Below are 244,925 nucleotides of genomic sequence, written 5' to 3' on the forward strand. Positions count from 1 at the left end.
GCTCCACTGAGGATAAACTGCTTCCTCCCCATACTCAGCCCTAATTCTGGTCACATCAATGCGACCTCAGACTGACCACAACCATGGCCACAGACCGATCCTGACACTGACTCACACTGATTCCAGTCCTGGCCAACCTCTGATACTGGCCACAAAACTGACCCTGTCCAAAAACTAACCCTACCCTGGCTACAAAACTGACCCTGACCTGGACCACAGACTGACTTCTTACCTCTGAACAGGATTAGTGGAATGTACAATGCCATAGCATGACCTCACAAGCCCACAGGTTCAGCCTGGCTACACTTGAGTGACGTCCACGTGGGCCAGGAGGAGGAAGGTCTGTCCTGTGCAAACCCAGGGCCACCTGCAGCAAGCAGGCTCTGAGTAACTGCTCCCAGGCAAGAGGGCTTTGGACACCATCCAGAACTCCTAAAGGAGGCCACACAGTTGCCCAGCACACCAGGATATTAGCCTCCAGACCTTTGCACTGCAGCTCCCCACCAGTGACTCCTTCTCTCTGCTCACTCTAGCCCTACCGCCTCTGGCCCCACCTGCCCTAGGAGGCCAGTCTGACCGCTCCACTTAGGTTTTCAAAGGTATTTGGCCACATAATCCTGAAAGGAAGTGTCTTCTAAGAGGGTCATTGACAGTTTCTTTCCTCAACCTTCCAATCCAAGAGTGAACACAAGACCTGTCCCTTGCTCCCCCTAGCAAAACTCACTGGAGACCAGCCTGGAATTTTTTAAATAAATTTCACTACCTTCATGATTGCCGGGGAGAAGTCTGGTGTCAATTTGCTGTGGGTTCATCTCTGTAGGTGATCTGTCTTCTCTAATAAGTCAGCAGGAAAGGGGGTATGGGGCCAAAGGGACAAGGAGAGGTTCATCCCTTGGGACAGAGGGGGTATGGACAATGAAGTGGGAGTCTGGTTGAGGGTGCCTTGGCATGCTGTTCCCCCACCCTGTCCACTGCACTTATGTTCCAAGAACCACCCTTTCCCCCTCCATTATTCCTGAGCCTCCAAGTTCCTAAGAACCAGGGTTCTGTCCATACACACCTCAGAGTTCCAGACCACCCTTCTTTCATGTCAGGATGCTAGTCAACATTCATACATGACTGGCCAAGAAACATTGCACATGTGAGTACCTGTTATGCAGGGTGTATGTATACTTGTATGCATGCATGTGGATGTACATGCATATGCATAGAAATGTGTGTTTGTGTGGGTACACGTATGTGTGTATGTACATGGATATGGATGAGTGAATGTATGTGAGGCATCTCCATGTAGGGTGTATGTTTCGTATACACGTGGATATGCATGGGTGTGTGGGTATTTGTGAATGTGTTGTGCTTGTGGGTGTGACTATGCATGTGCTTTTGTGAGTGTGAGTGTGTGTGTGCATTTTTGAGGTGGTGTTGCTCTTCCATCCCTGACGACAGTGTTTGCCTTGAAGGAAGAGCTGTGTAGTGCCCCTTTACCTATATTTTCTGCACACTCCTTGGATGGGATGTGGCAGATTCCCAGCAAAGCTTCGGGGCTTGGGTCTAGTGGGACAAGATCCTAGGTCTTCCATGTCTGTGGCCAGTAGCCTTGACAGAGCCAGCTGTCAGCAATGCAGTGCACATAGGTGGCCTTGAGGAATGAGGAACCAGGAGCCTCTGGGGTGGCCTTGTGCCTCAAACTTGTTATCCCAATGCCAAATCCAAGTTCCAGGGGCAGTTACTGCCAGTACACAGTACCTGCAGCTAATGTTGTCCTTCCATCCCCAATCCTGTCCTTCAATCCCAAGCCCCTGAGCATGCAACGCACTGGCCCCTGCTCCCACCCCACCACTAAGTCCCAGGTCCACCTGCCACTCCACCCTCCACACACACCCTTGCAGAGAACAACAAGAGGCAGCCTATGGGTCTTCTGCTCCCAGTGAGTTAAAGTTTTCCACAGCTGAGATTCTGAGTAAGCCTGAAGGGGAAAACCAAGGAGCACCAGTGGAAAGATCCCACACCCCTGGGCAATACCTTAATCTCTGCCTCAGCCCTGCTCACCCACGAAACAACTTCTCGGGATTCTGCTGCACCCTGAAGGCTGTGACAGATTGTTAGAGGGTGACTTGACTCTTTCTAACTGGCTCTCAAGGCCTGTAAGGAGTCTAGGACCCCAGCACACAGGCCCACACACTGATCCACCCTACCCTTCCTTCTAGATGCTGAAGGAGTAGCAGAAAGTAAGGCATCCTGGGAAAGGCATGAGGCATGCTGGGAAGGGCCTGAGGCATCCTGGGAGGGTTGTGAGGCATCCTGGGAAGGGCATGAGGCATTCTGGGAGGGTTGTGAGGCATCCTGGGAAGGGCATGAGACATCCTGGGAGGAGGATATAATTTGGGTCTGGTCCCAGCTGAACTGCTTGTTAGCTTTGTGACCTTTGGCAAGTTCTTATGTTTTCTTACATAGGGTGATGAAATAATTTAAAATCCAAAGTAGAGCACTCTTGAGAGTGACAGGGGCCACTATTAATAATTATACCCAGAGAACAGGTATGAATCCTAAATGTTCAAGGGAAATGGGACATATGATCACCCTATGTCATCCTTTGGTAGTGATCATGATGACGATCACAATAATGACAGCAATGATACTGGTAAAGGACTTTCTAAGGGAAGAGCCCCTAGTAGACTTTCAGACATTCCATTTTGGCCTTAAAATAGAGGCTGAGAATGAAGGGAGGGAGAAATGGCCACAGACAGTCCCTGCACCTTCCAACATGGGCAGCCTGTCTCCCAGACCCTCTGCCCTCTCCCTGCCCTGCTCACCTCCATGTGCCCTCGCTCTACAACAGCACTGATGCCTTTAGCAGCCGCCCAGGTTTATCTTTAAGGGAGTGTGAGGTTCAGATAAATTTTCTGGCAGATGTGGGCCGGTGGCCGACTGCCAGAGGTGGGAAGGGTCCTGCAGGCGTGAGGTCACCTGGGTTATTTTGACTCCTCTATGTGGGGTGAGGGGACCTTGGGAAGGAAAAATCTACAGTGTGGAGAGAGAGAGACTTCATCTCTGATGAGTTGGACTTGGCTTTGCCTTCCAGCTTGGCATAGGAGAAGGAGAAGGAGGAACCCCCAGGGCAAGGCGCTGGAAAAGCAAGGACAAGAATGAGCCGGGGAAAAATAACCCTGGAGAAAAACCTATTTTAAAAGTCATTCTTTTTGGTTCCAGCTCTCCCCCAACCACACCCCAAAGCCCAGGCGTTGGGCCACAGGGTGTGGTGACAAGGTGTGGGTGGTCAGTGACGGAAAACCCTTAGGCATCCAGGGCAGCTGAGGAGAAGATGAGTGGGGGTGGGGATAGGGGGTAGGCAGAGGTCACCTGTCTCATCACCCTTGAGTGTCTCAGACCAATGTCTTCAAACTTTTTTGATAGTGACATACATTGTATGCCACAACCCTGAAAACACAAAGTTTTTCCAAAAAATACTTCCCTTTATTAAGTCAATGCATCCTATATTTTTCAGTTATGCTCTTCTACTTTTTCAAATGCTGATTGCAAGTCATGGCATTGTTTTCACAACCCACTATAGGTCGTGACCTGTGGTTCTGAAAGTCGATACTCCAGACTGGAGCTTCTCTAGACCTTAACGTACCTGCCAATAAATCACCCAGAAGCTTATTAAATGTAGGTTCTGGTCCAATTGGACTGGAAGGCAAGCCGAGAGTTGGCATTTCAAACAAGCTCCCAGGTGATGCCAGTGTCACGGTCCTCAGACATTAGAGTAGCAAGGCTCTGGACGGTACAAATTTCAGCAAAGCATCAGAAGAAGGGTTACCCCACCGAAGGCTGTCCGTCCCTCAGCCTCCAGGCAAGGCTGCAACTGACATGCAGCAAAGACATTGATGGCCTATGATAGCCAAGAGCTGCCCTGCAGACACCCAGGCCAACAGCTATGACCTGGGGGCCAAGTGAGTGTACAGCTGCCAGCCAGCATTAGGAACCTCACCAAAAAAAAAACCACACCTGTAAGTTTGGGGATCTCACTCAGGACTCTAAAAAGCATGGTTGACAAAGTCACAAACTGGAGTAACTCATTGGATATCTAGCATAAACCAGGAAGAGCTCCCTAGTTACTATTCTATTCTCTGGGTAGAACAGTAATGTTGACTTTGCCTGTAAAGTATTCAAGTCAGAAAAAGCTATGCAGCAATTTATTAGGGCATCAGGTCCCAAATAGAGCTCCAGGAAACACTAGCTGTGCAAGATGATCAGTGAAACATGAGTTCCAAGGCTAAATGTGTTTGGGAAACAGCATATTAACTAGTCCTGTTCACAGTGGAATGCTCTGGGAAGACCTGCAGTCAAGAATCTGGTTTGGTTTGTTTAAACTCATCCTTTCCCAAATTTACTCAACCACAGAACTCCTTTTTCTTTATTTTTTAACCCACTGTTATGGACTAAATTGTGTCACACACGTGACCAAATTTGTATGTTGAAGTTCCAACCCCCGATGTGACTGTATTTGGAGATAGGGCTTTTAAGGAAGTATTTAAGGCTAAATGAGGTATCAGAGTGGGACTCTGATGCCATAGGACTGGTGTCCTCATAAGAACAGGAAGAGACCCCAGAGCTTTTCTCTCTGAGTGCACACGCAGAAGAAAGGCCACGTGACATACCAAGAAGGCAGCTATCTGATAGCTAGGAAGAGAGGCCTCACCAAAAACCAACTCTGATGGCACCTTGATCTTGCACTTCTAGACTCCAGAACTATGAGAAATAAATTTCTGTTGTTTTAACCACCCAGGCGATGGTATTCTGTTATGTCAGCCCAGATTGACTAACATACCTGTCTGTGATCATCTCATGGAACTCATTGTAATAATGCAGGATTAGGAAGCTGTGCTTTCCATGCCCTTGACCTCATAGGAGACTTACAAGTTTCCTAAAGTGCCGGACTTAGAGAGGGACTGTGACCACCATTGTAGAGATTAGGAAACTAGAATCTATGAAGTGAGTGGCCCAAAGTCACACAGCCAGGCAGAGCTGGGCACACAGAATTCAAACAAAATCAGCTCTGACTACATAAGACCACATCCCCATTCTCCAGGGGTTGCAGTCTAGCTATGCGCACATACGATGTACCCTCACAATGAACAGGGGCTCATCTTCCCCAGAACAAGACCATGTACTAAGAAAAATGCTGTTGGCCGGGCACAGTGGCTCATGCCTGTAATCCTAGCACTCTGGAAGGCCAAGGTCGGTGGATCATTTGAGCTCAGGAGTTCGAGACCAGCCTGAGCAAGAGCGAGACCCCGTCTCTACTAAAAATAGAAATAAATTATATGGACAACTAAAAATAAATATAGAAAAAATTAGCCCAGCATGGTGGCACATGCCTGTAGTCCCAGCTACTTGGGAGGCTGAGGCAGGAGGACTGCTTGAGCCCAGGAGTTTGAGGTTGCTGTGAGCCAGGCTGATGCCACGGCACTCTAGCCTGGGCAACAGAGTGAGACTCTGTCTCAAAAAAAAAAAAAAAAGAAAATGGTGTTGTTCAAAGAAGGTTTCCAACAGGTTGATTCTAGAAGCGGGTACAGCAGTAACCAGGGATGAGACTGACAAGACCAGTTGATGGCAGAAACTTAGATACTAGGCTGAGGACCTACTATTGATACAGTTAGGTAGTAGAGAGCCATTGTAGGTTCTTGAGCAGCAAAGGTATGACATGGACTGTGTTGGCCAAGGTGTGTGAGATGGCTGGGAGGAGCCTGCATTTGGGAGGCATGGGGGCTGTCGCGCCGCAGTTGCCAGCAAGTACGACACGACCAGTTGGAGTTCTTCCAGCAGTAGTTTAATGAGGCATCTACAACAGTTACATGGCGAGAGACCTCGAACAGGAAATGCAAGCTGCTTTTATAGCCCCGGATAGGTGTGTCCCACAAGCGTGTCCCACAGGGATAGGTGGAGGGCCTGACTATGCATGTCCTGGGCGGATACACTAGGAGGCCTAGACCGCTCCCCACAGCTCCCCCTTTTGTTTTTGCCTTATGGTGAACGGAAGCCCCAGTCCGGATCTAGGGTCACAGTTCACCAAGGGGCGTATGGTCACCACTCTTCAGTGCAATGAGCGAGAGCTCATGAAGGTGCAAGGGCTGACCACAAAACAGGGGTCGCGCGCCCTTCCCGGTGCAATGGGGACAAGCCCTCGGGGTGCAAGGGCCACGCCATGCTGTCAAGGGGAAAAGCGGTAGTTGCCGTCCGTATGTAACATGCTTATCCACACTCCAGGAGGAGAGCCCTCATGAAGGGCAGCAAAGGCTTGAGCCATGACCACTCGATCCCTTTGTTGCTGCCAACGGACACGCATGAGCATCCAGAACACGAGGCCAAAAGCAAGACATCCCAGCAGGCCTAGGGATCCAAGACCTGCCCATTCCCGAACCCCGTGCAGAAGCGACAAAAAGGTGGGGAGGAGGCCATCAGTAAGCATAGGATCTAACCGGGTAGAATTAATATGGGTGATTTCTAGTTGTAACTGAGTGGCTAGCTTGGAGAAATTGGCAGACCAAGAGCCCTGTAACAGCCGAGAAAGCTCTTTAGAGAGATTGGCCGCCTGGGAAAGGTTAGAATATGGGATCGAAGTAATACACAATCCCGGCAGTCGTCGCTCGCAACCAAGCTGGGCGAGCTGTACCAAACTGTCCACCTGTTCTTGAACCAAGTCCACACGTTGATTTAGGAGCATAATCCCTCCCGCCAGGTGTGAGTTGATAGAGCTTTGTGTGTCCAAGGCAGTTGCTACCGTTGCTGACAGGTTATTTAGGACCTGTGCCGTTTGTACGGCGCCCGCCGCCGCGATCGAAGCGGTGGTAAGGGCCGCAGCGGAGGCCGCTGCAATAGCAAAGACAAGAGCTGTCACGCCAAAGTCCCTACGATGTCGAAAGAGAACCAACGAATCCGGTGCGTCAACTGGCCAGGGGACGTACCGTGGCATGCGTGCAACCACGGCCATCCTGTGTTCTGAGGCATTCCAGCAACGTGTATACGTGCAGTTTACGGTTGAGCAGTTAAGGGTGGCCGTATGGTTTTCCAGGCGGGCCACAATCCAGATGAATGGAGGCCAGAGACAAACAGGCGTGGGACCGAAGGTCACGTTGGAAAACTGAGCGCCTGACGCAGCGGTCTCAAATGTTCACAGTTTCGTGTAACGCAGGCCACATCCCTGTCACAAAAGTCCCATTAGCAAAGGTCCCGTTGTGGGGACGCGGCCGGTCCACCCAAGCACCCGTCTGGTTGGCAAGAAGTATACAGGACAGGTTGCCGTTAGTCGGGATAATGGTAGTAAAGCACAAGGACCCAGCAAGGATATAGGATTCATTGCCGGGAACCGCTCCAGACTCGTTGGACCACGGGAGGTAGGGAAGTCCTAGGGAAGCATTGGTAATAAAGAACCGGGGGAATATCTGCGAATCATGAGACACCGGCAGGGGTCTCGGGAATACAGGCAGGATGGCCCAACGACGTTTCGCCCTGGACAGCACTCCCAGGGCGAGGAGGGTCATGGTCAGGGAAAGCAGAATCCGCCACAACAGCATCGTCGTCAGGAGCCGGCGAGGAAGCAGCAGGATGACTGAGGCGTCGCGTGAGGCGTGTCAGAACCCAGATAGGGTCCGGGGCGTCCTGTGGAAAAACACAAACAGCTCCCCTGGATCTGCTGAGAATCAGATCCGGTCCTTTCCATTGATTACAAAGCACATCTTTCCACATCACCCGCTCGGAAAGGGGGGGGCCAGGATCCACATGGCGATCTGCCACCGAGCGACCATGGTCATCCAGCAGCAAAAAATTTAAAGTATATAGAGTAAGAGATAGGGCAGATTTGGGAGACCTGCCACCGCCCAAAGCCCCAGCCTCCCCCTTTTGTTTTTGTAAGTAGACTTTGATTGTGCCATGGGCGCGTTCTACAATGCCCTGGGCCTGGGGGTTATAGGGCAAGCCAGTGCGATGGGTAATGCCGAGACGGCGGCAAAATTGTTGAAAGGCCCGGGAAGTATAGGCCGGGCCGTTATCAGTCTTAAGGACCTCAGGCTTGCCCCAGGCAGCCCATGCTTCTAGACAGTGCGTGACGACATGACAGGCGTGCTCTCCAGCTAAAGGAGTGGCGTGGATAACCCCAGAACAGGTGTCTACGGACACATGAACATAAGACAACTTACCAAACATGGGAATGTGAGTGACGTCCATCTGCCACACCTGGAGAGGCCGAAGGCCCCGCGGGTTGACGCCCACGGAAGGTTGTGAGCGGAAAGGTGCACAGTCCGCACACTGGAGGACCACTTCCCGCGCAGAGGCGCGGGGGAGACCAAATTTAAGGCGTAAAGTACAAGCTGGGACATGGTACAATGAATGGAAGTTGCGGGCACTTTCCAAAGGAGAAGCAAGCCAACATAATTGCGTGGCCCGATCCGCCAGGGCATTGCCGGCAGCCATAGGTCCAGGCAAGAGCGAGTGGGCCCGAATATGAGTGATAAAGAACCTCGCACTGCGCGAGTGGATGGCTGACCGGACAGCACAGAATAAAGAGAATACCGTGCTCCGTGGGTTCAAGGCGTGAGACACCTCCAACAACCGAACAGCCTGAACGACATAGACAGAATCAGAGACAATGTTGAGTGGTCCTGGGAAAGTACGGAGGACCAACTCAACGATGGCACATTCCACATGCTGAGGGGAAGAGTAAGGAAAAGAAGCGGTGAAGGCCTGGCCATTGACAACATAACTACCCGTACTATTAGAGGACCCATCAGTATAAACTGTAGTAGCATTGGGAAGAGGGTCAGAAGACGTGACACGGGGGAAGATAATCTGATGTCGCAGAGCAAACTGAAGAAGAGGGTGCTTGGGGAAATGATTGTCTATAACACCAGAAAAAGAGCATCGAAGGACTGCCCAACTGTCTACTGAGGCACAGAGAATCTGTACTTGAGCTCTAGTATAGGGGCAATGGAGAACAGAAGGATGGGCCCCAAAATGAGTTAAGGAGAGTTTAAGCGCAGACAACGCGAGATCAGCAACCGCGGTAGGATAGTGCTCAATGGCCCGTCGCGGAGAGGTATGCGCGTGAATCCAGAGCAGAGGGCCCTCCTGCCAAAGAACTGCAGTAGGTGTCTCCAAAGAGGGCAAAAGGCAAAGAGAAAAAGGCTGATCAGGCTGGATCCGAACCAACTGGGCGTGCTGTATCGCCTCCTCGACCAGCCGAAGGGCCTGTCGTGCGTACCTCCCCCGCCATCAACTGGTGGGGGAGGGGCGGAGGCATACGGAGGCGGGCGATAACGCTCCGCCTCATACGCCGCCGCCACCACCGCCTCCTCCAAGTCCGCCTTATCGGCCGGAGAAAGCTCCGCCTCCCTCTCGCGAGACGAGGAAGAAGAGCGGGACAAAGAAGAGGAAGAAGAAGAAGAAGACGAAGACAGACGGAGGGCGGCCATTTTACAAGCCACGTCCTCCCTAGATAGCGGGCCGGGCAACGGGCGTCCCCGTCGCCTTCCTGAGCGCCCTCCCTTGCGGGCGGCTCCCCGCTTTTCTTCCGACCGGGTTCTCGAACGCCCCAGCCGGTCCGGACCACCCTTATCCCTTTCTGACATACTATCTTGATAGTCACTCAGAGCCTGCTGCCCCTGCTGCACTTGAATACTACAAGGAGAGTCCTCTAGGCAGGTGCGCACCAATGCCCAAATAGGAAGGACGCACTCTCGAAGGGGCCCAGTAGCACGGGCACAGCGAAGGTCCTTCTCTAATTTATCCCAGCTCGGAACGGTGAAAGAGCCCGAGTGGAGAAACCATGGTGCCACACGATCTACTTCCTGCATAAAATGCCGTAAGACACGCTCGGGGTTTTTCAACTCTCGTGCAGCCAAAAGCTCCTGTAGAGCACGGAACAGCTGGGCGCTCGGGGAATTTCCCATAGTGAAGCACGATCAAAGGTGGGGGTCCAACTCTACCTCTACTACTGCAGTTCTGAACTCACCTCTAATGAGGTCGTCTCCGCCTGGTGCGAGAGTTCCCGGGTTTCGGCACCACTTGTCGCGCCGCAGTTGCCAGCAAGTACGACACGACCAGTTGGAGTTCTTCCAGCAGTAGTTTAATGAGGCACCTACAACAGTTACATGGCGAGAGACCTCGAACAGGAAATGCAAGCTGCTTTTATAGCCCCGGATAGGTGTGTCCCACAAGCGTGTCCCACAGGGATAGGTGGAGGGCCTGACTATGCATGTCCTGGGCGGATACACTAGGAGGCCTAGACCGCTCCCCACAGGGGCCAGACCAGCAGTAGAGTTATTCTGCAGAGGGGGAACATGGAGGGGCGTTTCCCCCATCCCTGCCCTCATGTTCTTGCCACCTGAGCCAGGGATGTAGGGCTTGGGCTGGTTGGATTTTCCTGGCCTTGACATTTGGACAGACCTTGTACACACACACATACACACACACACAAACACACACACACGTCTAGAGGGCCTGGGGGCTCTCTCTGCTCCCCTTTTCTTCCCCCTGTATGAAAGTGGACTCCAGCCCAATGCTCTCACTTCCATGTGTCCTCCCCAGACCAACTCATTCAGCTCAGAATTGTCATCACATGAACTGAGGGAGAGTAGCCTGATGTAGTCCCAAGAGGGACTGGCTGGAACACCAACAAGGTCACCAGCTGGCCCCCAACAGACAGCCAGTTGGCCCCCTCACGACAATGACTCCAAGATCCAAGGTCTGGGGAGTCCTACGATTCTTCAAGGTGCCTTGGGGCATGGAGGGGTGCTGGGGGCCAGGTACCTCCGCACCAGCCTCCTCACCATCACTTCCACCCAAACCGGACCTTAGCTCTGCTTTTCCTGCATTAAGAAACTGGGGCCTTCACACATTTCATTTAGTGAAAAGCATCTACATCTCAAAAACTTGTCATCCTCGGGCTTGGGTTGGGGGTTGGGGGAGCAGAGGCTCTGAGCAGCAGTTGACACTTCCATCCCACCAGGCAGGGGTCAGAAGTGATAGAGGCAGCGTGGGGAGACTTTGCCCTTTTCTATTTCTTGCTCAAAGCAGTGTTTCCATTTTACATCACGCAAATTGGGGTGGAAGGAACGAACTACCTCGCCTGGCCCTGGCCACGCAGCCAGGATCTCCCATCCTCCCTGGGAGGGGGCGGCGGCAATTCCAGTACCTATTGGTTCCTGGGGGGAAAGCCTTAAACAGGGCCACCACTGCCCCACCCCAGGGAGCAGCACACGCAGTGTATTCTAGGGAGGCAGCAGGGCACAGGCACAGAGAGCACGGGTGATGGAGATTGGAATTCCATCACTGCCAGCCTCCTACCACCCGTGTGGACTTGAGCGAGCTGTTCCACTGCTCTCTCACCTGTGAAATGGGGCTAGGTCATAACAGCTGTCGCATAGGGTCAGTGTGAGGACTAACTGAATTACTATTTGCGAAGCTCTCATAACTGTGCCTGTCTCCTCTTAAGCACTATATACGAATTCATTGTATTCCTTGGGACGGGTGCCCCCTGGAGTTGGTGCCACTCAGCCGACTAGGAAAGAGGATTGTCACTATGGGCAAAGCTGAGTTCAAGCCGGGGCCAAGACCTTGGATTTGACCCTCTGTCTGCGACTCACTGAATGATGATTTGGGCTGGCAAATCCTCCGAGAAGTGTCCCCTCCTCAGGGAAGCCTAGTGAGGTCAAAGCCACAGCTTCTCCCATCCCTCTTTTGGAGTGCTCTGACTTCCTTCACAGACCCTTCTTGTCCCCTCCCCACACACAGATGGCAAACACTGTGGGCCCTGAGCAGGTTGTCTCAAGGGGGGCCCTACAGGGGGGCGCCTAGCGGTGGTGAGGCGGAAGGGGACCAGAGACATTGGCTCTCCTGGCCATGGTAGGCACAGGGCATCTGGCCTCGTGTCTCCTATGCTGTGGCCACAGTGCCCTTCCAGCCTTCCCTGCAGGGGCCAATGTGGCTGGGGCTGGGGAGGCACCTCTCCTGGGGCCCCCACCCTCTCTCAGTGGAAGGTTCTGCTTCCCTTCTCCTGGCCCCGGCTGTTAGAGGCCACAGGGAGGGCCTGCAGTCTGCAGACCCTGGCTGGAGGCCTCGATGTCTTCCAGGTGTGGGGAGGCCCAGCTGGATGGGCAGGTGTGGGGAGGGCCGGAGCAGCTGCGGGTGTCTGGAAGGCATTCGGGCAGCTAATGAGCACGGGATCTAATTAAAACATTGGAGGAGGAATCTGGGTCCAAGACATGTGGAGCAGGAAGTGTAGACCAGGGGCCTGCCTGAGCCTGGGTTCAGTGGGAGAGCTGAGGAGCAGGGCCAAGGCGCCACAGACACGGCCCTGACCCTACCCTTCCCGGCCCTGCCTCTTCCTTCAGGACCTAAATTGTGTGGGCTCTACGATGGCTGGGGGCCGGCGCCGTGCCTCGCTCTGGGCTGAGGCAGGAGGCAGGAGGCAGGGGTGAGGACCAGGACCTGGCCCAGCGACGTCCTCCAGGCCTGGCCCAGCTCCACCCGTGCCTGTTTCTGGGGCAAACACTCAGGCGGGGGCTGCACTCAGCTGAGCCCCATGAGGGCAGGGGCCAGGTCAGCCTTTGCTGTGACCCAAAACTCAGCAGCTGCTAAATTCAGATCTGCAATTGAAGCCACTTCCCCAAGGTGTCTCTGAGGGCCGGGGATGGGGTGGAAGGGAGTGCTGAAGAGAAAGCCAAGAAGGGTCTCCCACCTGATACCCCCTGGGACCCCACAGAAGTGGGCCAAGCAAGGACGTCAGTCTCTACTACAGACACCCCATCAGCACTGTCACACTGCCACTCAGCACCGTCACCACCACCAGCAACCCTCCAGATCGAGGCCCTGGAGAATGGCCCCGCTGTGGAACACCCACCCCCTGCTTCCCCCGGCTGCGTGTCCCGCCCCCTGTTCTGGGCCAGCAGACGCTGGCTTCCTGGACACCGTGCAGACTCAGACGTGTGTCCCGCCTCGCTGCGTGCCTCCCCCCCCCCCAGTGTCCTGGACAAGGAGCCTCAGACCCTAGGGGCTCAGGTGAGGGGCACAGCGGTGTGGCCCCAACATCTACACACCAGGGCTTCCACTGCGACAACCCCAGAGAGACCTGGCTCTTGGCTCTGCTCCCCCCCAAGGCCTCTGTGTCCCCCAAGTCTGGAATGCCCTTCAGTCTGGACCAGAAAGCTTCCTGTGGAGGAGCTCTTTCTAAATAATGGGCTCGGGGCCCTGGAGGCCTGGGCGAGTGTCTGCCGGGGCCCCTCCCACCCCCACCCGCCAAGCTGCCTCTCTTCCTCCTCGGTGTCCCTGCCCCCATCCCTTCCCATCTGCTCCCAATAACTGCAGCTAACGTCTCCCAGCGGGCCTTCCCCTCCTGGTCCCTGAGGGGGACTGGGGAGGCAGACACCCCCATGCTGGTCCCTGACTCAGGGTGTTAACGAGGAACAGGTTTCACCCCAGCTGCGGGCTGGGCCCCGAGATGGGGTTTCCTCCCTCCTGCCTTCTCCTTTATTCTTCAAATGGCCCCACTTCCCCCCAGATGCCGGGGGATGAGAGGAGAGGCCGGTGGGAATGAAGGCTTCTGTCTGGAGCGGAGTGACCAGGAGGAGAGGAGAAGGCACAGGCAGCAAAGGGCTGACTCAGAGGGGCCCAGTGCTGAGGTGAGAGGGGAGGTCAGACCCCAGACCTGGGGGCAGTCCTAAGAGACAGCTGGACACCGGGGTCCCCTCACGAACCCTCGCCCCTGGGCCCTCAGCCTCAACTCCCTCACCGGGCTGCCCGGTCCCATCTTGCTCACCCCACAAGTCCTGGGGAGAAGCCCACCCCCTGACGACTTCCTGGGGACCCCCTGACCCCCAGGAGGACTGACCCTCCTCCCTGGCCCAGAAGCAGCCTCAGGCGCCCTGCAGGACACTTGCTGGCCCAGGTCTGTCTGCTCCCTGAGGGCAGAATCGTCTCACTTACAGGCCTTCCTCCACAGCCTTCCGGCTCCGGCTCCGCAGGTGCTCAGTGAACACCAGCTGGCTGAATGAATGAATGAATGAATGAAGTGAGGGCAGCCTCGGACACATGTGGCTGTGCAGGCTTGGGCAGGCTCCCGCCACCTCTGCCTCCGGGCGGGCTGGATGGGAGGCGCTGCTCCCCTCCATGGAAGGCTCTGAGGCTCTGGCTGAAAGGTGCAGGTGAAACTGCTCTGCGAGGGCAGAGAAGGCAAACACAGCTGTGGCGGCTGCGGGAGGTCGGAGGTCAGAGGTCGCAAAGACTTCTGGGGGATGGAGCTGAGCCCTGAAGCCAGCCATCAGGTGGAGGAAGAAAGGGGACGCGGCTGGCCAGATTTAGGTGTGGACTGCAGGGGGTCTGTGTCCTCGATTTCCAGGGAGGAGAAACTCCACAAATGCCCGGATCACTGGTGTTACCGCATGGGCCCATCCAGAAGCTCGCCGGGTATCTGACTGCATCCCATTCTGCTGCCTGGCCCGCACAGGTGCAATTCCCAGGGTCAGGCAAGGACAGAGTGTGGGAACTCGGCCCCACCGCTCTCCTGTGTCCTCCCCTGCTCTGACACACATCTCCTCACTCACCGTTGTGGGCACCCTGGCAGGGCTCGTGAGGACGGACTCCGCATCTTGGCACTCACTCGCCAGCATCCACAGGGAGTGCCTGAGTAACGTCCAGCAGAGCCAGGTCTTCAGCGAGGCAGGGACCACGCCTGGTGTGCTTGGTTAAAGGACACTGTCTGCTGAGAGCAGGCCTGGGTGGACCCGATGGCAAGGTCCCTAGTTCTACCTCACCTGGGTGGATATAGACATTCTCCAAAGGTTAAAAAGTCTGTCCCCAGCCCCAGACTGAGCCCTCACCCTTGTCCCCCAAGGCCCTCTCCCTCCTTCCCCTCCTCGACAGCCCCCTTTTTCCCATACTCCTAGTGGGGTGACTGTACCTGTCAGCCTGCTGAGAGAGTCCCCTGCACACTCTGAGCCTCCTGCTCAGGGGCAAATGAGCCCCATGCGCCCCACCCATAACCCCAAGCATGAGGTGCAACCACTCCCAGGGAATCCCTCTCACAGCCTTCACTGGGGACTGGCTGAGGCCAGCTCAGGGAAAGCGGCTGCCCACAGGCCTGCCAGGGGCAGAGTGGCACTGTGGACAGAGGCCTGACCACGATTTAATTTGCTCCTCTCAGATTGCTCAGAGGTGCTGCTTCCTCAGGAAGCTGCCCAGGATTCTGCACGGTGGAAAGACCATGGGAAGCTTCCCCAGGGCCTGGCTGCCTCTGGCCTGGTGCCACTGGCCACCCTTGCTGGGCCAAAGGGAGATGCAAGAGGCAAGCCCAGCTCTGGATGAGGGAAGGGGCAGCCCCAGGGTGGGGCTTCACATGGGGGGCATGACTGCAGGGCGCCACCTTCTCTACCACGTGTCTTTGCCATGAGTGCTTTAGCTCCTCAGAGGCCAGGGCAGCCCTTCACTTACCAGAAGGACCTCTCCTCGCCATTTCCAATGGGGGCCCCTCTTGGGGGTCATTCAAACTAGGAGCCTTGAGAGGGTGATGTCACCCCCAAAGACATGGCACTTTGGTGGGCAGGCCAGGGCATTCTCAGAGCTCCCTTATGTCTGGCCCTCAGGCCTGTCACCTCCTCCAGGAAGCCTGCCCTCATGGCAAGCTCCCTCCTGTGTTCTGTGGCCACCATCTGACTGTGGCTCACGAAGGCTGGGGCTCTGCCTCCCCCATCAGAATGTGTGTTCTCTAAGGAACGTTCACAGCGTTCTCTGTTGTGCCTCCCACTACAATCCTTGAGCTCTCCACGAACAGTGGCTTTATCTCCCCGTCAGATCTGAGGCTCCCCAAGAGCGAGGATTGTGTCTCCTACATTGGCCTGGGGGCTCACAGGGGCAAAGACTGTGGTGCCCATCAGTGTGTGTTCTGCGGGCAGCCCGGCCTTTTCCTCCGGTCCCTGGGCTCCCTGAAGGAGAGGATGTGCCTCTCCCATCAGACCAGCACAGACTGTGTCTCCTCTGTCAGACTAGTGGTTCCTAATGGGGCAGACCTAGCCACGTAACTCACAGGACCCAGTCCAAAATACAGACACTCCCTTTATTCAAAAATTATTATGAATTTCAAGCTGGTGATAGCAGAGCATTAAGCCAAGCAAGGGGCCCTTCTGAGCGTGGGTCCTGTGTGACTGCATGAGTCACACGCCAGTGGAACTGGCCCCATGAGGAGGGACTATGCCTCCCTCGTAGGATGAGGTGGAAGATGAGAAACTGAGAGGCCAGGCAGGCACAAAGCCAAAGGGAATGGGAAGAGGTCTGGAGGTGAGCAGGGCAGGGCCCAGGCCCAGAGGAGGGACACACAGGGTCACCTCCCCAAACAATAGGGCATTCATGAGCAGCCTGGCTCCTCAGCAGGGCCCCGACGCCAGGCTCGGCCCTGTAATTCATGCTCCACTCGCTGAGCCGAGCACTGGCAGGGCCTCAAGTAGGAGAAAGTTGATGCTGCGGAGGTGGCCGCGGTGGAAACATCTATTTTTACCCTGGCGGGCGGGGAGGCAGGTCGGCGGTGGCTTTGAGTGAATCCCAGAGCAGCCACCACAGGGGCCAGCGAGGGCCTAGGCTGGGGCAGCGTGAGGACTGGGGGAAGCCCGGGCCAGCTGAGGGCCCCCAGGCCACCCACTGAACAAGTGCCATGTCAGGCCTGCCTCGGGCCAAGGAACAAGCCAGGCAGCAAGGGAAGAGGCCCCGCTGAGCTGCCACACGTACCCGTCCCTGCCCCCACACTCACTTCAGCCCAAACAGAGGTGGAGACTGGGGGAGCCCTGCGCCCACCGTTCCCAGTTAAGTACCACCACTGTCATCCCAACCCCAAGGTCCCCAAGGATGCTCAGGGCCATCAAAGTCAGGGAAGGCAGGGAGAGGAACAGAGGGTCTCATCTTGCCTGAGTAGGGGAGATCTGCCGGGTCAGCCTCGTTTCACCCTTTGAGTCGGGAACTGGGAGAGGTGGTTGCAGGAGCCGTGAGTGGACACTGATGGGGGGATTCCAGACGCTGACCAGCCTGGCACGCCACTTAGGCGGCCCCCACCCTGCTCCTGGGTGAGGCTGACTTGTCCCCAGCCCTTGCCTCCAGCAGCCAGCATATAAGGCCCCAGCAGCATCCGCAGGTGGAACACTGTGTGCTGAGGTGTTTGCGTTACATAACCCAACCGCACTCGTCAAGACAATTTGTGGCTCCCCCTGAGTAATGAAAACCCAAGGCCTTCTTGGGCAGGGCCAGGCTGGGCTCCCAGCCACAAACCCTGGGTCCACGTCTGACTCCTGGATTCTTCTGGTCCCCTGCCAGCACTGGGGAGGAGGAGGAACACCCCCAGCCCACTCACCTCTGCCTGCCCTGCTGGGCTGCCCTGAGGAAGGCAGGCGATCAGCCCTCAGCAGCTGCTGAGACTGAGGCAGAGGGCTTGAGTTCCCTGCCCAGGGTGGACCTCCAGTGTGGCCTGGGGATGTCCCAGGCTGGTGGAGAGGACACCTGCCTGTGAGTGGCGCTTTAGCCTCCTCACTCTGTGCAGGCTCTCTCCTCTTTTAGGGACAGTCTGCAGTCCTCAGGGCCACCGTGCTGCCACCCAAAGTCCCTAGCCCTGCTCCTCGGCTGGCCTTCCTGATCCATCACCTCCTTGGCATCACAGCACACACATCTATGCAGTTCGAAGGACTAAACATTTATTAGCTTGTTTAAGCTCAGGTCCAATTTCCCCTCCTTCCTCCCTGTCCCAAATCCCCTTCCTTTGGGGCTCATGGATGAACAATTACCCACTCCAGGTGGGGAGGTTGGAGTCAGAGGTCCTTGGGGCAGGAGCTGCCCTGGAGGCTGGGGCAGGGGTGGAGAGGAGAGAGCTGACATCCGTCCACGAAAGGAGAGGGGACGACAGCTACACCATTGTCCTTGACGGTGGGGCCCTTAGATGCGTGCGATGCACAACCTGTGCAGCTTACAAGGCAGCGCCGCCAGCTTCCGAGGCGTGAGGGGCAGACATGGGCTCCCCCAGGGGCATCACTCACTTTTTATAAGTCTTCTGAGCAGCCCTGGGGCCATCCCCTAACAAGTCCTGCCTGTTCTATGGGGCCTAGCGATTAGGGTCTAGCTCGTAAAGCACAGGGGTCTTAGCTTCCATGGCGGGGAAGGAGGGCCTGGCCCCAGCCCCCAGCTGGGGCAGGAGGGGGCGGGCTGCAGACAAATGGTTTTTACACTTCGAGTTAATGAGGGTCAGACAGGGGCACCCACTGGCAGGAGGGATTAAATGAGAGAAAAATGTGGGGGCAGGAGAAGGAGGGGCGAGCGCTCTGAGTGAGGGAGGCGCGTCGAACACTTAGTCGTGCAAACCTCTTACAGACGCACACAGACACAGATCAGCCCCACGCCCGCTTCCTGAGCCCCGCTGCGTGCCCGGCCCCGTGCGGGGGCTTTGAAGCGATGGTCCCCAAACACTTTGATAGCAAACCCCATCGGTGAAAATTCTGAGCACACACCCCAAGGGATGTCTCCTCACCTCTCCACGCAGTACACCCGTGGACAACAGCCATGACTGAACACGTCAAGGCACGTTCTAGGTGTAGGACAAGGGTCGCTGCCACAGGGAATCCATGTAAGTCCTCTTGGTATTTCGGCTCATGTCACCGACTTCCTGGCAGATCTGATTCTACCCTGGTTGCTTTCTTGCTCCCTAATGCTACCTGTCCGCTTAGCCCTTGCCCAAGGTCTGCGTCAGGCCTGCCCTTACCCCTGCTGTGCTCTGTGAGAGCGTCTTCGATCAGAGGCGTTTCCCGGCAGTAATCTTTTTAAACCGTGTGTCCATTTCTGTGAGGGCCAATTTAGTCAAATCCAGATCATGTACTCTGTAAATCCTCCTAAGTAACCAGGTTCACACCAAAAGCTAAGACACAAAAGCAACGCACCAAAAGCTGACAAGAGTGATGCTACCGAGACCTCCTCCCTCGGACGCTGACTTGTTAATACGTACCCTAAAACACGTGACCCCCGGTCACCCGGCATGAGTGGGGCCCAGGGTCAAGCCAAACACCACATATTAAGAAGTCACAGATTTGATTCTGTAACTATCTTCTTCCCATCCCCCAAGGAAGGGTTGTGCACGTCCTGAGGGGAGGTGTGGAGCCCCCCACTGGCACAGAGGCAGACAAGAGGCTTTATCTCCCCTCAAAGACTTAGTCTAGCGTGGGAGAAGAAAATGTTAAAGAAGTATTTTAATTCCACACTCCTGGCACCGGGACCTCGTGGTCACTGAAGGAGCTACAGGGAGCCCACGTCTGCCTAGGGGAGCGGGGACAGAGCTGCCCCAGGCCTCCCAGACAGTGGGAGAGCAGCCAGGATGCTGCAGTCAAGTTCAGGCCAGGCCAGATAACTGCTGTTGACATAAGCAGGGGGTGCTAAGGGCCCCGAGGGAGACACAAGCCGTGAAAGCAGGAACCTCGGGCCTGCCCTGATGGAGAAGTCATAGGCAGCCTCATGCAGGAAGCAAAGCCGTTTTCCCACAGCTGGCGATGCCCGGACAGCCTCCCTCATCCACGCCCACCCCCCAGCTTTCCCGAGATGCCTCACACAGACTCTCGGACTTTCAGCTCAGGGCAGTGATCTTGCCATGCCCGTGCCCCGCCGCCCCGTGTATTCGGTCCTCTCCACTGCCCCCACCCCAGCCTCCTGTGGGCAGGGGTCACGGAGGTGCCCTGAGGCAGGACGGGAGTCCAGAGTTTTCCTCCTCTGTAGCAGCACTGCTGGTGGACAGCTGTAGGGAAAACACGGTTTTCCTGGTTAAATCCTATCTCCTCTGTCTTCCCAGTGATTCCACCTTGGCAGAGGGGTGTCTGAGAGACCCAAAAGGTCCCTGGTCTAGAAAAGGAAGCAGGGACCCACCTCCCAACACAGACCCCTGTCTGGACTTCTGGCGTCCTGAAGCATCTCACCCTGCCCTCGTGTCTTAAGGACTGCGTAGACCCTTCAAAATAGCCGCCCACAATGGCCATGGGAAAGCCCTGTGGACAAGCTCCTCAAATAAAAACAGAAATGACTAAAAGTCCATCAGTAGGAGCCTGACTAAATACACCACGGTCCCCCAAATGACAGATAACTACTCGGCCATAAAACCATGTTGTAGAGGCACACGCAGTGGTGCAGATGGATATTCACAGCACAGTGGTTACAACCCACGGTTACAGTGAGATCACATTGTTTAAAAATACTAACATATACTTTAGACTCACATGGAAAATTCTGGAGATACCCCAGTGCCCATGGGTAATGGGATTAGTTGCTGTTTTATACTCTTCCTTTTGCTAGCTGTTTTCTCAAATTTCTGGAGTGAACATATATTACTTTTGTAACAAGACAAAAACCAAAAAAGCTATTTTTAAAAATAAAATAAATAGTCACCCTTGCCCATCTGGAAATAGTGTGTTGCCTGAATCCCAGTGGGGCTTAGAGTGGACAGTGAGGAGTGTGAACTCCGGAAGCGTTTCCCCAGGCCCAGGCTGGGTTCCAGGTGGCCAAGCATGGGAAAGAAGATGGCCAAGGGGGCTCTGCGCCCGCACTGCCAGCCCAGCCTTGACGGGTGAGGGCGCCCACTTCCATCCTAGCAAAGGCCAAGCAGGGAGCAATGGTAACAAGCTAAGTCACTTCGCTGGTCCAGAAGAAGTTTAAGATGAGGCACACAGGGTATGAGGGCCACATTCCTGGGCAGCGTGACCAGTCCTGCAAGCCAAGTTCATTCCTGCCTCCGGGCCTTTGCACTTGCTGTGCACCCTGCCTGGAATGCTCTCCCCAGGTTTTGCATGGCTCACTCTCTTCCTTCAGCCAGATTTCTGCTCCTGTGTCACATTTCCAGAGAGGTTCTCCCCTCTCCCATCTAAAGGAGGGTCATGATTTTATTTTAGACAGTCCTCACCCATAGTCATTTTTTAATCCCCTCACCTGGCTTTATTTTTCTCCTAGCACTTACTTATCACCACCTGAAATGGTTTATCATCTGGCTCCCTGACTAGGAGCTTTTACAAGGGCAAGAATTCTGTGCTTAAAACAGAGCCTGGGTATGGTAGCTGCTCAATAAACACTTGCTGCAAAATCTGCAAACTTCACAGTGCCAATGCTACCTCTACACAAAACAGCCCCTGCCTGCCTCCCACCTCCCACCCCTACCCACCAGGCAGGGACTCTGGGTCCCACCTAGAAGTCACAGGTGTGAGACTGGCTGGGGTGGGGTGGCTAATGCTGCGGGGAGGAAGTGTAAACAGCAAACATTTGGAGTCCACATGGCTGGGCTTACCTTTTATTAAGAGCCTCAGTTTTCTCATCTCTAAAATAGGGCTCAAAATAGCTATCCCTCACAGGTGAAGACCAAAGATGACAACGTGCCTAGCACAGTTCCTGGCACACAGTTGGCACTTGGTAGCTGGAGCTCCCTCTCCGACCAGCCTGGAGGCAGGTCATGCCCTAATGAGCCAACTCTGGAGGTGAGAAAGGGCCAGGCTTCCAGGGAGCTCACTGCTCACGTCCCTCCTCCCCTTTCTGAGTTCCCTGGCCTCATTCAGACAGGGGAGGAGAGAGGAGGTGCAGGGGAATAGGCTCGTCCTGGGTGAGGGCCCCGAGCCTGGCCTGGTCTTAGGCATTGGAGGTAGCCTGGCCGGACACGGGGTGGAGCCTGCCCCACACAGAGGCCCTTGGGGAGAGCAGGGACCAGTGAGCAGGGGCTGACCCTCAGCCCAGGACACACACATCCCTGAGTCCGGGGCCTCCCTGTCTCCTCCCTCCTGTTCTCCACGGTGGAGGTGTTCCCTCAGGCCCATTTTTCTCATTCTCCTGGCAGCCTGAGCCTGTGAAGACCCAGCTCTCCAGGCCAGGCCTGGGTTATGTAAGAGGCCCCAGAGGGCCCGGGGGGATGATGGAACCCCTGCCTCCACCTGGGACCTGCTCATCCTGCCCCGACCCCTCCACAGAGGGCCCTTCCCTGCAGGGGCTCTTCCCTGGGGCCCTCTCAGTGCCCCTTCAAGTCCCTCTGTTCAGGTCCCCAGGACATTATCTCTGGCACGCCCCCTCCCTCCCAGCCTCAGACTCCCGACTGCTCCCTCGCAACACCCCACCCCATTAAAAAAATCCAGTCACCAATTCACCCGCCTTCTTTCAAAAGCGGCCTTCACCTGCCTTTCCCCAGGCATTCTTACGGAGTCAAACACACCCAGTGCTCCCGATCCTTGCAATCCCCTCGAAGTAACTGCATTCCCCACCACGGCCCTCCCTGCTAGAAAAACAAGAGGAGGAGGAGGCTCTGACTTTGAGCACTGAGGACTGCGCCTCGTCTGACAGGGCACGCGCCTCACTGCCAGCCTGTGGCAGACACGTGCCCAACCTCCCACAGCCCACACGAAGGGCATCCCCAAGGACAGACTGGCCGTGTCCTCCCACCCCGGCAGCAGGCCTCTCCAGGGACATTCTTGACCCGGGAGGACTTCGGCCCCAGTGTGCTTGCAGGCTAAGCCCCCAGATGGTGTGGGTCTCAGGAAGGCGGGTCCAGCTCCCAGGGCCAGACCCTCCTTGGCAGAGCTCAGAGAGGGGCAGAGACACCAAATGCTGGTGTGTGAACCAACCGTGGGAGCCGGCGTGGCTGACACGTCACTCCGTATGAGCAGTCCTGTGCTGGCAGCCGCAGCTCCACCAGAGGCTGCCATGGGCGTGAAGGGTGAGGGAAAGAGCAACGTTTTATGGCCCGCCCGATAGCCGTGGAGGACGGAAAGTCTTGCCGCAGAGCACTAGCCAAGCCTCTCTTCCCTGGGCATAGTCTAGGTGGGTGTTTGAGATTCACATTTTTCTCCCTGGATGGGTGAACATATGTGCCTTAAGACCTGCCAGGCTCTGGGACCAGTGGCCTCATTAGGGAGCCTTTGCCTGTCTGCGCCCTGACCCTGCAGGCAGCCACTTCCTGGTTCAGCTCTCAGAGGGCAGCTGTTTCCACTAGTTGCACATCTTGGATGCCACCTTGCTGCTGCCCCCAGTCTGCCTGGTGCAGGGACTCCGGGAATGCCTGCAAGTCTTTCCTGGACCCTGGACAGCAGGGAAGGCGAATGAGGCTGTGGATCCAGAAGGGTCCCTGCCCTGCCCCACGTTCCAGGCCCAGCCACGTACTTGCTTGTCCCCTAGTTTCAGTAGCTGGCAGAGAGTCATAATTGAATTTGCAGTAGGGCTGAGAATGAAAAAAGAAAACGCTTTACATGTCTGGGATTAATTTATCCCTGATGATGGCCACATTCACACGCTCCTTTCTGCTTCCAGAGCATATTCTAGCTGACGAGGTAGAGCCGGAGCACACACACACACACACACACACACACGGAGAGAAAGCGTGTGTGCGCTAAGCACACTTGGAGTGCTGGCTGCTGGTGTGCACTTGTGCGGATGCCTGCACTGGCACCAGGTGTGAGGGAGCAGGGGTGTGTCCTTGGGTGTGAGTGTGACCGGGCACAGCTGTCTGCATGAGTGGGTCTGTATGTGGGGCCCCCAGTGTGCACAACTAGAGGGACTCCATTCTGGTCATTTGGGGCGACTCTCACCGAGCCCACCTGAAGGAGGCAAGTGGAATGACCGAGGTCACGCTGGCTGCAAAAGGAATGTTTGGGGGCGGTGGCCAAGCAGGGTGGGGCGGAGGGCAGCACCAGGACATCAGGGCAGCTGTACAGCTTCTCTGTGCTCCTTCCCCACATCCAGGGAGAAAGCCCAGCCCTTCCCAGGCAGAGAAATGGGGTCAGCATCACCCCCACACTGAAGGAGGCTCCCAGGGAGGGCAGCCACCTCCTGCCTGCCCTGCCTTCTTCTTTAAGACTTTCCCTCCTCCCCACACCCAGGCCAGCACGGAGCTCCTTGTTACAATCAATGACAACAGCTCTCGTTTGTTGAGCACCCACTATGCATCATCTCCGGTAGCCCTCACAACCCCAGCGAGGGAAAAACCATCATCATTCCCATGTTTCAGATGAGAAAACGGAGGCCTAGAAGTCAGGTGACTTGCCAAGGTCAACTGCTAAGTGGCAGAGGCAGGACTTGGACCACTGTGTGTCTGATTCCAAATGTCATGCCCCCAACCGCCATGCTCGAGGGAGATTTCTCCGCTGGCCAGGAAGAGAGGCTTGGCTAGTGGCTCCGCAGCAAGACTTTCTGTCCCCCATGGCTATCGGGCTGGCCGTAAAGCGTTGACGCCCACGGCAGCCTCTGGTGGAGCCGCGTCTTCCAGCACAGGACTGCTCACAGGGAGTGCACGTGTCAGCCACGCCGGTGCAAGCTGTTCCCCGCTGTGGCCGGCTGGGAACCCTGTTGTTGACTGAAGAAGACTTTGCTGCCACACTGTGCCCCCCGCGGGGCGTGGGTCTGCATGTGGGAGCGCTGACAGCCGCCCCGGTGAGAGCCGAGAGGGGTGTGTTTCCGGGGCTTTCCAGGTGTCCTTCTGTCTTTGGCCCCCTCTCCCTCTTCTCCCAGATGGTAAAAGTGCTTCAGGAGAAGGAGAGGCAGAAACAGATCACAAAGAGGCAAAGTACGCCAACAGGTATCTTAAAACTTTATGACCCATTATATGTGTGAGTGGTTTCTTTATGTATTTTGGTCTTTTGTTTCACTCTTGCTTCTTGGTCAAGTTCCTACTCTGAAAAGATCCCAGAACATCTCTGCTGAACCCAGCAGTGAGGACAAGAGTGTCCTTCCCGGGCCTGAGCTGAGCAGGGGCACCGGTGGGCTCCTGGGTGGCCCCACAGGGCGATGAGGCAGGAGTGTGAGAAGTATGGGGGGACAGGCTCCAGCCCGGGCTGGGGCGAGCACTCAGCGCTGCTCCCCACAAAGTGGAGGAAGATGAGCCTGGGGAACCGACGGAGCCCTCAACAAACTACGGGATTCTGAGTAGACTCTGATGTGCGGTTCCCCGGCTGGATTTGGGGGGCCAGCATAGGGCATTGTCTCTGCCTCCCGCACAGTCTGTTCCCAACTGCAGGAGCCTGGGAGCCAGTGGGGACGGCAGCGTGGAGCCGGCGCTGGCCGCTGATGCAACAAGGAGCCGAGTGAGGAAATGCTCCGGCAGTTGCGTGAGGTTCTTGGTCCCTTTCCTGTCCCCTGCTGCCTCTGGCTTTCTGTTTGTCTGCCTCTGTCCCCTGCCATGAATCTGTTTCTCACTACATCCTCCTCATCTGCTGTCTCTCTGTTAAACACACACCATGAAAAACTGAGGCCAAAACAAAGGCAGAGAAACAGGGTCTGAAACCCACACTGGGCCAAGCCACAGGGAATAGGAGCTGGAGCTATTTTTCCCCAGAGGGAGGAACAAAAGCAAGTGGGGGAGGAGAGGGAGGAAAGTTGGCACCACTCATGTCAACATCCCACAGCCACGTAAGGACCCGGTGTGTCGCGGTGAACCCTCGCCCTCACCCAGGTCTCTTTCCCAAGCAGGAAATGTTTCCTGGGCTGTCACCGGCTCCTGGTCAGGGGATGCCCACCTGGCTCCTCTGGAAATCCCATAATCCCACATTTATGAAACACGTGGAGAGAGGATTGAGACAAGTTTGAGTTCCCTGGGGGAGGAGGAAAACTGGGGAAGGGGTGTGGGCAGGGGCGGTCAGGGCTGCATTTACAGCCCTTTCTGTTTGTCTGTCCAACCTCCCTGTCCCCCAGCCTGGGCTGAGCCCTGGAAAAGGAGAGAAGATGATGTGTGTGTGTGTATAGAATCTCTCTCTCCAGCATAAAAAATAAAGGCAGGGAACTGAGTATTCTGGATACAAAAGGCTTATCAAGTTTTCCCGAACCACTTTTTAATAGATGAGATTTATTCTCCACCTTGCTGCAAGAATTGGTCTCAAGTGTTGAGAACTAACTGAATTTCGGAACATAAAACCCTACTTGAAATGGCTCTGAGGGCCTGGCTATTTAAAGAGAACTTGCAATGAAACACTTAGTAAAGTCCCTTCAGTGAAGGAAGCAGACATCTCATTAAGGCTGGAGATGTGATTTCAGCCCTGGGGGCGCAGACTACGGGTGAGGGCGGGACAGTCAAGTCTGCGGGTCCCAAGGGAGTGTTAACCAGCCCTGTAACAGAAGTACTGCACTGAATGGGTTGGCCACGGGCCCCAGGCAGGCCAGCAGGGACACCCAGAGGAAAGGCAAGAGACGAGCGGGAAAGGTAAGCAAGGGTGGCCCTGGGGGCCTGTGCCAGTATGTTCTGCCATCCTCCCGAGGCTCAGATCTGATCGGTCGAGTGAGGACAAATCGCAGTCGTGCTGGGGTTCCAACGCCCCTGGGCTGCTGGGGGCCTGATCATAGGTGGAGGTGGGACGAGAAGTAGCTTGATTCAGAAAGATTCAAGAAGCAGCATCTGGAGGCTTTGGTGGCGAGTTCTGGATTTGGGGAGGACAGGGCAGGACTCGGGGAGCCTCCCACAGATGCTGTTTCAGTGACCAGAGAGATGGAGGGAACAACAGAGCAGAAACTATTTTACAGGGTGGAAGATGGAGATTTTGAGTGGGAGGGTTTGAGTTCAGGGTGGGCGTGAGTCGCCCTGGGGTGACGCCCAGCAGGTATGCAGGCAGGTAACTTGCCCGCAGCAGGGGGCGGAAGCTGGGCTAAGGCTGGGGGTCCCAGGGTCGACAGCCTCTAGAGGCCAAAGGAAGCCAGAGGAGTGGGTGGGGTTGCCTAGGAGGTACCCAGTGTGAGCAGACCAGGGCCCGGGAATGAGCCCTAGAAGGACGCTGAGAAGGCCAGGCTGCAAGGAGAGGAGAGCCGGGCGACTCTGGTGTCTTGGAAGCCAAGGCCAGACAGAGGGCTCACCAAGCAGCAGAGAACGTCAGTGCCCCCGGCCGTCGCTGAGAGTCACGAAGGGTGAGCGACCACAGATTTAACAACCAGGACTAGACGGTGCCCTTGTGTGAATTAGAAAAAGGTGCCCCTTCCTCAAGGTAATTTACTTCTATCAGAAAACTACTGTTAACACGCTGATTTTATTAGAACAAAACACTTTACCGCCATCTGTGGGAAAATTGTTATAATAAATAATAAACGTATGCTGTCTCAGATGTGGTGCCTGTAGGCAGCAGCTGTGTTTATTGGTGACGGCAGTGAAAACAGGTTTCAGAGGAGCAGAATGAAGGATGCTTTGAGCACGGGTAACATAGGATCCCCAAAATGGTGACTTAAACAATAAGGAATTTGTGATTCCATGTGTCTTGTCTGCAGGTAGGGAGGTTCTGCAGTTGGTTCTTTCTCTGTAGCTTCATCAAGAACCGGGTCCTTCCCAGCCACCCTCTGTGTGCTGGCCTGCTTCCTCAGGCTCATCCCCTCGTGATCACAAGAAGGCAGCCACAGCTCCAGCCATTACATTTTTCCACAACAGGATTAAAAGGCAGAAGATGAGAGTGCTCTCTCTTTGTGTGTCCTTTCTTTTTATTGGGGAGAAGACCACCCTAGAAGTGCCCAGCCCCTCTCTTGACCACCACTGCCATCACCTTCCCCTCACATCTCATTGACCACAGCTGAGTCACATGTCTCTTCTTAAACCGGTCTCTGGCAAGGGTGAGGGATTCGCTGTGATTAGTTTGATCACAGTGGGTGGAGGAGTGAGGGCAAGGTGAAGACATGGAGACAGCAAGTGCAGACATGCTTCCTGCAACTTTGGGAAGGGAAGAAAGAGACTCTAACTACAGGGAGACATGAAGGCAGGAAGAATATTTTGACTGTGTCCTAAACATCTTTGAACCTACTTGTCCAAAATTGACTTGACGAATGGCACCACTACGGGGGTCACTCATAAAGCCAGACGACTGGGAGCCACTTAGAACATATGTCCCATCTCACCCCCACTCCCCACCCCCACAGCCCTAACCAGTCAACCTGCAAGTCTTACCAAGTCTAACTGCTTAGTGTCTCTGGAAGCCACTCTCTCTACGCCACAGTCTCAGCACAGCAGCACTATTGGCGTTTCAGACTGGATAATTCTTTGTTGGGGAGCCTGGGGGGTGCCATCCTGTCCTTCATAGGATGTTTTGCAGCTACTGGACGCCAGTATCACCCTCCACCTCACCTCACCAGTTGTGACGATCAAAACTGTCTCCAGACACTGCCAAATGTGCCCTCAAGGGCAAAATTGCCCCTGGTTGAGAACCACTGCCCTGTGCCCATATGGAAATTGCTATAGATCTTTGAGCCAGTTTCTGGTTATGGCCTGTCTTTGCATGCTCTGTTCCCTCTACTGTCTTTGCCATGCATGAGTGAATCACCCTTACCCTGCCTTTCAGATCTCCCCCAGTTGGCTCCTGGATCAATGAACCAGTCCTCTAGAATGGCCCTCTGCATCGGGCCACACAGCATCCCAAGCAATTGCTCTTCACCGTTTGTGACCACAGACCATTTTGAGAGTTGGCTGAGATCACTAGACCTGACCCCGTCATAATGTTTATATACCTGAAGTCCACCCATGTGCTCCCAGAGGACTCCTGTCTGTCTCCGGGGATAAAAACTCCTCAGCTGCGCACACAAGGCCCTTCACACCTGACCTTGCCTTTCCACCCCTCTTCCCTCTCATCTGTTGGGCCGCTTCCCTCCATGTTCACTCTCTCTGTCACCATGCCGTGAACTAGCCAAGCTGTCTGACAGTTCCACCACTCGGCCTCCATCTCTGCCCCTGAGAACACCTGTCCCCTCTTTGCCACTGGGCCAGTCCAGTGCTCAGCTCAAATGATATCCCTTCTTGAGAGAGTTCCCTGCCCCTTCCTCTCCCAGAGCAGCGGGTGCTGCTTCTCTGCCACTCTCATAAGGAAACACTTTTCCCACCATGCTGGGAGCTCTGGAAGGCCAGGAGTCACACGTACTCACTGCTGCATCCTCAGAACCTGCTCTAGGACTGCCACAGGGAGTATCTCAAGGCATGTTTATAGGACATGGTGCCTGCTCACCATTGGTTCCCCATTGCCCCCTGAGTTTTGCATGGTGGCCTATATGGTCCCAGGGAGCAGCTGCAAGCCCAGTTCTATGAATGGACCAGTGTTGGACAGAAGCCAGCCCTGAGAACACAAGCTCTCGGGGACCTAGTGGAGGAGCTGGATTAGCCCTTGCCTGAAACCAGTCCTTCCGTGTGTTTCATTTCCATAAAGCCATTAAATTCCCTTGATTAGCTTGAGTGGGGTTTTCTATTAATACTACCTGCAACCCAGAGCATCAAGAACAAAACAAAGGAATAAATGAAAAAATGAGCACAATGACCCCCAAAACTCTTTTAACCCAGCGTGCTGGTTGTATGGTATCTATTTTCTTCCTCTTGCCTTTCTATGCTTGGAAGAAAAAGTGAACCTTCTTTCCAAAGCTAACACCCTCGTCTCCTTCCGCAGAAACTGATTCCATTAATCAGCCTATATTCTCTCTTGAGTCTTTTCTCTCTCCCTATCCAGCGGCTTCTTCCTCCCTACCTTCAAATATTCTCAGGCCTCCCTTATCCTAAAAAGCTCTCGGCACCTCCTGAAGCGGCAGCCCCACCTTTTCCTTTGTCCCATCCAGCCCTCTCTCAAGGCTGAGCCTTCCACACGGGCACACTCAGCAGGCGCCCCGTGAAGGCTTGTCACCAGACTGACTTCCCCAGAAAAGCTGTGACCCTGGTCCCTGCTGTACGCTCTATGTGAGGTATGGCCCCTGGCTCCAGGGTTCGGGTATCAAGGTCTCAGGACTGGCCACCCATGTTCTCAGGGCTCAGGCCACCTCCAGCCTGAAGCTCTCCTAAAGTAAAAATTACCCTGTTTTCAAGGGGCAGCTCCCTCACGCAGGCAGTAACCATGGGGACAGGGTGGAACATCAACCCTGTCTCCACCACCCCGAGTCCTGCCAATCATGTGGGGATGTGGCAGTGCCTCAGCCTAGGTCCCAGGGTGCAGTGAAGAGCCAAGGCGGACTGGAAGGATCTCTGGGGCCTTGGGATCCCGGCCAGGGAGCCGCTCACAGTGGGAAAGAGGAGACGCCTCCTGGTCTCCTATTTCGTGAGCACAACGCTGGAGAGGAGGCTGCCAGCGCTGTGCTCACAAGTTCCAGCCCCTCAGGCGAGAGAGGCAGAGGACTCTCTCTTGGAAACACGATGTTTTCAAGCTCTTAGCTTTTTCTCCAAGTATGTTTCTGCTGCTCCTGTAGATTAAGCCTGATTCCTGCAGGAATATCAGACCAATGGCTAAAGCCAAGCTTCAGACCACAAGAAAAAGGTGTCTTTGCCCAGACCAGAAGAGGGAGAGAATCCCAAGAAATCCCAAGAGCATGGGACAAGGTCAAAGCCAGAAGTCCAGTGACCCCCCTGCCTGGAGAACTTCTGGCCAACCCTTTCCTTGGTGCTCCCTTTTTATATAGTGGAACCTCTTCCCCAGCATGGTCGAAGAAACCAGAACACACAGATAACTTTCCACGTAAGCAAAAGGCATCCTAGAAAAGGAAGGAGAGATGCCTGAGTGAGGAGTGGGCAGGGGAAAGGGGGCCGTCCTGGGCAGGAGAGGCGGCAGGAGATGCTGGGTCTTCAGGCAAGCCAGGACCCAAGCCTCAAAGCCCACCCTACTCCCCAACCAGTCTCATAAAAGCATAAACAGTTCCACGGTGCCCCACCCACAGCTTCTTGGCCGCTTCTGCCTCCAAAAGGCTGAGGCAAAAATGGCACACACACACCGCACCCCGACCACCGCCCCCGGCCCACCCTGCACATCACACCCCACTCAGGTACCGTAGAGACACACACTGACACTGCTTTGTGGTTCAAACTGTTTTATACCGAAATACATTCGAGCTAATCCAAAAAAGGGTTGGGTTGGGGGAGAGATGATGAAAGTGAGGTGATCCCAGGATTGATGTTAGCAACTTTCGGAGCACGTGCGAGTCCATCTGTCTGTCTGCCCACCCTGACGGTCAGGCCGGTCAGGCCTTGGAGGTACGGAGGAGCTCAGCTGAGCTGGGCGGATGAGGCAGGCCAGTGCCGGGCCGGGGGGCATCCCACACCCCTTCCTCCAGGGCGGGAGAGCCCTCAGCTGAAGGGCTTCACCAGCTTCATGGCAGCATAGTTCTAGAGGGAGGGAGGAGGCAGGAACACATGGTGACACGTCAGGGCGGGCACAGCTAGAGCAGCTGTCCTGGATGTGGGGCTCAGAGTACGGGGCTGAGCTGCTGGGAGGCAGGGGGCTGGGAAAGGGGACCCATCGCTCCTCAACCACCTGCCTGCACTGTGCCCTCGCCACCCACCATCCGCACACGGCTCAACACTCCACCCTGCCTGGTGCTCTCACCAGCCAGGCAAGCCGAACCCCCCGAAACTCTACTCGCACCCTCAATCACTCTGTCTTCTCCCCCATCAATCCAGGGCCCACTCCCAAGTTCCAACTGGCTGCCATGAGGACTCTGACGCCCAGGCCCTGGCCAGGAAGAGGCCTGCCCTGCCCTCTCCCATCAGACAGGCGCTGAAGGCAGGGCCACGAGTCCCCCCCCGCCCCCGGCCCACGGGAACCCAGGGCTCACGGGTCACCGCATCCCTGTCCAGAAAGCAGAGAGAGAGTTGGGGATGGGCTGTCCAGGATGGCCAATGATGCAGGCCAGCACCAGAGATGGGTCACCCTTGATTAAGCCCCGCCTGCCGCAGGACTGACAGGAACCCCCCTCCCCACGACTCCCCTCCAAAACCATGAAAACACACACAACACAACACAGGGCTCCTAATTGGGACAGCATGTTCCCCAGTGCCGGCCGGGAAAGCCGACTCTGGAAACAAAGCCGCCTCCTTCCCCGCCAAATCGCCTCCTGCGCCCCACGCTGGCCCCGCTCCCAGCTAGCTTTCAGGGGGGGCGGGGGGGCGGCAGGAATCAGACAGGCTGCCCCTCAGCCCCTTCCCAGGGGAATTTTGAAAGGGTGGGGCATTAGGCCAACTGGAGAGGAGCAGCCCCAGCCCTGGGCCCCTGCCCACTAGGCCCCTGCCCATCAGGCCCTGGCTGGGGACAGCTAGAATAGGCCCTCTATCCCGTGGCCTGAAAGCCAGGTGAGGGTCTCGGGGCCCGGCCCCGATAGGTCTGGTACTGGTCAGGAGACTGAGGGACGTGAGTGGAGGCTGCAGGATTTTCCTGACTTGCAGCAAAGGCCTGCGAGCAAAATCAGCTGCAGCCTCGGAGCAGGCTGCCCACTTCATCCCTGGACCCCTCACCGAGCAGCCGACACCCACACGCTGGCCCTGGGAGAAGAGGGACAGGGTCCAAATCTTAAAAAGGACAATCTCCGGGAGAACTTGAAGGACAGTGATGTTGCATTTGACCATACAGGTGGTTTACTTTATTCTCTGGTTTCAATATCTCCCCCAGGGCATGAGCCGCATCCTCATCTCCCTCCTGCCCACAGCACACCCCTACCTCCCAGACACACGTGCCTGCTTAATCAAGTCTCCCCGCTAAGTGAGCGGTGGCCAGCCGCGCTCCAGAGGCGGCGAGCCCAAGGCAGGCCAGGAGAGGGGAGCTGCCCAGGCCTGCCTCATGGGAGGGAACACCAGACAGAAGTCCTGGGGCCTGATCCCAGACCTCAGGCCACCACTGGTGACAGCTTATGCCCCAGGACACCACACTTGCCCACACCCTTCCATAGCCCTGTATCTAAACTTGTATTTGTAATCTTATCTTCCTTGGCTTAGAGAGGCCCCCAAATCATGCACATTTCAGGTCCCCAGGGCCTGGATGCACCCTGGACTGCAGTCATATTTTGCAGCTCTTCTTGCTGGGCCTCAGAGACGTCTGGGTGTGGCGCCTCGGGCGGCCACAGCCAGCTTAGAAGGCTTGCCCTATAGCCAGAACCATCGGCTGTCCTGGTTCTAGACTCTCCTTGTCACTATAGCCTAGAGGGTAGCTGGGATCTGGACATCCAAACCAGATAGTCCTTTCCGCTGCTCCTCACAGCTTATGCTGTTAGGAACTGCACGGACGATTTGGGGTTTAACCCTCTTCCTCCTCTAAGGCACATGCTGCTGACACGAGGTATCACCAGCTACAGAGGGAGAAGGGTCTCCCTCCCTTCCGCATTCTAGAGCATTCACAAAACGGCTCACCTGGGAGTAGTTCCCTGAGAAGCCTGTCTGCTGCAAGGACAATGCTCTGGGCTGGTGGCCTGGTGCTGTCCAGGACTGAGGCCCACAGTGGGAACCTCAGTGAGCCCTGGACTGGGAACTGAACAGATTGCTGTGCAGCCTGGAGCCAGTCCCTTTCCCTCTCTGGGTGTTGTGTCTTTGCCATTAAAATCAGGGCATGAAGGGCCTGATTGCACCACTCTCTCTACTTTTATATAGGTTTGAAATTTTCATATTAAAAAGGTTTTAAAATTTTTAAAGAACATTAGAAATCAGATGTCAGCCTGAGAACACCGTGATCCTTTCAAGGTCTGAAGTACCAGAGACACTGGGAGGCTGGCGCATCTTCAGGGTTCCATGATGAGCTGTGAGGGCTGGGGAAGCACAGGCAGGGACCTCCTCCCCGCAGCAGGGCCCCACAGAGCAGGGGACACAGCCACTTTCTCTGGTGTGGCCCTGGTGAGCTCTTTGCCAGGTGTCGGCTGCCTTCTTACCAAGTAAAAGGGAACCCAAATGTGTACCGAGCCAAGCAAAGGGCCTCTGAGCCAGCCACCTGCTCACCTCACACCTTCCCCACGCCCAGCCTGCTGCAGGAGGCAGGGCACACTCTGTCAAGGTCCTCAAGTGGGCACTGAGAGCCTCTCCCAGCCCCAGCTCCTCCCTTCCTCTGGACTTAGCAAGTGCCACCCTCAGGACAGAGGGGCCTCCTCCTCTACTCTGCCACCCACACCTTCCCTCCCCTCCCCTCCGAGACCCACTTCCACACCCCCCTTCAAGAAAGTTCCCCTGCCCAGCCCAGCCCAGGGAGCCTCATCTTCTGCTAACCCCGATTACATATTCCAGGGGCTTGCTGAAGACAGCCCTGTCACCCCATCAAGGGCTAGAACTGTTTCTTTCATTGGACTTGGAGGTCCCCAAGGATAGGACTTGGTGTCTCCACCAGACTGGGACTCCCCAGAGTAGGGCTTTGTGTCCCCATCAGACCAGGGACTCCCCAACGACAGAGGTTACCTCTCCCCACTGGACTGGGAGAGTCCTTTGAGGAGAAGGACGGACTCCCGCAGTAGACCAAGACCTCCCCCATGACGGCATCTGTGCCTCCCCCATCTAGCCTGCTCACCGGGAAGGCATAGACGAAGATGCCCAAGAACAGCAGCAGGATGAAGAGAATGATGAAGAGGATGATGGCGCACCGGAAGCGCCGCCACAGGATGAACTTCATAGTCTTGTACGGGGAGGTGAACCACAGGAAGGAGGTGTCAGGGCGCCTGGAAGCGAGATCCCAGAGGTCAGCAAGGCACCCTCCGCGGTCTGCCCCCAGCCCCGCGCCTAAACTTAGCCCTTTGCACCTGCACGCCCTGTCTCCCGAGCCTGTGCCACAGTGTCATTCCCACCTGTACCGCCCCCCTCTTCTGGGTGCTGCCAAGCCCTGTGCATGCTCAGGGGCTCAGTTCTCTGCCATCCTCTCCAGGATACCTTCCCTGTCACCCGCTCTGCGTCCTGACCCAGGACTTAATCACAGACTACAGATTTGGGAGCTGGGCCGAGCCTCGAGGGGCTGCCACATCAGGTGAGCTGTGGCCCACTGAGCCCCAGATAAGCCAAGCCGCCTGCCCAGAGGCACAGGGCTCATCCTTGCTCAGGGAAGGACAGAGGGAAGAAAACCGAGAAAGCTGATTTTCTCTCACAACCAAGAACCACAAAACCTTCCCCTAGGTCAGCCCCACAACTTGAAACATGCAGGATTTTGTGTCTCGATCATGGCCCTGTTACCGTCTGATCATGCCCTGTGTCTGGTGGGTCTCTCTTGTCTCCCCTTCCCAGCTTCCCGGGGCAAGGGTGCCTCCCACCGCTCTGCCAGCCCCATGGCTCTCAGGGCAGCACTGCAACTGAGTGAGCCATCCATGCTCAGACCAGCTTGAGCCAAGCAGCCTGGAGGGCAGGGATCCCACAAACACCGCCCTGCGCCCCCACAGCCATCTTCATAACTGCCCCTGCAACCACCTTCTAGGTATCTTAATCCACTGGCTCGGCCTGTCTCCCTAAGAGGTCTGTGATGGAGAGAAGACAGGGACTGGCCTCCCTGTTTCACAGAAGGGAAAATTAAGGTCATTTGAGAGCCACACTGACACCACACGAGAGCCACGGGAGGCAGCTTGGTGAGGGGCAAGACCTCGATCAGACTCTGCAGCCAATCAGACCAGGTTAGGGAATTGCAGCTTCACCATTTTCTTAGACAGAATGACCTTATTTAACTTTGCCGAGATTGTTTCCTCCTCTGTAAGATGGGAACAATAACCAGCAGAGAAGGTTCCAGAGCACAATGCACACATGCCATGTGACAGTATGCATGGCACACAGCAAGCAGGTGCTCAATAGCGCCCGCTTCTTGGATTAGCTGAGGAGCCAGTGTTCTCTGGAACGATGCCCATCCCCTCCCTGCAACTTACTGTGTGGCTCTGAATGAGTCACGCCCCTCTCTGAGCCCTGGGGGCCTAGTAACTTCTGTGTGGCTATACAATAGGGTCTTCCCAGACTGTGGCCTGCACCCCCCAGACCCTGGGCACTGACCTGGGGTCCTCGAGCTTGGGGTTCATGTTGGGCTCATCCCGACCCTGGCCAGCAGGCCGTTCCTCATGCTCGCTTTCTGCTACGATCTCCAAGGTCATTTCCAGCTTGCCCTGCAAGGACAGAGAGAGCTGGTTAGAAGCACAGAGGCTCTGCCCAGTGGCCTGAGAGGAGCCAGGTCACAACAAACATACAGGGTTGCTCTGATCATAAAAGCAGGACCTGCTCCTTGTAGAATATTTAGCAACTTCAGAAACGTAGAAAGAAAGGAGAATATTACCCATACTTTCACTATGTGGAGACAAGCACTGTTAACGTTTTTATGCATGGTAACTGCTTTTCTCTGCAGGAGTATGAAAGCTCACACTGCGTGTATATATAGTTCTATAGCTTGTTTTTTTCCTCTTAGGAATGTATGTCAATATATAATTATATATTTTTTAAAGTTTGGTTTTTAATGACTGCAAACATTCTATGGGATGGGTGACCATAATTTATTTAGTAAACTACTTATTTTAGTTCATTTAGGTTGTTTCCGACTCTTTGATATTATAAATAGTAGTTTATACTACAAACATCCCAGAGCCTAGGTTTTTCATTGTATCTGATTATTTGTTTAGAAGAGATTTTAGAAGTGGGATGACAGAGTCCAAGGGCATAAATTATCATTAAATCTCTTGCTATATGTTACCAAATTGTAAAACCATTAGCACTCCTCCCAAAAGTAAATGAGGGGGCCTGTCTCTCTGCATCCTATACCAGCAATGAACATTTCTATTTTTTTAGTCTAATTTAATAGTCAAAAAATATTATCACATTTAAAAATACAGTAGTCCCCTCCTTATCCATGGTTCGGCTTTCTGTGGTTTCAGTTACCTGTGGGACAGTACAGTAAGATACTCTGAGAGAGAGAAAGACAGACCACATTCACCTAACTTTTATTACAGTATATTGTTACAGTTCTATTTTATTATTAGTGATTATACTCTAATCACTTACTGTGCCTAATTTATATACAAACTTTGTCATAGGTACGTATGAAAAAATATAGTACATATAGAGTCCAGTAGTATCCACAGTGTCAGGCATCCACTGGGGATCTTGGAACATCTCCTCCACCGATAAGAGAAGACTACTGTATTCCTTTATTACTAGAGGGACTAATTCTTTTTTTTTTTAAATGTTTAATAGACATTTGTAATTCTTTTGTGAATTGTCTATGTATGTTTTTTTCTCATTTTTCCTTTGTGGTGTTAGTATTTCTTAGTGTTACAATTCTTTATATAACAGAGATAGTTTATTTCAAGTACAGCTTGAAGGGTTGACTGGCTGCTGCTGTTTCTAAGTAAACTTTCAGGGATGAACTTCCTCGCTGTGGATGCTCTGGACTCAGGGGAAGGTGGATCTCCCTGGTCCTTTAGTCACCACCCCCCTAAGTGGACCTCTCAGCAAGGAAAGTAGAACAAGGATGGCCCCTTTCATTGTCTTGCTCAAATGGGAGAGACATAAGCCTGTCCATGCACCCAGGAGGCCAGATCAGAGGGGAACCCAGGACACAGATCACTGGTAAAACCAATGAGCAGAGTATAAACAGGGTCATCTTTCGCTTTCAACAGGCTTCCCCTGGGATATGTGCCTTGAGGGCAAGGAAGAGTGGGGATTGGAAGGGCAGAGGGAGAACGCCTTGGAAAATCGATACAGGGAGGCTAGGAGAGAGGGAGAAATAGGAGGAACAGTGAGCACGTGTGTGCCTAGTGATTCCTAGGGAGGACGCTGCCCCCACGCCCTCCACGGGGACTGGAGGTAGCAGACTCACCGCCAGTATCTTCTTCTCACCCTCTTCTGCTATGCACGGCCACCAGCCCTTCACTGTTTTCTGCTCAAAAAGGGACACGAACCATTCCGGGTGGAAAGTGTCATCCAGCTGGTCCAAGGAGCACTTCTCGGCCGTCTTGGCTGGCTTGGGCATGCGGTTGAGGTCCAGCTGCAGGGAGCCTGCGACACAGAGACGTTCTCAATCAGTGCCAGCCTGTGGCTACCCTGAGGCAGGGCAGGTTCAAGAAAAACTCACCGTCACCAGAGCGAACCATGGGTACAGTCCCACCAACTCTCCCCATCCACTGCCCCCATTCCCTCCCTACGGCTTCCCATTCACCTGTTCATGCAGCCATGTGCCCCTCAATCCTAGCAAAGCCGCCCACCTCCGCAATTATTCATCTCACTACCTACAAATCCATTCATATACCCATTGTCTATATGCACCCACCCATCAATTTTTTAATTGTTTTTATTGTGATAAAATATATGTAACATAAAATTTGTCCTTTTTACCATTTTAAGTGTACAATTCAGTGGCATTACAGTCACAATGTTGTACAACCATCACCACTATTTCCAAAACTTTTTCATCCCCCAAGCAGAAACTCTGTACCCATTAAGCAATAACTCCCCATGCTCCCCTCTCTTCAGCACCCCCATAACCTCTAATGTACTTTCTGTCTCTATAAATTTGCCTATTCTAGATATTTCACATAAGTGGAATCATACAATATTTGTTCTTTTGTGTCTAGCTTATTTCACGTAACATAATGTTTGCAAGGTTCATCTATGTTGTAGTATATATCAGTAATTCATTCTTTTTATAGTTGAAAAATATTCCATTGTAAATGTTTATACAGGTATTTCCCTACTCTGAAAATCCAAAATCTGAAATGCTCCAAAATCTGAAAGTTTTTGAGCACCACATGATGCTATAAATGAAAAATTCCACACGTAAGTACTTAACACAAACTTTGTTTCATGCACAAAATTATTAAAAATATTATATAAAATTACCTTCAGGTTATGTGTATAAAGTATATACGAAACATAAAACATAATGAATTTTGTATTTAGATTTGTATTCCATCTCCAAGATATCTCATTATGTATATGCAAATATTCCAAAATCCATAACACTTCTCATCCCAAGCATTTTAGATAAGGGACACTCTACCGGTACCACATTTTGTTTATTTATTCATCTATTGAGGGACACTTGAGTTTTTCCTACCTTTTGACTAGATATTGTGAATAATGCAGCAAACTTTGGTGCACAAATGTCTGAGCCCAAGTTTTCAATTCTTTTTGTATATTCCCAAGAGTAGAATTGCTGGGTCATACGGTAATTCTGCATTCAGCTTTTCGAGGAACCACCAAACTGTTTTCCATTCATACACCAGCAATGTACAAGGGTTCCAATTTCTCCACATCCTTGCAACACATGTTATAATCTATTTTATTATTATCATTATTATTGCCCCCCTGGTAGGTATGAAGTGGCATCTCATTGTGGCTGATCCATCAGTCCTTTCATCTACCCATCTAGTTATCCAAGCAGCCATATTTTTACACTGTTCCATCTACTCATCCGTTTTAGCCATCATCTTGCCATATAGCTCCATCTATTAGGTTCAACCATAGGAAAATGTTTATATTCAACTATCTTTGACCTATAAAAACAGCAATTTCATGTGCTTTCACCTATTCCAACCACAATAACATGATGGAGTCAATGGGATCGGACCAGAGGCTACTGAAGGGATTAAGTGAGAGAAATCTATCAAAAAATTATTTTCTGAGGACAAATTAAAGAATTTGCAGAATACCATGCAAAGGAGATTAGAATTTTTTCAGTGTGGAATGTTCAGTTACTATGACTGAGCATTTGATATAATTACTTTTCTAGTTTTCTTTCCACTCATCCATTTATCCATCCATCCTTCCATCTATCCATCTGATTCAAACTAACTATCTACACTCCTCTATAGCTACCATTCATTGAGCACTATATCTATCCACTGATCGGGTTATTATTCTGTCCACTTGTTCAACTCGGTGTCAGCATCCATCTGTCTTCCCACCACGCACATCTCTCTCTCCATCCCTCCAGTGCAGATGAATGCTTACTTCTCATTTGAAATATGGTGCCAATCTAATATTAAGTAAATACTGGGATAGTAGGCCAACACACACACACACACACACACACACACACACACAATTATAACAGCATGATCAACATGATAGAGTATAAGGAAACACTTCATTATCTCCAGATGGCAAGATTACAGATGCTTATCTATTACCTTTAAAGTTAAAAGGTAATAAATATTCAAAACATAACATATGTAAGTAGAAAACACATTATGAAGATGGAAAAGAGAAATCTCATGGAATAAAAAGGTAGTATTTGTTAATAGTTTTATTATATTTTATTTTTAAAGGCAAACAAGCCTGTTTAACTTTATTTTGAACACTGTTTTCCTCATTTAATAAAAATTCAGGAGGTTTTTGTTTTTCTTTTAAAGTCTGTAAGCAAAAACATTCCAAAAAATTAAAAAGGAAATGAAAAAATGGAAGAAATTATTTGCAATGTATCCTTAATATATAAAAAGCTCTGAAAATCAATAATAAAAGGTGAACATCTCAAAACCATGAAAAAGAAAATCCTACAATAATGTGGATAATTCATATATTTTTAAAGTTCTACCTTACAATAAAGAAATGCAAATAAAAATTAAAATGAGATATCATATGGCAATATTTTTAAATGTAACAGTAATAGCAGTTTAGGGAAAACGGCAGCCTTGTACAAACAAAATATAAATAAGTAAAACCTTCCTAGAGAACAATTGATCAAAATGTTCCAAAAACCATTAAAATGTACAAAGACTCTAACAAATCCACTTCTTAGAGTTAAGGGAAAATATGCACAGAGGGTCCAAGGGTGTATGCCTAGGGGTGTCACTCACATTGGAAAATGTAGTGACGCTGGAAAATGTATCTGTCTAACTGATCAAAACGAATGTTCTTGAAATATTGTTTTCCAAAAAAATCAGGACATCAAACAGTATGTGTAATATAAACCCATTCATATACACATGAATATACCTATATATGTCATATATGGATGCAGGTAAATACGTGTATATAAAATACACACGTAACATACATACACTTGTTTATATCTGAGATAATATATAATGTAATGATACGTGCCAAGATGTTAGTGGAGGTTATCTCTGGGTGGTGAGATTAAGGGGGGAGGAGCACTGCTTATCTGTATTTTCTAATTTTTCCGCAGGCATTCTGTACAGAATAATAAGTAAAATAACAAAAGCCAAACTTGGAGTGACCCTTTTAATGCCCTGTGTCTTTCATATGAAGGCCTCTTTGCACATTTGACCAGGCCGGGTGTGCAGGACGGGGGCAGAAAGCAGCAAAGGGCAGGCAGCCCTCTCCCCGCTGCTGGGAGCACTGCCTCGAACATCCCCGGCAGGGCCCACGGGCTCAGCAAAGACCAACTCACCTTTCTGCAACCACAGGCCACCCAGGGAGGGCTTCAGTGATCTGCCCAAGGCCACCCTGCTCCCAAGCGGCAGAGAGCAGCTAGCAGCCTGGGCTCCTGACTTCCCGGGCTGCCTTTCCCTACAGGTTCACTTTTTTTTAAAATTTAGGTAAAATTCACATTAAAATCCACCACTTTAACCATTTTAAAGTGCACAAATCAGTGGCTTTTAGTATATTCACAGAGTTGTGCAACCATCACCATCATCTAATTCCAGAACATTTCATTACCCCCAAAAAGAAGCCCACACCCATCAGGAGTCACTCCCGTTCCCTTCCTCTGTCCCCAGTCCCTGGCAGCCACTAACCTATTTGCCACCTCTATGGATTTGCCTATTGTGGCCACTTCATAGTCATAGACCCACAGTATTTGTCCTTTTGTGTCTGGCTTCTTTCGCTTAGCATGTTTTCAAGGTTCATCCACGCTGTAGGATGTGTCAGTATTTCATTTCTTTTTATGGCTGAATAATACGCCATTTTGTGGACAGATCACATTTCCCAGCACTAACCTTTACTTTACAGTCACGACAGGGCTGCTGAACTCACTGCTCTCCCAGACCAGCCTGCTGGCCCCCTACGATGTCTTCCTCCTGGTGCCCACATCCTACCCTGCACGGGCACCGCTGCCACCTGCCCGCCCTTCAGCCCAGCGCTCCCTGCTCCCCAGCTCAGGATGTCAGCACAGCCCTTCCCCACCAGAGCCCTGTCTGGGGGCGTGGGGGTGAGCCTGTGTTCATTCATGTGGTCAGTGACTCAGGTGCAAGGATGAAGAATGACTTGAGCCCCTCACTCACTGGGTTCAGCCTGTGGCCACACTCAGCAGGGGTGGGGGCATCCTGGAGCGCGTGAGGCCAACAGCTGGCGACAACCAGCACACTCTTGCACTGGCTTCAACCCGCGCTTCCCTGGCTTCCTTTCCTATGTGAGACCCACAACCCCACGTGGCCCAGGGTTCAATGCCACCTCTACTGACAGGACCACCGCCACAGGCCACTGCCATCACTCTGACTCTGCTCTGTGTCACGCACCTCACTCAGCACTGGGGACCCTGTGACCCTGAGATCCCTGAGGGCAGAAAGTAGGACCACCCCTACTGCCAGGCTTCCCAAAGGGTCCAAAAGAGTGGCACACACACAGTGGGGGTCCCAGATGTGCAGAACTGATGGGAAACGATGCTCACCCAGAAAGTCATCAAAGGAGAACTTGTCATTGTCCCAGATCTGGAATACCACTCGCGCTGGGATTTTGCTCTCAGTCTTGTCCAACCTCCAAAAGGCATCCTGACCCAGAGCAGGAGCAGAGAAGGAAGCAGAGAAGCAAGGTTAGAGAGAGAGGCAGTGGTCCCGTCCAGCCCAGAGGGCTGCCTGGAGGAGACAGTGGCGTGGGGCATCTCCCAGAGTCTTGCCAGAGCCAGGTCCTGATGGGAAGACTGGGAAGGGCAGATCCTAGAAGGCCGTGTACAAGGGCCCAGAAGGTACCAGGCAGGCTCACTTCACACATGATGGCTCCTTTAATCCTCCCAATTCTGTAAATCAAGGTTATCACTCCCATCTTACAAATGATAAAAGATAGGCTTGAAGAAGTTAAAGGAATGTGCCCAAGGTCTGACCCCTCATAACAATAATATTAACATCGTACTGCCTGTGTCAGCCCTCTCCCACGATGAACCTTCGAACAACTTAGGAAGGAGATAACTGTCTTTACAGCTGAGGAAACCACGGCAAGTAACTTGTCCAAGGTCACCCAGCTAGGAAGTGGCAAGATGGGATTCAAACCCAGGCAGTCAGGTTCCAGAGTGCTGTTCTGCACATTTGATCTCTGGGTCAGGGTGGGCTGGCTGAGAACCTAGGGGATCCCACCCTCCCCTGGCTGTCGCTAGTAGGACCCCTCAGCCGCACACAGCTGTAAGCAGCTGGCACTGGGACCTGGATCCCAGCTCTTCCCTCTGCACCCCAAGGCCTTCACCTCTAAGGCCTGCCCCAGGACAAAGCCAAAGCCCACCGTGCTGGAAGTTCCCCTCTCCTGCTCAAGGGTCAAGAGGGGCCCTTCTCGCCCCACCTCACCGCCCTCAGACCAGCTCCACCTGGAACAGGGTCATCTTGGGCTTCTTCCCACAGAGACCTCTTGGAGCAAGTGAGGGGTGTGGGATGGGACACGTGGAGTCCTGGATTCCTCCCTGCGCCCAGCCACACGCAACCCAAAGCACTGTCACTGGGGCCTTCCTGTTCACGCCAGCTTGTTCTCTGTTCTCTCACTGCAGCTGTCCCTGGGCAGGCGGCGAGGACGGGAAACACTCCGACCATCCTGCAGATGGAGGGTGCCGGGTCCCGAGCGCCAGGTCAGAGCAGGGCCTGGGCCCAACTCTGCAGGGGGCAGGCTCCACGGGGAGCTGAGGGGCACTGCTGACAACACAAGGCTTGTCTGGCCCTGGATGCCAAGTAACCACAGCCTTGCCACCCGGCCAGGGCCTGCTGTGGCCACCCCAGCCTCAGAGGCTGGCCACGCAGATCCTAGCGAGCTCCAGAATCGAAGACCGTGATCGCTGCCCCCGTGAGGAACGAGCACCCAGCCACAGCCCAGACTGCTGCCCAGACTGAGGAAGGGGCTCAGTCCCCAGCCAGCCCGTTGCCCCCAGCCCTCTGTCTGGTGCCTCCCCCCTTCTGGGCCCCAGCCCTTCTGCAGGTGCCTCCCTCCTCTGGTGAGCTTTTATGGCCAGCTCCGCAGGCCCGCCTGCACGGGCCGCCAGCATCCTCCATTCCTCTGGCCGGCCTGGTTTATGGGCTCGGTAATGAGCCAGAGGTTCAAACAGCCCCTGGTGGGAGCAGCTGGGCTGGGGCTCCAGCCTGGGGAACGAGCCCCCCCAGGTCCCCGGCGCTCATTATGCTCCTGGCCTGGGCCCTTTTACTAGCTGTTTATTTGCAGGGTGGGTGCCTGACGCGCAGGCAGGCCCCAGTGGACGTGCTGGGCTCCAGGTGGGGAGCCGGGCCGGGCAACCAGGGGTGGTTCAAAGCAGCCGGATGAAAGGAGACCTTGTACTTTACGACAGTCTCGTCTGGTTAATGGGGTCCCTGGAGCGCCTGCCTGCCAGAGGCCCTGAACCCCACAGCAGAGGGCTGGCTCTGCAGCAGGCCTAGAGGGCCCAGAGGCCGTGCTGTGCCCCTGCGCCAAGCCACCCCCGGCTCAGCCCTTCAGCCCAGACCAGCTAATTGGTGCCCCACTGTGGGCCAGCTCCGCCTGCCTCCCAGGTCCCTTCTCCCACAGAGGGACCACTGGCTGTGCCTTCTGGGTGACTTCAGAATCACCTGGACTCTGTTTCTGTTGCCCGACTTCCTCTCTGACCTCCAGGCCCCCTCCCCAGAGCCTGGTGTCATGTGGAGCCTCCCACGCCTCTGACCACCCCCAGCCTCCCCTTGGGCTCCTTGACTCTTCCTCTCCCTCCCCCGGCCCCCTGGGACCTCTCAGCCTTCCCAGTCTGGCCCAGACCCTCAGGCCAAGCTGCCCCTTCCAAGTCCTCAGGCCCCCTCTTCCTCTGGCTCCCCAGCGCGGGTCAGCCCACTCGCTCCATCCTCCTGAGCAGGCCCACAGCACACTGCCAGCTCTTAATCAGCAGCCCCCACCGGCTGCCCACCTGCCAGGTACCAGCTGTGCCACTGAGGAGCACTCCCGCCCTCCCTCTGTCTGCTTCCCTCTCTCTCACTCAGCCTCACAGCATTTCCAGGCTTTTCCATTTGTCTCAAATCACCTGCCCCGGTGGCGAATCATCTCCTCTCACTTCAGAGAAAAAACCAGAAACCTTTCTTCCTGCCACTCCTTGCCCACACTTCCACCTGCCCTGACAAAGGGGCTGCCCCACCTCCCACACCTCTCGGCCTGGGCTCCCCGTCCACGCAAGCCCCTTGCAGGTGAGCCCCGGAGACGCTGCGCAGAAGCACGGCCCTTCTCCGTCCCCAGCCCTCGCTCCCTGGGCGAGTCCACGGCCAAGGGGGCACAGCACTGAGCAAAGGCAAGCGAGACGGAACCCCAGAGAGTCCAGGCTTCCCTCGACTTCACAGACCCTGCTGCTAAATTCTGCTTCCTGGCAGTCACTACACAGCAATCCCTGCGCTACATAATCCATTTAACCCTGTTTAATCCATGTTTTCTTTTGTTTGATGGTTTCAGAATGTTCAGCAGAACATTCTGGCTTCTCTAAAGTGCAGAGGACCCCGCGTGTTGGGCGGAGAAGGGTCACGTGGAGAGGATGAGAGGAAGAGAATCAAGAAGAGCTACAGGCACTGAAGTCTGTCGCACATTCCCTTCTCTCCTTCAGACCACAGGAAGAGTCACAGCTTGTAGGCTTGCAGCCTTGAGCCAGCTCAGAAGGAATCGGGGAGCAGAACCTAAATACCAGAGGGGCAGTCACCCCTCGGGCAGGAGCACCTGGGGTGGAAAGTGGTGCTGGGTGGGATGGGGTGTCAGCACGCCAGCATTCCTGAGGCCCTCCCTGCCCGCAGCAGCCCTTCCTGTGCTCCCTGAGGGCAGGCCCAGGGCCACCAGGAGCAGGCCAGCCGCCCTGCAGCTCTGCCCATTTCAGGGTAAAGAGTTGATGGCCCAGATGAGACCCAAACTCGGAGATGCTGAGACACAGACACTGAGGTCTCCCAATCCACCCCTGCCCTGAGGCTAATGCTGACCAGGTCTCCCCAGGTGCCTTCCACCTGGAGCGAAAGGTGAGGGGTGGAGAGAGGAAGGCAACAGCTTCAGGACCGGATGGGCAGTCACTCCCAGTGGCTGTTCAGCTTGGAAAGTGACCACAGGCACCAGACACAGATGCTGGAAACCAGATATCGGGAGAGACTCAGCCAAGCACTCCCAGTCCTATGGGCAGCACACTCTGCAGGCCAGGCGGGCCCTCTTGGGAAGCTCCCCTACGGGGTCTGCCCCTCTGCCCCTTGGAAGGCCGTGCTGGGTTTCCCAGGCCATCCACTCAGACCCAGTGACCCTTCCTGCTGCTTCGTCTGGCGGGGGAGGGAGGAGGGCAGTGACTTTAGGATCTAGACACAGCTGCATACGATGGACATGGCACTGTGTGGCAGTGCGGAAGTCGTGGGGTGGCAGCACTGCTGGTGACGGCAAAGAGTGAGGAAGAGAATGGAGAAGTGGGGTCTACAGTTCGAGGGGATGATTCGGTAGTAAAGAGAGCAGTGGTGGGAGCAGCGATAGTTCCACGAATGATGGCACGGTGACATGGCAGAGATGGGCAATGGAGGTGACATCGGCAGTGGTGGTGGGTGCCGTGCAGGGATGGCAGTGGTAGGCAAGGGTGTTGGGGCATCACTGAGGTTGTAATGCCAGCCCGAGCGTCACTTGGTCAGGGGGTCCCGCTGACATTAGTAAGCCATGGGACTGGCACCACCGGGACGGAAGGACACTCACCTTCTTGGCGATGGTGCAGACTTGCTCGGCCGGCAGGTAGTCAAAGGGGAAGATAAACCTCCAGTTAAAGTTGCCTTCGCCTCCCAGGGAGCGGTAATGCACGTCTGTCTTTTGCTTGTGTTCTTCAAAGCCAACCATCCAGCTAGATAGACACGTTAGCAGAGAATATTTCTCACTAAGATTCCCAACACAGTGTACATCCTCAGCTTAGGCAAGCAGGGAATTAAGAAGGTAAGTGAGCTTGGAAATTACATTGCAAAAATAATCCCCGGAAAATCTGCATGATGTACAAAATGTGCCATGAATTTGAAAATGTAGTAATTTCTCAGCTGCTCTTGAGGAGCATCCTCAAATCTTCAAGTTCAACCAAAGGTTTAGTGAGCGAGGACGTCTGGTGGGAGAGCGATTTCCCACAGGCAGGGCCCACCCGGGGTGCCCTCTTCCAAAACTTGTTCGTTTTGCCGGTCCCAGCACGCGAGGCCCCCGCTGGGCTAGACCCAGAGCGAGCACAGGAGACGCAGTGAGCTGGGAAGGGCGAGGACGGTGGCTCCCTACCCTTTCACATAAATGTCGCTCATCTTCTCCCCTGTGATGCTGAGGTCATCCAGGATCACATCTCTGGTGTTCCAGATGATACAACGCAGGAAAAACCTGGGGGGAACAATGACTCGAATCCGCATGGACGTCCTACCAACGGGTGGTGGGTCCTTGGCTGAGAAGCCAGAAGCCTGCTCATCTGAGAAGACCAGACGCCAGCCCGGCTGGACGCTCGGCCAGACCCGAACCAGAGCTGCACTCTGGGGCTGAAGAGCGACCTCCTCCCCCGCCCACAGCCAGCTGCCCACCCCACACACACCCAGCCCAGCTCAGAGCCACCGGGCAAGTCACCTTCTGGCTCTCCGTGGGGTGATGTTGAAGGGAGGTCCAGGCCGCCCCAGGGTCTTCGGAAACAGGTCGACCCACATCTGCAGCTTCCCCTGTGAAGACAAGAGCCCACTCTCTCGCCACCCTGTTCCTGCAGCCAATAGTTACCAGGCACCTGCTCTGTGCTGGACGCTGGGGAACAGCGCAGAGAAACCCCAGCCCTGCAAGGGAGAGGCTCACTGCCCTGTAGGAGAGGGACCCCACACAGGGGTCTCCAGGGCTGACTGCAGAGGACTACAGAGCCACAGCCCCACAGGCCACCAGCTTAGGCCTGTGCTTGGGGGTCAAGGGTCAGGGCAGGCTTCTCAGAGATGGTGATATTTGAGCTGAGTCTTGGTGGCCAGGAGAATGGCATGTGCAAAGTCGTGGAGAGTCAAAAAGCATGGCTTAGCCATGGAGGGCTCAGAAGGTGTCCCTGACAGGACACCACTCCCCCTGCCTGCCCCTCACACCTCTCTCCCTCTGCAAGCCAGGTGTGATTTTTGTCCCATCTCGGAGAAGAAGGAGCAAGGATTGAAGTGACTTAGTTAAGTCACTTCCGCAGGGTCAGTTTCCACACCTGCTATGCTACTCTGGGGGAGGCTGGTAGCCAAACCACCTAGGGAAGAGAGAACTCAGTTCTAGACGACAGAGATGATGTCATCTGGTGTTCACAAAGCATCTTCATGGCTCACTTTGGCCTTTCTCTTTGGCTATAACCTTGTCTCTCCTTCTCCTCCCAAAACCAGCTCTGAGCTCACCTCCTCCAGGAAGACTTCCCTGGTCACTATCCCAAACCTGCTGTCTGTGCTCACTCCCCCACCCTAATCACTGCAGCCCAGCACAGGGCTGGGCATCTGAGACTGAGTCACTGACAGATGGCGGGGGGGCAGGGGGCACCCTGAGGCCAGGCTGAAACAGCAAGGCTCAGAATGACACGCAGAAGTCAGAGGCCAGGCCTACATCGGGATGAAAGAGGCGGCTCAGACTTGTTTCCCAGGCCCTGACGGCTGGAGGTAGCCAGGGGATGTAGGGCTCTAGTGATCCCTTCACAGGTCAACAGTGGTAGCCACCCAGACTGTGAAGAAATGGGTCAAGGTGGGACTGACCAAATCCCAAGGTCCCCAGTGGTTCCTCTGGGATGTCCTTGGAGTGGGGCTATCTAGGTTCAAAGACCCAGGGGCCCGAGGGTTGAGGTCCTACCTGCTCGATGTCCGGCTGCAGTGGGCTGTAGAGGGGCCGTGACTCCACGTGCTCCGGGACCAGGCCCTGCTGTTGAAGGACGTGCAAAGCCAAACGCTCTTCTACTGGGCCCAGGTGTGGGTTTGGGGTCCTGCCAGCCTCTGTCCCAGAGAGAAGACAGAAAAGTTGCAGGAGCCAGGTGAGGGAGAGATGGTAGGGCTTCCCATGAGCAGGTTGAGCAGGGCTGTCTAAGGGTCATGGGACGCCCCCAGCCCCACAGCCTCGCCCAAGGCCAGACATGCCTGTTCTTACGTCCCACTTTCTGTAGGGGGAACCTTGCTACCCATGGGCTCCCTTAAAATTTTAAGAGAGGCTTAAAATCCAGACTTCCTAATTGCCTTCATTTCCATTAATACCAAGCCTCTTCTATAAAGTTCTTCTTCCTCTTTTCCACCAATATAAATCTTTCCTGTCTGCCAAAGCCCACCCCTTCCAGGAAGCCCTCCTTGACTGGTCCCCACTCTGAGCCTCACCCCCTCTACTCCCAGATCTGCCATCCTAGTACTATTAGTACTAGTCTCTGGTTCACGGAAATCATTCTATTAGTAGCAGTAGCTAAAATAATAGTAATAACAGCAAACACTTCTAGAGCAGGACCCATGTGTCAGGCACTGTTCTTCATAGATACTAGCACATTTAATTCTCAGAAGGCCCCTAGAAGCTAAGTGTTGTAACTATATTCATTTTACAGGTGAAACACCTGAAGTGTGGAAAAGCCACACAGCCGGGCAGCAGGCCGTGGAAACCACATGCTCATTTAGGAAGGGGGCATGAGTAGGCCTGAACACCCCTTCCTGCCCCTGGGGCTCCCCAAGTACAGCTCCTCCCTGCCAGGGATGGATCAGAGCTTGGTGCTGCGGGTGGGGAGAAAACGTGGGGTAGTCCTGACCTGAGAAGCCAGCCCACCAGGTGGCAACATGAACGTGGAGCCTTGACTTGGTGGGTGATGGTGGTCCACACGCATCTACACACACCCAGGTGTGCCCACATACACGAACACGGCTTCTCATGTACACACACGTTAACCCATCAGACCTGCCCTGCCCACGCTAACAGGGACCCCAAAGAGGCAAGGCACCACAGGAGGAACCTGGCTCTGCTCCCGGCTGGCTGGGTGACTGTGGGCAGGTCGCTGACCACCCTTGGCCTCAGCAGCCTCATCTGTGAAAAGAGGCAGATGTTGGACCTCACCGTCTCTAGCTTTCTGGCTTTCGTTTCCTAGACTTTATGACCATGAGCCCTGGTCCCTGTGCTAAAGTTGCTCACAGACTAGTAGAAGGAAAGGAGACTGCCCCCAAAACAGATGCATGTTCGATAGGAAAAGAGCGTGGGGGTGGGGGTGCCTAATGGCCGGGCCTGGTGCAGCCCCGACCTGGGAGAGTCAGTAAACCAGAACGAGGAGGAGGAGGAGGGTGGCGGATGGGGCATCAAAGCCACCATTTCCCTTTTATAGCCTTGGCACCAGCTCTGACATCAAACACACTGAAGCAACCAGGAGGTGAGGGGCCAGCTGGGCCTGTAAACACCTCCAGGGAGGCTGAGCTGCTCTGGGTGGGTGACACAGACCTGTGGGCATCTCAGGCACACAGAGAGCACATGGCAGGATTTCCAGGCAAGAGTGCTGTGCAGAACTGGGCGGCGGGGGTGGGGGGGGGCTGTAGGGCCTCCCGCCTGCCCTTTGGACGCCTTAGGTGCACAGGCTGTGGGTGGGACTTGGAGGGTACCATCAAGGTCAAGCTGGCAGGCTCACACAATTCATGTAGAAAACTGTTTCTCAGAGGTGGACTGTACCCCAAGCTCCAACCAAAGTCTGACGACCCAAAGCCAGGAGACTGATCCTAACCTCACCTTGACACTGGCTTCAGGCTCACCCCCAATCTTGCACATGGATGGGCCCCGACCTGACCTTGGATTGAGTTCTGAGCCTGACCCTACCTTGACTTCTCATTTGCATAGTGGTATCACAGGTAAGTACTGTCCCCAAAGAACCAAGTGCAAGTGCAGCCCATCTGTACTGCCCCAGAGAGATCCGAGCCGCAGCCTGCGGATGCGGGTTATGTTCACTGGGGCCCTTGAAGGTAGGAGAGGGCTGATGGGAGACAAGGAGAAAGAGGGAGAGCCCCACTGTGGTTTCGGGTCACGCAGCAGTTCACCTGTGTCTTCAATGGTGTATTCTTTGTCCTGAAACAGCACGGAGTCTGTCCGGTACACAGGGGCCTTGACCCTGCGCTGCTGGCAGAAGAGGTGGAGGAGCTGGGAGGGGCGGAGCTGGTCCCGCCACTGGTTGGGTCCAGAGCTGAGGCCCAAGCACAAGACAAAGACGAGACACTCAGAGGACACTGACGAGGGCAGAGGGGCATACAGTGACCTGTGCACCCCCACACACAGCAGCACCCACCCTTCACTTTTACAGTGGGTGCCCTGTCTGATCACTCATCAGGACTGGGCACTCCCATTTTACAGATGAAGAAACTGAGGTCCAGAGAGAAAAGGACTTGTTTAAGTATCCATGGAATTGGAACTTAAATGTTGCCAATTTCCAGAGTTAGAGAATCAGACCCAAACAAGTCCCACGATGAAGGGAAGAGGGGTGCTGTCCACACATGAGTTCCCCTTACAGAAACTAGCACAGAATTCCCAGCCGGGGCCATGTGTCCAACCACCTGTCTCCCTTCCTTTTTTTCCTCCTTCTTTCCCTCTGTTTCCAGGTGCCCGGCCCTCCACAGGCCCTCTGTGGCCCATTAAAGAGAACTGGATCTTAACTACATGATGGAGAGCCAGGTTCTTAGAGTCAGAGAAATAGGTTCAAATCCTAATCCCACCACTTACAAGCCATAACATCTCTGGGCCTCGATTTCCTCATCTGTGGAATGGGGCCGCGAGCCCACTGGATTCAATGAGAGAAGGCCAGGGGAGTGCTAAGCCCAGGGCTGGCGCACGGTAAGTGCTCAAGAGACAGGGCAGTTTATTGTCACAGAAGCAGCCAGCCCCCATGCACATACACACAGTAGGTCTGTGGGAGTCCACAGCGAGCCCCAAACTTGGACAGCAGCCTGTTCTCCAGGTCGATGACTGTCTCCCCGATCTTTTCGTCCTTGGAGAGGAGGTCATAGTCGTAGAGAGTGACCTTCAGGTCCTTCTCCAGAGGCAGAGTGCAGGTCAGCTCGAACATCCTGCAGGAGGGCAGAGGGCAGGACGCCGCAGGCTCGCTGGTGTCGCCCGACATGCGGGGGACTCCAGGGAGTGGAAGGAGGGGCAGGAGCTCAACAGCCATCCCAGGGAGGCCACCCTCCTCAGGGCTCCTGTAGCTCTTACAGCACCCTGTCCACAGCACTGCCGTCCTGGCCTTGTCTGAGAGAGCGAGTGTGTGTGTGTGTGTGTGTGTGTGTCTATCCCAAATAAACTGGCCTGGGCACACAGCAGGCGCCTGCCAGATGGACCACAGAATGAAAGAACGAACTGGAACAGAACTTTAAAACCGAAGTTTCTACCACAACACCAGGAGACAGGTGATGTGAGACTCCAGAACCAGGTGCCAGAGCTTTGGGATTTACCAAGGGACCCACCTTCTGGACTCTGGGCCTTCATACCTACTTCTGGGGTGGGATGAAGGGGGTATTTGTGAAAAGATTTCTTTGAAGAGAGCTCCTGCTACATCTGAGACTTCCACCTGCTGTGGAGGTCAGCAGCCAGGGTATTCTCCCTTCTCCCCTTGAAATGAGTTCCCTGCGAGCGGGAGACGCAGGTCTGGCACATGTCATGCCCAAGGAAGCTCAAGCAGCTTGTGGCAGAGAGGATAGCAGGGGCCACATTTGGGAGGAGCTGCCCGCCCAGCCATGGGCCAGGAAAGCAAGGACCTCCTGGGAGGAGAGGGGCCACCACGAGGCCAGACTGGAGCACTCTAAATCCTGCTTCGTGGGCCTCCCAAGGGGTCCCACAGCGAGATGATATCGGAACATCAGGCATCTACTCCTACAGGTGCTAGAGAAATAGCCACCAACCTCCCTCTGCAATTCTCCCTTCTCTGCCAAAATCAGCTCACATCCAAACGGCAAATCAGGATGCCTGGGAGCTGCTCCCATGCAATCGGCATCGATCCTTCCTTTACTTGTTCTTAGACTTCAAGACTCAATTTACCATCTTGGGTCTGCATTCTTCTTCCAGCTGTCACTACAGACACACATGGGGCACTTACAGAGAGTAATTGCTAAATGCAATATATACCGATTGGATCCTGGGACATTAGGAAAAGAGCATTAGTGAAAAAATGGGTGAAATCCTAATAAAGTCTGGAATTTAGTTAATAGTTATACACTATGTCAATTTCTTTATTTTTACAAATGTACCATGGTTAGGTAAGATGTTAACAGTGGGAGAAGTTGAGTCAAGGGTGTACAGGAATTCTGTACTATCTTTGTAACTTTTCCATAAATCTAAAATTATTCCAAAGTAAAAGTTCATCTAAAAAAGAAGAATTAGCAAATGCATCTTCTGAGCTTCCATATAGATTTCTGATCTTAGAGGTAACTGTGCTCAACTAGGAGAGAAGGGCTGGCTGAGGCTGCAACACCATAGACATGCAAGATTTGGGGAATACAGTTTTGCTCCAGGAGTTGGGGACATCCCCTTGGCGGTCACATCCCCCCCCACCCCCGTACTTTGGGTAACCAGACTGGCTCCTGCCTCACTTACTTTCCAAATACAGGCTCCAGGGTGCAGGGGATGTAGTTATCCTGGTCACTCACTGATTTCTTCCCTATGGAGATCTTGACGTAAGGGTCACACTGAAGGAGACAGACACACGAAAGTGAAATCGCTTTCCCAGCATGCCTTTGGGGCTTGTTGAGTCGGGGCCTCCCAATGCAGTGAGGTGCCAGCCACTGGGAAGGTGTGGAGTGGACTGTGTCCTGCCGGGCCAGGGCCCCACCCTGCACAGCACACCACCCCACTTGGCCCCTGGCACGGGCTCCCGGCCTCAGTTCCAGCAATGGGAAGGGGGTGCCTGCAGCCACCCAACCCGCCGCTTCGCTGGGAGAGGTGGGTGAGGGGAGGACCCATGTCCTCAGGAACACAGCAGTCTATATTACATGTATGACGAGGCTAGGCTGGGGTCCTCTCTGTGACCTCTGCTTCAGCACGTGGACGGGAAGAGGGACGGTCGGAGCCTGTCAAACTAAGCTACCCCGGCCAGTCTCCCCGGGATGTCCCCCTGCGAGCAGCAGCTCCCCTCCGTCAGCCTCCCGGCAGCTGGGCTAGAAAGTGGCCAGGGCTAGTCTGGCACCGAGAAGGCTTTACGTGCCTAAACCAACCCGCTGGCCACAGCCACACATTGGAGGCCACTGGCGTTGCCAAGGCTGAGGACTCCTCCATCCTGCCGTGTGATCTCATGACTTCACGCCCTTGAAAGGCAGGGCTGTGGAGGGGGGACACTAGGCCCCCACCCCACCCCCTAGCTCAAGGACACAGCTAGGCCTAAACCTGGCTAAGGAGAGAGTAGCCTCATACCTGCAAATTCCAACTGTCCCCCAGCCCTGCCTCTCTTCTTTCCTCCTCTCCCTTCCCAATTTTACTCTGTCTCCCGCCCCTGCCACCTCCCCATGGCTCCACACTCCTTCCCTCCTCCAAATCTCCCTTTTCTATCTCAGGCCAGGACTACGGTGAGATAGCTGAGGCACTTGTCTTGGGCTCGAAATTTAAGGGAGGGCTAAAGTATTCAGTTTTCAAAATAAAAAAAATATTTTAATGCAACATTTTAAAAATTAAAATCAATGCTAATAGCCCATGATGAACAAAATATCAAAATTTTAAGCACAGACAGGATGAGAGCCACTGGCTTCACCTTTTCCCTCTGGCTTCGCCGTGGCCAGACACAGCAGTTACTGGTCCTGCTCCTTCCCACCCACCACGGAAAGCCCTGCCAAGTCCACTCCCAACCTACAGCCTCCACCTTACTTATCTTTATGCCTGATCCTTGTTCTAGACATACATTAAGCAATCTTCTTTCAACCTTTGCCTACACTTTTGACCCCTCTTAAAATACTATTTGCTTCTTCCTCCTAGCCTATCAAAGCTCCTATCTAGCCTTAAGAGTCCTACTTCTTCCAGAAAGCCTTCCCTGTCTTTCCAAAGGGCTGCACTGACTTGGCCTGCTCCGACCTCCTAGAGCACTTGATCCTTAAAAGAACTCCATTCAGTCACATCTCCGTTTCGTATGTGTTTTCCTGGTTTCCCAGCTCGCTGTGAACTCCCTGGGACAGAGACTGTGTCCAGATTCTGCAGGCATTCGTACCTGAGCCTGCAGTTCTGGGGGAGGGGAGGGCTCTAGGACTGTTACCTTCCCATTGGGGTCCTTGGGCTGCAGGCCAAATGCTCGGACAACGTAGATACGGACCAAGCACTCCTGGGGCCCCTGGGCAGCCAACTGGTGGAACTGTCTTGGGGGCATGGGGATGGCTGGGTCTTCTGGGAGGGGATAAATTTTGAAGAGGCCCTGAAAAGAATGAGGGATTAACTTTCAGTTTTACCATCATTGTCACCAACACAATCACCATCGTGACCATGACTGTCATCTCTACCAGAATCGTCACTAGGAGATCACCAAGCCCAATGCCATCCCATCACCACCACCATATTGGACACCAGAAGCATCACTACCACTGTCAACATCCCCACCTGCATGACCCACACGGCCACCAACATCAGCACCAGGGTCACCACTGCACTTGGTACCCCTCTCCCTTCACTTGTGGCTGCAACACCACAGTCCTAGGCCCACCTGGGTTAGGGACACATCCTCAAAGACTTACCTTAAACTCTCCAATGACAGATGGATCTTCCGTCTCCTCCTGAGTCTTGCCCCGGTAGAGCTTGAAGGTGTTACAAAAGTCAGACAGGCCTTCAAAGTCCTCCACATTCTCCAGTTGTGTGTCATAGACCTGCCACACGTGGGGATGAGAGAAGGGGACAAGAGAGAGAAAGTAGAGGACCGCAAAGGAAGAGGAAACAGGAAAAGGAGGGGGAATGTGACAGCGTGAGAGTGAAGAGAAGGAACAGAGAAGAAGAAAACAAGGGAGAAGATCAACGACAAAGTAAAGGAACAAAGGCAGGTTGGAGCGGTGGAGAGAAGGAACAGCGGGAACCAAGGCGGCACAGGGGCAGTGACGGAAAGAATGCCACAGGGGAAGGAGCAAGAGGGAAGACATTTGTTCAACTCCATTAGGGAAGAGGATTTTCTGGTTAATCAGATAAATATTCTAGGTACCCGAGAGTCATAATAGACATGGGTGGTGCATTTTCTAAGAGAATAATATCACAAACAAAGAAAGGAAAATTTAACCAACTTTTCATTTGAAGACTAAGACACAACTCTGGAAAATTAACAGGTCAGCAATTCAAGCAAAATGCTCACTGTACAGTATGTCCAATGAAAATGGTATCAAATATCAAGCCAAGTATATCTTTTGAGCACCATTTTAAATTTGTTAACTCAATTTATTTACTTGTCTCCTCTCCAACAGCCAATGATTATTATTTGTTAGATCACTGTTTTGGAATTTTTTTATTTTTTTGAGACAGAGTCTCACTTTATTGCCTGGGCTAGAGTGCTGTGGCATCAGCCTAGCTCACAGCAACCTCAAACTCCTGGGCTCAAGGGATTCTCCTGCCTCAGCCTCCCGAGTACCTGGGACTACAGGCGCTCGCCACCATGCCCAGGTAATTTTTCTATTTTTAGTAGAAACAGGGTCTCACTCTTTCTCAGAGCTGGTCTCCAATGCCTGACCTCAAGGAATCCTCCCACCTCGGCCTCCCAGAGTGCTAGGATTACAGGCGTGAGCCACCAGGCCCGGCCTTTGTTTTGGAATTTCCTAGGCTTAAATAAAGGAGCAGTTTTTTTTATTATAGATGATAACATGTACCTAATAAGCTAATATTAAACAGGTTAAGATACATACTAAATTGGTTGTATCTAAAATTAACAGATGAGGTACTTAGGTAAGTTTCTATCTTATCTTTCTAAATATCATTTCTCATTTAGGCCCAGCCCAAGTTCTACCTCTTCCAAGAAATATTTAATTAATGCAAGTGATATAGGTTCATTATTAAAAATTAGTAAATATAAGCAAATATTAAGAAAACATCAATATTAAATTCCATTCTCAAAAATAACACCTAGTTACTTGATTAACATTTTGTATGTGTCTTTTTGAATATTTTCTAAATATACATATTTTTTTTTTTTAACCAAAATGGAATCCCAGTTTTCAGGACACAAACTGTATTGTAACATGTTTTTTAGCTTAATAGTGTATCATGAATATCTTTATAAGTCAAAAAATATATCTCTACAACATCCTTCTGAATCGTTATATTCGATTATATAAATGTACCGTAAGTCATGATGAACATTTAGTTTTGCAGTTTTATAATCTTATTTCTTAAAAACCACTTAATAGGTTTTAGGAGTTTTGCAAACACCTATACGTGTGTTTGTCTCCTCCTTTCTAAAATGAATGACCTATTTCTTTGTGTTGACACTGAAATGGTTGGAACATACAGAACGATGCTAGATGATAAAGTGAACGTGATCATGGTGAGTCTTTTCCTGTCTCTGTCAAAAGGACTGCCTCTTGGGTCACAGAGTGCTTTGCTGCCCTATAATCAATAAGTCATGGACCCTCTTCCCAGACGAATGCTCTTGTGAACATCTTTGAGAAATACAGGTTCAATTTCCGGGGTAACGAGACTTTCTGAAATCACAAAGTTGGATGCTGCTTATTGGTTTGAGAGATGTTCTTTATGACATTAAGGAAACACCTTTCTATTTCCAATATGTTACTTGTTCGTATGAATCATCAATAAATAATATTGAACTTTGTCAAACGCTTTTCAGCATTGACTGGAATCATCTTTGTTAATTTTACCTATTTGATATGATGAATATTGTTAATGATTTCCTAATGTTGAACTCTTCACATTCCTGGAAAAAAAGTCAATTTGGCTGCCGTGACTTCTTATTTTAATGTGGTTAGATTTCATTTGCTATATTTATTTAAGCTTTTGCACATATATTCATTTCATAAATGATATTTATACATATGATTGTGCTTTATTGGATTTTGGTGGTAAGATAATTCTACCTGTATAAAAATCAAGGTTTTCTACCTTTTAATTTTTTTTCTCTACTGTGAAATAGTATGTGCATCACAGGAATTATTTATTCTTTGAAAATTCATAAAATTCCCTTCATAATCCCCTGTCTCCAGCTCTTTCTTTGGAAGTTATTCTTTGATAATTTTCCTGTTTCTTTCATATTGTTCTATTGCTTCTTGAGACAATAGTGGCATTTCTCTTTTCCTTCAAATTATCTCCTTTCAAGGAGATTTTCAAATCCATTAACATGGAAACATACTTAGAATTTACCTAAAATGCTTTAACTCTCCCTTACATCTCTATTTTCATTATGGACTTTGGCTTGGTTTTCTCTACTTCTCTAAATTAGATTAGCTGGAGAGTTATCTATTTCAGCTGATTCATTTCGATCAAAGGACTGATTATTTGATTTTTCAATTCTATCATTTCTCTTTTTTAGTTCCTTATTTATGCTTTTATTTTGTCCTTTTCTTCATCCTGCTGTTTTAAGGGCCTTCTGTTATTATTATTCGTTCTAACTTCTTGAGTTGAAGATTTATTTACTTTACTCCCTCTTTCTGGATAATGAAAATATTTACTCCTATGAAATTGCCTTTTCTTACCACTACCTTGGCATTGCCCCAGTTGTTTTGATATATAATGTTTTTGTTTTCATTTTCGTTTTTGTGACATTATAATTACAGTTTTATTTTTACTATTTGGTCCCAGAGTTGGATGCTTAATTAGTTGTCTTCTTTTGTAATTAACGTAAGTTCTTAAGGCTCTAAATTTCCTCTGAATGCCAGTTTAGCTACAGTCATTAAGTTCTAATATGCAGTGTTTTATCACTGTTTCCTCGATGTTTTGCAATTTCAGTTTGTATTTTCTCTTTCACTCAAGAATTATTAAAAGAGAAGTTCTTTTATTTTTTAATTTTCCAGATAGAAGAGGTTTTTGGGGTTTTGATCTTGTTATTAATTTCTAATTGTATCACATTGCAATCAGAAAATGTTGTCCGTGGTATTGCCAATTTTTGTAAATGTGCCATAGGTATAGCCTTTATGTTCAGGCTACCAGGTTTAGTCAGATTAATAATTAGGCCAGGTCTTCTATGTTGTCTCACATTTTTGTCCCCTTGATCTGACTCGAATTGAAAGAAGTGAATTAAAATCTTTCCCTACCTATCAGTGTGTTTCTTTGGCTTCTTAAATATCTTGTCATTTCTGTTTTGTAAATACTGATGTTGTATTTTTTAGCACATAGATATTCTCATAACTGTCATATCTTGGAATCGCACCATTTAGCATTATAAAGCTCCATCCTTAGTCTCATTTAATTTTAGAGACCTGAATACCCTCTGATGTAATATTAGGATTGTGACTTCTTTCATTCCATTTGTATTTAACTAGCACACATTTGCCCAATTTTTTATTTTCACTCTTTATGGGTCTTTTATTTTAGAATTAGATTTTGCTTTGAGATCTGATTTAAATTTTCTAATTAGTAACTCATATAATATATTTATATTGCATTTCTTAGGTTTTTAAAAAAAATCTTTGACTGCATGGTCTGTTTTCTGTGTGCATGGTGCGGAGGTGGGAGGGAGTGCATGAGTGTAGTTCTTCTGATAGCTAAGATGGTTCTAGTATTATTATAAATTTATATATACTGATAATACTGGGTCCTCCATGTCTTTAGGGATTGTATTTATGGGTTCCCTACTATAGCAATGATAAAGTAATCAAATTTTATCTCCCTCCTCTTCCCTCTCCATCATCCAGTTTTAAACAATATTATCTTAACATTTACCTTTGTACTATTTGCTTATAATTTGCTTATACTCCTATTATGTGCTATGTCAATTTGAAATAATGTCTGTCAACTCTATTTTATACTATGGTAGTGTCCTTACTCTATATCCCATCCTCTTTCCTTCTTCTCCACCTAATTTTTGTCAGTTTTATCATTTCTACATTTTCAGTATATGTGACATTTACCTTCTTTTCCACTTGTTTTCATTTTGGCTCAAAGATAAAATATGATCACAAACCAGTTCTTTCGTTGTGGTTTCCCCAATTATCTCCTAGTTAGCTAAAGTTCATCCCCTAGGAGTTTTCTCAAGATGGGATCAGAGCAACCATATTACCTTAGTTCCTGAATAGGCATAACTGGTTGTCTGTAGCCCTCATGCTTGGAGGAAGCTTGGCTGAATGTAAAATCCTAGGCTCTCCTTGTCTTTCCTTGATGGCCTTACATATGGTGCTTTACTGACTTTGGCTCCTGAATGTTGTTTTTGAGAAATTGAAGCCACTTTGATTTATTTTCTGCCTTAAATGACATAATGTTGTTTATTCTTTTCAGGGCGTTGGAAGGAGGTATGACTACCCAAAGAATTCTTTCTTTATCTCTAAATTACAATAGCTATACTAGAATATGTCTCAAGGTTGACTAATCTGGGTCAATTTTTCTTGACATATTGTGGACTTTTTCAGTATGTACATTCAAGGATCATTTAATTTCAGTAAAGTTTTTAAGCTATTATACGTTTGTTTGTTTTATTTCACTGTTTTAGTTGTCTGCCTCAGGCTCCAATTATGCAAATGTTGGGTCCCCTTTCCCTCACTTCTATATTTGTCATTTTCTTTTTATTCCTTTATAACTTTTTCCTTATTTCCATTTCATTTTGCTTATTTTTATCATTTCTGTCCTCTATGCCCCTGTGTCCTCCACATGTCCATTCTGCCTTGTGTTCCTTCCAATGTCATGTTTTCTTCTCTTTCTTTCCTGAGTCCTACCAGCTCATAGTTCATCTCCACCCATCTCATCATCCCTTGAGTTCTTTCATTTCTGCTTTGCATTCTGACTGCTGTTTATCAAAAAAAAAAAAAAAAAAACCTGACAGCAAAACATTTCATCTCATCTGCTCCTTGGCAAAATTTTTCTGGTGGGTGTATATCCTCTTTTACTGGTAAGTTTTGATTTGTATTTTCTCTCCTTTTTTGTATGATTTTTTAATTAATGCTACGCCATTTTTTATTACTTTTCACTTAATGAGTTAGATTCTCCCAGACCTGCCTTTGTTCCCACCACAGAGGCAGCCTGATTCCTACAAACGTGCTCATCTGTGTGATTCTTATATGGCTCCACCTTCTCTGCTTCTCTGGACCAACTCAGTTCTAGGAGGCTTCTGACTTCAACTTAAACCTGTCTCCAAAGTTCTCATATCCATTGTTACAAACAAGGGAGATAACTTGTATTTCATGGTAAAACCTCAATTTTAGGAACTGTATTTTGAAACGATTATAAAAATTTTCAAACACATACAAAAGCAAAGAGAATAAATAATAAAAACCCATTTACTCATCACCTATCTTAAATAATTATCAACATTCTTCCATCAGGAAGCATATTTTCACTGGGCTTTCTGAGATCTGCTGCCTCCACGATCTTTCATCATTCTTCATGCATCTTCTCTTCACTTACTGCTGAGTGGCCTCTACCCAATCTCAATTGTCTTTGGGCAGCCCTTACATATATTTTGAAGTCTGTGGCTTTTATTTGTTTCCAACTTTTCTGAAAATGAATTTTGTGGGTTTGAATGATTTCCAAGAGAAAAGGGAGAAAATGCTGACTTGTGCAGCCATGTTCATACTGAAAGTCCCTAAAATATTTTTTAAATTTCCAAGTGGTTGGACTTTTTGTTTAAAGTTTTGTTATTAATTTCTCATTTTATTGCATTTTAATCTGTCTTGTATGGTTTCTGCTTTTGGTAAGTTATTACCACACTAATATGTGATCAAATTTTATAAATGTTCTGTGGACATTAGGAAAAAATGTATTTTCTATTTTTTATTATTTTTATTCTATATTTTAAGGCTTCAATATTAGCTTCACATAAAGCTATAACTTTAGCCTCATGTTGCTTAAAAATACTTACCTTGTTATTTATATCTTTTATTTCCTTATTTATTTATTGCCTGCTTGATTGGTGAAGGAGAAAAGTATATTAAAATCTCCACTGTAACTTTAATTTCTGTCATTTTGTCTTTTATCTGTGTGAGATACGAGTTTATATAGTCTCATCAATTTTTAAGTATTCCTAAGCTTTACTATCCTATGCATAAATATTTGGCAGTCTTTACATAGAGATATATATCTTTTATTTATATAAAACATTATTTTGTTTCCTTTGCTTTTTACTTTAAATTCTGCTTCCCTTCTGTTTACACTTACCTTATGTTGTTCACCAAAATATTGTTTTCCAACATATTTACTTTTTAGCCATTGAAAGTTGTATTGTTTTAGATGTCTTTTCAAGATTGTATAATGAATTTTGACTTTTGATATCCTCTAAGAGTGCTTATCACTTAATAGAGGAGTTTAATCCATTTTTATTTGTTAGGAAAATTAATATGCTTTGTTCTTTTTCTACTGTTTTTCTTACACCTTCTGTTTTTAATGCTTTCTCACTGCATCTTCTGTTTTCTGTATTTTGCTATTTAGATTATGAGTTGTTTTTCTCCCCCATGCCAGTGATTTCCAAAACGTGCTTTTTCTCTACTCATTGTGTACTCCAGTCTCACCATAATGGCTAATTTTCAAAGACTCCATGTTGTTGTGGTGGTTTTCTTCTATTTACTTATCCTTAAAGGACCAGCATTTCTTCCAGGTCTAATTTTTCCCCCAGAAATAGTTTGAACGCATTGTGCTTGGACAGCCTATTTTCACTTGGATGCCGTCGGAGACCTCCTCGGAGAGGTCAAGTGGGAGGGCTGGGTGCCAATTCAGCATCCGCATCTGAGGGAGCAGTGAGGGGCCAGGGCCACGGGCCACCCTGGCAGGAGTCCCCATTCTTGCTTGGTTTGTCTCATTTTTTGGCAAGGCCACAGGACCACACGCCAGACCTAATGTGTCGGACCTTCTTCCTGGTACACAAATAGTTCTGTCTCGTTGCCCAACCTCACACGCCCAACCAGCAAGTCAATGAAGAACTTGCTGCCTGAGGATCGCTGCTGAGGCCTGTGCCTCATCTCTGAGCAGCTGGGTCTCCAGGCACAACTCACCAGGCAGCCCCCAGGGAGCAGAGACAGCTCCTGCCACCCTTGTGAACCTACCCACCAGAGTGCCCACCAAAGGCTTTCAGCCAGCAGTGTCTCCTAAAAGCCCAGGCCACCCACTGCCCCAGCAAGCCCCATCTCCCTCTCATCCAGTCCCCTTCCAGGAGCACCAAGGGCCTTTTCTATGTGACTAAGAGCCTGTGCCCACCTCTTGCTTTCTCTTCTTCAAGCCTGGGAGGTAATTGTGCAGTGAGAATCTCCCCCACTTATCTCCCAGAAGTAACGCTGCCAAGTGAAAACACGATCACCCAGTTACATGTGAATTTCACACAAGTAACAAATAATGTTAGATGAATATGTCCCATGCAACACTTGAAGCATTCTATTATTAAAAATGTATTCATTGTTGATCTGAAATTCTAATGTAACTGGGCATTCTGAATTTTATCTGGCCACCTCATCCAGGAGACTACAGAACGCCTTTGAGGGATAATTTTTGAGTCACCTCTGGTTATCTTTTTTAAAAGTCGTCCGCTTTTAAAAAGCTTAATTATATTTGTAGAATTCCTTCAAACTACCACAATTTGGCTGACTCATTCCTGTTTTTTTCCATAGAAATAGGGTTTACACTTTCGTATTTGTAGGTAATTTCTGTCCCAATTGTAGGGGTGGGAGGTCAGAGGTACATTCTCAAACTTTCCTTTTTATTTTCATACAAATTTTCTATCATAGGAAAGTTAAAACAATGCTGAAAGAGACAGAATAGTGCAATAAATCCCTAAGTACCCATCTCCAAGCTTTAACAATTTTCAATCTCTTGCCATTTTAATAATTTTTAATATTTTGAAAACCTGTCAAACGGCCACCCACACCATCTATCTTGGTCCTGACTTTTTTGGGGGGGAGTACATTTTAATGCTAATCATTTCATCTACAAATACTTCAGTATTTTTCAGCATTCTCCCAAAAATACTTGCTTGGTTATCTCAGCCCACACTGACTTCCTGCTCTAAATCAGGGGGTAACCTTTCTCCCCTGCCCCCCCATTAGTTCATCAGGATTCATCACCCTCAGCACCAAATGAGGACACAAATAGAAATACATACACAGATATAGGTTCCTTCTCCTTCTGTCGTATCACCCACTGCCCGCCACACGTGCCCATTGACCGTCGGACTGAAGGGAACTGTTCCGGAGAGAGGCACTCACCTTTAGAGTGTCGAAACCCTTCTCCAGGTAGGAGCCACACTTTTCACTCTCCCCTATCGAGGCAAAGAATTTGCTCCACCAGTCGATGAACTCCTCTTCCTGAGTGAGGAAAAAGAGACCATTTAAGAACCAGAATTGCCGAGCAAGGTCCCTCTGAATCCAATACCTCCCACAGCTGCAGGGCTGGCCTGGACTTCAAGGCTTTCCTGTGGGTGAGTGCAGGGGAGCAGAGAGCTGAAACCTCTGCCTCTCCAGGGGCAAAGACCACGCAGACTGGAGGAAAAGGTTCTATCTAGCACTTGCTTGGTGTTGAGAGCCAGAGGCTCTAGCCCTGACTATGCCCCCTGGTCATGGGTACTTCTGTCAAGCTCCTGGGCCTCCCTTTTCCTTTCTGCGAAGTGGGTATAATCATCTTCGTACTCCCTGCATGCCAGGAACATACTGAGGCTAAAATCAGAGGGCATCTGGGGTAATTGTTTGGGGAAAATGTCAATAATGTATTATTTGCGAATAAAATGCAGTAGACCCAGGAAAACTCAGACCCAAAAGAGCCGTCCTGCCCACCTGCCACCCTACTCTGGCAATAAAGGAAGCTCTGGAAATCAGCACTCAGCCTACCCAAAGTCAAATCCAGGCAGAGTTCCTGAAAATCAACAAACACATACTAAGTGCCCTTTATTCAAAAGATACTGCTAAATGTGGGGATTGGGTGAGAAGAAAGGAAGCTTGCGACAACACACACTCCAAGTGACAACACACTTCCTTCCCGCAGTCACTCACACTTGCAGGTAGACAGGCCTGCTGTGGCAAATCCTGGGCTCCCCACCTTTCCCTCCTCCTGCACATGGCGTGTCTGCAGGCCCTCTTAGCTCTGCTGTCTAGAATGCTCCTCCAGCTGTGTCCCATCTAGGTGATGTGTCCTGTCACCTAGGGAGTCAGCAAGCCACCTGAAGGTGGGAGGGTCACTCCTCCCCAGGACTCCCCCAAACCCACCAGGGCTGGGCACTCGGCCTGTGCCCATCCACACCATTAAAATTCATCCAGTTTAGAGGGAAGAGCCAAGGACAAGCTGTCAGGAGAGCCCATTCTGGCTAGAAGACCTCCCAGGGGCCTGCTCTAATTCTATAAATGAACTGAATGTCTATCACTGAGTTTCTGAAAATGCTGGTGGCTCCCTTTAAACCAATGCTGTGTCCTTTGAGCTCTGGCTTACTAAGGGTGAACACAAGCTGAAGTCAGGCTGAGGATACCCAAACAGGCACCCTGGAGAAATGGTGGGATGAGGCCCTTGAGTCTCCACCCACTCTGGAAGTGTGGTCCTAACATCCTTTGTATGGCCAGATGTGGTCCCCAGACACACCGTGTAAGGAATTCACACCAGGTGAGGCCGAGTCTGCAGCCAGGCCTACCTGACCGACTTACCCGGAGGCTCTTCTGCAGCCAGGAGAGAGGAACAGAGATCAGGAAGGTTAGGGTGGCAGAGCTTTCTGATTTGTAACCTCTCCAGAAAAAGCCAGCCTAGAGCAAGGCAGACCCTAAGCCCTAACGTTTGAATTCAATTTAAAGAAAAAGATGATATGGATGAAATCATGTACACAGACATACATGTCAAACCCACACAACGAACAACACATAGAATATATTTACAGTCATGCCCAAGGGAGATGTATCTGCTGAAACACACACATACTCCCACAAAAATACACACAGACACACAATAATACATAGGCAAACATGTACACTTGAAAGGTGTAGAAATGGTTAAAATGGAATTAAATTTTGCTGTTTAATTCCTCCTAAATCTTTACTTTCTTCCCAGCCCAGATATTTAAAGATTTGAGTTTATAACTCAGGCTCAGAGTCAAGCACAAACAAGCAACCAGTGAGTTTTGTATAAAGAAAAGACAGGAACACGAGTGTTGTGGGAAAGGTATTATACTTCCTTCAGTCTTGGAAAAACCAAGTAAATTTTGAAAAGAATAGGAGACAGAGAGTCTGAATAATGCCATTAACAGTTACAACTAAATAGACAAACATTATGTACACTAAAAACGAAAATATACCTTCTTTTCCAGCACCCTTGGAGCACTCAGGAAAAATAAAAAGCCACAGAGCAAATCTCAATAAAGTCCCAGAAATAAAACTCATATCAGTCACATTCTCTGGCCATATGGCAACAAAACTATAAATAAGTGAAAAATTTTTAAATTAAAATCCCATCCTTTTGGAAATTTAAAGGCACACTCTTAAAACTCTCCTGGGTCAAAGAGAAAACCAAAACTAAAATAAGAGATACTTAAGAAATACCAACAAGCAGGGCATATGCCCAAAATTTATGCGTTGTAGCCAACTCTATACTCAAAGGAAAATTCAGTCTTAAATGTTTTCGCTTTTACACAAAAAGAATGAAAATAAATAATACGATAATTCAAGAAATCAAAAAGAGCAAGAAGACAAAAGAAAATTTTAAGTGTAAATGAACATATTTAAAAGGAGAATATTATAATTGACAATAAACCCCAGAGCAAGCTTTCAAAAGACCATTAAAACAGAAAAACATTGATCACATCTAATTTTTAAAAGTAATTACACCATTAGGAATGAGAAAGATCAAATAAAAAGACACTATGGAAGAGAATAAAAATATTAAGAGATTTCCTAGGCCTAAATCAATGATAAAATCTTGGAAAACCTAGATGAAGTAGATGATTTTGTACAAAAACACATAAATTGCCAAAATTCATTCAAACATTGTAGAAAACATGAAAAGATCAATAACCCTGAAAGAAAGTGGAAAAGGTCTCAAAGAACTACCTCCAGAAAAGACATCAGGCCAAGAGAGTTTCTTTGGGGGAAAGTTCTATCACTCTTTCAAAGAATGAATCATTCTTTGTTCCACAACACAGAAAAAGATGAAAATTTTCCCCATTCTTTTACGAAGCAAAGCCTGACAAACACACACACACACACACACACACACACACGGATTACTGTCATTCCTGAATAGAGATATAAAGATCCTAAATAAAATATTAACAAGCAGATGGCAGCAGCAGATCTGGCATGGTCAAGCTGGGTTATTCTCGAAACCATGAGTGGGTCATTACTCAATGAGAAAGGAGGGAAAACCCACATGATCGTCTACAACAGAGGTTTGAAAAGTATGGCCAGCTGGCCAGCCACTTAGTTTTGTAATTTAAATATCAGTATATTCTGTGGATGCTTTTCAGCTACAACTGCAGAGTTGAGTAGTTGCAACAGAGACCTTATGTCCCCCAAGCCTAAATTATATCCTATCTGGCCCTTTAAGAGTTTGCCAACAAGGGCTGGCAAAACAAAAACAAAAACATAAAAGTGGGCTAGAATTTTTCATTTATTCCGGAATGAAGCTCTCAGAGGATTAGAAATATAAGCAAGCTTTCTTAGCATTATAAATAATATTTTAAAGCAATAGTTAGCATTGTGCTTAATAGCACTGCAGTACCAGGTGATGCTGACATAAAGAAGATCTAGCACCCCTTGTATTATCCTGGATGGAGCCGGAGCCCAGTCTACTACGTGAAGTATCACAAAAATGGAAAAACTAGCACCACATGTACCCACCATCAACATGGTACTAATTGATCAACACTTATGTGCACATATGAGAGTAACATTCATTGGGCATCGGGCAGGTGCAGGGGGCGGGGGGGGGGAGGAGGGGATGGGTATATTCACACCTGATGGGTGTGGTACGCACTGTCTGGGGGATGGACATAGTTGTAGCTCTTACACGGGTGGTGCAAAGGCAATATATGTAACCTAAACGTCTGTACCCCTGTAATATTCTGAAATAAAAAAAATTTAATTTAAAAAATTAAAAAAAAAAAGAAGCAGTCAGGCAGGGTAGAGGCAGCTAGGACTCAGGCGCCAGGCTGCTGGGGTCCAAATCTTGCCACTCCCAGCTGTGTGACCTCAGGCAACTACTTAACCTCTCTAGGCCACGGTTGTCTTATCTGTGAAGGAAAAATAATAGCACCAATTTGATAGAGTTATTTTGAGGAATAAATGAGTCAACAGGCATAAAGTGCTTAGAACTGTACCTAGCACATAAATGCAACGTAAGTGTTTATTGCTATTACTGATAATAGTATTGTTGTTGTTATTGAGTGGATGAGGTTAGCTTCTTGGCCAAGGGCTGACTCCCACAAACTGCTGGTAGGAACATGGATGGCCACAGTCTTTCCAGAAGACAAACAGGCTGCAAGTGCCCATAGCCTTAACAATGTGCACACATTTTGACCCAGCAATCCTATTCTAGAATCTTCCAAAGTAAGTAACCACAGATATGTATAAAGATTTAACTTCATATAAAACAGTGAAAAATTGGAAATAATTTAAGTGTCCAATAATAAGGAATCATTTGGGTAAACTGTACTTCCATATGATTAAATGTTATGCAACATATATATTTAACGACATGAAAAGTTATTCACAACTGATGAGATTTATAAAGGGTTAAGAAATGATAATGTGATCTCATTTGAATAAAAGGACTAATCCCCAGATGTTCACAGTGATTACCTTTGAATGGTAAGATTATACGTGTTTTGTTTATTTCTTTTATTTTTGTGTGTCACTCAGAAATTTCTTATTTTTCATTGTATGCATGTATTCCTTGCATAACTTTAAAAATTAAACATTTTCAAAATAAAGAAACAGCACGTGGCTTCAAAAGAAACCACCAACAAAGTAAAAAGACAACTCGCAGACTGGGAGAAAATACTTGCAAATCATACGTCTGATATGGGATTTGTGTCCAGAATATGTAGAGAACTCACAACTGAGTAATAAAAAGACAAATAACCCAATTTTAAAATGGGCAATGGATTTAAACAGATATTCCTCCAAAGAAGAGATATAAATGGCCAATAAGCACATGAAAAGATGCTCAATATTATTAGCCAAATCAAAAGCACACCCCCTACTAGGATGGCTATAATCAAAAAGTCAGACAATAACAAGTGTTGGTGAAGATGTGGAGAAACGGGAACCCTGTACACTGCTAGTGGAGATGGACAATGGCACAGGTGCTTTGAAAAATAGTCTGGCAGTTCCTCAAAAGGTTAAACAGAGTTATCACATGACGCAGCAATTCCACGCCTAGAGAAATAAAAACTTAAGTCCACAAAAAAACTTGTACATGAATGTTCAAAGCAGTATTATTCATAATAGCCAAAAAGTGGAAACACTCAAATATGCATCAACTGATGAATGGACAAAGAACATGCAAGGCAGCCTTACAATGGCATATCATTAATATTTGGTATCAAAAAGGAATGAAGAACTTATATGTGTTACAACATGGATAAAGCTTGAAAACATTATGCAAAGCAAAAAAAGTTAATTGTAGAAGACCACATATCATACGATTCCATTTATATGAAATTGTTGACAATGGGCAAATCTATAGGGACAGAAAGCAGTACAGTGGTTGCCCAGGGCTGGGAGCCTTTGGGAGGGAATGGGGGATGACTGCCCTTGAGTACAGGGTTTCTTTTTGGAGTGATGACAGTATTCTAAAATGGATTAGGGTGATGGTTGCACAACTCTGTTAATACACTAAAAAAAACTGAATTGTATACTTTAAGTAAAAATTTGCATTCATATGGATTATCTCAATAAAGCTGTTAAAATAAAAAAGAACAAATGATCAAATACAAGCATATAACATGAAACAATAGAATAAAAGCAGAAATTGCAAGTGTTTATTTCTGAGGAAATAAGAGTGAAATTCTTTTTTTCAACAGCACAAGCAATGGACCACCAAACAGGACCTAAATCTTACCACACTGATTTTCCCTAAAAGACTCTGGGCTGCGATTCCCTCCCCTCTCAAAGTTCCAGGTGACTGTGGTGGCTGGTTCTCTGGGAGCACACACAGCAGGGCTAGGAAGAAGGGCCAGTGAGCGTCCCAACCTCCTGGTCCCACCAGCGGGCCTGCTGCCCAGTGACCTTTAACCCGATTTTCTTCCTGCTTCTCACAGGTAAACCCTCTTCTAATCAATCGCCCGCACCTTTGACAATTATAATTACACACGCGGCAGAACCATATTTACACATTAACATTTTTTTCCCCCTGTACAATTCTGTTTACCCCTTTGCCCTTCCGTACTTCAAAACTCGCTTGCACCTCTCTTGCTCCATGGCACTCCTGGCCAACTCAGCCTGGGGTCAAATCCAGCCCTCCCCTCCTGCACATCGACACCTCTACCCGACCACCCAAACGCTGCCCTGCCTGAGTAAAGCACGGGCCCAGCTGCCTGCTCTTGCGCCAGTGCCTGCCACAGCCTCGAGGGGCCCAGTGACGTCCATCCGTCCACTCCATCTCGTTTTCCTGGCCCACCTCTAGACAGACCTCTAATATCGTCCCCCTAGCCTCACTCTCGCCCGTGCCCTGTTTCCTCTTCCTCTTGGAAAACACAAGCGTCAGAAGGGACCTTCCGCGAGCCCCCACCAGCACTGCGCATGTGCCGCCTTCCTTCCTCCTCCCTGCGGGGGCCCGGCTCGCACCCCGACCCTAGGCCAGCCCTGTGCTCGTGCCCTGGGCTCCAGCCTCTGCCCCACTGAGGGCCAGCATTCCATGATTCTCCCCACTCTCTCCTGCATCGTCAAACCTCTACTGGGCCATTCCCATCAGCTTTCAAACATGGGACGCTAATTCCCCACCATTAAAAAAATCTATACATGTATATATATGCACACATGCACGCGCACACGCACATATCTGACCACACTTTCCCTTTTGGCTTCCACCTTATCTTCTCCCCCTTACAGAAAAACTTCTAGAAAGAGTTGTCTACACTTGTCTCTAATTTGTGTCTTTCCATTCTCTCTCCTCCCCCAAAACACACTTGTCAGGGTCACCAATGACACAGGCGTCAATTATTAATCTAATAGTAGTATGTGACAGAAGCACTCACTCCTGTGTCCTCCCCTTGCCTTGCAGGGCTCCCCACTGTCCCGAACACCACAGTGTGGTCCTCCCCTTGCCTTGCAGGGCTCCCCACTGTCCTGAACACCACAGTGTGGTCCTCCCCTTGCCTTGCAGGGCTCCCCACTGTCCCGAACACCACAGTGTGGTCCTCCCCTTGCCTTGCAGGGCTCCCCACTGTCCCGAACACCACAGTGTGGTCCTCCCACCTCACTGGCCACACCTTCTCGTCTTCTCTGCGGACTCCTGCCTGTCACCTGTGCTTTGGTCATCTGAGTGCCCCAGGAGCCAGTGCTTGGACCTCTTTTCCTATCTATCCACTCTCACTCCCTTGGGGTTCTCCTTGGTCTCACATCTTTAAATAACATATGGGTCCCACAGTGAGCCCTCTCCAGCCTGGATGAACCTCCGAACTCTAGCTGCCTATGTGACACCTCCCAGTGGACATCTGCTAAGCTTCTCAAATGTACCATGTCCAGATTCCTATTCCTGAACATCCCCCACCCAGACTGCTCCTTGCACAGTCTTCCTCATATAAATAAATGGCAACTTCTTCCTTCCAAATGCTTGAGCCACAAACTTTACAGTCACCTTTGACTCCTCTTCCTCATGCCCTATGTCCAATCCATCAGGAAGTCCTACTGGCACCACCCTCAGTATTGACTCAGAATCAGATCCCTTCTCCCCATCACTGCCCCCCGCCCCCCGGTCCAGCCCCTACCACCCTACACGGGATTCCTGCAGCAGTCTCCTCACTGGTCTCCCTGCTTCACCCTTGCCACTCCTTTCCCCAAATGCATTCCCAGCCCTACAGCCATGTACATCAGATCATGTCACCCTCTGTGCAAATCCCTCCAATGATTTGTCAGTTCACCCCAAATAAATCTAAAGCTCTTACAACAACCTCTAAAGTCTCTGGTGACTGGACCCCCACACCTCCCTGTCCTCACATCCTTCTGCTTTCTTCCTCATTCACATACTCATTCCTCCAGCTACGCTGGCCTTCCTGGTCCTGAACACTTCCAGCTCCTTCATGTCCTTCCCCTGGCAGGAACTCTATTCCCCCTGATAGGTCCCCAGGCCATGTCGTTACAGCCTTCAAATCTTGATTCCAGTGCAACCTCTCAGTCTTATCCTCATTATTCACCATATTTTAAATCACAGCCCCCTTCCCAGCAATTCCTATTCCCCCTTCCTTGCTTTTTCTCCATAGCAATTATCCCCATCTGACATTCCATAGATTTTTCGTAGGCATTTGTTTATTATGTCTCCTTCCCCATGAGGATAGAGCCCTTTATCTTTTGTAACAGTCATATCCCCAATATTTAGAACACTGCCTGGCACATATTTGCCATTCAGTAAATATTTGATGGCTATATGCATGCCTAAACAGTAGAGTGGTGGAGTGATCCTCGGCTTTGACGTTTGCAAAGACAGATAATGTGCTATTAAGAAAAATAGGTTTAAAAGAATGTTTTGTCCAGCCAGTTTTTCCCCATCATAGGCAAAGGAGATGAAAGTGCAGAAAGGGACAAGAAGAAGTAACTAGAGACTTGCGATGGTTCCATAACGCATGCCACACCTTGCCCCCCAGCTTAACTCCTGAGTGTTTACAGAAGAGACCCCTCCCTAAACTCTGGTGATCCTGTAGGCAGCAGCCACCCAGAATGTGCCAGAGGAACTGGGAGGGACACTTAATCGAAGCTGGCTACATGGGCATCATGGGAGAGAGAGCCTAAGGGAGCCCCTGGCATTTCCTGTAGAACCCAGAATGTCATGGGAGAGCTGTTCAATTGTATCACACTCCCCAGAAGGTCTTGAAAGTTAGTTGAGAGAGAGAGAGCGCGCGTGAGAGAGCATGCCAGGAAACGTGGAAGGATCTTGGGGCTGAGATGAGAAGAGGCTGTCAGCAATGAAATGTGTTTCTAAGATGCAATATGGTTTGTGCACCCAGAAATCAGTAGGTCTATAAATGCCAGGGTGGACACGTACTGGTGACCAGAGATCCCTCCCTGTAGAGGTCATGACATTATGGAAGCCCAACCCAGGATTTAGCTGCCTCTCGGGGGTGAGGAGGAGGAAAAAAAGCCCAAACGGACTAAGTTTAAATCTAAAATGTTGAAGATTACCAAGACTTTTCTGTCATCAGGAAAAATGTGAGCTCACAAGAGAGATAAAGTTAACTTACAGAAAAATAAAGTTATATTTTTAACACACTCATGGATGTGACTTGAAAATATCATTCCTGCTATTTCACTAATCTGGCTTCTGATGGAGTTATTTCAAGCCCACTTCTTCCTTCTCTTCCCCAGGAAGTCCAAGAATAAGTTAGCACACCCAGAAGAACAAGCCCCGCAAAAAACAGGACAGCTCTTCCATGTCTTAACCCAGACGCACCAAAGCCAACTAACCCTCTGATCTTAATGGAATCCCATACTCCAAAGCTCCAAAAGGGAAATGGTGGTATGTTCTCTAATTCCAAGTATGTTTTTTTACTTCATTTTGCAATAGCTAAGCCTCTAGTCTTGGAACGTGGCAAGGAGGAGAAAGAAATGCAAAAGGCTTGATGTTTGAAGTGTCATCTCAGGCTTTAACAAGAAGTCTGGCCAGTAAAACTTCATTCCCCCATGGCCAAGGTTCAAGGCCATTCATTGTTCAGTCAGCCAATCCAGTAAGTCTGATCAAGGCACAGACTGGAAGCCTCTCCAATTTCAGCTAATAGCCAACATGCAATTCTTGAGCAACCAGAGCAATGTAACAGAGACATGTTTCTCTAGGCTTGATCCAGTTTAATGGACACCCTAATCCCTCCGAAGAGCCAAATCAGTATGGTACATTCCAAATATTTAATCTATTATCTATCATTCAGTGGGCCTAACACATTTCATGAATACAGATAACAAAACTAGCAACAATAATTCTAACTTTTCCTTTCTGTGAAGTCAGGAAGGGGGGGCTGGGGGAAGGGACAGAAATTGTGTTCTCCCCCCAGGATGACCACTTCAATCAAAGAGGGAAGTTTCTGGTCAATCTCAGTTATCTCCAAGGTCATAATGTTAAACTTTGGGTCACTACATAGAACTATACACTCAACTCTTTAAAAGGCACTCCATTATTTTTTATGGTTTTAAGCAGGCCTGCATTGCCTGTGTCAACTCAGGGGTAGACATCCTAGACTGTTGAAAGTAATTTCTCTCATAGCACAAATCATTATCGTCAAGACAATAATAATATGACCACTCAACACAGGGGTTACTGTGAGGCTCTGAGTTGAAGTCTGTAGACATATTCTGTAACCTATAAAGTTTACCATGATAAACGCTTTTGTTAATATTGCCAACATCATCAGTTTGATCTCTAATATTGCTATCCCATACCTCAACATCGGCATAACTAGAATAATGATATTATATGATGATTCCTCTAATTATTTAATTAATGTCCTGAGGTTTAAGAAACTGAGACTATTTGCTCATGCACACACAAATACAAACATGTATGTAACATAAAAGTTCTCATGCCTCATGTAGACCAGACAAACCCCCAGACGTGCAAATGCCTTGACTTCAAACCTACCCTACCTCATGCATACTAAACCACTCACATTCCCCCAAACCATGCAGACATATGCTCATAGCCAGCTACCATGTTGATTCAGCAGAACTCTACATACCCATAATAAAAATCCCTTAATTATTTCCACAAGTGGAACACTAGGCTTTCAACCTCTTGTTGACACTCCCTGTAGTCCAATCTCCTTGCCTGTCAAAGGGACCATTACTCTGCTTACTCTGACTTCAAACTGGATCAACAGAGGTGGGAGGGAAGGGAAGACCTTTAACTAAAGTACTGAATTGCTCCCAAACGCCTAGTGAATAAGTTTCCCTAAAATCGAGGAAAGTCCAGCAAATAGTGAGGGGACCTGATCATTTGACTCTGGCCTGTTGCAGATGGGGAACCGACATGGGGTGGAGGACCTTGGGGAACCTCAGCTTGCTGGCCCTTTCCCAACTCAGGAGCCCAAAGTGGATGCTTGGGCCATGACTTGGTTCTCTCGGGGCAGCGTGACCACATATACCCATATGCAAAGCCTGCAGGAATGGCATATATCCAGTAGATGGAATGAAAGAAGATTCCATCAGAGTCTTCAAAACTATTCAGAAAGCAATGAAACATCACTAATTCAGAATCTATGATGATTCCAATAGGGCCTGGGCAAAAGCGTACCCTACCCTTCATTCTGCTTATGTAGACAGTTTTGCTTAACAAGAGTTCCAACAATCTACTTAAGATAAAAACTATTTCTGAAGGCCTTTCCAGGACTTCAGAAGCATTCATCAAACTACAGACACTAATATTAGTCATCTTAAATTCAATTTAAAAAGGATTTGGGGGGAGCCCACTATGTGCCAAAGTCAATCTACTTTCTAGTTACTGTGTGCATTTTCATACACAAAATCACATTACTTCTTCAAAATATTTTATATTTTAAACTTGTTACTAATTCACTCTGATTTCCCCAAGACTCAGTTATTGCAAAGAAGAGTTAAAGACACCGGGTGGCTCAAAAAGCTTCACTGAGCAGAGGGGTGGGTGCTCAGCAGTGAGGGCTGCACCAAGTTCAAAGAGCTGCTTTGGCCCAAGCTAGGGGGTAAATGGTGGCAGGACCAATAGGGATAGCAAGGCATTAAGTTAGACCTCAGAGAGAACTTCTAATGATATAGATTTCCAAGAGAAGCTTAGACTATCCCTCTAGGAAGAGATGAATATTTTTTTCTCTGGATTGGAAAGCAGATCCCTCATGGACCAGGAGAAAAATCTCCCGGGGAACGCAGCAGGGGGGTGTCATGGTGGGGTGGGGCAGAGGCAAGGAGGGCTGCTTGGGGGAGCTGGGGCCTCCTCCTCCCTGATGGGGCCTTGGAGTTTGCCAGACAAGTTTCACCCCGGGCCGTCCCCCCTGCAGTGTGCATCAAGGGAGGAGGGGTGCACCCCCGAGGAGACCACAGGAATGCCAAGCAGGGGAAAGGCGCCCTGAGCCAAGGGCTCCGGCAACGAGGATCCAATATCGGAGGGTGACTCCAGCCCCCGTAACAGGAGAGACCGTGAAGTATGTGCTCTGCTTCCCAACCAGCAAACACAGCAAATAACCAATTACTCCAAATAGCTAACAGATTTCGGCTCTGATTTCCCTCCCCTCACCTCCCCTGTGCCTTCACTTGTCATTTGATGGGCGATTTGTATTTGCTCTGAGAAAATGAGAGAAAGAATGAGTCACAAAGGAAGGTCCAGATTACACCAGTGACGGGCATCAAACCTCCGTAATCAGAACTAATGGGAGGAGGGGAGGCCAGGCTGTGCTGGCAACACATCTGAACAGGAGATGTTTTTAAAGAAGTACAGTTTTGTGACTTTCAAGCACATACAGTAATTCTTGTTAAACCAATATTGCCAAATACATGTCCTTAGGAAACCTACTTTAAGGAGAAGATATGTATCTTCCTAATTAGCATATCTGACATGCACACAAGTACAAGTAAGACCATAAATGTTGTTAAAGTTAAAATACTCCCCCTCAAACTCTCGAGTTCAGAGGTGCAACCATGAGGTTTGGAGACAAACTGCTTCCGACGCCTTCTGGAACTGCTTCCTCACTTGGGAGCCACACCCTGTAATTGATTCCTTTACTCAGAAAACCTTTGCTTTAAAATCTGGAGATAAATTGTCGTCAGTACTCATGAGCTGCAATAAGGCATCCCCCTCCCCCAAAAAAACTTGGAATTAAGGGAAATAGGGCTGTCTTTGGAGAATTAGACCATGAAATAACTACATAGTAGGTCAGTGCAAGAAGAGGCAAAATCACCTCAACAGGGAAGAATGCCTCCTATACTAAGCCTTAGCCATAAGTGGAAAGGATGTATCAATCTAGAGAAAGAATATATCAGTGGAGAAAGGAATTGATCAGTCCTGGAAGAACAGGCAAAGAGGAGTAAGGGTGGAACATTGGCAGGTGTCCACACCAGCATCAGCAGGGAGGGGGTGCCTAGGCTTAGGGACTAAAGCTGTCCCTACCATTGGAGATGGATGCATCAGTCTACCTTGGTCAGCTGCCACTAACTTTCAAATTACAGATCTAATTCTCCTCATTCTGATTTCTCATTCATCTCCAATCACAATTTGCCTTTCCAATTGCTGAGCCTATAGAAAGACCATGGGCTGGACCAGCATCCAAAGTCACATGCCCCAGGCAGGTATATTTCTCATTGTAAATTTATGCATCCAGCCATGAGAAAATTGACCCATTCAGTGTCTGAACCCACAAAGTTAAGAATCTACCAAGGCAAAACTGTAAAAACTTCTTTAAAGTAACACCCCAGCCTGGTGGACCTGGTGGGAGGGTCAACACTCCTTTACTTAAGAAACTCCTATATAGGAGTCCATAGGCAAGAACTGCCACTCTGACCTAGCCTAGTTAACACATGATTGCCCCAACAAACAAAGAATACAAACTCTTTAGACCAGAAGAAAAGTCCCAGGTAATTGCCTCTGATCCTTATTTCCTTCTTACTTCTCCTACCGTGATGGGTTTTGAACTGGCAAAGTAAAACTATTAACAAATCTAAACTATTTCCTTCTTCATTTCATCTGAAGAAGTGGCCATGAATTAATGGAAGAATCTATCTGTGCTCCCAGCACTTGATCAGCAAGGACTTCTCTCTGTAAGGATGAATAAAAGAGAGAAGTATAAAAGTTCAAAAAAAGGAAAGCAATCTGAAAACAAATGTCTCCCTATGCTAAAGAGTTGAATAAAAAACAGAAGAAAACAAATTACACATTTATGTTGATAGGGAGTCTCAAGAGGGTCCTGCAAACAAGAAATTAGAGTATGTAATCTAGGAGGAGATATAACCTGCTTGATGAAAAATATGACCATCAAATTTAAAGCTATAATGAAGACATTGATTTTCAGCAAAATGACAAACTGACAACCAGAGAAATCCTCCAAGTAAGAACACCTAAATTCATACCTAAATCCATTTAAAATGTATAGCTAAGCTGATGGAAATGTAAAGAAAATCCTCAGGGGCAAATGAGAAAGGAAATATCCAAAGAAATAAGGAGCCAAAATGCATACTAATTAGGGGACCCAAAAAGCCACAAGCTGAGCATTTATTTTTAAGTGAATCTGGGTTTTGTCGTATCTCCAGGCATCTGGTGAAAGTAAACACACATCCTCTCTGGAAGAATGTGACTTCTATCCAGGCCTCAAAGAATTCTCAGATAAAGTTCCAAGGAACATGAGTTCACAATCAAAAATAGCAAAACACATAAGGAACAAGACACCATGAGCAAGAGCCAGCTAGAGCCAACCAACTGCAGAATCAGACCTGTTAAAACAACCAAAATCAGAACCATCAGAAACAGGACTTTAAGAAAAAAACTGCTTAAGAAATAAAAGGCATTAAAAATATGCCAAAGGGATAAGAGATCTTCAAAATTAAAAAAGCAGATTTTGAAAAAAAGAATTTTGGAAATAAAAATATAATACGACTAAAAACTCAATAGATCGGGTTAAATAGCAAATTAGAAACAGCTAAAGACTTAGTGAGCTAGAAAATGTATCTTCAGAAATTAGCCTGAGTGTAACACAAAGAATAAAAAGAAAGTTGAACTGACATGGAGAAGAGAGAAGGTCCATCATAGACCCAATCAGAGTTCCATAAGGAAATAATGGAGTAAATGAGAAATATGTGATATTTGATAATGGTTAAGAACTATCCAGAACTAATAAAAATAATAACAGAAAAGAACAGTCATCAGATTTAGGAAGATAATAGCAAAATGGAAGCCAGAAGAAAGTGCTGACAGAAAATAATTGTCAGTGAAACTAGTGTTTCCAAAATAAGGGTGAAATAAAAATACTTTCAGACAATTGAAAAAGTGAGAAAATTTTTAATGAACTGATCCCAATTACAGGAATTTCAATAGGTTCTCCTTCAGGAAGAAGGAAAATGATCTTAGGAGAAAGCAGGCTAATATACAAAATGAAATAGTAAATGTGAGCATAGCTAAAAGAAAAATTGATTACTTAAAAAATGCTTTAAAATGTAGCTTTTAAAAATAGAACTAAAATATTGAACAAGAGTTTGTAAATTGGTAGGTGATTAAAGTTAAAGCATCCTAAGTTCTTTGCAATATTCTGGAGGAATCTATAAATACCAATTAAATTTAGACTTTGCTAAGTTAAATATGCATGTTAAAATTTCTATACTAATCACTAAAGGAATAGAAACAAAGTATAGTTTTAAAACTGAAAAGGTGAGTGGGAATGAAAAATAGAGGTGGGGGTATTTTTCAAGTCAAAAAAGAAAAAAAAATTGGGAGAAAAGAAAGGACAGGGCTAATAGTGACACAAAATAAGATGGCAGAAATAAATTTAAATACATCAGTAAAGATTGTTAGAATGCATTTTAAAAAACAGAATCCATCTATTTGCTGTTATAGGAGAGAAACTTAAAATATAAAGTCCCAGAAAAGTTAAAAATAAAAAGATAGAAAAATGTATACAAGGAAAATACTAACTAAAAGAAAGCTGGTATACCTATGTTAACATGAACAAAACAGACTCAAGAAAACCTCATTAGTAGATGTTTAAAAAGGCAGAGGTGGGCAGGGAGCATGCTACATATTGTTGGAAGATTCAATTCTCCAGGAAGATATAAGAATTCTAAACATATTTGTGCCTAATAACATAACATCAAATATATAAAGAAAAGTAGGCAGAATTGTAAGGAGAAACTGACAAATGTCACAGAAAAACAGGACGTTTTAGGTTGGGTGCAGTGGCTCACACCTGTAATCCTAGCACTCTAGGAGGCCAAGGTGGGAAAATCACTTGAAGTCAGGAGTTTGAGACCAGCCTAGCAAGAATGAGACCCCATCTCTTCCAAAGATAGAAAAACTTAGCCAGGCATAGTGGTGCGCACCTGTAGTCCCAGCTACTTGGGAGGCTGAGGCAGGAGGATCACCTGAGCCCAGGAGTTTGAGGTTGCAGTGAGCTATGATGATGTCATTGCACTCTCAAAAAATTGATAAACCACATGCACAAAAATCAGAAGAAACACAAATTTCAATAACACAATTAACAATTCTGTTCTAAATGAATATATCATATTTAAAACACACTCGGAGAGTACACATTTTTTTTCAAGAATACACAGGACAGGCCGGGTGCAGTGGCTCACGCCTGTAATCCTAGCACTCAGGGAGGCCGAGGCGGGTGGATTGCTTGAGGTCAGGAGTTCGAGACCAGCCTGAGCAAGAGCAAAACCCTGTCTCTACTAAAAATAGAAAGAAATTATCTGGCCAACTAAAATATATATAGCAAAAAAAAATTAGCCGGGCATGGTGGCGCATGCCTGTAGTCCCAGCTATTTGGGAGGCTGAGGCAGGCAGGAGGATTGCTTAAGCCCAGGAGCTTGAGGTTGCTGTGAGCTAGGCTGACGCCCCGGCACTCACTCTAGCCCGGGCAACAAAGCAAGACTCTGTCTCAAAAAATAAATAAATAAATAAATAAATAAAAAGAATACACAGGACAGTTACAAAAATTAAACCAGACCATAAAGCAAGTGGCAGGTCATTTCTAACTATCATTATACACAGGCTATACTCTCTGGACCATAGTGCTGTTAAGTGAGAAACCAACAACAAAAAATAAATAAACTTAAAACACAGGTTAGGAACTTCTAAAACATATTTTTAGAAAATTCAGGTGTCAAAATGAAATAACTCAAAAATCAGAAAATACTCAGAATGGAATAAAACAAAAATACTAGTTGTCAAAAGCTGTGGGATGAATAAAGCAGTACTTGGAATTTTATAGCCTTAAAGGTTTACATAGAAGTTAAAAATATAATAAGCTATCAAAAAGAGAAGGAAGATTTATCTTTCTGTGCCTGGTTTACTTCAGTTAAAATAATGTCCTCCAGATCTATCCATGTTTCTGCAAATGACAAAATTTCCTTCTTTTTCATGGCTAAATAATATTCCTTTGTGTATATACACCACATAATTTTTATCCATTCTCCCTTGATAAACCCTTAAGCTGATTCCATAATTTAGCCATTGTGAATAATGCTGCAATAAACAAACCAGGCACAGAAAGACAAATATTTCATTTTCACACTCATAGGTGGGCCCTAAAAAAAAAATTGATCTCAAGGAAGTAGTGAATAGAATGGTGGCTACTAGAGATTGGTAAGGGTGGTGGGAAGGGGTAATGAAGAGGTGTTGGTGAAGGGGTAATTCTGTTAAATAGAAGGAAGAAGTTCTGATGTTCACTGGTACAATGGGGCAACAAATATAGTTGCCAATAGTTTATTATATTTCAGAATAGCTAGAAGTTTTCAAATGCTCCCAATATAAAGCAATGATGAATGTTTTAGGTGAATCTTGTCCCAGTTACCCTGATTTGATCATTGTATGTTGTATGCTTGCATCAAGATATAATATGTAATCCATGAATATGTACAATTATGTATCAATAAAAAAATAAAAATAAATAAATAAATAGAAGGAAGAAAATAATAAAGAAAAGAAATTAATAAACTAGAAAATAAGGAAACAATAGAGAAGATCAACTAAAAATTGATTCTTTGATTAGAATGCAAAAATCTAACAAATTCTGGCAAGAATAATAAAATATAAACTTATGAATGAAAGGAGGCATAACTAGATGGAGAAGAAAAGTTTTTTGAAAAATTGAGAGGTTATAAAAAATTTTATGCCAATATATTTAGGAGGAAATAGATTAATTCTTATAAAAATTTAAATCACCATTAAGTGACTCACATAGAAACAGAATATCTCAAAGGTCCTATAAACATTTTTTAAAATTGGATCAGCAGTTTAAAATATCCACAAGAATACTAAATCTAGACAGTTTTAAAAGTGAATCTACCAAACATTTAGACAACAGATAATGCCAATCTTATGCCATTCTTTTAAAGACTCTAAAAAGAACAAATATACCACGTCATTTTATAAGATTAGTATTATCTATTAAATAGTTGCCAAAACCTGAAAAAAGTAATATGAAAAGAGAAACTTTAAGACACTATCATTCATAAAAATTGATGGAAGAAAAACCTCAAACTATTTGCAAATTGAATCCAGCAATGCAGAAAAAAGATAATAGATCATGACCAGGTTAGGTTGTTTCAGAAATGCAAAATTGTTTCAGTACTTAAAAAAATCTATTAATGTAATTCACCACATTAACAGATTAAAGGGGGAAAATCATTTGATCACCTCAATAGATACATAAAAAACATTCAATAAAATTTAATAATATTCATGATTTAAAAACTGTTAGCCAACTAGTAATAGTTCACCTGATAAATGTCATGCTCAGTGGTAAAACATAAAAACATTCACTTTTAAATTAGGAGCAGAAAAGAATACCCTGTATAACGAGTTACATAAAATATTCAACTGAAGGTCCTAGCCAGTGCAATAAGACAAGAAAAAGAAATAATAAAAAAATAAAAGAAATAAAATATACATGGAGGAATCAAAACTGTGATTAATCCCAAATTATATGATTGACTACACAGAAAACCCAGGAGAAAACTCAAATCAGTGGAATTAATTAGACAGTTTAGCAAAGTTTCTAGATATAATATCTGTATATAAGAACCAATTTCATTTATATGTAAGCCGAAACCAATTAGAAAATATACCTTTAAAATTCTAAGTAAAAAGAATAATAAAGCATAAACTAGCTAGAACTAAGTCTAATAAAAGTTGTACCAGACTTATTTGGATAAAATTATAAACATTCACTGAAAGACATTAAAGAATAACTAAATAAATGGAGAAATATATCGTGTTCATAGTTAAAAGACAGTATTATAAAAATGTCTGTTCTCCCCAAATTGATCCAGAGACTCACTGTAACTTTAGCACAAATCCCAACCTCTTTTTTAAGAAGTTGACAAGCTGATTACAAAACTGAGGTGGAAAAGCAAAGGACTAGAATAGCAATGGCATTCCTGAAAATGAACAAGGTGAGAGAGTACTTCCCTTACCAGAGACCCAGACTTACTAGAAAGCTATGGTAAACAGGACAGTGGAGCATTAGTACAGGGAAAGACACATAGACTAATGGAACAGAATGGAGAACCCAGAAATAGACCCATACTGTATAGGAAGCCTCATATATGACACAGCTGTCTTTATAGATCAACGAGAAAGCATAGGTCATTCTGTAACGATATGAATGTATTGGTTGCCCATATGGGAGAAAATTAAAAAAGATCTCTACCTCACCATTTCTGTATACACACACAAAATCAATTCCAGACGGAATAAGTACTTAAGTGTGAAAAGCAAAACTTTAGAATTTTTAGAAAAAAATGTAGACAAATAGCTCCTTTAAATGGTATTTTTTTTAAAAAAAAGAAAGAGAGGCTGGGCGTGGTGGCTCACATCTGTATTCCTAGCACTCTGAGAGGTCAAGACAGGAAGATCACTTGAGGTTAGGAGTTCAAGACAAGCCTGAGCAAAAGTGAGACACTGTCTCTACAAAAAAACAGAAAAATTAGCCGGGTGTGGTGGCGCATGCCTGTAGTCCCAGCTACTCAGGAGACCAAGGCAGGAGGATCACTTGAGCTCAGGAGTTTTAGATTGCAGGGAGCTATGATCACGCCATTGCACTCTAGCCTGGGCAACAGAGTGAGACCCTGTCTAAAAAAAAAAAAAAAAGAAAGACACAAAGAAAGAGATGAAGTGATAACTCAAGATATCTAAAATATATATAATACGAATTTCAGATTGAGAGAACTTAAAAATGACTTAAGTCTAGAAATTAAAGTAACTAACCAATGTCAGCAGAATTTTTAAAGAGCTGATTCTTGGCATGAAAAACAACTTTAAAATAGTTGAAATTCTATTAAGCCCAATAAAAAAAAGAGAGAAATAACACAAATATATAAAATTTAAAATGAGGATGAAAACAAAACAGACACAGAAGCATTCTCTTTTATAATATGCACAAATCCATATCGATGTTAATAGGCAATATCTGGTGACATCTAAGCTACCAAATTGATTGAAGAAATAGAAAATGACCAAAGAATCGCCTGCCCAGAAAAAAGGGGTGTTGGGCCCAGTTTTACCAATGAGTACAAGGCAGTTGCATTTTATACAATTATGTAAGATATCCATTCCTGAAAATCTTCTATAATTTAAAACTCACATATAATAATACCACTTTCAAGAAAAGATGGTGGATATCCTGTTTATCAGCTAAACCATAAATGCAATTTACCGCCTTTTAAATTACATGACTATTAATTCTTTTTAAAATTTAGGTTAATTCATATCATTACGCTGGCTGTATTGTACATAAAGCCAGACTATTTAAAATGTTTACATCTAGTAATTTTCAACTTTTATAATTCAAATTCATCAACAGTAGCTCTAGTGCATCTTGGACCTTAAGGAAACAATAATTCTCAGGCCATAGAGATTCCAAGGCAACAGAAAGTAAAAGTACACCTGAAGAAGATTTTATGGAATTAGTACAACCCTGATATCAAAGCCTAACAAAGACAACCTAAAAGTAATACTTATTAATAGAGATGCAAAAATCCTAAGTAAAGTAATAGCAAATCTAACTCAATAATATACAGTATAAGTTTCCCTCGCAAACTTTCCCAAAGCCAGGATTAACAAATGCTATCCATTCTCTCTGCCAACAATCTGAGGTCCAGCCACTGAATGCCTGCAGCTATTCCAGGATGCCCCCTGCAGCTCCCAGCGGTTGAGCTGTATGTTCACTAACAGTCAAGTGTGTTTGTTCCCAAATCTGTTTATGCCAGGAGTACTGACATGGGAATTAGATAAATAAATAAATTACATATGACAAAAATATATAAAATTTGGATTCAAAAAGAAAGGGCATCGTACCTATAAAAACTAATTTAATGCTTTTGATATTTTTAAGTAATAAAAATTAACTATGTGTGACATAACATAAAAGGGCAAGTCTTAAACTTTAAGAGGACTCAATATTCAGATTTTTTTGCAAGTATCATTAAGTTCTCATCAAACTTTAATAAACCTAAAGCTAAAAATCCCAGATAATACATTTTGGATGTGATTTATATCAAAAGGATGACATGACACTCAAGTCAGCACATTCAAATTCAAAGAGGAAGGCTTGGCACATGTCAAATGATTGGCAAATGAAGTTACATGTACATGGTTAAAAATGAAATGTTTATACTATATACATATGACTTTTAATGAGTTCCTATTTAACCAACTGTTTCAATTAGCCATTCAACAACCCGTCTTGATAGTATTGGATAAGAAGGCTTCAATTGTAGTAAACTATAATGACCAATTTGGGTTTACTCCAGGAATACAGAACAGCTATGTACTATATTAATAGCACAATGGAAAACAAAATGATCATCTTGATTAATGCCAAATGACACTTGATAATATTAAACTTCCATACCTAATTTTTAAGTCATTAATAAACCAAAAAAAAAAACAACACACAATCTTGACAAAACCAAATACCTCTCTGAAACCACCAATCATTATCCTAATTAATGGAAAACTAGTAGAAGCATTCTCATTAGAATCAATGACTAAATAAGTTTGCTCACTAGCATCTTAAATACCAAGTGTTATTCTGGAAAAATGAATAAGGTGAAACTATTTCAAACTGATAAATTTATTATTATTTGAAGAAAACAATCTTACCTACCTGGAAAACCCAACAGAATCAATTAACAACAGTCAGAACCAATGAGGAAGCTTAATAAAGAGTCTATTTCAAAATAAATATCCAAAAATATTGTTTTCCTATATTCTAGCAATAGTCAGACAAAGTCATAAGAAAAATTCCATTTAGAATAGCAACAAAGGTTATAAAATGCCTAGGAATAAATTTTAACAAGAAATGGGCCGGACAAACCTATATAAAGTAAAGTAAAATAACTCCTCTAAGGGATATAAAAGAAAACAATAGGGGAAATTAACAAATTAAATGTCCAGTGATAGGGAGTGGTTAAAATTTTATGGATGTCCACAAGACATGAAGCCATATCTTTAAAGAATATAAAAATATGGGAAAACATTCGTATATACTTTTAAGTTAAAAATGCATATTATAAAAAAGTACAATATGATTCTAATTTTGTGAAAAAAAAGTAGGCACATGTACATAAAAGATATCTAAAAATGTAGGCACATCAAAATCTTAACAGTGTTTATCCTTAAACACTGTAGTACTTAAAAAAGTAGTAGGAATACAAGTGGTTTTAACTTTCAGCCTTACATTTTTTTGTGTTTTCTCTATTCCCTACAGAAGATAAATTAAAAGAAATTAAAATTATATATTGCCCCCTCCTAGAAGCCCATAAAACACCTGCTACAGCAGTGCCTCCCCTTGGCACCACGAGTGGAATTCCACTCACTGGCAGGTCCTACCGCTTATGCCTACCCCAGCAGGTCAGGGGATCCCCTCAGCCCTCTGCATGGGACTTCCCGAGGGCATGCTGAAGCCTACACACCAAGGTCATCTTCCTGGAGGGATCCACAACCCAAAAAGATGACACCCAGAAAATCAGCTCAGGCAGGCAGAAAGTAGGCCTGCTGGGAAAGGAGCCCTCTCAGAACCTGCTGGGGCCGGCAGGATTTCTCAGTCACACGTACGTATCTGGGAGGGACAGAGAAAGTCGGCCTGCCATTGCCCGCAGAGGCTACTCAGGTCCCATGTCCCAGAAGCCAGAGTCTAATCTAGAGACCTCCCTGCTTCCACCGAACCGTGCAGCTCCACCTAACCTCCCAGCCCTCACACAGGTAAACAGGATTAAGGTAAATCCCAGGATGCACTGGGAGCTAACCTAGGGATGTCCATTTCCGAGACGCTACTCCTTAGCTTTCTCCCCACCCCTCGTTACTGCACGGGGCTCACAGGTGCAGTGAGCAGAGGCTCAGGAAATGCCTCCTTTCGTGCCCTCCCATTCTCCCCTCCTCTCTTCCCCTCCTAACTCCCTGCCCCCACCCCCAAACCCCCAGGGAAAATCAAGGAGTCCACAAATAGGTAAACAATACATACATGAGGACTGGATGGAGAAGATGCCATGTTAGTGGGGGCCAAGCTCGACAGACCATCTGCAAGCTACAAATGAAACATTTGTTAGCAACAGAATTAGAGAATCCACTTGAGGAAATGCCGGACAGCCCCCAGGGAGTAGCACTCTCCACCCAGGCACCCTCTGCTCTTCCTCCAGGGAGAACACCTAATCTGGAGTTGGACAGGCCTGGCTCCATCGCCTCACCAGCTGTGTGCCCTCAGGCAAGCCCACTTGACCTCCCTGACTCAGCATCCCCATCTGGAGAATGGGCATGAAGCCCACCTCCCTGGGCAATAGTAAGTATGAATGAGACGAAAGCTACGCAAGCCCAGCACAAGGTGAGGCACGTGGAAGGGGCTCAGCCAATGCCTGTCTCCTGCCCACTCTCTCACCGCCCTCCCTGCCTTTCCAAAATGTGCCTTTTCAGGGACACTCCAACCCCCGACCATCCGGAGTGGTTCCCTCCAACCGCTGAGCCGCACCATCCCTGCTGCGCATGGTGTCTAAGACAGTGTGGGGTTTTCATTCTTCTCTCCTCAGGCACAAGAGCCAGGCCTCCATATGACTTCCCCAAAGCCCTATATCAGGAGGGACTTTAAGCATCTTATAGTCCAATCTCTACCCCTGAACTGCAAGTAACTTTCTACACATCCTTTTCTATATCAAAACCCTGCCTGCAATCTTCCAGAATAGTGAGTCCATATTTTATAGGGTGAATCCTTGGGCTGCAGATCCGAGGAGGGCTTCAGGGCTCAAGACTGGAGGTGAGGAGACTTGTTCAGAGGCCACTGCGAGGAGAAGGTGATGGAGCTCTGGGTGGATGGGTGCTAGTCCCACAGGTGAGCAGGGCAAGAAGGTGCATTCTGGGCAGAGGGAGTAGCAAGTGCAAAGGTAGAGAGAAAGAAAGAAGCACAGCACATTCCAGAAAGAGCAGTCAGGTCAGCAAGGCAGGTGCTGGGGCAGGGGCAAAGGGGATAAGACCGCACAGGTGAGGAGCCAGGGGGGACCCAGAGATGCCAGGCAGACCCTCCTTCTGGGAGATACGCCCTCCCGAGGGTCAGGAAGGGCTCAGAGAAACACGAGGAGGATGACGCCCTGTGGGACCTGAGGGCAGTCTGGGGACTCACAGACCCATCCCCACTCCAGGAAGGAGGCACCACTGAGGGGCCCCCAGGGCTGCTCAGAGCCAGAAGCACGGGCAGGAGGGCAGAATGGCCAACGGGCACCAAGCCAGGGCCGCTGGATGGTGGTTCTGGCGCACTGGCCACACATTGTTGGGTGTGACCCCTGGAATAGACTGGATGAACTCCACGTGCAACCCCCAGCTGGCCAGAGACTGGCCCCGCCAGGCAGCAGCTCTGCCCCTCCCATTCTCATGCTAAACCCCACAGAAGCCTTATTGTTATTTTTAATACAGTTCTTTTTTAGAAAGGTGAGAGGGAAAGCAGCAGTTCACCAGAGCAAAAGGGAGAAAAAAAATAAAGCTAAACATAGTGCTCCACAGATCTGGTCCAGCTTCAGAAATTACATGTTTCCCTTTGGGACTCGGGCATAATTTGCCACTCCGGTTCTAGGAGCACGTTCCCACCTTCACGGCATCCCAGACACTGGAGCAGCAGGCTCAAAATTAGCAGCAGGCTCAAAATTAGCCAGAGCCCCAGAGCCTGGGAGCCTGGGAACCCAGGAGCGGGCCAGCCCTGGCACCCTACCCTACGGGCGTGGGGAACACGTCTGCACCGACTTCCGACGCCTCCTGCACACTAGCCTGCCAGGCCTCTCCTCGCTAAGCCCCCACGCCCACCACACACACACACACACACACACACACACAGAGTCCTACTTCCAACCCTTTGCAAAGCTTTTTTGTCCCCCAGGGGAGAGCGCAAACACAGTCCCCCACCACCACAAGTTATGCACCGGGTTTCCCACATTTGGGGAAATCACAGGGGTCAGTACATACGGAGTGCGATGGATAAGCCTTGCCCTGGGAAAACCACCTTCCTGATCATGGGACAGGTAAGTATTGCAAAGCTCTTTTGCCTGCCAGGAAAGCCTTCCTCTCTGCTCCCCTGTTCCAACCCCACCTGGCCTCTGAGGCCTGTCTCTAGCCTTGGCTCCCTGGAGAAGCTTTCCTGATTACTTAGCCCACCTGACCTTCCAGGCTGGGACAGTCCCCAAGCTTGGTATCCTTGTTAGTACATCCTCTCCTCACTTTGAATTGCTCATCTGAGATCTGCTAGACACCTCTCATCTCCCTGCGATCAGAGTTGAAATTTCCCAAACATTCTTTCTCTTTATCCTTCCTCAACACACATACACTCCCCACTCCCAGAAATTCTCCTTCTCTGGAGACTTAAAGAGGAGACCCACTACCCAAAAGTGGTCTCTCAGAGCACTGGGCACAAAGCGCCCTTGACACGGCAAGCTAGCTCTGGGGGCATCCAGTGCCTGGAAGGCCGGTGATGTGGGGGTGCTGTCTGGGGGTACAGCCTCTACTTCGAGCTTCAAGACCTTCTACAGGAGATGGGGGGGCCAGGGGCAGCATTCTTTTTGTGTGTTCCTGAATACAGTTTTTTTTCCCTCTTCATCATCATAATACCAAAAACTAGTTTAATGAAAAAAAAACAGATTAGTAAACTAAGACCCTAATTTTGTTTTAAAGATAAAAATGAAGTCAGGGTCAGAGACAGAGAAAGGCAGAAGGAAGAGGAAAGGGTAGAGAATGAAATGCCAGTAGCAGCCCGTTCAGATTGTGTGTGTGGCTGGAGGTCATGCCTATATGTTCATCATTTTTCTACATTTTCCAAATGCTATATAATGAACATCTATTCTATTTATTATCAGAGAAAAGTGAATATATCCTTTTTTGAAGCGGAGAACTAGATGGAATAGAGTACCTCTGTTCTCCCTGTTAGGACACACCCAGCCTGCCCTCAGAAAGTCAAGTCAAAGCCACGATTCCTCCAACACCACCACCACGCCTAGACACGCCTGCAGCCGGCACCCTCGGGAGCTTGCACACACACTGGTCCCGGCCCCGCCTCTCCCGCACGCTCACGCGCACACACCACCCCGCCAGCGCCCACCCCCGTCTACCAGTCTGACGTCCACCCACAGGACAGCCACCGGGCCAGGAACAAGTGGTGGAGTTAACATGTGCCAGCGTCCCTCATCCCAGCCCTCGTCACATGGGGAACAGCTCAACACGGGCTCCCTTCGCCCCAGAGACAGGCGCCGACTGACCAGACCTGGAAGTCTGGGCACACAGATCTGCCTTATACGTACGTTTTGAGTCACCTCCAGAATTGGCCACCCTTGACACAAACCAAAACGTCTCTAGAAACCTGAAAAATACTCTGTTGTGAGTGCCAGCCGTGGCCTGAGCGCCAGGGAAGCATCGGAGGTGACGTTTTCTAAGTGTGTGGTGAGCCCGTCCCAGGACCTGGGCAGAGGATGGTGAGGAGGCTTCAGCAGCAGAGAGAAGGTGTGACTGAGGACAGAGACAGGAGGCCACCGACACAGAAGGCTGCGTCTGGCAAGAGCAGGCTTGCACCGGGGAGGAGCCCCAGGCTGGACCCACAGCCAGGACTCGCTGAGCACACCCAGGGGGGCTGTGTCAACTGTGAGGGTGAAGCAGGAGTGGGTGGGGCACATAGCAGCCCCGGGAAATCCAATTCTGCCAGCGTTCTTGTCACCCCAGCCCCAGAGGCTGGGGCCCTACATGCTGTCTGCACGGGGAGAGCAGGGAGGACAAGAGAGCCCAGCCGAATTATCCGGCGAGGCCCTGGGACTGGAGCCCACTGCCTCTGGGTCACCTTGGAGTGCCTGGTCCTCCAAGGCTCCAGGGATGTAGATGAGAGACGAGCGAGTGGAAGATTTCCTGGGTCAGCCAAATCAGGTCAATGGATCGCAGAGAAAAACACAACATAAAATCAGATACCCGACTTCCCCAGAGGGCCAGGGCTCCCTGGAGACCGGCACTGGCCTCCCTGCTGGATTGGGGGCTCCTTGAGAATAGGGCTACGTCTCCTCCATCAGACAGGGAGCTCAAAGAGGCAAGGGCCAAGCCTCCTCCATCAGGGCAAGCTGGTCTCACTTCCTCCTTCTCCCCACCCACCTCTTAGGCCAGGGGAGGCCCAGCCCCTGCCCTGTGGGCACATCTCCAGGAGCCTGACCCCACTCCCCAAGCCTGTCTGGCTTGCAGCTCTAGCCAGAGTGGCCGTGTTCGCCCACAAAGAGCACAGGCCTGGCTCTGGATCAGACCCCGGCCCCAGTTCCCTCAAGTCAATGCCGGGAGGGTGGCCAGACTGGGCCTCCTCCTCATCTGCCTCTGGCTGTGCTTGTAGCCAGCAGGACCCAAAATAGTCCCTCCCCATCTGAGTCTGCAGACGTTTTGAGGGCAGCACACACAGAACGGAAATCCTGCTGGGCAGGCCCTGCACTTCCCTGCACAGTCTCAGACAGGCCCACTGAGGGGGCGGGAAACAGGAGCCTGGAACAGGCAGCTCAAGTTTGGGGCAAATTATCCACCTAATGGAGCTATAAACACCCAGCCAGGTTAGAAGGCACTAGCATTGAGTTTAGCTAAATGTCATGGAGGGCCATCTGAAATTTCCATTTGGGTTTCCCCAGCCAAGAGAAGTACTTCCTCAGACCGATACAGACAACCAGCATGTCATCCAACCATCCATCCATCCATCCTTCCACCGACCCAGCCACCCATTTGCCCAGACAGACAGACTTTCACTGAGCGCCTCCTCTGAGCCAGGCCCCGTGCTGGGAATTGAGGATACAGAGAGGAAGGCGCCCCATCACTGCCCTGAGCTCAGCCTAGGGAGATGCTGACAGTTACAGAGACTACAGGACTTAGGACAAGTGTGGTGACTGAGATATAGACAAGTCTCTAGGAGAAGGGAAGGAGCCAGGGAAGACTCCTCAAAAGAAGTGACCACACCTAAGCTGAGTCTCAAAGAACGACCAGAAGTTGGCCAGGAGAGCAGGGGCAGAAAGTCTCCCCAGCAGAAAGGACAGCAGAGCAGAGCCCTGGAGAGCCCAGGGCTTCTGAGAACATTTTAGCATTAGTGAAGCTATAGAGCAAAATCTCTTATCTTAGCAGCAGCAAGGTCCAGGAATACAAGTGTTATCTACATAGGCTGGAAGCCTCTGCCCCTGGGCAGCCCAGAAGCTCTGGGAGCCCCAGGGTGCCAGGAGTATGCACAGTGTCGTGTGAAGCCCAGAAATGAAGGTGACAACCTGGAACAGACCATGCATTCAAGGCTGGTGCTCATGGTGAGATCTTGCTCCATATCCACTGGGGGATTTGGTCTCAGGCCTACAGGATCCAGAGCCACTCCAATGCCCACGATGGGGACAGTGCTCTCCCCTCAGTAAAAGATGCCACAGACCTGTCATACTCTTTAGCATTGGTGTCTGAGTCACCAGCTGGCTCTAGGTTGCTGAGTTTATAGCAAAACGATGACTCTTACCTTTCCGCAGGATTGAAGACTCCTAGAATAAAGTCCCTCTTCTGCCCATCCCCTTCCTTTTCTTGGAGATGGGAGAATGGGGTGCAATGGACTATTTCTTGGACACAGCCTCTTCTTTCTAAACTGCCTCCAAGATGCCACCAAGCACAAGCCCATAGAAAAATCTTCCCCCTAAGAAGGGTCTGTCCAGGATGGAGCAATGGGGACTCCAGAGCCTGCCCAGCCATCCCCTCCCCCTTCTTCCTTCTCTTTCATTTGCTCCCCTACCCTGATTTTGCAGGTGATCTCCACGGGAAAGCCTTCAACATGGCCCCCAGAGTACAGGGGCCATTTTTCTCATATGCTTCCAGGAAAAAGGCCTGGGTCTGGCCCAGAAGACCACACCCCACCCCCCTCAACCAGACTGAAAGCTCCCATGGAGGGCCCTCCACCTCACAGCCACCATGGTACAGAGGGAGAGGATTTAGAGAGGCTGTGTAATAACGAAGGGAGAAGGAGCGGGAAGAGGTGAGGAATGGTGGGGAGGGGTAATCGAGGCCTCCACGTGGGGAGCTGGGGTCTCTCCCTGGGACTCAGCACCCATCCTACCTGGACAGGGATGAGTGGCTCCTTGTCATCAATGTCGATGAGCACGTCTTCCCCGGGACTGAGCAAGCTCACATCGTCTGCAGGGAAGCATGGCATCCAGGCCTGAGACTCCAGGGGCTCATCTTCATCAGCCACAAGGCTCAGCCAGGGAACTGGGGCAAGAGCCCACGGGCCCTCCACGCTTCTCAATCTGTCTTTCTCTTCCTCCCGCCCAGCTATTCCCTCTCCCATCTGTCTCCCCTATCTTCTCCACATCCCTGGTCCCCCAGTTCTCCCTCTTCCTCTCCCCAGATCTCTCTCCTCCCTACCCCCCTGTCTCCCTGCACCTCTCTCTCCCTCAGCTCTTCCACCGCCCCCACTTGGAGCCCTTGCCTTCAGCTCCCACAGGCATGGGCCCCCATCTTGGTGTGCCCAGCCCAGAGCTAGGGACACCCTGAGGAAGGCACGGTTCCCACCCTTCAGGTCTAGCAGAGCAGAAGCCACTTCTCGTTGGGGTCCCAGTAAGAAAGAGGCCTCAGGACACATCTCCACCCCCAGGTCCCTCTCATCCTCCTGGTCCGCCTTTAGCAGAGGAAGTGCTGCCTGGCCTTGAGGACCCCCATCTTGTCCTCTCCTACCTGGGCCTCCCTGTGGGGATGGACTCTCCACCGAGTAGGGGTCGCACAGGAAGCTCTCCAGGGAGCGGATGGTACACTGGCCCACCACAGGCCGGCGGCCAAACTGGCGGTTGTCGATGACCTTGACCGTGATGGGGGGACAATAGAGGTCCTCCCTGGGCAGCATCTGGGTGGAGGAGGAGGAAAGCTCTGGGCACTGGCCTGAATCCATCTCTGGAAAGCCTCCAGGGCAAGCCCAAGGAGCAGAAAATGACCATAAACACAAAGATACTAATAATCCCAACAGCCAGAAATCCAAAATGGCAGCGGCCAGGAGCAGCCAGTGGAGCAAAGCCACGCACCTTCTCTGCCGCCATTCGCATGCCGCATGTGGAGGCTGGCTTTCCCTCATGCTTTACCTTCCAAATACACCCTGTGCAGCCCGCAGTTAAAGCAAGTCTGCTTTCCCTGAACCCTAACAGGCTGGGGCGGGGAGAGGGGAGTTGGCCGGGGACCCAACATTTCTTGCAGACAGTCCCCCCCAAGTGGATACTCAGGAGTTGGCTTACAGACCCAGATTCTCCCCCCACCACCCCAAAAGCACTTTGAACACAACTTGAAATAATTTATATGCTCTCCTTCAGTGGCGGCTTTGGCTCAGCCAAGAGGAGGCTCCTGTTGACAGCCACTGGGCCTGGAATTTCCACAGCGCTTTCATCTTGCAAACCATTTTCTTTTCCTCAGACTTGACTTACTCCGGCCACTGGCCCCAGCATCCCGGGGAGCTGGAGAGGGCTGGGGGGCCCGAGGGCTGTCGGGGTGAGCTCCCCTGAGGGGGCCCAGGTGGGGGGAGGTCCGGGTCAGGAAAGGTTTGGAGAGATTACCGAAGGCCAGAGTCCTGACAGGTGCCCGAGGGGCACTCCAGGGGACTGAAACCTGCCCTGGAAGGGAAAACAGCCACAGAATGGCGCTTTGGGACTTCTGCTGCTCTGGTAGGAGGGAGCAGTCTGGGCCCATCTGTGCCGCTCGCAGTCCTGAACCCTTCCGGGGAGGAGAGTGTGAGCGTTTCCTCCCCATTTTCATAGAAAAGTGAGGCGGGAGAGATGCCGTGACCCACCCTGGATCCTGCAGAGAGCTGGAGCACAACCCCCAGCCTGCTTGGGGCCAGGAGGAAATTCTAGCCACCAGGACTCTGGAGAGGGACAGCAGGGAGGGGGCTCACCACTTCCATGAAGAGGGTGCAGATGTCGAAGTTGGGGTTCTTCCGGAGGTTCCTAATGACACAGGACTGCACCGTCTGACCCCCGCACTCCACCACAAGGCTGGGAGAGGAGACGCTGGCCAGCTGGTAACTCTTCATGTTCCGCAGGCCCCATGCCAAGATCTGGGGACACATAACGAGCACAGTAGCTGGAAAGGCCCCCGGCGCCAGGGAACGCTGGGGAAGGGGAAGGGTCAGGCTGCGTCCCAGCCCAGCACCATGGGCAGGCTCACCTCGATGGCGGTGCGCTGCAGAGCCGGCTTGATGTTCTGGGGAACCATGTAGACGTTGGCCTCCCTCTGGGGTGGTGGGTAGGGCAGGTCTGTGTCCTCTGACTGCAGGGGACAAAGGTGGGAGGAAGGCCAAAGCAAAGAGACAAGAAAGAAGAGGGACGGAAGGGACAGAAAGAGACGGCATCCACGGAGAGACACAGAACCAAAGGCAAAGACACCAAGGAAGGCAAACAGGCAAGCAGAAAGGAGAGCGCTAAGTCAGTGTCTGCTGGGCACCATCTCCTCTGGTCACAATCGCAGCATGTCACCCAGGGTTTAGGTCACCCTGTTTCAACTGAATCCCAAGTCACCGTCCTCCCATAATGCAGGCTCTGGCGCACCAGTGAGCTACTCAGGGATTCCGCCTCCCCGACACGCACATGCCAAGCACACACATGCATGTGCATGCGCACACTGCCCACGCCACCCTGGCACGCCCACTTCAGGCCCTTTCGGTCCCAGAGAGGACCATGTGCCCCCTCCCCCAGCCCATTCTCCTGCCGCCTGGCTCAGATCCTCCTGGGTCACATCTGTCCTGGTGTTCCAGCTCCACTCCCATACCTACCCCCAGACACCTCCCAGCCCCAGACCCCCACTTCTCACGCCTGTCCCCCGAAAGGAGAGAACACTTGCACTTGAGCCAGAAAGAAGAGAGCAAGTGACCAACAGGAGAAGGGGATACAAATGCCCTTCAGCCCCAGGGCACTGCCGGGGAGGTTTCCTCACCTCCACACCACAGATGGGGGTGAGTGAGGCGGGTGTCAACGCTGGCCTGCTAGGGGTTTGAAAAAGCCTGGGGCAAGAGTCCCCAGTGATCAGGAAAACCAAGGGGGAAGCAGGGTGGGGCAAGGGAGGCAGGCACCACCTGAGATAGCTAAGCACCAATGACAGTGGCCAGGGACATAGGCTCTGGGTGTGAATCCTAGCTCCACCACTCAGAAAGTTAAATAAGTTATTTCATCTCTATAGCTCAATTTTTTAATCTATAAAATGGTTAGTAAAAGTCATCAACCCCTAACGGTCAATGTGAGGGTTGAAGAAGTTAATATCCGTATAACATTTAGAATAGCGTGTGGTTCATGTAAACTCTCAATAGGACTACTAGCCCATGTGGTGCCTTTGTGACAATTAGAGAAAGATGTCCTTTTCTTAAGACTCCTTCCTTCCATGTTAGAAAATCATATTTTTTGAGCTTAATAGAACAAGAGACTTTACTGCCACCTATTGGAAAATTGTTATAATAAATAGCAGTATATGGTTTCTATGCTAGAAATTATACCCCCTTAGGCCCTTGTGCAGTGCCCAACCTGCACGTCCTCACATGGAGGCCCTGACACTCAGAACACATTTACTATCACTAAAAGGACTGTGCTGCACACCTTACAGAGTTTGCCTCATGTAACCTCATTTAATAAACAATGGAATCATTGGATTCATTCCTCAAGTGACTTGCTTTGGGTTCCTTCTGAAAGGGTGGTACATCCACCTACAGATGCTTTGCCATAGACAGTGGGAGCAGTCAGAGCAGAGAAAGATGCCAGCTTCCTCCCACTTCCACAAGTCACTTCACAACCAACCCAAGCTGCACTCCTGCCCAATGACAGACAATGACACCACACTTCCCTGACCTGCAGTGGTAAGAAGTTAAGTTCCAGAATCAGACAGACCTTGCCTCTGGTTCCAGCTCTGCCGCTTCCTAGTTGTGTGACCTTGGGCAGATTACTCAACCTCAGTGACTCAGTATCCTCACATGAAGGTCTGAGATAACTATACCCTTATGAAGTTGCTCTGAGAATTAAATAGGAGAACAAATGTAAAGAGTATCTGGGCCGGGCGCGATGGCTCACGCCTATAATCCTAGCATTCTGGGAGGCCGAGGCAGGAGGATTGCTCGAGTTCAGGAGTTCGAGACCAGCTTGAGCAAGAGCAAGACCCCATCTCTGCTAAAAGTAGAAAAAATTGGCTGGGCATGGTGGTGTGTGCCTTTGGTCCCAGCTACTGGGGAGGAGGCTGAGGAAGGTGGATCACTTGAGCCCAGGAGTCTGAGGTTGCTGTGAACTAGACTGACACCAGGGCACTCTAGCCTGGGCAACAGAGTGAAACTTTGTCTCAAAAAAAAAAAAAAAGAAAGAAAGAAAGAAAAAAGAAAAAAAAAGAGTATCTGGCACACAGAAGGTGCCCAATAAATGGCTGTGGCTGTAATTATTGTAACTGTTGTCGGTACCATTGTTTTTACCATTGGTGTTGGTGTTGACCTTCCCAGGGTGACCTGGGGACAGCTGAGCCATCAGAAGCAGCTCTGAGGCAAGGGCAATATATGTAACCTAAACTTTTGCACCCCCACAATATGCTGAAATAATAATAAAAATAATTAAAAAATATATTGAGCACAGTGGTCATAAAAAAAATGGCAGTAGAATCTAATTATAATTATCTGTGTTAATCTGGTACTGTTAGGTGTGAAAGGAATGAAAAGATTAGGACTTGGAAGAAAAAAAAAAAGAAGGAGTTCTGAGAACAACACTGGCTTTATAACTATCCCTCAGTCTCCAGGGCACAAAGTGAAGGAACCTGTCATTTTCCTCCAGACCCGCAATGCGGATGATCTGAGGCAGGAGGCACGTGCACTCTGGACTGGCCGAGAAGGCAGGGTGATGTACAGGCTGCCGTGGTGCACACCTGCAGGGGGTGCCATGCATATCACAGGCCACGTGAAAGGTGCCCTGGGGGATGCAGGCAGAGCCTGCACAGCTACTGCGGCAATCTGGCTGCTATGGGGACCCCTAGTTTGATGTCCACCCTGGGCACTCCAAGGTCACCAGCTGCAGGTGACTGTCCAGCAGGGTGGTCTCTTTAAAGAAAGGGTTGTTCTGTGGCCCACTCATGGTCTGGTCGTGGCCTCGCATGGCTGCCAAACACAATGCGGGCCCAGGACCAAAAGGCCGAGACAAAAAGGGATAAAGAAAAATGAGATCGGGAGGGAACAGCCCCAAGCTCCCCTGAGCAGGGAGGCAGAAAGGTCAACCTTCCCCACATGGCTGTTCTCTTAAAATCACCACGGGAAACTCACAGACACATTCCTCCCAGAATGTATTCTCTCTGGGCCCCCAGACTCTGGGCAGCATCCACTTTATCCCTCCCTTCCACATTCCATCTTCCCCTCGGGGCTCCCCGGAGCTCCGCGGTAGTGACGTTCCTCTCTGTACACTGAGGACCAGGCTCCTCACTCCCGGAGCCCGGAGCCCCGCTCACTGAGGACGGGGGGAAGGAGCTGGAGAAGGTTAAGCGCTGGTACCGTGTGGAGGAGGCCCTGGAGGAAGAAGGCAGGAGCACACAGCTGTGGAGCGCCAGGCGCAGCGGAGGCAGGAGGAAGAGACAAGCAGAGACAGTGGTTAGACGTGTGTCCCAGGGCAGCTTCGTCAGCACGAGGCCACTGTACTCACACCCCATCTCTGTCCACCTCACTGTCCCCAGAGGTCCAGGGACACGCCTGCGCCTGCCATTTGCCACTGCCTCCTGGGGTGGCCTGCCTCTGCGGCTTGCCCTCCGCCCAGCCTGCCAGCCGCCACGGCAGCCCTCTCCCACCGTGCACACCACAGCCCGGCTCGGTGCCGGTGGAGCTGTGACCGCACGTGCTCTCCTAAGTGCTTCTCCATGATTGTCACACTACCTCCTGATCTTACCTGTCCCATTTAAGGACACCCACCTCTCTCAAATCCTCCCATGCCCTCCTCTCTGGGGCCTCTCCTGCAGCCCCCCCTTTCTCTCTTCCTGTCTCTACCCTCGTGTCCACACTGACTGCTGTCCAGTGCACCAGGCTTCTGCCCCTAGCAGCCCCTCTCTGGAAACTTCTCTCTCCAAAGTCCATAATCACCTGCTTTGTGGCTCACCCTGAAGGACACTCGTGAGCTCTTCTCACTCAGCAGCATCTGGCCAGCTGACCTGGCCTCCTTCCCCAAACTGTCTCTCTGGATCCACACCACTGGCCCCTAACCTCTACATGCTGAGTCTCTCTGTACCCCCTTTCCTCTGCCCAGCCCTGCGCGCCAGGCCTCCCTGGCCCTCTCCTAGGCCTCCTGCTCCCCAACACCTCTGCTCAGCCTCCACCCCCACTCCCAACTCCTTCCTGCTCAGCTCGCCCATGTGTCCCCCTGGCCACACACTGAACTTGTCCAAAACTGGATTCTTTATCTTTCCCTTCCAATGCCACCTCAGAAACTGGCCCAACCATTCACCTGACAACCAAGCCAAAGCCCCATGCCACCCTCGGCCCCTCCTGCCCCCGTTGCTGTGTCTGATTGATGACCAAGCATTGGGGACTCTGTCTCCCCAACAGTCTCAAGCCCCGTCACCTGTCCCTTTTCCCTAGTTCAAGCCACCAGCCTCTCTCGCCTGGATTCACCAGCATCCCCCTCAGTGTTCTCCTTGCATCTAGTTTTGCACACCCCCTCCCAGCAACCAGTGCAGCTGTACTCTGCAGCCGGCGTGAGCTTTCTAACAATGTCACTCTCTGCGTCAAGCCCCTCACCATCTCCCTATTCACCCAGGATGAAGTGCAAACCCTTTGACGGGGCCTCATCTTCTAGCTCCTGCTGGCTTCTCTGGGCAAGGCTCTCACCAGAGAAATTTCCCCTCCAGGACCCCAAACAGTGACACGCCACCTCCCTAGACACGCTCATCATCTGCTCTACTGAGCACTAGCGGGTTGCAGGAGGCAACTTGCTCTCTTTAAGCTTTGGAACTTGAAGCTTACTGGTCCCGCTGTCTGGAATATGCTTCCGTCCCACTCCCTCTGGTACCTCCTACTCAGACCACTCATGTCCATCTCAATCTTCCCTGGTGCCCCAGCTTGCACTGAAGTACCCCCATGGTTACCATAGCAACTTGCACTTACCCCCATTGAAAGACACATTAATCACCCTGTGCCATCTCTACTTGACTGTGTCCCTGGTTGAACCAGTGATTCTGTACACAGGGACCATAGCTGAATCCCCATCCAATAAATAAATGATTACGAATGTATAACTGAGGGAAGGGAGGGAGGGATGGAAGACAGATGGACAGGTGGGTGGATGGGAGGCTAAAGAAATGACTCCAGTGTACACTCTCCTCCTCCCCAACACCCTTGCCTGCTCCACCCTGGCCCTTGGGTCCTCATCAAGCCCCTACCCCATGCCTGCTCACTGCTCCTTCTGTTCCATTGGGTTTCCTTTGCTGCCTTTCTGAATCTAACACATCTTTCAGGCCCTCGTTCAATCTCTCCATCCTTCAGAAAATCTCCCAAACACTCTGGAAACTTCATATAACCTTAATCTCTGACTTTTCTTGGCCCTAACTATCTATGTGACCCTGCCCCTTATTCTCTGACTTTTCTTAACCCTAACTGTCACGTGACCCTGCGCCTAACCTTATTCTCTGACTTTTCTTCGCCCTGTCTAGTGGCGCCTGCCCGCTACACGCTGAGTCTCCTGGAAGCATCCCCCTTCCTCTGCCCAGCCCTGAAACACCAGGCCTCCCTCCTCTCCTTTCTGTCTTCACGTCTCCACCCTCCCTTGTGTCCACACCAACTGCTGCCCAGTGCACCACGTTTCGGCCCCTGGCACCCACTCCCTGGAAACTTCTCTCTCCAAAGTCCATAATCACTTGTGGCTCAACCTGAAAGACATTCAGGGGTGGGAGGCACGCAGGAGAGGAGCAGTCTGCACCACCGCCGCCCGCTCCCCACGGTCCTAACAGTCTCTAGTCATCTCACACGCAGGAGTCCTAGGCCTCAGCCAGCAGCTCCTAGGCCTGGTCCGCAGCTTTTCTCTGACCCAGCCCACCTGAGGGGTATGACACCTCCCTCCAGGACAGCGACTCTCAACGAGGGTGCCATGACCCTTAGCAGAACCAGGAAGCCTGGCAGCACTGCCAGGGGGGAGTTGGGGGGCAGGGGGAGGGATGCAGATTTAAAGTGCCACCAGGACATCCTGATTCACTGTCCTGTGGGTGACAGGGGACTCTGATAAGTCTAATTAGAGGAAGCCACATTTGAACAGCCCCTTCCCTCCTCCCTGAATACAGGGCAGACCTGGGGCGGCCGCACTGATGGGTCCTACAGGTGTGCAGGGTGTTTATGAGGCCAGCTCAGACCAAGAGGACCCCAAGGACAAGTGAGCCTCTCTCCCCCATTAGAGCAGAAGCCACTCTCAAGCCTGCCCCAGTCCATGTGTCCTGCTGGCCAGTCCAGCACCGGGAGCCAAGGCCCTGAGCCATGGAGAGGCCCCACCACCACCCCTAGCGACCTCTAGTCCCAGGGGCCACCAGACTAGACAGGCGTCCATTCCCAGGGAAGGGGGACTGTTGGCAAGAAGCCTCCCCAGCCACCTAGGTGAACCCCATCACCAGCAGCCCACAGACCCCCCAACTCACTCTGCAGGGGACAGTCAGGAGACCCTCTGGACATTCACATCCTGGTTCCTCGGGGAGCTGCAGGCAGGGGGCAGCCAGGCAGGCTGGGAGGGCTCCATTGTCTGCCTGCCCCACCCAGCTCATTAGGAACAACATGTTGCTCTAATTACACTTCCCAGGGAAAACAGTGTTTTAAATTAAGGCCTTGGGGAGGGATAGGGGGATGGGGGACCACTGGGTTTATTTTCCTGATTGCAAAACGCCAAATTTTTTCTTCTAGTGGATTTGGGGGTGCCGGAGAGTAGCTCGGGTACATCTAGGAGTAAAAGTCACATACCCCATCGCCTGGATTCGGAAGGGCAGATGGAGTGACATCTGGTTGGCCCCCTGAGCCAGCAGTAAAAACAGGCAGGAAGCATGCAATCCCTTCTACCAGGGCATCCCTGCCCATGCGGGAGGGGGGCAGCAGAGCCAGGGCAGCACTCCGAGCCACGCCCCCGGAATGATCCGGACCGCAGACCCCGTGGGTCTCCCTCTACACCCGTTCCACGTCCTGGGGCCCCTGCGTGTTCAGGAACCACCATCACCTCTGCTGCCGCATGTGCACGCATGCGTGTGTGCCTCCTCGCAAGTGTGCACGCTCGCACACACTCACACGTGCGTGCACACACTCTCCAGTTCTCAGGAAATCTAAAATTGCAGTTTCTTTGAACTCATTCCCCTTGGCAGCTCGGACTGCCTTTGTTCTCCAGACAAAAAGGAAAAGAAACGAGACAGAGGGCTCAGAAGAGGCGGGGAGAAGGAGGGAGCTGGGGCCAAGGAGCAAACAGAGGAAGGGAGAGTGGGAAAAGGCTCGAAAGAGAGGGACAGACAAAGGCAAAAAGACAGGCTGGAGAGCCGGAAGGAAGCCCTCGCCTCCATCCGCTCTCTCCAAGAGGGCGCAGGTCTCCCACCCACCACCAAAGCCTCAAACACACAGTGCAACAGTCGCTTCCCCATCAAGAGCCCCAGAGAGGGACAACCCAGATAGGGAAAGCTTGCAGCTCATGAACTGGCCCCAGGTGGTGACACACCCCCAGCCCAAGGCACTGCTGCCCGGGTCCCCTCCCCAACCCCTTCTGCCCATCCCTGCTTCACAACCTACCTCAGTGTCACCTCTTCCAGAAAGCCATCCCCACTGTCCTGCTCTGGGAGCCCTCATTCACGGACACCGTGTGGAAGCCACACAGGCACTTGCTAATCTCCGCACCTGGCTGCACTAGCAGAGAGGTACTTTCTACAGGAGAGGCCATCGTTAAGGCGTCCTTCAGAGCCACCTGCCCCATCCATTCCTGCTGGCCCCTCTCTGGTCCAGGCACCTATTACCACAGCTGTCTCAGGAGCCCCCTGGCCAGTCCCTAGCTCCCAGTCAGACCCCTGCAGCCAGACAGCTCCCCACACCCACCCTTCCCTCTGCTCCCAGATGCTCCAGGGCTCCCGTGGCCAGTGGCTCAGGAGCCAAGCTCCCTGCCTGGCTTTCCACGGCCTGCAGGAAAGCCTGAGCGCTCTTCATGGGGATCAGGCGGGGAGCCTGGGAGGAGCTGGAGGAGTGGAGGACACAAGGCAGGAGCTTGGCCACAGCAGGGAAAGCAGGAAAACCCTGCTGGAGCACAGGCTTCCCGCAGGACTAACCTGCCTCCACCCAGCCCTGGGGAGTCTTAAAACCACATTAGGACCCAGGGTCTTGGTATGAAGCTTAGCCTTCAAGCGAGGGGGAAATAGGCTAAGTGAGAGGCCCCAGAGCTGGGATGTGGCCCCCTGGGGATAAAGGAGGTGTTGTAAGGCCTTCTTCTGGAGTTTGTCTCCGGACCAGCTGATGCTCCATTCATCCCACTGGACCTGAGACCCTTTGAACCTGACGGCTCAGCTGGCCCTGTGCCCAGCACACCCCAGGCCTTGCTCTCCCCGGCCCTGCTGACCCACACCCGGCCTCAGCCTGTGGCCTGGCTGGCCCGGCAGCAGGACACTTGGCCCTCTTCAGGGTCTGGCCCCAAAGCTGCAGTTCTGATTTGCTTTCTGACAATGAGACTGCAGCCAGATCCCTGCTCTCGGAATCTGAGCCTTCACTGTTGTATATTACAAATCCAGTTATTAAGGATTTTAACTTTTTTTAAATAACTCATCCCTGGGCTGGGTCTTCTTCAGAGCAGGCTGTGGGTTTTGGCCAGAGAGCGCTCTCAATCAAGAGAGAGGGCTCCGTGCTGCTTCCCTGGACAGGACTCTGCCTCCCCGTCCAAATCGGCAGTCTTTCGCAACTGCAGCCAGGAGCAGGAGGCTGCCTGTCAGGCGCGATTACAGCCAGCTCACTTGGCGGACCCCACCTCGGTCTGGGAGCAAAAGACAGTGAGGTAAGGGGCGTGGGGCCTGTGGATCCCACATCCTGACCCTGCACGTCAAGTCCAAATTGCGCTGAAAATGTCAAATGGTGTCCGCTCTCAGCCTGGGGATTCCCTGGTGGCAGGAAGTGGTTGCCCTTTTCCCAACTCCCCATCTGACCAGGGCTCTGCTTCCTGTCTCTCCACCCAGGCCTCTGCCCCGGCTCACTCTGGAGATCCACTCAGAGATGCACAGGAGGCCGTGGAGACTGGACTTCTCAGCCTCCCATGGCAAAGGACATGGCCTTGCTTTGTCTAGATGCAAACTGCAAACTTCTTCCAGTCCCTAGAAAGCCCCAACCAGCCAGCCAGGACCCAACCTGGTCCTTGGTCCCTTGGACCAAAGCCATCTTTCCCACCTTCTTCCCAAGTGCTGCACCATCTGGCTAATGCTGCCTCGACCTCTCGACCAAAAAGGCTTGCTTGACTACTCTGGCCTCTTCTGAACATTTTATTCTTGAAAACATGCCACCTGGCACTCAACCAGATAAGACTTTGCATTGCTTGTGTCCATGCAGTGTGGGTGACACTGGCCTCCCAGCAGGACAGCAAGTCTTCTGAGGCCAGAATCACGCCCTCCGCCAGACACACCCCAGGCAGCCCTGGATCCACAGAGAGTGTGGGGAGTAAACTCCAGACAGGATTCCACGTGGCAGGTGCCCGGTGGGCACAGGGAACGTGGAAGGCTCCAGGACATGTGCTCAGAGACGGGCGGGTCTTCACCTTCTCTGTCTCTGCCCACCCACCCCAGCCGCAGGCCACAGCTTCACGGGTCCAGCTCACCTCATCCAGGATCCCTGATGTATCCTGCACCTGGACCACAGCCATGGAACGTTCCACATCCAGGAGATGGTGAAGAGAGGGGGGAAAGTTCTCCATTAGTTACAAGGAACACTAGGCTGGGCCAGAGATCAGCATACTGGACGTCCCCACTAAGAGGAGCCAACAGAAAGCACCTCCCATCAAGGGTCAGGATGCTGAGCCTCCCAGCTATGCCCTCTGTGTGGTCCCTAAGAATAGGGTTTGAGGGATGCTGATGCAGAGGATTGGTGGGAAAGGCCAAAGCATGGACCAAATTCCAGGCACCTCTAGAAGTGACAGGAGAACGGAGAATGACAGAAGATGGTGAGAAGGGCCTGAGGCCCTGTAGCAGCTGCTCCTGCTGGGCATGTGGCCTTGGGAAGCCAAGGAGAAGCCCCCTAGATCCCCAGGGGCTGCCAGAACTGAGAGAAGGAGCTTGGACAGGACAGGGAGGCAGAACAGGAGGAGTGGGAGTGAGGGATGGGGGTGGCAAGGGAGGCCTTGCTTGGTAAGGACTGTCTGAGCATGGTATGGGCTGCCTCGTGAAGGGCAAACGAGAAGTCCAAACAGAGCCCAAATGACCACTTCTCCAAGCTGCAGCTCAGCCCGGTCTGGAAAAGCATAATGAACCCAATTAGCCTGGGTCCTAGTCAAGGAGACCCCCAGGAGAAGGAAGGAGGGCAAGAGTAAGGGAATGAAGCCCCCATCACTGGAACAGGAAAGAAAATGGGGTCCCAACAAGAATAATTCATTGAGACATAGGGCCTAAATCAGAGCTTCTGAAACTCCATTCTGCAGGAGAAGCCCCTGGAGGGCTAATCAATGCAGAGGCTGCAGGCTGCACCTTCACAGTTTGCTTCGGGAGGTTTGAAGTAGGACCCAGGAATTGGCCACACTTTCAAAATCGTGGGCTGAGTTAATGGGTGTCAGCCCTGGCTGCGCATCAAGATCCCCCGGGCAGTGGTGGAAGACACCAAGGCCTGGGCCACCCTGGAGATGGTGTTTAGCTCAGTCTGGGTGAGGCCTGAGCACTGGTGACTTTTAAAGCTGCCCACAGGGTTCTTATGTGCAGCCCTGCTGACAGCTACTGGGCTGGCACCCACGAGGTCCCTTCCCTCTGAGAGTCTGTGGTCTCAGCCTTCTCAGAAAGGGCAGGAAAGGCCTGAGCTGGGCAGGGAGACTGAGTAAGATGAGGACCCAGCCCCTGCCACACGCTGGCGGCCCCGCCCAGGCCCTCCTCTGCTGGAAGGAGCTTTCCTGGGGGGCTCAGGGAAGGATGGTGGTGGTACTCGTCTGACTGCCCTTCCTGCCCCGGAGGGGGCTGCAAACACAGGGAGGCTGGCAATCGGTTTGAAGAAGAAAAGGTGAGAGCAAGACATACCTCAAAACCAGGAATATGGTAGATGGCCGGCTAAGTTGAAGAAAAAGAAAGCTTTGGTCACATGCTTGTCACCCAAGGCCCCCGTCACCCTCATGACACCCACGGAGTATACTACTGACCGGACAGTCCAGGGGTTGACAGACTGCACTCTATGGCAGGGTGGGGGAGGGGTGCGGCCCTACTCCCATTCAGTTCACCTGCTGGAGTTCGCATCACACTAAGAGGAAGTGTGAGATGGTGCCAAGCCAAACCTCCCATCTCACAGCTGGGAAGTGGCTGCCCAGGGCCACACAGCCAGGTCATGGCGGGGCCAGCACTGGAAAGGGGGTCCTGCCCTTACCTGTCCCTGGAGCTCCCCATCACTGCAGTTAGGGCCCCCTTAACCAGACCGCAGAGGTCCTCCTCCCAGAAACCACATCAGGATATGGCCCAGGGAAGAATAAATCCAATGACCAGAGGACTCAGACAATCCAGAGTCCAACTTTCTACCCCAATGTTAGATCAAGTCCTGACTTGGGGTTTGGAAAAGATGGGCAAACAGGCCCAAGCTGTTTGGGACCAGACGAAGCTGTCCCAGGCCCCACTGAGTGCCAGCCCCTGGTGGGAAGAGGGGCGCGTCGCAGGCGCCCCCGACCCTCAAGGCCTTCCCTACCTGTGCCCACTCCCCCTCCCCCCACCCCTGCCATGCACTTCCTGCCTGGGCTTCCAGAGCTGGATGTGGACCAGCCTCACCTTCTCTCTCTGGATGAGCTCAAAGGAGGCCAGCAGCTCGCCTGAAGGCTGGCTGCCCCTCGTCAGCGGGAACCAGGCCAGCCGGGGCATCCGTTCCAGACTCGGTTGACATATGCAGCGGCCAATAAACTCATCTGCACCCTGGACCAGGTGTGGAGAGAGAAGAGTCAGTGTCCCCCTCGCCCAGGGCTCTGAGTGGCCTCAGAGAGATCACCAGGGCTATGTATGGCCTCCTGAACCAGAAAGGGCCTCGGAAGTCAGGGCAGCCCCTGGCGCAGAAGAGAGAAGCCTGTGCTCCTTAGAGGGATGCCAGGTTTGTATTCCCATCAGAGTAGGGAAGTCCCTCTGCATGGCTAACTAGTGTCCATCCTGCTGTAATGTAATCCAGTGCTGAGCCCGTTAGAGACCAGAGAGAGAATCTCCCAGCATTTCTATAATGCTCTCAGCAGTACAGATGTCTCACATTTCCAAGGACTTTTGTATCCCCTGTTCATTTCACCCTTAAATTCCCCGACTTTCCAAATGGAGAAACTATGATCACGCTCATCATATTAAATGAGCCTTGCCAAAATTATGTTTACATCTTATAATTCCTCTGCTCAGGCATCTGCCTTGGCTCCCTGCTGCCCAGAGGACAGAGTCCAAACTCTTCTCTGGCTCTGAAGGCCCTCGCCCTGGACGGGGTGGGCAGGCCCCCGCAGAGCTCTCACACTGCCAGGGGCCTGTCCCGTCAGTCTCCCGGCCACCCTGCCCCAGCACTTGCTCCTTCTGCTTAGTGCCCCTGACCAGCACCCTCCCAGCCACCTGCCACCACCCCCAGCTTCCCTCCTCCTTCTGCCCCCAGAGGTGTCAGGGCCCGTGCTCTTCTCCAAACATCCCAAATAGACTCTTCCTGCAGCTGCTCATCCCCCTACAGCACCAGCCTTTCCCCCACGCACCCCCAGCTTGGGCTCCCCAGCCCCGGCCCACCTTGCCTGCTGCCAGCTGCCCCCACCGCCTAGTGGGACACCCTGCACAGCAGCGTCTTCCCCACCCCCTGCTCACCACACCCTCCCAGGGCATGTGGCATCTAGTCATGGCGACTAGAAGCATCTTCCAAACCCTGTCCCCTCCCCTTTCATCCCACTGTAGCCCCCAACCCAGCAGGGTCTCTTTGCCATGGGCCCAGCTGCCTGTCTCTCAGTGGCATCCAACCTCCTGTTCTGAACATGTTGCTCGACGCTGTCACTCCCCTGCCCCTGGCCTCATACTCCTTCCTCCTCCTTCCCAGCCTGCCCCCCAAGCCTCCCTCTCTCCCCCCTGCTGAGCTGGAATGCCCCCCCTCCCCACACCCCAACCCCACATCTCCTCTGGTGCCTGGGGCTTCTCATCGCCTTCCCTGCCATTCCAGGCCACAGGGATCTCTCCCTCCTGGGAACCTTCTAGAGCTGTGCTGTCCAGTGCAGGAGCACTAGCCACCTGCAGCTATTTGAATTTTAATTTTACTTCGTTAAACTAAATAAAGTTTAACCTTCCATTTCTCAGTTGTACTAGTCACACTTCAAGTGCTTAATAGCCACATGCGGCTAGTGACTCCCATTGTGCACAGCACAGCTCTAGGGCATTTCCAGTGCTGCAGGAGGTTCTGTTGGACAGCTCTGCTAAGAGGCCCTGCCTGTGGCACAGAGCTGTGTGGCACTCGGTGACACACTGTCTCACGGAGCAGATTCTCCACTCTGTGGGTGGGTCTCAGCTCCCACCTAGACAGGGGACCCCAAGCGACAGGCCACGCAGCCCCATAAAGCCAGGGCTTGCTAGACGTTTGTGGATTCATCACAGCTCCCTGATGGGAAGAAGGGACTGGCCGGCGATCACATAAGCAAGTCAGAGGCAGAGAAAAGCCAGGCTCCTGACCCACAGCCAAGCGCCCTTTCCAGATATGTCCCCTCTCTCCGCTGTGTTTGATCAGCAATGTCCGCCATGGGGCACACAGCACATGTGCTAGCAATCCATTTTTAATTACTCTAAAGTAGTTTTAATTACCCTATTATAGCCTGTGGGGTCAGGGAAGAGGCCGTCAGTCTCAGCCTTGGGAAGCACCCCTCTGGTTGGGGAGCCCAGGGTCCACGGAGACCCCACCTTTGGGGTTGGCAGTGAGGGGACGTGGCGGGAGGTGGACAGACTCACGTAGGTGTCGTGGTCGTACACTTCCACCACGATGCTGGGCGGCTGCTCAGCCACGGTGGCTGGCTCACCAAAGATCTCGATCTCGTAGAAGATGAGTGTCTGGTCCCAGGTAGGGTTCAGGGTGTTCTTCGCCACCACCGTCTTCTGGCTCTGGTGCAGGAAGGAGACGATCGCGTAGGGGTCTGTGTGGGCCGGGGCAGGGAAGGGAGACAGGACACAGCAGGGACTGTGAGGGCCACCTGCTTGGGGTGGCGCAGGGCCAAAGAGCTAAAGCAGCAACATTCAAAATCGATTTTCCCCTGGGGACTCTGCAGCCCAGGTGGTGGGCCAGTGTGGGGAAACTGAGGCCGGGTCTCAGCAAATGGGCACAAGATCCAGAGAACTTCCCCTTCTGCTCTGCTTCCTGGGCTCTTCGCTGGGGCAAGGTCCAGTAGGAGGAAGTGTTTGTATGGCCTATGCATTCATTCATTCATTCATCCAACAAGCATTTATTGAGTGCTTTCTGTATGCCAGTCTAGGGGCTAGGTGCCAGGGGCCGAGAATACAATTTGAACCAAATGTAAAATATTCACACCAATTTGGGGCACCCAAGCCTCGAAGAATAAAGTGCAGTGAAGCATATCAGGGAGGGATCTGGCTCCCTGGAGGAAAATGTGGGTCCCTGTGAGCTCTGGGATGCCACCAGACCGAGGAGACTGAGTCTGCATTTCTGCAGGCTCGCTCCAGCTGTCACATGGGAAGCAGACTGGAGGGGCAGAAGGCATAGAGGGAGGAAGACCAGTTCTGAGGCTACTGCAACGGTCCAGGCGGAGATGGTGGGGGCCCAGATGGGTGTGGGGCACTAGAGAGAGCTGTTTAGCAGCAGGTGGTGTGAGAGGAACCTGAAGGTCCCCACAACTCCCTGCTCCCCCCAAAACTCCTTTCCAGCCTGCCAGCCCTGGCCACACCAGCCTGGGACCCAACCACAGCCATTCTTTCTGCCTAGACCCACAGGCCAGTTGTGTCACTGGAGCAGATTCTAGGGCAGTGGTTCCCAAATGTGAGCGTGCAGCAGTCACCCGGAAGGCTCACACAGACTGCTCAGCTCCACCCCCAGGGATTCTGATTCAGCGAGGCTGTGTGGGGCCTAAAAGTTCCCAGGTGATACTGATGCTGCCTTCCGGGGCCACATTTTGGAAAGCAATGCAGGAAAAGGTCTTATGGGACTGAGTGCCTGTAATTTGGGAAAACAGCAGAGGGCCTGGCGCAGGGGGCTTCTCCAGCTCCCCCTAACAGGATGTCAGCCTGAGGGCTGAGTCCAGTGCCTAACACATGTCCCAAACCCTTGGCACCCTGCTCCATCCTGCCCCGTGCCCTCTGAGCCCCAAGGTCCAGCCCCAACACTGCCACTAACTCCCCATGTGACCTCAAGGGGGCCTCAGTGGCCCCAGAGGCAACCGCCTTTGCCTCTCTGGCCTCAGAAGGCAGCAGGGATGTCCAAACACAAGCCTGCAACTGGGCTGGGGAGACAGCACTTCCCCACAAAAGGCAGAGGAGCAGGACAGGCTCCCTGGCCACAAGGAGACCAAGTGGCACACCACGGCCACTGCACAGGAGGTGGCAGAGAGACGGGCTGTCAGGGAGTGACCGTAGAAGAGGTGGGAAGGTTGAGGCGGGCAGTGGCAGGACCCCCGTTAAGGGATGGAGAGAGCAGGGTCCAAGGTTGTGGCTGTTACCCAAAGACTAGTTTTAAGGGTGAGGGGCATCTAAGTTAAGGGGCCTGGCCATCCACTGGCTGAACAACGCTGGGTCTGCCTAATAGGAAGTGGCCACCAGCCTGGGACCAGCCCATCAGCCATCAGGCACAAAGCACAGTGGGGTCAACCACAGAGGGCTTCCTGTAGGAAATTGGTCTTGAACCTGATTCTGGGGGCAGAAAAGGGCAATGGGAGACCTCCGGCAGGGAAGGGGCAGGGGAGCCCTGCCCACCACATCTCACCACCCCCACCTGTGGAAGCCTCCCTGGCAGGGGGCTCCCCTTCCTTGCACCGGTCTTGGCAGGGCCGGCCCCGAGCCTTTCCCTCCTGCCCCTGGCAAGGCCCAGCGGCGTCTGTGCGTTTAATGAAACCGTCTGGCTGTGATACCATCAGCTCCAAGCTCGGCAGAGAACCTCTCCCGGTTCCAGTAAGGGAAGGAGGGTGCGTTCCGATAAATAAAACCATATTAGAAAGCCAGCGAAAAAGCCCCTTTTGTTCCCGCCCCCCGTGCTTCCCAACGCTTTATTTTTATAAGCGCGCAGGCCCCAGACCGACCGCGTTTACACAAAGATCACAATTGCACATTGTAGCGGCGGTGCACGCTGTATTGGTGTTGGCAGCACCCCCCACGCTGGCCCCCGAGCAGGCCGACTCCTTCCAGCAGCCCCGGCAGCCCAGGCAATGAGCTCAGCGCTGGGGGGAGTGCGGGGAGGGGGCGGCTTTCAAACAAAAATCACCCAGACCTACACACGTGCCCCACCCGCCCAGGGGAGGAAAAAACACACAACAAAGGCATTGTAAAAAGCAGGCCTGGAGGCCTGGGGCCTCAGACACTGGGCTACTGTGTGCTGGGGCCTGGCCTCTCCCCGCACAGGGCCCAGTCCCTCCAAAAGAAAGGAAACAGGGAGAATGGGGGTGTTGCTAGAGCAAGGTGGTCAGATGAAAAACAGCCAGACAGACTCACAGACAAATCCCTCTTCCAGGAAAGCCAACAGGAGAGAGGCAGATTCCCAAAGACAGGCAGAGGAGAAGCTGAGGGGCTGGGTTTCTATGTCCATCCCAGCCCCGGGCTCTCCCCAGGGCCACACCCACCAAGCCACAAGGGGCACCTCTGGGCAGAGGTGAGTGTGTTTGGATTGGAGCTCTCTGAGCACCACAAGCTGCCCTGGGGAGGCTCCAGTCATGGACACACAAGGATTCTACCCCATCACCACAAGTGAGCAAGGGCTCAGTCACCAAGCCCCAGGCAGGTGATTCCTGGCTGGATCCCGGGCTGTCTGGGCTGAAGCCTGCTTCCCAGACCTTCCTGGAGCTCTGGGAGGACCTTCTGCATCCACAGAACACTAAGCTTACCTCGTGGGCCTTCCCACCAACCAGTTCAGACCACCAGGGTGGGGGACAGGGCAGGCAGTGGCACCCCATTTGTCAGAAGAGGGAGCTTTGCCCCAGGAAGACTGAGTCTCTCGGCTGTGATCACATGTGACCAGGATTAGACCCCCCGACCACCTATCCAGTGTTCCTTCCACCATGCCACGCCTGTAGGAAGGGGTTTTTAAGAGATGGTGGAGTAGATCACTGGTAATCAAGGCAATGCAAATTAAAACTATACCACAGCAATATTTTTCCTATAAAATTAAGAAAAATTGTTCAAAATCATAAAACCCAGTGTTGGCAAATAGTTGATGAAATAGGTACTCTCCTTTATTGCTGGAAGCAATTCAGTAACCCTTCAGAAAAGCAATTGGGCAGTGTGCCCTGAAAAACATAAAGCTGTTTATATTCTTTTTCCCATATTCCTGGGAATCATCCAAATTCATCAAAAAGCTAGATGTACAAAGATGTTCACTCGAGCACTATTTGTAATACATCATTCATTCCTTACCCAGTTATCAACTGGCTACTCCAGTGGTAGGTTAGCCGGTGCTAGGAACATGAAGATGAAGGAGACACAATCCCAGGCCTTAATCATGACTACTGGCTGGAGATGGTAACTAACAACAGTTATAATACAAGGTGATGTGCAACTAAATAGTGGAGTGCCCAGCTGCTGGGGTGAGGGGTGCTCTAGGTAGCCTGTGGAATCAAGCCAGCCTTCCCAAAGGAGGTCGCCTATCCTGTGTCTCCAGAAGGAGGCAGCAGCTGACGCAGACCAAGGAAAAGAGGCATTCCAGGCACCCAGCATGACACGGGCAAAGACACCAACCAGCACGGGCACGCGGGAAACAGAAAGCAGCCAGTCTGGCTGAGCGGCAGGCATATCCAGGGCAGCGGGGATAGGGCAGGGAGGAGGGGAGAAGAGGAAGATCACAGACAGTCCTGGATTTGTGCAGAGCAATTTGGACTGAATCCTGCAGATCAGTGTTTCCCAAAACGCGTTCTTTGAGTGGTGAGTTCTCTGGGGAGCTAATGAGTGCTTAAACAGATTAAACAGGCTCCTTCCCTGCAGCCGCCCAGAGCCTCTCATATGCCACTGTGCATTGTAAATCTCTAAGCGTGCAGTGTTTCCCAGTCTCTCTTACTCAGGAACCCTTTTTAAGTGGAGCATTTCACAAGCCTCCAATGCACTTTGGAAAACACCTCCTTAAGCTTGTCTGGTGGATGGCCCCAGCCAGAGCCAACTTTAACAAAAAGCTGTGCTTAAAAAGCGGGGGAGGGGATGGGGCATGACCAGAGTCCAGACGCAGGAAGCCCAAAGCAAGAATTCCCCAGTGCCACCCAGGACCGAGTCTGGATCTGAGGGGAAACTAAGGCGCTGGTCACCAAGAGCAATGGTGGCCCCAGCTGTGGGCAGCTGTGGGTCATCAGATCTCACTGTGGCCTGGCCTGGCAGGAGTATCCCTCAGGACCACCCAACTGGCACAGAGTCTTGACCGCTCAGGAGCCATGAGATCAGCAAAGATGGAGCAGGACCTTCTGCTTTCTTGACAGATAAAATTAATACATAATGTGGCATCTGGTCTAGCAGCCATCTCTCATTGGCTAGGTTAGCCAAGTCAGGCCCCAGGCCTCTGACCTGGATGACTCTCAAAGAGGAGTTGCTGGGCTCCTAAGCTAAGGGCTATTCCCTAGAATGTACAGAGCTACCCTTGAGTCCTCTGGCCAGGGTGGCAGCTTTGCAAGCAGAACTTATGGCCCCTCCAGCTACAACAGCAGTTCTCAGCTGGAGAATGAGCAGGAGGAAGAGGAGGAGGCCAGAATTCCCTGGGGAACAATTTGTCAAAGTAGACATCTCCCAATGCCCTTCGAGAAATATCAACCTACGATAAAGAGCAACCCAGCTCAGACTGCCGTTCAGGAACGCGACGCTACCCGTTCCACGCCAAAGGGGTAGGCAGGATGGAGCTAGGTAAAGCACTGATGAAATGTGGTTTCTAAGTCCTCTCAGGGCATAGCTTTTCAGTTTAAAGCAAATCTAGTATGTACAACAGATGCTCACAAAGCACTGGCTACCCCATCCCAATTATCAGAGACATCATTTGAATTAAGCATCATTTTACATCTTTTATTCCTAATAGCTGCACAGGGCACACACATTCATAAACACACCAGCACACGCCACAGACACCCTTCTGTTGGTCCAGAGAACTGATGCTGGCCGTGCACTCAAACCCCACCCAAGGTGCAGCCCTCAGGCTGCCCGGATAGCAACCTCTCCACGACAGCCCCCTTCTCGCAATTTCAGTATTGTTCAACCAGTGTTTCCCGGGCAACTCCTGTGTCTCTCCTCAAATCCTCAGCCAGAGAGGAGAAGCAGACACGGCCGGCACCCAGGCAGCAGAACACAGCCCAGAGCCGTGGGAGCCACTCCCGGGGCTCGGGAGCCCAGGAAAGGCCGGGAGTGCTGGGAGCACTTCCCGCCGAGGGCCCTCTCTGCCCCAGACGCCCAGCAGGCAGCTGGAAGGTGCTACCAGCGACAGACGCTGTGCTAGACCCTCCCCTGGCCCCAGACATTCCGGATTCACACATGAGTTTCCTCAGAGAAATGCCAGCCAGTGGCCACGCAGCCTCCGGCTGCCAGCCACCCCAGGGTCAGTTCCAGGGGAGAAATTGCTTTGGTTTAGGGCTTGGGAGTGAAAATAAACACTCTGGGTTTTATAGGTTCACCCGTGTTGGCTGCTGTTTTCCTTTCCAGCAGCTGCTCAATCGGGCCTTTCATTCAGAAGCCAGTGGCCTCTGAGGAAGCCCTGGGCAGTGCCCTCAAAGCTCAAGGGATGTTTATTTGGGGGAGGGGGTGGGGCCGGGATGGAAAGTGTGACGTCTCCACAGACCAGTGCCGGCTCACCCTGCCACTGCAGTCCCCAGGGGTGAGCACTGGCTCCCGACGCTGGTCCCTTGGAGGAGTTCCCTGCCCTGCTGCAGGGTCCTCGGCCAGCCAGGCCCACAGAGGATAGGGGCCTCTGCCTGGGCCCCACTTTGCCACCCAGCCCGCACAATCCTGCTGCCTGCACCCCTCCCTGGAAGGGAGAGGAAATGAGGTTGTAGATTAGTCCATCTCTCTTTTCTCAGGGTAAGTTCTAATTGTCAGAATCCTGGCCAAGTTTCCTAGGAAGCTGCCACTGCAGACGCCTCTCTGGCCCCGGCCTGCCAATTCTGGATGCTGGTTTTGCCCACAATGCGTGGAGGGTGCTCTCAGGACCCTGGCCCCAAAGCAAAGAAGAGAAACCACCGCATCTGCCCTGCTCCTGGCTGCACAGGGCCGGGGGCCAGGCACTGGCAGGAAACCACAGGTGCTGGGGAGCAGGACACAGAGTGGACCCCGTGGTGGCGAGGAGAGTGGGCAGGCAAGGAGGACAGGCAGATGGCTGTCAGTTGCAGAGTCATTCTGTGACCAGGAGGTCACTTTCATAGGGCTCAATCCTACTCAACCAAATAGCAGGCATTCGGAGGGCAAGAGGCTTGGGTTCAATTCCCAGCTCTGTCACTTGTCAGCTATTTAACTCAAGCAATTTAGTTAACCCACCTGAGTCTCAGTTTCTTTACCTGTAAAATAAGGAAGCTGAACACCTACTTCGTAGGACGGGTGTAAGGGCTACACGCAGTAATGTCAGCACAGTGCCTGGGCACAGAGGGAGCACTCAGTAGGTGTTTGCTCTTTAGACGCCAAGGGCTGCAGGGTCAGAGGGAAGACAAGACCCCGCCCCGGGGGGGCTCTTGGTCAGAGTGGGAAGGTTGTGGCTGACCCGGAGCCCTCTCAGGCAAGGGGCTGGCCAAGCGCCGAGGAAACAGCAACCAGCTCCGCTTGAGGAAGCCGGAGGGCCTCTGGGCAGGGTCTTGAAGAATGACTAGGAGTTCGCTGGGTTAAAATAGGGAGGCAATGCCGTATAGACAGAGAGAGCGCTGAGTGCAAAGGTCAGGCTTGTGCAAAGTGCACAAAAGTTGGTGGGGCTTGAGCCAGCAGGTAGAGGCGGATGAACAAAAGGTGAAACAGGCAGGGTCCACAGGGGTCAGATCACAAAGGACTGTGCACCGTGCTGAGGAGTAGGGGTCTATCTGGCAGTGTCTACATTTGAAATCAGCGGAGGGACGTGTCCAGGTGTGTCTGGGCGGTGTGGAAGGTGGCAGGGAGGCCAGATGACCAGAATGGCCTCAATAAGAAGGGACAAGGCCAGTGTGAGATGGCAGTGTGACACTGAAGAGGAGGGAACAGATCTGAGAGAGACTCAGGAGCCAGAATCCACAGGACTGGGTGGCTGAGGGTTCCAGCCTGGGTAATGGAAGCTGCTGGCCGCAGGACCAAGGCGGGAAGTGCACGGGCAGCCGGGATCTGGGAGCGGGCAGGGTCACATGGGGGCTTGCACAGGATGAATCAAGGGGAGCAGAAGTGAAGGAGTGGGGAGACCCTAGTGCTCAGAGAGGAGGACACAGATGGGACTTCTTGGGAGTGCCGGGCTTAGGGTGCACTGAAGCAGCAACTAGGAGCAGATGGAGGAGGCGGCCGCAGGAGACCCGGGAGAGAGCGGCAGCCTGGAAGCCAAGGCCAGAGGGGCTTTCAGGAAGGAGGGGACAGTCAGAGAAGCCCAATCCTGCAGAGGAGTTGAGCAGGCCATAGACAAGGGGCTGCTGCTGCACCTGACGACCAGGGAGTCACAGGACCCTGGTGACAGCACCCACCTCCATGCCCCCAGCAAACAGCACCCCACCCGCAAGGAAAAGCCTCAGGACCCGTCCCTGTTTCCTGAAGGCCCAGTATCTCTGTTCTCAGCTCTCAGTCCGTGCTCCCTGGCTGTCCTCCCCCTCTCCCACCTACCAGAAAAAGAGTCCTTGTCCATCGCAGGCAGGTCCCGGGCCTGGTACATGTAGCAGCGTAGGTGGTAGCGGTTCCCATCTTCACCAAGGAAGAAAGAGGGGTGCCAGGGTGAGGGGCTAATCTGTCCCTAGTGTGGGCAGCAGACAGAGGGCTGAACAATAGAAACCACACGGGCCACCAGGCGGGGCCAGGAGAACAGACCACAGCTCAAAGGCAGGCCCCTGACTGATGTGGCCTTGGCCCAGGCAGAGGAGGTGGGGGTGAGGGGAGCCAAACAGACGATGGGGACAGCCACCGCGCACAGGGCCTCGAAGGCCCCATCTCAGACTTGAGGGGTGCACACGCCACACACACAGACATACGCACTCGCGCGCGCACACACACATGCACACACGCACCCCAGAAGACACTGACCTGCTGAAAAGCACAGACTCAGCTCCCCAGAGCCCCACACGCACACACCACGTCACCCCGTGGGCCGCGCCGAGCCCCACTTACAGTCGAAGATGCAGGAAATCGTGGGTCTGTTCACGCCAAAGCTCAAGGTAGAGACGGACATGGAATCTTCACTCCTGTCGTCCACCACGCCACCCTGGAGACACAAAGCTGGTCATGGCAGACTCTGACCCCAGAGCCTGGGGGTGGCGGGGAGACTGGCCCCAAAAGTTACGTCCCCAGGGCCGGGAGCTCTCTAGGCCACGCTCCTCAGCTGCTGAAAGCGGGGCCGTCAGCACTCTAATGTCACTCTGGGGAGCTCATCCCTCCTAAAGCTTCCCCAGACTCCAATGTCAAAGCACCAAAGGACTGTGGGAAATTCTTCCCCCTCTCCAGTGAAGACCAGAGAAGCCAGGATGGAATTCTGAGTGTTCCGGCCAAAGAGGTTAGAGTTTAAGAGAAGAGAGGACTCTAAGGGGCTCTGGGGGAAAATCGAATGGGATGGGGATCTGCCCAGCAGGGGGGAGTCTAGTGGAGACAAAGTCTGGAGGTCCCAGGCTAGCATCTGTGGGCCTCATCTCTGTCCACCGCCTGCATTAGAGACAGTCCCAGTGCCAGGGACACACAGGCACATACCCACCATGTCTCACCAGTTCCAACTGTGCCGAGGGTGAGGAGGGCTCAGGCTGAGGCCAGGGCCGGGGACAGTGGGGCTAGGGACAGACATGGGAGTGGAGGCAGGGTGGGTCTGCAGGCAGGCTCAGGAGCTAATCTGTCAGTTTTCTGTGCATGAAGCTGTAAGCTGTAGATGGTCAGCCCTGCCACCTTGAGCCCATTAGCACTGCGCTCTAACACAGTGCCACAGCCCACTCTGGAGAGCCCCGAGACCAGAACACTCCCCTGGGCCAGACACCCCCTTCCCCGGTGCACTCCCTCCAGCTCACAAACCTCCCAGGGCCAGGAGCCTGAGCGACACCCTACAAGGGGCCTGGGGAGAGTTGGGGTGTTCAGCAGCCGCCTATGCCATCTGCTCCCTCTGCTCACTGGGATTTCTCCAAGTACCTTTCTCCCCTCCTTTCCCTCCCCAGCCAGTCACCTGCTCCATTTCAGAGGGGCGAAGGAAAGTGACAAGGTGGTCTCTGCTCCATTTCCTTACCCAGTCCCTCTCCCCATCACACAAATGTGTGCATACCCCTGAAAGAAAACCCTAGCTTCTTCCTTAGATGGCCTGTTCTCCCCACCCAGGCCTACCCAGAGCGCCCAGGTCCCAGGATCCTTCTGCTGGGCTGCCCTGACCTTCACCCTGGTGGGGGCCATCTCCCCAAAATCCCAACCTCTCCCCAGGCCCTGAAGCTACAGAGTCCCCCAGTACCTCCAAATACAACACACCTCTGCCACATCCAAACCATGCCAGCCCTAAGGGCCCAGCCCCAGATCCCCTTGTCCAAGGAGCCTCCCCCGACACCTGTCCTCCCACTTCCTGTCCAGCCCACCCCAAGCCAGAACCTGCTTCACCGCCCTCGGTCACCACCGGCTCCCCAGCCTGAATCCTTCCGTGGCTCTTACACCTGAAAAGGGCAAGTCCAGCCCCTCCTGGTCAGACCCCCAGTGACCCGCCCCAGCCAACACCAAGGCTTGCTTCTCCCAAACCCAGCCCTGGGCTTCAGGCAGGCCACGCCCTCATAGCTGCCCAAAGTCTCACTCCCACTGCAGGCTCCTGCCGTCCCACAGCCGGAAGAGCCATCAACAGCCCAGTCCTCCCCGCCTTCAGGGGAAGGACTAGGAAAAGCCTGCCCTGGTCACTCTGGATCAACAAAGAATTGCATCCTAAAAGCAGGTCGGCTTTCCTCTGCTCCACCCCTGCAAAGGAGCCTGCAAAATACACACTCAGGAAAGGCACACTCCTCTGCTCTCCTGGGGCACTTGCCGGGGTCCTGCCACCACTGGGTGGGCTCTGATTTCTACCACAGCACATCTCCCTTTCTGACAGAGATATACAGTGACCCCCCTCTTCCTTTGGCCACTTCAACATGGGCTCTAAAACCCCATTACTTGGGCTCCATTTCTGGCCCTGCCATGTACTGGCTGTGTGACTTTGGGCAAATTGCTTAACTTCTCTGAATTGATCTCTTTATAAATTTGGGATAACTACACAGTACCTATCTTAGAGAGTTGCTGTGATTGTTAAAGAAGATCGAGAACATGTAGTTCTTAGCATACTGTCTGGCACATAGTAAATGCTCAATAAATGTTAGCTATTAATGATCTTACGAGAGAAGTAAGGCACAGGCTTTGGGGAGGGGGCATGTCATAAACTATGAAGTTTGCAGTTGTGCTGGGAGTGGTGTTCATATATCTTATATTCGTTCAAAATTATTCTGGGAAGCTATAATAAAAAAGTGGACATTTCAGTAATGAGTCACAGCCCCGGAGAGAAATCAAAATCAAGCATGCGTCTCCCTCAGTGCCTCCAGGCAGTGTGTCTTCCTTGTATTTGGAGGCTTTCTCTCTCTCTCTCTCTCTCTCTCTCTCTCTCTCACACACACACACACACACACACAGACACACAACCCTACAGAAGAGAACAGGATAAGAAGGAGAGGTGTCAGATGGAGAAGGACCCAGAGGCCTGAAATCCTTCGTCAGGTCAGGTGTGGCCCCTGGGCAGCCTGGTGCCCACTAGGAGAGGCATTTGGCATGGCCGTGCTGCGCAGCACCCCACCAGTGTGAGCACCACGTCCAGTGGCTAACCTCTCCTGACTGTGGGGTCCGAGATACCAAACACAAAGCCAGAGCTGGGGGTCCCAGCAGGCTACCTAGGCGTGAGAGGCATGGATACCAGGGAAAGCAGGTTAGGACGCTGGAAATAGGCTTGGCTGACAATGCATGGCGCATGCATCTTGGTGCACCTCCAGCTGCTGGGGGCAGGAGGGGGTGGGAGCAGGGAGGATGGGGGTGGGTTCCACGGGGGGCAGGGTGGAAGGGACAGCCCGGCCACACACCCATACCCCCCCCACACACACACACACACACTCCCAGGTGCGCAATCTACAGGTAGGGTGCTAGGGTGAGTGCAGGGAGGGAGGCGCCCAGCTCTGCCCTGCTCCATGATTCAGCTCTCCCTCCTGGGACTGGGGGGTGGGAGGGAAATGGCAGTGTTCATGCTGCTAATGGATGGCTGCCAGCGCCCATCCCCACCCACCTCGCACCTCCTCTGGATGGCCCCCTCGCCATCCCCTTTCGGCACCACTCCCAAGGCCTGTCTGGGGCCCTGCCCAAGGGCAGGGCCTCCTGCCTGCAAGCAGAAGAGGGGGCCCCCTCCCCGGGATTTCCAGGAAGGGTATCTCCAACCAGTTCGGTGCCTGGCCCACAGCAGGCAGTGTCCTCTAGGAGAGGGCCCAGCGTTCCCTCTGGGAATGCCCCTCACACTCCCTGGGCTCCTGCACCCGCCCTGCCCTGGGGAGGGTCCACAGGGCCCTCTGCCCACCCCCAGCCATCTGCCACCCACAAGTGCACATGCCTCCCTGCCTCCCCCGGCTCCAGGGGACAGGCAGGGATTGTGGGGAAGCAGCACTGCTGGAAGTCCAGGGAGACACACCCTGGAGCCAGGCTGAGGGGCCTCTGAGCTCTGTCCCTGCCGGGAGAGTCCCAGCCACACAGCCGCCCCGACTCACACTCTGGGCAGAATTCCACCGGGTCCTGGGCTCTCCATGCCCCACTGTACCCTGGGAGCAGAGAGGGGGGCCACCTCCCTCCCGGCAGGACACCCACACGCCCACGCCCCTCCAGGCTCAAATCAGCTGGAACATTCTAGGGTTCCCTTTCTCACCCCCAGGCCTCTTGCCCCGTGCTTCCTCTGGCTTTTTCCTCAGATGCCCTGTCCCATCTTCAAGGTCACCCTGCAGGGGTGAGTTAGGCACCCCGCCCATGTGCTCCCACAATGCCCTGAGCCTCTCTCATCAGCGCACCTACCACCTCCCACAGTCTGCGTGTCTGTCTCCTCCCCACCGAGAGCCCTGCGCGGCTCCCAGCGCCCGGCAGAGAGAGCGCCTCATGCACAGCACGTGCTGGCAGATCTTGGTGAGGGAGTGAATGCACAAGGAACCTGAGGGACAGGGGACCGAGGCCAGCCCAGCACCCGGCGAGGATCAGTCCATGCACTATCAGATCATCCAATGTCGTGTGTTCTCTACTTTGACGCCCCGGACGTCACATAGCTCACTCGGGGAACTTCTCTCAAAGAACAAAGCTCCATAAAAATCTGGGAGCTTCTGGAAAGCGGCTCCCTCCCGTCAGTCCCTCCTCCGACGTGCCACGCGTTCACCAAGCGCCTACTTGGTGCCAGGCATTGCCCGTTCAAGTCAGGACCTGGGCATTACTGCTCACACGGACAGTGTCACCTTCCCAGAGAGGACTTCCCTGACTGTCCTGTCAAAAATCATGTAACACACACAGCCTCACATGCACCCCGCCATGCACACTCCCACAGTGGCACCTTCAACCCTCTTATGTGGCTTTAGTTTTCTTCGTAGCACTTGCGACCACCAGGTGTTTGACATATTTGATATACTAGCATTTTTGTTTATCGTCTACCTCACCCACACAATGTGGGCTCCATGTGGCACTGCCGTGTCCCCAGAGCCCACTAAAGTGTCTGGCACAGAATGGCCCTCAGTAAATATTTACTGAGTCAATGAATGAAATCCAAGGTGAGTCCCCCTCTCTCTAAACACCTCTGTCATCACACAATCACCCTTTTTCTGGAGAGAAGCATCTGGGGCTTAAGGAACTTTCTTAGAAGTTGAGCTTGATTTGAGAGAAGACTCCCAGGGATAGCAATGATGTCAACAAAGGTGAGAGGAGTGCATAAGCGGAGGCATGATGGTGAGGGGTAACAGGTGTGCCACCTGGCGACACCCATCATTGCAACTCCACGGTGCTCAACATGGTCAGGGACTAGTCTAAAAACTGAATCCCCACAGCAACCTCTAGACAAGGGACTATTACTGTCTTCGTTTTGGGGACAGGGAAGCGATGGCACACAGAGGCAAGTGACTTAGTAAGTGCAGAACAAAAGAGTGGCCGGCAGATACAGAATAAAATTTGCAATGGGTAGCAGCATTTCGTGTGCACAAAGCAGACAATCTAGGCAACAGATTCATTTCACAGACCCTGAAGCTCCCACGTGGAGAATGTCCAGGTTACAGTTCCCCGGGGGCTCAGACCCCAGGCCAAGCCCCAGAGAGGGGAGAAGGAGAGGGACTTGGTCAGGGAAGGGAGGCTGGCATGGGGAGGAGGGAAAGTATGGCAGGAAAGCCCAGTTCCTGAGACTCGGTTTCCTCACTGTCCAGTGGTAGTCGTGGCAACACTCACTGCATAGGACTGTCGGGGCAAATGCAGGGCTTTTCAACCTTGTGCTATTCACATTTTGGGCTGGAATGTTCTTTGCTGTGGGGCTGGCCTGTGCATGGTAGGCTGTTTGGCAGCATCCCTGGCCTCTACCCATTAGATGCCAATGGCATCTCCACCGAGTTATCACCACTAAAAATGACTCCAGGCATTGCCAAATGTCCCCTGGCGAAGGGAGTGGTGGCGGGGGCGGGGGGGGGGGAGCACAGAATTGCTCCTTGTTGAGAATCACTAGTGAAAATTAAATGAAATGATACTTCCACAGCCCTTGGAAGGTACCTGGTTTAACTCTTTCATCTAGACTTCCTCTCTGGTCTTCTTTAAATTCTTGAATCCATCATCTTTCCCCTGCCACAGGGCCTTTGCATAGTCTGTCCTCTCCATCTGGAATGCCTTCCCGACTGAGCTAACTTGAGCTCTTCCTTTGGCCCCATCATCACTGAGGCATGGATGCCTCCTTGACTGCCCAGCCTTCGGCAGCAGCCCCTACCCAGCCTCTCCTAGCTTCTCTCTTGCATCCAGCCTCCCTGTACACAGGCAAGGCACGCACACTCCTATCCCCCACGCCCAGTCCAGCATCTGACGTGCGGTAGGCATCCAATGACAGTTTATTACATGAAATGAATCACCAGCATTCCCTTGCCCTAAGCCACGTGTGCAGGACCCGGGCCTAAGGTCCCAGGGCAAGGGACAGGAAAGTGTGCATCAGACAGCACCTCTCACCCTCAGGAGGCTCAGGGTCTGATGCTCTGACGGAAAGAGGGATTAGTGTGGACTCGCTCACACCCCAGGATGGGGCCGTCTGCGGGGTGGAATGGAATGAGAGGGGCTTGGAAGGTCCTGCTCAGGACCTCGACAGCAGCGTGCTGGAGCTTAGGAGAAAGGCTGGGCTAAGGAGCAAGGCCAGGAGAGGGAGGGCTGCTTTCCTCCTGCTCCCACTCTGAGGCCTGCACAGAGCCAGCTGCAGGGGAGGTTGACACTCTGGCTTCTGCCCACCCACCCCTCACCCCACTCACATGCACACACTCTTGCCCAGCCCCAGGGCCAGACCCAGGGCATTGGGTTTCCCACAATCACATTCCTGCCTCGATAGCTCATGCCGACGCGACTCCCAGGCTGGGGCTGGCAGCCACCCGGCCTGTGGCCACATACTCCATCCTGGGGCTAGCTGTGTAAGGGATCTTGCTGCCCGGCCCGGGGACTGGGCGGCCTCCAACCCACTGCTGCCCGGCTGGAGGCCACAGCTCCCACGAGGAGCCTGAGCGTAGGAGTATGAGGAAATCTCTGCCTCCCAGAGCCGCAGGGCTCCCCCAGCGTCCCCAGAGCCAGCAGCCAAACCCACCTGAGGCTGCTGAGGGCCAATGTCCCAGGACCTCAGCTGGGAGGAGGGAGGCAGGTTCTGGGGAAATGCACAGCCTATGAGTGGACTCCTCCACCCACCTAAATCGGATCAAAACCAAGATTGAGACCACCAGCTTGTCTGAGATTCCTTCTGTGTCACAGGCACAGATCCTGCCTTTGCACTGGTGCCTTGCCCTAGCCAGGGCCTAGAGGTCTGCTTGAGGATCTGTAAAGCAGAGGCAGGAGGGGGACAGAGGGGCAGAGCAGAGGAGCCGCAGCAACAAGACACAGGCTGTGCAGTGAGACTCCCAGGCTGAGCAGGCAGGGGACAGCAGCCACACCCACGGTGGCCAGGAAGGAAACGAAGGCATCACAGGGAGGCCACAGAGACCGCCCCTGCCCCAGCAGCGTCCAGCAGAGGGGTATGGGCAGCTTGGGGCCGGCTGCCCCCCTTCACTTCGCAGGAATGCTCCCTTTCTATGTACAACGGGCGCAAGGAACACACGTGACAGGCCCGTTGGAAAGGACGCTACTGATGGAGCCACCCCCTGTCTCTTTACTTACGTAAACAGGGTCAGGGACCCCAAGAGCAGCAGGTGCGAGAGACAGCTTGCGTGGCGCACAAGAGCAGATTAAACTTCCAGGAATTTCACAAGCCAGTTGTTAAACACAGTCATCAGTAGGAATTAAATCATATAAATTTACAACTAAACAAATTATATTAAAAAACAAAGGTGATAAATACTCGAACTCATTCTAATTTTGTCACGATCTTTTACTAGTCTCTCTGCTCCTGAGGCGACTTCTGTCCCACGCACCTGTGTGACGAGGGACCAGCGCGCTACTGCCCGTCTCTTCCCAGCTCCACGTGCAGTGGTGCTGCATGGCTGGCCTGAAACCGGCCACGGCAGGTGTACTTACACCACGGAATGCAGCGAATGCCACAAACCAGGGCTGGGGATTGTTTTGTTTTTTCTGGATTGCTGGTTGATAAACATTGACTAGCACAGCCCTAGGGTGACCTTCCAGGTCTGCACTATCTTCGCGATCAGCTTTGGGGGGAACTTCCAAATGCCAGCACAGCAAGGTAGGGTGGCTTGCTAGGAACCCTGCACAACCCGGCCCTTATCCATAAGATTTTTCACAGTATTCACGGGAGGAAACACGACTAAATAATTATTGTCTTATCTGTGCCTCGGTTTGCTTATTTATAAAATGGGAGCACTAACAGAACCTAACCTAGGATTGCTGGAAGGGTTCAATGAGATACTACGTAAACAAGGCAATGGCCAACCCATGGTATGTGCCCTCAAACAGGGGTTGACAGACCTTGTCTATAAAAGGCCAGGTGGTAAAGACCTTTGCCGTGGTGGGCCGTGTAGTCTCCGCTGCTGCCGCTGTAGCACAAAAGCAGTCACAGACAATGCAGAGATGAGCGAGCACTGGCTATGCGCCAATGAAGCCTTACTTACAAAAACAGGCAAAGGTCCAGATTTGGCCCACCAGCCATAGTTTCCTGACCCCTGCTCCATAACGGGAGGTTATTATTTTTGCTGTTATTATCATTCTTACCAGATAAGAAAACTGGGGCCCAATGAGGTTAATGTCTTCCCTGGGGCTACACAGCAAATTAGCCAGGGGTCTCCCTGCCCACCCTCCGGGCTCTTCCCAGACTCCTGCTTCCGTGTCAGAGCTCAGAGCACCAGGCACGGCTCTGGAGCCGCAGAGGGCTGAGTGCCAAGTCAGGGCTGCAGGGAGCCCAGGGCCCGCTTCACTGCCCTGGCTGCCCCAGCCTCAGCGTGCAGGGAAACCCCGCACAGGCCAACAGTCCGGGCCAAAGGAGGAGAACCCTTTAAAAGGGGGAATGGAACGCAGGAACATACAGACTCCCTTCCTAATCAGGGCTGATTGCAACCTTAAGTGGAATAGCAGGCGAGGGTGCAACCCCGTTTAATTTACAGCTGGAGCCAGCACTTGGAAGCAGCTGCTAAACTCCTTGCAAAACTACCAGCTGGCCCCTGGGGAGCTGAGAGTGGAATCAGGAAACCTGGAGGATCCACGCTGCCACGTGTGGGCTGGCGCGAGCGTGTGTGCGTGTCATGTGTGTCCCTCCAGGATTGCCACATCCCCACATGCCGAGGTCGCACAGAACGCTCAGACAGGTTTCATCCCGAGCCAGAGTGCCTCGGTCATTAGGACAGCCGTAAGGGCCAGCGTGCCTGGAATGGTCCTACTTACGCCTGTTTTCTTGCATGATTATTAATAGTGTCCCAGACCAAACAATAAATCATACGGTCACCCTAGCAACGGTGGACAAAGACCCTCATGCACATACATGACACTGCAGGGGCACCCAACACATTCCCTAACTACATGTAACACACTCCTCAGCAGCCATGCGTGCGTGTGCGGCACTTTTTCTAAGGTACTCAGACACACAATCCAGCCCTCCAGACTTCACCATCCAAACCCTGAGGGAGACAGACCCAGGTCCACACATTTAGCGGAATTACCCAAACTGTCCTTCTTTGTGGGGAGCCCTGGGGGAGAGGGGAGCCAGCCCTCAAGCTGCCCCCACCAGCACAATGCCAGGTAGGGAACAGGTGCACAATTCAAATGTTCAGGAAACAAAGACCAGGGACACACAGAGCCACCTTCCAACAGCCCAGCCCCACCCCAGCCTGGGCTGTGGCTACTAATGAGGCAAACCCCCCGGCACCTCCCAGGGGCAGCCCTTGCCCAAAGTGCCGGCTCTGGGAGCCAGGCCTGGGTACCCTGCACACAGCATGGCTTCGTTCAGGTCCAGAGATGTGCCTCTCGCATCCATATCTCACGTCCTTTTCAGCCAACTCAAACCCCAAATTGCTCCTCTCTGGCACCAGCCTCTCCCCGACCCCCTCCCAGCACTTCCGATTCCCACTGACCCTTTCCTGCCCGCCTGGCCCCGGCTGGAGGAGCCAGTCTCTGTGGGTCCTCTCTCAGGACTCAGGCCTCCACCAACCAACAGGAGGCTTCCCGGGGACGGGGGAAGGGTTCCAGCTCCTCTTAGCTGCCCAGCCGTCCCAGGGGGGCCAGGCTGCCTGGCTGTCGGGGGGGAGGAGGATGCCCAGGGCCAAGGGCTCGGGCCAGCTGTGCAGCAGCCGTGTCAACTCTCCCTCCCAGGACCCCCCCACGGGGCCCTCCACGGGGGGGAGGGACAGTATGCCCTAACAGACGTGGGGCAGTGAAAGCACCAGTTGGTGGTTTGGCCACTGGTCAGGAGACACCTGGGGAGAGGGGACAGAGGAGATGGCAAAGAGCCGCTGTCCTGACCTTGGTTCAGGTACTGATCATACGGTGCTGCTGGGCAAACCCCTTCTCAGGCCTCAGTTTCTTCTGGGCAACAGTAGGGGCTCAGAGTCGCTGTAGAGCAACACTGTCCAGTGGAACTTTCTGCCACGATGAAGCTGTTCAGTAGCTGCACTGTCCGTGTGGCAGCAGCCACCAGCCGGGTGTGGCTACCGAGCACGTGAAATGTGGCTGGTCTGACTGGGGAACTGAATTTTCTTCTTTTGATGACTTTAATTGTAAATCTAAATAGACACACATGACTGCTGCATGGGATAGTGCAGCTCTAGAGCCTCAGTTTCCCCAACTGTAAAATGGGGCTAGTAATAGCATCCAGCCTTCTGGGGTCACTATGAGATGATGCGTGTAAAGCTCAGCTCTCAGCCAGGTTGTTGGCACGTGGTAAAAATAGATCTTAGTAATTCTTATCCTCTTTGGGGTCCTGGATCCCCTGGAGAGTTGAATGAAACCATGGACCTTACATCAGAATTGACCCATCACAGACAGACAAGCACACACAGATCACACACACACACACACACACACACACACGCACAACTTGGCAACCAATTTCAAGTGCTCCCGCAGCTCCCGAGGCAGGTCAAGCGTGCCTTTAGAACATGAAAGTTCCTTCCAGCTCTACAAGTCTCCAAGGCTCTGAGCACATGTTGCCGACGTCTCTGTCCCTCCCCTCCCTGCCAGGCTCAGGCATCTCCGAGAACCCTTCCCAACACTCAGGGCCAAGTGCACAGGCAGGGCTCGGAAAAATCCTGGAGCGTGGAGGGCAGGCTCAGGGCAAGGGCGACGGGATGGATTCCGTGAGCTCATCGCAGCAGCCGTCACCAGAGTTCCCAGAGAGGCGGGTGGCGTCAGGAGGGGGTGACTGAGTGGGAGCCGGTGGTGGCGGCTGCGGCGGCGGCAGCAAGGGGTGTGGGGCGGAGAGGGAGGCAGGATGGAACGCGCTATAATAGCGGCTTTGTGCTCCGCTTCCCAGCTCCCTGGGAACGCCAGGAAGATTATGAAACCCGGTGTCTTTGGAAATGCCAGGATATTAGCTGGAAAAAGAATAATACGAAAATAAAATAATGCTCGAGATGGAGACAGCAGACGATTAGCAGACGGAGCCAGGGCCTCCCGCTCCGTGGAGGGAGCCAGGCTTGGCCCCTGCAGAAGGTTTCAGGGAAAGGCTGCCCGTGCTAATGAGCAGACAGGGTCTGCCTTCCAAGGAGACGTCTTCCAGAGGGGAGCTGGCAAGCAGGGCCCAGCCCGCTGGTGGACGTGTGGGCTGGGGAAGGGGTGGTAGGAGGCAAGGGGGCGCCGCGGACCTGGTCCAAAACTGTCAGATTACCAGAAAGGCACCTGGCTACCACCCACCGTCCTTCCCCACCCATCAAGGTCTGCCTCCAACACCCTCCCCTCAATAGGCACTGTCACTCCAGAATGACTCTTAGTCTACCCTCCAGCACTTCAAAGATGCAGATTCTATTGGGCTTATTTGCACTCCTGTGTGAACACCTCTCTTCCAAATCAGATAGGAGTTTCCCCCAGCCAGGCCTCCAGCATCAGACCAGCGGATCATTAGAAGTAAAGATCACTTTCCTCCCACCAAGGAGCCGGGGGAACATGTCATCTTGCCCTGCTCCCCTCCCAGGACCCTGGCCACACACCTCCTCCAGCCAGGTAGGGACACACCCTGCCTCTCCCAGAAAAGCATCCAAGTGGGGGGCCAGTGGGACCCGTCCCGCACTGCACGATGCACCGTCAACTGCACATCCTCCACACTCAGAGCTGGCCCCTGGCCCAGCAGCGGCATCGCCCAGACGCTTGTTAGGCCTGGAGACGCTCGGCCCCACCCGGACGCTGAATCAGGGTCTATATTTTAACAAGACCCCCAAATGGCTCCTACGTGCATTACGTCTGAGAAGCACCTCTTTATACACATCAACGTTAATCCTTACAATGACCCGGGGTGGCGTTACTGGCACAAGTGAGGTAACGGAGTCACTAACGGCATGACTGTCCACAGCTAGTAAGCAGAGGAAGCCAAATTCGAACCACACCTGTGCCGGCAGCGGCCTGGCCCATCCCGCCGTGCCTTCCCCAGTGAATCGACGGGCAGCAGGGGCCACTGCGCAGAGAGCAGCACTCGGCACAGAGGCCGGGTCTGGCACCCAGAACATCCAACCGTCTGCCCCAGGGTGCAGGGTGCACTTCGGCCCAAGTGCCTGGCTGGGCATCAGCACCTCCCAGGACAAGGACAGCCAGATCCATGATGGGAGCCCAGACTGTCCTGGATCCTGGCAGGAAGCACGGAAAGGTGACCATGGAAAGGGAGTGTCTGTGTGAGTATGCGTATGTGCAAGAGAGTGTGTGTGTGTGTGTGTGTGTGTGTGCTCGAGGGAGAGAGTGTGTGTGCGTGTGTGTTGGGCTGATGGGGGCTCAGCTCACTCAGGTACAGAGTCATCCAGACGGTTATTGCCACATGGGCCCTGTCCAAATGTGGGACACACCTAAAGACTTTCCAAAACTCTGTGGTCCTCCAACTTCAGGTTTGTGGCATTTGACCCCTTGAACCACTGTCTCCCTCTGGCTCTGTCTGGCTCCCTCTGGCAGCCAAGCTCTCCCAGGACACACAGGGCTTCCCTGCATCGTTACAGGCAAGTCCCATTTGAATTACAGGCACCTGTCCACAGCTGTTGACTTCACGCTTGATTTCAGGGATCCCTCACAGCACGTTCTCCCACGTGAAAAATAGACCAGTTGGTTTCTCTGTTTCTGGGAAGTGCCCCCGAGTCCCCCAGCACCAGCCATGAAAGCTGGGCAGTGGGGCCCCCAGCCCTGCTCACCTTCCTCCTCCAGGTCCCAGGCAGCCTAGAGCCTGTGCTTGCTTCATCCACGTGTCTCCGGGCCCCTCTTCCCCCAGCCTCCCTACCCTGGGCTGCCTGGCAGGCGGCTGCCAGATCTGCCTTCCCCACACACACAGCACTGCGCCGTGTGTGTCAGACTTGCCAGGGCCAACCGTGAACTCATCGCCGCCCCGGCCCAACCCGCCCCGCGGCCTGGCAATGGCTGTGGCCCCAGCATCCACCCAGTTGAGCCTCTGAGGCCCCTCGACCCTGCCCTCCCAAGCTCTGCCACTCCACTTCCCCAACCCGGGTCCCACAGCCCCCACCCAGGTGGTCACCTCATCCTAAACCTCAACCCAAGACTCCTGGTGGTCTCCTAGCAGGATGCTCTCCCTCCCAACCATCCTCCGTGGCTACTTGATTGATGGTCCTACGGCCCAGCTCTGACCAGAGCATTCCTTCTCTCAACAGCCCACGCTGGCTCCCTCCTGCTCGTTGAACAGAGTCCTCTGATCGCCATCTGGAGCTCTTGGCCTAGCACTGTTTGGGGGGTTTTTTCCCCTTTCCAGAGGCTCCTCTCCCCAACCGGGTGGCACTGTCAATCCCAGACAAGGGGCAAGGCCCAGGGTGGCCAATCAGAGCGCTCCCTCCCTCCCCAGGTGCAGGGGCTGGCTCGCACACAGGACCCGGCAGAGCCAGCCGTCACGCACGAGACTTTTACTGGCATTACTGAGAAGGCAGCACTCCGGGGTCTCCAGCTGGGAGGAAAACAGAGTGTGGTGCCAGGTGGCCGTGCTATTTTATCTAGCAGGCTGGCCGGGAGGATGATGTCAGCCTTTCGTCACCAGCACCACCTTTGCTGCCACACAGAGCGAGCCAGCGTGAGACAGGCTGAGACGGGAGCGGGTCCTGGGGACGCCGTGTGAACCGCTGTTTCCTGCCAGGCCCAACGCCTGATGCACCTCCTGGGCTGTTCCCAGCTATGTGAGCCCACAGCCTCCCCTTTTCCCTTTAGCACATTTCGGTTTCTGTCCGACAGAAACAAACCTTGGCTACTTGGGGTGCCTGCCTGGCCTTCTCAGACCTGGCCCTGACTCTGGGGCCTGCCAAGGTCTTTACACCCCCATCCCTTGGCTGGAGCCACACGACGCCCGCCAGGCCCTTTCTGACCCAAAACAAAGGGAGTCGAGAACACCAGCCCTGTCCCTGGAGGCCCCTGCTGCGCCTGCTCCGACCTGGGCAGCAGTTCCATCCCACGCCGCTCTGTCCTGGCCCCAGGACCAGTCAGCAGCCTGGAGAGCCCAGGGCTCCGTATCTCCCCTCAGCTTCCCCAAGACTTGGCCCCAGAACAAGGGAGGGGGTCCCTCTGAAGCCTATGGCAGGCTTCTCTGATGTCATCTGGCCCCCAGAGGGTTTCCTCTCCTACACTGCCACCACCAGGCCTGGCCCCCCATGGAGGCCTGAGACTGACAGAACTGAACGCTCCTGCCCGGCCCCACTCCCTCCCGGGGCCGGTGCTGGCTTCCACTCCCTTCCCCGTTCCCACCCTGTCAGACCCTGAGCCTGCCCCACGGTACCCCCCAGCCCTAGAAGCTGGGCTGTTCTCAGGGCAAGTGCCCCGCCCTGACCCTGACCCAATACATGGACACACACAGCGGGCTCCACGTGGACACCCTCGCCCCGCCAGCCAGTGCAGCTCGTGGCACCTGCCCCCAGGGTCCCAGCCCAAGTCCCCCACAGCAGGTGCACAGTCCTGGCTGGATTTCAGAGGGGGGTCTCCTTCAGGGCCGCTACCTCCCACCTCCAGGAATCCCCAGACCAGCAAAGCAGGGGACAGGCTGTGTGCCGGCCCTGAGTGTCCCCACTCAGACAGTCCAGGGGTGCCTGCTCATCCCTTCTGGGGAGCCCGTCACCTAGACCCTGGATGACCTTGAGCCAACTCCAGTTCCACTGGCTACAGAAAGCAGGCCCTGGGGCAGGACAGCCACCCTGGCTGGGGCTCAGTTTCTAAGGTACATCTCTCCCCCAAAATTGCTGGGAATGCCCAGGAGATGGCTTCTGCATGTCCAGCCAAGGACATCCGGGGTCACGCACCCTCTCTGGCTACCACCAGGGGGAGGCCAAAGCCTCGCTGCCCCTCCTCGTGCCTGCTAGCCTCTTCAAGAAGAGCCGGGTCCCTTGGCTCCAACCAGAGGCCAGCCCATCAGACAGGCCATCTCCCACTCTGCTCCCGTCCCGACTACTCAAAGGAGCAGTGTGTTCCCCAATACCAAGAAAGGAGCTGCGTTACTGTAGGGGAACACCCAGCCAGGCGCCCACTTTCCCACATGCCCCCCTACAGGCACTGAAGCCAGGATGACTGGCCAATGTTCCATCCAAAAGCCCCAACCTGGGGGGTCCTGCACCCCACCCACGGCAGCCTGGAACAGCCCTGGGAAGCCAGGACGCACTTCCAGACCCAAGACAAGCGCAGCCCCACGTACCAGGGCCCCCTCGAGGGCAAACACAGCTGCAGGCCCCGTCTTCTCCAGCGGCTCCATCCGGCGGCGCCACCTGCGGCGGCGGAAGGCATCCGTCTTGCGGTACTCAAGGTGGAACTTCCAGCCAAAGAGAGAGGCATACTCCCAGCCCTCGCCCTCCGCCTCCGCCTGCCTGTGCTGCGGGGAGAACGGACAGACTCAGAGGCCAGTTGGAGGGCCGGGTGGAGTCCTGCACTGGGCTCCAGCTGTGCCTTCCTGCCCTCCACGATGACTTCCCAGCAGCCCCGCACCAGCACCCTCCAGGTGGGAAAACCTGGGAGGGCCACCTGGAGGAGGGGGGCTTTGAGCAACTTCTACAGCAACAAGAACCCCAGGTGAGAAAGTCAGGAGGGAAAGGAGTCTCCGTGGGCTGCGGGGAGAACGAGGCAACAGAAAGGGAAGGTCGGCTGAAGCAGTGAGAAAACACTGGGCTTCTGGCTTGCTTGTTTGTTTGAATTATGAGTGGACGTCATGAATCCAAGGTTTTTTTGTCATTTCCTTTTTCTTCTTCACATCCCAGCTTATAAAAATGGAAGTGGTCTGCAGTTCAGAGGCAGAAGAAAGCTCCTGTTTCCCAAGGTTACTTCTCCCCTAGAGGTGAGACCTAGTTAGCTGTGGAGGGGTCCCCTGCACTCTTTCCAAGGGGACCCTTTCTCAGGCCTAGAGGGAGCCCTGGAAGCCAGCCTGCTGCCTTCCAGATCTGGGGAAAGAGTGCCCTCAGACACCACCTCAGGACTGGGCCACGAGCACAGTGACAGGGGCCAGTCCTGGAGGCCAGCTGCGCCCCTCTCCAGGAAGGATGCTGGCTGGGGGTGGCAGCCCAGGCACGGGCACCTGGCCAGGCTCCACCTCTGTCCGCAGGGAAAGAGTTGAGCCTTTCTGGTCCATGGCAATAGAAACACTGGCTGTCTAAAAGCCTTGCCCCTCCCCAGACCCGGTGACAGCCCTCTCTAGGTTCTCTGTGCCCAAAAAGAGAGGAATGAGCCTGGGTCATGCCAAAGACTACTCCTGGACTGGGGGAGGCCTGGTTCTTGAGCCAAAATTCAAATGTGTGCTTAGGAAGGAAGATCACAGACTGAGAGCGTCCAGCAGAGGCAGGCACTGAGGCTGTGCGGCACACGGGCACCTGTGTGACTCTGGAGCAAGTGCGTGCGCTCGCGTGTGCTCACCCACGCGCACTATGGGCGTGTGGGTGTCCCGTGGCATCTGTGCCCCATTGGGCCACGTGTGCTCACACTGTGTGAATGCCGATGGGGCCCACCCTGACTTTGGCCAGCTGGCACGCTCTGTGCACCCATCCCCAGCTGCCATGAGTGTCGGAGGCTTCCAGCTCCCAGAGACCCCTGCTCCAGGGATTCCATGGCTGAAGAGAGCCACCTCGCTGAGGAGGCAGGTATGCGCCACAGCACGTGCATCCCAGCAGCCCTCAGCCAATGACAGGCAGCTAAGAGGGTGCAAGCCCCAGCCCCTTGTCGTGAGGACTATTCTGTGGTGCTCAAGGGTGCACCCCTCCCAGGCCACAGCTCAGGCCAAACCTGACCACCTGAGGCCATGTCCCTGCTCCTCACATTCCTGAGAGCACAGCCTCAACAACAGGCAGCCAAGTCCACCGCTTAGACTCTGCCTCTAGGAAACCCAGCCCAACACACATTCCACGGATGCCTTTCCACCTTCCAGCCTGTGTGTGAACTCTGCGTGGAACCCCCTCGAGAGGTCCTGGACACCTGGATGTGTTCTTTGTCTGTGAGCACCTGTGGGTGTGCTGGGTGTGATCTGTGAGCATCCCCTGTGTCTGTGCATGTCACTCTCATGCACACCTGCAGGTGGCCATGTGTACACAGGTCTGCACCTGTGCCCACTGGCCTCCCCCAACCAGGGGCCTCACTCCCACCCACCACCTACTGGCTCACCCTCTTCACTGCTTCCATCTGGCTGAGGTCCCTCCTGCGCAGGCGGACCCAGCGCCGCCGTCGGTGCGTGTAGTACATCTTCTCAGCAGGGACCCAGTGCCTCGGCTTCCGGTCCGGGGGGATGGTGATGCTATACTCCCAGCCTGGGGGAGGAGGCATCCATCACTCATTGCCCAGCAATTCCCATCCCTCCTGGGACCATCTCTCAATTTGAGCCATGCTCACAGACTCTTAAGTGGCCACTGACTCTTGGTCCTAATTGGCAGCCTGAAGTAAGGGGCTGCCTTCAGGAAGTCCCCCCAGGTGAAGTAGCCAGTGAAGGCCAGCGCTCCGGGCCGAGGGGCCCTGACATCCAGCTGTCTCCCCCCGCAGGCCTCGAGAGCTCGCCGGGCTGGGGCTCGCCAGGCTCCACATGCTGCCCACCTTGCTCGTCGACGGCCCGATTGAGGTCTGTGGACCATTCTTCATCTTCCCACTTCCAGCCCAGCGGGCACTCAATGTCATCCTTGGGAAGAACCTTCTCCCCGTTCTAAGGACAAAACAGGACAGGCAAGCATGACAGCAGACAGTGGACATTAGCAGAGAGGCAGAAAAGATGCGACTTAACAACATACATTCTTAAAGCCCCAGACCGAAGGGCAGAGCCCCTGGGGACCTGGGTGACTCAGAGTCAGTGTCCTGCCCTGCTAGACCCACACTGTCCCTATAGAAACCAGAGTGTGGAGGCTCAGGAGGTGGAAGGTGGGGAGAAGATGTCCCAGCCTTCTCTGAGCCACAGGCCCTTCCTCAGACTGAATGTCCAGGTTCTTCCTGCCCCGGAGTGGCCCCTTACCACATCAGTGTAGTTGTCACTCATGTAGATCCACTGGCCTCCAGGAAGCCGGGTCTGGTTCTCAAACACCTCCTCCACAAAGCTCAGATGGCCAGCATCAGTGTCATGGAGCAGGCTGCAGGGAAGGGCCAGTCAGAGCTCCGCTGAAGAGACCCCACCCACCCGCCACCTCCAGGAAAGTACCCGGACCTTGGCCAACCTCACGTGCCAGCCTTACCCCCACCAACAAGAAAGACGGAGGGGAACGGAAGGAAGCTGCAGAAAGACAAGGCCAGACAGCGAAAAGGAGACCCAGGGACACACTGAGATCATCACAGACAAAGGAATGCATCCCCCAAGATAAGGAAGAGAAAAGGGGACCAACCGAAGACACCAAAAGCCAGATGAGTAGTTGAAGCTCAATAGATAGCTGTGTAGTACAAAGTGTTATCAAGGTGTACACTTAAAATTTGAGTACTTGACTGTATGATATGTTATACTTCAACTTTTTTAAAGTAAAAAAAAAAAGGGGGGGAGTTGAATGTCAACCAGACAGGAAAAGGGAGAAGAGAAAGAGGAAGACAGCAATGTGGGTGGAGAAGGATGCTGCTGATCTGAGAGGGGCCGAGAGGGGGAGAAAGGACCCCTCCAGGGAATGAGTGAGCAGCCTCAAGTGCGAGCAGGTGGAGGAGGTGAGGGGCTTGCCCGAGCTGTCTTGGAAGACAGGGCCACCACCAATGGATGCAAAGCCAAATGGAGGCTTAATAATGAGGGACTTTCTGATCGTTAGAGCCCTTCCAGAAAGGAATGCCGCCTAGTGAGGCCCAGTCCTGGGAGCGTTCAAGTGGAAGTTTCTGTGACCAGCGCAGGAGCAGGCAGAGGGATTAATAAAGCCAAGGCCTTTCAGAGAAAGCGCTGGAGCTGCAGGGGCAGTCACTGTAGGCAGCCTGGCCTTCCCCTGCCCAAGCCCCCCCCACCCATGACTCACGTCTTCTCCGGACACACGAACCAATCTCCCGCCCAGGTCCAGCCTGTCGAGGGGCGGAAGCTGTCCTTGGGTAGCTTAATTTTGCCCGTGACATCAGAAAACTTGGGGTAAGTGAGGCCCGTCGTGCCCCAGTTCCCGACCAGGGCCAGCTTGGTCTGGTTTTCATACTGGAGGGTGAGGGAGACAGAAAAGTGAGCGGGGGGCCACAGCAGCTCTAGGGGGAGGCAGGGACGGCTGGCAGGCACTCACGGTTTCAGCAAAGACAGAGAGCTTCCCCTCAGCAAACTGGTTGAACTCCTTCTCATCCACGGAGAGCCCGAACCAGAGCTTGACCCGGATCTGCACCGGCATCCGGGACCCAGGCACCTTCTCCGTCGGATACTGGGTACCAGAGAAGGATAGAAACCCACAGGGCCCCTCAGGATCAGGATGTCCCAGCTAAGGGTTGAGGGGAGCGTCCTTCAGGCCTGGGCATACCAGCTTGTCATCCCCATTAAGTGTATGCCCTGCTGGAGGACTTACTAGAATTTCACGGAAGGGGAGTGTGTAATTAAGAAAGTTTCTGGGCCGGGCGCGGTGGCTCACGCCTGTAATCCTAGCACTCTGGGAGGCCGAGGTGGGCGGATCGTTTGAGCTCAGGAGTTCGAGACCAGCCTGAGCAAGAGCGAGACCCCATCTCTACTAAAAAAATAGAAAGAAATTATATGGACAGCTAAAAAATATATATAGAAAAAATTAGCCGGGCATGGTGGCGCATGCCTGTAGTCCCAGCTACTTGGGAGGCTGAGACAGGAGGATCGCTTGAGCTCAGGAGTTTGAGGTTGCTGTGAGCTAAGCTGATGCCACGGCACTCACTCTAGCCTGGGCAACAGAGTGAGACTCTGTCTCAAAAAAAAAAAAAAGAAAGTTTCTCACCCGTGCCAAGATCCCTTTCCATCAAAAGAGAAAACTGCATCCTTCCCACCTGGGAGCTCTCTGCAGAGAGGGTCCATGTGTAGACCAGGATCCCTCATTCTCCCCTTCTCCCACCATATCGTCATTTCCATTGTCTTTTGGAATAGCACTGCCAAGGGAGCTTTCTACCATGTTGGAAATGGTTTACGTATGCACCATCCAATATGGTAGTCACTAGCCCCATGCAGCTACTGAGCACTTGCAATGTAGCCAGCACGACTGCAGAGCTGAATTTTTAGTTTCACTTAATTATAATTAATGTAAACGTAAATAGCCATATGTGGCTACCCTATTGGACAGTACCGTTCTAGAACTTGTCCCTAAAGGAGATACAATGATACAGATCTGGAAGAGAAATAAATTAAAACCTCCCCATTCATTTTCAGCATTTTATTTATTTATTTTTTGGTTAGTATATCATCTAATATCCCTACCCTTTCAAGTGCTTATCAGCATGTTAACCACTATTCACTGGTCTTTAACTGCTTTTTATCCTGAAACTTTCAGAAGCTCTGCCAAAATGGAATAACCACAATACCCCAACATAAAAAAATTACTCTCCACAATTACTTCATCATTTGATTGAAACCAAAGGTCAGACATGCCCTAAGGAGCAGAAGTGCCTCACTCTTAGAAGAACACATTGTCCTCTACAGGAAGTAACACATTTAGTACCTAGGCCTAGTGTGCATGGGCTCAGAGAAGTATGTCCTCTGGGACAGAGAGCCAAGCGAGGGAAAGGAGTTTGAGTGGGTTCAGAAGAGGAAAGGGAGGCTAATGTAGGGGGTTCCAAGCTGGTGGGGGAGGCCTGGATCCCTGGAGGGAGAGCTCAGGGCAGGTGGAGACTTGGGGGGTGGCAGGACATGCCAACGTGGTAACCACTTCACACCTCCCCACTGCAAACCCAGCCTCTTCTTTGGGTTCACCCTCGGTGAGGGCTGGAGGAGGCCCCGATCTCACGTGTCACAGCCCTGGAAACGTCCCCACTCTCCCCCAGGTGGCTAGCTGCCTTTTCCCCTCCAAACCACCAGCCCCAGGGAGATGGCAGGAATGCCTCACCCCCACTTCCCCCCTCCACCCTCGCTCTCCCCTGTCCTCCCCCAGACGGGGCCAGCCTGCCGGACCCAAAATAGCAACAGCAAATAAAGAAATGTCTAGTTTGGGGCTCCTCTCCCTCTCTGCTGGTGCTCATTTTTTCCAACTTTGGTTTAAGTTAAGAAACACCAATGTTTTCTTGGTCTCTGCTTGCTGCCAACATTTTTGTAGAGCTTGCTCAGGAGCTACTGGCGGGGCTCATAAACTCAGTGGGGAAGACTTCGAGAAACAATTCTATATCTTTTTTTTTTTTTTTTTTTTTTTGTGCTTGGAATCAGGGAAAATTTCAGTTTACATTTCCCTGTGGCTACATGGCCACGAGGTCAGAACCTGGAGCTCAAGCCATCCTGGCGAGCCCTCCAGGCACAGCCGCCTCTGCAGCCCCACGCCACTCTCGCCAGACAGCTTTCCTGGGCAGCCCGCTCCTTGACTTCCATTCCTTTCTGCCCCACTAGGCGAGGAGCTGGCTTAGGAGGGACATTCTCAGAAGTTAGGATCTCACGGGGAACATGCCTCAGGAGGCATGTGAGCAGGAGGAAGGGGGCAGCCCACTGCCTAATGTACGTACACACACACACACACACGCATGCACAATCCCCATTCTGGGCAAAACTGGCCTCTTCTCCAAAGTACCAATGACCCTACTGTACATATTTGCTCATCCCTGGCCTCAAGTAAGTCTCCAGTCATGGTACTTATGGAGCAAGTGGGCTCCCCAAAAGGGAAAGGGAAGAGGAGGGGAGAGAAACTAATATCCCCTGATCACCTAGTTCCAGCAAGACCTATTACCTATGTTACCTAATTCACCCTCAAAACCTCAGAAGTGGGCAGCCTTGCCCTCATTTCATGGGCGAGAAGACAGTAGATAGTTCAGAGAGGTTAGGCAACATGCCCAAGGCCACACAGAGCCCCAGCCAGCCTTGGCAACCTGTCTGCATCCACTGAGCTGCTGAAACCTGTCCCCTCTGCCCACCCCAGGAAGTGACAAGAAAGACCAACCAATGTATGAATGGGTCAACCAACAGTCACACAGAGGGCTCTACTCAGAGGGTTGGAGACTAATGTTAGCCAACAATGACGGCGCAGAAGAGGTGAGGTGGGAGGAGAGACATGGGGAAGGGGTAGGTCAAGAGCAAAGGGGCTGTGGGGAGCTGGGCCATGCTGGGATGAAGGCCAGGCAGTTCAGGCCAGCAAGGCCTTGAATGCTAGCAGAGCCATTGGGAGTGAACAGGAAGTGGTAAGGCGCTGGCTTCCCAGGGCCACTCCTCCCCTAGCAGAGACAGCCTCAGTGGTGACCCTTCAAAGAGGGACGGTTTCCTTGGGCCTGGGTAGCCACTGTGCAGGGAGGGATTTCGCCACATTGTGTTCTGATCTCCAGGCCACAGTCCTCTGATGGAAGTAGCCTTGGCTCTGCCCCCAACAGTAACCCAGAGAGGAAGACAGGTGGTCCCTCTCAAGCACCTGCTCACTTCCCTGTCACCTCACCCCCAAGGCTAGTCAATCCCCTGGGAGAGGAGGGGGAGGGAGCAGGGATGGATGCTACAAGTGGAGAAAGGGAAGGAGAGGCAGGGGTAGGTGAGACTGGGGACAAGATTATGTGCTCCCAGCTCTGCAATGGGTCCAAGTCTTGGCACACCTGCCCCAAGCCTCAGGTACCAGGTGCCTTCCCAGCAAAGAGAAGCTGAGTCTCAATGTGGCTCCAGCTGGAGTCCAGGGCACGTGGGCCAGGCGTAGAAGCCAGGTCTATGTCAACTGTTAGAGGCTGGGGGCTGGGAGCTGATGTCTCCCCACAAGGGACCTGCCTGGAAGGACAAGTCAGTCTCAGGGATCAGCCCTCCCAGACAGCCTGGGGCCGTGGACTCCACCTTATTCATTCCCAGTGCTGACTTTCTAGATGAGGTGTGTGGGGCCTGGGGACTTCGTGGGGGACAGAGGAAAAGGAAAGTCGTTTTGCCCAAAGACCTCCTCCCCTTCCAAGACCATAACCCAAGGACTCTGAGATAGGTGGAGAACCGGAGAAGGAAACAGAAGGGGTGGGATAAAGGCCTTGTGCTGGGAAAATATGACCATGACTTGGGAAAAAAGAAAACTCACTTTCAGAAAGATCGTCTGCAGCTGCCCACAATTCTTGCCACAGTAGTTGGCACCCCGCCGAGAGAAGAGGACTTCGTGGGCAGGCACCCGCTGGTACGCCACACGCTTGTCTCCTTGCAGCATCCAGATGATGATGTCTGGCAGGCTGTTCTGGGGCTGGAGAGAGGTGGCAGTCAGGGTGGGGACAGTGACACACCAGGCCCACACCCCGCAGCCACACGGTGACCTGACCTCTGACTCAGAGGCCACAAAGGCCTCTCCTCCCTCAGATTCCATCCCACACACCACCCACCCTTGGCCTTCCCCTGGACCTCCCAGAGCTGACTGCTGTCTGTCTTGAGCAGCCGTGAACCCCAGAGGACAGAGCATGAGGCTGCCCCCAGCTCACAGAAAAAGCTGCCAAAAGTTACTGAGCTAAGTACATGTTTCTGGGAAGAGACACTCCTACCTGGAGCTCAGAGCTTACGATCCTAGATCCTCTCTGCTGAGTAGATGTTCCCAGGGAGCAAACATTGGAGGCTCGATTTGGCCAGGGAGATGACATTACGCTTAGGATATCACCCCCTCCACAGCCCTGAGGACAGCAGCCTATCCACAGGACACACTCACTCCTCCTCCCTCCAACAGCAGGGACCCTTGGGTCCTGAAGACACTGGGCTCTGAAAACAGCGACTAGCCCAGAACAAAACGGCAAGGTCCCCAAGCCATGCAGGGCCTCTAGCAGTAAGTGACAACTGCTCCCAGCTGCCCGCTCTGGAGAGAAGACTGCCTGGCTGAGGGTGCTTCTGTTCCAAGGATGGCGAGCAAAGTGTGCTCGTCATGGGCTGGGTCTCTACCCAGGGCTACTGCTGAGCTGACCTCCTGGAGCACTGAGGATGTAAGTCCCAGGCTCTGTTTCACTTAATCCCCACAGCGAGCCCGGGAGGCAGGACGGGCATTCCCGCTTGACGGGTGAGGAAATTCAGGCTTAGAGAGTGAGGAGCCATCGCAGGTTCTCCTGACTCCAAGTATGTGTTCCTAACCACTCGTCCAGAGGTTCTCAAAGTCTGGCCCCAGAGCACCAGCAGCAGCTCCTGGGAACTTGTTAGAAATGCACATTCTCAGGCTCCACCCCAGGCCTAAGAGCTAAGAGGTCAGCGGTCAGTCTAGGCCAAGATTACAGAGGGCAGCCTGTGACCAGCCTGAGGGAATGGTCCACTGCCACTGTGAGGGGCTGGCCCACGGCCGAGCACCACAGTGTCTGCCAGGGAACTGGGCTGTGCCTCCAGGCCCCGTGCAGGGAGGCATCCAAGGCCGACTCCAGGGACCCACATCCCATCCTGAGCAGCCTGCGCCACCTCCTGGGCCCCCTCCCTTTCACTAGCTTACCCCCCCCCCCACCCGCAGCCCCTCCAGGCCCTGTCCTCCATACACTCCTGGGAAAACCCTTCCTTACCACCCCCACAGCCTCCCTGGGGTTCCACATGGCTGTGCTCAGAGTGAGCAGTAGCATGCCTGCCAACCACTTAGGAGCGGACCTTTCTCCTCATTCTGGACAAATCCATGGCCCGCCTGCTTGGTGGGGAACTGGGTGGGCACAGCTGGCCTCACAGACCTTGGTGGAGAGTGTACGCAGGTGGGAAAAATAGCTCCTAAAGACAGACTGGAGTCAGTGTTCTCTGATCAGACATGACAAAGCTCAGAGTTAGTGCAAATGCAGCTTCCTCAGGCCTGGGGCTTAGAGACACCCAGGAGAGCAGGGAACACAGAGCCCATGAGAGGCAGGTTGGAGGCCAGGTGCGGACAGGCAGTGGTTGGTGGGAAGAAGGAATTGGGTCCCAGAGGAAGCAGGCCTCAGCACTGGACCTAGAGCCAGGCATCCTGGGTTCTGGTTCCAGCTCTGTCACTGATATACTTTGGCAGGCAGAGGGAATTAATTGAGCACCTACTATGTGCCAAGCTCTGTGCTGGGCCCCATAACTCCCATTATCCTGTTGCATCCTCTCTCCTCCTCCTGTGAATGGGAACATTGAGCTCAAAGAGGTTAAGTCACCTGCCCAAGATCACCCAACAATAGAGCCAGGGTTGGATCACGGTCCAGACAGTCCCCATGTCCCTCCCAGTTCTGATGTTCCAGGCAGCAGGAGGGCAGAAGAAAGGCACCTTGCAGGATTAACTACCTCCTCTGCCAGGGAACGTAGACGCAGGAGCCAGTCCTCGGCCTGCTCCAGGGCAGCAGGGAGCTCGCTGCGGCCAAGCTTCAAGGCCAGGGCAGCCTCGGTGATTTGGCTCAGGTGACGGGTGCGCAGTCGGTACAGGTACTGGTCCAGGTGGGTGGCAGAGGGCATCTCATGGACATTACCCAGGGGCTGGCTATGAGGGACAGACAGAACGTACCTGATGAGCAGGAGCCCAGGGCTCATCCAGCTCCAGGTGCGCACGCACACACACACACACACACACACATACACACGTGTGTACATGCATGTGCATGGGCCCTCACAACAGGTCCCACACCTCAGCCTGTCTGCTGGGTGCCTTCTCCAACCTGATCCACATTCAGTCATCTCGGTGTGGTGTGCCCCATCCTCACCTCCTCCAGGAAGCCCTCCCTAACCACATCAGCCCGCCTGCCTCCTGCTCTGAAGCCACCCAGCCCTTTATTCTAGGGCTGCCTGTTTGGAACTTATCCTCAACCTCCAGTCCGGTGAATTCTTTTGCACGTGTGTCCCCATCTCCCCAACTGACTGCAAGCTCTCAGAGAGGCCAGAGGGTCCCTCCCTTGCCCCCTGGATCCTCCTGAAACAGAGGCCGGAGCACTAAGTTGCCCTCTGCTAAAACAAATCCATTCTGTGTTGCACGCACACATTCTTGAAGAAGAAAAATTTATGGACCCCTGACGAGCCACTGCAGACCCTGTGGGGAGGCCAGCAGCCAGTACTACAGATGTGTCCACCCAGGGCGGCCCCAACAACACCCTTCCCAGAACCCTCTGCTTTGGAAAGCCTTGGGGGAGGAGGTGGGAGGGTACATGCAGTCCCAGAAACACAGCCCTGCGCCCTCAGTGAGAGGGTAGGTTTAAACTAGTCCTGCTTGGAGGCAAAGAGCTCTGAGCCCCCGGCCCATGGAGGCTCCCTAAAAGTCCCTCATCGCGCTCCTCACCATTCCCAGCCCGGGGTCAGTAAGCACTCAAGGTCGTGCGGGATGGGGTGGAGGCGCCCGTGCTTTCCCTCGCCGAGCAGGACCCCCTGATTGTCCCGGAGTATTGGGGCTGCCCTGCCCCCGCCCCCTCCTTGACTCCCAAACAGGACATCAGTCAAACCCGCTCCGCCAGGTCTGCTCCCACCCTCGCACCCCCTTCCCCCCACCTCCCGGCAGCGTCTGACTCCGGGCTCCCGGCTGATTTATTTTTCTGCCAATTTCCCCGAGCTATGCAGAACCAATTACCGCCGGAGCGCAGCGGCACCGCTGCCGCCAGATACACCGCTCTGGCAGGCCCTCGGCGCACTACATTTTTCCTGTTATTTTTTTTAATTGAATTTTTAGGGTGGGGGGAGCAGTACGCAAACTCCATCTCAGGAAACTTAAGCCCCGGGGCCTGTCTCAGGTCACGTACTGCACACCCTGTAGTAATATAATATTTACTGCCCCGAGGGTGCCGCGGATGGGCGAGGGTGCCTCGCCCGGCCGCAAGACTGCGGTGGAGGGGCATGCTGCAGGCTCGCTGGGTGGGGGGGCCTGGGCCGGAGCCCTGGGCCGGGGCCTGCCTGGGAACCAGGCCTGAGTGGGCCTGAGGGCGGGGGCAGGCGGGTCTGGAGGGGGATAGTGAGAACCGCGCCAAGCAGGGTGATTTATGCGCCCAGCCTGGGTCGGGAACCGGGAGCTGCAATGCAGACCACCAAAGGGAGATTTTCATGGAGGCCACAGCCCAGCCAAGACTCCCCAGGAAACGGTTAGGACCTTAAGTGCCACTAACAAGCTGTCTCGGGGCTGTCTCAGCCCTCTCCTGCCCCAGGAAAGTCCAAGGCAGGGGGTACAGAGAGAAGGGGAGCCAGGGAAGAGGAGGCTGGAAGGCGCTGCAACCCAGCCCCACACGAGGCCGAGGCCCTGCCAACCGTGCTGACCCGGACATGGCAGGTAGGCCCAGGGCAGGGCTCAGTGCAGGCTGAGAGCAGAGCAGGCTGCTCACAAAGTCGCTGCCTGCCCCTGCCAGACCAAGTGGGTGTCTGTATCAGGAACGGCCACTGGGAGGGGGCAGAGTCCAGCCTGAAAGATGAACTGGCCTCAGGTCATTCATTTCACTCCTCAAGAGCAACAGCTCCCTCTGGGCCTGGGCTGGGGGCTGGGTCCAGAGACAAGACCCAGCCCTGCTCTTGGGGAGCCCCCAGAGCAGAGAGGCACACAGAGCCCCACATGAGCAGCCTCAGAGTCAGGTGTCCTTCCTGGAAGAAGTGGCCCTGAACTACACCTAGCAGGGCCAGCAGGAGCTAGTAAGACCAAAAAGAACGGGAATGGCATTGTGGCTGATGGAGCAGCAGGTGCACGAGAGTGAAGGCCTAGAGGCAAGGGGGAGCCTGCGGGGGCACTGAGGGCCGGACAAGCAGGTGCAGAGGCTCAGAAGGGCTGGGACTCCATGGGCCAGGTGGTGGGGACAGAGAGGCTGGTCCACCAGGATGAGAGCTGGGAGTTTTTCTGAATGCAATGGGAGCCACTGCAGGGCTGACGTGGAGGCAGGCATGGCAGAGTTTTCGGAAGACCATGCGGATGTTCAGTGAGAGGCTGGAGAGGGAGAAAGGAAGGAAGAAGGACATGGGAGAGGCAGGGCCACCAAGACTTGGGAAGGGAAAAGAGAAGGAGGGCAATGGGAGCTGGCTCAGGTTTCCAGCAGGGGCTCTGGGCATGGTGGATCCCAGAGAAGACACGATGGGGAAAGGTGATGAAACCTGTCTGTGGCACGTGTAGCCCCAGACACAGCATAGATGTGCTGGCAAGACATCCACACAGAGATGTCCCGCAGCGGTTGGGTCCATGGTCTAGAGATCAGAGGAGGGGGCTGGGCTGGAAGAACAGAGGGGACATCATTGGCCAGGGGTGCAGGGGAGGCTCCCAGGCAGACGAGCCAGGAGAAGGGCCTGAGATGGAATGAGGGGCACTGATGCTGGGGATGTGCGTGGGGCTGGCTGGAGGAACGGTGAGCGCTGTGGTCAGCTTGGCAAGCTGGCTCGGGGACCCCGTGCCTGGCTGCTCTGCCTGTGAGCGGCGACGGTGCTCAGCATCAGAGCAGGGGATGGAGGAAGCCCTCTTACTGAGGTGCCAGGGCTGCTCGGTGTCCTCGGGTGGTGCCTGAATGAATTGGTCCTGGTTCCTGGAATTCCTACCCTGGAGAGCCATTTGAGCTTTGCCATGAGGATGGGAACCCAGCTTCCCTCCAAAGCTCCTGACCTGGGACCAGTGCCCCACCTCAGGAGGTCCAGGCCACCCCTAGGAGAGTGACTCAAAGGGGCCAGGCTTTGGAAGAAGTACTTTGAGGCAAATCCTCCAAGAGCAGAGGTCTGAGCAAGGGCCTGAGGGCAGCCCAGGACTTGGGTCCCACTGGTCTCAGATGTCCCAGGCACCTCAGACCTGCCGAGGTCCACACAGCAGGAGAGTCCTGAGCAGAGAGCCCCAGCCTGCCCGTCACACCTGGGTCTGTGCTAACAGGCACCGTGAGCCACCCTGCAGGCAGGGCCTGGGGCACAGGACTGCCCAGATAAGCTCACCCCATGCAGCAGCCCCCCACACTGACTGTGGCCCCGTGTCCCCCCTGCCCCAGTCTGTCCTCCCACCTCCAGCCCACACATGCCCTCCCACTCAGCATGGCCACCCTCCTGCCGATGCCCTCGGAGAGCAACCCCAATGCCCACCTAGCTGCCTGGCCAGAACCAGGGGATCCTTCCGAACCTTCCTTGGGACCCGCATCCAACCCGCCATCAAGTTCTGTCCACTACAGAGCAGAGCAGCAAGAGGGCACTGCCACTTACTAGGTGTGTGAATCTGAACAAGTTAATCAACAGCTCTGTGCTTCAGTTTCCTCATCTATGAAATGGGAGCCATTCTACTTTCTGCCTCATAAGATTTTATGGTTACTTAATACATGTAAAATTTTAGAACAGTGCCTGGCACAAAAGATTGTTGTCATCATAATACCTCCTGCATAGTCCATTGGACCTCTAATTCCCTCGGGTCCCACCCCTTCCGGTGTCACTGCCTTAGTTACACCTTTGTTCAAACTCTCCTGAGAGGCCATATGTCCAGTCTCCCCTCACCTAGGCCCAGCACAGGCCTGTCACCAGTACCAGTCTGTCCCTCACACTGTAGCCAGAGTGAGCAGCCCAACCTCAGAGGCCACCGTGGCCCACGGCCTTGCCCCAGGGCTGAGCTCCCCTCAGCAGAGCCCCTCAGGCCTGTCTCGATTGGGCACCAGCTTCTCCCTGCCACCCTGCCTCCTGGGACACAGGCATTTCAGGCTTCTCTACCTTGGCCTGGGCAGTCCCCTCTCCAAGGGTTCCTACTCCTCCCTCAAAACTCGCCTCGGACATCCCCTCCTCCAGGAAGCTTCCCTGGGTTTGATTTGCCTGCTCTGAACTTCTACAGCCCATGCCTCTAACTCCTCAATGCACTTTACTTCCTTTGCTCCTTTTTGCATCTGCCTAGAGAGCTGCAGTTGTCCCCTTGTCAATATGGTCTGGGTGCCTGGCACTGAGCTGGCCAGGCTTCAAAAAGGACTGAGGAATGGGCAAGGGAGCATTTCTTTGGGGTAACATTTTGATAAAGATGCACTTCCTAAGTGGGGTGCAAAGGACCAGAAGGGCACCAGTTTCTCCGCATGAAGGCATTTCTCAGATGCGTTCAATAGGGCTCACAGCCCGGCTGACGTGGGGTGAGGAGATACAGAGGGAACATAGAATACATTTGCATATATTCACACATTTGCATGTATTAACCCCATAGAGGGTAGAACGGCAACTATTTATTAAGTCCATTTAACAGCTGAGAAAACTGAGGTCCAAAGAAGTAAAGCTGCCCAAAGTCGCAAAACCAGTTAAAAGGACTAGTACCCGAGTCTCCTAACGTTTCTTCTACTTTACAATAATTATAGCTACTGTTTATTAAAAGCTTCCTAAGGGCCCAGCACTTTGTTTATGAGATATTGTAGTTATCCCTCAAGCCAGGTTGAAGTTGAGGAGACCAAGAGTCTAAGCCTGCGGGTGGCTCCCCAGAGTCCCTCAGCAGAGGAGGAGATGGTGAGATGTGCCCCTCTGCTGGGCCCCCGGCCCGTCCTCCATCGCCCCCTGGCCCCCTTTTCCTGAAGCTGACAATGAGCGTGTCAATAGCAGGCTAAACACTAACATGGTCCCCGACGTGGCCTTGGGGGAAGGAGGGGCGCCGGCACCCCCCCCCCAGCTTCTCCTGGAGATTCCATCAGGGAAATAAGAGGGCGGGGGTCAGAGACACAATGCTCCCCATTCAGGTGAGCACGGCCCACAGCTGCCGCTGCTGCCGGGAGATTTATGACCTGCTCTCAATGTCACCTTTTCAACTCCCGCGCTGGCTCCACCACCTTTGGACTCAGCACAGGCTGGACTGCTGGCCAAGCGTGGCTGGGGAGACGTGCCGTCGCTCACCGCCACACACGAACACTCCCCGGGAAACAGCCGCCTTGAGCCAGGAGAGGAGGGCACCGGGGCACCAGGCCCCCTACCTGCAGTCTGCGATGAGCTCATCCATCAGCTGAGCCACCAGGGAGTCCACGTCCTCCGTGGGACACTGCGCCTTCAGGGCCAGGTGGATCTGCTCCAGGCCAGCTTCCTGTGGAACAGGCAGGCGAGGGTCAGGGCGTCACCGGGGGGTGAAGGTGCACACAGGCTCACCCCAGGCCCCGTCACCGCAGCGCAGTGCCTCAGCCAGCAAGGAGAGAGCATCACAGCAAAAAGGCAGACCCACACCCAGCAAGCCAGGGTCTGTCCTGGCTCAAGAACCTTCCAAACACAGCCCAGTTCCCACGCTTGGAATCCCACCCTCACGCGTGGCCATGAGGAGCCCAGGTGCTGTCCGTGGACTGCAACACACCTGGACTGCTCCTACTCCACGCCTGCCGCCTTCAAGCTGGGTCTGGCTTCCCACGGTAAGTGGCCCTGTCTGAGCCTGCTCTGGTTTCCCGCCTGGAACCCTCTCTCCTTTCCAGATTTTACTGCACAACCAGGCTCGGATCAAGCCCGCCCTCCTCCAGGAGCAGGCCAGCCACCTCTAATCACAGGGAGCTCCTTCTCCAAACTTCCATGGCCTGGTCACCCCCTGGGCTGCATCTGGTCTCCTCATTGAGCTCTTTTCCTGACTTCTCCATGGGCCTCAGCCTTGAGCTGGGAGGCCAAGGACTGTCCCTTGGTCCCCACGCACCCCTCCCCACCCATCTGCCTTCCTGAGCATGAGACGCATGCTCTGCCCTGGGACGGCCAATCTAGGGACAGACCCAAGAAAGAAGATGCAGTCCCCGCGGTCCTGCAGTCTGGATCCTTGCTGGGAGACAGTGATTGGTTTAGAAGACAGACTCTGGACCTGTGCAGCGTCGGCTCCACACTCTCCCCGTCTCGGCGTTTGCTGGTGTCCTCTCTTCCTAGGGCTGCCAGTCCCAGGGAGGCGTAGGCCACCATAGCCCCCTACTGGCCCGCACCCCAATCCTCCCCCTCCCCATCCTTCGTTCCTTCTACCTGTGCTCACCACCTCACCTGCAGACATGCCCAGGCCTCTCCAGCCCCCATGGCGTGGCCCGCACCTGCCTCCTCCACCCTCCCACCCACGCTCCTCGTGGGCAGGCGAGTCTCCCCAGTCAGCGCTGCAGAAATGCCCGCAGCCCCGCCAGGGCCGTCAGCTTCCCACCTGGCCACCTGGCCTCCCTGAGCCTCCACAGCTCAGCCCACTCGCGATTCTCCTCCGCTCTGGCCGAGCACCAGGCCCGCAGCTCCCAGTATGAGCAGGGGACTCCCCGGAAAGGTCCCTCCTCACCTCCGACAGAACTCACCGCCTGACCTTGTGTACTCTGCTCTTCTCCCCAACTTCCCAATTCCCCTTCCTCCTCCCCAAATCCAATGGGCCACCAAGGCCTTGTAGCTCAAGTCCTGCAATTATGCCCCCAAAGTCATCTCCTTCCCAGGGCCTCATCCCCGCTCCCCAGACCCCTGCAATGGCAGCCTGGCTGGGCTCCCACCTCCATCTCCCCACACGGGACGCAGCTCCCTTGCTGCCCTACGATGCCCTCCCGATGCTCTGTGGCTCCCTCCCTCCTCTGAGCCACTGCTTGCTCCACCCTGGAGTGTCACCTGCATCTGGGTTTGGAAAGCCATGCATGAGACGCGCGCCTGGGCCTTGCTCTCCTTTACTGAACCCACTCCCTGGAGGCAGCGCAGCTCATCGTTCCCTTGTCGCTTCTAGCTGGAAGTTTCTAGCACAAGCCCTTGACGTGGTAAGAGTCAGAAGGCCTCTGCTGAATGAGTGAGTGAGAGAGAGAGCGAGGCTGTGCCCTCCTGGCGCAGCAGGGTTGCGCTCTGCTCCCTCTCTCTGTGCTGCCTCCTGCGTCAGACCCGTCAGACCGGGCTTCCCCGGCATTGTGCTCCGCCCCTCCCCTCTCTCCCCAGTCTGCAGGATGGGCCCGCAAGCCTGGCATCGTCAGGACACAAAGGACACCAGCCCATGAAGGAAGAACAGGGAACAGTCACATGTCAGTGCGTGCACCGTGGGGGGCTCTGAAGACACGCCCACGTGGCAGGGGTGGGGGGCGCGTGCCCAGGGCGTCTGCAGCTTTGGGGCAGGCTTGCACTCACCAGCCGGTCAGCGATCCTGAGCAGCTGGTTCTGAGTCTCGATTCTATGGCCGATGTCCTCCCAGTAGGATGACAGCACCACCACAGGCTTCACGTTACCCCAGGGCAGGTAGTAATAGTGGCACCCTGGAAGGGAGAGGAGGTCCTGAGCACTGTGCCAGGAGCAGAGGGGTGGGTGGGATGGGTGCTGCGGAGGTCAGGCTCCTGGGCACACCAGGGCTAGGACTGGCACGGCTGGGAGGGGGCCATGGGTGGGATGGAAACAGGCACCTACACACCCCTCCCATCTAAGAAGTCCCTTGGACACAGGCGGTATGACCCAGATTCCCCAGGTATGACCCTGATTCCCCAAACAAGGTGCCCGAGCTCCCTTTGTGTACGGAACGGACAGCTGCCGCTCTCATTAGGGCTCCTTAGCACATGGAAACAGAGGGGTTGTTAGAACGACGCTGGGAAACCCAAGCCCCTACCCCCCCAAATCTCTAAACCAAGCTCAGCAGACTCCGTGTACTGACCGAGATGGATCAGGGTCTGTGCCGGCCACTGCCAGTTTCAGGAGCCCAATCTGTGGGCTCCGATCTCGCCTTGGGGGAGAAGGGGTACCCCAAGCAGGTTTGCCAGGGCCGAGTCCCTTGAGCTGGCCTCTGATAGCCTTCCATGGGAGGCAGGTTTTAGGGTTCGGCCCCTGCTCTGCGGTCTGGGTCCCCTCCAGGAACTCGGCCTCTGCTCTCACCATCAAAGACCGCCCGGCTGTACTGGGTAGTGGAGGCCAGCGGCAGGCAGGTCGTGTCGAACTTGTTCCCATAGTTCCCGATGCTGACTTCAAACTGGATGGCGTCGTCCACATCCTGCAGCATGGAGGCCGAGTAGAAGGCGGCGAAGAGGGAGTACTTGCGCCTCCGCAGGAATTTCTGAGAGCAGAGAGGGGCCAGAGGTCACGGGAGGAGCCAAGAAAGACACCGGGGTGGGGAGGCACGTGTCTGGCAGGCCCTGGCCATAACTGGCACCCAATAACTCCTGGCTGGACTGATGCGTGGCAAATAGTCTGACCAAGAAACAGCATCCAGATTTGGTTACTAACTGAACACACTCACTCCAGGTCTTTGAGTGTTTGGCCATGTTTCCCCAATAAGATCTCCTCTTCCTCCAAACCAGCAGCCATGGCACCACCCCATCAGCGCAGCAGGGTCTCCCTGGTGCCTCTTGGGGCAACCCAGGCCTTGTGTGCCTCTCAGAAGGGCTAAAAGCCCAGAACCACCGCGCCCCTGCCCAGAGCTCCCAGCCCGCACCACCAGCCAGCTCTGCCGCACACACAGGCTGCCGCTGCCACGTGCCTGGGACGAACAGACCTCACGGCCCCCCTGGGCATCGGGCACAGGGCGGAGGACGGGGTAGGCACTTAATCCCACGTCCCGGTTAGAACCACAGTGATTTTACAATTCCTTTCATGGAAGGTACAGAGAGGAAGGGTCAGATCATGGGGTTTTAGGGAGAAAGTAAATAGTAATAACAGCTACCACATTACATGCTTTCTGCATATGTGGGTTAATTCACTTAGTTCTCACAACAATCCTATGGGGTAAGTGTAACTATTACCCCCATTTTTCAGATGGGGAAACTGATACAGCTGCTGAGTGGTAGAGCCGAGATTCCAGCCAGAGCCGTCTGACCACGGTGTCTAAAAGCTTAAACGTCCATGTGGGCTCCACATAACTCCCTTCTGCACACAGGGCCCAGCGCCACCATTTGTTGCTCTGTTATATCTAAGCCTCAGTCTCCTCACCTGTATAGTGGAGACAGTGACAACAGCCACCACCTTGGGTGCTGGGAGGATTCAGTGACATCAGGAGCATGGTAACTGCTTAATTGACTTCATAGCTAGCTATTCTTACATTAATATTATAAAATAGCATCTCATTTTGCATCACGCTCTAGACTTTTCAAATATTTCCATTTCTCTTACTTGAACCCCTGAGCACTCCTCCAGGGAGGCAGGGGAGCTGTTGGATTATTCCCACTTCACAGCTGAGATGCCGAGGCCCAGAGAGGTACAGGCGCCGTGACTGCAGGGCAGAGCTGAGTCCTCCTTCCATCGTGACACCTCGAGGCCAGTCCCTGCTTGGCCACCCCTCCCAGCCCCCAGACAAGGACCAGAGCCACCCAGAACCGCACCCCTCACCTCCACCCGGAGGATGTCATCAGCAGGGAGGTCCTCCACCTTCTGCTCGGTGTGCTCCACCAGCTTGGTCTCCAGGGAGAGCAGGAGCCGGCCTCGGTAGGCCACGCCTTCCCCCTGCGAGGGAGGTCAGGTCAGGGGCAGGGGGCACAGAGGGGAGGAGGGGGAGAAAGGGGGCACAATCTGGCCCCCGAGGTAGCTCATCTTCCAGGAACGCAGCAGGTGCCTAAGCCAACCGTATCCCTCTACAGGTAAGGAAAATGCTCAGAGAGTTCAGGGGACATGCCAACCCCTCCCCCCAGGCCATCTGTGGCAGACCCCCAGCCAGCCCGAGGGGAGGTGAGACCTGAGAGAGATGGGGCCTGGGTGCCTCAGGGGCCAGGAGAATGAAAGGACCAGTGGTTGTGAGGCAGAGTCAAGGGACAAGAGGGTTCTCTGAGGGGGTGGCTGCCTGGCCCTGGGCCTGCTCAGGCCGTATCAGGCCCTTAGAGTCCAGGCCGGGCCCAGACACTGCTCAGGCCAGGCTGGAGGACCCCCCATGCAAGCCTGGGAACCTGAGCAGTCAGGGGTCTGGCACCCGCCCTGGCCAGGGCTCCGGCTGGCTCACCTTGCCCGTGTTGAGCTCTGCGTAGGGGTCCGGGAAGCCAGTGAACTCCCTGGGGCTGCCGTAGAGGTTGACGTAGCAGGGCCCAAAAGTGGGAAGGAAGCCCAGATGGTCGTCCACTGGGAGACACAAGTGGGGATCAGAGGGGCTGGCCCAGTGTGTTTGCCAGTGCTCAACCCAACCACCTTCAGGCCTGAGCCCATCCCTGGCCTTGGTTCCCCCCCACATATGCCAGACACAGCCCCTGTAAACATGTAAAGAACGATGAGACTAAGGATAGCTCTCACTATCTCCCACAAGTCCCTTTAGTCCTCACTACTACACTGAGATGTATTTTTATTATTTTAATTACTCCCATTTTACAGATGAGGAAACTGCAGCTGAGAGACACAAAGGACACGACTATAAAGTGGCAGCCCAACATGGTATGTCCTCAAAGCCCCTGCTCTCAGCCAGCAAGCTGAGCTGAGGCTCAGGACCCTCCACTGCCCCCAGCCCTGCATCCCTCTCTGTCCAGCGTGTCCCCTGCTCCTCAGGCCCTCCAGCCAGCTTGGAGCACCAAGGAGGTCCCCAAGCATGGTTATCAGAGAAGCCATCTCTGGGGGAGCCAGGGAGGGCCCCAAAGAGATGTCCCTCCCCCACAGTGCAGCCCCCAGGCCGTGCCCTATGTCCTCATGGCCTTGCCTCCTCCCAGAATCTCCTCCCTTCCACACACATTGTGCAAAGAACAGTTTTTCAGTGGAGCAGGTTGGAGGAGAGTTAGAGAGAAAATGACACTAAGGAAGAGAGAAAATCTTTTCTCCACATCACTTCCATCCTTTTGGGGGCTCTCTTTTGTTAGTATCATTTTCCAGCTCACTGCTGAGTTTCCCAGGATGGGAATTTACCGGCCATGCCCTAAGAACCCTGAAAAACTGGGGTATCCTTTTCCAAGGAAGGGGGAAGGGGACATCTCCAGAATGCCAAAGGTGGGACGTAGGGCTGGGAAGAGGAACCATCTGGGATGACCCGTCCACACAAGGATGAGCCAAGGTAGGCACAAAATACATGGCCTTGGTAAGGAAGGCCATGACCTAAGGCCATGCATTGAGTCCCCACCCCTGCTGAGATCCCGGGGATGAGGCAGTGGCAGAGACGGGGTTGGGGGGAACCAGAAGGCAGGAGCCCCCCATCAGCCAAGGGCCACCCTGCATCCTTCAAGACTTTCCCTCTTCCAGACCCTAGCACAGACAGTGCTCTGGCTTTGGGGACAGAGATGGGAGGCCCAGGTGGATGGAACTAACATGAGCATTACTAATTATTTGTATTAAATCATCTCCATTATGATTTACCTTGGGAATTTCATCTTCAAGCATTTTTAACTCCTCCCGGCCTCCTCCTGGCCCCCGAAGCACCCCCTGCCCCACTGTCAACCCCACGCCTGCCCCAACCCCTCCCTGCCAGGCAGAGTGGTCTCCTCTGAGCATGAGCCCAAGCCTAGCAGGCTTAGGAAGGGTTTGGAGAGGTGGGAGGAAAGTGCCCTTCAAGTGTTCCAAACGATTTCATATCCAACTGAGGTTGAGAGGTAACAGCCAAAGGCAAGCTCAGGGACCATGGGTGACACTCCATCCCACCTCAGGCAAATCAAAAACTTCCTGGCCTCCAGCGCCCTCTCCCCTCCAGCAGAAACCCCAAGGCCCCGCTCCCCTGGTACTCCCCAAGGTGACAGCAACGTACGGTCTGTGGCTGGCGGAGGCTTGACCACACCTGCAGGCTCCTCTGAAGCGTAAAGAAATGGAAAAGGCGTTAGGAGAGGCATAGCTGGGTTACGTGCACGGCTGTGGAGGGAGAGTTGGCAGACAGATGGAAAGACAGCTCCCGGGTGGGAAACAGCTGTGCCCGAGGACCCACCCGCCAGCCCAGCTGAAAATTTATCACAAACTAAGTCATCCTCAGCCCCTCCCCAGCTGGACACAGCTCCCAGCACCACAGGAGCCCCCAGGGCCACCCCACCTGATCTGCCTATGTGTCTGGGTGCTCTGTTTGCCAATTGAAAACTGGGCCCAAAACTTGAGTCAACACATTCAAGAAATAACCCAGAAAAGAAAATGTGCTTTTCCATATTGTAGCCAGATAAGTGAGGGAAACAAAGTACAGACACAAAGGAAGTGTGGGGGAAACACGAAAGGGCCAGAGCTGGGCAGCAGACACACCCGGCGCTCCAACCCCAGCAGGCAGGTTGGCACACGGGACGGAGTGCCTGAGCTGGGGCATTTCAAGGCACAACATCTCCACCTAATGGTCATGTCCAGTATTGCCGCTGAGGGCACCATGTTGCATTTTCACAACAGCAGGCACTGGCATATGGCTTCTGGCACATGCCGCTTACAGCAAAGCACAGTGCCAAGCGCTGCCCGCTCGCTGAAGGCTCTGCACACTTGGCTGAGCCCCTAAGTGTTGGAAAGGGGTGTCTAGAGATAAGAGAAGCAAGGAAGGAGATACTCTGGCACAATTCTAGGCTCTTGGAATTGGCCCCTCACTTCTAGGCAGGTACAAGATGCCCCCAAGTGAGTGGACACCCCTCAGTCTCCTTCCACTGTCCTCTCTGATTTCTGCCTCTTCTCAAAATCTCACCTTCCCTTACGCCTTCACAGACCAGCAAAGTGTAGCCAAGTCTGAGGTTTTGACCAAGCCTGGGGACGTGGTTCATGAACTTGCTGATTATTTTCATTCATTGTTCACCTATAGCTGTTGCCCTCCTCCAAAGAAAAAATGCCTGTTACTATCCTGCCTTAGTTCCATGACTAGCTGGAAGCCAAGAGTTGAGGGAACTGTTATGAAGGAAGAACGAGCAGAGAGGAGAGTGAAGAAGAGAGAAGAAGGACGTGTGGCAGCTGGAGATGAGGACAGGGCTGAAGAAGCGCAGGCAGAGGCAGCAAGGAGAGCCAGGCCCAGCCCCTCACTCTCCACAGCCAGGCCTCAGCCACGAATGCCGGCTGGCGAAGTCAGGGCTGCAGAAGTCACAGTTCACGGCATCCTCATATCCACAGCAATGGGTCTTCATCGGCGGGAGAGCCAGGCCCCCGGCCGTGGGGAGCTTTCTGCACAGCGACGGGACAACACAGGCACAGCTGCTGCCCCGAGGAGAGCAGTGGCCAGGGACCACCGGAAGGAAACAGATTCCATTTTAAACTCCTTCCAAATGATTACTAACAGGCCCAGCCTGTTATCTCAGGCTAATGAGGCCAAGGTCATAGTGCCGACCCCCACGTGCTTCTTGCGGAGGCAAACTCAGCTTCCCACTCAGATTTCGAATCCTGGTTGTAGCTCAGTGCCCAGCCCAGACACAGATATCCCCCTGATCTCACCAGCCATCTGACCAACACAGGCCTCCGGTGGCCAGGAGAACCAAGTGGGTGGCTGTGGAGTAGCCTGTTTCCCGGCCACACCTCTTCACTAATTCACCCATTGGTTCATTCATTTGTTCATGCAGCAAACCTAACCAGGCACTGTACTAGGCACTTGGAGTGTGAAATAAGACATGGCCTTGCCGACATTTTCGGCCAATGATTCCTAACGTGGGGTCATAGGTTGGTGGGTGCTGAGGTCCATCCAGGTTCTCTCCCCTGTGTCTGCAGACAGCTCATAAAGTCAAGGGCAGAGTGACCAGTAAAGCAACCCAAGACAAAGCCTCTATTTATTCTTCATCACCCTTCTGCCAAAACACAACTGTTTTGGTGTGTTTTCCCTAAGCCCAGGGAACCCAGGCTGTGGAAGCCCCCAAACACAGATGAATACTCCAGTTTTGTGGCCTGAGCAACAAAGCCCAACTCCCTCACCTGGGGGAAAGTGAAGGCAATTAGACCTCCCAGTCCAGTGAGCCACAAGTCACAGCCCTGCAGACAGGCCCCAGCACATACGTGTCTCCTGGGGAAGCTAAGGCCACCACCTGCGGCCAGCCCTGCCAGCTCCCCCTGCCTCTCGGCACACCCCCAAGCCCATGGCGGCTGGCTGCCTGACACCAGCCCGCGCCAGGCAGGAGGAGAAACCAAGCTCTGCTGGGAAATTAGCATCATCTACATTCCAAAGACAAAAAGAAACTAACTTCAGATTTCTGAGCCGTGGAAAAAACAGTGAGATACAAGTGCTATTTATGTCGCGCAAATTTCCTATGTATAAAGTTATCAAAGAATCTGTGCGGGTTTCACAGGTCTTGTGTGCCTGTTACCTTTTGAAAGACCTGAAGCTTCTAAGGCAAGTGCTGTCTTTTAAAAAACAAAATTTTTACTTAATACTTTGGAGCACAGGGTCCAAGGAACACTTTAGTGTGCCCAGGCAAACTTGTGGGCAGAAGTGTTTAAGAGGTTCGCGTTAGGTCTTGTCCTCGCTAGAAACAAAAACAAAAACACAAAAACAAAAACCCTTAGTTGGACCAAACAATCTGGTGAACGCTGCGGCGGGATAATGTAAAGAAAGAACTCATTTTTACAGTTTGGTTTGAGCTCTGAGAGCCGAGAGGAAGCAAAGTGTTGTGCATCACTCAGATGTGCTAGAGCCCCGCAACGTGGAGAGAGAACATAAAAGAGCTGAGAGGAGAGTTGGAGTGCCATGCTTTGAGGGGGACAAGTTCAAGGCTTGGCAGGAGCAAGGCAAGTGCTAACCTCAGGGCCGGAGAGAGGCTCCGGCCACAGAGAGGGACCCACCTCTGAGGGAAGGGACATCAGGGAATCTGAGCAGTCATAAAAAGTGGCTCCAGTCGGGTCAATACATCTAACTCTTTTATTGTCACACAGATCAAGCTATATAACTGCATATTCAAAATCGGTTAGCTGGTTACAAGAAGATTCTCATTTCCAGAACCATCTTCGAGAGAAGGTGGTCCCGCCTTCCAAAGCCTCCCTGAAGCACACTGGGTTGCCCATGACCCGAGCGCCATCTAGTGGCCACAGAAACATTTTCCTCACCTTCCCAGTGAGGTTATTTCTGACAGAGATGAAGGCTAACATCACCCAGAAATGAAAGCTGTGGGAGGAGAAAGGGAAGATCCAGACTCTCCTGATGGCAGGCACAGCTGTAGCCTCGTGACACAGGGACTGTCAGAAAACAGTCGAAATGTCACATTGTACCTCTCTACCAGTGTCTGTCCCTGGATTCAGAGACAGGGACAGCATCAGTCAGAAACTGGAGAAGAGAGTCCTTCCACAGGGAGAGCGCCGAGCCGCGAGGCGCCACCCCACCCCGAACCGTTCTACCTGTGCGTGCAAGGCGGACCTTCTCGGACACTGTCTGAACAGCTGTTGGCGAAGGCCACTGCGTCCTGGGACAGCTCGTTCCCACAGTTGGGAGGCGAGAGGGCCGGGCCAGAGCAGCCGGATCGCAGTGCCTTCAGGAAGGCGGTTTTTGTGTATTCCGCCAGCAAAGTATCAATAGGAAATCAGAATGGCAGAGAGCAGCCAGATGGTGAGGGTGCCTGGAAGTTCATCTCTACTTTTGTACGTGTGTGAAACTGTCTATAATGAAAACTTTTTCTTAAGATGTTTCAGAGAACCTAGAAAAAGGGATTAGAGAAGATAGTGACTTCAAGAGCCCTGGGCAGAGTCTGAGGACAGATGGAGACCCGTGCATGCTGCCTGCGGAAAGGCACAGACACAGGACACATCTTGGAGGGTGAATACGGAGGGGAGGGGACAGGACCAAGTGCCAACCAGGATAGGGCAACCACGTCGGGAACATTCAGAAAGAGTGTTCATCTGAATTTTTCAGGAAATTATTTGGAAACCTCAATAGAGTGCAAGAAGACATAGCCCCTGCAGAACATAAGCAAAACTTCTGGGAGAAAACAGACAAGGAGCAAAGAAGAAAAGGGAAATAGAAGAAAAGCAATAGAGGTAAAAGAAGGCTTGACAAGAAACTAAAAATGCCATATGGGAAGCAATGAAAAGCAGAACTGGTACAGAAAAAAATCAGATTAGTGACGCAGAAAGCCAACAATAATGATAATAAACATCAAACATTCCTTTAGAGTTTATTGTGTACCAGACACTATAAAAACTTCACATTTATAACCTCATTGGACCCTTACAACAATCTTACGAGGTTGGGACTTGTAAGAGCCCCATTTTATGGAAATAAGACTGGAGAGAGCCGCTGGGTTACAAAGAGGCAGAGCCAACAGAATCGGAACACACGCTGGCTCCTTCCAGAGCCGCAGCTCTCACCACTACCGCACCCTGCCTTCAGTTGTCCATGGCCTAATGTCAGAATTTAAAAAAAAAAAAAAAATTCCTCAACTTAGATTTAAAAATTTACCATGTCGGGCCGGGCACAGTGGCTCACGCCTATAATCCTGGCACTCTGGGAGGCCAAGGCAGGAGGATCGCTCGAGGTCAGGAGTTTGAGACCAGCCTGGGCAAGAGCGAGACCCTGTCTCTACCAAAAAATAGAAAGAAATTAGCTGGACAACTAAAAATATATAGAGAAAAAAATTAGCCAGGCATGGTGGCGCATGCCTGTAGACCCAGCTACTCGGGAGGCTGAGGCAGAAGGATTGCTTGAGCCCAGGAGTTTGAGGTTGCTGTGAGCTAGGCTGACACCACAGGCACTCTAGCCAGGGCAAAAGAGCGAGACTCTATCTCCAAAAACAATAAAAATTTACCATGTCTCAGACAAAATTCAATAACCAGTCCTGCGCCTAGAGATATCAAAGTAATTTCCTAAACTGCAAGAAAAGCAATAAATTCCTAAAAACAGCATCTAGTCAGGAAAAAAATGAACTACAAAGGCATCAAATGAGACTGCTCTCAAAAAATGCACCAAAATAAATTCAAAATAGGTTAAATATTTAAATGTGAAAAATAAAAATTTTAAAATAAAGTTAAATATAATCTTAGGGTTTGCAGAAGCATGATATATAGGGCAGAAACCATACTTTCATTATTTAAATTAAAAATTTGAAAATAAACACAGGAAGGTAATTTGAAAGTTAAAAAAGGAAACAATAAATAAAACTAAAGAGAGTTAAAGAGTACAAAGATGAAAAGTCCAATAAAGATTAAAAATAAACTTCTAATAAGACTAATAGAGGAAAAAAAAAGAAGGAAAATTCAAACACATAGCATTAAAAATAAGAAAAAAGAAAACACCACAGGTAGAGAGAATTTTTTTAATTATAAAAGTTTGCTCTGCACAACACTATGTAAATAAATTAGACCTCAATGTAATGGATGCTTTTCTCGGAAAATATAAATTATTGAAATTGACTAGAATAAAAGTAACAAACTAAAAATAAAAATGATCACAGGAGAAACTGAAGTTTTTAAAGAGCTATTAGTATAGCCACTCAAAAAGGGCACACAGCCCACATGGTTTTACGGGTGAATTATTTCAAACCCTCAAAAGACTATATTCTTATGTTATATAAACCATTCCAGATGTTAGAGAAGACTTTAAATCTTTACAATTAATTTTACAGACCCAGCACAACCCAGATTCTAAAACCAAAGAAATTATAAGCAGACATACCAATGGATGACAACAGAAAGTCAAAAAACAGGCCCAAGAACACATTTAGGAATTTAGTTGGTGATAATGTTGGTATTTCAAGATATCAGGAAAAGATTATTCAAAATACAGTGTTGGTATCAACAAAGAACAAATTTGAAAAAAGTAATGCTCTATCCCTGCCTTATTGACTAAGGAAAAGATTAACAGATTTGGCTACATAGAAATTTTAAATTTCTATAGGTCAAAAACTATTAATTGGAAAATAAAACTGATAAGAATTATTTGCCACATATATGACAAGGGAAAAGTTAATATCCATATATATACAGAACCCTTACAAAACAATGAGAAAAAGACAAACTTACCATCAGAAATAAGGACCAAGAACATAAACGGAGGATTTGTAACAGAATAAATATAATTATACAAACATATTTTATATAAATATAAAATATTTATTAAAGTATTTGAAATTTACATTGATCAACTTCACCAGCTATCAATGAAATGAAAATTAAGGCAACAATGAAATACCATTTTCACCTATCAAATTAACAAAGTTCTTTTTTAATATTATTCTTTTACCCTGAGTTGGTGCGGGTGCAGCAAAACAAGCTTATGGGATTGATTAGAGTATAATATAGTCCAGCCCCTTTTTTTCTTTGTTTTCCTTTTTTTTTTTCATCCTAGAGTCCAAAGGCAAGTTCAGCCTTTTTGAAGGGCAATATTGATATATACTAAAAGCCTTAAAAATGTTGAAATTCTTTAACACAGCAATTCAACTTTCAGGTATTTATCCAAAAGGAAACTCATGAATTGTATAAAAATTCAGCTACAAAAATATTCATTGCAAAGTTAGTTGTTTATAATGTAGAAAAATTAGAAAATACCTAAATATTCAACATTTACTAATGGATTAATATAATCCATTAATGTGGATTATATTAATAGTATATTCACACAATGGAATATGTGTGTTCATTTAAAATTGTGTTTAGAAGAACATTTAATCATGAAAAGACACCTACATTGTATTACCAAGTGACACAAAAACAATTTTCAAAACAGTTTGTTTTTAATGTGTGTGTGTATATCTCCAAGGATGTGTGTACACACATATACATACAAGTACATGTATATATACAGACAGACAGACAGAAAAGTTCCCAGAATGCTAACAGTTCTTGTCTGAAGGGGTGGGCTTATGAGTAAATTTTATATTCTTCTTTCAGATTACTTCTTTATTTAAAATTTTATTTATCATTTACTATAAATGATAATGGATTACTTTTTAATAGACCAGTGAAAGCTATTCCAATAGCTTTGAAACTGCTAGAGCTCAGGTGGCCAGCGTGGAACCTGGTGGCTGGCACAGCCGCCGGCCAGTGTGTTATCTGCGAGAGTGAATTGTCTTCCTCCCCCCAGTCCGTGGTGCCTCCCGCCACCCGCGTGTGGAGAAGCCTAAATGTCTGCAAGCCATCTCTCTCACTGGCCGGAGCCCTTCTCTGTGGAAAATGGGCAAAAAGGCCTTATAATCATCCCTTTTCTGCAAACTTGCAAAACGAGAGGTGTAAGCCAGGTAGAGACGGGACGGGGAGAGCACAGGGGCCAGAGGGTGGAACACAGGCGGAACGTACCTTCTATTTCTCGTCCAGGGGCGGAGATTTTCGACATACTCAGGTAGGTGGTGGCCACGATGTCATTGTGAGTAAGGCGATCCCTAGAGCAAAGGAGCAGAGAGGGCCTGAACGCAGAGGGGGACACAGGCCACAGCCCACCCAGGAAGGAAGTGGCCTCGGTTACACATCATGGGGGGGTCCCAGTCCTCACTTTGGTATGTTACTGGTGCCTGAGAGCACCAGGGAAGAAGAAACTGTGCAGAAAGCTCGCTCCAGACTCCCCTAGAGGGAACTAGTGCATCCCGCCAACCATCAGCACCCCATCAGCCAACCAACCCCGGGCCTCCAGCCTGCGTCTCTGCAGGCACACCTGGGTCTCTGCAGGCACACCTTGAACTAGGTAGGCACACCTGGGTCTCTGCAGGCACACCTGGAACTACGCAGGCCCACCTGCCAGAGGCAGGGAGGCAGGGCCAGGGAGCAGGAGACTCCTCAGGGAGCCAGATTCCCAGACCCATGAGGAGCTGAGGAGGCTCCACAGAGCTAAAGAAATATCCAGATGGATGAGAAAACCAGGTAACCAGGAAGAAACTATTCTCCAAGGCCACGGTCTTTTCAAGTAGCCCATGCTAATGCACAATTTCTTTTTGTATCTAACTTTGTATGTGACGAAACACTTTTAACCTTTATCTCTCAGGAGCCTCACAACAGCCTTGAGAAGGAAGTACTTTTATTTTATTAATGAGGAAACTGAGGCTGGGAGCCATGAAGGTACTTGCCCAAGGTCAGCCCCAGAGGGAGGGGCAAAGCCCAGACTGAAGCCCTAGTGTGCTGACTCCTGGCCCAGTGCCTGTCCCGTGGCACACACTATACGGAGACTGTCCTGCCTCCCAGGAGGAGGCTTCTCTCCTCCCCAGCCAGTGTAGGGGCGGATGGGTGGAAGCTCAAGGAGACTACCATTGGCCACCAAAGTCCTGTGCAGCCCTCCCTCTGAACCCCACACCTGCTCCTTGATAATAGTAATAGCTAAATGTATTAAGCACCTACTAAAGCCAAGCACTGTGCTAAAACCACCAAGTGATTTAACTCATTAATACGTGTGTCAGCTCGACCCAATTTCAGATGAAGAAACTGAGGTTTAAAAGGTGAAATGATTTGCCAAGATGGCAAAGCTGGGGTTTGAGGCCAGATATACTGACGTGGAAACCAGAGCTTTGGTTGCCGCAACTCGCTGCTTCCTTGGCAGGCTGCACCTGGGGTTCTCACCATAGCAACTTTGACCCCCAGGGAACATTTGGCGACCTCTGAAAACATCTTCTGTGAGGGGGGCTGGGGGTTCAGGAAGCTTCTGCGCTGTACTTTCCTTCTTCCTCCCAGTGCCCTTGAGGCCCCTCTCCCTGCTGTGAGTACCTTAGCCCCAGGCATCTCCAAAGATGACACATCCCAGCCCCATTGTGAAAGACACACCTGGGCGCCTGATCTTATCCTGTTAAACCCTAACCCCATGAGATACCCCATCTCTGTGCTCCGTTCCCTCCTCCTTGTATTTCCCAGGGGGGTAACTAAGCTTTGATCCTGAAGTTTTCTTCAGAACTGGGGCTGCATTAGGGAGAATGAATTGTTAGCACAGATCTTTGTCATTTTTCCTGGTGAGTAATGTTAAGAAGAACTGGAAAGTAAAAATTTCCTGAATATTTTACAATGATATCAACACGATAAGCAGCAATAGTTGATGGCATTTTTAAATTGTCTTCGTGACTAATCCCTAGAAAAAAGTCAGCACTTGAAGAGGAATTGGATTTCTGACCCCTGGCCTTATCTGAATCCGGGAAAAGAGGGAAAGAGAATGGGAGGAGAGAGGTTTTGTTTTTTAAGGAGGTGGAGTGTGATCTGGGATTTTTTTGTTTTTTAATGAAAAATGAATTTTTAAAGATTTGAATGGAAACTTAAAGAGGAAAGGCCATATGGACCATATCATATTTCCAGGACTCAGGTAATAACAGGTATCTACAGGCTGGACATGGCGGCTCACACCTGTAACCCTAGCACTTTGGGAGGTTGAGGTGGGAAGATTGCTTGAGCCCAGGAGTTTGAGGTTGCAGTGAGCTGTGATTGGGCCACTGCACTCTAGCCTAGGGCAACAGAGTAAGACTTTGTCTCAAAAAAAAAAAAAAAAACAAAGTGTATCTGCATTTTCTGGGAAGAAAGCGCTCTTCTTGATAGGAACTTGCAGCAGCAGAATGCTTTCTGGCCAAGAGTTGGGTTTTGGGGCTTGGGGTTGCTTTTGGAAAATACAGCAAGTCTGAAAATAGACTCACAATAAAAATGCCACTTCAACCCAAACCAGAGATGCAACCACTAGATTCTGTAATGTGTTTGGATTGTACAGTATGCTGATGCCTTTGACACAGCTCACCTGGATGTGGGCCAGGCTCATCCACAACACAGGAGACCCACACCCACACGCACCCACATGCATAAACACGCACAGACACACACCGCCAGCTGCCCACAGTCAGTGCAACACATACACTTTCCGAGCTGACCCTGGGACGTAAAGCCCATGTCTCCTCCAAACCGCTTCCCCACGGCACATACCCGTGGTCGCGGCCCTCCTGGCTGCTCCCTTCCTCTCTCTCATTCTCACAAGCTGTTTTCTTTCGGCCCGGGGAACTGGCACACAGCGTAGTGGCTCTGTGGCCCAGGGGTTTTTCCCTGGTCTTTCATTATCCTCCCGGTCGGGAGTGCCATGGGCATGAGACCAAAGGAGAACACTCTGGAGAACCACATAGCCAAGACCTTTAGGGGCAAAGAAAGGACAATTCTCCCTTTTTGGAAAGCCTGGTGCCCTGTGATCACACGTGTGGACCCCCTCACGCGTGAGAGAGATCCCCTCAACGCAGCAGCAGGCAGCATGGCCCAGTGGTTTGGAGCACGGGCTTTGGAAGCAGCAGGCTTAAGTTTAAGCCCGGCCTCAGCTGCTTTGCAGCTGTCACCTCAGACAGGTCACTCAATCTTCCCCAGTCTACCTCCTCATCTGTGAACTGTGAACTACGCCGTAGAACTGAGTTGAGGGCAGATGGGATGATGCAAGTCAAGTGCTTGCTGGGCATGGGGTTTGGCATCCAAGTGTTAGATACTATTATTTTTCTAAGCTGCCCATGGGCTATTGTCCTCACCTGCTGCACACCTGCAGTGGTGTGCCCTGCTCAGGCAACCTGGCCCGCTTCCCCAGCCTGGGGACCCTTCCTTTTATGCTCCCAACCCAGAGGGGCATTGTGGCCCATCCTCCCAGAAGCTCTGCTCTTTCTCACCCCCCTTGCCCAGGATTCTGAGCCTTTCCTCACTGGGATGCCCTCGCCATGGACTTCTCAAAACCTCACCCCTCCTGCCAGGCCATGGCCCACCCCACCTCCTCCAGGAAGCCTTCCCTCTCTACCCGCCCCTGCAGCCCCGCCTATCTCCCTTCAGGGCAGATGTCCTGCTCCCAGCCAGCGGGGCTGTGCGTAAGCTTCCCGGGAACTGCCCACATCCTCTCTTTCTCTGGCTCCCACTGGCCCCTCAGGTCAGCCCTCTCTAAAGACTCCCAAGCTCAGGACTCACCAGTCTATGACACGAATCCTCATTTTTTCACACATGGAGGGAAACTGAGGAGAGAAGAGGTGTGTTGGGAGTAGAGTCCTTTTAAAGACAGCCACAGCCCGTCCTCCAGGCAGAAGCCAGGATGCAGGCAGGATGCTGCGGAGTCAGGGAGCCCTGTACCTCCCAAGGCCCAGAGCCTCCGGGGGCCTCCATGGGTGGGCCGGAGGGAGGGTGGGGCTCACCATGGCAGGCAGCGTGACGTTCTGGTTCCACTGAGGGTTGGCTGTCTTCTCCAAGATCTTGCTGCAGAGCTGGAAGACACAGGACAGGTGGATCGAGCTCCATGGGGATGTGGGACTCCCTCAGGGACCACCGCACCAGCAGCGGCCATTCTCTGCCACGCTGGCTGCCCTCAGGCTGAGTGTCAGACCCTGGGGTCTTGGGGCCTGGTGCGGTGGGCTCAGACACAGGGAGTCTTTGCAGAGACAAAGCTTAATAGAAGGTCAGACCCAGAGCCAGGGAGCGGGTGGGGGTGGGTGGGTTGTCTGAATGCCACAGCCCTTCTTACCCTAAACTCACACCTCGGATGTGCCCTCCCACCTCCATTGTGGCCGTGACCCTCAATGTGGGGGCCCTGAGTCCAGTCCAGACAGGCTTTCCCAGAGGTGCCCCCTTTGCCCATCAGCCCAGACCTCCTGCCGCTTCGGAAGTGAGCCCTAGAAGGTCAGAGATGGGGGCGGGGGCCTGGAGGCCATGCATGGGCATCTGAGAGTGAAGGAAAATTCAGTGATGATACCAACCCTACAAGCCACCGTCTGCCTCACACCAGCCCTGCCCTAAAGACTGGGCTTTTCACAAACAAGAAATCTCGCAGGAGTGGAAACTAGATCTAAGCCAGCAGCTCATGGGCCAGCTCTGCCCTCGGAGCCCATGGGGCGCACCAGGCCCCTTAGCCAGCCCCAGGGCAGCCTGTGCCCACGCATGGGGACAGTAGGTAAAGACTCAGTTTCAGATACATAGATCCTAGTAGGTCTACGTGTTCTACACATAAAAATAATGAGCTGCTTTTTCAGAGCATTTACTGCAAGCCCTACACAGTGGCGAGTATTTTATGTGCATTATCTCATTTAATGAGCATCTGACTTAGATCAGAGACTTCAGGGCCCCAGGGAAAGGATTTTGTCTCCATTCCTCATCCACTCTGCACCAGCCCCTGTCCCCACCTTCCCCCATACCTGTAAAAAGAGCCCAGACAAAGGCCACACAGGGCTGGGGGCAGGGTTGGGGGGGCAAGATTTGGCCTTGTGTTAGCCAAGAGAGGAGTAAGGAAAGAGGGGAGATGAACAATCCAATGGGACAATGAGCAAAGAGGGGAAGAGACAGTTCACAGGATTAGACACACACAGGGTTGTGAAGCATATAAAAAGATGCTTAATCTCACTCATGATAAAAGAAACGCAAAACTAATGAGACACCATTTCTCATCCATCAGATTCATAAAATCTCCAAGTCTGACCGACCACTATTGGCAAGGCTATGGAAAAACTGCATGCTCATATTTTGCTAGTGGGAAAACAAAATAGTTTGACCCCTACAGAGAACAAGTGGCCACTATCTATTACAATTTCAAATGCATATTCCCATTGATCTATCAGTGCTACCTCTAGACACTTATCCTACAGAAATACTCACACATGTGTGGAATGACAATGTGTGAAGTTATTCACTGCAGCATGGCTCAAACTAATAAGGATTTGGAAAAGCCCATTTGTCCACCAAGAGAGGACAGGTTAAGTAAGTTATGGCCCATCCACACGATGGAGTACTATGCAGCTCTAAAAAAGAATGAGGATCACTTCATGTACTGATATGAAAAAATCTCCAAATTATATTATTAAGTGGAAAAATCAAACTACAGATCAGTGAGTATAATGTGCAACAATGTCTGTTAAAAGGGTAAAAGAGGCCAAATGCGGTGGCTCATGCCTGTATCCCAGCACTTTGAGAGTCCAAGGCAGGAAGATCACTTGAGCCCAAGGGTTTGAGACCAGCCCAGGCAACATAGCAAGACTCCGTCTCTACAAAAAAAGAGAAAAATTGGCCACGCGTGGTGATGTGTGCCTGTAGTCCAAGCTACATGGGAGGATGAGGCGGGAGGATCGCTTGACCCAGGAGTTTGGGGTTACAATGAGTTATGATCACACCACCCCACTCTACTTTGGGCAACAGAGTAAGACCTTGTCTCTAAAAAAAAAATAACAATAATAAATAAAAGGATAAAAGATAAGAATCTATTATCATAGTTGCTTGCATATGCATAATAAAACCAGAATGATATAAAAGAAACTGCAGTGGTTTCCTTTGAAAAGAAGAAATTGAGTGGATCAGTTGTTGGATGGAATACAGGAGGGAGACTTTTCATGACAGATTAATTGCTAGATGACAGACAGAATAAATGCATACAGTATATGGAATAACTGTATTACCTAATTCAAAAATCAGATAAATGAAATTTTAACATAAAAGCAAAAGAAAGGACTCTAATGAGACACAGCTGAGAGGCCCTGTCAACATTGTGCCCCAGCTCCCTGGAACAAGAAGGCACAGGGTGTCCCCACCCACGCAGTGCCCATGGGGCCTGCGTCAGCCTCTGCCCCAGGGGTCTGAGGCCCCCTCCACAGCAAGTCCCTCAACCTGGTGCCCTCAGGGGCTCCCTGTGACAGAGCCACAGCCATGTGGGTGTGGGGGCTTGGACAACAGCCGGTCCAACTGACACACCCCAGGCCAGCACACCGCTGTGCCCAGAGGTGCCCGCCAGCCTCCCCCTCCTATCCCACCCTGCACACACTCGCCTGGGCAGCACCGCGCTTCCTCTTCCTCCTCCTCCTCCTCTTAGCTCTTTTTGTTCCCTTCACCTTTTTTCTTTTTCTTCCTTCACTTTCTGATGGACTGTTATTCGTAGGAAATTTCTGGAGGACTATTTGACCAACTCTATCAAATACTTAAAAATAAGCCCTCTGACCTAGCAACTCTCATTCTAGAAACTTCCCTATGGAAAAGCAATCAGAGTGTGGACAAAGATTCCTGTATGCTGATGTCTGCCACAAGGTTGTTTATAAAAGAGGAAAATTAGAACTTTACAGATAGCCAAGAATAGGTTAAATGTTATGATATATTCATCTACTGGAATATTACACAGCCATCAAAAAGTTCACTTCCAGGACTATTTAATAACCTGAGAAAATATTAGACAATAAAAGCAGCTTACCAGACTGCCTATTTGATTCTCATTATTCATGGCAATTGTGGTCTATAACGTCACCATGAACAGTGAATTAGTAGATGATGAGTCATTACCCCTTTCGGAAATGTAGGGTTAGGTTCCTGCCAGCCTCTGTCACAACATTTTTGTCAACTGATGGATACATAACCTTGCTGTATGTGTGCTTCTGTTGAAGGACACCTTATTTAACATATATATTGTTGACTCATTAACATTGAACTCATGGCCAACAGCAAAATGACTCATGCCTGAGTGAAACTCACCTAACACACGTACTCCCCACAGGTGCCTCACGGCCTTCTTGAGCCTAAGAACGCCAGACAGCGCTTCAGCACCATGTCCAGGGGCCATTTTAAACAGCAAAATCACCAACAAAAGGTATAATAATGCGAACAAGGCGGCATTACATAGACAAGAAAAGGACACATTTATAATATGAGAGCTGAAACAGGGAGGCAGAGTGTCCCCTTGTTGGACCTCGGCAAGCAGCATGCACACTGAGCAACACAAAATTTTCGAAGCTCTGCACACGTCCACAAATGCCCACAAAAATGCCCTGAGTGTTGATTTTGGGATTACAAATTAATTTTAGTGAGCAGGCAAATTGGCGAATACAGAATCCATGAATAATGAAAGTCAACTGTAATCGGAGTCTAGTTTTTCTAGGGTGGGAAGTGGGAGAGGGGCGGGGAGGGGTAGTGAGATTCAAAGAGAGAAAACATACTAGAAGGAAATGCACACAATGTTAACTTAATGGTCCTGATCCCTGTAATGGTGTGGAGTACAGAATATGGTGCAGGGTTTTTTGTTTTCCTTTTCTCTGATTTTTTTCAAATTTTTTTTACAACTAATGGGTTTGATTCGTGAACTCAGAAAATTGAAGTTGTTTTAAAACCTCCTGCCCTGCCCTACAAGTATCCCCTCTTTCCTTTTCCAATACTATGAAGTGCATGGTTACATGGGCACACACACACACACACACACACACACACACACACACACACAAACACTCCTATCCCCTTAGTAACGTGGCCAAATGAGGTATGGTTCACATCTTGGATAGCAGTGCCACCAAGTGTTCCTAAGAGGAAATGCAAGGATGGCCAGGCTGGGGTGTGTGGACACACAGAGGACAAAACCTCAGGGCTCTTCAGATGAGGATGTAATGAGAAAAAGTGACACACACGCAGACTAAGAGAGAGGGACAGGCAGGATGATACAGGCAGTAAGGCAGCAGAGAGTGAAGAAAGGCCACGAGGAGGTGGCTCAGGGCAGAGAGAAGAGGATGCAAAGGCCTGGGGACCCCCAGAGGAGGCTGACCATATGAAGCTTTCAAGAGGGAGGGTTTCAGCTTCCCCCTTCGATATAAGCTCATTCTTCAACTTCCCCCATCTCCTTCTAGAGAGGATGAGAGGTGTAACATCTTGCTTGAGCCAGGCTGTCAAACCACTCTATCTAGTCCCTTGCCTTGGCCACATCCCTCACTGCCCCTAGACATTCACACCTTCCTACAGAAATCCCCAAGGCCAGCCAAGGGTATCTCAGAACAGAAGAGCTAGGAGATCAAAGGTTCTGGCAAGGACCCAGGAGCAGCCAGGAGCCCCAGAGCTCTGAGCCTTAGCTCCAACGAAAGCAATGAATTTGAAGGCAAGTTGGTCTTGGTTCCAGCCACCATCAAAGCAGCTTTCCATGTTGGAAATGAGGAATAAAAATCTCAGGACATGACTTCATGACCGATCTGTCAAGGGGGAAAATTGATCCTAGTCCTTGGAGCAAGTGTCCCACAAAACTGTCCAGCCACACCTTCCTGTTTCCTTCCTACCTCCAAGCACCCTGTGCCAGCCCTTCCTGAGGTCAGGTACGGGGCATCAGACCTGGACCCCAAGCCCAAACCAAAACCTGCACTCAGGTAAGAATCTGCAATGAGCATTTACACCTGAGTGTGAGTTTAAAATCTGCATTACTTCCCCATATACATTTTCGTTGAGACCCTGTGCTAGACTCTGGGGAGGGAGGCACCAGCTCAAAGGGCTCCCGATGGCCAGCTTCAGGAAATTCATGCAATCAGACACAATAATGGCTGATTTTAACACATTGAATTAATAAGGATTATTGAGGTTCATAGTAATCACGCAAAGGGGCAGGAGGAACAAGGCTCTTCTTAGCAGGAAAATGCCAACTCCTAAAGAGAGAAGTCGTGATAAAAATCACCACTCTGCAGCCCCAGGTAAATGACTTATCAAGGTCAGTGGATGCCCAGACCGCTAGGTAACAGGTTGCTGAGAAACAGGATATCCGCACAATGCCAAGATATCGCCCACAGATTACTTGCTAATTAAGAAGCGGGAACATTTATTTTCGCAAGGGAGAGGTCCAGGGACACCACCTCAGCCAAGTGTTCAGACGATCATCACCCTTGATAGGACAACCCAGCATCATTTCTTCCCGCCGTGATGCAATAGGACATACAGAACATGGCCTAGGATGAGCTCTTGCCAAAATACTTAATCTGAGCCTACCTAAGTCTCTAGACTGTAACTTCCAGTTTACAGGAAACACAGGAGCCAGAAAAATAAGTTAAACACCAGAAACAAACAATCAAACAAATCCAGAACTTGGACAAATGGCTCAGACTCTTCAAAAATTCAATGCCAAGAGGTGAGAAAAATGGTAGGGAGGAGACTATTGTGTGGCCTGGGAAGAGATGTCAGTTGCTGTGGCCGCAGCAGGAAGGGATGGGCCCCGGGGACGTGTTCGAAGTCAAGAGCTAGAGGTGGCATGTTTGATGTGGAGAGATAAGAAAGAGAAGGATCAAGGCAGGCCCCCATTTCTGCCTTTGTTGGGGGTCCCTGGTTAAGACAGAGGCTCCTGGACATGGGGCAGAGAAAGTGACCCCTATGAATAACTCAGAGGGGTGGCAGGTGGAGCTGTTTAGAGACATGGAGAGTTCTGGGGTTGGAGGGGGTGGTCAGAGCTAAAGAGAGCTGGGAGTCCTCCGCAGAGAGGTGATGGCCGACACCTAGGAGCACCAGGGGAGAGCCAGGGGGTGGGGGGCAAACACAAATGCTGGGGGGCGCCAGCCTTTATGGACAGAGGGGCTGGGACAGAAACTAACAGGGACTGGAGTGACAGCTCAGCCTCTGGGCAGAGAGGTGGGCTGCAAGGGTGAGGGGAATGTACAAGTGATCCCTAGGGCACCCAACAGGGTGGTCTTTCTCTGCCCGACTCCTGCTACAACTTTTTAAAAATAATCATAATTTTATCACACATATATTTTTTAAAAGTTTCCCTATCTTCATGCCTTCACATCAGGTTTTCATGCTATTGTTTCATTTTTCCCCAAATATTCCTCTACCTATACACTGTCCGACATCCTCTCTGGGTCCATCCATGTCTATGCGTCTGTCCGTCCACGCTCGTGTGCGGGGCAGCCCCAGAGAGCTGGGTCTGGGGGGGAGTCTCGACGCACATTGCAGGACCGGCCCCTCTGGGTGCGTGCGCCTCATGGGGGCGCCTCTGTCCTGCTCTTGCCCAGCACCATCTACGGGGGCGCCCAGAAGTCCCCCTCCCACAAGAAGCCCCCTACGCCCTTGCTCCTTACCATTTTCCCCGCAAAGCTGACCTCCACAAAGGGGTCCACCAAGTTCTTCTTGTTGCTGTCAAAGCCAAAGATCTGCTTCACATTGTCCATCACAGCATCGTCCACTGGGGAGAGGGGACGCCAGTCACTGCCTGCCTGCTGTCCCACCCCAAAACCCCAACTCCCTCCCTCTCTGTCTCCAGGTAGTCCTCATACGGGGACCCAGCCCGGGGACTCCCAAGAGGGAGGACTGTCTCAGAGTAGCAGCTCCTGAGGGCACTGGGCCGCTTCGTCACCACCCCAAGACAGCTCATCCTCTGTCCCCTCTGCTCTCAAAGCTTTCGGAACAGATCTGCCAACTGACTGACTGCTTGACTGATTAGAAATTGATACTGCTAACGGCAGCAAATAATCCAGAAAAGAACTGGAAAATGCGATAGTAATATCCCATTACTGGTGCCTGGTGACACTTTCCTTTTTGGCCATTAGCACAGTGATTTACCTAAAGTTAACCAATATGTCAATTCTGGTTTTTAAAAAGATAAAATAAGAAGAGTTTTTAATCTATGTTGCCCCAAACCAATTATTTTACTGAATTAGCCAGATTATTTACACCAATAGATAGATGATAGATTGGTAGATCTGTGTATATGTATATACATGTATATGTACATACATGTACATACAGCATATGTTATGTTTATATGCACATGAATGAGCAGAGGGGCATTATATGTTAGCTAACGCCTGCATGAATACAATAGGCAGCAACAATTAGCAGATATCTACATTCTGTTTATACACCTGTTTTTGTTTTTACTTATATTTAAACAGCATTGTAGAGAATTCAACACAAAGTTCTCTCACCCTAAGAAAAGCAAACGTTAGTATTTCCCCATGCCCCTTTGCAGCTCATCAGCCTCACTTTCTACATAATTACAACACTAAATGTGTTTAAGCCTGTGTTCTAATGCCCATTACTCATTTCAAGGCTTTCCCCATGATTTTGGTCCAAATAAGCTTGTACAGAACGAACCCCATTTATTTGCTGAGGTCAGTAATCAAAGCAGAAACCCTCAAACAATTAGCTTCATGGAACACTTGTAACCAGGGCCCAAGTTGCAAACGCTCTCGCTGACTCTGCTGTGGACAGTGCTGGCTTGCTTATGCTAATCTACACTCTAAAATAGTGTCTGGCAGCTGGGCCACACAAGAACCACCAGGGGAGCCTTTAAACTCCACCCATTCATGAGCTGTACCCCAAGCAGAGTCAGTCAGATATGCTGGAAGAGGACCCAGGCATCAGGACTGTCTAAAGCTGCCCGGGTGATTCTAATGTCAGCCCAGGCTGACACCCACAGCTCTAGAATAGTCAGTATAATTCCCTTAGCATTTACTACCCACAGGGTGGGTCCAATACCAGGCCAGCCATTGTGAGAAACCAGACAGTGGCCACACCGGCCTTCCTGGGAGGAAGTGGAGATGGCCACAAGTAGGGTGACCCACTGTCCCAGTTTGCTGGGGACTGAGAAGCTTCCTGGAACATGGTACTTTCAGTGTAAAACTAAGACAGTCCCAGGAAAACAGGGATGGTGGGTCACTTGGTGGACCAGCGTTCTTCATCTGTGGGGACAATGGCCCCAGGTGTCCTTCAGGCAAACCTTCCAGCCTTAAAGCAACTGTCCCCAGAACAGGTCTGCTGACCTGCAGGCCAGGGCTTCCTCGCAGAGGGAAGGAAAATCAATGAGAGCCAGCCCTGAAAGCAGAACAGAGTCCAGATGGTGCCGACTCCCCAGTGAGAACCAAGAAAATGGGCCCACAGGCAGACCAGGCACGAGGGACGCTGGGATGCAGCCCGGGGGCAGCTGTTACTCTCAGGATTTCTTGCATCTCTGTAACTCCACCAGCATCTATTACTTTTCGTTGCATTCGATTGCTTTTGTTAAGTACTGAAGAAAACCCTTTGGAAACCTAGGGAGGGTCTGAAGCATCCCCCCAGACAGAGGGGAGGGAGAGCTGGGCTGGCAGGGGCAGGAAGCCACATGGGAGGCTCTGGCAGGGGCTAAGAGGGTCTCTCCTTCCCCCAGAGAGCTGACCCTGGCCCCCCACAGCTGCCCCCACTGCGGCCTCCTGCAGGCCTCTGCGGCAAGGGGGTGGGGGTGGGGGTGCCACACTCACTCTGGGGCAAGTCCTCAGCCCTGAAGACCTTCAGGCAGAAGTGGGCTCCTCGCAGGGCCACGCCTGTGGGCCTGAGCAGGTTGCCTTCGATGTCCTCCTTGTCTTCAGAGGGGTCTTTTTTCTCCAGCTACAAAGCAAGCCAAGTGTGATTCCTTCGTGCACTCTTGAGCACAATGTTTTCCCTTCCCTCTCTAAGAGCGCGAATGTTGCGTTCTGAAGTAGGGCAGATCTTGCTCTGCCACTTACAACTGCAGGATCACAGGCAAGCTCCTTAACCTGAGACTCGGCTTCCTCACGGGTACAGTGGAGACCATGACACTCACCTCCCAGCACTGTGGGAGCATCATCTTCAATGACCATGTAAACGCGTGCGGCACACGGCAGGCTTTCAACAAACCCTGGTTTACTTCCCGCTCCCCCCAGTTGCAAAATAGTGCAGTAGGGACTGAGGTCTAAGCTGACATCTGTTCATTCACTCAGCATGCATTTACCGAGCACCTGCTGTATACAAGAACTGCACTAGGCAAGAGGGGAGATAAAAGAGATCATATTTTCTATATTGTCTCCATCATCAAAAACCTGACTCTCAGTGATGGAGACAGTCATATAAAACTAACTAGACCAACAAAGGGCTGGGTGGTGGCCCAAAGGAAAGACCGATACATTTCCCCAGAGGCCAAGGCAGGCTTCATGGAGGAAGTGGCATCTGAACTGGGTCTTGAGGAACAAATTGGCTTTTGGGAGGCAAAGAGAGAAGAGGCATTCCAGCAGGGGAAAGGCAGGGAAGGATGGAAGAGCATTCTTGAAAGGGTCTCATCATCTGGTGTGGCCACAGCATGGGGTCTTTGGAGGTGCAAAATGGGGATGGGACTGGGAAATTAGGCTGGGGCCAAATTGTCAAGGGCCTGAACGTCATGCTATGGATTTGGGACTTTATCCTAAAAGCAGTGGAAAGTCACTGATGTTTTTGAAGAGGAGACACATGATTCTCCTTGGGTTTAAAGATGACCCGGTGGTGAGGTGGGGATAGCTGGAGAGGCATGAGATAAGAGGTAGCGCAGAGGACACTTGGGAAAAAGTGATAGCAACTGCTAGCTGTTCCCCAAATCCATTCTCTTCTGTTTCCTTTAGTTAAAGAACCTCCAATTTTTAGCTGGGTAGCACTAAGATGGACTTTATTTCCCAGGCTCCTTGGCCATGTGACTAAGTTCCAGTCAATGGGACTTGAGTATAAATGTGCACAATTTCTGGGTCATGCTGTTGAAGGAAGACGTGTGGCCTCCATTGCCCTTTTTTCCCATTCCACAGGCTGGAATACAGATGTGATGATGGGAACTGGAGCAACCATGTTGGGCCACGAGATGCCACATGATAAAGACTGTGGAGCAAAGACCAGAAGCCTAGGGCTCTGGTCACTGCAGAAGCAGTGTGCCAACTCTGGACCACCCACCCAGGCATTTATGAGAGAGAGTCATATGTCTCCCTTAACTCCTGTTAAATTTGAGGTATCTTTGTTACACCGGCTGAACTTATATCTTAATTCACACAGAGACCCAGGTGAGAGATGATGAGAGCCTGACCTTGGACTCTGGTCTTGGGTTGGGAAAGAGGAGAAGTACATTGACGTTTTCATGCCAACAAGACTGGCCAACTGCTTGCATGGGGACTGAGGGATGAAGAATGAAATTCTGACCTCTGGCTTGGGGGACTAAGTGGATGACAATGCCATTTCCTGAGACGTCACTGAATACAGGATGGAAGCAGGTATGGGGTGTGAGCAGCCAACGATACTGGGTTTTCCCAGGGGAGCTCCAGGAGCTCACACCACTCACCACACTGTGCGCAAGGACCACCGTCCCTGGGGGCCCACCAAGCCTGGAACACCTGCTCACCTTTCCTTGGTGATCTCAGCCCCCACTCCACAATCTGCCCATTTGACCCCTAACTCCCCCATAAAATATCAACACCATGTCGACGCCCACGCCGACAACCCATTCACCAACACAGTTCCTTGTCCTCCAGCGGCAGCTGACCTCCCTCCTCTTTAGCTGCCATCTCAAACGGCCAGCCTCTCGGAACCAATGCTCCAGCAAAAGCTTGATTCTGAAACCCCTTCTCTAAAGAGTCTTCCAACCCATCCACCTTCTCCAACACTCACCTCCACGCACAGAGCTGGCACACAGCAGGTGCTCAGTAAGTGTGCGTTCCCTCATCCTTCCCTATTCTTCCTGCTCCTCGTCAGCCCTCCCTGTCCTCCCCACCCTCCCTGCACGGTGCCATCAGCCATGATCAGGGCACCCTGCCACCTCAGCCCCCGCCTTCACCACCCCTGGCCCGCCCACACCAACACCCCCCAGCCACCTGCCTCTCTCTGCCTCTCAGCCACAGAGGATCATGAGCGGCCCCACGACAGTCTCCAACCCAGAGTGAGCGCTCCTGTGTCTGCCCAGAAACCCTTTTATTTAAATCTTGCCCTTCATTTCTCTCTCACAATAGTAATTCCAAGCCTTTTCTCCTCTTCTCAAACATACAAAGGTGCTGATACCTCCCCAACCCTGAACACTGTTCTCATTCTTACCACCTGTAAAGAGGATAATGGTATATCCTCGGGCAATCAAATTTAGGTTGCAATATAACATATATGTAGGATGATCTCACTTTTGCTAAAAGAAAAATACACGTGTATATCCTTCTGGAAGGATATGCAATTAGATATTAACAATGGCTGTCTCTGAATGGTAGAATTATGAATGATTCATCCAACAAGCCATGCTTTTGGGTAAAGAAAAAAAAAGAAAAAAAGAATTATGAATGATTCATTTTCTTTTATTTCAGCATATTATGGGGGTACAAATGTTTAGGTTACATATATTGCTTTTGTCCCACCTGAGTCGGAGCTTCAAGCGTGTCCATCCCCCAGACAGTGTGCACCGCACCCATTAGGTATAAATATACCCATCCCCCTGCCCGCTCCCGCACCTGCCTGACACCCGATGAATGTTACTACTATGTGTGCATTTTTTATTTATACTTTTCTACATGTTCTACATTTCTCATAATTATCATGTATTCTTTTAAATCAGAAAAAAGTAAAGTTTTTGCTTTTTGTTTGGTGTCTACACCTCGAAGTTCTACATGAGGCACTGTGAGGGGGACCCAGGCAAAGGTACTCACCGGAGCCTCGTCCCCGGGCCCCAGCACACAAAGGCTCGCTTTCAGGTAGCCTCTGGCCCCGGCAGAGAAATCGTCAGGGTCTGAGAGCAGCAGCCACTTCCTGAGATAGGCATGCCCTAGAAGAGACAATACATGGGTGGTCCCAGAACTGGAAGACCCAGGTCTGCGACCACATCCAGGTGCCCAGTATGGCCCACATAGAGTGAGATAAAGGACTCATCCACCAGGACGTGGGGGCAGAACTCACATTCTAGAATCAAAAGGTACACAGAAACCCCTATAAGAGGCTGCCAAAGCCAAACTCAAGGTCATTTTCCTCCTTCTCAAGATGTGATCAGAGAGGAAACGGGGGTGAAGGGAAAGCCTGAACTCATCACCCAATGACCTGTCCCTGTCTGAGGTGACCGCGTCTCCAACAAGCCCTGCTGGTGGCTTCCAGATTTACCATGCCTGAATGGGCCAACTGAGACACAGTAGCGAGTGTGATCTTCCTGATGGCCCATTCTTCTTGGACGATAAATACCTGCCTCCTCTTCCAAGAGCAAAACCCTCCTCTAATACCCCCAGGGAGGAAGAGTGAGGGTCCCAAATGGGTGTCCCCAGTCAGCCTCCGAAACCAAAATGCAAGGATCTGGCCAAAGTGGGGAGCACTCACGAGGCTCTCTGTAGATGGTGCCCACGTCCATCTGCAATCACAGAGACGAAACACGAATCAAACTCTTGCCACTGAAGAGTTCAATAGAACATGGTGCATTATACAATTCCATTAAAAATCATGTTTTTGAAGAATATAGGGAAACATTCATCATTCAATACTACATGGAAAGAAAGCAGAATACATTTGATCCCAGTTTGGCAAAGTACGCTTATGTACAGAAAAAATTGAAGAAAGGGAATACAACGAAATGGTAACTGTGCTGTCTCTGGGTGGTTGTTATTTTATTTTTTATTCCTTCCTGTATTTTATAATTTTCTATTAAAAAATCATAGATTATCAGGATGTTGATAGTGGGAAAGGCTGCAGAAGGCAGGTGGGCAGGGAGTATCTGGGAACTCTCTGCACATTCCACTAAATTTTTGCTGTGAACCTAAAACTGCCCTAAAAAATAGTCTATCATAGATTACTTTCACAATGTAATATAATTAATATAATTATGTGATATAATATTTTAATATAATTAGAAAAAATAACATAATTTTTTAATTTAACCCTTGAGTTTTCAGAACAAGAATGTACAGATTAGAAACTCAAAACATAGTTAAGATTTCATTTGTTACAGAATAACTCAGGCTCAAGCCATTCCTTTAAAAAGAAAAAAAAGTTTCTCCAGGAAAACAGACTTAGTTTTTCATCTTGTGACTAATTCCCAGAGAAAGAGGACATTATTTATCTGGACAGCAGGGTTAAAATAAGCCTGTGCTCGAGGATATGGGTACTTTGAGATAGGAGTCTGCCAACCTCTGCATTTGCCTACAAATTAATAAATTTCTCTTTCCTTCTCCTGGAAAAAAAAATAAGCCTGTGCTCTTTCTTTCCTTTGGATAAATCCTTGAAGAGTCTAAAATTAGAAAATCAATAAGAATTATATTAAATTATATTAAAACCCCATTCAGGGCTCCTCTGCATAATGACAAGGAACTTTATGCAATCTGTTAAATGCATCCTATGAGCTGAACTGTACAGTCAGGTCACTTCTAGACTGCCCAGGAGAAACGAGCAGTCTGAGGCAGGCCCCCCTCCATCTCCCCCAACAATCCCCCTAGCCCCAGGGGTCCACCTGAACCCTGTTCCCAGCCCAGAGCGCAGGTGAGGTCAGGGCAGAGAGCACCGGATTTAGAGGGCTGCCTAAGCCCACGGACCTTCCCAGGTTAGGGACAAATACAAATTAAAAATAAAGGGCTTAATTCTGCCTGTTGGAAATAAGGGAAGAGATTTCCCTCCCTTCTTTTTGTCAAAACGTTTACCTTAGAAACTTGTAAATATAAGTACTTTCTCTGTCTCTTTGAAATGTATCTTTTTAGAAACTAAATAAGCCTTTTGTCAGCTTTATGATTCACAATGTCTTTCCCAGGGACCCCCCTCCCCGGCCCTCTCTTAGAAATGTAAATAGCAAGAGAGATGGCACCGCTGTCTCCCAGTTTCTCTGGAAGGAAAGAGCCTAACTTCAGTGGGCGCCTCGCTCCAAGTTGTAACACTACTTCCTGCAAGAAAGATAGGAGTTTGATTTTTATTTTTTCCTCTGTCTGAGGTAAATGAGCAAACACAGGTGGGCAAATGGATCTGAGGTGAATCTAGGATGAACTGTGTGACCAGTGGTGCTGCGAGCCCCCTCATTGGAGGACTAGTTACATCTCGAGAACATGTACAGTGTGGAGTGGGCTGCACCCGCCGGCTGTGTTGGTGTGTGAGGTTGCTCTGCCTTTGCCATCTCTTAGCGGATTGCCTGTGATGTGCGTCACACTCTGCTGTGATACATCTTCAATGACGAAAGTGTTTCCTTTCTCTTCTACCTCTGCAGAGAGGCTTTCTGAGTTGGGAGGAGATTTTGTGGAGAGGAACTGGGTTTTTTTGGTGTTTTTTTTTGAAATTATATTTTCCCAGCACAGACCGAGACATACAGGGTCTCTGGAGTGCCAGCCCCTGCCCAGGATCCACAGAGCCTCCACTAACACGGAGAGGTGAGAACTGCCTGCTTACAAACAGGTGAACAATTACCCGGAACTCCCCCAGCAGAGCGTCCGTCCTGAGGGAACGGGAGTCTACCACCTGCAGGGAAAGAGCAGTGAAAACTCAGGATTACAAGTGAAAGTGCGGCCCAGACGGGGCAATCTCATAGCTCTTCCCTCCCAAATAAAAACAGCCAACGCTGAACACTCAGTTTCAGAGATCGTTCTAAACAATGCTCACTAGACCCCCATGAGTAGGTACTATCATTATCCCCATTTTATGGATAAATAGATTACAGGACTCGCACAGAACCACAGTCTAGCTCCAGAGCCCACACTTGCAGCCACTAGACTATACGCCTTTCCAGGGGCAGGTGGAGAGCTGAGACCCGGAGAAAGAAAATCTTAGCCAGAAGCAGGCACATGGACAAACCAACTAAGATGAAAACAAAAATATGCACTGCAACAAGTAGCTTGAGGATCCCGGGGGATGCTGAGCTGTGGGGTCTCCCCTGGCCGCTGCCTCCTGGCTGAGCCGCTGTAGGCACCACTGTGACCAGCGAAGCTTGAGCCTGAGTTGCTCCGTGTCATCCACGGGCCAGACTTTAACACCTCCCTGTCTCTCTCACACTCACGTGCACACCGACAGGCATACACGCACACGCACACTGTCATGCGCACATGTACACCTGCACAACATGCACACATACACATGTACACACTGACATGTCTGTATGAACACACAGCCCGGAGAACACTTTGATTGGGGAGGCGTACCGTGATAAAGATGGGCTCATCAAACAGCTCGGCGGGAGAGTCAAACAAGTTGAAGAAAAGCGTCTGTTGGTCCAGAGCACAAGAGAGACTCATCAGCGCCTGCCGGCCCGCAGGCCGGGGGATGGGCCCCCACCGACAAGCCTTCAGGCCTGGGAGTTTAGTCCCCACAGAAAACGTGGCTTGAGCTCAGCTCTGGGGATCCAACCAGTTCTGGGGTGTTCCGTCCCTGACCTCACAGAGATTGTCATCTCAGGGATGGGTGGTGGCCAGCCCTATAGGATGACAGGGATGTGGAGCAGCAGGAGCCCCAGGCGGGAACAAGAGCTAGAACCCTTTCCCCAATCCCTCGGATAACGTACTCAGGACCCGGCAGATCTCGCCACCCAAAGCTAGTGCCATATGTAGAAACTCTGGACTGAATCGCCAGGTGCCCGGCTTTGAGCTCCCAGCTGGGCAGGGCCACCAAGGTTCTGGCCCTAATGCCCGGCATCTCCCACCTCATTGAAGAGTGGGTTGTTTCCTTTCTGGATCCGCGTCCGCTTGGTGTGTCCAGCAGCGGTAACCTTGACCACGGGCTTGATGTTCACCCCTGGCAGCTGGCGCCCCTCAATCACCTGGACCCTGATCTGAAAGCCAAGAGGGGCATGAGCAGGAGGAAGGGGGAAGGAAGGGGCCACCCACCATCTGCCCAAGGGTCAGAAGTCTCAGGGACCATCTCACTGCTGGCCTCTTGGGAAGAGTATTAAAAAGGGAATGAGAAAGAGCATTATATGAACAATTATATTTTCCCACCAAGGTCCCTTGCATCTACAAAATCCATAGTTCCACAAAAGAGCTGCCAGGTTTCCCTGAGTAAGCTACCCGAATTAAGCCCCAGGGGTGGGCAGATATAGTCCCCAGTTCATTTCATTCAGACAATGCCCCATGGAGACCCCACTGATACTGACATTTTTAAGTGGCTTGAACATTCTTTACTGACAATTCTCTCAGAGGTTGAACTTCCAAAGTGAAATGACCCCATAAATAGCCTTATTTATTTATTTATTTATTTTAGAGACGAGGTCTCACTCTGTTGCCCAGGCTGCAGTGCAGTGGCTTGATCATAGCTCCTGCAGCCTTGTGAACTCCTGAGCTCAAGGGATCCTCCTGCTCCCTCCTGCCTCCCAAAGTGCTGGGATTACAGGTGTGAGCCATGGCACCCAGCTCATTTATAAGATGCAATACTTTCTTACATTCTAATAAATAAATTAAGAATTTTTGCCATTGACCTCTAAGTGAATGAAGATTTCAAGAATATCTATGCTTCCAAATATTAGGCAAAATATTTTAAAATGTGAAATTTAAAAATATTAAAACAATTTTCATGGAAAAAATAAGATGTTTACTGCTTCTACTTTAGAATCAACTGTTATTTATTGACCAATTATTTTAAAAAATAAGATACTATGGAAGGATATATTATTATTAACAATGGGATGGTAAATGAGTGATTTTTATTCTCTTCACTTTGCTGTATTTTCAAACATTCTACAATAGACATATATGACTTTTGTAAAGAGAAAAAAGGCAAGAAGAACATGTCTTGGGAATAATAGTATGGAAGCTAGAATTTTGTCTCTTGGAAAAAACACAGTGATTATAGCTAGGACTTTTGCTTAAATTACCATGATTTAGAACTGAAATATATTTTTATGATTGATTCGTTACACCTAATAGGGATTTAAGTTTCCTGTTTTTAACTTTAAAAGTAGTTCTAAAGACTTAAATATCATTAAGTGTGAATACACCAAAATGGAAAACTCTTTTGAAAAGAAAAGGTGAAGGCAAATAAAATGGGATGGATTTTTGGATAAAAATGTGTCAAAGGGTTAATACTAATAGTTTTTATTCTGTGAAGAGCTTGAACAAATTCAAATCTCACATGACTTTCAGGAAAATCCATGGCTGTAGGTAGGGGGGCAGACACAGGGAGAAGCAGGTGCTAGACAGAGCTCCTGGATCTAGGGATCTTATTAAGGTGCAGATTCTGGCCTGGCGCGGTGGCTCACGCCTGTAATCCTAGCCCAGGCAGGAGGATCGCTTGAGCTCAGGAGTTCTTGACCAGCCTCATCAAGAGCAAGACTCCATCTCTACCAAAAACAGAAAGAAATTAGCCAGGCAACTAAAAATAGAAAAAATTAGCCAGGCGTGGTGGCGGGCACCTGCAGTCCCAGCTACAGGGAAGGCTGAGGCAGAAGGATCACTTGAGCCCAGGAGTCTGAGGTTGCTGTGAGCTGAGCTGACAACCACGGCACTGTAGCCTGGGCACTAAAGCGAGACTCTGTTTCAAAAAAAATAAATACATAAATAAGATGCAGACTCTGATTTGGCAGGTCCGGGGTGGGGCCTGGAGCTTCTGCATGTCTAATGAGTACCCAGGTGATATCGATGCTGCCGGACACAGACCACACTTTGAATAGCAAGGAGCTTGCCAATTAGATAAATTCTGGTTAGGAAACAGGTAAGAGATGAGATGCATGTAAAGAGATGCAAAGATATGCTGAATCTCTGCAGTGCCTTTTTTTTTTTTTTAACCACAAAACCATGGGGCTGGGCAGAGGCTTGTTCTGAGGACCTAAGAAGTGAACTCCCTATTCAATATCTGTGCAGGGCCCAGAAAACCACAGGTTCCCTTCTAGGAGGGCCCTTAGGATCCCATGCACATCTTCCCCTGGGGCTGGACAGACCCAGCAGATGCCCAACACCAGCAGCTGCTGCTGGGCTAAAGAAGGAGCCCGGGGTCAGAGAGCCCACTCCGCACCTGGAAGTCCTGCGGTTTGTCCGACAGCAGCTTTCTGGACGTGGGCACACTTCTCTTTCTTTTGCTACCGGGGTGGTAGGGGGGAGGATGAGAAGGTGGTTTCTTTGGGGTGGTGGGAGCCCCAGGGCCTGAGGTGCCACCCTGATCCAGGAACGGCTCTGCCTCGTCTCCAGTGAGCCCCTGGTCCTCGGTGTCTTCTTCTCCTCCTGTGTCTGAGAGGGGAGTGTCCTAATGAGGCCTGGGTCCCTCAGGCCTTGCCCTTGGACCCAGCCGAGGGGCGGAGGATCCAAAGGATGTGGGCACTAGGACCCACCACCCCCTCCCCTGCCCCTCCCTCCCATCAGTGAGCCAGGATGGATGAGGTAGAAAGGAAAGGAGCTTCTGACAGCTGAAACTTGAGGGCAGTCAGTCCAGTTAGTCAACAGGAGGAAAACAGAATGGCCCCAGCCCTCCCGCCCCCAAGTCCCCAGGATGAGCCCTCTGGCCACCTGGCCCCACTCCAGGGAGCTGACAGTGGCAGCTAGTGAGACGGTTACAGGCGAGTGGATATGGGATCGGGACAGCCCTGGCCCGTGTCTCACCCGTGGGGGCCGGCCACTTCTTTCCAGAATATCTTGTGTCCACGGTGCTGTCACTGAGCAGGGACCAAGTCTCGGCCCGGCTCTGTCCCCCACCTGGCTCATGGGCAGGACACAGCCCAGGGAGGGCAGGATGGAGCTGGGGTGAGGGATGGCAACCTACTGCCCCCCAACCCCAAGCCTGCATTCCCAGCCCACCCCAGCCAGGCACAAAGCTCAGAAATAGCTGCTGTGTCTGTGGGGGACGGTCTCTTCTCATCCCTTCCAGGCAGGACTGGGAGACTCCCCTGATCGGCCCGAACCTATCTGTCAGACCCACCTCAACACGGTCCCACAGCGTTCGGGCCCTCCACCCTCCCCACCCTCCGTCACCGGGAACACTCCTTTGTCCTGCCCTGAGCCTACCCCAGCAGTAATCCAGCTGGGACTTCCCAGGTGTCCCCAGTCCAAATTGACCTCCCCATCTCTAAGCTCAGACAGTGCTGAGCCCCAACAAGATGGCCCTGCTCTGCCTCCCTCACCACGGAGCCCAGCTCAGAGCTGGGCTCCAGGACAGGCACAGGGCACACCAGCGACAGGTGCTGCTCAGCTTTTAATGCTGTGTTTGTTTCACTAAGAGAAAAATGCTAGAATCTTTCCCATGGGCAGTGATTCAACTGTGCAGCCTCCTCCCCGCCCCAGCAGGCTGAGCCACATGGAAGCTGCGCCAGCGCCAGCTCCGAGGCCCGTAGGCCCCTCACTGGCCAGCCAGCCTCTCGGGGCTGGTCCTCGCTCTGCAAGCCCAGCAGAGGCAAGTGAAGAGAGCTGAAGCAGGCACAGGACTTAGCTAATTCAGTCTGCTCATTTCACAAATGATACTCTGTAGGCACAGAGGGGGGGAGTAACCAGCCCAAAGTCACACAGCTACTCCATGTCAAAGGCAAGTCAGGAACTCAGGTCCCCTAAGTTCAGCCCAGGGCTGTTTCAAAGGAAAATCTAATTCCTTTGTCACATGCCATCACTGAGGGCCTGCTGGGTGCCAGAGGAGGAAAGCATCCAGTTCTGGGGAGTTTTGAGGCTTCAGCTATCACCTGGGACAGACCCCATCCCAGCACACCCATCTCAGAGCTGCATAGTGCCCTGGCCCAGGCACAGCCCCTTCCCCAGGCAGCTGGGGCTGGGAGGGCATCCTCATCCTACTCCCAGCAGCCCCTTTTTTCTGCAAGGCCAAAGGCAGCTCTCTACTTTTCCAGGCCCGGGCAGCCCCCAACCTGGGGCAGGCAGCAAAGGCTGGGAAGCCCTGCTGCAGCCCCCAACCCCCCCATGCTCAGGAGCCACTGCCAGCCTTCTTGCTTGGGGCCCAGCCAGACCAAGGGTGGGCTCCTCACCGGCCACCATGTCCAGGTCAGGCAGAGTCGGGGAGGGTTCCAGAGGAGTGGAGGGCGGGAACAGGGGCACAGCTCCAGGGAGCGGCGTGTAAGACACCTGCAGGACCAGGGAGGCCTGGAAGAGATGGGGAGGGGGTGGGCAGCAGGTTAGTGCATTAGCCTCAGACCATTGCCCTCCAGCACCTTTCCTGTTTCTTGCATCCCTCCACCAAGGAATATGGTTCTGACAAGGGTGAGGTTTGCAGGAGGCTGTGGCAAAGCCACCCCCAGGGAACATCAGCATCATCAGGTGGTTAAGGGGTCAAGTTCCACCATTCAGGACCTGTGTGACCTTGGGCAAGATCTGTAACCTCTCTATGCCTCAGCTTCCTCATCTGTAAAATGGGATAGTAATAGCAATAGCACGTTCCTCCTAGGGTCAGATGAGGATTACATTCATTGACAGAGCATGTAGTAAGCTCCCATAAATGAATCTGGGATCCAACCTCTCCCTCAGGATTTCTCAACTCTCAGCCTAGGCCTGTCTTCAGGAAAACGTGTGCTCAGCCAAGGGCCCACCCCCTACTTCTCCAGAGACAACTCAGCTTTGCTTTGCTCTGCTCAGGCAGCAGCTGGGAGGTTCTTGAGGTGCTGCTCATCTTTCTGAGCCCTCTTCCCTCCTAAAAGCACCCCTGTCCCCCACCATATCCTCAGCTGCTCTGGCTTTGACCAGCCCAGAGAAGAATGACTGGTCACACCACTCGCATGGACAAGGGAAGGCTGCTCGTGCCCACCCTAGCTGCCACCCAAGACCCACATTGTTCAAAGGAGCACCTGAACCCAAGGAAAAGGCACAACATTAGCAGAATATCGAGCCTTGCTGAGCCCTTCCCTAGTACTACAGGTACAGCAAGCCTCTGGGGCAGCTGTTGTTTTTAATCAAAGCAAGAAATACTCTATTTAGGAAAGTCTGGAAAGTACAAAACCTTAAAGCAGAAAAATAATGCAAAATAAAACAAATGGTCCGTAATTCTCTGACTCCACATTTTTATATAATTCTCTCCAATCTTTTTAAATAAATAGTGTATCGCTCTGCTGTATACAAAATGCTTTTCTTTTACTTAATGTTAGGCAATAAGCATTTCCCCAAGTTTTGACAAACCCTTTAAAAACATAATTTTTAATGACGCATAATCTCCCTCTGAGTAGCTCTAGCATAGGTCACCACACATCTCTACTGAGTAACGTTAGGGATGTCCAGAGACTTCCTGGAGCAATGCTTGTCCTGAAACTGAAGGGGCTGAAGGTCTCAGGCTTAAACACTCTGGATTGGGGGCCTAAGAATGGGCAGCATGTTAAGGGAAGACTCAGAACACTGAGGAAGGAGACCAGAGCCAGCTCAGCATCCCAGAAGACTGGGAGGAGGCCTGCAAGGGCAACTGAGACCCTTTAAGTCCCAGATCCAAGACATGGGTGTGACCCGCCCTGCAGGTTCATAAACCAACACTAGGTGTCGCAATCCGAGCAGCCAGCGCCCACACTCAGCTCTTGCACCTCTTGGAAGGAAAAAGAAGTGTCTTCCTGGTCCCACCCAGATGCTACATCCAGTTCCTGGAGATGCCAGTTCAGTAGGTCTAGGGTGGGCCTGGGCATCTGTAGTTTTAACAACCGTCTTGGAGCTGTCCTCTGCTTCATCAAAAGGCAAATTGGGCTCACTGGAGAAATACCTAGTTCCAAGGCTAGGGCAGGGAAGGTACAAGACAAACCTGGACTTTTTGTGCCAGAAAGCAAGGAAATACTCAGTGAATGATAAAAATATGTCAAAAGAACATAAAGACCAACTTTCAGGGGCTCCCACTGGCCAAATCTGGGACAATTTAAACATGAAAATAAATGATAGTAAAAGATTAAACCATTGAATAAAATAAAATACATGAATCCATATTGAAATAAATTAAATTAATTTAATTTATTAAATTAGTAAGTAAATAGGAGAGGAGAAAGCTTTTCTTTACAGTGGAATGCCACTGATATATGCAAAATAAAATAATTGATTTAGAATATTGCTATTTGGCAACCATCAAAATAGTTAATTCAACCAAGAAACAATAACGGATGTTAAAACTCATGAGTAAATGTTGGATGAGGAACAAGATATTACAGAGTCACAAAGCGCCTCCCCACAAAATTCGTACTTATTAGAAGGGGGAGTGGATGATTAGTGGAGAAACCCAGCAAATGCTAGTTTAATCAAATGATCAAGGTTCACTGTGCAGTCATGAAACAAATCAAAATCATACCACCCAATAGAGTACGGTGAGCGCCACACGACATCACTATGTTACACTCATGCCAAAGATGCACAACCTAAAATCTAATCACAAGGAAATGTCAAACCAACCCAAATGGAGGGACATTCTACAAAATAACTGGCCTGTGTTTACAAAAGTGGCAGACTACAAGGTTGTAAAAGTCTAAGACAGACAGGAGTTATTCCAGATGGAAGGGCACTAAAGAGACAAAACAACTAAAGGCAACACATGATCCTTAATTGGATTCTTCTGCTACAAACGACACTGTTGAAAAAATTGATGAACCTTGAATGGGTATCTGTGGATTAGAGGAAAGTCTGTATCAATGTTAGTTTCCTCCCTTTGAAGATGGTGGTGTGGTTATGTAAGAGAGAGTCCTTAACCAGAGAGATGCTCAGGATGATGGGCCAGGAGGTTGGCACCTTAGTCTCCAATGGTTTAGGAGAAAATGCTCATTGGACTGTACTTGGCAACTTTTCTCTCAATCTGAAGTTATTTCAAAATAAAAGGTTAAAGAAATCTCAGAAAACTGCTTCTGCTATAACCATGGGAATCTCACTCCACAGAGACAAAGAAAGGCCCTTACCCACTCACACCAATTCCCACCCTCTTGAGCAGTATGAGATCAGGACCGGCTACATAACTTGCAGGCCCAGTGCAAAATGAGACTTTGGAGCCCCTTATTCAAAAATTAAGAATTTCAAGATGGCAGCAGTAGAGAATTCAACCAAGCACAGGGCCTTCTGAGCATGGCAGAGAAGATGAACAAGAAATAATAAACAAAAGAAATATGTAAATTAGTGAGTATGTTAGAAAGAAAAGAAAAAGTAAATTAAAGCAAGAAGGATCAGGGGAGCAAGAAAGGTTGCCAGTTGCAGTGTTAAAACAAGTGGTCTGAGTGGACCCCAGTGAGATGAGGAGAGTTAAGCAGTAACTGGAAGGAGCCACACCTTGGCTGCCCTTGAGATCCTGACCCTGGGACCAGATGCCCCTGTAAAGCACCCTTTCCTATTTCTAGGGGCTCACTCAGCCTATCCACTGCGTCCACACCACCTGGGGGCTTCTGTACACCATCTCTGTGCAGCGGTGGAGCCGCCATAGTATAACTGCTCCGTGCCATGGCCTGGTGCCAGCACCTCGGCATGAGGGCTCCAGAGCAGCCCTCTGCAAGAAGCAAGATGGAGCAGCTGCCCTGGAATCCGAACACCATCCAGGCAGCCCCTCCTGGAGCTTCCTGAGCTTCTGGTGCTTCTGCACTGACAGCCTCACACCACCCTCCTGAAGAACTGACAACATCCCGGTGGCTCCAGGCACTTGAATGAGACTTCCCACACAGAGCCTGGTCCGTCTTTTGTGTGCCCACCAGGAGCTGCAGGGACAGCTCTGCAGCTTCAGAGGCTCTAGAGTCCAGCAGCTAGAACTGATCTCACCATCAGGGGGCGGGCTCCAGGGACCACGGCTTCGGGAATGGGCGCTTAATACTGAAGGCCCTGAGCCCTACTGAGGATCTAAAGGGAAAGAGGGTATGTCTGTGGGCCGCACCCTGAGTCAGGGCCTCCACTCTGAGTTATAATTCCACCCCGTTCCCTTCTCCAGACAACCAGAGCTGAAATTTTCTTCCTGTGGGATGTATTTGAGCCCTGTGCTCTCCCAGACCACATGACCTTGGCCTTGGGCCCCAGTGAGACCCTCTTCAAGGCCTCCACATGAAGGTACCCCGCCTGATAGCCCAGTTCCTCAGATCTGCACCCCAGCAACACATGTCCACTAAAACACGCTGCCCTGCAGCAGGGTAACCTCAGTCACCCAGGTCTGGCATCTTGGAGCCCACGGTCAATGATATCAGCAGAACTCTGGAGGCTCCTGTCTTCCCCTAGGCTTAGAGGGCTCCGGAAACTGAAGGCAAAGGCAGGGAATGACCTCATCGGATGCCCCCAGGCCCTGGAGGCCCTGGGGCCTTCGCCACCCTACTGTGCCCACACCATTGCTGGCCACCAACTTCCCACCTCCCCCCAACACACCCATCACAAGTGGACAGGCAGGGCCAAGTACTGATGTGGCTCTCACTCACCGTCCCTCAGACAACCTCCAGAAGCAGGGGAGGGTAAGATGTGGCCCTAGGCTGTCACATGGCTGGTTGGCAGGATCTCCAAACCTTTGAGGGAAGCTCAGGGTCTCACCTAGCACTGTGCCTGCCCACCTGGGCTCCCTGCTCCAACACACAGTGTACCCCCGGCTCCCCTGTGTGCTTTTACACCCAGCGGTTATGAGACTGAGGGCCTGAGCTATCAGCGGGGGAGGGGGGGGCTTTGATGAGGAGGGCCTTGGAGAGGGCCCCACTGGGGGCTCTAGGCCAAGGTCATGTGGTCTGGGAGAGCACAGGGCTCCTGTGCATCCCATAGGAAGACAATCTCAGCTCTGGTTGTAACCTCACTCTAAGGCTCAGGTGACACCAACACAGTTTTCATCAGGTATCCAAACCTTCATGAGTGAGTTGTTCTTCAAATGCATTTGGGAGTATGTTATTCCTTTTCCCCCTGTGTGTCCAGCACCCACACTGGCCTGGAGCTTCCTGCAGGACAGGGCCATGTTTTCCCCACCAGCCCAGAAGCTGTCTGAGAGTAGCTCTGGCATCATCCCACAGCACACAACCCAGCATGTCGTATCTGAAGGGATTTGGGTGAGAACACTGAGCAAGAGGCCAACGGAGTCCACGGCCAGCCTGTAACAGGGCCCCCAGCCTGTCCCAGTCCCTCCCGCTCCTCTCAGTCCTTCCAGGATCCCATGGGCCCGTCTTCACCCTCACCTCTCCAGCAGCAGGTTCCTTTGGCCCTTAAAGGCAATCGAGCTATCACCAAGTGGGGGTGCCTGGCATGGCTCTGCTCAATGGGCCCAGCCTGCAAATTGGGCCTCAGGGAGCGGCCAGTGAGAATCAGCTTCTTGTGGCTCTCTGTCCCTCTGAACACCCCCATTCCTGGGGCCTTGCACTGCAGTGCAGACAGCCCAGGTTCCAGGCAGGAAGCCCCAGCCCAGAGGGTCTTATGACCTGCCTGAGGCTGCACTGTGACTTAGTGCTGCCACAGGGACTAGAATCTGGTCCTGGACCCCCTGCACAGGTGAGGACTGCCTCCGTGGCAACAGGGAGGGAGGCCCCCACTCCCAGCCCGTGCTCAACTGGGGGCTTGACCAAGTGGGGCCCAGCCCTCCTCTCCCATCCATCATCTCCTGGCCCTCACACACCCTTCTTGGAGACATGGCTGGTGAAGGATTGTCAAAACTCTGGAGATGACCAGGGGTCCCAGGCCGGGGAAGAGAAGGCAACAGGCTTCCAGCTGGTGGGCATGAAACCCAGGTAAAGCGTAGGAACAAGGAGCAAAAGGAGAAGGATGTGGCATCTGGGGGATGGTCACCAGCCCGGCTCAGCCCCATGAGCAGGGCCCAGGGGCTGGATGGGCCCTTGAGCTTGGAGGGGAGCAAGTGCAGGAAACACCAGCGTCATGGGTGCATGCAGGGCTGGAGTGGAGGGATGTTGATGTCTCAGCAAGGAAGTGAGTAACGCTGCCTGGAGGCTTTGGGCCCAGCACACAGCAAGCCAGGCAGCCCCAGCCTTGGGATGTCACGGAAAAGCACAGGCAGATCCCCTTACTCCGAGCGCCCCCTCACCCGCTGCCTGATGGCTCTGCTTCCTCCACCACGGTCTGCCTTTAAGTCTGGGTATGACCCTCTCCAGGACCCCTGAAGGGGCAGTTCCAGAGGTCCTGGGAGCCCTCCTAGACAACAGGGAGTATTGGGGGACTGGAGCTCAAAGGGAGGACAAGAGGGGACGCAGGGGGTGACAGAGACAGGCTCAGTGAACACCGCACTGAACCAGCACGTGCTGCCAGTAGCACTGTCTGGGAAAGGAACAGCTTCTCCTTAAGTGGCATCTCCCATCAAGGAAGCGTCCCAGCCATTGCTGGCCTAAGACCCTTGGGAGCAAATGGCAGCCTCAGGAGGGCGGCAGACTAGGAGTCCAGGGATCCAGGAGCCTGAGAGTTTAGGAGACGAGCCTCTGATATGTGTCCCCACTTGGACGTTCACTCCCTGTGTGACTCTTGAGGTCTCTGTGCTCAGTGTGGTTCCATTCAGAACTCTGCCCAGCCTGGCCACTTTCTGACTCACCCAACCCGCTGAGGACCCCGACTTCACACACACCCACACACCCCCACAGGACAATGCAGCCCCCCTCCAAGAGAGCTCAGGGCCAGAGTCCCCCAGGCCTCACTGGGAGGAAGTATTTCCAATCAGGGCTGGCCCAGAGGGAAGGTCAGGGATTCTACAGACCAGGAAGAAAGAACCCTGCAGGGTATATTTAGCTCACTAAAAATAACAGGGGCAGAGATGAGGCTGGAAATTGTCTGCTTGGACTGGGAGAGCACTGCGAAGTCTTGGGGAGGGGCGGGAAGGGCAACGGAGGAAAAGGAAGGGGGTCCCCTGGGCAGAGGAGAGGGCTGTCTGTCTCCCTCCTTTGTGAACTGTGACCCATATGGCTCAGAGATTCCAAATCTGGAGAAGGGGGTTGGGTGATGAGGGAGGGTGGTCTGCCTTGGCTAGGGGGGCCATAGCAGGGGCTGACAGGGAATCTGGGGACAGGAGGTGGCCAAGCAGGCAGGACAAGACCCAGGGGCAAGCCAAGCTGGTGTGAGGCAAGGCTGGCTTGAGCCCTACAGAGAGGGCCAAGGGTCCCGTCCCCACCCCTCCCATCTCACAGCCCAGTGCCCCTCTGGACACCCTGAGCACTGACCAGGGAAGGCCACACCTGGTTCCTGGGAACTGGACTCGGAACATCTTTGGGGTCAGAATGTCGAGGCACAAAAACGAAGCCACCAGGTGAGGCCTCAGACCAGAAACTGGCCTAGGGCAGAGGCTGATGGGCACTTACCCCCGTGGGCTGCTGCTTGGTGTCCAGCAGTGGGGCATTGAAGCTGGCAGACAGACTGGGGGTGGCGAGGACCTCCCGGAGTGGGACCTTGGCTTCCCCCAGGAACCTGAGAGGAGAGAAAAGTTGGATGTAGAAAACTGGCCTGATGCACCCTGGCCTCTCTCCCTCCATCCCCCTCAGCACCACTGCCACCACACAGAGCCAACCTGCCTAGACCACAGCCACCTAGGACCCGGCGAGGGCTCCCCCTGCAGCCCCGCCCCCATCACTGTCACGTGCCACCCCTGGAAGGCCAGGCCCCGGGGAAGTACTTGGGTGCTGGGGAGGGATAAGAGACCCCTTCCCTTCTCTGGGTCCACCTTGACCCTCTCTGCCCCTCCCAGGGGCCCAGCCACGCCTCCCCTGTCAGAGGGAGGGTTGTCTTCCCGTCAGCCTTCAGCAGTCCACCAGGTCACCAGGTCGGCGTCCCTGGAAGGTGGCAGCAGTTTCTCCACCACCGCACCTGCTCTGCTCCTGAGCCCCAGCCGCTCGGACAACCCGGTCCACACAGGCCGTCCACACTGGTTTCCCAGGGCTCAGTCAGCAGTGGTTATGATGAAAAACAAAGAAACATTCCTGTCTTTGGGGACAGGGAGAAAAGGACACGAGGCCAGGGGAAACAAGCCCCACTCCCCAAAAAGGCCCAGGATGGTCCACACCACACACGCCGGAGACCACATTTCTGACTGAGAGGAGAGGCCCTGTACACGGACGGGCCCTCAGGAAGAGAGGGTCGCCAGCACGATGGCCCGCAAAGGGGCCCTTGGAAGAGTGCAGAGGAAAGAGGTTGTGTCCCTAAGCTAAGAAAGGGGCACCTCTGCAGCGCAGCAGGAGACCAGCAGCACTGCGTGGCCTGTGTCCGTCAGGACCTGTCACCTGGTATCTGCCTCTGCCTCCTGCTTGCTTCCCTGGGACCCGAACCGTCCTGCACGTTGCTGTCAGGGCACAAGCCTTGTCAGTCCAATGCACAGCCACAGGGATACTTCTTAATTTTTTTTTCCTGGTACATGAACAGCACATCTGCTATCTGGGATCATCCTTTTTCCAGACTCCATAAAACCTGATTTGAATGTGGGTTTTTATGACCCTATGAAAAAAACTGCAATCTTGACCTAATTAGCAGATTTTGAAAACTGGCTACTCACAATGAGATACCACATCACATCCATTAGGATGGCTATTACAAACACACACACACATACACACACACAGAGGAAATAACAAGTGTTGGCCAGCACGTGGAGAAATTAGAACCCTTGTGCACTGCTGGTGGGAATGGAAAATGGTACAGCCATTACGGAAAACAGTATGGCAGCTCCTCAAAAAATTAAACACAGAATTACCATATGATCTAGCAATTCCATTTCTAGCTGTACACCCCAAAGAATTGAAATCAGGGATTTGAACAGATATTTGCACACCCATGTTCATAGCAGCATTATTCACAATAGCCAAGAGGTAGAAGCCACCCAAGTTTCTATCAACAGACGCCAAGTGGATAAACAATATGTGGTGTACACATATAGTGGAATATTATTTGGCCTTAAAAAGGAGTGAATTTCTGGCACATGCTACAACATGGATGAAACTTGGAGACATTATGCTAAGTGAAATAAGCCAGTCACAAAAAGATAAATATTGTGTTACTCCACTTTTAGGAAGTAGATATCGCAGTCAAATTCATAGAGACAAAAAGTAGAACAGTGGCTGTCAGTGGCTGTGGGTAGGGGAGAAAGGGGAGTTATCATTTAATAGATACAAAGGTTCAGTTTTGGAAGATGAAAAAGTTCTGGAGCCGGATTGTAGTGATGGTTGCATAACATTGTGAATGTACTTAATGCCACTGAACTGTACACTTAAAAATGGTTAAAATGGTAAATTTTATATTTTACAATAAAAAATTAATATAAAAAATAGCTGCTTATTTAAGCTTCTCAACAATAAAGTCCTCTACTTTCATCCTTCTTGGAACCTGCAGGGTGAGTGTGGGGAGGCGCCTGTCACCCACATGTTGACTGAAGTGTCCTGAGAGCGAGGCAAGTCAAAAAGACGTAGAGGGCCGGTGTGTCCCTGCGACTTCAGAGATCAGTCTTTCCCGACACTGGTCCCTGTCCCTCAGGGGAAAACTGCGGTGCAGCGGGGAGTGACTTGCTTCAGCAGGAGGATAGGGGTGGGGGGCAGCCCGAGGATTGGGTCTCACATTCCCAGGGCAATTTCCTGGAGCACTGGGGCTTCTAGCCCTTAGGGGTGGGAGGCGGGCCAGGCAGCACACCTGGTCGACAGACAGCTGTATGTGGTGGCCAGAGCTCCAGCTTGGGGGCCCTCAGGACTGGGAGCTAGACCACCTCCACCTCCCTAGCAAGCAGCCCAGGCCTCTCAGCACAAGTCCTGGGAGAATTCCCGGAAGTGGGGTGGGGAACAATAGCAGGAAATGCAGAAGGAAGCGCCTGCCGCCCCTGCCAGCCAGGGCTGCCTCTGGACAGCCGAGAAAGACAGCACCGGGATTGACTGCTTGTTATTTCCTCCCTGAAACCTCTTTTTGGCCCATGAAATATACCCCATCCCCCACCCTTGCCATAGGCCCGAGGCCAGTCCCCCAGGAGGCTGGCTTCACCAGCTCCCTCTCTTGGAGGAGGAAGGGCTGGAGGCAGTGGACCGGCCGCCCCTCCCAAAGCCTCAGGAGTCGGCTGTGGGATCAAGTTCACAAGAGTCAGGCAGACTCAGATCCCCCCACGGACGGGCAGCACTGAAGCACTGACCAGCAAGGAGAGATGCGTGGGGAAGGCAGAAGGGTCTGAGGCTTGATCACAGGAAACCCTGAAGCCCACTCTTCACTCACCCATCCATTTCACAGAGGATGGGGGAGGCCTGGCTTTACTTAAGGGGCCCTCAGACCCAGAGGGCCCAGACCACCCCCTCCATCCGGAGATGAAGGCTGAGGCCCAGGCTCTAGGGCCAGGTGCCTTCTGCACATCAGGGACGCCACATGCTCAGGGATCTGTGGGAACCAACCAATAGCCTGGCGGGTGGCAGACAGGATTCCATGGGGGTCAAATGAGGCAAGCAGGGACCTGGGGGGCCTGCACAAGGCCCTGGCTGCCCGGAGCCAGCTCCAACTGTGTGCAGAGCCTGCTGAGTGGGAAAGAAACCCCCCTGGGCTCCCCCATGGGCTCCAGTCCCACTCCCTGCAGCCTACGGGTAGAAAAATGCCACAGGCACTGCCAGCCTCCCCAGACTGGTCATCTCTCCTGGCTGACTGTGAATGTGGCCACTGGAATGTGGGGGCAGGAGGAGCGTGGGGACTGAAAGAGCTGCTGCCATCCCAAAGAAAGAAAAGTCAGGAATCTGCGTGGGGGAAGGGAGGGAGAAGCCAAAGCGACTGACATCTTGACAAGGCACACATTTTTTCCTCCATGAAAAAAGAACTACAGCCAGGCACTGTGGCTCACACCTGTAGTCCCAGCTACCTGGGAGGCTGAGGCAGGAGGATCGCTTGAGCCCAGGAGTTTGAGGTTACAGTGAGCTGTGCTCGCACCACTACACTCCAGCCACCCTGGGCAACACAGTGAGACCCCATCTTGGAAAAAAAATTTTTTTTTAAAAAGAGCTACCCAAATTCATCACCCAGTAGTACTACTGTGGTATCAGAGAAGGGAAGAAGATAGGAGTGGTGGCCTCCAAGTCTTATACTTAAGCAGTATGTGGGAGGATGGAAATTCAGGTGGCCAAGTAAGTTTATTTTAATGAAGCATAAAGAGATCGAAACAATTTTATTTTAAAGCATTGATGCTTATTATATCATGGTAATAACAAAACACAAGAGGTAATCCTAATGTCCATCATAGAAGAGGGTAAATAAAGTGCAGTACATTCATACAATGGAATATTACACAGCTTTTAAAATAATGGGAAGTATACCATTCTCTTATGTGAAAAATCTTGAAGGTACATTGTTAAGTAAAAAAACAAAGTGCAAAAGAGCGTGTATACTATGCTACCTACTAAGTAAAAAGGAGGAAAGCCAGAATCTGTATCAGTGATTAAGTAATAATATAAGAACTCTGGAATAGTCCATAAGAAATTAAAAACAGTAGTTATCTATGGGGAATGGCAAGAACTGGGCAGACTGGGGACAAAGATGACAGGGAGAATTTTCACAGCATTTTAAAATATAGTTTCTGTTTTTATTATGCCTTAAAGTTTTTACCAACTCAAAACTTAAAATTTAAAAACAAACACCAAAACATAATTATTGGCCGGGCGCCGGTGGCTCACGCCTGTAATCCTAGCACTCTGGGAGGCCGAGGCGGGTGGATCGCTCAAGGTCAGGAGTTCGAGACCATCCTGAGCAAGACCCCGTCTCTACTAAAAATAGAAAGACATTATATGGACAACTAAAAATCTATATAGAAAAAATTAGCCGGGCATGGTGGCGCATGCCTGTAGTCCCAGCTACTCGGGAGGCTGAGGCAGTAGGATCGCTTAAGCCGAGGAGTCTGAGGTTGCTGTGAGCTAAGCTGACGCCACGGCACTCACTCTAGCCTGGGCAACAAAGTGAGACTCTGTCTCAACAAAAAAAAAAAAAAAAACATAATTATTCATTCAGCAAATACTTATTTAGCACATCCAACACAACAGTATCTGATCTCAAGGGACTGACATTCTAATAATAGTCACCCTCCTATTAACCGAGTGTATATTAGATACAGTGCTCAGCACTTTACATACACTAGCTCATTTAAACGGACTCTAGTCCTGTGGGGTAGGTACCATTACTAGTTCTGTCCACCTCCCAGGCAAGGAAATTGGGAGTGGGAAGGCATTTGGCCGGCCTGATTTCACACAGATAACAAGGCGGGCAGAGCCTCCCTCCCAAGGCTTTGCTTTGAACCCTGTGCTGACCCTCCTAGGACACCTCAGAGCACCATGGGTGCAACACGAAAGAAACAAAAAGGCGCTTGGTTTGCTTAATCCATGGGAAAGGGAGCCCAGGAATAAATTTATAAATTTGATCTGGTTCAACTTTTTAAAAAAAAATCTTATTCCAAGCTGTATTAATCATTCTTTTTTTATTTTTTGTATTTCTGATGCTTTGACATCTGGGGCTTTGTTGACCTTGGAAGGACTGCCCCACCCAGAGCTAGCCAGCTCCTAGAGATAGTAAAGACCTCACCCCACCCCACCACGTCCCCCCAAGCAGACTTTTCATATGCAAACCAGCTGACCTGAGCCCTCACCCCACCACCTCCCCCACTGGGCTCTCACACTCAGGGCCAGTATTCCCCTGCCCTAATCACCCCAGGGCCAGGGAGCAGCATTGCAGGACAGTCCCTACGCCCCAGAGCCCACTGAAATTATTCAAACTAGCCAGTCCTGAATCTGCTGACCCTGCCTAGCCCATTCCATCCTGCAGAAACCACAATAAAGGCTCTCGTTTTCCCCTGACCCCCTCTGCCTCCTGCCTGACCTGGCCTTTCCCCGGGTGGCCCTGCACAGTGAAGGTGTCCCCTCCTCTTGGGAACCAAGAGTGACAAACACCTTTTCAATGGCAATCACCTCCTGATCTGTTGGCCTCAGCATACCCGAATAATAATAAAACCTACATTTTAAAATACAAACCTGCTAGTCCTTTGTTGAGGAGATCAGGGTGAGTGACCATTTTAAAAAGCTTTTAAGTGTACTTTTTAGGTGGGTTAAACTCTTATATAAAGAGGAGATTGGGAGGTCTAGTAGTCTGTACCAAGCAGGGATAGCATTTGGATTTTCAGGGGTGGCCTTGAAGGCTGGGCCCCAAGAGAGGGGGCAGAGCTGGGAGAGGAGGGCCCAGTGTGGGTGCAGGTCTGGCATCGCTGCAGCAGCTGAGACCCCGGGAGAAGCCAGTGGGTCAGGCAGAGGCAGCCCTGCATACACGCGGCTGAGGACCCCTAAAAGAGCTAGTGAAAGTAGCCTCCATGCCTGCAGGGGGTGGCAGACCCCCTGAGTTACCCCAGGCCCTCCCCGAAGACAGTGGTGTTGTGAGCTGAAGAATGAGGGTGTGCAGGAGCCCAGGCTGGGGCAGCCCAGAGGACAACAGCTCCAGGCGCTAAGAGCAGCGTTAGTGGCAGGAAGACAGGAGAAGCGGGTGCAGCTCAGACTGACAACGTGTGGACAAGAGACAAGCTACCTTCCCCCAAATACCCCACAGGAGGGTGACCCAGGAAGGCTGGTAGCTTCTATTCTATTGGGTTCATGGGACACCCCAGATGGCGACCCTAGAGTGTCACACACACCAATCCAATATTTTTAAACTGTACGTTTCAACCTATAGTAACATTTTGACAATGTTCTTCCTCTCGACTATCTTCCCCAAGAAAATATTTATCATTCAGTGACTAATAGTCAGAGCCCTCGAGTCATCCCTACCTGGGTTGGAAACCTAGCTCAGCTGCCTGACAGCTGTGCAGCCAAGCACAAGTTACATAACCTTTCTGAGACTGTTTCCTCATCTGTCAAAGTCGTTTATTCATTCCACATAGTGAGCACCCACCGTGGGTCAGGCCCTGTTGTAGGTACCAGGGATGCTGTCGAGAACAAAATGGACAACCACCCCCACTGTCGGAGCTTCCAGCGAATGATGCACACTTCAGAGGGTTCTGGTAAAATTTCAGTTAACAACCTAACACCTCCTACGTGTGCCTGGAGCACAGACAGGGCTTGGCAAATATTGGTTCCCTTCCTCCCCACCCTAATCACCATCTTTCTGTTCCCTGCACATTTCTATCCCGCCAAATTAGAGTCACATTAGATTATGACTTGAAGGACTGTCACAAGTTAGAGGTTAGATTTCTTTTTGGTCATTCCTGATGGTAGAATAGAAATAAGACCATCAGAATTTCAGAGAGAAAGGCTGTTCTTTTTTATTTTGCTTGTCACCCAGGCTGGAGTGCAGTAGCATCATCATAGCTCACAGCAACCTCAAAATCCTGAGCTCAAGCCATCCTCCTGTCTCAGCCTCCCAAGTAACTGGGACTACAGACGCGCACCACCACACCGGGCCAATTTTTCTATTTTTTTGTAGAGATGGGGTCTTGCTCTTGCTCAGGCTAAGCTCGAACTCCTGGCCTCAAGCAATCCTCATGCTCGGCCTCCCAAAGTGCTAGGATTACAGGCGTGAGCCACCACGCCCAGCCTGAAGGAAGGACTTTATCTTTTAAGAGCAATACAGCCCCAGAATGAGCCTTCTCCTCACTCCAGCACTCTCCTTCAAGGATGGAGGAGATGAGACACAGCCTGGTGGCCCAGAGGTCTTTCAACTCAGAGAATGACCCGGAGGCCAGGGCTGAGGCTCAAGTGAAAGCTGGGTCCTCAGGGCACAGTGCCAGGAACAGGCGGTAAAGATCCATCAGGCAAGAATCGTCTGTGGGTGCTAAATCTAGGGGGATATTTTGATGAGACCCAGGATATTTGCATGGTCTTAAAGTATCTCTTAACAGACTTCAAGGGGGAAGAAAAGAACAGTAAATATACAGTGGAAAATCAGACAACAGCTTGACCAGGGGATTGAAATTAACATGCCCAGTAAGGGACATTCATGTGCCTCCAGATCTGAGACAGACACAGCTTCACGTAGGCCGTGTTCTGGCTGGGAATTAGTAACCTAATCTAATCATGCATCTAATCTTGAGAAAACGTCAGACAAAGCCCTGAGAAAGTTGTCAGAATCAAAATGGAGCCACTAATATTAAGAAAACCCTGACAAATAGAGCCAGGGAAGGCCATGAAGAGAGGGTTCTCATGCTTTATGCCTGATTAAAAAAAAAAAAAAAAAAAAAGCTATCAAAAAAGACTGCAAAAATCAAAACTTTGCACAAAGGCCATCACAACCTTGCACAACAAATACTTCTGCAAGGACATCTGCCCAGCAACTGCCTGTCCAACCTCAGACTGGGTCACTTTTGTCATTGACCTTTGTAGACAAGGATAATTATTTCAAAACAATTGTGCAATCCTCTTTATTTTTTTTCTTTAAAACCTTTGTCTTCCTTTACCTCCCTGGCTACACACATAGTTTACTATGGCATGTGTATTTCCATTGCAATGCTCTATTCCCACATAAATATCTTTTCTTTTCCCTCTCCTCCCCTCCCCTCCCCTTCCCTTCCTTTTCTTTTCTTTTCTTTTTTTTGTAGAGACGGATCTCGCTATTGTGCAGGCTGGTCTCTAACTCCTGGCCTCAAGCGATCCTTCTGCCTCAATCCTCCCACCTCAGCCTCCCAAAGTGCTAGGATTACAGGTACCGAGCCACCAATGCCAGTCTATTTTAGAGAGCTTCTCTGTTTGTTATTTAGGTTGACATCCCAAATGAGGAACATTCTATTTTTACAAAGTAGGGGTATTGTATTATTCAAAAATGTAAATTGTCATAAAAGACAAAGATTGTGGAAATGTTCCAGATTAAAGGAGGCTCTGGAAATACGACTAAATTCAGCATGAGATTGTAGACTGGATCCTGTACTAGGGGAAGAAGGAAAGGGAGATTGCTATAAAAAAACATTATTTGGCCCGGTGACAGGATTGGAATACAAACAGTAGATTAAAGTACGGTACCCACGTTAAATTTACTGAAGTTGATTACTGTGTTGTGGTTATATAAAAAGAATATCCCTATTCTTAAGGAATATATGCTGAAATATTTAGGGGTAAAAGGCCATGATGAATATGACTTACCCTCACATGGGAGACAGAGAGAAAGAGAGGGAAAGAAGGAGGGAAGAAGGGAGAGGGAAGAGAGAGAGAAAGAATAAAACAAGTGGAGTAAAATGTTGGCAATTAGTGTATCTGAGCAAAGGATATATGAATGCTCTTTGTACTATTTTTACAACTTTTCTATAAATTTGAATTTTTTTTAACGCTCCAGAAGAGTCACCACGTGTCAGTTTCTCATTCTTTATCTTTGAAACTAAGAAAAACGACAGGTCAATTAAAACTACGTATATCACAACTGAACTCATCACTGACTCAGCTGCCTCTTCCCCCCATGAGATTTGGTGAGTCAGGCCCCGCAGGAAAGGCGAGAGCCCCTGTCCCAGCAGGAGACACAAACACCCGCTGGGAGACTTGGTGCACAGGGGAAGGAACACCCTGAGCCGAGCCCGGGCCCCCAGCTATGCGTGCCTGGCAATGAGGGGCAGGAAACAGGGATCAGGACATGCCACACCCCGAGCCCGCCTGGCAGCCTTCCTGACAGTATCTGATTCCTCAGGGGCTGCCCAAGGAGAACTCTAAATAGTTTTCCACGTCAGTCTAGAGAAAGACAAAAGAAAAATTATTCTGAACCCCACGGATGTCCTGGATAGAATCCAGGGCAAAATACAGTCATAAAAATCCTTGAGGATAAGGATATGGTCAATGCTTCCGAGCCTGCTGAGAACAATGGGAAAAGGAACTATAAATATTCCTGCCCAAAACAGCCTCTGAGGACTCTAGGACTCCAGGACCGGATCTGCCAAACCGGCTTGCTAAAGCCAGAGGCAGAACTTACACCTGCTTTCCCCAACTTCTAGCAACAGCAAACCGCTGCTCTGCCCTTTTAAATGCATGCGCGCACACGTGCAGATCTGGGCGAATGTCCGTGCCCATGTGAGAATGCAACTGACCACAGGTGATGAGCAGAGAGAAAAAACCCTCCACACATAAGACAGACCAAGGGTTAATATCCCTAATAAAATTCCAAATATATAAAACCACTACGAATTAACAAGAAAAAGACAAGCAATCCAGAATACAAGGATAGACACTCACAGAAGAAGAAATATTAATACAAATGGGCAATTAGCACACAAAAAGATGCTCAGCTTTACAAGTGGTCAAGGAAACACAAATTACAAGATATATATATATGTATTTTTTTTTTTTGCCTATTAAGGTAGCAAAAATAAGAGATTGGCAGCCACTTTTGTACACTGTTGGTGGATATAAATTAGGACATTTTTGAAAAGAAATTTGGCAGAATCTACAAAAATTTTATATGCTCATACCCTTTGATCCAGTAATCCTATTTCTAAGGACCCATCCTCAAAAAAATAACATAAAAACATTTGAATAAAGATGTTCACTGGATAATCGTTGGAGAGCAAGAAATTGAGAGGAAGCTAAACATCTAAACTTGTCAATAAGTGTGCAGTGGGGTGAATTATGGCACCCATACTGTGGATCCACATGACCATTTAAAATGAGGCTGCCACACCGGCAAGTGACATACTGACCTGGGAAAGGGTCAAGGATGAAGTGACAAAAAGCAAAGTGCAGACCAGTATGTATAGCATGATTCCCTTTTGTAATAAGTTAATGTGTATGCATGTATGTAGACAGATCCTTGCATATATTTAGGAAAAGTCAAGAAAGATAGGCACCCAGTTGTTATCAATGGGCACCTCTGGAACGAAGGGAAGAAATGTATGGGTGGAAAGTGGGAGAACTTGCCCTTTTTCATTTATAACTTTTTAAGAATGGAGCTTACCTATACTTACAAAAATCACTTACAATTCTTATACTCTTGTGAGACTTTTTTAGTTTTTTTTAAATAAAAGAATGTGTGCACACATACGTATGTAGTATGTTTGTGCACACTCAGTCACAGCCACGTGTCCAAATGAGGCATGCACATAGTGTTCACACATTTGGGTGCTTTATGTATGTATATCTATAAGGAATCCCGCTACCACCAACAGCCCCCATATACTGAACACTTTCAACGTTCCTAGCACTGAGTAGGCATTTGACATGCATGCATTATACCATTTAAACTCCACAACAACTTCGCAACATAGGTACTGACTGTCATTCTCCTGATGAGGAGACAGAGGTTCAGAGAGGTCCAGGTCACAAACGGTGCCAGGATGGGACTCACTGCTGACAGTGAGGTCCCTGAGCAAAGCCTCTGACCCTCGTTCTCAAGCCACCACCCTTGGCCTGCCCAGCTCTGGTCGATGACCTGGGGGACCTAGACCACCTGCTCCTCCCAGCACAGAACCCCTCAATCCCATCAGCACACTCCAGGTGGGGGTGACAGGCCCCAGCTAGCCAGACCCCCTCCCCCAGGTGCCTCTGCCATCTCCAGTGCATTCCTGCCCTAGAGGACTAATACGATGTTCAGCTCCTTTCTGGGGACCTCACGTAGTAAGCTCATTGTCACAGGAGGTATCAAGCCACCCTCACCTCCACCCTGGGGACACCGAGGCCTATTCCAGGCTCAGAGATAGGCTTACAGGAGATAGTCACCTATGTCAGGAAGACCCACCATTCTCAAAATACCTCCTCCTAACCTATTGTAGTGCCTGGAGGCTCACCGTTAGCACTTCCCTTTCCTCTAAGCGGAGCTATAAAGCAGCATCCCCCAAGTTCCTAAGAAAGAGCGAACATTAAGCCCAGGCTGCCACCTATTAATTAGTATCGCTTAGTCCTTCTCCAGACCACAGCTGGCTGAGGGCAGCCCTGATGGGGAAGGGCTGGGGCACAGAAGGGAGCACAGGGGGATGAGGGGAAAGGACTCACGAGCAGAAAGAACATGTAGGGAGCACCCGTTGTGGCAGGTCCCTTCAATGTGCTTTTGCACCTGATTTAGTACTCCCTAAGGATGGAGGAAAGCAAGGCTCGAGGTGTTGAGGTGACCTGCCCAAGGCCACGCAGCTGTTGGAACTAGACCCTGGCTCTTCTCGGAGTCCACACTCATCCCACTGGGCTAGGCCAGGTGGCTCAATGTGGGGGCGGGAAGAGGAGTCACTGCAGGAGGAAGGAGAAGGAGCGTTGGCACTCGGGAAGGTCCACCCGCTGCCTCCTGGGTTCCCAGCCAGTTGCAAGGGCCATGACTGATGCTCAGACCAGGGGAAGGTGAAGGCAGGCAAGCGTCTGTGTGCCGGTAACAGGTCCCTGGTACCCCACTTTACAGCGTCACCAGGTCAATAAAAGGTAGAGTGGATCACACTAGTCCAGAGAAAATGCTACAGTGAACGCTTAAAGGAAAGCTGCTCTAAAGGCAATCATGTGCCTCCCAGCTGATTCTCGGTGTGAATGTGGGTCTCCTTCTACACGGCTTGATTAGGGCAGGAGGGGAGAGTGACCAGACAAAATACAGGATACCCAGTTAAGTTTACACCTGAGATAAGTAATGTGCAATGTTTTAATATCAGTATGTCTACATGCAATATTTGGGACATCCGCAATTAACTGGGTGTCCTGCATGTTTCTTTGTTGACTCTGGTCCTCCTGCCCTGGGGCCTGGTTAGGCTTGGGGCTAGTGACTTACAGCGGTCAAGGTGGGCTTCCTTTTGACCCGGGTGTTTTGCCAGGTGAATGTCTTGACCCCATGGAGATTTTCACTTCCATGTTTATACTTATAAATATTTAAATTGACAATACACCTATATTAATTAATTTCCACTGGGAAGGCATTTTCTAGAACAAATTAAATTAAGCCAGTCTAATGTGCTGATACATCTTTCATACAGCGCAATTAAACTGTTTCCTTTTTCTTTTTTATAATCTTTATTTTCATTTTATCAAAATTATTTTCACTGGGAACAATTATTCTCTGTTTAAATTTTGCAACACAGATTTGGGAAATAAAAATTCAGATTTTAATTTTTTATTTTTTGGTCCGTATCAAGTTTTATCAAATACTACTCCCTGCCGATTTGAATTATTTCTATTATGGAATTATGTCTATTAAGTCCAATTTTCCTAGGTCATCATTTGCAGTTACCAACAGGATCCTTCAGTCTGTTTTTCATTTCTTTAACAATTTTACCATGTGCAGTTTCAGCCATTATCATTTTACAGCAATTGTTTTGTCAATAATTGCATACCCAGTTGTAACAGTGGCCACTGATATGTATTTCTTACTGATCCGTGAAAAACTGAGAGCAATTCCTTTTGGAAGTGTCAGCCTTGCTGTAACGCAGTGGGTTCTCCACCCACGGTGCACAGTGGCCTCCCCCGGCCGGTGCCTACAGCCCACTCCAGAGGGGGACCAAGGGAGTCAACAGCTGCCCAGGGCCCTGACCGGACTCCCTTGGAAGGAGGCCCAGGTGAGCTCACAGAAGACATGCCCAGGACTCCCAGAAAGAAAGGTGTGGCTGCTTGGAGGCCCTGTGGGACCTTGCCAGAGCCCACCAGCTGAAGTCAGCTACAGTCACCCTCCCAGCCCTGTGTCCCTGTTTGTTTCCTGACTAGACAGTGACAACTTGAGGACAGGAAAGAGGCATTTACTTTAAAATGCTCATTGAACTGAATTCCCCAACATTTTTTGCCTTTTCTTTCAACATTGAAAATGTCACACGTTCTTGTCACTTCCTGGTATATTTTTTTATTTTTGCAGTTTTAGAATTTTTAATGCTTCTAATCTCTGATTTTTTTTTCTCACATTTCATGCGTAAGGTGAAGGTACTTTGCAGTCTACTCATGGGGGCATCACAGAATTCCCTTGCTGGTACCCTCCTCCCAGGCCCCCACATTCAAGTAAATGGCCCTGGAGACTGGGCACCCCATTAGCTCCTGGCACAAAGCCAAATTCTGTCCTTTCCTCACAGGACAGTGTTGTTTTGGCAGCCTCTGATATTCTTCAGATATTAAGTTTAAATTTCAATTTAGTTTAAGTAAAACTTAATTGTTTTGTTTTGTTTTTGTTTTTTTTTGAGACAGAGTCTCATTCTGTTGCCCAGACTAGAGTGCCGTGGTGCCAGCCTAGCTCACAGCAACCTCAAACTCCTGGGCTCAAGTGATCCTCCTGCCTCAGCCTCCCAAGTGGCTGGGACTATAGGCACATGCCACTATGCCTGGCTAATTTTTTTTTCTATTTTCAGTAGAGACAGGGTTTTACTCTTGCTCAGGCTGGTCTCGAACTCCTGACCTCAAGCGATCCTCCCACCTCGGCCTCCCAGAGTGCTAGGATTACAGGCATGAGTCACCGCTCCTGGCCAAAATTTAATTTTTAATTGCTAGAAATCCAAAATTGAGATGTGTTTAGAAAAATTAAAAATTACATTCAAGTAGTTATCAGAAAGAAGTTTCTGCTAAATTGGTAAGTTTAGTGAATTGGCTTCTTCAGCAAATTGATGTTTGAGGAACTGATTTCCGTCAAACTCACCCTGCAGTCAATAGGTCATGTGGGGACTGGTTTTCAGGGAGTCGGCTGCCCCCCGCCAGCCTGAGGACACCCACGGGGGCCAATGAGAGGACCCCAAGGTTCAATGCATCCTGCCCACACCAGATCTCTGACCCACAGGATCAGAGAGCCTCACCTACCCTCCCCTGGGGCCAGCCTGACCCTTGAATTGATGGAAAACATGTTCACAGCCTCTGCTCTCATGCCGCCTCCGTGGTCTTCGAAATCTCCCCACGGAGCCTATAAAATCGCTGAACATGATAATGAAAATGAAACATGCGTTTCCTCTGCATGCCCTGCAGTAACCTACTGGCCTGCCTTGGCCTCACTAAACTCTCAACTCCAGTATCATCAGTTCTGAACTCTCCAGAAGGGCCCAGCACCCACCTGGGGCTTCTAGGGGCCTCTGAAAGGTGCAGGGGGCTCAGTGATTGACACATCCAGCATGAGCAAAAACCTGCCCTCCAATCACGGCTCCGCCATCACTAGCCTTTGAGAAACTTGCGCAGACTCTTAGAGCCTCGGTGTCCCCATCTACAAGGATGACTGTGTAATAGTAGTACCTAACTGACTGAAAAAGTTCTTGCATATAAGACTCAGCACAGTCCCAAGCCCTGGGCTAAGCTTTTGGCAGGCGTCAGTTGTGTGATTTGGCCATTATTATCCTCAGCCTGGCATTGGAGAGCCCCTCCCAGCCCGGCCCCACTGCTCCCTTCTCACTGGGCCACACATGTCATGAGACTGGGCCCCACCTGTAAGGCCTGAGCCAGGTTGCCCACCACACCCACACACCCTCCCCTTCTTACCTCTTCAAAGCCTACCCCGGCCTCCAAGTCAGTCTGAGAGGCCTCGTCCAGGAAGCCTTCCAAGACTGCCCTGTGTCCAGAGTTGCTGCCTCCTCAACCTGCAAGTCTGCTGTTCCAGCTTATCAGAGGTGGCTTGCCTTGCACAGAGCGTCTGTGCTGGAAGGTGGCTTGGCCTGAATGATTCCAACCCCTGCCCCCTGTGCAGGTGGGAGCTGCTGGGGTCCAGAACTGGACGAGATGGGCCCAAGATGCCCTGGGCAGCAGGCCTGGGCGCCACACCTTGCAGCCCCACCTTTGCAGGGCCCAGTGAATGCGCCTCCCTCACACACACACACACACACACACACACACACACACACCACACCATGCACAGCCACAAAGGGACGCTGGCAATTGGATTTTTCTTCTGAGCTTTTAAGATTTCAAAATGTCCAGGTGCTTTGCAGCCTGCACCCCTCATGAGCCTTTCTTAGATTCCTAAATCCTCTTCCTCCTTTCCCCTGCTCTTCTCTTCCACCCCAAGTAACCAATTCAGCCTTCCAGGCCGCAGACACCAGCTGACCCAGTTCCCAAACAAAGGCTCCCCTGTCCGTGGATCACAAAACAGCAAGCCCATGGCTGGTGCTTGTGCTGAGGCCTCAAAAAATGGCACAAGGAGCATGGCACCCAACACAGCCTCACCCTGTCACACCAGCAGGGACCACTGAACACCCACCGTGACATCCAAAGTTCATTATGTGCAGCTCCAAGAGCTGGTCTCCCAGCCCACCCACACCCACAATCAGCAGGTCCATCAGTCTGCAAGCTAGACTGGTCCTGCCCACCCCCACCCCACCGTGGGCAGGACCCGGGAGACCAATGGCAAGGGAAGGGACCCATTGCCTGCCTAAAGAGCCTGCTTTTGCCACCACAACTTTGCTCCTGCTGTTCTCCCCACCAGGAAACCTTCCCCACCATGCACATGAAACAACTCAACAGATAGCCCACCACAGAGAGGTGCCCACTCAGTGTTACCCAGGGTTCTGACTTCTAAACCACAAATCTCACCTCAAGTCCCACCTCTTCCATGAAGCCTTCCGCGATAGCTGCCTGCTAGCTGCAGCTTCACTTTGCCTGCCTGCCTCCTGGAGGGTGCGGCTGCCCTCACCAGCCCGCACTGGGCAAGGAGAGAGAGCCCGCCCCCGGGAGCCTCTGGGCTGCGGCAGCGGGCAGAGAGCCTTCCTGCTCCCTGGGGCACACACTGTCTGTGCAGGTGCACGGACACCTGATTCTAGCCCATCTTCCCTGCCCTGCAGCCTGGGCAGCTCAGCTTTACCCACAGCCAAGTTCCTGGGGCCGCAGCCAGGATTCTCCCAGCACCTACCACCAGGCCAGAAAGGCAGTCCTCAGTAAATGCTGAGTTGAAACCCCAGCCCTCTGGGGCATGGGTTCTGCAGTCTACATCCACCACAATCCCACTGCACCTTCAAGCCCTGGAGCCCCCAGCCCACCTCACCTGTTCCTCCCCATCGTCTCGTGGTCTTTGACCACCACATGAAGCTCAGAGCCCTGGTCCAGGGGGACACCCTTGAGGTCCCACTCAAAGCCCTGAAAGAAAAGGAGAAAAGGCATATTAACCTGTGGCTCCAGGAGAAGAGACTGCAGCTGGTTTACCCTCATGCCCCCAGGACACTGAGCAAGCTTCCACGAATGACTCTAGAGCATGGGTGGGTGGATGGATGGATGGATGGATGGAGAATACTAGAGCTCCAGAGCTTCAGAGGTGACAGACCTAAAAGCAGCAAAAGAGAGAAGGAGGGCAGATTCTCACGGCCCCCTCTTCCAACTCAATTCCAATCCCCCCAGCCCCTGCCACAGCCAGGCCAGGAACAGGGCTGGGAAAATGCCAGGTGACCCTGCAAGGTTCTCAGGGACCAAGATCATTGTGCTGGTCCAGAAGCCAGGCCCCTGGTGGGCAGCATGAGTTCGTACCATGTTGGGTGCTACCTACCCATGTTGGTAGGCCCAGCCAGAGCCCCACGACCTGCCCCAGGGCAAAGGCTTCCTTGTGCATCCCGACCCCATGCATGCAAGGCAGCCAGGGCTTGCAAAGGACCACCGGAAGCCCTATATGCAGCAGGAGCCAGAGGAGGACCTGGTTGGTGGAGGAGGGCTGTGGGGAGGAGGTGGACTTTGGGCAGGGAGAACGGCCTGTGTGAGGGAGACAGGCAAGAGAGCCCCAAGGAGAAACAGAGACCAAAAATATCTCACTCCTCTCCATTTAGCTGGCAGGCCAGGCCACCAACCCTCCTCCCAGGTGCCTGGATCCAGGAGGACCTAGTTGGCACTCTGGACCTCCAGCCCCTCCCCACTCAAGTACACCACTGAGAAAGCCACCTTCTCCCGAGCCCCTAACTTGTCCCTGCAGAGTCCATGACAGCAGGGAGGGAGAAAAGGGGGAGAATGAAAACCTCACAGACCTCATTCCACACGGGGTTCACGCTGTTCTTGATGACTTTGGTTCTCTTCTTCACCCCTACGAGAGACAAAAGGGAGAGTGGAAAGACACATCACACCCTGCCCCGTCCGCTGAGTCAAGTTCAGCTTCTGAGACCAACACTTCTGCTTGGCCGCCAAAGGAAATCTCATAAAACCAACCCAACGGATTCCCTGAGAATCCCACCAGCCCGCGGTGAAGGCCCAATGCCAATCGCACACCTTCTCTCGGCTCTGGGACCAGGAATCAGGGCACCAATCAGAAAGATGTTTTTATTAATCAAAGAAAATACTCAGGCTGACTCTCCTTAATGTGTGTGTTATTGTTATTCCTGACTTTTTAAATAAAGGTTTTTAATTGTAAATTTTCTGATTCTAAAAATGAACAGTCTTCCTAGAAAATATTTCATTTTTCTTTTGAAGAACACCCATCTCTACAGACTATATGATTTCCTTTCTAAGAAGTGTTCAGCGTAGACAAATCCATAGAGACAGAAGCAGATTAATGGTTTCCAGGGGCTGAGGCAGGGGGCAGATGGGAATGGGAACTGATCGATTAATGGGTGTGGAGTTTCTTTTTGGGGTGATAAAAAATATTCTGGAATTAGACAGTGATGATGGCTGTACAACATTGCAACTTAAAACCCATCTAAACTGTACACTTTTAAGTGGTCAAAGTGGTGGATTTTATGGCACATGAATTTTACCTCCATGAAAGCAAAATCCACCTTCCCCTCGAGGCCTTGCAGGGGTCTGCCTGACTGGCGAGGGCTGGCTGAGGGACGCCGAATGGCTCTGGGGTAGACAATAAGAAGAACTAACACTGTGATGGCTAAGACCTGACCCTCAGTGTCCCACACGACACCCAGCTGAAGCACTTCCTCTGGAGCAGTGGGCACAAAGCAGTCAACACCTCTCCCCAGTGCCGTGGGGCAGGGGAGCCTTGAGGGGAAGGTGGCCAAGGGGCTGCGGGGGGAGACTGCCTTTTAGTGCAGGCTCTGTGACTCTGAGTGGGGAGATCGTTTTCATAAAAGAACCCAGGGCTGGGAAGAAGGGCCTGGCTTGCAGCCGCTGGTCCTTCACTGGGCCAGCAAGTGCATTCGTCTCTCTGGGTAATCCACAAAACAAGGAGTTTGGACAGAGCTCCTGGCCTCCCTCCTCAAGGGGCCACCAAGTGGACTGACAGGTCAGAGTGAGGAGGGTCCCACTAAGTCCAGCAGGGCTGGAGACCCATCTTCCCATGAAGTCGTATTGACCATTAGAGGAAAAGAGTATTGAGAGCCCCAAAGAAGGGGAGGCATCTAATGAAGTTTTGCCCTGCAGTGTTTTGCATTAAGAGGGGCATAAAAAGTGCTAAACATGTCCGACTTTTCCAGTAAGCATCAGGAACAGAGATGACTGGGCTCTCAACAGCCGATTGAAAGCATTCAGCCTGACACAAAATTTGTATTTGGGTTGGATCTTAAAGGTCACCCTGCTCCACCCGACCTGTGCAAGACTCTCCACTGAGAAGCCTGGACAGCTCAGCTTTCAGAGAGTCTTGCCTGCACCAGGAAAGCCTTGAGAACTTCTAGCAACGTCTCCCAGGAGCCCCGAGTCAGTGCTCATCCAGCCTGAGAGGTGGCCTTCTGCAGGGTCAGTCCCACCCTGCCATGTCAGAGCCTGGAGAAGCAGAGGGAAGTGAAGCGGGGTCGGGACACGGGCAAAGGGTGTGGACAGATTTGGAGAAGAGAAGCAACAGAGAGCAAGCACAGAGGTAAGTCAGGGGGAAAGGGCTGTCTGAGGGAGGGAGGCGGTGAGGGGCTCAGGAAGAGTCAAGCTGTTTTGAAAACGGTTGCTCAGCCTACTGGGTCCCCTCAGAGATTCTGACAAACCTCCCCCAGGGGAGAGGGTGAGCTCCCAACCCTCGCTCACTCGCAGTTGCAAATCATTGATGCAGGAAAAGATCACGGACTTTGGAATCACAGACTACAATGGAACACTTATGTTTTGTGATTCCTTAGGGCAACAGTTCAAACTTTTTGGTCACAGGATGTCACTCTTAAAAATCATTGAGGACCCCAAAGAGCTGTTATTCAGGTGGCTTATATCTATCGATTTTTACCACATTAGAAATTATAACTGAGGCATTTAAAAATATTTAGCAGTTAATTTAAAAATAACAACAATAAGCCCAATAAATGTTAACATAAGTGACATTGCTATTAAAAAAAAAAAACACCTATAACTTCCAAAACAAGGGAAAAAGAAAACTGACACTGTTTTAGATTTTTGCAAAGCTCTTTAATGCCTGGCTAGATTATCCTCCCTACTTCTGCATTCAAACTGTTGAGATGTCTCATTTTGGTTGATGTCTATGAGGAAAATCCAACCAGATATGTAGTTGGAAAGGGAGGTGTATTTTAATAAACTTTCAAATAATTGTGAATATACTTCATTGATACTACATCAAAACTCAACAATGTGAAACCTGAAACTAGATCAATGAACACTGCACTCTGTTACCTTAAAATCCACATTGAATGGATCTTTACACATGTATGATTCTGTAACACCTACATTGGTCATTTGGAAAATTTTTATTCAATGAATTACGTAGATCTTCCAAATGTTGACACATTTCATTATACAATACAAAAGAAATCACATTCATTAACATCGCCATCAATCTCATCAGAAAAGGTGCTGGGAAGCTGGAAGATATGTGTTTTCTAAAATTCCAATTTTTGCTTGAAAGCTCAAATTTTATGACTGGCAACAGATGGTAAATATCAGCCATTTTCCTTGAAGCGGCAGGCTCACTCATTCACTTTTAAGAAATTATCTGCCAAACGCCCAGGTCTGAATAACCACAGTTCATCAGTCATTCTTTCAAGTAAAAACAGTAATTCATGAAAAAAAAAAAAAAAGTGGCTAGTTCGGCTTGTCATTCAAGCAGTGGCTCATGTGCTTTTCCTGGTGACAATCACCAATTTTTGATGTGTAGCAAAAGTGCTCTAAACCTACTTCCCATTTCGTCACACAAAATATTATAAACACATGTACTCGAGGATTAAAATTAATAATTGTACTGTTTCATCAAGGACGTTCTTAAATGAAACCAGCTTTTTTTTTTTTTTTAACTGTGAGTGCATGAGATCTAAAAAATACCATGACAAATACGATTTGGTGCCAAGGCCTTGATTAGTGTTAAGGCACCAGTAGTATTACCTTCCACTGCTGCTGTACCAACAGTGAGAATGTCAACACAGTGATAAAGCAGTAGCCTCTTTGTGTTGTGGAGATAGTTTTGACCTTTCTGACCTGCTCAAAGCGTCTAGAGGATTCCCCCGAGGTCCATGCACCACACTGTAAGAACCTCTTAAGAAATACATTTAACATCTCAGCCTCAGTTTCCTCATCCGTAAGGTCATAATACCTGCCGTACAAGGGGTTGTTGTGAAAATTAAATGAGATAGTATGTGTGAAGTGCCTGGCACACGGCATGCTCACTAAATGTGAATTCACTTCCCCTGCCCTCCCCTCTGTGCCCCACTCTGATGCATCTAGTGAACTCCTACCTATTCTTCAATGCCCTGCTCAGCTGGCCCTCCTCTGGTAAGCTCTCCCTGATTCCCCCAGACAGAGATGGCTGTTCTTTCTTTGGTGATCCCTGAGAAAGCTGTGACCGCATGTACTGGACAGCAGGATGACAGTGTGCTTCTAGTCTGTCTCCCGAACTGGGCTGTGAGTTTCAGAGGGCAGACACCAGGCCCTGCTCATGTCAGTAACCCCAGTCTACAGTGAGGTGCCCGGTAATTAGGTGCTGAGTGAATGGGTCCTTATCTTTCCCAGGTCAGCTGCAAGTTCACATCCTCACCAGAAAATAGAAGCACTGATCTCAGGGAACACCACAGACTTCATTCATGGTATGGCTTGTGTCAGTGGATGGGGAGGAGGAAGGCACAGTGTGGGGGGATGTCCTGGGTGTCAGTAGATGGGGAGGATGAAGGCACAGCATGGGGGGGTGTCCTGGGTGTCAGTGTATGGGGAGGAGGAAGGCACAGCGTGGGGGGGTGTCCTGGGTGTCAGTGGATGGGGAGGAGGAAGGCATAGCATGGGGGGTGTCCTGGGTGTCAGTAGATGGGGAGGAGGAAGGCACGGAGGGGGTGTCCTGGGTGTCAGTGGATGAGGAGGAGGAAGGCATAGCGTGGGGGGTGTCCTGGGTGTCAGTAGATGGGGAGGAGGAAGGCACGGGGGGGGTGTCCTGGGTGTCAGTAGATGCGGAGGATGAAGGCACAGCGTGGGGAGGTGTCCTGGGTGTCAGTGGATGGGGAGATGAAGGCACAGCGTGGGGGAGGTGTCCTGGGTGTCAGTGGATGGGGAGGAGGAAGGCACAGCGTGGGGGGGTGTCCTGGGTGTCAGTGGATGGGGAGGAGGAAGGCACAGCGTGGGGGGGTGTCCTGGGTGTCAGTGGATGGGGAGGAGGAAGGCACAGCATGGGGGGGTGTCCTGGGTGTCAGTGGATGGGGAGGAGGAAGACACAGCGTGGGGGGGTGTCCTGGGTGTCAGTGGATGGGGAGGATGAAGGCACAGCGTGGGGAGGTGTCCTGGGTGTCAGTGGATGGGGAGGATGAAGGGAGGCACAGTGTGGGGGGGTGTCCTGGGTGTCAGTGGATGGGGAGGAGGAAGGCACAGCGTGGGGGGGGTGTCCTGGGTGTCAGTGGATGGGGAGGAGGAAGGCACAGCATGGGGGGGTGTCCTGGGTGTCAGTGGATGGGGAGGAGGAAGACACAGCGTGGGGGGGTGTCCTGGGTGTCAGTGGATGGGGAGGATGAAGGCACAGCGTGGGGAGGTGTCCTGGGTGTCAGTGGATGGGGAGGATGAAGGCACAGCATGGGGGGGTGTCCTGGGTGTCAGTGGATGGGGAGGAGGAAGGCACAGCGTGGGGGGGTGTCCTGGGTGTCAGTGGATGGGGAGGATGAAGGCACGGGGGGGGGGGGTCCTGGGTGTCAGTGGATGGGGAGGATGAAGGGAGGCACAGCGTGCGGGGGTGTCCTGGGTGTCAGTGGATGGGGAGGAGGAAGGCACAGCGTGGGGGGGTGTCCTGGGTGTCAGTGGATGGGGAGGAGGAAGGCACAGCATGGGGGGGTGTCCTGGGTGTCAGTGGATGGGGAGGAGGAAGACACAGCGTGGGGGGGTGTCCTGGGTGTCAGTGGATGGGGAGGATGAAGGGAGGCACAGCGTGCGGGGGTGTCCTGGGTGTCAGTGGATGGGGAGGAGGAAGGCACAGCATGGGGGGGTGTCCTGGGTGTCAGTGGATGGGGAGGATGAAGGGAGGCACAGCGTGCGGGGGTGTCCTGGGTGTCAGTGGATGGGGAGGAGGAAGGCACAGCATGGGGGGGTGTCCTGGGTGTCAGTGGATGGGGAGGAGGAAGGCACAGCGTGGGGGGGTGTCCTGGGTGTCAGTGGATGGGGAGGATGAAGGCACGGGGGGGGGGTCCTGGGTGTCAGTGGATGGGGAGGATGAAGGGAGGCACAGCGTGCGGGGGTGTCCTGGGTGTCAGTGGATGGGGAGGAGGAAGGCACAGCATGGGGGGGTGTCCTGGGTGTCAGTGGATGGGGAGGATGAAGGGAGGCACAGCGTGCGGGGGTGTCCTGGGTGTCAGTGGATGGGGAGGAGGAAGGCACAGCATGGGGGGGTGTCCTGGGTGTCAGTGGATGGGGAGGATGAAGGGAGGCACAGCGTGCGGGGGTGTCCTGGGTGTCAGTGGATGGGGAGGAGGAAGGCACAGCATGGGGGGGTGTCCTGGGTGTCAGTGGATGGGGAGGAGGAAGGCACAGCGTGGGGGGGTGTCCTGGGTGTCAGTGGATGGGGAGGATGAAGGCACGGGGGGGGGGGGTCCTGGGTGTCAGTGGATGGGGAGGATGAAGGGAGGCACAGCGTGCGGGGGTGTCCTGGGTGTCAGTGGATGGGGAGGATGAAGGCACAGCGTGGGGGGGTGTCCTGGGTGTCAGTGGATGGGGAGGAGGAAGGCACAGCGTGCGGGGGTGTCCTGGGTGTCAGTGGATGGGGAGGAGGAAGGCACAGCGTGGGGGGGTGTCCTGGGTGTCAGTGGATGGGGAGGATGAAGGCACGGGGGGGGGTGTCCTGGGTGTCAGTGGATGGGGAGGATGAAGGGAGGCACAGCGTGGGGGGGTGTCCTGGGTGTCAGTGGATGGGGAGATGAAGGCACAGCGTGGGGGGGTGTCCTGGGTGTCAGTGGATGGGGAGGAGGAAGGCACAGCGTGGGGGGGTGTCCTGGGTGTCAGTGGATGGGGAGGATGAAGGCACAGCGTGGGGAGGTGTCCTGGGTGTCAGTGGATGGGGAGGATGAAGGCACAGCATGGGGGGGTGTCCTGGGTGTCAGTGGATGGGGAGGATGAAGGCACAGCGTGGGGGGGTGTCCTGGGTGTCAGTAGATGGGGAGGATGAAGGGAGGCACAGCGTGGGGGAGGTGTCCTGGGTGTCAATGGATGCGGAGGATGAAGGCACAGCGTGGGGGGGTGTCCTGGGTGTCAGTGGATGGGGAGGAGGAAGGCACAGTGGGGGGGTGTCCTGGGTGTCAGTGGATGGGGAGGAGGAAGGCACAGCGTGGGGGGGTGTCCTGGGTGTCAGTGGATGGGGAGGAGGAAGGCACAGCGTGGGGGGGGTGTCCTGGGTGTCAGTGGATGGGGAGGAGGAAGGCACAGCGTGGGGGGGTGTCCTGGAAGAGGCACCAGTTACCTTCTCAATGCTGGTCCAGGCCTGCCCTGGCTGAACCACTTTGAATCCTCTTGTTGGCACATCAGTGTGGCTCCAGCAGGGGTTAGACACGTGGCTTTGGAGTCATTCAAATCACAGCCACCACTATGTGACCTCAGGGAAGGCTCATAACCTTTCTAGGCCTTGCTCCCTCAGCAATAAATTGATAACAACAAGAGTGTCTACTGCATAGGGTTTTGAGGGGACATGAGATGCAAGCTAGGTGTCCACTTCCCTCTCCTCTATCACAGATCAACTTCCTGTGACCTGCAGGAGTAACCTCAAAAATTCCATCTGCAGCCTCTCGAGTTGGGAACTCAGAAACTCACTTCCTGGTGATCCTGGCTTCATTAATTGAGCAGCATCTGTGTGCCAAGCCCTGTGCTAAACGTCTTTTAATAATTTTCCACTTCCTACCTTCCCCGAAGGTAAGGAGAACAAAAGTCCTCATTGAGATTTTACTAAGACCTGGATAGAAGGACCAACTCTGGGGCCCTCTGGAGGATGTTAAGGTAGGGGTCACCAATAGTTGCTTGCCCCCAAAAGAAGAAAGAAACGAAACGTTAACCCAGCACAATCACGTGATTTACAGACACCAAGAAAAGGGAAGATACATTGATAATTAGGAAACAGTTCAGAAAACAGTTCCTCATCATGGATTTAGACTTGTCCTGGCCCTGATAACTCGTTTTGGCCTTGAGAGATGTGGCTCTATGTGAGTAATTTAACAGATTTGATAGTTATAATGATACGGCAGAGCTCAGGGCTCATGCTCGGGGTGAGGGGACATGACCATGCCGTCTCTCCAGACTGCTCTGCAGAATCAGGGACCAGAAGGCATCTGTGAGAATCACGATGAAGCCCTGGGTGTTCCCCCAGACCGAGTGACTTGAGTCACAAAAAGGCAAACACGATATGATTCCACTCACATGAGATACCTAGTGTAGTCAAAATGTTAGAGACAGAAAGTGGAAGGGTGCTTACAGGGGTTGGGGGACGGGGAATAGGGAGTTACCGTTTAATGGGTAGAGTTTCAGTTTTGCAAGATGTAAAGGGCTCTGTGGCCGATGGTGGTGATGGTTGCAATTTACTCCCTGCCACTGAGCTGAACACTCAGAAATGGTTAAGACGGTCAACTTTACGTTATGTGTATTTACCACAATTTAAGAAAAATAAAGTCCAGGTGGGAGACGGGGAGGACGCAGGTGGCAGTGCTGGGGTTTGCTGGCCAGCGTCGGGTTGGGGAATGGGGAAGGTAGGAGCAGAGGATGTCTCCCAGGTTCTGACAGCGGCACATGGGTGGCTGCTGGTGCCATTCACCTAGAGAGGGAATGGGGAGAGGAGGGGATATGGGGTTTTCTGGACTCCCAGAGAGAGAGAGAGAGAGAGAGAGACACACACACACACACACACACACACACATACGCTGCTTCTGCTCCTGAGCTGGATGACAGGACTTACTCTCAGAAGCAGCAGGGGGCTTCAGGTCCTACAGGCAGCCTTGATGCAGCCTTTCGTTCACTCCACAAATACTTATTGAGGGCCTGCTTTGTGCGAGGCACTCTCTGCCACCCCCATTAGAATACCCATAAGACAAGAAACTCATAGGAATTAAAGTGTCAGCCGACAACCGAAAGGCAGCAGCAAGTGCAGGGAGAAAAGACAGCCTTGGCTTCCACTGAAGGGAATTCTTCTTTACTTTCGCTTTAGGGTGCACAAATACCCCCTAACAAAAAGGACAGGCAGACTGATCGCCCTGGTACCGCCATCTGTGTACTCAAGCCTGAGCACCCCAAGAACTGGGCGGCCCTCTCCCCCATCATCAGCAGAGCACTGTTCCTCCCCTTGCCTCCAGCATCCCCAAACCCCTCTTTCTAAACCCCAGCTGGAACCCCAGTCTGGGAAAGAAGTGGCCAGGAAGGGCAGTGGGCCATGGTGCAAGGCACTCTGAAAGGGGTGGGCTTTAAACTCCAAGGCCAGTTAGGACTGGGGAAGATATTTATATACAATTTTTACTTGTCAATTAAACAAAAAGAACAGGTGAAGATGTTGGAAAGACCTATGACAAATACATTCATATCCTCAATATATAAAGGGTACTTGCAACTAATTAAGAAAAAGACAAACATCTCCTGCAAAATGAGCAAATTAAAAAGTAATTCAGTAAGAATAGATACTAAGAGGTAATAGCAATGAAATGTCACAAATACTATTTGAACCTTAAGAAATTGTCTAAGCTTTGCATGATAATGCTTTGTGTTAGCAGAATTATAAGAAAATAAGCCCTCAGCTAAAAAATATGATCACATGGAGGTAGAGAGAGGAAAGATAGAAAACAGAGACTGGGAAGGGGGACGGGGGGAGAAGAAAGGATGGAGAGAAGTGGGTTAAAAGGTGCAAACATACGGTTAGATAAGCCCCAGATTGTGTCTCACATCTGTAATCCCAGCACTTTGGGAGGCTAAGGGGGGAGGATTGCTTTAGGCCAGGAGTACAAGACAAGCCTGGGCCACATAGCAAGACCCCATTTCTATAAAAAATTTAAAAATGAGCCAGGCATGTGGTGCATGCCTGGAGCCCTAGCTACTCGGGAGGCTAAGGCAGAAGGATCTCTTGAGCCCAAGACTTTGAGATGGCAGTAAGCTATGATTGTGTCGCTGCACTCCAGCCTGGGTGACAGAGTGAGACCCTGTCTCAAAAAAAAAAAAAAAAAAAATCATACAGTTAGATAGCAGGAATTAATTCAGTGTTTGATAGCAGAGTAGGGTGACTGTAGTTAAACAAAAAGATATCGTACTTGGGAAAAGGACACCCTAAATACCTTAATTGATCACTATGAATTATATACATGTAACAAAATTTCACATGTACCCCAAAAATTTGTACACATTATTTTAAAAAAAAAGAAAAGAAGCTCTCACAGTTGACCAGTGGGAGAGTAAAGTTGGTACAGACTTTCAGAAGAGCAATTTCGGAAATGCGGCAAAGCCTTAAGCACGTCATAACCTCTGACACAGCAATTCCTCTCCTGGTGATTACCCAAAGGAAATAATTAAATATGTGGGCAAAGATTTCGTCACGAGGATATTCCTCACAGTGACAGCACAATTTAAAGCATTGGATATAAATATAGAAAATGTGATATAACCTAAATATGCATCAATAGAGGGCTGAGTAAATTAATTATGGTACATCCACATAAAAAACTACCACGCAGACATTTTAAAAGATTGTATAGAAGAATATTTACTAGTATAGAAAAATGCCTCTGGTTTATTTTTGAGCAAAAGTACAAGTATGCAAACATTTGGGGGGGGGAAATCTGGGATGGTATTACCTCTGGAGAGGAAGGCAAGCGGTTTGGAGACTTCAGGTGGAAGAGTGGAACAGACAAGGTTCTAAGGTTCTTGCCCTGGGTGATATTACATCAGAATTTATTTACTAAAGTAGGGTTTCTCAACTTTGGCACTATTAGTATTTTGGGCCGAATAAATCTTTGTTGTGAGTGTTGGGTGGGGGACTGTCCTGTGGATTGTAGGGTGTTTAGCATCATCCTGGCCTCTACCCACTAGATGTCAGTGTCACTCCCCCATCGCCACCCCCCACCCCCACCCCCACTAGTGGTAGCAAACAGAAATGTGTCCAGACATTGCCATGTCCCCTGAGGGACAAAAATGCCCCCAGTTGAAAACTACTGCATTAAATCATTCATTTATATTTTACATATTTTACTTGTGTGTTAAATTTCGTAACTAAAAATGTTTCTTTAAAAAAAGGGAAAAAAGAATCTTGGAGGAAATATGTCAAATTGTTGACAGGTTAATTTAAGGTGGCAGGATTCGGGGCCATTTTTACTTTTGCCTCGTGTCTTTCTGTAATTTGTCATTTTTTTATAATGAGTACAGATTAGATTTATAAAAAGAAAACAGAAAGCTATTTTCAAGGTTTTAAGTCACTTTTAACGTTTAAAAAGCCAGGTTCAGAGAGTCCAGTGCCCCTACAGCCCACCTGCCCGATACAGGTAGGTCAGGAGTGTTTCCTGAGGACAGGAGACCTCCTTTGGATGGTTCTACAAGGTCTCCCAGGCTCCTGCCCAAAATCTAGAGACTCCAGGAGATAAGGGAAGGGGAGAAGAGGAGGAGAGGGGAGGCTGAAGAAACAAGGGGAGGAAGAGACACCTCAGGGGCTGAGGGAGAAGGAAGGGTCAGTAGTGATTTCTGTGTTCCTGGCTGGTGAAGCAGGACAGAAATTCACCCAGTGGGGGACATCACAGATCCGCCCTTCAAGGAAGTAAAACATTTGAGCTCCAAAGCAACAAGGATCTGATTTTATTCTTAGATGCATCTCCAGCATCTAGAACACACTGAGCACATAGTAGGTAGTCAATAAAACATTGGTTCAATGAACTAAAAGCATGAATAGAGGGATATTAATAACACCAGATAGAAAGCGGGCAGGGCAGAAGAGAAGTACAGATTATTAAATGCTGCAAGAAATAAAGCTGCTCATTCACACAAATGGTCAGTCAAAAATATCTACTGTGGCCCAGTTACTAACAGGATTGTTGGCTAACTAATTAATCAATCAATACAAAAACAAAAGAATGAGCAGTAGTCATTCACAGCCTCTGCCCTGAGGTCCTCAGACTGGGAAGCCAAAACAGCACCCTGAGAGTCCAGCCTGTAGAGCTCATAGTCTATTTTGGGAGGCAGGTCCTGAAATTACATCCGAGGCTGGAATGCCCAGGGAACAACTGCAAGGAAAGCAGAGCCAACCCAGGCCCATACATGTGGGGCTGCATGCAGGAGCCCAGCACGCAGTACAGGCTGGCTTCTCTGCAAGCAGGCCACACCACTGTCCCCTCTGTGCCATGAGGGGGTTGGGCTCAGTGCTTCTCAACTCTGACTGCACATCCAAAACACGTGGAGATATGTCAGAAACACCTATGCCTGGGCCCCACCCTCAAAGATTTAGCTTCACAAGAAAAGAGGACAGAGAGGTTGGCAATGGTCTTCTTTAAAGCTCCCCACACAATTCCGATGTGAGCCAGAGTGGAGTACCGAAGTCTAGATGCCCTCTCAGTTCCAAGACTGGTTCTGATGGCGTCCCTCCCTAAGCATCAGCTCAGCCCCAAACTGCACTGTGCATGCTTTTGGTGGGGGAGCACATTAATTTCACCTGTCACCACATCTCTGACCAGTTTTTGTCAAGGTGTAGTTCCAAAATAACCTGCATCAAGTATTTGTTAAATGCTGAGTCCTGGGTCATCTTCCAGACTGGCTGGATCAGAACCTCTACACATGGGATCTAAGAATCCATTTCTCGAGCACATTCTCCAAGTGAAAGGACCATATCCCAGACTCAGTGAAGCTCCCAGACACCTCTGGAGCATGGCTAGAAGCTGGGCCAGAAAGGGCACAAACAATAGAGAGCACCTACTTGTGCCCAGTACGGGGACATCCTGATAAATAAATACGACAGGTCCCTCTGCTCAAGGAATCCTGATATCCTAAGTATGGAGCTGCATCCTGAGCAGAAGCTGGCTGGGTGAGCGTGCTAGTCCCTAATGAGGTGTGCTGCGTCCAGAGAGGAGAGACTAATGATAGCCAGGGAGATCCTGGGTGCCTTCCTGGGGAAGGTGGCATTGCAGCTGGGCTTTGAAAGACAATAGATTTTGAACACTTGGAGAGGTTACATTCTATTATACAGTATTTCAGTTTTCCAGGGGGCTCATCAGTGTAAATAAACAGTAAAGCACCGCAAAGAAGGAATACGGAGATCTGGGGAGGACAGCAGCTCAGTACCTGGGCCGGGGGCAAGAGCCAAGAGGGGCCTCAACAGATGTGGTCACCTGTCTGACTCAGGGGCAGTGTCCACTCTAAGTACGGGTAGTTTTCTGCCATGACCACTGACCTGAACACATCATTTAACTTCCCTGGGTTTCCATGTCCTTATTTGCAGAATGGTGACGTTAGTAGCCACCACAGGACTGTTACAGGACCAGGGAAAGAGCTATGAACAGACCCAATTCAGTTTCAAAGCATCCAAAAACCCTATGCTGATGTGGGCCCCAGGCTCAGTGTCCTTAGGGAATTTCTTTTCCAGCGAATGATGACACCACAATTTCTGTACAGCAAAGGCTTAGGCAGCATCTGATGGCCTGGGGAGAACTAAAGACTTGGTTTTGAAGTTGCTCTTGCATAGTGAACACCTAGGTACATCACTGATCAATGAAAACAGCAAAATTTTCTTCAATGTTTCAAATCACACTTTTCAAAAGAGGAAGAAATGTAAATTGTCCCATCGCACAGAATAAAAGCTATACATAGATCTCACTTTGCCAAATTGTGTCTCTTATCTATGGTTATTATTTTGAGGGTGCTTGGGGATGTGATTCGTATCATAGGTCAGAGCTAAGGAGCACCCTGCAGGCTCCCACTGTTTTCAAATCTCATGAAAACACCAGCCACTTTCCTGTCTACATTTGACCATCTTTCATGATGCACATATTTTTTTAAAGCCACAGAGTACGGCTCCTGGCTAAGAGGAAACCCTCTCTCCTCTCCTTATTTATCTTTCTCTGCAGAACTGGGGGCCTGACTCACCGCTATTGTTCCGTCTCTTAATTTTGACAGATCCTTCCTCTTCCCTTTCCCCTCCTGAGACACCCTCTCCCATGGGAATCTCTGCCTTGCAGTGGGGGGTTAAGAGGGTTTCGTGGGAGGGAGGAATGTGTGATTCCTTCACTGCCCCAAAGACAGAGAGCCCGTTTCCAGTCTAAGCACTACATACAGTGGCTTGGCCTTCTTGAATTCAGAAAAACATTCTTGACACGCCACAAAAGTCCTGTGTCAAGGACATATCCATCCTATTCTGTTCCTTTTCCTCCTGATTGAGATATGGCGGATTCAATATGGCCTGCGTGCCATAAAAATGGGTGAATGGATGAATGAATGAGTGAAAAAAAAAAAACCACAACTTTCAAAGCACACCGTCTACATGTCCTGTTTTTAAGTGGCCCTGATTTTTCTCCACCTTCCGCATCCATCTTCCAACCCAACCTTACCCGCACTGCCAGGTTAAGAGCTCGGACTTGATTCCCTCTGGGTATTGACCTCAGAATAGTGATAACCGCTAACATACTATGGCACTTTCAGTTTTCCAAATTTTCAAAGCCCTACGGCATTTATTGCGCTCTGTTTCATCTCTGTCGCCCCCCTCAGAAGTCAGGGCTGGGATTTCTGTCCCTGCTGACAAAGTGAGAAACTGTGGCCTGGCCTGGTTAGCGCGGGCGCCCGGGCGCAGACCCGCCAGTGCGCGACGAGAGTCAGGTGGCTCCCCAGCGTGGGCTCGGCGGCCACGGGTCTCTCACCTCGGAAAGTCAGGCTGGCGACAGGGTCGCTGCGCCGGTCCTTCTTCCCACTGGGGAGGTTGCTGGCCTTCACCAGCAGACAGCACAGCATGGCTGGGCAACACCGGCGCGCACAGGCGCCGCGGGCAAGGCGGGAGCGGTAGCAGCGGGCTCCGGCACCCACCGAGCAAGAGCCCGGCCACCAGGCAGCCTCGCCTAAAGGGAGCTGTCGCCTTCGCTGCGCCTCCGCCGAGAAGTGGCCAATGCCTGAGGGAGGCAACAGGGAGGACACCGGACACCCACTGGGCGGACCCTCCCCTCCGGCCCCTGCCTAGATCCGCCCTGCCTGGGGCGGGCGGGGCGGGACAGGGGTCAGACGGGCGCCTGCGGTGATGCTGGTCCCCTGCTCCGCGGGCCCCAGTTCCCTGCCAGGAATGGAAGCGCCGCTGACACAGAGCGCACAGCTCGGCCGCCGAGCGCGGACCCGGAGCCGCGGGGCCAGCTCAGAGGACAGCAGGACCCCTGCGCACTGGTGCCGATTTTGCGGGCTGCCGTGAGCGCTTGGCGAAGGGGTGGGAACGGGAAATGAGTGCGGGAGGAAGGAGGGGGAGATCAGCGGCGGGAATGAGCGCCCGCAGGAAACTGCAAGTTAGAGCGAGCGCTGAAGACGTGCGCGGAGCGGCGGGGCGCACTGCGCGCCCTGAGCCCTCGGCCTCCTTGCCGCTCGCCTGTCCTCACCCGCCCCGTTACCCGTGCTGGAGAGCCGGTCCTCTCCCCTCCCGCAGGCTGCCGAGGCGGCAGTTCGGGAGTGCTGGGAGCCCAGGGCCGGGAGAGACTCCGAGGCTCGAGCCCTGCGAACCCGCCTCGGAGCCCTCTCCACAGCAGTATAGGGTCGCTCGTGTACGGAGGCAGCGATCTGTGTTCAAATCATATTGTGTTCCCTGGAGCGCAGGGGGCCAGCCGCTGCCCCTTGCGTCCCCTGCAGGTCCCCCCGCCCCGCGCCAACAATATCTACATCTCCGGGCCCCCACTATGGGGAAAGTTGCTTATGGCGTGAGCTTTGAGCAGTGACAGTCCACAGCATGCTTTCGAGTATTACTAACACGTCTGGTTCTTTTCCTACTTAGGAACTTCTTGATCACAGGGGCTCCGGCTTCGCACCTCTGTACTGGAACACTCCAGCACCTAGCACAGGACAGGGCACTGCCCCTCTTCCCAATCCTCACTCCTTTTCTGCCTAAATGCACTGCTGCACAAAATCCCAACTCCCTTTCCCCTCTTATTTTGAGAAATACAGTATTTCCACATGGCTAAACCACAACCCTGGTGAATCCAGCTCTGCCTACTCCACACTTGCCCCCTCACCACTCCACGTGTTGGAAAATAACACAGCTGACCTGAGCGGTGTCCCTTGATAGTCACAACCCCACACTGAAGCAAACCCTCCCTGGGGTGAGCAATCATACCGTATTTCCCCAGTCTCATCATTCACCCTCTCTCCTGGGTGACTCTTTCATACTTTTCTTTCTCCCCAGCCTACAACATCCCCTTGCTCAGTCTCACTCTCACTTTGCTTCCTATTCACTGAGCAGAGAACTTCCTCTGGCTCCCAGGCTCCTCTTAATTCCCACTAGCATTTGAGCCCAAATCCTTTGCCTGCTCTCCTGTTCTTATGAATGAATCACTCCTACTCCTAACTAAGACCAACCACACACTTGGGCACAGATCCCAACCTCTCTCCTCCATTCAGTGACAAGGCTCCGCTAATTCTCCGCACCTCACCCCTGCATTACCAAGTTTCCCTGTCTATGAGCCACTCCATCAGCATGCAAACATGATGTAATCACTCTTAATAAAGCACACCCTTCACCTATCTCCCTTTGGCTACTAGTCATTGCTCTCTTTTCACAACAATGCCCTTTGAAAGAGCTGCCCATGCTTTCTGTCTCCAATCCTTCTCCTCCATTCTCTCTTGAACTCACACAGTCATGCCTTCAACCCCACCACGCCACCAAAACTTCAAGTCCCATCAGCTCTCCTGCAAAATACATCCAGAATCTCATCATTTCTCACTATCCCCACTGTAACCACCCTGGTGGAAGCCACTGCCATCACTTGCCTGAATCACTGCAACAGACTCAACAGATTCCCTACCCACCTCCTGCCCTGCCTGTGCCTCTCAGTCTACTCTCCACCCAGCCCGCATGACCTGGTGTCACTCATTTACTCAGCATCCTCCAACAGCTCCCGTCGCACTCAGAGCAAAACCCAAAGTCCTCACATAAACTTCAAAGCCCTGCCTGACTTCACTGACCTCTCCAGGACACCCTTCTCCAAGCAAGTTAGCCGCTAGCTCTTGCTCAGCCGTGTCAGGTGTGCCTCCTCCGGGTCTTTGCTGGCTGTTCCCTCTGGCTGCAACGCTTACCCCTTCCCTTCCTTCAGACATCCACTCAGATGGTACCCCCCTGGCCATCCAGGTGAAAATTGCAGCCCCCGCTCCATCTCCCTGTCTTGCTTTGTTTTTCTTTAGCACTGATCACTCTGTAACGTATGTATCTTCTTTCTTTTCCACCTTCCCCATTAGAGCATCTGCTCCAAGAAGGCAGGGATTTTTGTCTGTTTTGTTCATGCTGTCTCCTCAGTACCTGGAAAAGCACCTGGCACAAAGTAGGTTCTCCATCAATAGTTCCTAAATATTTGCCTGGAAGAATAAATGAATCCCACACATATTCACCAGTCACCTCTGACTTGCTGAGAATAAGTCGCACCCCTGCCCTCCAGCAGCTCACAGTCAAGGGGCGGAGACCACAGAGGACGGCAGCCACAACCACAGACACCGTGGGACATGCTGTCAAGGGGAAGTGGGAGGCCCATAAGGAGCCAGCAGTTCCCACTGGGGCTGCGTGGGGTGGGGAGGACAGGAAGGAGAAGAGAGTCTGAGGCTGTCCTCCTAGCAGTTTCGCCAGCTGCTTACACCCTCTCCTCTCCCTCCTGACTCCACCCCCTCTCCCACCCTTAAAATGAGGTGGACACTTGGCTCTTCCCCAACATCCAGACCCCCTTCCTCCCTCCTAGCAGAACCCAACTGACCAGGTACACAGCCCCAGCTCCAGGGTGGATCCTACTTTACCTGAGCCCATTTCCTGGCAATGGCTGTGGGTCCAACAATGGGCATGTGTCCTAAGTTGTTCTCCTGAAGGGACAGACTTATATGCTATGAATAGAGAAGCCCAACTCTCTCTCCTGTGCAGAAGGAAGCATGTAGCTTCAATTGCCGACCAGACCGAGGATGTAGCAGACACCACAGACAACAGATCAGCGAGAAAAATGGAGTCTTGCCGGGAGAGGGTGGCATGAACCTGTAAGTCCCAGCTACGTGGGAGGCTGCAGCAGGAGCATCGATTGAGTATAGAAGTTCTGGGCTGTAGTGTGCTATACCAGTCGTGTGTCCACACTAAGTTCAGCATCAGTATGGTAACCTCCCAGGGGCAGGGGACTCCCAGGTTACCTAAGGAGGGGTGAATCAACCCAGGTTGGAAATGGTCAGAAGAATGGAGCCTACCTGGGCCCAGGATCATACTTTGGAGTTGTATAGTGTATGTACACAGAGCTCACTGTGTCTCTGGATCTCCAGGTAGGTAAGCTGATCACTTTACCACTGTTATTTAAGTCTATCTTAAGAGTCAGGGTTTCTGTTACTTTTAGCCAAATACCAATCACCTTCACTCACACCCATGACTTTGGTACCATCTATGTGCCCACAGCATCCAAATGCTTCCACCAAGTCTCACCACCACCCTCTCCTGCCTGGGCCACTGCACACACCTCCTCGCTGGTCACCTCACAGTCACTCTGCACAGGTCTGGTCCATTATCCACACCACAGCCAGGCAATCTTATATATGATCAAGTCTCTCCCTCTGCTGAAAACTTCCTGGGAGGTTTGTCCCAAGGCCTCCTGAGCTCTTGAGATAAAGCCCAGATTCCTTTCCTCAGGCCAGAGGGCAAGGGCACTCAGCCCCCCGCTCTCTGATCTCCAGCTCCAGTGGCCTCTCAGTTTCAAGCACATGCTGAGCTCCCTCCCAACTCTGAAGTCTGCTGTCCCCTCTGCCTGCAATTGCCTTCCCCTCTGTCTTTGCAGAGCCACTCCCATTGTTCCCCATTCATCCTTCAGACCTCAGCTTAAACATCACTTCCCCAGAAAAGCCATCCCTGACCTCCTGGTCTAGGTTGGGTCCCTCTGGCAAACAACCGCACAGCAGTACTTCTCCTTCTTAGCCGGCACACAATTGTAAGGAATAACTATTTGTGTAATTACTGGTTTTGTGTCTAGCTGGACCATGGAGTAGGTCAATGAGGGGTGAGCCCAAGGCTGTCTCAGTGACCCAGGTATTCTCAATGCGTAGAACAGGACTGGCCTGGAGTTGACATGGTGGACCTTGTACTTGGCTCCCGGTGTCGGTTCCACTCATGGTGAGTTTAGCCAGTGGTTCTCAAAAAGGATAGTACTGCCCCCCAGGGGGAATTTTAGATATTACAAAGCTCTTTTTCTTTTTTTCCTATCACAATGATTTTCTGGCTTTGCTCTTACCCACAACATCCTACCCTGCTCCAACTCATCAGGGGCAGCACAGGAAATCTGCATGGGGCAGATCTAATATTTCCAGATGAACATTCCAAGGGACTTATACAAACTCTTGGCTTGTTTCCAAGGAACAAGGGCTCCACACACCTGTTCTGAAAACCAGAAAAGCAACAGCTGGTGACCTGACCCCTGCACACATCCTGAGGCCTCTTTCCCATCGCAACCTCTAACTTCCTGGCCTGGTTGCTATTTGCTGGCTATCTCCCTATCAGATAGCTGACTGTTCCCTGGCAGACTTCATACTAAGGCCTGGTAACCCAATGGGGCTTCCTCTCAACAGGACTTGCTGTGTCAGGAATGAAACTCTAATGGACAGTGTGGCTGAGACTTCAACATGTCCTCCCATCTATATTCTTCCCCCTTTGTCCATGGAGATTTTCCATAGTGTTGTACTTGGGCACATGGCCACCGAAATAAAAAGACTACATTTCCCCGCCTCCCTTGCAGCTAGATGTGGCCATGAGAACAGCTATTGACCAACAGGATATGAGCAGAGGGGAGGTATGTAACTGCCTGGTTGTGTCCATAAAGGGAAGGGCATGCCTCCTCAGCCCTCTCTTCCCTCTGGGTGGACTACAGGTTGTGGTCATGAGCCATCATGGACCATGTTGTCAAAGGGACCCCCTGGGGATAGCAGAGCAGCAAGACAGGAGAACTGAGGTCCTGGACAGCCTTAGGGGTCAGAATCTTACCAGCCAGGACTGCCTATATCTCAACTCTTATGTGAATGAGAGAGACTATCATGTTTACAGCACCATTAGTTAGGGCTCGGTTACAACAGCCAGGTCTGCATCCCACCTAAGGCCTAGGTGCAGAAGCTCCTTGGCACCAACTACTCCAGCCCCACCCTGAAAGTGAGAGGGCTCGCTTGGGAGCCATAGTTTGGTAGGAAGGGGGTGAGGGGACCTGTTCAGAAGCTGAGTTTGCATAGCAAGCCCAGTTTGTATTTATATTCCATGCATACTGCAGTGATTCAGGGCCGACAGAGGTGGGGGGGAAGGGGACTAAAGCTCACATAGTCCTGATAGTGCTGACTGATAAGCCCAAGGGAAAGGACACTGACTGCCAGCTCTCCAGAGAGCCCAGGCCAAGGTCTCCAGGATTAAATGAAACACTGTACATCAGAGGCTGTCACTGGTGTCCCCTGGAATACATCCAGCCTACTGACATGTTGTCCTTGACCAATACAATGCTTTAGAGCAAAATTGTATCTTAATTAAACATTAGAAGATTTTCCATATAAATCTGGATTTACAACTTCTCATGAAAAGTCAGAGAAGCTGGCATGTGGGCCCACATTCCCTGCCTAACTCTGACCACCTGGCTCCTATAGATGGGATATGTCCTCTCAGGTCACCTGGCTTGCTGCTGCTCACCCAATATGCGCATACGATTTTCCTTCTGGCCTGATCTTATTAGACCACCTGCCAGGCTCCTGCAGGCATGTGAGTTTGTGAACTCTGTCACTTATGTGGGGTCCTACCCCCCTGACCATCAAGAAAGGAGTGCCTCAATGCATCTAACAAGGCCCCTTCTTGCTGCTGGAGTTGGGCCAGCTCACCTTCTCTGGCCACATTCTCCTAATGTTGTCTGGGGCTTTGTTTTTTCCCAAGGCCTAAACAAGGGGTGTCCAGGAGACAAACAAACTTTGCCTCTCTGCTCAATGACATCAACCTTGAGAGGAACACTCTGCATGAGTTTACAGCGACTAGTATGTGGGTGGTAGAGAGAGAGAGTGAGTCTGGCCTAGGGACAGGGACTGAGGAGGTTTGTGGGCTCCGAGGGAGTCACCAGAGGCATATTTGTTCCAAGAAAGATGAAACACCAATGTGTGTACCACAGCCAGCCATCAGGCAGGCGGACAAATGCCTTCACCTCAGCCTGGGCTGCTCTAGGAGGGGCAGCTACAGGAGGCAGGACCAGTGTCCCTGGGGGCAGACGGGATGGCCACCCACCACTCGGCCAGTTGTGTCCAGACTGGCAGGACAGTGGTTGGACAAACAAAGTTGATGATAGAATTGACCAGCAAAAAAAGATATTTAAAGGCTTTCTGGATGTGTACAATGACTTCTTAGTACATGTATAATACATATTGATAATAATTATTATAAATAACATAATAATATGTAAGAATACTGAGTGTCAGGCACTATTCAAAGTGCTTTATATGGACTAACACATAAACTCTTCAGAACCATCCCTCCAAAGCAGGTATGTGCTATTACTATCAACACTTTGCAGATGAGGAAATGGCCACAGAGAGGGGTTAAATGACTTGCCCAAAGACACACAGCTGGAAAGCAGCAGAGCTAGGATTCCAAGTTCAAGATCCCAAGCAGTCCTTCTCTCCCCCTCTTTTGATGTTCTCATCCCGCTGGCCTGGGACCAGGGCTACCAGCTGTCTGCACTCCTGAGCTCCCCACCCAGCTTTTACTTCAAACTAGACTAGCTGAGCTGGGGACCCACGGTTACACTGCCCACTACTGGGAGGCCCCAGAGCACCTGCCACACCCACCACATGCTGCCCACCTGGTGCCATCAGATACAGGGAAGGTGATGCAGAAGGGCAGAGACCCCTGAGGTAAGAAAGCAGCCTCAAGACCAGAACACAAGAGCTGAGGATGTCTGTGCCTGGTGAGCGAGTGGCAGTGAGGAAGGACAACGTGTGTGAGGTGGCAGGATGTGAGGAGTCAACGTGTAGACCAAAGTAGGCTGCAGCGTCACAGCCAGGCATGGGTTCAAGTCCTGCTCCTCCACCTTTTTTTATTGCTTGTCTCTGGTAAGTCAGAGCTAAGGACAAATGTAGACAGTAGAGCTGTTAAAGATGGGGGATGGGGAAGGGGGGCTTTGGAGCCAGACTGCTTAGGCTTGAATTCCAACTCCACTACTTAGTAGCATATGGCCTTAGGCAAGTTGCTCAACCTCTTTGTGCCTCAGTTTTCTTATCTGTAAGATGGGGGTGATGGCAGTTGTTACCATATATGCTTGCTAGGAGGATTAAATGGGGCATGTGTGTAAACACATAAGTGCCTGGTACAAATTATACCCAGACCATGATGTAGCTCATATTAAATGTTCTATTTAGAACAGTGTCTGCCACATAATAAGCACAGTGTCAGTTAAATAAATCCCATCGTAGAATTGTTGTGAGGTTTTAAAGAAACAGCATCTGAAAATGGCATGTTGTTTGGGCTTAATAAGCATCCATTTCCTCTCCTTGTGATGAACACACATTTTAAAAATCAGAATCCTCCATCTTTTGGTCATTTGACTTACACTGTGTTCCAGGCAGCCTTGCACGCCCCCTACTTTGACTCAGCCCCATGTTGGGTACCCCCAGCACCGCCCTCCCGGTGCTGGCTCAGGTCCAGAGTGCCCAGGGTGCCCTGGGTGTGGGCAGCACATGGTATGCTTTCCAAAGCACTTTCTCATTCACGAACCAAGGATGCTGGAACAACAGAAGGCACTGACGATGGGGGCTGGGAAGGGGCGCTTTGACCGCTGTGTGACCTTGGCCAGGGCCCTGCACTTCTCTGGGCCTATTTTGCCATCTGGAAAGGGGGGATAATATCACTGCCCTTTGGTCTCACAAAGCTGCTGTGAGCATGAAATGAATTTATGCACGCAGAGGAGCCACGAGGTGTTATTACGGCATATTATAAACATGTAGTCAAAGGAGGAGCTTTATGGGACAAAAACAGAAAGAATATAGGAAGGCCAGATCCAGGCCAGCAGCTAAGGGAAGGCTTCTCAGGTGGGTGCTTTGCTTTGAGCCAGGTCCCTGAGACCAGAGCCCTCTGTGTAATCATTCACCAGGCTGGCCCTTGCCGGGAGAAGGAGAGTGAGCAGGACTGAATGCCGCAAGGAGGCCAAATTTGGACATGGGTTAGGAACTTGGCTAATGCAGGAGGTGAAATGTAGCCAGGGACTGGGGGAGGGGAGGGACTGTATTCTCCGGGACTGCCTGGTGGTGACAGTGATGACTTAGAGGGAGCTTTCCCAAGCTCAGGGGCTCACAATCGAGCAGCACAGACAACATACTTCCTTTCTCCACAGCGAGCTCTGTGCTCCAGGGAGAGACAGTCCACCCAGAGGAGCCGGGCTGTGGGCAAAGGGCAGGGCTGTGGACAGGAGGGGGAGGGGCTCAGTTAAAGACGTATGAATGCGAGGATGGAAAAGGGGGGAGACTGCTCCACAGACAGGCCCTTGGGGCTGAAATAATGACAGGAGGGAAGCCATGCAGCAGTATTTCCTGTGGGTGAAGCATCTCTGGGGTTAGAAAGCGCTTCACATTCTTTATTCACCCTTTCCTTTCCCTGAGGTTTCTGAGCCTGGCCTAAGTGAGGGGACCAGGAGGTAGGAGGCTGGTGCTCTGAGTGTATGGGGGGTGGGGGGTCAAGGAGGGCGGAGGAAAATCTGGTTCAGGCTGAGTGGACACCGGAGGACAAAGCCCCTGAGAGCAGGGGCTCTGCAGGCGGGCGTACGCTTGCGCACTGCACATCTGCAGAGGGCGCCACTCGCAAAGCCTGCTCAGCCCTCAGGTTGGGGGGGGGGCCTGTGAATGGGGAAGGGGTGCTTGGGTGGGAGGCAGCTGCTTCACCCACAGGGTGTCTGTCCTCCCTCGCCTCAACCAGGGGGGTATTTATGGCAACATGGAGCTCAGGGCCCTCAGCCAGGTGGCTAAACGGGGCCACTGACCTGGCCTGCCCAGAGCTGAGGATGCAGAGAGGAACCACACAAGACCCTCACTGACACCCTTGTGTTTCCTTTCTGCTGGAAACACCTTGATAAAGCTCATTTCCGGAGGCCACGGGGGGAAACTGGTTGAGAACAGGTCAAAGCAGCATGTTAGGAAGAAAGCACAGCTTCCCGCCCCACTCTCCCCACCTCCCCCCACCCCCGTCAGTCCCTCCTGCTGGTGCGCACTGCTTACCAGGCCACAGGCCCACTCGGCAGCTCCTTCTGGAGCCCTACCCCCATCCAACACATACAGAGCTCCCCAAGATCTCACACTCAGGAGTGGTGTGCCTGATAGGACCCATCTGCAATGCTGCGGTGGACACAGGCCTGTGTTCTCAGAGCCTCCATTGCTTGTAACATGGCAGGCGGCCTATGCACTCTAGGGTGTGCGTGTGTCTGGGAGCACACGTGCACACGGCATCTGGGAGCAGGTATATCCAGGAGCTTAGGAAACTGAAAGGGAAAGTCTGCCCTGGATGGCCAGGGACCAACTAATGCTGTTTCTGGGGGCCTGGGACATAGTTAGATTAGAGTCAGATCTCTGGGAAGAAGGGGAGTAGCAGGTAATGGGGGCCTGAAAGGAGAACCCATAGGTGGGGGGGAGAGGCTCAAACTCGTGCCCCTGCTTCCTTTCCCCCAGTACAGCTCCAAGTCCAAAGACCCAGCTGTGTAGACCCCAGCTCTGGCTTGGCCCCGAGGGGTTCCCCAGGAAGTAGACACTGCCCAGCCCTCACCTCGTAGCAAAAGCCCAGTCATAACCCTATGAAGACCTTCCTGTGGGAGGTCCCAATCTGATAGGGGAATAGGCTTCCCGGCTCAAGGTGGCCCCACTCTGACGATCGAGACCAGATACTACCCCCTACATGCTATCCCCTCTGTGCACCCGTCTGGTGGAGGTGGGGAAAGAAACTCCCTAACAGTTGGTGCTGCTGACCGCTGTGCCCAGCTGCTAAATTTCCCCCATCCTGTGCCCAAAGCAAGGGTAGAGTTCCTGGAGGGGTGGGCGGTGCCTCCGCCCTAGTGGACACCAGCCTGTCAGCCCAGCCTTTGATTGTGAGCAAAGGCCGAGGAAAGCAGCCAGGCCCCGGCCCAGGAGGGAAGACAGCTGGGTTATAAATAGGCCTGGGACCAGGCCTTCCGGGGAGAGGGGGGGAACCTTGCAGTACAGCGCGCTTTGCGGTCCATAGAGCGGAAAGACCGCTTTTAAGCGATCCTGAAGAGGTGGGAGGAAAGATACTGGTCTTGCCTTCCTGGCCTACCTCAGTGCCAACCCGGGCTCAGCTTCCAGGCCCAGGAGAAGCGACACTCAGCCACCTCCCTCTCCTCGCTCTCTCTGCCTCAGTTTCCCTCTAAGTCGCCCTTCCCAGGAGACGCATGCCTTTGCGACACTCACCGGCCTTCTGACGGGACCAGAAAGTCTTGTCTCTCACCTCCGGGCGCTCTCCAGGTGAGAGAGCCGAGCCGCCCCTTCCCGACCCACACTGTCCCTGGAGGGAGTGGCGGGCCCCTCCTACCTGCAAACACGGCGGAGCAGTAGGCATCGCTGATGTCGGTGTCCGGGGTGCGGACGTTCTCGGCGTAGAGGATGAAGACCCTCAGCATGCCTGCGGCGCGTGGGGCCCCGTGCGCCCAGGGCGCGAAGAGGCTAAGGAAGGTCGGGGAGGGCCGACGCACAGCTCGTGGGTCCCCTCAGAGGAGAGGGCTGGCGGGGCGAGGCCGGTTCTGATCTCTGGCTCCCAGCTCAGAGTTCCTGCTCTTAAAGGGAAACAGGCCACCCCCCGGGCTGCTGAGTGGGCTAGCTCTGTCTCCGCCCGACTGCGCTCACCCTGCTTGTCAGCGGGCGTTTGGAGAACAGGGGCTTCTGCCCATCTTCCACCTCCGCCGCCTACTCGGGCTCCCTCCGTTGAGCTGTAATCTAATGCTCCGGCCGCGGAGTCTCCCAATGACACGGCATTTTGCACCTGGCTGTGGCACAGCGCACTGGGCGGCGGCCGCGATGGCCGGGGGGCTGGACCAGGGCTCTCGGAGCCCAGCGTAGCCCAGATCTCCCTGTCGGATGGCAGAAAGGCTCAGCCCCTCCCCTGACCTTCCACCTCCGGCCGAGCGCTACGCCAGGCCCGTGGCCTCCCTTCGCCTCCGGGAGCAGTCTCTCCAGAAGCCAGCCCCACCGCCCTGGGTGGGACCGGAGATCCCTGGCAAGGGCTGGTGAGCAGGGGCAGGGCCCGCGCTTTCCCTAGGAGTAGCCTGAAGCTAATTTCATTGACTGCAGCACCTGCTGCTTTAAAAACTTTGCCGTCTCTTCTCTGGTTGTAAAAGCAACACATGCTAATTTTAACACAGAAAGCATAAAGAGAGAAATCTCTGATTCTGAGAAAGACAGTATTAACATTTGGGTATTTACCAATCCAGGCTTTTCCCTCCGAATGTATATATGCATGTATTACAGTACTTACATCTGGGTGTGTATGCAGTCGCTGCCCCACGTTTCCATGTAACACTTTCTTGCATCATTAAAAATTCTTCATAAAGAATCTTTTCAATAGCTACATAATTGTCTATCATATGAATGTACTAGATTGACAACGCTTTCTCCTATTGTTGCACATTTAGGCTCTTCCCAGATTCTCACTATTATAATAGTAAGAGGGTTTTGTTTGGTTGTTTTTTTTTTATTAAAAGGAATGTAAACTCATCTTAGGTGCCTCCCCCCACCCCCATCCCCTGCTAGTTCCTCAGATTTGATTCCTAGCTTTGGAATTATAAGGTTGCAGGACATGACTTTTTTCAGGTTTGGGTACCTATTGCTAAACTACTTTCCCGGAGCTATGTAGATCCACATTCCCAGCAGCCCATGACTCACCTTCTAAAGAAAGCCAGTCGGATGCATGTGCAGCTGTCAGCAAAACTCCCTGCGCAGCCCATGTGGACAGCAGACACACCCAGGGAAGGAAGGGCCAGCTGCTAACAGTGGGCTGATTTTGCCCCATACAGAGGTCCTAGGAGGGAGCAATTCTCCCCCAAAGGTCTGTAATTTCAAGATCAAGGTAGCAAACATTTCCTGTGGTCACTTTGGGTCCTCCTGCAGCAATCTATGCCTCCTTTCTTTCCTTGCCTCTAGCACAGCATATGGTGGGGAGAGGAACAGGGGGGTTGAAATTCAGTCATTCACTTAAGGAGTATGTATAGAGTCCTGCAAAAAGCCAGGGACTGTCCTGGGTGGGGGACACAATGGTGAGCAGAAGTGACACGGTCCCTGTTACGGGCTGAATTGTGTACCCCCAACATTTATATGTTAGAGACCTTAAATATGACTGCATTTGGAGATAGGACCTTCAAAGAGGTGACCAAGTTAAAAATGAGGTCATTAGGATGAGCCCTAATCCAATCTGACTAGCGTCCTTATAAAAAGAACAAATTTGGACACACCAAGATAAACCAGGAATGCATGCACACAGAGACAAGGCCATGTGAGGACAAGGAGAGAAGGCAGCCGTCTTCAAGCCAAGGAAAGAGGCTTCAGAAGAAACCAAACTACTACACCTTGATCTTGGACTTCCAGCCTCCAGAAATGTGAGAAAGTAAGTTCTGCTGTTTGAGCCACCCAGTCCCATGGTATTTTGTTATGACAGCCCTAGCAAACTAATATAGTCCCTGACCTCAGGGAGCTTCCACTTCAGTGAGGGAAACTGACATTTATGGATTAGTCAAGTCAGTCATGCACCATTACAAATCTTTAATGCAATCAAGGACAGAAAACTGGGGAGTGAGAGCAGAGAGCAGGAAGCCTTCCGCTAGTGCCAGTGACAGTGAGACCTGTTTGAGATGAGATCTGGAGGCCAGTTAGGAGTTCACTGAGCAGTGTCTGATTTGCTGCTCGAAAGCTCTCTCTGGCTGCTTTGTGGAGAATAAAGTGCAAGGGATCAGAGTGGAGGTGAGGAGATGGAAGCTACAGCAGAGGGTCAAGGTGAATGATGCAGACTCGGACCAAGGCTGTGAAAATGGGGATGGAGGGAAGTAAGGCAAAGCTGGGAGGAAGAAGGAAGGAAATTTGATGTCACTTCTGCTCACCATTGTGCCCCTCACCCAGGACAGTGCCTGGCTCGCTGCAGGACTCCACACGTACCCCTTAAATGAATGACTGAACCTTGACCCCTGTTCCTCTCCCCCTCCCCACCACATGTTGTGCTAGAGGCAAGAAAGGAAGGGGGCATAGATTGCTGCAGGAGGACCCTAAGTGACCACAGGAAATGTTTGCTACCCAGAACTTGAAATTACAGACCTGTGGGTGAGAACTGCTGCCTCCTAGGACCTCTGAGCAGAGCAGGTGAAGTCATTGTTTCTTACTACGTCTTTCTCCATTACAAGTTCCTGGAGAAAACTTTGGCTTGGATAAAGTAATTGATTCATTCAATCAATCATTCATTCATTTACCAACATTTATAGGTGCCTTGTGTGTAGCAGGCATTTGCCAGATTCAAGTTTTAGAGAAAGGTACCAAGTACGGAATAAAATGTAATTGCACTGGGAAGAAGGGCGAGAGGCCCTGTTGATTTAGGGAAAGCTCAAATTATGTTCTATTTTTAAGGAAGTACAGTTTGGCTCTATTCAGATTTATAAAGTAAAACAAACCTGTTCTGTAGAAGAGCTAAAATTGGATCAAAAAGCACCTAGCTGCTCGCAAACATGGTGTGACTAAAGTGAATTGAAAAGAACCATCCAATCTGTTGGCCCAAACTGAACAAAAAGGCAGAGGAAGGGCCACTCTCTTCTTGAGCTGGGACACTTATTTTCTCCTGGTCTCGGACATTGGAGCTAAGCTCCTGGCAGCCGCACCCCAACACCCCAACCCCTGGCCTGTCTTGGTTCTCCAATTTGCAGATGGCGTATTGTGGAACTTAGCTTCCATAACAGCATGAACCAGCTCCCATAATAAATCAGTGTCTCCTTCCCTCCCGCTCTCTATACACACGCGCGCGCACACACACACACACACATAAACGTGTACGTGAGTGTGTGTGTATACATGTGCTATTCGTTCTGTTTCTCTGGAAAACCTGAGAAGTGAAGGGAGATCCAAACCAAGGTGATAGAGTGAGGGACAAAACAGGAATTAATTTTTTTCCCAAAGAGAGGTTATCTCATCTTCAGGAATAGGCCAAAACATCCCAGGATGCACCAATCCTAGCAAATGGGAGGAAACCTGTTATAGGCCCCAGCAGGAGGAAGAGTCAGGTGCTGGGATGACTGGTTTCCAGTGAAGGCACAGAATGAGGGCACAGGCAGAGCTGATGCAGGCAAGGGGAGCAGGTAGTGTCCCTGCTGTGTGTCTCAGGGCAGAGAGGGGCCAGAGAGCTCTCTGAAGTTCATACACCAAAGAACTGTTGATTTATGGGGAAAAGGCCTAAAGAGAATCTCCAGGAGTTAAGAGGGCAAAAAAAATGTGTCATTTTCATCGTTTCTCCTTTGGCTGAAGGCCAGGACTTTGGAAAAGAAAGGACACCAAAAAAAGTGAATATTTGACTTTTCAGTGTTTCTTAAAGTATGATCATCACTTGGAAGGCCTCCTGCATCAGAATCTTCTTGTAAGAAATGGAGACACCTGGGTCCCCCTCCTCTCCTGACCTATTGAATCAAAAATCTCTGGGAATGGGCCAGGAGTCTGGCTTTTAATAAAGACTCTTCATTTATCCTTATGCAGACAAAGGACCAGGAACCACTGACCTACGTAGTGTCAAAGAATAGGCTTTGGCTCCTTGGATCATAACCTAAACTGCCAGATGAATGCACTCTTGAATCCAGAGAGAGTACATTTCATAAGGATTGAGAAGACTGTTTGTCTGCAGATTGGCTTTAAGTGGAAAAAGGGGGACTTGGGAGAAGGAGGGAGGAGGGTGAGGGAAATAATAAACACTGTAAAACCAGTAGGACAAGAAAAGAACAATGACAGCAGTGTAAAAGATGACTCAAGAGTCAGACTACCTGGATTCAAATTTTAGCTCTCTTTACCTACTAGCTGTATGGCCTTGGACAAGTTAACTTACCTTCCTGAGCCCAGGGTTCATTTATCTGTACAATAGGGACTATAGAAGTATCTGCCTCGTAGGTTAGATGCTTTACATACAACATGGTGTATAGTGAGCATCCAATAAACATTAGCTATTATTAAACATTATTATTGGAATGTTTGACTAGTATTTCATAGGATTAAAACTTTATAAATGAAGCCACTAATAATGTTTATGATCTCGGACATCTATAAAAATTGTGGAAGCATTTGAGGTTTCAACAGTAGAGGTATTTACACAAACCCAACAAAGTGGTGAAAAATACTCCTTTTTCAAAGAAGCGAAACTACCAGAAGGAAGAAGAAAGAGTCCTGCAGATCAAGATGACATACTTTTGCATGGAAGTCCTCACCAAGACTCATGCAAGGAAGGCTCTAGGTGAGGATGAAAGGAGGGGGGGAAACTGGAGAATGTGATTAGATTCCTTCCAATTTATTACCCCTTTACATCTACACTGATCCTCTCCCATTCCTAATCCCTGGCAATAAATTACGTTCTTCATCTTTGTTATTTCTTGAATGTTACATAAATGGAACTGTATATATATATTTTTTCACTTGGCATAGTTTTTTTGAGGTTCAAAGTTGTTGCATGTACCAATAGTTTTGCTTTTTTAAAAACAAATTGTTGAATTTCATGGTACAGATGGACCAGTTTGTTTAACCATTCACCCAATGAAGGATCTCTGGGTAGTTTCCAATTTGAGAATATTATGAATAAAGCTGCTATGAATATTCCTGTGTAAGTGCCTGTGTAAAAGGAAGTCTTCATTTCTTGGAGATAAGTGCCGAAGAGTGCAAGTGCTGGGTCATATGGTTATTTGCCAAAGTGGCTGTGCCATTTTACGTTCTTATCAGCAATGTACGAGTGATCTAGTTTCTCCTCCAGTTTCTCCTCGTCCTTGTCAACATTTGGTGTTATCACTATCTTTCATTTTAGCCATTCTTACAGGTGTGTATTGATATCTCACTGTGGTTTAAATTTGCATTTTCCTAATGGCTAATGATATTGAACACTTCTCTATTTTTGATCTGTATATCCTCTTTAGTGAAATATCTTGTCTTTTTGCTGATTTTTAAACTGGATCATTTTTAAATGTCAAGTTTTGAGACTTCTTTATATATGCTAGGTGGAAGGCCTTTGTTGGATTTATGATTTGCAAGTATTTTCTGCTCGTCCGTAATTTGTCTTTTCATCTTTTAACTAGGTCTTTCACAGAACAAATTTTAATTTTGATGAGATCCAATTTGTTCATTTTTCCTCTTATAGATTGTGCTTTTGGTGTCAAGTCTAAGAACTGTTTGCCAAGTTGTAGATCCTGAAGATTTTCCCTTAAGCTCTTTTCCAGAAATTATTTATAGTTTTGTTTTACCTTTAAATCTATGGTCCATTTTGAGTTTTAATACCATGTGAGGTTTAGGCTGGGTTTTTTTTTTGCTGATGGGTATCCCATTGTTCCAGCATCATTTATTAAAAAGGCTGCTCCTACTCCTTGCCCATAGAATTTCCTTTGCTTCTCTGTAAATAAATGGGTATATTTGTGTATATCTATTTCCAGGTTTCCTATTCTATTCCATCAATCTATGTTTTCCTCTGCCAATACCACAAGTTCTTGATTACAGCAGCTATACACTATTCCACTTTATTATTCTTTTTCAAAATTGTTTTAGCTATTCTAGAGCCTTTCCTTTTCCATATAAAACTTTAGAATAAGATTGTGTCTTCAAAAAAATGTGATGAGATTTTGGTAGAACTGCCTTAAGCCTATGGAACAATTTAGGAAGAATACTATGTTGAGTCTTTCAGTCCATGAACACGATACATCATTTGTTTAGATCTCCTTTCATTTCTCCCATCAGCATTTTATAATTTTCATCGTATAGATCCTACACATTTTGGTACATATACCTAAGTAATTTTCTTTGGTGCAACTGTAAATGGTATTGCATTTGTTATTTTGGTTTCCATTTATTCACTGTTAGTATACAGCAAATACAATTGATTTTTGCCTGTTGATCTTTTATCCTTCAACCTTACTGAATTCATTCTCTAGTTTTGGGGTTCCCTGGGTAGACAGTCATGTTGTCTGCAAACAGTGAGTTTTATTTTTTCATTTCTAATCTGTATGCCTTTTTTCTTGCCTAGAATTGCAGAGGCTGGAACTTGCAGTATTATGTTGCCTAGCAGTGGTAAGCATGGACATCCTTTCATTGTTCCCAATCCTAGAAAGAATGCACACTTTCAACATTAAGTATTATGCTGTTAATAGTTGTAGATTTTCTTTGTAGATCCTCTTCATGAAGTTGAGGATGTTCCTATTTTTGGTGTACAGAGATTTTTAACACGAATAAGTGTTGAATTTTGTCAAATGCCTTTTCTCAAATTGATATAATCATAAGGTTTTCTTCTTTAGCTTATTGTTATGGTGGATTGATTACACTGACTTTCCAATACTGAACATACCTGCATATTCAAAATAAATCCCCCATAAGTGAGAAGTGTTCTCTCTTCTATTTTACGAGAAAGAGTGTATAAAACCAACCCTTCTTTGAATGTTTAATAAAACTCTCCAGTAAAATCATCAAGACTTCGAGATTTTTTTTTTTTTTTCAGGGATGTTTTAACTACAAATCCACTATCTTTAATGGTTTTCGGATTATTCAAATTCTTTACTTAATCTTGGCCAAGTTTTAGGACTTTGTAATTTTTGAGGAATTAATCCATTTCTACCAAGTTGTATTCAAACACAATTGTTCATAGTCATTATTCTTTTAATGGCTGCAGGATCTGTCATAACAGTCTCTATTTCATCCACAGTAGTGGTTTGTCTTTTTTCCCTTTTATCCTAGTCAATCTTGCCAGAGATTTACCAATTTTATTGATTTTTTTGAAGGACCAGCTTTTTGTTTCATTTATATTTTCCTTGCTTTTAGTTTCATTGATTTCTACTCTTTACCATTTCCTTCCTTCTGCTTGCTTTGGGTTTATTTTGCTCTAAGTTTGTCCTAACTTTTCTAGTTTTGTGAAGTAGGAACTTAGATTGATTTGAGACCTTTAATAACTTAAGCACTTAAGTGCTATAAATTTCCCTCAGCACTTCCTTCATTAGCTGCACCCCAGAGTTTTATTTCATTGTTTTCATTTTCATTCAATTCTATATATTTTTTTTAAATTTCCTTTGAGACTTCCTCTATGACCCATGGATTATAAGTGTGTTGTATGCTGTTTAATTTCCAAGTGTTTGGTGATTTTCCTGTTGCTATCGTTATTGATTTCTAGTTTGATTCCATTAAGGCAAGAGAAGTTATTCTGTATGATTTTAATTATTTTAAATTTGTTAAGGTGTGTTTTGTTTTTTTTAATGGCTCAGGATATGGTTTATCTTGGTGCGTCCCCCATGGGTGCTTAAAAAGAATGTATTATTTTGCTGTTGGCCAGCATAAACAGCAATTAGATACTATCGATTAATGGTGTTGTTCAAATGAACCTCAATGTGAATCCAGACGGTTGCATAACTAAAAGAACTATTCCAAGTGACCTTAAAGCCCTGGAATTTGAATGTATACCCTTAATGGGATATTCCCCAAGGATGAAACAAAGGCAAAACTGAAAAAAAAAATTTTTTTTTTTAGCTGTTTTCAATAATCACATTGTTGGTTGTGGTCTTGGCATTATTATTCTGACCGGTATGTGTAAAGTAAGATAAAGCTAAGCAATTTTGTTACAGTTTAATTCTATCATCCTGATGTCCGTGACAATTGAAATTCCTGACACAGGACACAGAAGATCTAGATTTAAGAAAAAAGAGGTATATAAAAAAAACACTCAAGTTGTGAATTTGAAGTGGATGAATCAGTATAATAATGATGCATTTTATCTTAAAAACAAAGCATACACTTCCAAAGTTTTATCCACTGAAAAGCAATGATCAATTTAGAAGCAATGAATACCCCTAATTACCCACTGTTCCTTAGAGAAATAGGTAGGTCTAGGGAAGAACAGGTACAACATGAGC

At 51.1% G+C, this 244,925-nt stretch overlaps 1 protein-coding gene and 1 pseudogene across 14 annotated transcripts; both read right to left on the bottom strand.

Annotated features, from left to right (window-relative positions):
* Positions 1-30,795: 30,795 nt before the first annotated feature.
* DYSF (dysferlin) lies at positions 30,796-236,902 on the bottom strand. Of its 14 annotated transcripts, none has more exons than XM_069494666.1 (56): positions 236,360-236,902; positions 211,332-211,387; positions 210,368-210,459; positions 193,888-193,993; positions 186,676-186,790; positions 184,731-184,942; positions 182,428-182,556; positions 181,931-181,993; positions 181,203-181,253; positions 179,142-179,172; positions 178,487-178,602; positions 175,313-175,439; positions 173,156-173,259; positions 166,514-166,582; positions 166,293-166,336; positions 162,708-162,790; positions 155,305-155,346; positions 153,592-153,707; positions 152,988-153,101; positions 151,542-151,719; positions 150,810-150,934; positions 148,694-148,800; positions 143,133-143,325; positions 140,974-141,129; positions 137,080-137,211; positions 136,831-136,997; positions 135,864-135,978; positions 135,455-135,560; positions 135,032-135,174; positions 133,086-133,259; positions 117,743-117,836; positions 117,245-117,322; positions 109,262-109,443; positions 107,096-107,236; positions 106,364-106,393; positions 104,965-104,994; positions 95,339-95,440; positions 95,067-95,228; positions 93,866-94,031; positions 93,249-93,325; positions 87,156-87,218; positions 64,048-64,146; positions 55,459-55,587; positions 54,987-55,142; positions 53,345-53,436; positions 51,655-51,825; positions 50,806-50,948; positions 48,614-48,753; positions 47,396-47,484; positions 47,063-47,158; positions 46,508-46,649; positions 42,273-42,372; positions 37,521-37,699; positions 35,708-35,817; positions 34,257-34,404; positions 30,796-31,105 (listed from the first exon to the last, which is right to left on the bottom strand). In XM_069494666.1, exons 1-56 carry the CDS (start codon positions 236,445-236,447, stop codon positions 31,067-31,069), a joined length of 6,312 nt encoding a protein of 2,103 aa, XP_069350767.1. In that variant the 5' UTR covers positions 236,448-236,902; the 3' UTR covers positions 30,796-31,066. The 14 variants fall into 14 exon arrangements, with proteins under 14 accessions (XP_069350767.1, XP_069350763.1, XP_069350765.1 ...); XM_069494662.1 differs by lacking the exon at positions 155,305-155,346 and adding an exon at positions 185,312-185,404; XM_069494664.1 differs by lacking the exon at positions 87,156-87,218 and adding an exon at positions 185,312-185,404.
* LOC138400491 (U1 spliceosomal RNA) lies at positions 89,046-89,198 on the bottom strand (annotated as a pseudogene).
* Positions 236,903-244,925: the final 8,023 nt, after the last annotated feature.

The sequence above is a fragment of the Eulemur rufifrons genome, chromosome 19 (genome assembly GCF_041146395.1).
Source record: "Eulemur rufifrons isolate Redbay chromosome 19, OSU_ERuf_1, whole genome shotgun sequence".
In the NCBI taxonomy this organism is placed as follows: domain Eukaryota; kingdom Metazoa; phylum Chordata; class Mammalia; order Primates; family Lemuridae; genus Eulemur; species Eulemur rufifrons.

Bases quoted from the DNA above. Each gene is read 5' to 3' on its own strand.
- DYSF (XM_069494661.1), bottom strand. From the start codon at position 225,573: ATGCTGTGCTGTCTGCTGGTGAAGGCCAGCAACCTCCCCAGTGGGAAG. The intron at 182,557-184,730 runs GTGCGGAGTGGG...CTTGGCTTTCAG, and splicing joins ACAAACCGCAGGACTTCCAG to ATCAGGGTCCAGGTGATTGA. The intron at 179,173-181,202 runs GTAATTGTTCAC...CTGTGATTGCAG, and splicing joins CTCTGCTGGGGGAGTTCCGG to ATGGACGTGGGCACCATCTA.